The 253,788-nt window shown below is 39.0% G+C and overlaps 2 protein-coding genes and 1 pseudogene across 12 annotated transcripts; 1 reads left to right on the top strand and 2 right to left on the bottom strand.

Moving 5' to 3' along the window:
- Positions 1-42,386: 42,386 nt before the first annotated feature.
- Positions 42,387-235,176, bottom strand: LOC134208787 (diuretic hormone receptor-like). 11 transcript variants are annotated; one of them, XM_062684733.1, is made up of 14 exons: positions 234,900-235,175; positions 234,428-234,524; positions 135,219-135,378; positions 132,129-132,621; positions 92,044-92,242; positions 91,847-91,961; positions 91,660-91,753; positions 90,489-90,569; positions 62,903-62,985; positions 62,704-62,832; positions 62,399-62,584; positions 58,630-58,754; positions 58,129-58,158; positions 42,387-43,804 (listed from the first exon to the last, which is right to left on the bottom strand). In XM_062684733.1, the coding sequence occupies exons 4-14, from the start codon at positions 132,406-132,408 to the stop codon at positions 43,693-43,695; spliced, it is 1,434 nt and encodes a 477-aa protein (XP_062540717.1). In that variant the 5' UTR covers positions 132,409-132,621; positions 135,219-135,378; positions 234,428-234,524; positions 234,900-235,175; the 3' UTR covers positions 42,387-43,692. The 11 variants fall into 11 exon arrangements, 9 of the variants coding, with proteins under 9 accessions (XP_062540717.1, XP_062540718.1, XP_062540723.1 ...); XR_009978699.1 differs by lacking the exons at positions 135,219-135,378; positions 234,428-234,524 and adding an exon at positions 46,563-46,834 and having other exon boundaries at positions 58,136-58,158; positions 234,900-235,176; XR_009978698.1 differs by lacking the exons at positions 135,219-135,378; positions 234,428-234,524 and adding an exon at positions 46,563-46,834 and having other exon boundaries at positions 234,900-235,176.
- On the bottom strand, positions 117,060-117,910 carry LOC134214881 (uncharacterized; annotated as a pseudogene).
- LOC134214480 (cuticle protein CP14.6-like) lies at positions 190,872-197,463 on the top strand. The gene is made up of 2 exons (XM_062693841.1): positions 190,872-191,010; positions 196,821-197,463. Exons 1-2 carry the CDS (start codon positions 191,002-191,004, stop codon positions 197,229-197,231), a joined length of 420 nt encoding a protein of 139 aa, XP_062549825.1. The 5' UTR covers positions 190,872-191,001; the 3' UTR covers positions 197,232-197,463.
- Positions 235,177-253,788: the final 18,612 nt, after the last annotated feature.

The raw sequence follows: 253,788 nt of genomic DNA on the forward strand, positions 1-253,788 counted from the left end.
GTCCTTTCTTCTTCTTCAACGGGCATTTGTTTTTATAATGGCTGGTTTCTCCACAGCCAAAACAAACGTTCACGTGCTTTTTGTTCGATTTAAGCGCGATGTCATCGAACCCTCTGATCCGCCTTCCGCTCATTGTCTCACCATCGTTCATTTCTGCATCCAAGTACATGCGTTTTATATCACCTAGTGGTTTACGGCACAGGTCATCGTTTGGCAGCACAGTCAATGCACCCTCCACATGCTTAAATCGGTTTGGCATGGTAATAATTGGAGCGTGGTTCTTCTCAGCTGGCGTTAGTCCAGCTCGCATTCTTTCCAGCTCCCGAATGATCAGATCGTATTCATCAAACAAACGCTCTGGAGGCTTTCAAAACGTTTGTGTTTAAGATTGAATAGATGATCTCGCATCGCAATCATTGCTCCAGTTCCAACCTTCTGGTATGTGCTGACCAACACATCCATCGCTTGCTTCGCATAATCTAGGCCAATCCTTGGGCCAATGAATTGATTCAAAACCTGATTATTCACCATCAACACCATGCGTTTTTTCATTATTCCTTTCCTTGCTTTGGGTGTCGCTCCCGGCGCCGGGTGGGCATACGCTTCTTCCACGGGTGTCCTCAAAAGCGTATGCACCAGACGCATCTTATTCAAATGGTTCTCAATCCACCATTTTCAAGCAGGGAAATTCGCCTCGATCCCGTCGAATACACACGAACGGTCTCCACGATAGAGCGCTGCAACGGACGACGGCTCTCGCTCAAGATGAATGCGCTTCTTCTTATTGTTCACAACTGGTTGAAAACCAGCTAGTTCCCCCTCGGTAACTCCGGGGCAATCTCTTGCTTTTCACAAGGGCGTAGCCAGAGCGGGGCATTTGTGGAAAGATTGAACGGGTACTGAAATGAATTCCCTCAAACATGTGCACTTTACAAATATGTGCACTTTAATCATATACAGGTGGTTGAAATTCAAAAGATTCCCAAAACTTATTAGGGCGTCCAGGATCCATAATATATGAAAGTTCAAAACAACTCGAAACATTTCGGGCTCAAAAATTCTCCTTGAAATTCTTCTAGAAGCTTCCCTGGGAACGTCTGAATTCTTCCGGAAAGTTATCCACAAATTCCTCTTAAAATTGTTCGAAAATCCTTCTTATGTACAGGGGTTAGGCAAAATGATTGAGATAGGCAAAATTTGGCCCAAATTCAAATCCTTATAACTTTTTGAAAAATTGAAGAAATTGGACAAAACCGGAAGCATTCGACGAATACTGGCCACCGGACACCGGAAATGTTCCGAATTTTCGGAGCTATGTCAAAAACACATTTTTTCTACCGCTCGTATTTTTGTGTGGTTTGAAGTTACATCGATAAACACTGTTTTCCTAGAAACTAGATCTTATTAAAAATTGAATGCGGGCGGTTGCGCTAAGATCCGTTGAAAAACATCCGAGATATGGCCATTTCAGTAAACCTGGTTCCGGATACTATTGTCAATTATGTATATCTTTCCAATCACGTTTATATTATCCGGTACCATATATTGGTATCAAACTTAAAGATTTTTCATGGAGATGCTTCAGGAAGCATATGCAGGACGATCAGTTGCCCTGATCACTTTGTAGTAGGTTCCAGGTGCCCCGGGGTAAGTGGCCAATTTGAAAACGTTCAGAACCCTATCAATATGGGTATCAAACTTCAAGATTTTTCATGAAGATGCTTAAGGAAGCATATTCAGGACGACCAGTTGCCCTGACCACTCTGTAGTAGGTTCCAGGTGCCCCGGAGGAAGTGGCCAATTTGAAAAACGTTCAGAACCCTATCAATATGGGTATCAAACTTCAAGATTTTTTGAGGGGATACTTCTAAATGCATTTTAGAACCAGCAGCTGTTATGACCATTCTGTAGTATGTTCCAGGTGTCTCGAGGAAGTGGCCAATTTGCAAAATGTTCGAAACCATATCAAAATGAGTATCAACGTTCAAGGTTTTTCATCAAGACGCTTTTGGACTCTCCTGTCGAATAGAGTTCGCCGCCACACGAAGTTGACCATCTACAAAACGCTCATTAGACTCGTCTGCCTCTATGGTCACGAAAGTTGGATGTTGCTGGCGAAGGACTAACGCGCCCTTGGAGTTTCCGAATGGAAGGTGTTGCGGACCATCTATGGTGGGGTGCAGATGGAAGACAATGGAGGTGGTGGAGGAGGTCAATGAACCACGAATAGTAACTGTTAGGAGAACTACCCACACGGTACAATTCTGGCGGTTACAGTGGGTTGGGCAAGAAGCCAGAATGTCAGACGATAACCCGATTGAGATGATGCTTCGATAATAATCCGACCGGTACAGCAAGAAGAGGCGTGCAGCGGTCACGGTGGGTCGACCAAGTAGAACGTGACCTGCGGATCTCTCGCAAAAATGAAAAACAGACGTCATATTCAGGATTTGTCATCATATCAACAAATACCTTGTCTTCCAAAATAATTTGATAATCGGCAGGCTTCACTTTGCCCTTAAGTACCATAATAGGACCATGGCCATATCAAGATATAGCACCCCACACAATTGCTAAGTCATGCTTGCGACCTGCTGCCATTGATGGCAGGCCATCTTACACTTGGTCGATCATTATCGAGCACCATCTCAATCGGGTTGTCGTCTGACATTCTGGCTACATGCCCGGCCCACCCTAACCGCCAAAATTGTACCGTGTGGTAGTTCTCCTAACAGTTACAATTCGTGGTTCATTGGCCTCCACCACCACCTCCATAGGCTTCCATCTGCACCCCACCATAAATAGTCCATAACACCTTCCATTCGGAAACTCCAAGGGCGCGTTGGTCCTTCGCCAGCAACATCCAACTTTCGTGGCCATAGAGGCCCACCAGTCTAATGAGCGTTTTGTAGATGGTCAACTTCCTGCGGCATCGAACTCTATTCGACAGGAGAGTCCAAAAGCATCTCCATGAAAAACCTTGAGCTTTGATAATGAGTATTGATATGGTTTCGAACATTTTGCAAATTGGCCACTTCCCCAAGACACCTATTACAGAGTGGGCATGACAGCTGCTGGTTCTAAAATGCATTTAAAAGTATCACCTCGAAAAATCTTGAAGTTTGATACCCATCCCAAGCAGCACGCGCAACATCTTTCAAATAGGTGTTTGTTCCTAATAAATTTCATTGAAGACACTGGCAATACATCGAGTCACATTAAAGCCACTTTCCAGTTTCAGAAAATCACAATGTTTCATTTCCGTTTAAGTGGCGTCGCAATATTCTACCCATCTGACTTCTTGGGTGGTTTAAAATTCGATGTGTTTCATATCAGATACAAAACAGATAAGTTGCAGAATTAATAACACTACGGTTCATTGCTGTTACGATAATGTTTCTGATATGTTGCAAAACACTTTGAGCTCAGCAGAGCAGTATTTTATTTTGACAGTCCCTGCATGTTCCGTACAAGGTACAATAAAGTTACAAATGACTTTGTTGTTTATGTAGTGCACCTGTAGCAGAATCTCCAAATAGAATTGTTGGTGTGATGGTTATAGTAGCAGGTTGCAAATCTCAAGGTCCATGGTTCGATTCCCGGTTGGTTTTTGTGTTTTTATTTTCATTGTAGCCGCAAGATGTTGCAAATAGGCTCCACCTCTTGCGCTTTTTGTGTCACAAAGGAGTTCCAAATACGACGCGTTGTGCGTAAGTCAGACCTTTAGTAAGTCACACCACAGTTGTTGTTACTCACTGAGAAACAAGAGGTGTTGCTTGGGATATTGATATGGTTCTGAACATTTTTCAAATTATCCACTTCCTCCGGGGCACCTGGAACCTACTACAAAGTGGTCAGAGCAACTGATCATCCTGAATATGCTTTCTGAAGCATCTTCATGAAAAATCTTGAAGTTTGATACCCATATTGATAGAGTTCTGAACGTTTTTCAAATTGGAATTCTTTTCGCAATTACTTCAGAATATCCTTCAAGAAATCCTCTAGAAATATCTTCATGAATTTCTCCTGGAAATCGTCCAATTCTTACAGGTATTTTTTCGGGTGTTTCTTCAGGTACTTCTCCAGGAATTCCTTCAGGAATTTCTCCGGGAGATTTTCCGCGGAAGTGTACTAGAATTCCTTCCGGACTTCACTCGGAATTTACTCGGATATCTGCCAAGAGTTCCTCCAGAAATTTCTTCGGAACAATCCGCAGGAATTTTCTTCATCAATTCATCTGGGAATACTTTCAGGATTTCATCTGGGAATTTCTGCATTAATTCCTCCTGGTATTTTTTTGGGAATTCCTTCAGATATTTTTTCGGACATTCCTTTAGGAACTTCTCTAAGAATTATTTCAGCACTTCCATTCCTCCGGAAGTGAGAGTTCCTCCGGGAGTTTTTCCAGGAGTGTTTCCAAGAAATTCTCCAGTAATTCCTCCAGGAACTACGCTGGAAATTCCTGGACGATATTTGGCAGGAATTTCACGGGAAATGGGATTTCGGAAGTTCCTTCAGAAATATTTTTTCTCTTCCTCTAGGGTATTCCACCGGATGTTCCTCTGAAGTTCTACCAGTAGTTCCTTCGGGAATTCAATCAGGCTTTCTTCCAGGAATTCATTTAGCATTTCTTAAGGCATTTATCTACAAATACCTCCAGAAGTTCATCGGAGAATTTCTCTGGGAGTTCTTACGGGAATTCCTCCAGGAGGTTCTTTTAAGAATTCTTCCAGGAGTTCATCCTGGAATTCTTACAAAAAGTTCCTTTGGGAGTTCATCCTAGAATTCTTACGAGAGTTCTTCCAGGATTTCTCCCGGAAATTCTTCCTGTAGTTCTTCAATAAATTCCTCCAGAAGTTCAACCGGCAGTTCCTCCGAGAATTCCTTTGATAATTTCTCCGGAAATTCCTATAGAAAATCCCCCGGGAAATCCTCCGGAAATGACTCTGGGAGTTCCTCCGGGAGTTCCTTTTTAGTTTCAAACTGCCGATGAAACTCCCGGAAGGATTCTCGTAGAAACTGCTGGTGGATCTCCCGGAGGAATTCCCGAAGGAACTGCCGGAGGAGCTCCCGTAAGATCTCCCGTAAGAACTCCCGGAGGAATTCCAGGAGGAACTCCTAGAAGAATTCCTAGAGGATGAGCTCCCAGAGAAACTATCTAAATGATTTCCTGAAAAAATAGCCTGAATAATTTCCTGGAATAGCTTCTGGTGGAACTCCCGGAGGAATTTCCGGAGAAACTCCCGGATGAATTGCTGGTGGAATTCCCGGAGGAACTCTCGAAGGAATTTTCTGGAAGATTTTCTGAAGAAACTCCCGGGAGAATTTTCAAAGGAACCCCGGGGAAACTACCAGAAGCATTCTCCGAAACAAGAGAATTCTTCTTATAGACAAATCTCGTCCAGCTGAAACCTTTGTTGGGGTTTGTAGCTGGACCATCATCATCATCAGAGGACCTCCCGGAGAATTCCCTGAGGAGCTCGCAGAGAAATTCTCGGAGAAGCTTCTGGTGGAAAATCTATATAAATTCCTCAAGAAGCCTAAATAAATTCCAGTTCTGCCGAAATTCCCGGAAGAATTTTCAGAGGAATTGCCGATAGAAATACCGGAATAATTCTCGAAGGCAATCCTAGAGAAATTCTGGGTGGAAATTCCGGTGGAACTCCTGGAAGAATTCCAGGAGGAATTTTCGGAGAAAATCCTGGAGGATCTCCCAGTGGAAATCTTGAAGTTTCCACCAGAATTCTTTCAGGATTTCATTGCGAATCAATCTAGGAATTCCCCCGAGAATTCTATTGTTGATTTCATTTTCGGTTTAATTTCTGTATAAATTTCCGGTGGAGTTCCTGGAGAAATTCTTTGAAATTTTCACAAGAAATTATTCGAAACAATTCAAGGAAAATTTTATGGAATTTACACAAGAAATTCGAAGATTTTTTGTGAAATTCTCAGGAATGTTTACTGACAATTCTGCGGAATTTCCACGGAATATTCTTATTCTTAAAAATTATGGGAAACAACACGAAATTATTTGAATTATTGCAGGGAATTCTGCAGAACTTATAAAGAAGCTCGTGAAGATTTTCTTGGAGTAAATAATGGTGGAATTTTCGGATCAATTCCCGGTAAAATTTATGATGGAATTCCTGAAGGCACTGCCGAAAAAGTTGCTGGAGGCATTCCTAAAGAATCCCTGATAGAATTTCGGATAGAATGCCAGGAGCAATGGTCGAAGGATTTCTTGGAGAAAGCTTATATATTGTTTTTTCTGGCTATTTTATAATAAATATTATTTCAGAGAGGATTTGTTTAGAAATTCAGATGTATGGTTCTAGTTTTCTTAAACTTATGGAAGAATGCAGGATTTTTATAATAATTGTTATAGCCGATTTTATATTCTTTCTGAATACTAAGTTCGTTAATATTTTTCTCACTTTATTTAAAAATATCTGATGAGCAATAAATCACGCCTTTTTAAATCCATTATTGTTTTAATCATTATTGTTTCGATTTGGTTTGGATTTGGTTTCATGTGTAAATATTCATGTGTTTTTATAGAACTACTATTAAACTACGATTTGGAAGACCAAAAAAGTTGCCCCCCCCCCCTTTCTCGAAATCCTGGCTACGCCCATGGCTTTTCACCAGGCATCTGCAACTAGTAGCTATAGTGGAATAAACTTAACTTGATTTGACTTTCTACCAGTTAACCACTGGGCCCATAACCTATCAGAATACATAACATTTCTGACAACCTGCAATCGGTTTGATTACTTTAGTGTTGACCGTGTCTCATTCGAACTGCAGCTTAGGCAAAAGATCTGAATTACCTTCGGGTGTCCCAATGTTCTCATAAGTGATTTTTGCCGATTAAAGGCTGGATTACGGCATTTTGCTTGAAGTCCCAGATTCTGAGGGTGATGGGTCCCTTTTGCATCCTTTTACATCATCCCTTTGCTATTTCCATGTCCTACCTCATTCTTTCCTTCTTTCCTTTCCTATTTCCATGTCCTACCCCAATCTTTCCTTTCCGTCAGGTAAATGATGAGAAAGGCAATGAAGGGGCGAGGCACATATCTCCCATTCGATTATTTATCGACTAATGTTCGCAATTTCAGTTCAACTTCAAGCGCATAGGCGCTTTTTGCACGGGCCGGAAGTTTAAAAACAAACAGCAGAGTCGAGTTGGGGTTTCCGTCTATTGCGTTGTGGGTTACAGGCCGACCCTTTGAGCTCGTGTATCCACTATGCACCCTTTCGAGGTAACCCAAAGGGCGAGAATGAAGTTCGTTAGTTATTCGAGCGAAACTCACCCGACTTTCGCTCAAAGCTGTCACAGCAACCATCATAACGCCGCAACCCATGGCAATCTGTACATTAAAAATGTGTAAAAAGTCATCATGGAAGTCCAAGTCTTAGCTAGAAGCGGAGGGGAAAAATTGGCCCTTAGGGACAGTGTTGTAAAATCTCATCTGCATGTCATTTGATTAAATTGTCCAACACTTTTTTTTACTTCATATTTTTTTATGAACTCATAATACTCGAAAGTAGGTATAATTTTGCCCAATTGCTTCAAAAATAAAATCTGAGACTGAAATCTTTTAAAAATGTTACGTGTCGCCTCAAGTGGCATAATGTTATTTTAATGACATTTTTACCTTACGCATTTGATTACAAATTGGCAGTGATGTCCTGTTAAACACAGTGATGAACACTTTGAAGTGCTACAAATTCATCATACCTCATGACTGTACTGTAGTTTTTGGTGCTCACTCGAGGATTTAAGATATTTCTTGTTGAAACAAAATATTATGACAGGGTTACTGTTTCGAAATGCCGATATGCTAAAGACTGCCTGAAATACATGCTATTCTCTATTGGCCGAAACATAAGTCACATTTTATGTATGGAAGATTATTAATTGTGGCACAACATTAGCAACGGCAGAATAATTTAGAATGCTGACTCTAAAAATAGATAATAACTTGCATACCATACCTTAATCATAGATCACGTTCAGCTATTATTTGACTGCCGCTGAGCATAGCTCCGGATGATTCCACTTCGAAGCCCAATTCCACAGCACTCGAAACAGGCACGCACTCAGCGTTAATCCCAAATCCTATTAGCTGGTATCAAACAGTCCAGCCACTACACTGCCAGTACACAGCGCTATTGCAATGGAAACACGACTTATGTCATTGCCTTGTTCCGTTGCCTCCTCTATATTACTGAGCGGTAAATCACTTCCAACTCTCGACACACTTGGCACCAAGGATAAATGTTGAGAAGGACGGACGGCTACCAACGGTTAACGGTGACGGTACGACGCGACGATGATATGCGATGCGGAGGTCTTTATTAGGCTGTGAAAATGGACGCCACCGTCACCATTCACACCACTAACTACTGCTCGCTCAGACAAGGATTTGTCCCAAAACATACGGTTTTCCTTACATGCTACTCCGCCACATGTTTGCGTGTTCCATGTAATTAGATTCTGCAATTATGAAAAGAAAAGCACATACGTTACGGAATGGTACTATTCGAATGAAATATCTTCCATAAGTCGAAAAGTTGAGCGGTTTCAGATGAACATTAACATAGTACGGACAGGGATTTAACAAGGACATTCATAAATAGAACTCATACTATCGTCATTGTGGAAATTAAGGGAAAGAATGTTTGGGACGATGGTCAAATGCGTATTTATGAAGTAAGACTCCTCTGAAAGATTTCAGGCCAAAAATCTGAGAGCAGGATTTTTTCCAATCCGTAATGTAGTTCAAAACAGAAATATTGAAAACCATTACACAATGAAGAATAATGATTAAAATAAAATTGAAGATTTTTCAACATTATTTCCACTGAGACTCCGTTGTCTTCACACAGAACAAATAAGAAATTAAAAAATGTGTCTACTCTATTTACAGAAGAATTTTGACATCTTCAGTAAACTTGCGGGTGTGCCCTGTGAAACTTTTATGCTCTTCAAGCACCAAAAGGAAAACTTAGTCAAACTCATAATCCGCACCAACAGTTAAGCTATTTATAGAACAGAAAATGCGACGGAAACCACATAAAAGCGTATGATGTCATTTTCGGTTCCGAGGCTCTTATAAACGGAATGGAATAAAGTGGAACGATGTAGCTGAGACAAGGAAAGCCCCAAAAGTAGTCCACACGAACTTTTGATTCGGGGGAGATTTATCTTCGCCGTGTCTACAAATGTTGGAACAGTAAGAGACACATTTGTATTTGATGGAAAGTTATGACGAAGGGCGCAAATGGGATGTCTGAAATGTTCAAATAATCTCGTAGCATGTTTATGAATAAAAGATAAATGCTTTAGATCAAACAAACAACTGTATATTAGAGACAATCCATTAATCACGTAACGCAGAAAAAGCTATTTTCAAAGTCTGAAAAAAAAACTTGGAACGAGTACTTTGCTGGATTTAACCGATTTCGTTATCGAATCTTGTAATCGAATAATCCTAATATCCATTATCAATGTCGAAATTTGTAAATTCAATTTTGAGGCAATGTCAATTTAACCTCGATTCATAAATTCAACATTACTGCATTTAAATTATACGATACGTTACTCTTAGCTGATATGTGCCAAGAATAATATTCAGGTCAAGAAAAAATATGCATAGAAGGGGGTGCCCACATAAAATGAAACCGTTTTTTGTCATGTTCTTCGAAGTTTTATCTCATTCCTCCGAAACCCCTTTATCAGAATGTCATTCCCCAGAAATCCATTTCCCAGAACGAAACATTCACCTGGAAACCATTTCCAAAGGAATGACAAAATAAGAGTTGCTGCATTAACCAAACGAACGTATATTTTGAAGAAGTAATCAAGTAACACTGTTTGCCTTTTTTGGGCGTAAATGCCAATTTCTGGGAAAAGAAATTTGGCAGCCTGGGATGTGGTTTTCTGGGGGTATGATTTACAAAGGAATTAGTAGGGGATGAGGTTCGGTTGTGGGCACCATACGGTTATGGGCACTAGAATGATTCAAATTTTGACTTTTTTGCCCCCCGATGCTTAAGCGATTGCATTTGCCCTTTTAATAACCCACCTAAATTTTCAGCTAATTTGGATGAAAATTGACTGAGCACGCGCGTTGACTGAGCACAGTAACTTTCGTGGAAAACCGTTCCCCAACGCTTCCCTTCAAGTTCTAACAACAGATAAGTACATCGGCAACATGAGACATTTTACAAGGAAACAGGCCGTCTTTGTTGCGAAACGATTTGATTTGAAACTGAATCGTGGGAAAAACTATTTAACACGTAAAAGAATAACATCAATATCAATAATGAGCATTTTTGTTTTCTTCATAACTTTGCTTCCAAACGAGAAATCGCTTCGCAACAACAACTGCCTTTCAGCTTTTCAGTGCCTTTCAGTGTTCTGTGTAGGCAATGTGTTGATTATATTTAAATAGTTCATGGGCCACCTCACGGAAAGGTCTTCCACATAAGGGTCAGTTTTCACAGTAATTTCCATACAAACTTCAAATGACGTGTGCACAGTCAAATTACATCCAAAATTTCTAAAAAATTAGGAGGATTATTAAAATGGCAAATGCAATCGTTTAAGCATCGGGGGACAAAAAAGTCAAAATTTGAATCACTCTAATGGGCACCCTTATGTATCTTTTGACAGATAAGAGATGCTGTCATTCTGACAACCGTCATTTGTTTGCTATAGTAAGGACTAGTCTGTATCGAAAATAAGTTATCCACTTTCACAGTGTTACTACTCAGAAGCTCATAAAGGTATTGGTTTGTTTTATCCCGCAATCGATGTATTCATATAAAAGATATTTTAGTTACTAGATAAAGATTGTCGCTTCGGTTCCCTTTGTTCTGCTGTCCGAAACATGTGTGGTACATACCTGTCAAATCGTATGGATTTTCCTGCTTTGACATTTAGCTCCCCTATCCTCGCCAGCAAAAGATGTTCCGGACAGCGACGATAGCGATCTTTATCTAGTAACTAAAATATCTTTTATTCATATGTTAAATTTCAAATCAGAATTTGTTTGTTTGTTGAAAATTGGTTGTTTCCGATCTATCGCAAATTGAAAGTGATATTGAAATTCGAGTTTTGGACACATGGCTCCGTAAGAAGTGCATCGAGATGAATAATTTGACAAAGCATTTCGCTATCCACCTCCAAAGGTAAAAAATCATGGCCAACAAGCTTGGCAAATACTACACATTCGCTAACCTGTCGGAAAAGGAAGAAAATCAAAATCAGGTGACCGAAATTAGGACCAGAAAGTAATCATGTTAAAAAACGAGGCAATTTTATGCTTATTTGTGACCAGGAAGAATAATCCTCGAATAAATGTTGGAATACCGTGGGGCATCGAAATCCGTACACTTAAGCACCTTAGCACAGACAAACAGACGTAACACTAGAGAAATTACCATCGACCATGACTTCAACGATCAATTTGAATTTGATTGATTACGCCTTTCACAACTAGAGGCGCTAGCGTCGTAATCCTTCGAGTTTGACATTTCACTCTAGCGCCTTCTGGTGACAATGTCATACGAAACATTGTTTCGTGTAACATGCTCGCAAGGTGGTGGTAGAGGAGTTGAGCGATGGATTTTTCAGCAAAATGTTCAAGCTGTTACGTCTGTTTGTCTGTGACCTTAGTATATGAAAAAGTCATTAGAAAATAGGAATCGAATGAAATAAAACATTTGTCATTGACAGAGGCGCATGATGGCTTCTAGTTTTGAAGTATTTCACATTTAGGGGAACTGGGGGTAGGACGCCCACGTTAAGGAAAATGCCATTTTTATCAATGAAAACCACCATTTCAGCCAGTTTTCATCAGCGCATACTAAAGAACAGCATATCTGCGACTGACTACCGATGACAGATATCTAATTGTACATTTTATTGCACAGAAATTTGATTTTTAAAAGCACCTGAAAATATTGATTTTGAAACCATGCGGGGTGAGATGCGCCAGTGGATGGGTTAAAACGCGCATGTGTTTATCGTACTGATTTTCATTTTAATTGCCTACATTAAGGCAATTAACCGAATGTTTCAGCTGTTTCGGTCATACGAAATGAGCATGGGCGTACTGCCCCACACCGACCTCAGAAGTTTGAAGGCCCATCAAATCGTTTTAAGACCAATTTTGACGACGATTTCGTGTGGAACATAAAGAACACGAGTAAGCAGCATGGCTCATGGCTCAATTTTCAATTTACCAATGAATAACAGCGATAGAAAGACTAAATTTCACCGAGCTAGAATTGCATCAAAACACGCAAAAATCATTTTTTCGAGTTTTTCATGTGTAACTAGAGAAAAATCATGAAATATATGTATCCAATGGCAATATTTTTCATTGATTCATCGTATAGACTATTTAAAATAATCACAATGGGGATATTTAACCTTAATCAGGGGTGGCGCTTTTTAACCCCTATGGGCGTGTTACCCCCACTTCCCCTACTCATTAAAAACAACGAAAAACATGATAAAAAAATCAGAAGGGTTATATACAAGATATGACCGCCCGACGTAAACTACGTAAAACAGATAAGATAATTCATTTGATTGCCTATGTCACTGGCTTGAGCATAAGCTTAGAGTGATTCTAATTTTGACTTTTTCGCTCCCCTATGCTTGAATGATAACATTTGCTATTTTAATGAACCTCCTCCTGAATTTGTTGTAATTTGACTGAGCACGAGCAGTTTGATACTTGTATGGAAATTACTATAGAAATCGGCCATTATGTGTAAGATCATTTTGTGAGGTGGCCCATTAACTATTTTAATATAGCCAACCCGAAGAATTCATAGAATATTTCCCAATATTTAAGACAGTTATTGTTCCGAAGCGATCGGATTGTTGCTCATTATTGATATTTATGTTATTCTTTTACGTGTTCAATTGATTTTCCCACTATTCAGTAATTTCGCAAGTATGTTCTGCATCGATCGCGCACCAATTACGGTCCGTACTCTACATCTCGATGTTCTAAATCTCTATATATCTCTCTATGTCCCTTTTATCCGTCCCTACGAACTACATACATTTTTGCTTTCTGCATCTAGATAACATCCCTATCTCGGTATCTCTATCTCGATGTGTTCTGCTCATGTTTTGTTCAGGATTCACTCTCTCTATGTCAATATATTCAAGTTTCTAGGCTATTAGACAACCTTGTGGCAAAAATAAACACAAGAAATAACATTTGGGTTTTTACCGTTTTTCATAGCAACGAGGTTTTTCCATCTACTACCCATTTAAATTTTCCTTCCATTCCTCGTTCTCCCCTTTTCTCGTTCTGATCTGCAAATCTAAATCATGTTCGATCGCATACCAATTTTTTTATAACAAAATATGAAAATAATTGGATGCGACAATTTTCCCTTAAAAAAAACCCGAATTCATTCCCCAGTGGTGATGATGCCTTTCTCCGACTATTATTCGACTTAGAGTGGTTAATGCATCTCAAAGGTAATTGCCTAATAAATGGCTATTAAATTCTTTGAAGTGTTAGGTATTTGTTGATAATTAATTTTAATAAAACTTGTAAACTGGTGGCGAGTTTCCGAGTATATTGATAAATAAATCCTAAAAACTCATTAAAAAATAAAGGTGCTATTAACGTTAAAAATCTTACATGATTTCATGACGGTCCTCAATTTTGAAATATTGCACAAATTGTATCCCTGCCTTCACCTTAGACGCAGTTTACGTCGAAACTGGCTTAATAATGTTAGTCTAGGATTGCCTTTAGACATAAACCTGTTTATGCATTTCGAAGGATTACAATGAAAATTTGACGTATAATTATGTCCATCAGTGTAGGCTTTAAAGAATTATTAGCAAGGGCGTCGCTTAGGTACACGAACATGTCCAGCACTTTAAGCACTTTTTTATAAACATTACTTTTTTGCTTTGACCGTGGTCATGGCTTTGGTTCTTTTGTTCTAGTTTTTGTGCGAATCACCGCACAAAAGTAGAGCGCAAGAACCAACAGCACCAGATTGCGGCCGTAAAGAAACTCTGAAATTTTACTGGGTTTGTGAAGAATTGGATTTTTCAATGTTCTTACGTTAATAATCAATAGTTCCGATGGGCATAAAAATTGCTGGAGAGTTTCCAATTTGATTGATAATAAAATCTAGAAAATCCATCGAAAGATAAAGGAGCTATTAGCGTTTGAAATCTATCCTAATTTCGTGACGGTCTCGAATTTGGAAATTTTCGTTTGTCACCCTGTATCCGAGTCTTCCCCTTAGACGTAGTTTACGTCAAAAATGAATTAAATCAGCTACTCCTGACTCGAAATCTGTCCACCGTGGACGGACTTCGAATCAAAGGATCAAAATCCGTACAGCTATTTCTTAACTAAATATTTAAATTGAAACAGTCTGATTGACTAAACTACCACTGTAAATAGTTCGATATGCACCTTGAGAAGCGATCCCTTCGATTTGTATTCCGCTTATCTAGACCAACATTTGAAAAGGGCGTAACAGCCAAAATTTATTCCTTCTGATTCTTTGTGTACATATATAGCTTTATATGTAGACGAAGAATCAGAAGGAATAAATTTTGGCTGTTACGCCCTTTTCAAATGTTAGTCTAGTTATCTTATGTAATGATTTGCAATTACCGTGGGGCATCGAAATCCGTACACTTAAGCACCTTAGTATATGAAAAAGCCATTAGAAAATAGGAATCGAATGTAAATAAAAAGTGTGTCATTGACACAGGAGCATGAAGGCTTATATTTTTGAAGTGTTTAACATTTACTCGTTAAAAACTACGAAAAACATGATAAAATAATGAATAAAATCAACTACTTCTGACTCGAAATCCGTCCACCGTGGACGAATTTCGAATCAAAGTATCAAAATCCGTACAGCTATTTGTTACCTAAATATTTAAATTGAAACAGTCTGATTGACTAAACTACCACTGTAAATATTTCGATACGCACCTTGAGAAGCGATCCATTCGATTTGTATTCCGCTTATCTTATGTAATGATTCGCAATAAGCAATTGAAACACAGTTACTTTTGGTGCAATTATGCTCTACCCGAAAACAAAATGGCGGCAAAAACTCCGCGTTCGGTGGGTGGCGATTCGTTTTTGATTTTTGTTGTTTTAATTTCAAAGCCTGCTTTCCATTTCTATGCCCCAAAAGCTTACCATGAAGAATCTGAACAAGATAAGATAAACTATTTATACATTAATTACCTTTAACCCCCTTTAATTTATTGACATCTCATGAGGTGGACGGATTTCGGTGCTGTACGGATTTCGGTCCCGCACGGTAGTAATTAAACACACAGTCACTTTTGGTGCCATTATGCTCTACCCGAAAACAAAATGACGACCCAAACTCCGCGTTTGGTGGATGGAGATTTATTTTTGATTTTTGTAGTTTTAATTTCAAAGCCTTCTTTCCAATTCTATGCCCTAAAAGCTTACTGTCAAGTATCTGAACAGGATAAGATTAATTATTCCTACATTAATTACCTTTAACCTCCTTTAATTTATTGATATCTCATGAGGTGGACGGATTTCGGTGCTGTACGGATTTCGGTCCCGCACGGTAGTGCAATATTTATTCAGTACTGTCGACCCGGCAGACGTTGTCCTGCATAGTAGGCGAAAATACCCGTTCTGAACTGCCCATGCGAAGTTTCCATACGATACCTAATTTTAGTTTGTCACGATTAACACAACCTTGATTTTCGCATGAGGAAATATCATATAAACCCGTCGGAAACGATAACGAACCTTTTTGCAGAAGGAATGAAGAAAATCCGTCCACCCGTTTTCGAGTTATGCGGATACGAACACAGACCATTTCATTTTTATTACTTTTTATTTATTATTTTTTTATTCTATTTTATTTATTTATTCAGACTAAGGCCGAAGTGGCCTGTGCGGTATATAAGAGTCTTCTCCATTCGGCTCGGTCCATGGCTACACGTCGCCAACCACGAAGTCAACGAAGGGTCCGCAAGTCATCTTCCACCTGATCGATCCACCTTGCCCGCTGCGCACCTCGCCCTCTTGGGCCCGTCGAATCGTTGTCGAGAACCATTTTCACCAGGTTATTGTCCGACATTCTGGCTACGTGCCCGGCTCACCGCAGTCGTCCGATTTTCGCGGTGTGAACGATGGATGGTTCTCCCAGCAGCTGATGCAACTCGTGGTTCATTCGCCTCCTCCACGTACCGTCCGCCATCTGCACCCCACCATAGATGGTACGCAGCACTTTCCTTTCGAAAACTCCCAGTGCGCGTTGGTCCTCCACGAGCATCGTCCAGGTCTCGTGTCCGGACTACCGGTCTTATGAGCGTTTTGTAGATTGTCAGTTTGATACGGCGGCGAACTCCATTCGATCGGAGCGTCTTGCGGAGTCCAAAGTACGTACGATTTCCAGCCCCTATGCGTCTCCGAATTTCTCTGCTGGTATCATTTTCGGCAGCCACCAGTGAGCCCAAGTACACAAATTCTTCTACCACCTCGATTTCTTCACCACCGATGCAAACTCGCGGGTGGTGGCTTACATTGTCTTCTCTTGAACCTCTTCCTATCATGTACTTCGTCATCGACGTGTTAATGACTAGTCCGGTCCTACGTGCCATAATATCTATGTCGTCGTCGAAGCCAAATAGCTGCACGGATTTATTGAAAATTATACCACTCGTGTTAATCCCTGCTCTTCGTATTACCCCTTCCAAAGCGATGAAGCACGTTTCGAAGGAACTCGAGAATGCCCCTGAAACTCGAACTACGCACATCACCCGATCCATCGTCGCCTTGATCAACCGTATCAGTTTATCCGGAAATCCGTTTTCGTGCATTAGCTGCTGAGGTCGATAAATACATGATGTGTGGGCATGTTGTATTCGCGGCGCGGCATTTCTGCAGTACTTGGCGAATGGCGAACACCTGGTCTGTGGTGGAGCGTTCACCCATAAAACCCGCCTGGTACTGCCCCACGAACTCCCTTGCAATTGGTGCTAGTCGACGGCATAAAATTTGGGAGAGTACCTTGTAGGCGGCATTCAGCAATGTGATTGCGCGGTAGTTGCTAAAATCCAGCTTATCGCCTTTTTTTGTAGATGGGACACACGACACCTTCCATCCACTCCTTCGGCAAAACTTCCTCCTCCCAAATTTTGGTAATGACCCAGTGCAGCACTCTAGCCAGTGCCTCACCACCGTGTTTAAATAGCTCTCCTGGTAGTTGGTCAACCCCAGGGGCTTAGTTGTTTTTCAGCCGGCCAATCTCCTCCTGGATTTCCTGGAGATCCGGAGCCGGTAGAATTATGTCCTGCACGCGTTCTCCCATAGAACTTTCGTGTGTTATTAGCGCGGTACAGTTGTTCCGTCTCTTCGCGGTCTCGATCCATGCTGCATTCTTCTCTTCTACTAACTGCTCACATTCGCCGTCAGTCCAGTCGTTTCTCTGATCCGGGGGCACCGTGTCAAGTGCAACGGTTGCGGCGCTTCCAATGGTTGATCGAATATCTCTCAAACCTTCTTCAAGAGACGCTGCGCCTAGCTGCTCTTCCGTTGGGAGTGCCACGTCAAGCTGCTGCGCGTATTCTTGGGCTAGTCTACCGTCTTAAAGCCGCCCAATGTTAAGCCGTGGCGTCCGACTTCGACGCGTGTTGTACACCGTCGAGAGTTTTGAGCGTAGGCATACTGCAACGAGGTAGTGGTCGGTTTCAATATTCGCACTGCGGTAAGGAGGCTTCCGAGCCTCTTGAAAGGAGACTTCCGAATGTCGGAGAAGAATTTACCGTCGATTGGAACGTGGTCGATTTGGTTTTCCATTGAGGTTGAGAATGAATAAATGTATTTATTTATTTTTTCTAGCAAAATGTAGACTACATAGAAATACTCATATGAGACATGGACGCTATTGGACTAAATTTTACATAGTTTGTACGATGATAACTCGTGGAAAGTAGTTTACGATTTCTCTATTTCCGAGTAGGAATGTAAAAATCATAAATTCGCGTGATAAGCCAATGTTACATCCAAAGCAAATACTACCCCCCGATCATCTTGGTCGTTCTATAGCGATGACCGTTGGAAGCTTTCCTTCATATGGTCCTGGCGGAGGAAAACGTGGTTACAATCCTCTTGATTCAGCGCATAAAATCTATTGTCGATTTGGATCGTTGAAACTCCTCTGAAGGGTATGATGTCTCTGATAAATTGTGAGGCTCTTTTTTCACAAGACAGTCGACAAGCCGATTTTTTAGTAATGGTTGATTTCAAGTAAGACGGTCAAAAGTGACTCTCTATATTTTTGTCTAAAACCCTTGCTTTAGTCAATTCAGAGTTGCTTAGTTATTACTCACCGATTTTGATTACAACACCCAAAAGACCAAGCTCTTCCAGAAGGCAAATTTTGAAATTGGAAAAATCATAACTCTGTTCGCTTTCAACTGATCGATGTGGAATTTTGAGACAAGGTTCAGTTTTTATCCTAGTTTCGACTCCATTTGGAGTGTTGTCCAGAGTCCTTATGGATCCGGAATGATTCTAGATTCCGTTAAGGTACCCACGATATGGCATTTGGGGTATTTCGAAGAAAACTTATTTTTTTTATATGGAACTCTTCTCAAACTTTTACGGAGGAACGTGTAAAAGCGGATTTTCCCATTGTTAGAGCAAAAAATGGCCTGGGACAGCTCTTTATTCATGGTTATACACAAATAATTTACTGGTAAGTCTATAAAGTGCGGAAGAATTCATTGGTCACTTGAGGAAACCTCACAGAGTGCCGTGGCGTAACCTATAGGTATTGACAATTCCGTTTCTGCACCAAAATATGTCATACGACAGTTTTACCGTCATGGCTTCCCACGAATGATTCTCTGGTGATTCTATAGAGGACAATTGACCTTACTGGCCACATTCGGATTATTATGGAGTGCTCCAGAGGGACCTTATTTATTCGCTCAAGCTAAGGCCGGAGTGGCCTATGCATAAAAATCTTCTCCATTCAGCTCGGTCCACGGCTGCACGTCGCCACCAACTAGTCTACGGAGGGTCCGCAAATCATCCTCCACCTCGCTTGCTGCGCACCTCGCCTTCTTTTGCCTGTCAGATCGTTGTCGAGAACCATTTGTACCGGATTGCTATCCGACATCATTATTATTATCTTTATTTTTTCAGACCGTGGCTGGTTCATCTTGTAATCCGACATTCTGGCCACGTACCCGGCCCACCGTAGTCTTCCGATCTACGTGATGGGAACGATGAATGGTTTTCCCAACAGCTGATGCAACTCGTAGTTTATTAACCTCATCCACGTATCGTCCATGATCTGCACCCCACCATAGATGGCACGCAGCACTTTCATTTCGAAAACTTCAAGTTGGTCATCTACGAGCATCCTCCAGGTCTGTTGTCCTTAGAGGAGTACCAGTCTCATGAGCGTTTGTAAATAGTCAATTTTGTACGGCAGTGAACTCTTTAGTGTAGATAAGATCTCAAATTATCAAATCTCATCGGCGATTCAAATCATGCGTGAGTCAAATCCCATCAGAGTCAGAAATAAAAATAAATAAAACCTATAAAAATATAAAACTCAGATTAATCCACCTAGCGGTGATGGTGCCTTTCTCGTTTCTTTCAAGTGAGTAATTTCTACGCACTTTTGGTGAAAAAAAAGTATTTTGACCATAACTTCTGAGCCTATAGTCCGATCCGGCCAATTTTCAACAGGAAACAATGGGACCGGATTCTGCATCGAATGCAACTTCTTGCGAGCAAATCGGCTGAGGGTACATATGCAAGGCTGGTAGCGACCGATGCCGCTCAAAATAGTGACTTTAGTGACCAAAGATGACGAAAAAAGGGACCAAATAGTGACTTTCAGTTACAGAAAAAGTGACCAAATAGTGACTTTCAGTTTCAGTTGCAAGTTCGATGAGACGAAGTCAAGCGTTTTTGGATCGAAGAAGAATCTTTTTTTCAAATTATTTGTGACGGAAAACATCTTTCACTTGCCACTCTTTTCTCTTAGAACGAACTTAGAAGAGAATCAAAAATCGTACACGCTAACTTTTATCTACTCAGTGACTAAGTAAAATTGTATTGCCCTCTATAGCAAATCAAATTTTTAACGTAACTGGAAGTGAGCGAAACATGGTTATTACTTATAAGACCTGTTTTTCTTCCCCGAAAAATGATTTCTCGGCAAAAATCTGCGTGAAAGAGAATGAGTTAAAATAACGATCACTGGATTAGCTGAACACCTACTTAAGAAAGATGCAGAGAACTCTACGATTTGTCATAGGTGCCACGGAAGAAAACATATTTTAGTTACTAGATAAAGATTGTCGCTGTCGTCGTTGTCCGGAACATCTTTTGCTGGCGAGGATAGTGGATCTAAATGTCAATGAAGGAAAAATACATACGATTTGACAGTTAAGTACCACACATGTTTCGGACAGCAGAACAAAGGGAACCGAAGCGACAATCTTTATCTGGTAACTAAAATATCTTTTCACGGAAGTATTTGGAATCTTTAATGTGAAAGGAACAACAGTACGGATCGTTTTGGTAGAAACGGTAGGTAGAACGATTAGAATTCAACAGCGCATGCAATCTTCAAAATTGGGGATACTTGATCTTCTTTCTATACTAACTAAATTTTTTTTTTTTTCAGAGCAAATTTTTCATTACAGACATGGATGACGAGATAAGTCTCCTCTTATTGAGGCAACAACTCAAAATCCAAATATCCTGAAATTGTGGTAGCATTTCTATCAGCGAAGATCATTTAGCATATTTATGGCTTTATGCTGTGAAAAAATGATAGCATTTAGTCATTATTAGGAGAAGTTGTTCAAATTTTGCATGGCCACTAAAAACTTCTTTAGGAGGAACACAACACAGTAAATAATAGAGTAGATAAAGTTGTCATTCAAAAAAATAACTCGCCACATAACGATCATTTGTCTAGACTCTATACTCTAGAGGATCTTAATACGCTATAACAATACTACTTTAGTTTTCGGTAGAACTGGGGAGTATCAACTCTCCCAGGGGTCAAGTCTCTCCACCTTCCCTTACTATAAAGTTTGAGTTTTTATCGGCAAGTCTCCTGCTTGCATGACTGTATACCAATTATAAAATTTGTGACGTAGAATACCTTTAATTAGCTACTGACGAAATGCCAATAAGAGCAGCTAGTGAATGGGTGGCTTCCCCCCGTAAAGCTGGTAGATCACTTTTACGTATTGTTTTATTTACGATCTACCAAACTGAACCCTAGTTTAAACCATTTTTCAAACTAGAGCAATAAGTTGTGGTATTTCAAGGATTTATCGTATTTAGTCCTCTCTACCAATTGCAGTTTTTAAATTAAAAAAATAACTTTACCCTCAGACTCAAATTCCTCTCGTTTGAGGCTAAATTGTATGCAGCGGAAACAGATTTTCTAGCAATTAGTTATAAAACCAGGGCCCATCGACCTAGGCTGAACTAACTGCTGGAAAAAGTTCGAGTTAGGGTTCTATGGATGTACTAACTCTTCATGAACTGGTAAACAATGGTAGTTCGAGGAACACACGGAACTTCTTGTTACTGAACAACTTCTCTAGATTGAAATGGTCTTGTAGATAGAGCCAAATCCCGGGGTTGTAGCTTTATCGGTGATATTCTAGAAGCAAGACAAGGATATGGCTAGGGCTCCGATGCATGGCCAATTAACAGTATTACTGTTCTGTTTTCTCAAGGAAAGATTTGATAAGGGGCGCGCCTTCAATGAGTTTGCTCTCTGTGAAGGGACTAAATAGCGGGACCGTAATTTCATTTCCCCCATGAACAAAGCATCATCAGACGGATACATAAAGCTAAGTTTAAAAAATCTTAGTTAATAGTGACTAAAAAGTGACCCGCTACCAGGCCTGCATATGTGACTAAAATGAGTGAGATTTTGAAAAATGTATTTTGGCCATAACTTGGAAACCCATAGTCCAATTTAGGGCAAATTTTCAATACGAAACAATTGGACAATATTCTACGTCGAATGAAACTTGTTGCGAGTAAATCAGCTAAGGGTAAGTGCCTAAAAAGTGAGTGAGATTTTTTTTTATAAAAAAAATATATTTTGACCATAACTCCGAATCCCATAGGGGCCGTACACTAATTACGTAAGCACTTATGGGGGTAGGGGGGGTCTCCCATTTTCTTACGATCAATATAAATAAAAAAATATTTGTATGGGAAAAATCTTACATGGAGGGAGGGGGGGTTGAAAAACTCAGAAAAAATGTTTACGTAATTAGTGTACGGCCCCATAGTCCGATTCCGCCAATTTTCAATGCGAAACAATGGAACAAAATTACGCGTCGAATGCAACTTATTGCGAGAAAATCCGTTATAGATAAGAGCCTGAAAAATGAGTGATAATTTTGTACGTGTTTCTTATGTAAAAAATGAATTTTGGCCATAACTTCGAAACCCATAGTCCGATTGGGCCAATTTTCAATACGAAACAATTGGGCAAGATTCTACGTCGAATGAAACTTGTTGCGAGTAAATCAGCTAAGAGTAAGTGCCTAAGAAGTGAGTGAGAATTTTTCTTATAAAAAATATATTTTGGCCATAATTTCGAAGCCCATAGTCCAATTGGGTCAATTTTCAATACGAAACAATGAGACAAGATTGTGCGTCGAATGCAACTTGTTGCGAGCAAATCTGTTAAGGATAAGTGCCTGAAAAATGAGTGAGATTATTTTGCGCACACACATACACACACACATACACATACATACACACACACGCACACACAGACATCACCTCAATTCGTCGAGCTGAGTCGATCGGTATATAACACTATGGGTCTCCGGGACTCCTATCAAAAGTTCGTTTTTTGAGCGAACATATAGCCTTTACATATACTTTGTATACGAGAAAGGCAAAAGGCAAAAAATAAACTTTGGCCATATCTGTTTAATACCGATCTGTTTGATTTTCAATACGAAACAATGGAACAAGATTCTGCGTCGAATGCAACTTGTTGCAGGCAAATCGGCTAAAAGTAAGTGCCTAAAAATGAGTGAGAATTTTTCTTGTCAACAAATGTATTTTGGCCATTACTTCGAATCCCATAGTTCGATTCGACCAATTTTCAATACGAAACAATGGGACAGGATTTTGCGTCGAAGGAAACTTGTTGCGAGCAATTCGGTTAAGGATAAGTGCCTGAAAAATGAGTGAGAATTTTGTACGTGTTTCTCATGTGAAAAAGTGGATTTTGGCCATAACTTCGAAACCCATAGTCCGATCTGTCCAATTTTCAATACGAAACAATGGGACATGATTCTGCGTTGAATGAAACTTGTTGCGAGTAAATCAGCTAAGAGTAAGTGTCTAAAAAGTGAGTGAGAATTTTTGTTGCAAAAAAATATATTTTGGCCATAACTCCGAAGCCCATAGTCCGATTCGGCAAATTTTCAATGAGAAACAATGGGGCAGGATTCCGCGTCGAATGCAACATGTTGCAAGCAAATCAGTTAAGGATAAGTGCTTAAAAATGAGTGAGATTATTTTGCGCACATACATACACACACATACACACACACAGACATCACTCCAATTCGTCGAGCTGAGTCGATCGGTATATAACACTATGGGTCTCCGGGTCTTCTATAAAAAGTTCGTTTTCGGAGCGAACATATAGCCTTTACGTATACTTTGTATACGAGAAAGGCAAAAATACACCAAAAAACTGAAAAAAAAGTTATAAAATTGATTAAGTTTTCCATTAACGATAAACGTTTCTAAAGGAAGCGTAGCTATAGCGTTCCAGCACTCTTGGTACAACTTTTATTGTGCAGCCCATTTCTCATAAGGAATATTGGAATATTGCAAAAAATATTTTGAATCGTTAAAAAAATAGATTGGAAGGTTGCTTTTCAAGAACCTTGTTATGCCGTGTAGGTTTGAAAATCGTAAAAAGTATTCTAAATTTTGGCCTGGAACTGGTCGTCTATGTATATTATAATGAGAGTTAGAACTTCTAACTTAGAAGCATGTCAAATCATAGAAAAATTGATTGAAAACAAAAAGGTTGACGACAGAAGCAGTGGTCTATTCTAAATCACCTATTATTGCGTTATTCGGTGAGCCTTTTTATCCTATTTTCAAATGCAATCACTGGCAGAGTTAAGCAGGGGCACGTGACCCACCAAATCGAAAATTTTCCCAGAAATTTAATAAGGGAATATACGCAAAAGTTGTTCTGCAAAAAAAGTTTTCCGCCTATTTTTATAAATCACTAGCAGAACCTACTCTGCGTTGCTCGGGTTCGTTGGCGTTGTAAATGTCAATCCTTCATTATTTTTTCGACACCGCACTCCAGATCATTTTTTTTAGCAATTGCATTGGGTTTGCTCCTAACTCGCCCTAATATTCTATTTTGACAATATTTCAACTTTCCCACCAAATTGGCAGACTATATACAGATACAGCTAATCGGAAGACAAAACGATCAGTTAGAAAATCTTGCAAATCGGCCCATCCGTTCGTGAGGAAAAGCAAGCTCATTATTATATAATAAATATTTCCCAATTTAAAAGAAAACGCCGTGGAAGAATTCCCGATGGAATTTCCAAACAAATACCAAATGAAATTTTCATTTAAATTTCTAGATTTCTACAGGAATCTCTTTTGAAATTACTTTAGAAACTCTCCGAAAAAATCCGTTAGGAACATCTAAGGGAATTCTTTCGAAAATTTGAACAGTAGTTACACAAATTCCTGTTTTGAATGTGGAAATAAGACTTCATGCCTTGCTTTATGCTTACTCAATATTGGGATAGTAGTCGATCCATCATCATACTTCTTCGACTATTTCTTTGGAATTTACTTCAGGAGTTGCTTCGGATTTTTTTCCAGAAATTTCTTAGAGTATTCATCCAGGTGATATTTCATTAATTCATCTAAAAGATCGTTCGGGAAGTTCTCCAGACTTATTTTTCGTAAAATAGGCATTGACTCGATTAGTGTCCTAAAAATTCTTTCAGGCATATCTTCAAAAGTTCCTCCAGGAATTCCATCGTAAATTCCTCCCCTGATTCATTACATAATTTTTCTGAAAAAAATCTCCGCAAATGAGTCTAGAAATACTACCTTCAGAAAAAACATAACAATTCTTTCGAAAATTCTTTCAAAATCTTTCTAAGAATTTAATTACAAAACTTCTCCGGACTTTCAATCAAGAATCCCTTTAGCAATACTTTCAGAAATACAGTAATATCCCGATTTTATCACCCTCCTGTTAAATGTTAGGGGTGATAAAATGGGAAATGTGTAAAAATCGGAAAATATTTAATTTTAATTTTTTGATTTGTTTCACAAATATGAATCAGTTTATGCCTTTGGAAAGCCAAAATACCAGAACGGAGGTCGTAATGACTAGAAAAGGTTTACAAAATTATTGACAGGTTCTCAGAAATGATTCATCATAAACAACAGGCGGTGAAAGCTATTTCATGAAAATCATTATTGTTTTAGGTATTATAATCAAAAATAAAAAGGACGACTAAAATTTTCAAATTTTTTTTGGGATGACAAAATCGGGTCAAAAAAGTGATAACATCTGTTCGGAAATGTGATAAAATCGGGGGTGGTCAAAAATGGAGAGTGTCAAAATCGAGTCAATATTTACTGTACATTCATCAGAAATTCCATTCCCCCAACTTCCGTTATTCCTTCGAAATTTCCAAACGAATCCCTAAAGAAACTTCCAAAGGAACTCTCGAATGAATTTATTTGGGCTTTCAAGAATTCTTTAGGAATTTCCTCCAGAGAATCTTTCGGCAAAATCTCAAGGAATGACTTCTCAGATGGATCTAGAAATCTATTTGTAAATGGAAGATATTTCTTCGAAAACTCAAAGTTCGTATAGTAAAGCCTTTAAAAATGTTGAGGAATTCTTACATCTCGAGTATTTCTTCGGAAATTTCCTCCGAAATTTATTAGAAAATGCCGTTGGCAATTTATCCAGGAATTCCTTCGAAAATTCCTCAACGAATTCTTCTAAGAATTTCTTTGGAAATACTTTGAGAAATTCCTTCGGAAGTTTGGTCGGAATACCTATAGACATTTTTTTCGGAAATACCTACGGAAGTTGTTTCAGGAAAACCTTTCAAAACTTCTTTATAAATTCCTTTGCAAATTGCTTTAGCAGCACCTTCGAACTTTTTTCAGGAATTTCTTGCAGAGATTCTTCTAGTAGTTCCTCAATAAATTCCTTCGGAAACTCAAGGAAGAAATTCTTAAAATTTCTTCGAAGTTTATTTAAAAATTCATTATATAATTTTTTTGATTTTTTTAGGAATTCCTACTGGTGTATCTCCAGTTATTTAAATAGATATTATTTAGACCTTCGTATATTCTTTTAATTTTTTTTCGACAATCACTTTATTTTTTTACGGAATCGTTCGGAAATAACTTTAAGAGTTCTTTCTGAAACTTCACTTGGAATTTCATTTGAAAATCCGTTAGAAACTTTTCCGAAAATTCCTTCAGTATTTCCTATTTAATTCTTTAAAAAAATTCTATGAAAATAATTCCAACTAATTTTCCGGAATTATTTCGGTGGGAATTTCAAAAGGATTTTCATATGGTATTTCTAAAAGGATTTTCTGGAGAAAGTTTCGTAGGAACAGGGCTGGATTTAGCCGGAAGGGGGTCACGTAGCCGACAGTTTGTGGGGGCCCCAAAATGTACAAAAAAGATTAGTTTTGGTACATAATATTTGGGGGGGCCCGGGGCCACGGCCACACCGCCTCCTTCTAAATCTGAACCTGCGTAGGAATTTCAGGGGAAATTTACAAAAGCATTCCAGAGATTTTTTTCCGAAAGGATTTCCTGGACGAATGTCAAAAGAAATTCATGGCAAACTTTCCTGCAGTGAATTCCTGGAAAATTGCCTGAAAGAGTTTCTGAAGGATTTCCATTCTCAAGTGGGTTGGTCGATGGTCGGAATCGCCATCGAACCTAAACGGGTAAAAATAAATCTATGAAGTTGGATGAGTGGCGATTTGATTATTGTTCCACAGAAGTCTTGTAATTCCATAAGTAATTCTGAAAATGGAAAAAAGTTTGTGAAATGTGATGTGTTACTCGAGTCCATAATAAACTCCGATGTCTGATAGTAATTATTGTTTCAAGACTCGCACGTTTCAGGATCACTAACGCAGTCCCGCCCAACAACATCAAGCGCATTATGCAATGGAACCTAAATATCAAATGGAATTTCAAATGCATCGAATGTCTTCTACTAAACAAATTATTCTATTTTTACGAAAGCAATCATGTATTCATCGATGATTCACTTCAGGTACATTAATATAATAGCCGTCGATTTCAAATTCGGTTACTTGAAGGCCACCGTTTGTTTTTACATCCTATTAACTTTTATATAAATAATCATACAAGAGCAATAAAATAAAATAATTGATGATTCGAATGAGAAGGAAAATCATTTAATAGCAGAACACCTACTACGCAGCTTTAATTTGCACTCAATTAACCAATTGGAGCCACTTACTCAGTCCATATTATCACGAACCATAAATAATTCCAGGACTCATAGCACGTTCACATTAATCCCAGTTTTCAATTCGAACACTTCTGACTGTTAACCACTAAATGCTACATAAAGCTCTTTCGCCTGTGTTTGAATCAACAAGTAGGTACTGCTTTTCACTTCTACCTTGAATATTCTTCAACCACTGTTATCTGTACTTTTCGGAACTAATCCACGTTCCATAAATTGGCAATTAACGGCTTTTCTTTCGTTATGGTAACTGCACCACTCTTGAACAATGCCTTCAATATAACTGCATATCCTTCATTTCCAAAATCGCACAGGAATCAAATTCACTGATTTCACCACTTTTGATAGCGCCCCGTATCCGACCAGACGTGTTTTCACGGTGACCGTTCGCGAAGAACTGTTGAACGTTGGTGCCGCGATTTCAGCTGTCGCACAACACCCACCCACCCACTGTGCTACCCGGCTAAAGTCGACCAAAAGCGAGGATCCGAATGTCGACCAGTGCGGAGAAAGCAGTCGCTCGGTTTTTCCGGAAAATTTTCTCACGCACGTGCTGGCCCGGAAGAGACCGGTGCGGTTTCGAAAGAGAGCCAACCGAAAGCGGTCTGTTTATGTTTATGTTCGAAATTCGAACACTTGGTATGAGGACGGTGGAAACTTGGGATGCTTGGGTGGTGTGGAGAGCATTTCCACAAGTGGGTGCATGCACACTCAGATCCATAACAAAAGAGACGAACGCGATGCTCTCGGGCAAAATTGTTTGCTTTGAAATGCACAACCAGAGTCGATATTGGGATGGATAGAATTCAGTCGTGAGCACTTGTGCCACGGTGGAAACGGGACGCGCTGTACTGTCAATGTTTTTGCAATGCTGACACAATTCAACTGAGTAAATCATGTGTGCAGTGTTTTCATTTTTGGGGAACAGGATGATTGTGTTTAGACACGAATTGAAATATAAGCGAGTTGAATAAACAAACATCACGCATCATTTAAAGGAAAATAAGTGATGGCTTGTTTCACTAAAAGTTAGCGTTTGTGGGTTTGTATTGGAGGAAAAATCTTGCGGGGTAGAGTGCAAAATAAAAATAATAGAGAGATGTTATATTTGTATTACATTGCTGCTGGCCTTTTACTCTAAACATTAGTCAGTCGTATACAACCAAATTGCCTAATTAAGATACAAAAGAGCACACACATTTTCTCACTTGAATGGAATGGGGCTATGTAATGCACTCGACTCTCTACATCTCGATGTTCTATATTTTGATATCTCTCCCTATGTCGATGATTTTCTCGGTCTATTTAATCCACATACATTTTTGCTTTCACATTTTGATAACCTCCCTATTTCCATAACTTCCTATCTCGATGAGCTCTAGTCATATTTTGTTTAGGATTCACTCTCCCTATGTCGTTATAAGTATTAGAATTTCTAGTCTACTAGACCATCTTTGGGCAATAACAAACATATATAAAAAAAGAAATGACATTTGTTCTATTGTCGCGTTTCATAGCAACGAACTTTTTTCGATCTAGTGCCCATTTCAATGTTTTTTTTTTTGCATTCCTCAATCTCTTCCTAACTCGATGGGTCGAAATGTGGAGCATCGACTATTCTCGTCCCTATAATGTTTATCACTCAGCCGTAATTCACTTTTAGAACATGGTACCATTCGATTTTATGTGAACAACTTATTGTATTTGAATGCGTGACGAAGGGTAGCGCCTTTGTGAATTCAGTATTCAATGGTCATAAACTAGTTGGTTCTTAACCTCTCAACCTGAATATTTAAAAATATTTAACGCTTTTTCATAATTTTTACTTTGCAGTCTGGGACTGTGTCAATCATTAAAAGCCTTTCATCGTAAGTCCATTGCTTGGTCATTTCCATTTCTATCACCTGAACTTCAGCAGCGCGACGCGTGTTATTTTCGACAAATGAAGTCATAAATTTACGATGCCTGCGTTCTACCGAAACATAAAATTCTGTTTGTAGCTCTGAACCACCGTCACACGGGGCATGAGGACAATTCATGGAACGGTAGGTTTCGAAGCCAGACTCATGCACAAGTCGCGTACAGTTGCAGTTCACGAAATGCCAATGGCACAGGAATTAGTCAAACCATAATTTTCACGGTAGACGTAAATTATTTCACGAAAGCGCTTGACGGTTTGATGGTTTTGATGCGTGTGAAAAAAGAAAATGATTTACATACCATTCACAGGTCATTTTTCCCTGGCTTCAGTTCACATTTTTGCCTTTCTCGTATACTAAGTATACGTAAAGGCTATAATTTCACTCCAAAACCAAACTTTTGATAGAAGGCTCGGAGACCCATAGTGTTATATACCAATCGACTCAGCTCGACGAATTGAGGTGATGTCTGTTTGTGTGTATGTATGTATGTGTGTGTGTGTGTGTGTGTATGTGTACAAATTTTGTAGACACACTTTTTGGAACTTAGCGTTACCCGATTAACTCGCAACAAGTTGCATTCGACGGGGAATGCGGTCCCATTGCTATTGAAAATTGTCCCGATCGGACATTGCATTTCGGAATTATTGAAAACTCATTGTTTTTTCCCTTGGAAAAAAATTTCAAAATCGAAAAAAAAAAAATTTAGGAATGGTGGGAATGCATAGTAATTCATGCAAAAACATGCAAAATGATAGAAAATATGCGATCTATCACCCTAAAGTGCTTTTTTGACCTTTCCTATGTGATTTTACGATGCACGAGAAAGGCATTATCGCCGCTAGGTGGATTAATCTGGGTTTTTATTTGTTTTCACAACTAATGTAATTAAACTAGTCATCGCGTTAAGCTGGTCGCACGAAAAAAGTATTGAAAATACTCACAAAAAGGTGTGAAAAATTGCATGTTTCCACATTTTGATGAAACCAACGAACGATTTTGCGAGGAAGAACGCCTTATCGTAATTTATCTACACGCCCGTTTCAAATCACTCAGAGACTGAGTGAAATTGTATTGCCGTCTCTTTTTTCCCACGGAAATCTTACTCATTTTTCGTAAAAAGTGGAACCACTCAAATTTTGAGTAGCTTCTCTTTTTACGAAAATAGAGTAACATTTCCGTGGGAAAAAAGAGACGGCAATACAATTTCACTCAGTCTCTGAGTGATTTGAAACGGGTGTGTATAATGTACCAAGCGCCTCCACACGCATCCACTTACATACCAAAATATTGAAAATGAACACATGATATAGCGTTCCTTAATAATAATCAGGGAAATTATTATTACCAGCTGATAGGCGTTTTTCCTCCAGGTGATTTGAGGCAACAGAAATAGAGTACATGGAATTGTTATGTTTTGAAGATGTGTCTCTTTCAGGTATTGCTAGTGAATAAATGTTGTATCTTTTGTATCGAATATGGAAAATTGATGAACCGTTCTATGTGGTTGTGAAACTTGCTATAGCTTGCTAATAGTTATACGAGTTTATAAAATTCGTTCATAAGCATGAGTATGAATGGCAAAATAATTTTATAAGATCCGTTCAAATAAATAAATATATAGAAAATAATCTTTGGCTAAGCAAAATGTTACTCCAGTCATGTATAGCTAGCAAACTTGATAATGTGCATTTTACTGCTTGAATGGCCTTTCGTTTGGTATTGAATCAAATGTTAATCATTTTGGCCAGCTTTGCAATGCAGTATAGTTGATTCCATATTATAAAATTTAAATTGATAGTCTGATTAGAGACAGCAAATTGTGTAGACATACCGAATCGTTCGTAGCAGCTAAGCCCCTAATTTTCATTGCAATAATCATCGCACTTCCCACTTCCGTCGACCTTTTCCCGCTTGCCATTTCGGACACATAATCCGTCTGCAAATATGCACCAAATACACCGCAGCAAAAACAAGACATATTTGCTAGAATTTGCACACCACGATCTGCAATTGCTTTGAAAGCTTGTGGCCTGGTAAATGTACCGCTGAATTTCATATCTCTCTGAAACAAGGCAGAGCACTCTATCGATGTGGCTTGCTTCGGGATGCAATACTTCTTCCGTTGGTGTGGTTTGCTGTTTTCTAGATACCACTTACGAATGATAAGCACATTGGACAGCGGCTGCGGCAGAATATGTGATACAGACATATGCATGTAGTGATGAAAGGTGAATTCGATGCTGCTATACAATTTGCTTGTCCGGCTCTAGCAGCGTAGCGGTGCGATGCTGGTCGACTGTTGTCACTGATATAAAATTTATGAAATATGGTTTCTCCTCTTAGTGGGTAGTGGGTTTTATGCGAGTTGATTGTTAGCAGTCAAGCTTACTGGATGTTGTTCTAAACATCTAGGTTCATATTGTTCTGTATCTTTGGGAAAACTCGTTGTTATCAGTTCTGGTGAACATTTAACGAAAGTATTGAATTCGTTGGTCAGACCGCATTGTGCTTTCGTGCTGTTCGGTTCTTTTTTCTCTTTGCTAAAGAAAGTTTTTAATACTACCCGAAGCTATTTTAATTTCAACAATGCTTCTCAGCGTTATTTGTACCTACATATCCCGTTACGATCTTTGCTTGGACCCGTGCTTTCGTTTTATGTTGGACCCGTTTGCGGAAGTAAAATTCCGACAAGCGGTGGTAATCCTGCAGGGACATCGTTCTGGGAAAAAAAATCTCTTTGAAGGTCACGTCTCCAGGCTTAGCAATGAACATTAATAAAAACAAGAGGAAGGGGGACACTCTGCATTCTATATTTCCTTCTAAGAAACAAGGTTTCAATACTGTCCTGCCAAAGCGCGGAATAAATAGAAGGAAGCTGGAGACTTCAGATATTCCTTCTAACTCTAACATTGAAAATATTTTTTCTGCTATCGAACTGAGCAATCACTTCGATTTGATTCATGACGAAATTGAGCAAATCGAATCCACTTCTAGCTCAGGTGATTCATGCGAAGAAGCAAAGGATTCCGCTAAATGTGGTATCTGTTTTGGGAATGAGATTTTGAGTAACCTTCAAGGGATCAAGGTTTCATTCCAGATTACCAAGCAGGGTGACTGCCGCGTTTTGCCGTGATCCTTTGACGATCGCAAACGTCTTCCTCAGTATTTAACTGAGTCGATGAATGATTCTCATACCCATCCTTCTAACTGAACGATTGCATCACATGATTGATGCAATGTTCATAGCAAATACCCAAACTGAAGCTGTTCAGGTTGGTATTAAATTCACTCAAAAAAAACTGTTATTGGACTTTGTTTTAAAGGATCCTAATATTTTTTTGAAATTTTTAAATTGGAAGGCCCGCTCTTTAAAGAGCAAGGAAGATGAATTATTCAACTTCCTATCAGTTCATAATGTGCACATTGCCATTATAACTGAAACACATTTAAAACCTGGACTCTTCATCAAAAGAGATCCAAATTATTTTATTTACCGAAATGATCGCCTTGACAGCGCCTTTGGTGGGGTCGCCATTGTCATTAATAGACGCATCAAACATAAATGATATTCTTCGTTCGAAACCAAAGTTTTCGAAACCTTGGGAGTTTCTGTTGAAACAAATTTTGGACAATTCTCTTTTACTGTTGCCTGCTTGGCTTTCCAGTGTAATGGACAGCAAAGGTATTTGTTGAGAGCTGATCTTTTATTTCTAACTTGCAACAAATCCAAATTTTTCATAATTGGTGACTTCAATGCCAATCACTGTTCATGGAATAATGCTCTAAGCAATTCCAATGGTAAAATTTTATTTGAAGCTTGTTTATGAGGGATATTATACTATTCAATATCCCATTGGACCAATTTGTTTTTCTTCCAGTCGAAATCCTTCTACAATTGATTTAGTTTAAACAGATTCAAGTCAGCTGTGTGGCCAATTGGTAACTCATGCCGACTTTGACTCTGATCACCTTCCTGTGACATTTGAAATCTCACAAGTAGCCTTTAATAATCCAATCAGCTATACTTTTAATTATCATAGAGCTGATTACGATTTATATAAAACGTATATCGATAGGAATTTTGATTTTGATGTTCCTCTGTTCCTGATGATACCAAAAGTACTATTGATAACCCAAGTAACATTTTAAGTTTTATAACGCTCTTGAAGACCATAGTTTAATCCACAAGAGTGTAATAAAACCAACATAAAACCAAAATGTTAATGCTCTCGTATCTTTGACAATTTTAATTGTCGAACCCAGAGGAATTGCGATTCCTAAACGTGAAATTAAATTCAACTCCATTATTATTGACGACGGCACGGCAAATGCTGGGTAAAGCGTACCATTGGTACTTCGCGTACCTGAAGGAATAAAATAGACCCCATCTCGCGGTCCTTAGCCTCTTACCCAGCTACTCCTTTCCCTACCTCCCCGTGGTGCTGGCCGGGATACGAGCAACCTTAGGGAAGATCGGGTAAACAACCCCGGTGGGAACTATGGTCGTTGCTGACAGGGAAGGGAGGATTTGCTCCTTTCCGGAGGTGCTTCATGTTAGGGGCGGCTGATCATCGTCCGAGTGCCAGCGAGGGACTCTAAGTGAAACTGTGCACCATGGTCCACCGGGAATAAGGAGGAATGGTCCTACGAAAATTTAGGGGGCTGGTGTCAGGCCCTGCAAGCCAGCCTTTAAAAAACATAAACAACGAACAATCAACAAAAGAGTACGGACCGAAACCATCGGCGAAGACCACTGTGACGAAAAGGGACTAGCGATTGGAAACTCGGTTCGTGGAACTGCAAATAGCACAGCACCTACTTCCAACACAGCCTCCCGTATCGGTACACCTGGAGATCACCACTGCAGACAGAATCATAAATCGACCACGTTCTGATTAATGGACGGCATTTCTCCGACATTATCGACGTCAGGACATATCGTGGCACTAACATACACTCTGACCACTATCTGGTGATGGTTAAACTGCGCCCAAAACTATCCGTCATAATAGATGGTCTTGAGTTCAGTCGATACCAAGGTATCTCAGTGACAAACATGTTACTGAGATAACTTGCGTATTTCACAGCAAAAGGGTATATCACAATAGTCCTACAATCTGGACGCAGTGATCTTCACCCGACAAACGAGGATCCGTCATCAACAATGTTCGGTACCGACGACCGCCGCGGTACGACCTAGAGCGACTGAAGCAACCTGATGTCGCCACTGCATAGGCGCAGCATCTCGAGGCAGCGTTGCCGGAAGAGGGTGAGCTCTATGGGGCCCCTCTTGAGGACTGCTGGAATACAGTCAAAGTAGCCATTAACGACGCAGCGGAGAACAACGTCGGGTATGTGGGACGAAGTCGACGGAACGATTGGTTCGACGAAGAGTGCAGACAGATTCTGGAGGAGAAGGACGCAGCGCGGGCGGTCGCGCTGCAACAAGGTTCCCGGCAGAACGTGGAACGTTATAGACGGAAGCGGAGACAGCAGACCCGCCTTTTTCAGGAGAAGAAACACCGCCTGGAAGAAGCGGAGTGCGATGAAATGAAACAGCTGTGCCGTTCTCAAGAAACACGCTAGTTCTATCAGATGCTCAACGCATCCCGCAAAGGCTTCGTGCCGCGAGTCGAAATGTGCCGGGATAAGGATGGGACCATATTGACGGACGAACGTGTGGTGATCGAAAGGTGGAAGCAGCACTACGAGGAACATCTGAATGGCGCTGAGAGTACAGGCAGTGAAAGTCAGGGCAGCGGAGGAGATGACTACGTCAGTTCAGCGGACGATGGAAGCCAACCGTGGGGGCTGAGGAAGTTAAGGATGCCATCCAACAGCTAAAGACCAATAAAGCAGCTGGTATGGATGGTAACAGAGCTGAGCTCATCAAGATGGGCCCGGAAAAGCTGGCCACTATTCTGCACAAACTGATAGTCAGAATCTGGGAAACCGAACAGCTACCGGAGGAGTGAAAGGAAGGGGTTATATGCCCCATCTACAAGAAAGGCGACAAACTGGAGTGTGAGAACTTTCGAGCGATCACCATCCTTAATGCCGCCTACAAAGTGATATCCCAGATCATCTCCCGTCGTCTGCCACCATTATTGAACGAGTTCGTGGGAAGTTATCAAACCGGCTTCGTTGACGGCCGCTCGACAACGGACCAGATCTTTACTGTACGGCAAATTCTTCAAAAATGCCGTGAATACCAGGTCCCAACGCACCATCTGTTCACGACAGTATAGACCGCGTAGAGCTATGGAACATTATGGACGAGAACAGCTTCCCTGGGAAGCTTACCAGACTGATTAAAGCAACGGTGGATGGTGTGCAAAACTGTGTGAAGATTTCGGGCGAACACTCTAGTTCGTTCGAATCGCGCCGGGGACTAAGACAAGGTGATGGACTTTCGTGCCTGTTGTTCAACATTGCGCTAGAAGGTGTCATGCGGAGAGCCGGGTGTAACAGCCGGGGTACGATTTTCAACAGATCCAGTCAATTTATTTGCTTCGCGGATGACATGGACATTGTTGGCCGAATATTTGCAAAGGTGGCAGAACTGTACACCCGCCTGAAACGTGAAGTAATAAAAGTTGGACTGGTGGTGAATGCGTCAAAGACAAGGTACATACTTGTGAGCGGAACCGAGCGCGACAGGGCCCGCCTGGGAAGCAGTGTTACGATAGACGGGGATACCTTCGAGGTGGTCGAGGAATTCATCTACCTCGGATCCTTGCTAACGGCTGACAACAACGTTAGTCGTGAAATACGAAGGCGCATCATCTGTGGAAGTCGGGCCTACTACGGGCTCCAGAAGAAACTGCGGTCGAAAAAGATTCGCCACCGCACCAAATGTGTCATGTACAAGACGCTAATAAGACCGGTTGTCCTCTACGGACATGAAACATGGACAATGCTCGAGGAGGACTTGCAAGCACTCGGAGTATTCGAGAGACGCGTGCTTAGGACCATCTTTGGCGGTGTGCAACAAGACGGTGTGTGGCGGCGAAGAATGAACCATGAGCTCGCCCAACTCTACGGCGAACCCAGTATCCAGAAGGTAGCTAAAGCCGGAAGGGTACGATGGGCAGGACATGTTGCAAGAATGCCGGACAGCAACCCTGCAAAGATGGTGTTCGCTTCCGATCCGGCAGGTACGAGACGGCGTGGAGCGCAGCGAGCGAGATGGGCAGACCAGGTGCAAAACGACTTGGCGAGTGTGGGGCGTATCCGAGGATGGAGAGATGCGGCCTCGAACCGTGCATTGTGGCGTCAAATTGTTGATTCAGTGTTATCTGTTTAGATGTAAACTAAATAAATAATAATAATAATTAATTTTTATTATAAAAGCATGTTATATTTAACAATTTAAGTATATTAGCATAAGGAAATTAAAACTTGTGTATATTTATATGTGAGTGATTCCCGCTGAGACCTGGCCACTATGTGCACGAGGTCTTTGAAAATGCCTAAATTTATCACTTGTCATAAGACGAGTTATTACAATCCCATTGAATTCCACCACTTAATTGATTCTTGACAGATACGTATTTCGACCTCAACAGTAAGGCCGTCTTCAGTGTCTCGTACTTGACTACGACTAGTACGAGACACTGAAGACGGCCTTACTGTTGAGGTCGAAATACGTATCTATCAAGATACAATTATGTGGTGGAATTCAATGGGATTGTAGAAACTCGTCTTATGACAAGTGAAGACATTCCACTAAAAAGCTCAAAATAATTTTTCTTAACCTAAATTTTTGTCCATTTCAAAGCTTTCGGCGAGTTTATCCAAGTAAATTTTTTTTTCTGAAAGATGGATCTCTCGTTAGTTATATACGAAATCACTTTTATGGACCCTTCGATTTTTGTCAATTTTTGACTCACAAAAACTGTCATAACTCCAACATTTCTCAACCGATCTTAGAGATCAGCATATCGTTGAAAAGAACAAGAATGTATCCTTAATTTCCAATAATAAAAATGGAGCGGCAATTTATTTTTTAAAACTATTTTTCCGCTAGGTTCGCAAGCACCGTTTTAAATATCACTACATTGATGGGAAGCTTAGCTTATATTGAGCTTTGTGTCCAAAAATTTCAGGTGTATGTTTTTTTTGTCAAAAGTTATGTATGATTTACCAAGTTATTTTATTCTATACTATTCTACTCCAAATAGGTTTTGAAAATGAAGAGCATATCTACAACAGTATTTAATTTGAAGGGCTCAAAAGTTTGAGCATAACAGATCCGTATTCAAGTTATTGTATAAAATAATTCAAAAATTTTGGTATTAATGATTGAAAAGTAAGTTCTTCTTCTTCTTCATTGGCATTACATCCCCCACTGGGGCATTGCTGACCAGTGTTGGAAAAAAAAAGTCAAAATCTCAAAACTCATGAACGATTCAAACCAATCGTGAGTTGAATCGCACCCAACTCGGCACCTAAAAACTCATGGATGAGTTGAATCATCCCTTTCAATCATCGTAGGTTTTCTTTCGTTCTCGTTCGTTAAAAAACAGTGAATTGACGTTTATCGCATAAAATAATAGACACTCTCGCATGTGTAACCAATAAATTGCCCCTAAATTGATTTCAAACGCTTTTTGAGCCGAAATGATTTTTTGGCAAATGAGTGAAATGATGCGTTTTGGCATAAAAACTCAAATAAATATTTGGCTAGAATAGTGTATGAAATCAAGGAACTGATGTAGTAGTCTCATATTAACCATAAAAATAATGTTTTTCCGTCAGATGGACCTAAAAAAAAGTAATTTGGTAAATCGTACATAACTTTTGATAGAAAAAACATACACCTAAGATTTTTGGACACAAAACTCAATTCGCGAAGTCGAAGGTGCAGTGCATACAAACAAACAGGAGTGACAGCACTGAAATTTAGCATGGTGTAGTATAAGAAATTAAATTTAAAACACTTCCAAAAAAATGTATAACTTTAAAAACAAATTTACTTTCGGTAGTAGAAATTTGATAATCTACTAAATAAGCACCTTTGCATGAAAAATTTTTATTTTTAAATTACAGGCATACCTCGATAGTACGTACATTTTACCTCAATAGTACGTACAACAAAAAAATGTTTTTTCCGTCTAGTTTTCTAAAGGATTTTTGTTAAAATTTGAATATGTTTTGATCATGGCACATGCGTGGGGTCCTTCTTATGCTTCGTAATATAGTACATTTAGACCAAAACTGTTTGTATGATGCTGATGAAGTGGCAGCAAGGCTCACTTCCGACGAGATTCACAAAATCGAGCTTGTCTTGTCGCTGACAACGTCGCTGGCACCAAATTGATGTTCGGAAGTCGATTTCCACACTTCCGAACCATCTTCCGACATTGTGTTGGTAGCAAATTCAAATTTTGTTCTGACGTTCATGATGTCGGAAGTAAGTTCGGAAGTTTAACATCGGAAGTCGGAATACAATTTAGTGCTGGCGACATAATAATTTCACATCTGATTTAAACACCATTGTGAGCTTATAACGAATTTAGTAGTCAAACTTAAAAAACAACTTACCGTTAAAAAAAAACAACGTGTCATAAATGTTTGACTGTCTTACGTAACACAAATTATACTGTTATTTTAAACAATTAAAGGAACATCTGATACAGCTGGTTACATACTCTAATAGTATTATCAGCAATGATTTAGATTGTATGAGTATGGATGTATAGATGATTTTCTAAGATAGCAGAATAACTAGCCACTTAATTGAGCAACTATTATGTCTATGAATTATTTTATCTACCTAGAAAATTAGTTCCAGTTATAGAACCAGAGAATATTTTTCCGAGGACTGAATTACTTCCATCATGGGAATAGTGTTTCCTAAAACTGAATTTTCGATGTTTGGTTCAATTACCAAATTTGTTTAATTATCAAATTCAGTTTGCAGTGAGTTAAGTTCCAATTTATCAACTTGTCGGTGACAACATTTTTGTTGAGAAAAAAATTAGCCGCATTACTAAAATAAGGATAAACCAAATAATTAAATAGCATTTTTTTTTTGTTATTTTTGTTTCCAGATACTTATTTATTTGATATATAAGTTATGGTCTATTCCCAGTTCCTCCAAAAATGTATCCCTGGATTCCACTAGAGATTTTATCAGGAGTTCCTTCTAAGATTCCTCTAAGACATCTTACTGGAATTTCCGAAAAAGTTTCCCCTTGAGCAGCAGTTTCTCTCAATGGTTCTTCATGGGATACCATAGAAGTGTATTCGAAAATTCTACACAGGATTTCACTTGATATTCAATTCAGACCTGTGGGCCTATTTAAATTTTATCGGCGGTGGTGGGATAGATCATTTTAAGCTAGCGATGGTGGCGTGGTGGCGTTACGCCTCTGGAGATTGGCGACGACGTAAGTCGGCGTGCATCATTTTCATGCAATAAAAATTATCCGGGATTTATACGGATGTTCCCTTAGGAATTCCTCTGGAACTTCCTTCGCAAGTTTCTTCAGAATTTCCTAAGCAAGTTCTTCCAGGTATCCGTCAGTTCCAGGAATTCCTCCGGAAGTTTATCCAGGAGCTCTTCCGGAAGCTGCTCCAAAAAATCGACTGGGACTCATACGAGCTATTCCAGAAATTTCTCTAATTTTTTCCAATATACCCAAGATTATAGAAGATATTTCCTCGGTGATTTCTTCAGCATTTCTCTAAGGAATTTCCTTAGAAATGTCCTCGTCTCTTTTCCCAGAAGTTCCAACAGAAAATCATTCAGTACTTCTCATGTAAACTCCTTCTGACATTCTCGCTGGAGTTACTCTAAAAAATCCATTAAGATCTCTTCATTGATTAATTCGAAGTCTTACTAGAAGTTTCTTTCAAATTTCTTCAGAAACTCATGCGGAAGCCGTCGATAGTCACTTCCTATTCACGCCCCGAGAATTCTTTCGAAAATTCCAGAAAACTGTTCAGAAATCTCCCAAAAAATTCCCGGAAATTCCTTGAACAATTCGTCTGAAAAATTCATTTGGCTTTTTCTGCAGATATTCTTCCAAAACTTTCGTCAAAACTCTTTTGATATTACATCCAAAAATTTCTCTTGAAATTCCTCTGGAAATAATTCAAAGAACTCTCCATCCTGCCTTTCTTCAAGTACTTTCCCTAAAATTTCTACAAAAAATTATCCTAAAATCCTTTCAAGAATCTTCAGATATTTTTTTTCCAAAAATTCGCAGCAATATTTTAAAACAATAACACTGGAAATTCTGCTAGAAGCTCTCCAACTGTTCCTTCCAAAAATTCCTCCAAGAATTCTCCCATAAATTTCGTCAAGAATTTCCCCATAAAGTACATACTTCTAGAACTCCTCCAGAAATCCCTTTAGTACGCTCGAAAATTTCTTCAAGAAATCCCCGAGAATTCATTTCAGAATTTCTACCGAAATTTCTCAAGCTTTTCTGCAGAAAATTCCTCCAAGAACTGCTACGGGAATTCAACAAACATTGGAGATGGGTAAAGCATTTGTGTGATCAAAAATAATCTTCTTCAGCTAAATAACTAGTTTATTCAGCTAAAATTGTTTGTTGGGAAGTTACTTTTTCAGGAAGAATATCCAAATTAATTTTTGTCACGGGTAAAAATCCGTTCCCGGAAATGAGAAAATAATTCATGATTTCATGAATCCAACGTGTTTTCATGTTATGAAAATACACCATGAATATAAATCATAATTTCATGATTTATTTTCGCGTAACGCAACCAATGCGTTACGATTTGGTTGTTGAGCTTGAGCTGAGCTTGAACTTGATTGACTGCTCGTAGTTGCTACTCCATTATGACCAGATCAGCTGTTCTTGCACAGGGAACCAACAGATGTTTGCTTGGGACTAGCACACATCTTCAATGTACAAGTACTGGTGATCTTATTTGTTAGGTCATACTGGCGCCTGCCACGTCAGAATGCAAGTCAATGTAGGGAAGGGGAGGAAATGATGATGCAATCACTCGCCCACTGCAAGCCGAATATACCTCTGCACTTGCTACGAGTTCATGCGGAATTTGTTGGAATTTCTGGGTTAGGATGGAGAGGCAGAGGTCTGTCTTGGTTAACGAGCTGCCAATGTGATATATAGGAGAAGGTAACTGATGTAATTTCTAATTGGATGTAGGAAACGAGCTCTATAAGTTCATTTCCAATTCTAGCAGATTACTGTTAGAATACTCAAGTTGAAGGTATAGGAATAGTAATGGAAACGGTATGGAAAGTCCATTTTCAGACCTAGCGATTGCTAGAACATGAGAAATAAAGAGAAAGATACAAAGTAGGAGAATGGAACGGACCTGGGATTGAACCCACGACCTCCTGCGTATGAGGCAGAAGCAGTAGCCATATGACTACCAAGCCCGCTAAGCGGTACGATTTGGTTGTTGAGATCGAAAAATAAAAAAAAAATCATCAGGGGTTTTGAACTCGATTACACCGAGTGAGAGTCCGGCGTGCTACCTTTCAGACGTTCTCACTTCTTGGGAAGGGAGTGTTCGAAGTATAACCGGTTATGCATTTTGTCGACTGTTGAAGATTGCGCAGTACTATGAATAATGTTCCAGAAATCATGAAATATAATCATGATTTCATGAACTGGCATGATTCATGATTTCATGATTTTTTATTCATGATTGTGGGTATGCATTTGTTTCCGTGTGGGAGTATCCGAAAGATTTCCTGGAGCATTGTTTATTGTACAGCCTATTAAAAGTCAATCTTCTACATATTTGATTAGTTTTCACGAGAGAGCTGAAGAATTTAGGGTACAATTCTTTCGTTAAATCATAGAATATTTTGTTTTCAGTGTCTTTTTCACATAATTATATTTCTTCATTCAAATATATACAAAAATACATCTAATAACATAAACAATCGTAAGCTTTGGTTCGACATCTCTTGAAACCCGCTCTAAGTATTATAAATTACAATAACTAGCCTATATACGTTGTACATCGGTTACAATGAAGCTGCCTGTGTCAAATTCAATCATACGAATACCCGAATGTCTGCTCTGACTCTGAACACACGCGCTCGGAAAATTCAATCGAATGTGTAAATATTTACACCCTCACCGCTAGCACATTCCCAAACTTTGCCTCTGAACGCAATCCTACCGTCTCAAAAGAAGACGTTCAAATCCTACTCGAAACACCAAATTAAGCACAAACATTCCTCATTTTGCACGAGATGAGATTCCGATGTCGTCTGTGTCAAATTTCTATCGACTGACTTCTATTCTGACCATTTTGCACCATTACAACTACGCTCCTCACCACCCCAACGGTATTCGTAGGCAGCAGCACAAAAGCCCTAAATGAGGTAGAAATTCCTTAAAATTGTCAAAAAATAGATCATCAAAACGTAAAATTCTTTTTTAAACTCCAAAGATTTGTGTTTTTCTTACTATATACAGATACTCAAGAGAGTGAAAATCCAAAACTGTGCTCAATTATATAGAAACTTTTACTTGAGTTTCATAATTTTAGTAAAAAACACTATTATTAAATTGAATTGAAAGCATAATTTGTTGAAAGAAAAATATTCAGGCATATGAAAAAAAAATATGTGAAAAACAATATTGTTTTCTTTGAAGTGCTTATTTTTCAGTAGACATTTTTCTCTTTTTAATTGCAATACGGTTTGAAAATTGATTGACAATGCTTAATAACGAATACTTTTGATACACTATCTTAAACGTTTATGATTGAGTTACCTAAATTACTTGTTGCTGCTACCACCATCTCTTTCCTCAATGATAATTTCTGTTTTATTGTGAGTACTCTACATTTCAGCCCCAATTGTTTAGCACACACTTTCCACATAAAAGACCATTGTCGTCTCGTCCCGGAGAGCGAATTAAATAAAAGTTCCTATTGTAAAGCGATGATGTTTGTTTTGAAATTCAATTTAATTGCAGCCTTCCAGCATGGCATGACATGGATTGCTGTTTCCGGTCGTACCTAGTCGTCGTCGTCGTCGTCGTTGTCATCTCGCACAATTCACACACAAACTTGCTTCGTCTACAATTCCCGACTGAATTGCTCCAAAAGTTCTCCGCCGGACCGGAACAAATTTGACCCCGGAGCCACCGGCTGGGCTCTCTGCTGGTCGGTAAATTCAGTTGCTACCGAGGTTGTTCGGATGATTGTGGTGGGTATGTGGATGTCTGGACGACGATGGCGGCGGCGGTGCCAAGCTTTTCATTATCACGACACTGTACTCCAGGGTGCTGTGGTGGCCAACCAACGGTTCATTGTGGTGAGTTTGGGAAGATCAGGTTCAGTTGGTTGGCAATGGTTTCAGAATAGAAAGAAAACGAAAAATGTTAATTGGTTTGTGCTGGTATTTATTACTGAATAGTGGGAATGGTGTTATTGTCTTTTCTTGTGAATGAGTTCTCGTCGACATATGATTGTACAATGCTAAAATGGTGCAGATTTATTAGACTTCAGCTTGAACTGATTTAAGATTTTAATTGTTTTGTGTTATATCCACCTCATATTTAAACTCCGATGGCAAGGTAATGACTCATTCGCTGACTAAATAACGTCTTAAACTTTATCAAGAATTGTTTCATAACTCATCTCATGGTGACAAATTAATCTTGGATGGATTTGGGAGCTATTATATGATGAATAACTAGAACAATAACCCTGCTTGCAATGAATTGCATATTATTCTGCAACTCGGCCGTACGAAAATAATTTTTATTGCTGCGGTTTTATCGTCTAGCCGAAAGCGTCATTAGGCCGAAAGGGTCGTTTGGCCGAAAGGATCATTTGGCCGAAATGGTCATTTAGCCGAAAGGATCATTTGTCCGAAAGGATGATTTGGCCGAAAGCGTCATTTGGCTGAAAAGGTTGTTTGGCCGAAATGGTCATTTGGCCGAAAAAATCATTTGGGCGAAAGAGTTGTTTGGCCGAAAGGGTCATTTGGCCGGAATGATCGAAAGGGTCGTTTGACCGAAAGAGTAATTAGGCCGAAAGGGTCCTTTGGCCGAATAGGACATTTGGCCGAAAGAGTCATTTGACCGAAAGGGTCGTTTGATCGAAAGAGTCGTTTGGCCGAAAGGGTCATTAGGCCGAAAGGGTCATTTATCCGAATAGGACATTTGGCCGAATAGGTCATTTGAAAAGTGAGAAATTAGGAGTAAAAAGAGAGATGTTTCAATTCTCATTCCTCATTTCTCACTTCTCACTGTAAAAAATGAGAAGCGCGAAATGAGTAGTGAGACGTCTCTTCTCGTCACTTCGAGCTTGTCACTCTTTGAAGCGAGAAGTGATAAATGAGGAGTGAGAAAAGAGACGCCTCACTTCTCACACCTCATTTCTCACTTCTCACTGTAAAAAGTGAGAAGCGCGAAGTGAGTAGTGAGACGTCTCTTCTCGTCACTTCTCACTGTAGAAAAAGAGGAGCGCAAAGTGAGTAGTTCACACTTCTCATTTCTCACTTCTCACTGTAAAAAATAAGAAGTGAGAAATGACCCTTTCGGCCAAAACACCATTTCGGCCAAATGACCCATTCGGCCAAATGACTTTCGGCCTAATAACCCTTTCGGCTAAATTACTCTTTCGGCCAAACGACCCTTTCATTCAAATGACCCATTCGGTCAAATTATTTTCGGACTAATGGTCTGTTCGGCCAAACAACTTTCGGCCTAGTGGCATTCGGCCAAATGGCTTCCGGTCGAATGGGTTTCGGCCAAATGTCCCTTCCCCGTTACCAAGGAGCTGTCGCTAACAACCTGAGATATTATAAGCCTCCTCCTCCGGAAGTTCCTCCTGGAATTCATCCGGAAGTTGCTCCTGGAATTCCTCCGGAAGTTGCTCCTGGAATTCCTCCGGAAGTTCCTCCTGGAATTCCTCTGGAAGGTCCTCCTGGAATTCTTCCGGGAATTCCTCCTAGAATTCCTCCGGAAGTTGCTTCTGGAATTCCTCCAGAAGTCGCTCCTGGAATTCCTCCGGAAGTTCCTCCTGGAATTCTTCCGGAAGTTCCTCCTGGAGGTCCTCCGGAAGTTCCTCCTGGAATTCCTCCGGAAGTTCCTTCTGGAATTCCTCCGGAAGTTCCTCCTGGAATTCCTCCGGATGGTCCTCCTGGAATTCCTCCGGAAGGTCCTTCTGGAATTCCTCCGGAAGGTCCTCCTGAAATTCTTCCGGAAGTTCCTCCTGGAATTCCTCCGGAAGTTCCTCCTGGAATTCCTCCGGAAGTTCCTCCTGGAATTCCTCCGGAAGTTCCTCTTGGAATTCTTCCGGGAGTGCCTCCTGGAGGTCCTCCGGAAGTTCCTCGAGTTCCTCCGGAAGGTCCTCCTGGAATTCCTCCGGAAGTTGCTCCTGGAATTCCTCCGGAAGGTCCTCCTGGAATTCCTCCGGAAGTTGCTCCTGGAATTCCTCCGGAATTTCCTTCTGGAGGTCTTCCGGAAGTTTTTCCTGGAATTCCTCCGGAAGGTCCTCCAGGAATTCCTCTGGAAGTTCCTCCTGGAATTCCTCCGGAAGTTACTTCGGGAATTCCGGAACTCCGGAAGTTCCTTCTGGAATTGTTTTGTTTTTTAAGCAAACGAGAATTCTCAGTTACGTCTTGTGTTATATAACGATTGTAGTCCAACAATTCTAGTGGTTAGTTTTTAGCGTTAGATAGAGATTTTTGGCCATCATGGCCTTTTCAAGAAGTTAAGAAATGAGTAGCAGATACACCCAAACGGCAATTGTTAGATTTTCTAACAATTCTAAGAACCTACCTAAACCTGTATAAAAACTGGGAGACCAAACAATTTTGCACGCTTTTCATTCAATATTTGTTTGTGACCTTACATTTTTTTGTATAAGACTCTAACAATTTCGGATATTCGCAGTTCTTAATATACAGGTTTTGGTAGGTTCTTATACATAATTGTTAGCAAATCTAACAGTCGCTGATAAGGTGTTGCCTAGGTCGTACCTAATTTAATTCGCATATTGTACCAAAAACACAAAACTCAAACCAAAACTTACAGCAATCAGCGACCAGCTCCGTAAGCGATTAAAAACTGCCGTCATTGAATATGTTTTCACGTTGAGATCAGAAGGAGAAAATGCGTAAAACTCGTACATTGGTATATGAAACAATTGTATCCAGTGGGTGGTTGTTTGCGTCGACATCGATGTTTTTTATCGCACCTCAGCACCGTTTGCTGGCTGTGTGCATGATTATCCGGAATGGTTGATGCAATCAAAATTAAATCAACGGCACCGATGTGGTTGTTGTTGTCGTTGTAGTTGTAATACTGAATAAAATAAAATAAAAAGATTTTGGTTTCGAACGTAGAATATGTCGCATCTCTCTTATGAAAAAAAAAATGAAAAATAAACACGAAAGGACACGGACACATGATCACACGGAGAATGATAGAGCCGTTTAATTATGGTCATTCTGGATATTAAATTATACGTTGGGAATAATTTAATTAGTGGACGACGATTGAAGCGGCTCGGTGTGAGATAAAGCATTGCGCGAAAAAAATATTTATGATGTGTTATTATGGTGTGGAAGAGTATCGCACGATTGAGCAGGACAAACGTAACTAAATATGCATAGATTTTTTGAAAAGAGGCAAAAGTTACATTTGAATCTTAGGGAATCTATTCCTCGAATACCAAATAATGATTGGTAGTATCAGTATTGCCGTTACTGCGGTATGACACACTTTTGATGAATAGTGTTCCATTATTGTTCAAAAGCAATGGCTCGGAACTGCACCATCGGTGGGCAACCTCTGACCACGGACTAGTCGGATGGTGATACATAGTTGAACATGCCACTGAAAGGGATGGATTGCTAATTTATGCGGTTGACAGCTAATAGCTCTGCAAATTGATCGCGTGCTAATTCCGTGGTGATGTGTCATAATTTCTTTGGCAAATGCCTTGTTGTGGGTTTGTCGGTCTGGTAAATCAAATTAAACATCGAGTCAGGTTGTATGCTTTAAAGGCTGATAGCTTACAAGGGTACTGATAATTGTGGAAGAGTCGGTGGAAATAAAATTTATGGTTTGAAACACGTGAACATAAGATTAAAAATAGAAATGATAATCCAATTGAAGCGCAAAAAATGTTCAAGTGAATAGTTTAACATTAAATACTTATTCGAATATACTAAAGACATTCTTGGAACAAAAAAAAACATTCAGGAATTGAAACCAATTTTCACACTCAGTAGAACATATTTTTTATCATTTCCGACCATACCATGCGAAACCAATTGATTTCCGATAGCACGAGCAAAAATTGCATCGTTATAACTCATGCTATTCAACAGCCATCAATTCATGCATCCAGACGAGGGAGATTGATAAAAAATCGTCCATTAAAACAGTCTTGGTAACCGACAAAAAACTCCTCTTCATCGTCGTAGAACCCAACACCTCCCCATCCGGGTGAGCACCGTCAGAACTGTCTGCTTCTGACACCGGCAGCCATAACACTACACTGTCACCCGCGGTGGTGACGACCAACATCCATTCAGGCGTCCATCGTAAATGTTTCGGATAATCAATCATCACCGCCGTTTTCTTGTTTCAGCGTGTCCTTGTCTGGTGTATTTTTATTTTTTTTTTGTGAAATGTACTTTTTTGTGGTGGTTGGTGCTTCAAAAGCAATAGCGATAATACGCCTAGCAACAGTTGTGAACTTTCCAGCCATATTCACTAATTGGCGGCATTGGAATAGTTTCCTTTGATCGACGAAATTCATTCAGCATACATATTCCGAAAATATTTATTTTCAGAAAATGTGACATTTGGCTGTGAATCGAAAATTTATACTCTGTAAATTAGAACTCGATAAAGGTTTATCATGGTTCCATTGAATCCAGCTTTTTACGCTAGCTATAAATCTGGCAAGGGGTGATTCAACTATGACAGATGCTTATGTTTAGAATTTTATTGCATCATCCCAGTAGTCCTAAATTCAATATTTGTTCTGTCAATTTTTCAATCATCACGACTTTGCTCCTACATAATCACTGTAAAATGATTGAAATAATATTTATATTAATTATTCTGCATCTTAGATTCGAAAAAAATGCAACACAATTTTTATTCCTATTTCCCAGGTTTATGATATTTTAAGCAACAAAAACTCCTAAAAGCATATAATCAACACTATCTATCCATCCATAATTTTAATTGCATCGAAAACATGCAAAAATGTGTCGAAATCGATAAAATAAAATTTTAAGTCTATTTTCATTTCTTCTCCGGAATAGGCCTTCTTGATAAGTCATTCTGCATTTGCTTGTCATTCATAGACCCTTTGTTTATGGCATTTTTCGAAAGTAAACACGGGATAAGGCTTTTCGGGAGGGGAAATTTTCTCTCTCCGAGGTCCTTATTTTTGTTTAACCTTTGCACCAATAGTTGCGGTAATGTTCCAATAGTTGCGGTAATGTTCCAATAGTTGCGAATCCCGTATGAAACCAATGAGATTCGCAACTATAGGAACATGAATTACAAAATACCGCAACTATTGGAACAAAGCACCAATAATTGGAGGAACGTTTTTAGGAGGCAAAACTGGATTTTGTTGCAACTTAAACACTCTTCGTGCAAGGAAAAACTAAAGAGCTTTCGGATACACCCTCAAGGTAAGCAAAATAAAGTATAAATTTGGTGTAATCGATCAAACAGCATTGGAAGGTGCTTAGCTCCTCCACTGTTGGATCTTTTACCATATGAAGAGTAAAGTAAGCAGGGGCAGCAGCGACTATGTTCAAGGGCTTGACGATCGCTCCCCAGGCCATCTGCGAGCTGTAGTGCCTGCCTAGGATGTGGTTGGGTTTGACAGCTGCATGAATCCGCAAGTGAGCTCCACCAAAGCGACCGTGTGCCGCTCAAAACGCACAAGCCCAAGTCCTGGTGTTAGGTGGGACGCTAAGCAAACCTGACATAACGGCCCTCCGACGAGACAGGAGGTTTGCACAGGCCGAATAAGCCGCCTTCAAAAACAACCATTACGAACGACATAGAAGATATAATCGGCAACGAAAAGGCGACGAATAAAGGATCACGATTGGAAGCTTGGAACATGGTACTGCAAGTCGCTAGGCTTCGCAGGTTGCAACAGAATAATCTACGATGAATTACATCCCCGCAACTTCGACGTTGTAGCGCTGCAGGAAATCTGCTGGACAGGATAAAAAGTGTGGAAAAGCGGCCATCCGGCGGCTACCTTCTACCAAAGCTGTGGCACCACCAACGAGCTGGGAACCGGTTTCATAGTGCTGAGCAAGATGCGCCAACGCGTGATTGGGTGGCAGCCAATCAACGCAAGGATGTGCAAGCTGAGGACAAAAGGCCGTTTCATCAACTATAGCATCATCAACGTGCACAGCCCACACGAAGGGAGATCCGACGACGAGAAAGAAGCGTTCTATGTACAGCTGGAGCAGACATACGATGGATGCCCACTGCGGGACGGCAAAATCGTCATCGGTGACATGAACGCTCAGGTAGGAAGGGAGGAAATGTATAGACCGGTCATCGGACCGGATAATCTGCACACCGTATCGAATGATAACAGCCAACGATGCATAAACTTCGCAGCCTCCCGCGGAATGGTAGTCCGAAGCACCTTCTTTCCCCGCAAAAATATCCACAAGGCCACATGGAGATCACCTAACCAAGAAACGGAAAACCAAATCGACCACGTTCTAATCGACGGTAAATTCTTCTCCGACATCACGAACGTCCGCACTTACCGCAGTGCGAATATTGAATCCGACCACTACCTCGTTGCAGTACTCCCAGCTCACTCCCAACGGAAGTGCAACTAGGCGCAGCGTCTCTTGAAAATGGCTGGAGAGATATTCGATCCGACGGCGAATGTGAGTAGTTAGTTGAGGAGAAGACTGCAGCATGGGGGAGATTGCTGCAACACCGCACGAGGGCGAATGAGGCACGATACAAACGGGCACAGAACAGACAGAACTCGATTTTCCAGAGGGAAAAGCGCCAGCAGGAAGATCGAGACTGTGAAGAGAAGGAGCAATTGTACAATAACGCACGAAAGTTCTATGAGAATTTAAATCGTTCACGTAAGACCCACATGCCACAGCCCGATATGTGTATAAGGACATAAACGGGAACCTTCTTACAAACGACCGTGAGGTGATCCAAAGGGAGGTGATCCAAAGGTTGTGGCTGCACTACAAAGAGCACCTGAATGGCGATGTGGCAGACAACGATGGCGGTATGGTGATGCACCTGGGAGCACGCGCGCAGGACATACGACTTCCGGATCCGAATCTCCAGGAAATTCAGGAGGAGATCGACCGGCTGAAAAACAACAAAGCCCCTGGAGTTGACCAACTATCAGAGCTGTTTAAACACGGTGGTGAGGCACTGGCTATAGCGCTGCACTGGGTAATTACCAAAAATATAACTGAAGCTACACGCGCAACGCGCGCATATTTATATCTCCACGCTTCATGTTCCAGAAGCACGTGGAATGTTCTGGCACAGCGTAGCTCATTCTAGGCGTGCATGATGTTGATGATAATGATGATGATGATGATGATGATGATGATGATGATGATGATGATGATGATGATGATGGCGATGATGATGGTAGTCCATACTCATCTCGCCTCCTATGCTCTCTCATCGCTGATTGTTGCCGATGTGCACTGTGTATGCCGTTGTTGGTGCTATTTGCAATCGAGGAGCGCGAACACTTCGCGCTATCGGCGTTGGGCATGAATTCGTTCCCTTTCTTTCTGAACAGCAGTGATATCAGTTTTCAACATGTAGCATAGCGAATTATTGAAAAAGTTTGAAGACAAATGAGTTATCTCGCATATTCACCCTGTCATAATGAAATGAGTGGCAGACAAATGAGTTTTTTTCTCATTTCTGAGAAAGATTCCTGTGTGCTTGCCTGTGTGGCACTAAAATTGCACTTGGTGTTAATTATGTAAAGGCAATTGGCGAATAAAGGTTACATGAAGAAGAAGAAGAAGAAGCCGAAAAATGATATTTGAAAAAAAAATGCACGGGAAGCAGACGGATATTTTTGAAAAATCCTCAAAAAATCTAGGAGCATTATATTTAAAAACGGTTGCAGTACGGGGTTGAACTTTTTCTATATTGTTTAAAAACACATCATTTCGATTTTGAATTTTATTTTGTGATATTGCACTTTATACATAGTATAAGAAGAGTCCAACGTTTTTAATTAAATTGCTCCTAGAATTTTTGAGAGTTTTAAAATAATTTCCGCATGCATTTTTTTTAAATATCATCCTTCGACTTTTTCTTCTTCATGCAACCTTTTTTCGTCAATATCTAATTGATTTGAAAGCATCAAAGCAAGCTTGATATGAACAACAATGGAGAACTACCAAAAAATTAATCAAAGCAATCGTGTTAGCAGTCAAAGATATGTGGTCAACCATCACGGACTAGAGTAAAAGATTTTCATCAGGCTTGCCAAGCAGCATGATAATCTCCACAATTCCCATATGCATCCGAGAAGTATTCTCATCAGAATCCGAGAGGAATTCCCATCAGAATCCAAGAAGAATTTTCATTGGAGCCTCTGAAGAATTCCTTTCAGAATCATCGAATTATTCCATCCGGAATACAGAAGAACTCACACTGAATTCCTTTCGGTATTGTTGATACCCTTGGGAATCTGTGGGGTATGCCCTTCAAAATTCCTGAAGGATTCTCTTCAGAATCTCTAGTTAATTGCCTCGGTATTCCTCCAGAGTCGTTCGAATATTTGTTTCGTTTGTAGATTTGCTTCGGAATTCATTGACGATTTGTTTCAGAATACGTCGAAGATTTTCTACAGAATCCCTAGAATATTTAATTCGAAGTCTCTCGACATTTTGCCTCGGAATCCCTTAATGACTTGCTTCGGAAACCCTCGCCGACCGGAATCCCTATGACGATTTGCTTTGAAATCACTCGAGGAATAGCTTCGCAATCATTCAACGATTCGCTTCAGAATACATCGACGGTTTGCTTCGGAATTCTTCGAAGATTTAGTTTGGACTCCCTCGACGATTTACTTCGGAATCCCTCGATGAATTGCTTCGGAATCATTCGATGATTTGCTTCGAAATCCCTCGACGATTTGCTTCAACATCCCTTCGCAATCGCTGGAGGATTCTTTACGGAATCCCTAGAGGATTAATTTACTGTCCCTCGACGATTTGCTTCTGGATCCGTCGATAGATTGCTTAGAAATCCTACGACGATGTTCTTCTACATCCCTGAAACATTTGCTACGAAAACCCTGAACATTCACGTTGGAATTCTTGGAAGATTTCAGACGGAATCTCTGGAACATTTCCGTTGGAGCTCCTGGAATATTTCCATCGGAATTCCTGGAATATTCGAATATCGAATATCGAAGACAGGAAGAAGGAAGGAAGAAGAAGGAAGAAGGAAGAAAAAAAAGAATAAGAAAGAAAGAAGACGGGAGAAAGAAGGAAGGAAAAAGAAAGAAGAAGAGAGGTGCAGGAAGGTGGAAAGAAGGGAGAAGAAGAAAAAAGGAAGAAGGAAGAAGGAAGAATAAAGAAGGAAGAAGGAAGAAGGAAGAAGGGAGAAGGGAAAAGGGAGAAGGAAGAAAGAAGAATAAGAAAGCAAGAAGACGGGAGAAAGGAGGAAGAAAACGGAAGAAAGAAGAAGGAAGATTAAGGAAGAAGAGAGCTGAAAGAAGGTGGAAAGAAGAGGGAAGAAGAAAAAAAGAAGAATAAATAAGGAAGAAGGAAGGAAGAAGAAAAAGGAAGAAGGAAGATGAAAGAAGAAAGAAAGAATAAGAAAGAGAGAAGACGGGAGAAAGAAGGAAGAAAACGGAAGAAAGAAGAAGGAGGAAGGAAGAAGTAAGAAAAAAAGGAAGAAAGAAGAAGGAAGAAGGAAGAAGAAAAAAGGAAGCAGGAAGAAGAAAGAAGGAAGCAAGGAGAAGGAAGAAGGAAGAAGGAAAAAGGAATAAGGAAGAAAGAAGAAGGAAGAAGGAAGAAGGAAGAAGGAAGAAGGAAGAAGGAAGAAGGAAGAAGGAAGTATGAAGAAGGAAGAAGGAAGAAGGAAGAAGGAAGAAGGAAGAAGGAGAAGGAAGAAGGAAGAACGAAGAAAGAAGAAAAAAGAAGGAAGAAAGAAGGAAGAAAGAAGAAGTAAGAAGAATGAAGGAAGAAGGAATGAAGAATAAGGAAGAAGTTAGAAGGGAGAAAAAAGCGAAGAAAGAAAAATGAAGAAGAAAGAAGAAACAATTGAGAAGGAAGAAGAAAAATAGAAGCAAAAAGGAAGAAAGAGAATTAAAAAAGGATTAAAAAAAGGAGGGAAGAAAGAAAGAAGAAGGAAGAAAGAAGAAAGAAGAAGGAAACAAGAAGAAGAAAGTAGAAAGGAGAAGGATGGGGAAAGAAGAAAAAAGAAAGAAGAAGAAGAACGAATGAAGAAAGAAGGAAGAGGAATGCAGAAATAAGAAGAAAGAAGGGAGAAGACAAAAATAGCACAGAAGTAGGGAATAGGAAGGAGCAAGAAGGAAGAGCGAAAAATAAAAAAAGGAAGAAGAAAGAAGAAGAAGAGAGATAAAAGAAGGAATCAGCAAGAAAAAGATGGAAGAAGGCGTGAGGTGAAGAAAGCACCTCTCATTTTAATTTTTTTGCTTTTTTTGCTAATTCGGCCTAATGGCTATTCGGCCTAATGACCGTTTGGCTTAATGACAATTCGGCTAATGACTTTCGGTTAAATGGCCTGACACCGACAGCGATCCGTCACAGTGTGCGGGACCTAGCCGAGCGCTACAACACTTAGTCGCAATAGCAACAGCTATCAATTTGAGTCGTTGTAGTAATCACATGCTCTTCGACTCAAATGCTCTTCGACACTGTGGGCTACAACAGAAAAAAAACATGCCTCCTGAGCCGACGTTCTGATATTCATCTCATTACCACTAAGATAGAATGAGGTTTTAAATTGTTTGAGAATTTTTGAAAAGAAGATCAAAATAGAGAAAATAGATGAAGGGGCTATAGAACATCCCCCCCCCCTGGGCATCGGAGCTAATTACGCCAATGCCGCCGACTAACACGAACATCAATTGCAAGAGAGTTCATGGGGCCAGGCGGGATTTATCGGTGAACGCTCTACCACAGACCAGGTGTTCGCGGTACGTCAGGTAGTGCAGAAATGCCACAAATATAACGTGCCCATACATTATCTATTTATTCGACTGATACAATCGATCGGGACCAGCTATGGTAGAACGTGCACGAAAACGAATCTCCGGATAAACTGATACGGTTGATCAAGGCGACGATTGATCGGGTAATGTGCGTAGTTCGAGTTTCAGGGGCATCGCAGAGCGTTACGGCAAGGTGATGGTCTTTCGTGTCTGCTATTCAACATCGCTTTGGAACGGGTATTACGAAGGGCAAGAATCGACACGAGTGCTACGATTTTCACAAAGTCCGTCCAGTTATTTGATTTCGCTTACGACATACATATTATGGCACGTAACTTTGAGAGAATGGAAGAAGCCTACATCAGACTTAAAAGCGAAGCTTAACGGATTGGACTAGTTATCAACACGACAGGAAGAGGCTCAAGAGAGGACAATGTAAGCCACCCACCACTAGTTTGTATCGGCGGTGACGAAATCGAGGTGGTTGAAGAATTCGTGTGCAGAGAAATTCGGAGACGCATCATGAAAATCGTACGATCTTTGAACTTCGCAAAACACTCCGATCGAATAGAATTCGCCGCCGTACCAAACTGACTATCTACAAAATGCTTATTGGACCGGTAGTTCTCTACAGACACGAGACCTGGACGATGCTCGTGGAGGATCAACGCGCACTTGGAGTTTTCGAAAGGAAAATGCTGCGTACCATCTATGGTGGGGTGCAGATGGCGGAAGAAACGTGGAGGAGGCGAACGAACCACGAGTTGCATCAGCTGTTGGGAGAACCACAGCGAAAATCGGAAGACTGCGGTGGGTCGGGCACGTTACCAGAATGCCGGACAGTAATCCGGTGAAAATGGTTCTTGACAACGATCCGACGGGAACAAGGAGGCGGGAACAAGGTTGGCGACGTGCAGCCATGGACCGAGCTGAATGGAGAAGACTTCTATGCACTGCACAGGCCACTTCGGCCTTAGTCTGGTAATAAATAAATAAACCAAACTACGTGAATATTGTTGTTTCACTATTCAACATTGTTGTTTCAAATAAGCATGGAGTAGGTGTAAGGTGGAATACTTTTACTCCCTTGTAACTAGTTCGATTCTGCTTCTGTGTACACATATTACGTAAGCACTTATGGAGGGAGGGGGGGTCTGTCGTTTTCTTACGCCTCATATAAATAAAAAATCATTTGTATGAAAAAAAATCTTACATGGGGGGAGGGAGGGTCGAAAAACGCAGAAAAATTGCTTACGTAATATGTGTACGACCCCTGTCACATTTTCCTATATTGTTGATGTCATCGTAGTGTCAATAAAGTAGTTTCGTAGCATTTTCGAAAGTAAAAACAACCATAAACATTGTTGTTTACTGATGTAATATATGACAGTGACAGCCAAAAAGCATGGTTGAAACAAATATGTCCGATAGTTCAATTGAACGACTCTTGAGAAAGGCCAAAACCAATCGGCCGAAACGTCGGAAACATATACAAATAATCGTTCTTAATTCAACAGACTGAGAAAGCCAAAATTTGAATAAATTAAATGTTTTTTTCTCGACTCTACGTCCAATTTTGAACTCAATAATTTAAAGTTTCAGAAAAATTCAATAGTAAATTACCTTGATAATTCTATGTGTTTAGCTAAAATGCACTTGGGTCACTTTTTTCGCGTTTTTTATTTTACGTGACTATTTCTACGTGGATTTTGGAATATTTTTACGAGGATTTCCAACAGAGATTTTTTACGCGTTAAAAATGCGTGAAAATTGCGAAAACCCGATTTTCGTTAAAGTAATTTTTGCGCAGATTTCTGGATAATTAGAGATAGCATATTGTCTGGAAACAACAAAGGAAGGTAAACTAATGCTATTCGTTGCTTCGAGAAACAATAATAAAACATTTATTCTCTTCGCGTACAGAAATAATAACAAATATAATTAAAAACTTTCATCAAGAAATCACTCTCGAACAACATTCGAAAGCTATAAAGGTGACGAGCGTTTTTCAAATTAGTCTTTGGTTTTTCATTCGACTTGAGTCGTTTTCCAGTGTACTATCGAGTATCCATAATGCCAAAACATCTCGATATTCTTGTACCTCCCCAAGCATACTCGAACGATAAATCGTTTTCGAGATCGAATCGAAAGCCGTAATGCCAAACATGTTCGACTTGACAAAATTTCGTTCTAATCGCGATGCGCAATGCCCTGCTTGCACCCTCGTTCGTCGTAAAAAGTACAACAATAGCGAAAAAAAAAACCCGTTGTCATACACAACGGAAGCAAGACTGCATGAGTGATTTAGGACGAAGTAAAAGCTAAAATTGCAAAGGTATTGTACCATGCGTCTCCATCTGACATATCTAACGTTGAGTGGTGATGGTGAGTGTAAAGAGAAGTTCAGGGTCCGTTGCGCCACTTCAGACCAGCCAGCAATTAGGACGCTTGTTGCAATTCAGGTTTTCAAATTATTATTTTAAATATTAGTGTTATATGTTTTCTAAGCAGAATCTATTTGATTATTAACCATAATTAAATAAATTTAAACAAAACTTTTGGCCAGACAATTGACCTGAAACAAAAAATAATTTGAGCAAACAAAAAATTCAAATATTCAAATGAATCTGCGGTTATTTAAACGGATGAGTTATGTCATGTATACATTTTTAAGAGATAAGTCAAAAGATAAAAAGGTAAGTGTTTAAGTGGCGCTTGATTTAAATTATCCATGAATTTCGAGTTTTCCTATCATTGGAGAACATTCATAGAGACATAAACACAGCAAATCAGTCGAAATCACTTCATATCCCAATCAAATGGATGCAAAATATGTATGTTACTTCAGCGGAATCATAAAAAAGAATAAGTTAAAAGGCAACACACACCCAGGTTAAAAACTTCTAATATTGTGAACAAATAATCGTAGAATTTTACACGGTTTTAAAGTAGAATTTTGCAAACGATAAAGCGGCAGTCGCCAGTTGATCTCAGTGCCACCTACAATGGAATGCACAATAATCCGTCTGTTTCTCAAATATACGAAAGATTTGAAAAAAAAAATCGATTTTTTCTGTGCTGATTAGGAAATCAGTTTCTAAAAATCAGGGCGTACAACACTCAAAGATTTTCTTAAATTGTTTTTTCCTGAATTTTATTCAGAGCACAGAAACCAATGGGTTACTTATATATTCATCAGCAAAAATAAAACTAATTGACTTCGTCCTAGTATTTATCACATTCGCTGTTTGCATAAAATAAATCCAAAGCACAATGGCGACATTAGACGAAACTGATGGAACGAGTCAGAACAGTGTTGGTTTAGTGTGACGAGTGTATGAATGAATATTAGTCATTTGAAGCATGACTAAGCCCATGAATACGATATACAAACCGTATACTTTCAGTTCCACTGATGGTTGGTCTGTTTTGATTTTTTTTTTCGTTTCGTCAGAGTTGAAAGGTTTGTAATTTATCGTCACCCGAGACGCATGGTCATCGATAATAATCCCAACGATGATTGATAGGTTTTTCGTTGTCGCCAGCGTCGTCGGGATCCATCGTCCATCCGTCGGTGGTCGTTGTCAAGTGGGGTGGTGCAGATAATCAAGCCGCGTAGAAATGCAATCAGCGTTTCGTTGGTTGACATGGTTGGAAAATTCCAGGCAGAATTCCAGCGACATGATCCGTGCGGTATTTGTGCATGAGTAGGAGAAATATAAATAATAATGAGAAATTAGCAGCGGGTGAGGAGGCTCGGAATCAAATTTGATCTCCGCATGCAATCACATTCGAAACCAAAGTATGGTTCGGGTCATGATGATTTATTGGATTACATATAATACAATCCACGAAAATATTTTCAAATGGTAAATCCAGAAAGATTGATGCATACCTTCGATGCTTGGAAATGATGCCGAGTCTAATGTTGCGTTCGTCTCGCCATCTGTAGTAATGTAACCGAAGAGTACCTCGTACTTCATAGTTCAGAAAGCAGTACAGCAACGATACTACTAAGCCCTAGAAGAAATAAAAAACCTTATTAAAAGTAACAATTTGATGCACTGCCGTGATTCGCATAAGAGTCCCATGTCGATTTTTGACGATTTTGATTTTCTTCCAGAAATAATCATAAAATAACCTCATCTTTACGAAAAACTGATAAAATAATTGGCTTTGTTCTAGAAATTTGAAAATCAAAACCCACTTGTATTGTCCCATCTTGCTATTTATTCGCATAACAGTCACATTCCTGATTTTGATACGTTTTTGCAAAAAAAAAAAAAATATGATTATTGTCCTTTTAATAATTCCATAAAAATGTAGGGGAACTGTTCCACTTTCCATCTCACTGAACATATATTCATCTCATCGCAAAACAAAGAAGTACAGCACCAATCTCGTCGCTTCTTTTTGCTAACACGCGTGCTCACCGATGAAAAAAATCACAAAAATATGAAACAAACCAAATTCCTTTTCATTGCTTTGTTTTTGATGGGATGGAAATATGAGCTATGGGATGAAGTGCCGAACCGTTCCCCTATACAGATAAAGAATGTTATGCCAAATTTTCAGAAAGATTACAGGTATTATCAATTTATAAGATTTTTTTGTATTTCTCCATGTAAAACGAGTTTGAAGAATTGAAAGGCATAACCAGTATTTTGCGCTCGATAATGGCGGCCGAGTGAGTGCCCTTTTGACATTCAAGAGGTAGAAAATATTTACATATTTCAATTACAGTAGGCCTTGATTCATTGAAAAACATTGGCACTCACCCGGTATCAACAATTAAACAAATGTCAAGTATTTCTTCTATGTTGTTCAAGGAATTGGTACTTTTTTCATCCTTTTTTATAATATTCTCTTTTCTAGGAATGAAACCACAAGAAATTGACAAATCAATGGTGATTATAATATGTTTTTCCAAGGGAAAAGAAATTTGAAACCGGACACCTGCGTGACATGAGGCGATAGCCAGGTAGTATCAGGCTGGGTTCACAACGCTGGATGCATTAAAATAAACTCCGTTTCCCCTATCCAATCGCCTCCGGCCCCCAATCAAGCAATACTTTAAAAGGGGACTTTTAAGCATTACGCTCAATGATCTGCGTGCACACTGCACATCGACACATCTTGTACTCTCCCCTTTCCCACTGACTGTGCGCAATAACATTCCGACAGATACTGCCACAATACTCCTCAAGCAGAGCGGCGGAAGTATCCTTACAGCTGCTGACTGACACTTACTGATCCTTAGACCTGTTACAATTGACATGCTACGAACCATTAATAACTGCATAAAGTCATTGTGCTGATATTTGTCACGGGGTTCATTAAAGGGTTTCTATCACTAATTACCTACATAAGGTCGAATTTGGCCTTTTTCAACCTTACAGTGAGGTCCTTAAGCCTTAAGTCAGTCAGGATACTTTCGCCGCTCTGCTTGTGGAGTATTAGGGCACAGATGCTGCCAGAACGTTATTGTGCACAGTCAGTGGGAAAGGTGAGAGTATAAGAGATGTCGATGTTCACGTAAAGCATTGAGCGCAAGTGTAAGTATTGCTTGATTGGGGGCCGGCGCTGCGGCTTGATCTTGTTGATTGACTTGTTGCTTCATTCCTAGAAAATAATGAAATTTACCAAAAAATACGAGAAAGGCAAAAATTACCAAATGGTGGAATAACGTAAAATAAATACCTGACATTTGTTTGTTTGTTGATACCGGATGAGTGCCAATGATTTTCAATAAATCAAGGCCTACTGTGATTGAAATATGTAAATATTTTCTACCTCTTGAATGTCAAAACACTCACTCGGCCGCCATTATCGAGCGCAAAATACTGGATTACTCAAGTTGAAGAAAACTTCCATGGGACGCTTATGCGAATAGGGGCAGTGCAACTTTGAAATAAAATGTGTTGACAAGAAATGTGGGCGATACTTCAAACTGCCATTGTTAGATATGGTTGCGAAATTTTCTTCGTCAACATTTACATTACAAATTTGATTGTCTCATACAACAATCTAAGCTCTAAAAAAAGAACTTTTGTTCGGGAAACAGATTAAAAACGAAAGCATCAGAGAGCATCTCCAGGAAGATTACAATCGCCCAATGATCGCCCATAATGCTACATCAATCTCATTCAGGTTCATTTTTGTAGTTTAGAGAGCCATTTTACAGATAAATCAAGTAAAGTTGAACGTGATAAATCGATTTTTTTACGGAATCAAGCCTGAGGTCCGAGCATTCTCTCGAGTAGCACAAGTTAGACAAAAACGGTTGCAGCAACTTTATTGTGACTGAATCTGATCTCATATAAGTTACATTAACCTATGTGGATCATTGTGTGCTACTAGGGCTAGTTCCACAATGAGCTTGGAGATATGGAGGTATGAGGTATGGAGCTAATTTAGCTAAATGTTTTCGTGCTGAGAAGATCAGAACATTGTACCTTGCTACCCTAGACGTCTAGTGCGTCGACAAAAAAAGCTTAGGGGAACTGGGGGTAGGACGCCCACGTTAAGGAAAATGCCATTTTTATCAATGAAAACCACCATTTCAGCCAGTTTTCATTAGCGCATACTGAAGAACAGCATATCTGCGACTGACTACCGATAACAGATATCTAATTGTCCATTTTATTGCACAGAAATTTGATTTTTAAAAAGCACCCGAAAAAAAATGATTTTGAAACCATGCGGGGTGAGATGCGCCAGTGGATGGGTTAAAACGCGCATGTGCTTATCGTACTGATTTTCATTTTAATTGCCTACATTAAGGCAATTAACCGAATGTTTCAGCTGTTTCGGTCATACGAAATGAGCATGGGCGTAATGCCCCACATCGACCTCAGAAGTTTGAAGGCCCATAAAATCGTTTTAAAACCATTTTTGACGACGATTTCGTGTGGAACATAAAGAACACGAGTAAGCAGCATGGCTCATGGCTCAATTATTAATTTATCAATGTATAACAGCGACAGAAAGACTAAATTCCACCGAGCTAGAATTGCATCAAAACACGCAAAAATCGTTTTTTCGAGTTTTTCATGTATAACTAGAGAAAAATCATGAAATATATGTATCCAATGGCAATATTTTTCATTGCTTTATCGTATAGACTATTGAAAATAATCAAAATGGGGATATTTAACCTTATTCAGGGGTGGCGCGTTTTAACCCCTATGGGCGTTCTATCCCCACTTCCCCTACCACAATAAAAAAAAACCCTCTGAACAGTGCTGTGATGTCCATTAAATTGAATTGAATGGAAAGTATCGATACTAATATCAATGTTTTCAATATCAAAAATATAGAACAGCAATTTGAACTAACTCTATGTATAAACAAACGTACATAAAAGTAAAACCAAACTTTTCAAGATTCCTATCATTCACACCTTTCTGCGTCGCCTCGGAAAAACAACTTTGATTTTTCCTGTTCAGACTTGAAGCCGAAGCTATTCTTTTACAACAAATCCAATCTCCTGACACCAACCAACCGGATATTATCTCTCTATTGAATGTTTTCAATTTTTCATTCCGATATTCATTCGCCCCGTACCGACTGAATTCAATTGCTTTCCACGTGCTTTCACATACGAGTCTGTCAAATGCAATAAATGAAACTGTCCGCCCACCTTCTTCGGTGCATCTCCTCACCTGCGTACTCAACAGCACAGCCCTGGTGACCGCAAAAATCCGACTGGCAACGCCCTCGTGCGGTCCGTAGATGACCACCAGATAGGTGATGCCCAGAAGCGGAATAAGTACCAACAGTGCCTTGGATGCTTTCCGGTACTGTCTCGTTTCGACCGTGTTGGCCGAACGGAGCTTGGTGATGAGGACCTTTCGATTCCAGCAAACGAGCAGAGCAAGAACGAATTGGAAACTCGATTAAAACGGGGCTACGCCGACGACGGTAGCGACTTCCAATGTCGCTGTTGCTGCGGACTCCACACACTTACCCACATAATTCGCAGTAGGAAGATGAGGTTGATTACCAGCACGGCACAGGATGGGCCCTGAATAATCCAGTCGATGTGAGATTCCCGCATCCACGAGCACTCAATCTGCAGCTGCGGGGGATAAATTTTCTGAATCAACGGTATTATCATTAATATTTAAAACGAGGGATTTCTGACCCTGTCCGACGCACATGCTTACCTTATTCGGATGCTCCGGCATCAGGTCGTATGGGTAGAAGGACTTGGCGATGGCCCACGCTGCGACAAAGATTAAAGGGCCTCCTGGAACAAGAAAGTAAAACGGAAAATATCATTTTTAATGCCGTAAGGTGTTTTGGGGCTATTGAATAACATCCATGAAAATCATATTATGTGTAAGCTTAGAAAATAAGTCTGTACTCTAATTTTCGATTGATTGAAACAAGATCTGCCACTATTAATCAAACTCAATACTCGAAATATACAGATTCGCTTTGAAACTCCATGAATGGAACTTTTTTTTGAACATCTTAATAAATTCATTTGAGCACCAGTCCATTTCGTGCGAAAGTTGGAGTCACCCCGGACTCCCTATAAAACTTTAATCGGAAGCTTGCAGAAAACGTCACTCTCAGCCCAGCCAAATGGAACGAAAGCGACGGACACTGGCATTATTTCACTTGACTGGCCGGGCTACTCGTTGGTTCAGCTGTTTGCAGTAATAGAATTAATTTCTGAGAGCACCCATTCGTTTGACGACGCTTTCGCTTAAATAGTTTGCGACAGATCTTTGCCAGCTGAGCTAAGAAAAGATATCCAATAAAAGTTCAATCATTAATCTACTCGCCTCGTCTAGAAAACTTTTCCAAACGAGCCGTGAGTAACATACGATTGAGTAAGAAGGTTTACCGCCAGTTGCGGTTTGATAATTCTGTTATCCCTAACGACAGTAAGTTTCTTTGTGCACCATAATCCGGGATGAAAATATACGTACATTCATTTTCATTCATGTTTGGAATAGGGTAATTCGTCAAATGTTGAACGCCTTATTTCTTCGCCTATTTTTGAACCCACGTGCATTTCTTATGGGTGTTCATCAATAGGCGAAGAAATAAGGCGTTCAACATTTGGCGATTTCCTATAGTTCAATCAAAGTTAATTGCCTCGAGCTCTATATGACAGACAAAGAAAAAAAAAAGTTAATTGCCTATTCCCGGGGATTAAACCCCCCGGCTTGGACGTTAATTTACAATCTTATGAGTTTTCATAAGATTTCCTATAGTTATGTTTCAAGAAAACCTCCTTTCACGTTCTGATTAGCTAGTAAATGTGCTACTCTTAGGTCTGCCAAAAAGGGATGAAATATCACAATGAGCAACAGCAGCATCGCGCAGCAGTCCGCTAACTCAAGTCATTTCAGACATCGTCACTCCAGACGGTTTTTCCGCTTCTCGGTTGAGCAATTCCCAGCCAAAAAGCAGCAGTATCATCAGCACAGTCACAGCCAGCACTTGCGAACCTTCATTTCGAGCGTGCTTCTGCTCTGATGTATGTCTGCTCTGCTACACACCCCAAAACACGTATCACTTTTGAAATACTTCAATGAGTTAAATAGTACCCGCATAAAAAAGAACCATAGAGGTTATCGAATACATGTTCAATATATGGGTCATTCCATACCAAGTGACCGAACCACTTGCAATCGACTTACACCGATTTTTACCAAATTTTGTGGATTTGTTTATCTACCGATTATATGTAAAAACCCAAATTTATTTGATGATTGGACAACCCCTCGGCAAATGCGAGCACCCCCCGTTTTTGACGATTTGTAAAAACCATATTTTTGAACGACTCATATCTCGGACAGTTTTAAAGCTACAAATAACTTCTTTTTATGCATTTTGAAAAGAATTATTCAAACTTTTTGAGAAAAATATCGATTTTTAGTGGCAGTGTTGCCATCTGTATTGTTTTTGCGTATACAATTGTATATTTTAAGTATAAAATTGTATTTTTCTGCCAATGAGTATATTTTTATTTGAAAAATAACACCAGAATCGTGTTCTCCAGAGAATTTTGCATAAGAAACACTCGAAACCCCAAGGTATTATGAGCCGTTCTCGAGTTATAGAGTTTTGAATGATATATGATTCATATGGAACTTATCAATCACATAAGATTTTGTTATGCATACCTAACCTTTACCCTTTTTGCAAGAGTGTTTTTATGGAATTGCCAAGAATTCAAAGATATTGTTTTCTTAAAAGAAATTGTAAAACATGTAACTTTGAATAGAAAATAATGTACTTGGCAATGTATTCACTATGAAAGAAATAGCTTTTCTGTATTGTTGTAAAGCGTACTATTAAACTATTAGGGGCCATCCAGAAACCACGTGGTCATATTTTACTAAAACATATGGTTAAACCGATCAATTTTGAAGATGGACAATTTCAACTGATTCAAAATCAAACTAAACCCAGCATGGAAATTATAAATTTTCATGAATTCGAACATTTTGATGATGTTATCATGTTGTAATGTGTATAGGGTGGTCTAACCGGTAGTACCGAAACCGATAATACCGGTATTACCAGCCAATTTTGGATACCGAAAATACCGGTATTAGAGACGGAAAATACCGGTATTATCGGTATTTCAAAATTTGCTGTCAGTATAAAAAATCTCGAATAATGTTCACCTACTTATATCAGTTCTAGATCAACATTTGAAAAGGGCGGAACAGCCAAAATTTATTCCTTCTGATTCTTCGTCTACATATAAACCTATATATGTGGATAAAGAATCAGAAGGAATAAATTTTGGCTGTTACGCCCTTTTCAAATGTTGGTCTAGAGTTCAACTGCCTTTAATCGCATATCTGTCCCATATAAACAGGAAATCCAGCATAGATGGGTCAAGCAAGCAGTAAAGACTCACCGAGCAAAAAATACAACAAATAAATGCCCGCATAAGTAACTTTACCCAAGTAAGCATCATTGACGACGTTTACGCTACCACAAAAATCACTCAACATCGTCATTAATCATACATGTTGCTTCATTCTCTTAGCCATCTGTCAAATTGCGAATGACTTTTTCTTTAATGAACATTGTTGATATCGTTGAGAATTTTCCCGCAATGTATGAAATTGTAAAAAAGGTACGAACCGTAGTAGTTCTTTTCCGGAGATCACCTGTGAAAAACGATTTTCTGCAAAAATATGTCCGTTCTGAATTCGGAAAAGAATTTGAATTAATGGCTGATGCCATGGCACGCTGAAATAATTGAAGCCCTCGAACTTGTTCAAGCTGTTCTGGAACTGCTCTGTGAATTCTGCACTCTATATGAAGCCTGAAGCCAACGTGGCGTTCCAATTTATGTTGGAACTATTATCAAATCAAGCCACAATCAATGTCCGCCACTCTTTCGATGCTTTTAAGGAATTTATTTGCATTTTTGAATAGGGACACGGCAGGTATTTCCGTCCTTCGTCATAGGGGCTAAAACCATCGAAAGGAACGTCCTTTAGCTAGAACTCCACTATAGCAGAACGTATCTCCTGAGCTTACGATTTGATACGGATGAGTTTGTCAAAAAAGTTTCTCTTTTATTGGTTTACGAGACTATGACGAAAAGACGAAAATACCTGCCTAAACCATAATTCGGCCGTGAAGCAATTAAGCAATTTTGGAATTTTCTTTGAGGCATCCAGAGCTACTTTGATTAAGCAAGCGTATGGGATTTTGAAGCGTCAAATCATTCCTTATGCGATCGTGGAAACCGAGACAACGACCATACCTGACGATCGGTATGAAGAAGATGCCTCTATGGATGTTTTTCTAGTTTAGAAGAACAACTTGTGAAGAGACTGTAGCAGAGCAAAACACTTGCGTTGCTGGTGGCGAATATGTTGACGTCAGGATCCTTGCATACAATCCGTAAGGAATTCTCCTACAATGAATCGGAAGGGATTAAGGGCAAGTATTTGACACTGATTTTCGACGGTCTTGGAACCATTCGTCCTACTTCGGTTGAACCTGAGAGGGCATTCTCAGTAATTGGCAACATTGTTTCGCTTTGCCCAGCTCAACAAGCAATGATTTTAACATTGGAGTTTGCCAACAAATATTGCTTTTCATCCAAAAGTCTTCCTGAAAGTTTCACAAAAAACGGTATTCTACCGGTATTACCGGTATTGACTCCATCAAATACCGAATACCGGTATTTGACAAAAATGGCCAATACCGACCAGTCTAAATGTGTATCGGGTATTAGGATATTTAGAACTCGTTCACCTTCGATGAATCAGGAGGATACAAAAAAATGTGGACTCGCGAATATGTTATAAAAATAATAATGAAATTTAATAAATTCAATGAATCTTCAAAGGAAATTCTTCTAAATTTCCAATGGAAATTTTTTCGTTTTGCAAAAGAAATTCTTAGACACTTTCAGCAGTTTTTTTAATTTCCAAAACAAATTATTCGGAATATGCCAAAATATTTCCGATGGAAATTCCTAAAATTTTCCAGTAGAAAATCGAAAAAAGTTCATCACCAGTAATGAATTTCCCGAGAAAATTCCGATCTTTTTACAAGTGAAAATGACGAAAAAATTGTACTTTTGTAATGAATTCCTTAAAAAATCCTTAAAAATTCTAAAAAAAAAATCAAAATTTTAAAGATTTTCTGATGTGAAAATTCCTTAAAATTTTCTTAATCATTTCCTGTGCATCTTTGCATGGTAAAGACTTACAGCAATGTTTAGCTGAACCTACAAAGAAATCAAAATTACTTCCCGAAGAAGAATGAATTCCCTATGAAATTTTGGAAGAATTTATGGTACAAATTAAAAAAAAAAACCCCAGATTAATCCACCTAGTGGTGATGGTGCCTTTATCGACCTTCGTAAGATGTGTGCTTGAAAAAGATGAGCTAGTGGCTAGGAGTAAAAAGACAAATTTCTTTGTCCGTTCTATGAAAATCAGATTATTTATGGCAAAGATATTGTAGATCCAGTTGAAAACCGAAAATCATATTTTGTCCCATTTCCGGATGTCGCAACTGTATCGCGAGTGGTGCCCGACTATGGCACAGTTGCGCACTACTCGCGATGCAGTTGCAACATCCGGAAATGCGAGAAAATGCGATTTCGCGGGACCTCGGTTCGGTTTTCAGCTTGATCTACAATATGCTAATAAGAATTTCGACATTTTTGTTTCCTTTCCCAATCTTTTTGACGTACATAACCCTTTTATTTCACCCAGTCATATATTTTAAGGATATCACTTTTGGATGTTAGTTGAACTGAAGCTCCGACTACACAAAAAGAAAACGAAAATGTCATTCCCATCACGCGAGCGGAGGACAATATTTGTTATGATATAAATCTCATGACCGTCTTTCTGCCAAACTCTCGTATGAAGTGGGAGAGACAGAGACATCATCTCAGTTCGTCGAGCTGAATCGATTGATATATAACACTATGGGTCTCCAGGCCTTCTGTAAAAGTTTGGTTTTTGGAGCGAACATACAGTCTTTCGTATAAAAAGCCTAAAATGGTGTTTCGGCCATAACTTCCGATCCCATAGTCCGATCTAGCCAATTTTCAATAGGAAATAATGAGACAAGATTCTGTGTCGCATGCAACTTGTTGCGTGTGAATCGATTAAGGTTAGGTGTCCGAAAAATAGGTGACATTTTTTGTGATTTTTATGAAAAAAGATATTTTGGTCATAACTTCCGATCTTATAGTCCGACCTGTCCAATTCTCAATAGGAAACAATGGGAAAGGATTCTGCGTCGAATGCAATTTGTTGCGAGCAAATCGGTTGAGAATAAGTGCCTGAAAAATGAGTGACATTTCTTACGCAATATTTTCGTATGAATTTGTATTTTGGCCATAACTCTCGATCCCATAGTCCGATCTGGCCAATTTCGAATAGGAAATAATGGGACAAGATTCTGCGTCGAATGCAACTTGTTGCGAGCAAATCGGTTGAGGATAAATGTCCGAAAAATGAGTGACATTTTTTACGCGATTTTTTTGTATGAATTTGTATTTTGGCCATAACTTTCGATTCCATAGTCCGATCTGGCCAATTTCAAATAGGAAACAATGGGACAGGATTCTGCGTCAAATGCAACTTGTTGCGAGCAACTCGGTTGAGGATAAGTGTCCGAAAAATGAGTGACATTTTTTACGCGATTTTTTCGTATGAATTTGTATTTTGGCCATAACTTTTGATCCCATAGTCCGATCTGGCCAATTTCAAATAGGAAACAATGGGACAGGATTCTGCGTCGAATGCAACTTGTTGCAAGCAAATCGGTTGAGGATAAGTGTCCGAAAAATGAGTGACATTTTTTACGCGATTTTTTTGTGTGAATTTGTATTTTGGCCATAATTTTCGATCCCATAGTCCGATATGGCCAATTTTCAATAGGAAACAACGGGACAGGATTCTACGTCGAATGCAACTTGTTGTGAGCAAATCGGTTGAGGATAAGTGCCCGAAAAATGAGTGACATATTTTACGCGATTTTTTCGTAGGATTTTGTATTTTGGCCATAACTTTCGAGCCCATAGTTCGATCTGGCCAATTTAAAAGAGGAGACAGTGGGACAGGATTCTGCGTCGAATGAAACTTGAGGCGAGCAAATCGGTTGAGGCTAAGTGCCCGAAAAATGAGTGACATTTTTTACACGATTTTTTCGTATGATTTTGTGTTTTGGCCATAACTTTCGATCCCATAGTTCGATCTGGCCAATTTCAAATAGGAAACAATGGGACAGGATTCTGCGTCGAATGCAACTTGTTGCGAGCAAATCGGTTGAGGATAAGTGCCCGAAAAATGAGTGACATTTTTACGCGATTTTTTCGTATGATTTTGTATTTTGGCCATAACTTTCGATCCCATAGTTCGATCTGGCCAATTTCAAATAGGAATCAATGGGACAGGATTCTACGTCGAATGCAACTTGTTGCGAGCAAATCGGTTGAGGATAAGTGTCCGAAAAATGAGTGACATTTCTACGCGATTTTTTGTATGAATTTGTATTTTGGCCATAACTCTCGATCCCATAGTTCGATCTGGCCAATTTCAAATAGGAAACAATGGGACAGGATTCTGCGTCGAATGCAACTTGTTGCGAGCAAATCGGTTGAGGATAAGTGCCCGAAAAATGAGTGACATTTTGTTGAGTAGTTTTGCGCACACACACACACACACACATACACACACACATACACACACACACACACACACACACAGACATCACCTCAATTCGTCGAACTGAGTCGATTGGTATATAACACTATGGGTCTCCGGGCCTTCTATAAAAAGTTTGTTTTTGGAGCGATCATATAGCCTTTACCGTATACTTAGTATACGAGAAAGGCAAAAAGAATCTCGAGAATTCTAAAGATTTATTTTTTGAAAATCCAAAGAATTTTTTGAAGATAATCCATAGACTCTTCCGTGGAAATTCTAAATAATGCCTCGAATAAAAAAATACTTGGAAAATTTTAAAAAATGTGATAGAATTCACAAAGAGCGTAAAAAAGTATTCCGAAAAAATTTCATTTCAAAATTCCAAATTTGAAAAAAAAAATCCAAAAACAAAAAATCAACGGAAATATCAAAGTGTTTCATGTGGCATTGGCTGTTTAATATCTTTCGGAAATTCAGAAGAGTTTTTATTGAAAAATTTAGAAGTCTTCTTCTTCTTCTATGGCTCCATATTCCAAGTGGAAGTTGGTCTGCTTTTCAACTTAGTATATTCTATTAGCATTTCCTTAGTTATAAATTGAAAGCATTTATATGCCAGCCATTGCAGACTGAACTGAACATTTTTAAGTGCACTCCTTAAAATGTTCGAAAAACTTCTTTTGGAAATAAAGAAGAATTTCTGGTGAAGATTCGAAAGAACTTGTCGTAGAAAATTTCATTAGAATGTGAAAAAAAATTATGAAAATTTGAACATTTTTTTCCACTGAAAATTATATGTATTTCCCACGGGACTGTTTTGAATTTTCAGACAGAATTCACATGGAATTTTTTTCGGAGTTTTAAGGAAATTTTTTCGCAATTTACACTGGAGATGTTTTGTTTTTTTTCATTAACAATTTGTAGCAAAATTTCCAAGCAAAATTTTTCAGAGAATATTGTTCAAAAATCATTCTGAATGCCAGCACTTTATCAGGATTATATGAAGTAATTTCAAAGTTTTTACAGGAAATTTCTTTACTGGATTTTTCCTGAATATCCACAAGAAATTCTTTTGAAGTTTTTTTCTTGGATTATTGTAAAAACATGAATATTTTTCAAATTTTTAGCTGCAGTCCGCTGATGCAAAAGTGTTGGCAAGGATGTTATCGATCATTTAGTAATCTGCATTCGATCATTTAGTCGTTTTTTAATAACTCATTCCAGAGGCTAAATTTCAAAATGTGTTATATGGTGGACTTCTAGTGCAAAGGTTTATCTACTACTCTGCCTAACAGTTCGTTGTTTTAATTTCACTAATAACGGAACTATAGCGCTAGTAGCAGTAACTTAGACTAAATGATTGCATATTTTGTTATCATTTAGTTAAGAAAAATTATTTTGAGCTTTTTAGTGGAATGTCTTCACTTGTCATAAGACGAGTTTGTACAATCCCATTGAATTCCACCGCTTAAGTCGAGTCAAGTACGAGACACTGAAGACGGCCTTACTGTTGAGGTCGAAATACGTATCTGTCAAGATACAATTAAGTGGTGGATTTCAATGGGATTGTACAAACTCATCTTATGACAAGTTATCATTTAGTATAAGTATGGCAACTAGCACCGTAACTCCTTTAGCAGTGGAATTCAAACATCGACCTGTTAAGAAGAGTTGTAGAAAAACCTTAGCACTAAAAGTCCACCATACAACACATTTTTAAATTTAGCCTCTAGAATGAGTTTTTGACAAACTACTAAATGATCGAAAGCAGATTATTAAATGATCGATAACATCCTTGAGTGTCGGCGGCGTGATGCCAAAAACCATCTGCGGCGGTGGCGTGGCACGGCGGAATTTTTTTTTATATTTTCCCATTTTTCCTTTCCAAATTTTTGTTGCGGAAATTGAGACTGAATCGCAACCTGTTTTTTCGTTTATTTTTTTATGGAAAAAGGATCTAAGGCTAAGATGGTCAAATAGCGCAGATATGCATCGGCGTTACCACCGACGCTGCGTTACTGCTTTTTCTCGATGCACACCTGCGTCTTTTTAACGCTGAGTTGAATCGGCCCTAACATGCGCTTTGCGTTTAATGATTAAATCATTAAATTTTAATGATTTGTATTTTTTACACCGCTATTGTTATTCACCAAAAGTTTTTCGTGTAAAAAAAACCACGTGGTTCGAGAGTAACGCCCCCCTCCCCCCATGTGGCTTATCGTGGTCATTTTCCAACCCCCCCTCCCCCCATATATGATCACGTGGTTTCTGGACGGCCCCTTACTCACATAGGTTCTATAGTACTTCACCTGCTATGGAAAGATTTTTTTTTTCCAATTTTATAAATCATTAATTAATTTCAAAAGCTTTCGGCTCATATGTTGTTAAGCGTTACGGAGCCGAAATCTTTTTATACTATTTTATTCTTACAAAATAACGTTAGATTAAGTGAACTGAAAGACTCGTGTTTTAATCATAGAAACAAACATTTTCTTGAAAACAGCAAAAGAAAGACATACGAGAGGCAATTACCACAGAAAAACTATATGATTTTCTGAAACCCTGATTAATTTACCTTGCGGGAATGATGCATTTCTCGTGCATTTTGAAAATAGTATTTTGACAATATGTTTCAAGCCCATAATCCGAACCAATCAAATTCAAATAGGAAACAATGGGACAGGATTTCCCGTAAAATGCAACATGTTGTGAGCAGACAGACATCACCTTAACTTGTCGAGCTGAGTCGATTGGTATACAACACTATGGGTCCCCGGGTCCCGGTTTGTTTTCGGAGCGAACATATAGCCTTTCAGTCCGCTTAGTGTACGAGAAAGGGAAAAATAAAGTAGCTCATAAGGAAGAAGACTTTCACTATGTTATTGTGGAAAAATAGTGTATGTAAAGAAGATTACATAATGATTACAGATAAGATTACGTACAGATCACAGAAAAAAATAATGAAAACTAAGAAGCGCGTAAAAAATAAGGACATGGAAAATTACATGGAAAATTATTTTGGGCGTACATGGATATTTCCAGGGGGAGAAGGCGGAGCACTGAATCCCTACCCCAACATGTGCGACATCTGGATTTGGTTCTAAACTGTAAACAACAGTGTTAATTCTCTACCGCACCTTTTTGTTATGGCGAGGCAATTTTTATGCACACTTTTGTTTTCGATATTTTATCAAAATTAAACACACAATCATGCAGCAATATAACGATGTGGTATGCTTGAGATACGTGCTTGATTATAGGGACTCGAAAAAGAATTTATTTGCAGTAACTAACCGAATATAAAAATGTATGCATTAACGATTACGCCCTAACACCGGTTCTAAGCTTCGATGCAGAGTAGGGGAAGTGGGGGTAACACGCCCATAGGGGTTAAAACGCGCCACCCCTGAATAAGGTTAAATATCCCCATTTTGATTATTTTCAATAGTCTATACGATAAAGCAATGAAAAATATTGCCATTGGATACATATATTTCATGATTTTTCTCTAGTTATACATGAAAACTCGAAAAACGTTTTTGCGTGTTTTGATGCAATTCTAGCTCGGTGGAATTTAGTCTTTCTGTCGCTGTTATACATTGATAAATTAATAATTGAGCCATGAGCCATGCTGCTTACTCGTGTTCTTTATGTTCCACACGAAATCGTCGTCAAAATTGGTCTTAAAACGATTTGATGGGCCTTCAAACTTCTGAGGTCGGTGTGGGGCAGTACGCCCATGCTCATTTCGTATGACCGAAACAGCTGAATTATTCGGTTAATTGCTTTAATGTAGGCAATTAAAATGAAAATCAGTACGATAAGCACATGCGCGTTTTAACCCATCCACTGGCGCATCTCACCCCGCATGGTTTCAAAATCATTTTTTTTTCGGGTGCTTTTTAAAAATCAAATTTCTGTGTAATAAAATGGACAATTAGATATCTGTTATCGGTAGTCAGTCGCAGATATGCTGTTCTTCAGTATGCGCTGATGAAAACTGGCTGAAATGGTGGTTTTCATTGATAAAAATGGCATTTTCCTTAACGTGGGCGTCCTACCCCCAGTTCCCCTACACGAGCTTTGCTCGCCAGTGACACGCGTATGAGGCCCTTGGATATTTCCCAACAAGTACACCGTAAATGTATGCAATTTATATATCATTATGTCAGTTTCTATAGCATACATCTTATAAAAATTGACATAATGCAATAGAAATTGCATATATTCAGGCGATAAAATCGTTTAAATTTACGCTCTTTTTGGCATTCCCTTTATGTGCATTACTTTCGTGTAAATTTCAACAACTTTTTCTATCTGTGAGAAGAGGGTAAGTGATTTGTGACTATTTGTGACAAGTGGGTGGTAAGAGGGTTGAAAATGGCAAAGAACGTTGGATGCTATTTTCAAACAAATTTTGTAATTATACACAAGGCAGAAGAAAAGCTTAATGTCAATACTAGTCGACCAGAGGAGAATTATCCACGAAAAGTTTTTATCTTACTACCACGGCAATTAAACCCACACTCCACAGCACGCAAATGAGATTTGACGACAGCCAGGAGCTCTCAGTCACTCACCAAGGAATCGAAAATTGCCAACTGTGTATGTATATTATCAAAATATGAAAATAGTAGACCAAAAACAAACATCATAAAAATGGTCTTCTTTGAGATCATGATTTTATTTTCTGTATTTTGAAATTAAATGGATAATATTTGCTATCCATTTTTTTTTTGTATTTATTGCATTTTTAACTCCCAGAGGATTCAGATTTTCTTAAACCATGTGACATATTGCGTTAAAGGTTGACCCTAAGGATGCCGAAAAACTTTGCAGATGAGGATCCTTGCTGGAACGACGACCAAAATTGTTTATTCTGCCAGCACTGCCAAACTGCGTGTACACTCTGAAATAAAACTAATCCTGGAAAGATTTAAAATTAAACTTCTTTGTCTTTTTTTCAAGTTATACTAGCATCGATTTGCAATGTATACTATCAATCATTATAATTTAAACTAAGCGAGATTTACATGGATATATACGCTTCTTTGCATTTTGTCTTTTGTAGAATGTGTTCTTCTCACATGGTGGTGAATTTTATTCGTCCAACTATTCAGTAAGTTAAATAAATAGCACCTGGGGCTGACTAAAATGTAAGAAACTGAACATACTGTAAAATGAGGATATTACTTTTAATTGTGTTATTTTCTATTTCTAGAGTTGCTGGCGGCATGCAGAAGCGAAGCAGAATGTGGAAGCAAATGTGGAAGCACGATTTTCCGGAAAAACTTCCATGACTGCGTCCAACCTACGCCGCTGGACACTGTTTTTTGCCAGGTTGCCACTTTCATCCGGAACATTCATCAAACCCTACGAGTATCCCAACCACCAAGCTAACCACAAAAACTCGCACAATGCTTCCTCCTCGGCACCCCCGTCACACCGTTCAATAACCTCATCAACATCGTGTACACAAACAAGTCTCGACATCGAACTCTGAGTTAGGCGCTTGCGAATCCATGCACAAAACGTCCAAAAGAGATTCAATTTGCTCGCTAAACAGCATCTACAATCAGCCTTATCCTATCACCTCGAATGCGACTTAAAACCACGAATAAGGAGCAGTGGAAGTTGCTGTCGGAGCAGTAGTCAATCATGTCTCCGATCTCTAATCAAGACTTGAAGCCGATATCTCGGCCGATATTAACATCATTAGGGGGAAAAGAGGAACCGGCTTTCTGGCTGATGGATGGCGTGTATGCTGCGAATGTTCTGCTGAAATGAAGGAAGATTACGAGTGCCTTGACTACGTACACCGTGGCCCGATTGTCCCCGAAGAAGACGGCTGTGAAGGTTGAAGCTGTGAACCAGCGTTAAAGGGAACAGTGAAGTGATGAAGCTGTGTTCGATAACACTCAGAAACTCGAATATTATAGACATTCAGCTCGTGATGCAGGACGTGATAAAGATCCTGATACACGCGATTCATCTCAGGAATGTGGTGTATGATTCGCTTATAAACGTAAGACTAATTCAAGCTATTGTCTTTGAACTAAAACAGACTTCTAATGTTAACTTATCAACATTATTTTTAGCTCAACGCCAAGGACTGCTTTAAAACGATCGATGCGGGCTCCAATGCAGTGATTTTCACAATGAAAACGACGACGTTTCTGAGGATTTTCCTATGGCCACAACGGCACAGTTCCATCGCAAAAACCTGTTGCTGCTCACCCTGTGCGAACATTGTTTCCAGATCAAAGACCATATCCGCTTTGGCATAGCCCGTTGCAAAGATTTGCGTTCCATTTACAACGCTGCTGATTCCGACATACCAAACTTTCCTCTGGACATTTCCAATAGCCATCATGGGAAGCTTCTGAGTCGTCTATAAGCCGAGAATTTGTATTCAAAAGGACCTGCGAAATGAAGAACGGTTCCTGGAAGTGAACTGCATGATGTTGATGATATGATATTAATTATACCAAACAAGCTGATACACACCGTAATTAACAATAATAAAAGAAAAGAAATTTGTTGTGATAAGTATTTATTTGAATTGAATCATTTAAAAAGTAAAATAAGAAACAAAAAACAACATAACCTCAATATTCTGGATAATTTTTGTTTACGAAAACATAATCTTATTAATAATAAAGCCCACTTATACTAATTCATGATTTTTTCAAAGTTATACTATCCCGGTATTGTTGAATCAAATACGAGTCTGGGGTCAACCAGGCGAATAGCCATTTAGTATGACTTTTAACCTATTTAGCATAAATTTATTTCTGAGTGTACCAATCATTCAACTGAGCGTTATTTAAAAAAAATCTTTTAGGGCTGAGGAACAAATTGTAGTTATTCGGATTAATGTTAAAGGAAAATTCCGGAAAGAGAAATGATTTTGCCGTCTAACAACCACAGTTCGCCAGATAGTGCTGGCAGAAACATTGATTTTTTGCATATGATTTCAATAATCAATCTTCGAAGCGTTGTAATATTTCCAGCAATGCTTATTCTTCAGCAAACTCTTTCGGCATCTTTCAGACTATATGGTAATGTATTAAGTGAGATGATTGAATTAACGATAAAATAAAGCCTCTAGGAGCAAAAATGCAAAAAAAAATCCATACTAATCTTCATATAAATTCCAATCGCGATGCGGAAAGTGGGGGAGCAACCAATCGAGCTGTGTATGTGTGTATGTTCGGAAATTAGTAAAAATATTCAATGTTCACAGTGAAAAAAGGACTTTTCATTTTTAAAATCCTGTATCTCAAGATCGGAACATAATACCTCGGGGTTTCAAGCGTTTCCAATGTAAAAATGGCCAAAGAACACGTTGGTGAGGTCATTTTTCAAATCAAAATATACTCATTGGATAAAAAATGCATTTTCGGACAAAAACTTAAAAATTGTTCATTTGGCAACACTGCACATCAAAAAAATATTTTTTTATAAATTCTTTCTGTCGAATGGTTACCTTAGATTGATTATAGACCTCACAGTTCCAGAGATATTAACAAATCAAAATTATGGGTTTCATACATTTGTCCGAAAAGGGGGATGGTCGTATTAATCGTGGGGAGGTTCAATCACTACGAAATTTGGGATTTTAGGGTATAACCCCCATTGCACGTTTGCATTTTTTTCTCGGTCACTTTATATGGAATGACCCATATTCTATTGTAAACAATAAATTTAATGATATATTTATTGTATGTAAATTCAGTACCAATAATATGATTACTGTTTTACAATACGGATACATTAAAATGTATGATAACACAAAAAGAAAAAAGAAGACAATTTTGTTGCTAACGTTTCATCCCGTTATTTTGCATTATCTCTTCGTTTAAGCTATCATAGTTTCTTCATTTCAAGACAAAATTTTCAAAACGACTTATCTGCTTTTGTAAACAAAGATTCAAACGACGATTTGCCGAATCTGATAGCACTCCCACGCAAACCAACACCACCAATAGGTAGCTGAAGGTTTCCGCTACCTGTTGATGGTGTTGGTTTGCGTGGGAAAGCTATCAGATTCGTCAAATCGTCGTTTGAATCTTTGTTTACAAAAGCAGATAAGTCGTTTTGAAAATTTTGTCTTGATTTATGGAAATATCCGGGAATCTAACTATGATTGCAAAATTAGCATCGTATTCTCGGAAATATTAGAGCATGCAAGCTTAATGATTCTTGTCATATTGTGTTTGGGTTCTGACAAAGGCAAGTTGCGAGGTGCGTTTGTCAGTAACAAACCCTGTTGATGACAAAGGGTACCTATATTGTTAGGCGTTACTCGAATATTGATTTCCTGTCAGTCACAGATCGCACAGCTGTGTAAAACAAGTTGAAATGCATCATAAGAATCGGTGCACTTTGCCTTTGCAACTTTCCAAAAGAATTTATCATGGATTATATCTTTCCGAATCATCGCATTGGACATCTTTCATGTTATGCTACATATCGTAGGCAACGATGTTAATTAGTGAAAATTTTTCTTTTCATTCAATCTCTGTCTGACCATCATAAATAAAAATCTGACAAAGTCTTAATTTCTCCAGACTGAACATTGATTAAATTAAAAATACTAGGCAAAGACGCCATCTTGTTTCCAATCGAACCGTCAAAAGCGGTTCCAAATCGACTTTGTTTACTTTTTTCACCCATAAGAGTCAAGCAAAAAGTTCAAGTGATGCCAGTATTATTTCCACGATATCACACCTTTTCATACGTTGCCATTTCGACAGTTTTTCACTCCACCGGTCTCTGGTTATAGGGCTGCTAGATTAAATATACTGTCCAGTCAGTAAAATATTTTTCCAAAAAATAAATCCTCATTACTAGCAGACCCGACGAACTTCGTTGCGGATAAAATTGATTTATTCTTTGATTAGTTTTCGAATTATGCAGAAATTCATACTTCATTTATATGGGAGCTTCTTTTTCAGTAATTTTTGCGAAGGGTCCTACAGGAATTCCTCCGAAAGTTCTTTCAGGAATTCCTCCGAAAGTTCCTCCAGGAATACCTACGGAATTTTCTCCAAGAATTCCTCCGGAAGTTCCTCCAGAAATTCCTCCGAAATCCTCCGGAAGTTCCTTTAGGAATTCCTCTGGAAGTTCCTCAAGGAATTCTTCCGGAAGTTCCTCCAGGAATTCCTCCGGATGTTCCTCCAGCAATTCCTCCGGAAATTCCTCCAGGAGTTCCTCCGATAGATCCTTCAGGAAATCCTCCGGAAGTTCTTCCAAGACTGCCCCCGGAAGTTCCTCCAAGACTTCCTCCGGAAGTTCCTCCAAGACTTCCTCCGGAAGTTCCTCCAAGATTTGCTCCGGGAGTTCCTCCGGAAGCTCCTCAGAAAGCTCCCCCTGGAGTTCCTCCAGAAGCTCCTCCAGGAGTTCCTGCGGAAGCTACTCCAGGAGTTTCTCCGGAAGCTTCTCCAAGAGTTCTTTCGAAAGTTCCGGCAGTAGTTCCTTCTGGAGTTTCTCTGAAAGTTCCTCAAGGAGTTTCTGCTATTTTTACATATACGATAGCGCCTGGATGCTGGCATGCGGCGAGTAGGAAACCAGTCACTGTAGGGGAAGGTGGGTAGACTTGATCCCCGGGGAGACTTGATCACCCCCTGTTTTATCGAAAACTAAAGTAGTTTTGTTCTAGCGTATTTTTTAGTATAGATCTTCTAGGCAAATGACCTTTATGTGGTGAGTTATTTTTTGGATTGATAGCCTTATTAATTCTGCAGGGCGGTTTGTACGTTTTGACCTTCCTAAAGATTTTTTTATTGGCCACGCAAATATTGAACAACTTTTCATAACAATGACCAAATGCTTTCATTTTTTCACAGCAACAAGCCATAAATACGCTAATTGATATGTACTGATGAAAATGTCAACATTCCATCAAAGTTTTAGGATTTTTGGATTTGAAGTTATTGCCTCAATATGGGGTAACTTGATCCCCCGTTAGTCACCCATACAAAAATTTGGCGAAAAAATTCAAAAAAATTAAAAACCTTTCTTAGGCTTCTAATTTTTTGTAGATTTGACGGATTTGATGAAGGGTTGGCTGGAAAAATTATTTGTTGCGTAGATCTCATAGAAAGGGGATCAAGTCTCCCCAAATTTTAAAATTGCATGTGCTGTCGAATTCAATAACAAAAATCGTTCAAGTATACGCACAGCAATTCGATAATTCCGCGTATTTTGAAAGGAAAATATTTAAAAATCTAAGGGCACCTTTCTAATTTTATCAAAGCAAGTTCTTGGAGAGGGATCAATTTCCCCCAAATATTTTCAAAGTCGATTTTTGACAGCACTCCAAAAAATCGATTATGTATCAATAACAACAATAATTTAAGGACTGTCATACATCAGTAAAGTTAAATACTATATTTCTTAGAGAGTCTGTGTGGAAATCGCGTATGTTTATTTATTTTTGGTTGTGATACATCGGAAATCAGAAAAGGGGATCAAGTCTACCCAGTCTCCCCTACGTAATTCATTATCATTTGATAACTTCCCAGGTGTAAAAAGTAGGCGAGTTGTCATCGGCGGTGAATTTCCAAATTATGAAATCGATTGATAATAAACACAAAATTATCATTTTAATGCAATAATGCCAATTTAATGCCAATAATGATTTTCAATCGGATGTTTGGCATTGTGTTGATTCTTACTCTCTAGCGAGTTTTATCAGTAGATGCATAAGTATTAGATTGCTAATGTCACTCCTGTTCGCGTGACTAACATCTAGATCACTTTGATCTGACAGCCAAAGTACCGGTACTACAAGTGTCAGGCCAATGTTGATGATGAAATAAAACATGCACTACATCATAATGCATAATAAACGGCCAAGTTAGACTTGTGGAATCATATTTTGGCAAAATGCTTTTAATGACTACAGCGCCACTAGCGTTCTAGTACTTATGCTTCTACTGTTTTATCAATTGATAATTTGGACATGTGACCGCTTGCGAATGTTGTTCATCCTTGTTTATTTGAAAATTTAATTTTTATCTTCCTTTTCAAATGTTGATCTAAAAATTATATACATCACCAGGGTTTGTAATGCTCACTCAATGTTGGGAGCACAGGATAAACAACGAAAACAGATTCACCCTGGATTTGAAAGACGCTTGCTTTGGTCTATCAAACACCAAAGTTCGAAAATCTGTACATTACATACGGCTACGTAGTTCAACGTCACCTTTACGTACAACCCAATTGGGCTGCACCTTTGAGTTTTTATATAAATTTTTCTATGAACTTGATATGGATTACCCGATGGACTTACAAGAGAAATTTTCGAAGGAATTCCTAAAAGGGTTTCTGTAGCAATTCTAGAAGTAGACGTTTTATTTCTTGAATTATTTAAAAACAAAAAAATTTCCGATTTTCCAAATTATTTTGAAATGAGATTCTGAAATATTTTCAGACCGAAATAATTTAGTACGTATGTACTACCGAAGAAGATCTCGAAGCTTTTCTTTGAATTCCTGAAGAACAACTCACTTTATTTTCTGAATAATTCAACCATTCAAAATGCCAGGTGCATTTTGTTTGAACAAATATTGTTTTGTTTGACCGAGCATACGTTGTTCGTTGTTGTAAGTGGCTCCCCAACAAAAAAATCAGGCTGAATAAGCTACTTTTTAGCTAGAACAACCTGATTTAAATTATATCAAGCTCTATCTGGAATAAGGGCGAATGTCGCAAGAGAGAATTCTCTTCACCGACTTCCCCTCTTTTAAATAGAAGTGACAAGCAGCTATTTTCTTCACGATTTATTACCTCAGAACGAAAGAAAACAATGAAAACTTGCATTCTGAGGTGTTAAACCGAGAAGAAATCCTCTGCTTGTCACTTTTATTTAAAAGAGGGGAAGTCGACGAAGAGAATCCTCTCTTGCGACATTCGCCCTTTTACCAGATAGAGCTTGATATAAGCCCTTAATCAGCTTTCAATTTTGTTGGGTCTAGACTTTATTGGACACGAGAATTAATGCTGCATAATTGTAAAGAAGATGAGTGTCATATAAACTTAGTTGGAAATATTCATTTTCTTCAACATATAGATAAATCTAGACTTTCAGGGAAAATGCCATCGGCGTGGTGAAAAATATTCGTCGGCGTGGGCAATTTTCATGCGGCGGGGCGTCGATTAATTTTTGACGGCGGCGGCGTGAGAAAATCGTCGGCGGTGGCGGCGAGGCGCGGCGATGCACGAGTCTATAAGGGTCAGATAGACATAAATTCATTTTTATGTATATAGATTCTTGTTTTTGCTGAAACCTCGGTAATATAAAATATTACTGTTGAAATTACTGGGTGATCGGCAGTCCAACGGTTAAGCTTTTTTGCAACATTATTGCTACAATTTTGTGTAAGGTACACTGGGGGAAGTGGAAAAGGAAAAATCGATAGTGCATGTTTGAATTAGTGTAAAACCAGTTTAAATGATGTAAATCCATTCAATCAAAATGAGCTATCAAAAACAGTCAATTTTGCACCAACTGTGCGGTAATTCATACCATTTTGGTTGCTTGAAATTTATGGAAAAAGATTTAAAAATAAGGAGTTGTTTTTCCACTTAGCCCAGTGGGATGGGGTAAGTTGAAAACCCATGTTACCTTGACCTTCAATTGTGATGAGTAGTTACATATAACTAAAATCAAAACGGTAATTGCTTTAAGTATCTCGTCGAATAATTTTATTGGCTTAACGGAATAGGTCCCCAAAGAATTCTCGTAATAGCTAGTGAAGGGCTGGTTTTGCCTTCTCGAACATTAAGTGTACGTAAAATTTATAGGTTAGCCCCAAAGATGAACTTTTTAAAAAAAAATTGGGGCTTACAGGGTTATAAACTAATCAACTAAGTTTAACAAATTGAGAAGATGTCTGTGTATGCGAAAAACACGTACAAAATTATCTCCTATTTTTAGGCACTTGTTCTTAGCCAATTTGTTCGCACAAAAAATTGCATTCTACGGCAAAACTTGCTATAAATATAAATGAATGTGAATTATGGAATATATTCACCTACCGGTGCTATTTTTCTTTCTCATACATTTTTTTTTCATATGTAAAACATGTGAAAGGCATTAATACCGATAGGTGGATTAATCAGGCTTTTTCTTATGTACATTAATCCAATCACCACTGAAATCACAATGATAAGAAATAAGGAACATATTAAGATTCACAGCCATCAAAATAAACCCTGGAGGGAAGGAAATATTTGCGTGATTAGAACATTTTCCACTTCCCCCGCAGTGTTTGATACTAGGGGTAAGTGTAATATCTTTAAATTATTTGCATTCATGGTACCAACCACTACAAATTGAATGTGATTAGTTCAATTGTATTAAAATGGTCACCTGTAACATAAATTAACTGAAAAAGGGACAATGTGTGCAAATAAGAATTGATTTTACGAATGCAAAAATTAACTTTTCTCGAAACCTCAAATGACAGCTCAAGCGTTAACTGTGTTAGTGTATGTATTCTACAAATTTTAATATAGTATTAGTGTGGGCATCAAAGCATATGCTTGCACAATGTTGTGGTGTGGTAAAAAATGTAAAGTATGTACAATTACAATTTTTCGACTAGTTTTTTACACTTACCCCCTTTTTCCACTTCCCCTAGTGTACCTTATTTCATTTTTGCTCGTTTCACATTTATATTTATATAGTTACTCGCTATTTCCCAAGTGAGATTAGTAAGATACAGACATGATATTCAATATAATATTCATTTTAAAGGCCATTGAGCGATTCCAAGCAACAGCATCAAAATTTAAGAAAATTTTTAATTCATGATTTTTTATTGAGTTGAAACTTTGCACAGTTTTTCAATTTCATCTAAATCGTCATTTTTCGATATCAAATCTTCATATTGAGTCACGACTAACTTTTCAAAAGGGTGTATGTGAAAATGGTTCAAAAATATTTAAAAGCTGCACAGCAAAAACGGAATGTTCGATTGTTATGATTTTTTCAGCAAAGTTAGACAACTAAATGGTGATTCTTAAGAAAATGTGCACAGTAAAAAAAAATTTTTGCCTTTAAAAATATAATTTTGTCACAAAACTCAAATATCTCAAAACCCTATCTTTTTTCGAACGTAATTTTTTAGGGAAAACGGTCCATTATATTAGCTATCTACCATAAAAATTTGGTGATGGTAAACTAATAAACAAAAAGTTATGACATTTCAAACATTTCACAATTTTCACATATAGTAAACAAAAAAAATTTCCGTGTATTTTTTTTTTCAAGAATCGCAGTTTGATGCTGATTTTATTGTTAAGGGCCTTGCGTGAGTTAAACAAGTTGTTTGTATGATATTCCATATTTATGTATTCATCGATATTATGTATATTATATGTATAAATATTATATGTATAAATAAATAAAAATGAATTAATATTATCCTAAGTATTAAATTAAATGTGGCAGTTACACAATGTTGTTATAGAAACTCTAAGAGTTTTGGGTTTGAATTTTGGTATGGGTTATGATATCATGAAAACAGTTTATTAATACTTATTTTTATTTATTTTTATTCAAATTTTTAAAATATCGAACACTTTTGAATTATTATCAGCACAGTTTGAGTATAGTTTTGCTTTAATTTTATTTTCCGACAATGGAATGAAACAGTGAAATTTTTGGGTTCCTTGGATCGTTTTCGCGTTATTAAATTGCTCGCTGAGCTCTGAAGCCTTTATTTCGTACTCTTCAGTAGTAGTAACACAAAATGATAATTTGGTTAAATCTTTTCTTTTCTACGATTTGCCCAATCAAAAGTTCTTTCGCAGTTTTAATTGGATGCTCACGTTCTTTGGCTAAACTTGCTCTTGTGGCCATGCGCTTTATTGTTCCTCCAATAGCATCACAAGGACCTTTGCCATGTGATGTAGCAAAAAATGCCATTCTGCATCAATTCCGTACATTGATTTAAATTGACATAGGCTCGAAAAATTCTTACGATTTTTGTACTGCGACGCTGCTCCATCAGACATGAAATATATCTTTTGACTTCTTTATGCTTATCAACGCGTAAAAAGTTAATCATTTTTTCAATGAACAAGTTTACGGATACTGAATCGTGTCTTAAATCTTCGGAAATTATAATAAAACTTAAGTGTTCAATTTGCGTACTTCCATTAAAATAAATAACGAATGGATGAATTGTAGCTTGTTGTACGTTCCAGTGATGGGACTGCACTTCATCTTGCAATACAAAGCTGTAATTTTCAGAAAAATCACAAATGACTAAAAATTCACCATTTTGTAATGTATTTTTCGTATTTTTTAAAAAGCTGGATTGTTTTGTTTTAATGAAATCGTGAGGGATTAAACTTTCTAATTTCAAGCAAAAATATGACACAAACTCATCTACAGGTTTTACAATAGTTTCTATGTCACACCTATCCGTGGTCACCCATTGCTCAAATGATAACTGATCAATATATTTTTCTTCAAACTCAGCGAATAAAGTATTTTCCAATGATGAAGAATCTGGACAATCCGAACAAGATCGTAGATAGCAATTTGATGTTGTATTTTCACACAAAAGACTACCAGTTAACATTTTAATATCCTTTGTTAAATTGATTCTTTTCAAACTATGTAAAATAAGATTAATATTCTCATGGGTTGTGCACACACACATTATGTGTTCCTGAATTGGAAAGAAGCTTACATTGCCTTGGCCGAAGGCTTGCAAATGAGGAAAAACCTATTTTAATATTATCGTGAATTTCCTTGAAGCGTGTGTACGCTTCTTTCAAAGTCGTCATCATTAATCGTTTTTGGATTGCTTGACCCTTTCCATCTTTTTTACTGATACATAATCTTTTTGACCAGGCATAGCTCGACTTACTTCATCATCTTCAAAATATTGAACTATTTCTTTTGTCTCATCTGTTAATGCAGTACTAGACCTAGTATTTTTGGTTGAAAGACAGTTATTCTTCAATTGTTTTGCCTCTTTTACTGTATTTCTATTGGTTTTGAACTCATCAATGGCATCCTGAATAGACCACGAACTTGGCAGCATCGACAAAATCAATAATTTTCTTTCCTTGTCGTGGCTGCATTCGAGAACCTTTCCTTCATATTTATAATTACCTCATCGTAGTCTGTATTTTCCACATCATCAGGTCCTAATTTGAAGAGGTTTCTTCGTACAGCTTCGTTTATTTCACGGTATTTTTCTCCGGGTAATAAACGTAGTCCATCTTACTCCATTTAATCGGAGTCACTTTTATCCCAGCTATGCCCTCGTTGAAGCGTTCGATGTTGACCTTTTGGATACACTCATCTTGCGATTGATTTGTTTAAACAGATTTCGGTGATGGCACGGGGGCAAGGCTCTCAGCACTTAATACTTCTGGTAATTCCTCAGTTGTTGTCGATACATCTGGCAATTCCTCAGTTGCTGTCGTTTTCGAACTTCCTGCGCTCTGCTCAACCGATGATATACAGATTGCTCTTTTGTCAACGTTTAGACGGCAGGACGTGCAAATGCGTAAATTTGTATTCAATGTGGACATTGGAGCATAACCAGTCGCTTTCAGTTTATCTATGGTGCTTTCGGTGAGATTTCGTAACTCTTTTGAACACTTTTTCCATCAAACGGCCTACAACAGTTGAGAAAGCGGCTACTCATGTTGTTCGTAATATTTCAATAAACAAAATCACTTTTAAGCTTTTACTGACTAGTTTGTTGATATTTTCTTGACTGAAGTAAAAAATTACTATAAGATCTTTGACAACCTTAGTAGTAGTAATTTTGCTTTTTCGTGAGCATTGTCATGGTATGTACCTATCATGCATTTGTTGTTGTTGAAGATACCCGTTTCCTCCCGATCATAAAGTCTATTCTCTAAGAGGTATATTTTTGCAGGTAAACTATAGACGTACACGTGTATATAAATCTTTGATTTTGCAGCTTTTGTCTTAAAAATAACATTTCTGATATGTTTCTATCAACGTTATTATCAACAGGTTTCAACACTATTAAAAGAATTTTCGCCAGTCACGTGCAATGAAAATTATGACACTATCAATACTTTTGATCACAACACTGGATCGTGTCTAAGTTTCTTATAGATGCTATGAATAATTAAATCAAAATATCATGAAAACAACTTGTTTAAATCACGTCCCTTAACAATAAAATCTGCATCAAACTGCAATTCTCGAAATAACTTACACAGAAAAAAATTTTTTACTAAATGTGAAAATTGTGAAATGTTTGAAATGTCATAACTTTTTGTTTATTAACAAATTTTATGGTAGATAGCTAATATAATGGACCGTTTTCCCTAAAAATTACGTTCGAAAAAAGATAGGGTTTTGAGATATTTGAGTTTTTGTGACAAAATGATATTTTTAAAGGCAAAAAAATTTTTTTTAGTGTGCACATTTTTTTACGAATCACCTATTAGTTGTCTAACTTTGCTGAAAAATCATAACAATCGAACATTCCGTTTTTGCTGTGCAGCTTTTTAAATATTTTTGAACCATTTTCACATACACCCTTTTGAAAAGTTAGTCGTGACTCAATATGAAGATTTGATATCGAAAAATGACGATTTAGATGAAATTGAAAAACTGTGCAGAGTTTCAAATATTTTCGAAATGGTCGCTCAGGGTCGACTGACATGCCCCCGTGGAATGCCTCCATTGTAGCCTCTTTGTGCTTCTTTTTCTCCTTCCAGAGAGCGAGTAATGGTGCTTAAACCTAGGTCTGTATAGGCCAGGGCACTAGACTAAAATCTGTGTCCCATCACAGGATGTGGAGTGGAGGACCCATGGAGTGTACAATAATCCTCTTAGCTAAGTCACTCCCAACGAATCGTCAAACATTGGTACGAGATGTTCCCGTTCTATGACTTAAATGTGAAATCAAGTTAAGTACTGATTTTCACTTAAAATTAACAACGCTGCACAGTAGGCCTGGCCGCTTTTATGTTTGAAATACATTTCTAATGTGCTTCAATCATAAATATTGACAAGAAAAGTAATAGATGCAGTCGAATCTATCACTTTCCAGGATTCTTCCATGTGATGGCTGTGTATGTGTAGACTAGACTAGACTAGACGACCCATTGTGCAAATGTAGGAAAGTTATGAACTATCACCCAACCAGGGGATGGCAGATTTTAATACAGTTCTGCATAAGAACCTTACAGAAACTGTATAATAATTGGGCATATACAATTCTGTAAGCTTTTTATACAAATATTGTATTAAAATAATACAGATTTGTATTATTTTAATACAGTATTTGTATAAAAAGCTTACAGAATTGTATATGCCCAGATTTTATACAATAATTGTCAGATTTGTTTTTTGGGTGTAAAAACAAAAGGGTGCTGACAACCGATCACCTTTCCTTAATTAAGATTCGAAAATCAATTGATCAAATCAAATAGTTTGATGCTTCCTTGACAACAACGAGAAGGCTACGGATTTAGGATACCACCACCAAGAATGGGAAGGTGAAACTGGTGAAACAAATACTTCCGGCACTAACTGACTGACTGACTCGCTATTCCCGAAAAATTAAACTGTCAGAAACTTTAGCGTAAACAACGCACCAAGGGTTCTTTTATTAGGGTTCACTCACATCGACAGTATATGGGAGAAATTAGCACGGGGGTGAAAAATTCATTTTCAGTGCAAAATATAAAAAAAAAACTCGGTGGCTGCCCCATATAAAAATCTAAGATGGCTGAATCACGAAATTAACATACAGCAACACCTGTTTGTATTCATCTTGATCGAACCATCAACATTGAATGAAGTCATTTGAAGTGAGCACTGTGGCGAATGAACTGTCTACATAGTTTTTTATTCTCAATGTTGTGTGTCCAGATTTGGTCGCGAACAAGCCCTACATCCCTGCCTCATCGTGACGTCACGCCGGTAGTCATTTTTTATGGTTTTTCCAGCATTTTGTTTCCTGAATCTCGGAAATACTTCAAAAGTTTCATTCTCGAAAGATTCTTTGGAGTTTTATCGGTACATTCTTCATTTGAAATTTCCTCGGGAAATTCTTCAGAGCTCCTGGGATTTTTTTTGGTAGTATCTTGGCAAACTCATCTGAATTTTCTAGGAAAATTCTTTGGAGTTTCTCGGAAAACCTTTTTTTTTCGAAATTTACTCGGAAAATTGTTGGGAATTTGTTCGGCAATTTCTTAGGATCTTCATTAATTACGTAACACAAAGATTGGCCATTTTCATTTTTCCCAAGACAGAAAGAGAATACAAAGTTGCTCTGTACATTGAAGATGAACATGCTTATTCCTGTTGTTTTAAATGAATTAAGAACGACAATATCTAAGGGGCTACCACATCGTGGACGCCTGATATTGTATTACTTTTAAAAACAATTCCAATAAAGATTAACGTCTGTTTCTTTCGTTTTCATTATAAAGTTTTTCAGAATACTGTTTTATCGTTTTGACTTTACGAATAGGGTTACATCATGTACTGGCAAAAAGGCATTTGGTATGATTCGTCAGAGCTCCAACATAACATGACATCGTAGCTTATACCTGTGAAAGTGCTTGATGAAGACTAACTAGGGTAACGGTACCAATAGTGGAGGTATTAGTAGATCCACAAAAGAAAATATTTTTTAAAAATTGATAATTATGGGAAATTTACAGATTTTTTATCTTAGTCAATAGATAAACTAATAAATTTGCTAACAAAAATGAGATAGATGTCATTTAACATCATCAATTACCAAATATTGCTTGCACCACTATGGGTACACTGTTCCTTTAGTGGCGGTAAAAATTAATTTTGGTTCCCATAGTGGTGCTATCCATTGGTTTCTTATGATACTCGCCACTATTGGTACAGTTGCACCACTATAGGTGCAAGGGAGTCAATTTTGTTAAGGAAAATCATTGTTTTCAATAGTTTTTCAAGTGAAATCTTAAGATAAGTTGCATTAAACATGATATTTGAAGCACAACGCATAAACTGAAACCATCGTTAAGTGTATAAATATGATAAATTTCATTAAAACCCCACTACCTCCACTATTGGTGCTACCTCCACTAAGGGTACGGCTACCCTACTTGCGTTGAGCAAACGTTTTTTTTATATCTTAATTAGCGAGACTTTCAGCCCAAGGCTGGTTCGTCTGGTATGGAGTAAAAGTTGGAAAAAGCATTTATAAGAATCATGCGATACTTTCCACAAAAATCCATGTTTTTCATCTCCATATAAACTTAGAAATTGTTATTTTTAAACCGACTTCGCATAAGAGAATTAGGTATCCGAGAGTACATCGTATTCCATGTGAATATGAAGCAATGCTTCCTATTCAAATCTTATCTTCAAAATTTTGGATTTGAACATTCTCAAGAATTGTTGTGCCTCTCGCGACAATACTACTTCAGGCTACATACTTACAAATATGGCAAATTTATTCCACTTTGCATAGAAGTAGATGGTACGATAAAACACACACAGCGCCCCTATTCTACATATTTATAAAGTTGTTCAAAGCGATATACAAATGCGATAGCATTCACGGTACGACAAACTTACCCCAGCCAATGATGGAATACTTCCAAAAACGTAGATAATCTCCAGAGAACGTCTGTACTACCAGCATGTACAGATATAGACCTGCGAAAAGACAAAAGCACAAAATATTAGTAAGGCAACCCATTGAGGACGAATGTGAAAATCCTTTCTGCCTATACAGATGGTACCCGATGCGATATCTGATCTAGGTCACACGCAAAAAGCTACTCAATTATAAACACTAGACGCAAGCATCCCGGCCGGGTGGCGGAAACATTGTCCCGATTTGCTCGGCTTCAAATGGTGCTAATCTTCTTGTGCCGTTCCAACGGTACTCATCGGAAGACAAAGTGCCTCCTTAACATGGTGTATATTAATTAGGCTGACTGGTAAATTAATTTTGGTGCTCATAAAGTGGAAGGTGTGTTCCGGTCTCTAAACAGTTTCGTTTGTTTACAGCTTTGGATGTTTGCTCGCTTCAACCCCAGAACAGAACGTACAATCGCACTGCGTAAGTGTGGCCAAGACAAGAGGCTGAATCTCGAATCCCCATTACCAGGGATCGTAAATATTGGCACACACTTGCTATTCATGAGATCTCCATCAAGGTTATTAGATTACGCTCGGCTTGAGAATAATTCATTGCCATCGAGCAGAGACTAAAGAGAAATTCCACATGGAAAGTGGAAGCCAGCCATCAACATCGCATCTCGTCTGGGTTTCACTGCTGATGCCAGAAGCATCCCGATTGAATATGAATCGGCGGCGTGGCCACTACGGGAGGGTTGACTGCTGCGTGTAACCATTTTCGATCGATTAAATGCCAGTTGCATGCACCACGATCTGTTTACATAATCCCTGCCCGTTTGCCCTCGGTCAATTACGCTGCGGTCGCAGTTTGTTGGTAGCAATTAATTTCCAGAGATTAGGATTCAATTAGTACCGGCTATGGTTTATTATTGGCATAGACTATTCGCTTTACGAATTTGAAGCTATTTGTAGGTACATCAATTGTTTATGATCTTTGGTCTTCCAATCCGCAAAACTATTTAAATCCTAATTGCAGTTATAAATCGAAAACTAGCCTTTTATCAAACAGTATACCAGACCACTATTGATAATCTTTAAAGTCGATCAAATGAGGGAAATACTCGCTCCACTTCTCCCAAACATTTATAAGATTAGAACTTACCTTCCACAAGCATCCAGAAGAAATTGGTCGTGCTGAAGTAATGGAACAACGTGACCAGGAAAATGCAATCCACTATCCCCTGTTTGGCAGCCAACTGCAATTGAAAAGGTGAAGAAAAGGAAAAAGGGAAAGAAAACCAAGAAGCGTAATGGGCATAATTTGACTATCGGAGACAACGTTTACAAACATAATCGCGCCAACTAAACACCTGTTGAGAGAGTATGATGATCCAGAGGCTGGACGACATGATGTAGGTGACGAACAGGTTGACGTGAATGGTGTTTCTGAGGCATCGCAGTTCCCTGCAAAGCAAAGCAAAGAATAGCTGTTGAATGCACTTTACGCACCAACTAAGAAACAAGCCACAGACAGATTTGAACTTACTTGAAGTAAACCAGAACGGTGACGGCACAAAACAGTGACAGCAGACTTATGGTATATCCTACAAAGTAGATCACTATCGGTAATTCGATGAACGATTCGAGCGTTGGGTCAGACGAAGGTGGCTCCAGGTGCTTGCAGGCATCGTAATTGGCAAAATTGTTCCACGTTCCATCGATATTGCAATAGCGGGTGGCGTTCTCTGTAAGGAGGATAAAATAAGGCACATTGCCATCAGTGGATGTTGATTTTGCACATATGAAATTTAGCATTGGGCAGGTATTATTGTATCACTATTTACTTTCAATTTTCTATTTTAGCTAATTAATTGACCCATTAGCTATCTTTGATACTTTAGATTCATAGATTTCTTCTTACTTTTGATCTGAATAAACAGATGTTTTGTTTGTATTTTTTAAGTAGCTGATGGCCTCGAAAAAAACTAGCTTAATCCACCTAGAAATGGTGATACGTCTTTCGCGCCTTTTAAAAAGTAATAAGAAAAACACATTAAAGAAGACAAAATAGCACTTTGGAGGGGGAAGGGTCATTTGGCCGAAACCCATTCGGCCGAAAGCCATTTGGCCGAATGCCACTAGGCCGAAGGTTGTTTGGCCGAATATACTGTTTGGCCGAACAGACCATTAGGCCGAAAGTCATTTGGCCGAATGAGTCATTTGGCCGAAAGGGTCGTTTGGCTGAAAGGGTCATTAAGCCGAATGCGTTATTTGGCCGAATGGGTTATTTGGCCGAAAGGGTTGTTTGGCCGAAAGGGTTGTTTGGCCGAAAGGGTTACTTGGCCGAAAGGGTCATTTGGCCGAATGGGTCGTGTGGCCGAAAGGATCGTTTGGCCGAATGGGTCGTTTGACCGAATGAGTCGTTTGGCCGAATGGGTCATTTGGCCGAATGGGTCGTTTGTCCGAATGGGACGTTTGGCCGTTTGGCCTAGAAATGGTGGTACGTCTTTCGCGAATTTTAAAAGTAATAAGAAAAACACATTAAAGAAGACAAAATAGCACTTTGGAGGGAAGGGTCATTTGGCCAAAACCCATCGGGCCGAAAGCCATTTGGCGGAATGCCACTAGGCTGAAAGTTGTTTGGCCGAATACACCATTTGGCCGAACAGACCATTAGGCCGAAAGTCATTTGGCCGAATGGGTCATTTGGCCGAAAGGGTCGTTTGGCTGAAAGGGTCATTAGGCCGAATGCGTCATTTGGCCGAATGGGTTATTTGGCCGAAAGGGTTGTTTGGCCGAATGGGTCGTTTGGCCGAATGGGTCATTTGGCCGAATGGGTCGTTTGTCCGAATGGGTCATTTGGCCGAATGGTTCGTTTGGCCGAATGGGTCGTTTGACCGAATGGGTCGTTTGGCCGAATGGGTCATTTGGCCGAATGGGTCGTTTGTCCGAATGGAACGTTTGGCCGAATGGGTCATTTGGCCGAATGGATCGTTTGGCCGAATGGGTCATTTAGCCGAAAAGGTCGTTTGGCCGAAAGGGTCATTTGGCCGAACGTGTCATTTGGCCGAAAGGGTCATTTAGCCGAATGGGTCATTTGGCCGAATTTTTCTCTTCACATTGTAAAAAGTGAGACGCGCCGAAATGAGTAGTGTGACGTCTCACTCCCCACTTCTTAGACGTCTCACTTCTCACTCCTCATTTCTCACTTCTCACTGTGAAAAGTGAGTAGTACGAAGTGATAAATGAGGAGTGATAAATTAGCAGTGAGAAGTGAGACGTCTCACTTCTCACTCCTCATTTCTCACTTTTCGATGTAAAAAGTGAGTAGTGCGAAGTGGGTAGAGACGTCTCTCTACCCACTACCCACTTCGTACCACTCACTTTTCACAGTGAGAAGTGAGAAATGAAGAGTGAGTAGTGAGACGTCTCTTTACTCATTGATAATTTCTCACTTTTCAAATGAACTATTCGACTAAATGTCCTATTCGGCTAAATGGCCCTTTCAGCAAAACGACCCTTTCGGACAAACAACCCTTTTGACCAAATTACCCTTTCGGTCAAAAGACCCTTTCGGCCAAATGATCCTTTCGGCTAAATGATCCTTTCGGCCAAAGGACCCATTCGGTCAAACGACCCTTTCGCCCAAACGACCCTTTCGGCCAGACGACCCTTTCGGCCAAATTACCCTTTCGGCCGAATGACCCATTCGGCCAAACTACCGTTTTTGTCGAATGACTTTTACGCCAAATGACCCTTTCGGCTAAATAATCCTTTCGGCAAAACGACCCTTTCAGCCAAATGACTTACGGCCAGATGGGTTTCGGCCTAATGGTCTGTTCGGCCTAGTGGTATTCGGCCGAAAGACATTTGGCCGAATGCCACTAGGCTGAAAGTTGTTTGGCCGAACAAGCCATTAGGTCGAAAGTCATTTGGTCGAAAGGGTCGTTATGCCGAAAGTCATTTGGCCGGAAGGGTCGTTTGGCTGTAAGGGTCATTAGGCCGAAAGGGTCATTTAGCCGAAAGGGTCATTAGGCCGAAAGGGTCATTTGGCCGAAAGGGTCATTTGGCTTAAAGGGTCGTTTGGCCAAAAGGGTCATTTGGCCGAATAGTTCATTTGAAAAGAGAGAAATTAGGAATGAGAAGAGAGACGTCTCTTCATTTTTCTCTTCACACTGTAAAAAATGAGAAGCGCGAAATGATTAGTGAGGCCCAACTTGCAGTTGAAGTCTTGGAGCATATGGAAGAGGTGAATGACTAACTGTTGGAGGAAACTTCATCTGTTCAAACCGGAAATATCTATTCGTTGCCTGAATGTCGGGGAATATTCCAGTGGAAATGGTTTGCGATTTTCTTGACCTTTGAATGCCATGTTGCGTGCGGCAATTTAATCTTTATAGCAACGGTTCTCAACCTGGGGTACATATACCCCTGGGGGTACCTTCGCTGGCCCTAGGGGGTACCTCGGACAAAAATGCGTAATGGCGGACATATTACAATTTCAATCAAAATTCATTGATAAAGTTTTGATAATTGTGTATTTTCTATTTCAAAAATTTATATTGTTCATAATAAGTAATGCGATCAATAAATCCCAATTGACACAACCAGCACAATGTATGAAGGGCTGCGGAACAAAAGATCAAACGAACAAAACGTCGAATGAAATAAATGATTTTTTTTTCACTAAAACTCGGTTGCTTCGTTGCAAGAGGATTAGAAGCATCCTTTTACGCCTCTCGGAAGCCTTCTTCCAAGCAGCTCGAAGGCTTCCTTTCAAGAGGCTCGGAAGCCTCCTTTCAAGAGGTTCGGAAGCCTCTTTTCAAGAGGTTTGGAAGCCTATTTTCAAGAGGTTTGGAAGCCTCTTTTTAAGAGGTTCGGAAGCCTCTTTTTAAGAGGTTCGGAAGCCTCCTTTCAAGAGGTTCGGAAGCATCCTTCCAAGAGGTTCGGAAGCCTATTTTCAAGAGGTTCGGAAGCCTCCTTTCAAGAGGTTCTGAAGCCTCCTTTCAAGAGGTTCGGAAGCCTCCTCTCAAGAGGCTCGGAAGCCTCCTCTCAAGAGGTTCGGAAGCCTCCTCTCAAGAGGCTCGGAAGCCTCCTCTCAAGAGGCTCGGAGCCTCATTTCAAGATGCCCCGAAGCCTCTTTCTAAGAGGCTTGGAAGCCTCCTCTCAAGAGGCTCGGAAGCCTCCTCTCAAGAGGCTAGGAAGACTCCTCTCAAGAGGCTCGGAAGCCTCCTCTCAAGAGGCTCGGAAGCCTCCTCTCAAGAGGCTCGGAAGCCTCCTCTCAAGAGGCTCGGAAGCCTCCTCTCAAAAGGCTCGGAAGCCTCCTCTCAAGAGGCTCGGAAGCCTCCTCTCAAGAGGCTCGGAAGCCTCCTCTCAAGAGGCTCGGAAGCCTCCTCTCAAGAGGTTCGGAAGCCTCCTCTCAAGAGGCTCGGAAACCTCCTCTCAAGAGCCTTTCTAAAGGCTTGAAAGTCTCTTTTCAAGAGGCTCAAAAGCCTCCTTTCAAGAGTCCCCGAAGCTTCTTTCCAAGAGGTTTGGAAGGATCCTTTCAAGAGGCTCTGAAACCTCCTGTCAAGAGGCTAGGAAGCCTTCTTTCTAGAGGCTCAGAAGCCTCCTTTTAAGAAGCTCAAAAGCCTTCTTTTCTAGAAGCTCAAAAACCTCCTTCTCTAGAGACTCAAAAACCTCCTTTCAAGTTGCTCGGAAGCCTTCTTTCAAGAGGCTCGGAAGCCTTCTTTCAAAAGGCTCTGAAGCCTTTTTCCAAGAGGATCGGAAGGCTCCTTTCGAGAGGTTCGGAAGCCTTTTTCCAAGAGGTTCGGTTGCCATCTTTCAAGAGGCTCGGAAGCCTCCTCTCAAGAGGCTCGGAAGCCTCCTCTCAAGAGGCTCGGAAGCCTCCTCTCAAGAGGCTCGGAAGCCTCCTCTCAAGAGGCTCGGAAGCCTCCTCTCAAGAGGCTCGGAAGCCTCCTCTCAAGAGGCTCGGAAGCCTCCTCTCAAGAGGCTCGGAAGCCTCCTCTCAAGAGGCTCGGAAGCCTCCTCTCAAGAGACTCGGAAGCCTCCTTTCAAGAAGCTCAAAAGCCTTCTTTTCTAGAAGCTCAAAAACCTCCTTCTCTAGAGACTCAAAAACCTCCTTTCAAGTTGCTCGGAAGCATTCTTTCAAGAGGCTCGGAAGCCTTCTTTCAAAAGGCTCTGAAGCCTTTTTCCAAGAGGATCGGAAGGCTCCTTTCGAGAGGTTCGGAAGCCTTTTTTCAAGAGGCTCGGAAGCCTCCTCTCAAGAGGCTCGGAAGCCTCCTCTCAAGAGGCTCGGAAGCCTCCTCTCAAGAGGCTCGGAAGCCTTCTCTCAAGAGCCTTTCTAAAGGCTCGAAAGTCTCTTTTCAAGAGGCTCAAAAGCCTCCTTTCAAGAGTCCCCGAAGCTCTTTCCAAGAGGCTTGGAAGGATCCTTTCAAGAGGCTCTGAAACCTCCTATCAAGAAGCTCAAAAGCCTTCTTTTCTAGAAGCTCAAAAACCTCCTTCTCTAGAGACTCAGAAACCTCCTTTCAAGTTGCTCGGAAGCTTTCTTTCAAGAGGCTCGGAAGCCTTCTTTTAAAAGGCTCTGAAGCCTTTTTCCAAGAGGATCGGAAGGCTCCTTTCGAGAGGTTCGGAAGCCTTTTTTCAAGAGGTTCGGTTGCCATCTTTCAAGAGGCTCGTAAGTAGAGCATAAAATATTTATTTTCATGAAGCAACTTCACTCCGACTTTTGACATTCGTGTTTTGATTATTCAAAACATAGAATGACTTACTCAGTTTACTTCTTCATAAATTCATTCAATTGATTACCACTGAGTATGGTAACTGCGCGCGAAAAAAACAAAATTAGCCTTGATTATATTGACATTTGGCGCTAAAAATGCCCCTCAATTGAACGTCGGGATTAGATCTATGCGTGTATTTATTTAAATCATCAAACATGTGTTCAGTTTTACGATTATTTAATAATTTGTGATATTTAAATAAATACTCACTGACCCATATTCATTCTGAAAATTGACGGTGCAGAGCCGAATATGAATATGTTTAGGAGTGAAGTGACAAAGAAGGCCGATGGGCTTCATAAAAAATAATCGAATATTTAAAGCTCTGCTCGTAAGCCTGCTTTCAAGAGGCTCGGAAGTCTACTTTCAGGTGGTTCGGAAGCCTTATTTCAAGGGGCCCGGCAGCCTCCCTACAAGAGACTCGGAAGCATCACTTCAAGAAGCTAGGAAGTCTTCTTTCAATAGGCTTGGAAGCATACTATCAAGAGGCTCAGAAGCTCGAAAACCGCCTTCAAGAAGCTCGGAAGCCTCTAATAAAGAGGCGCGGAAGCCTACTCTAAAGGGATTCAAAAGCTTAAAGGAGCTTCCCTTCAAAAGGGCTCGGAATTATATTTTCAAGAGGATTGGAAGCCTATTTTCGAGAGGGGGTTCCTCAAATCATGCAAAAGGTCGAAGGGGTACCTCTCAAGAAAAAGGTTGAGAACCGCTGCTTTATAGTGGTATTATAACCTAGAGTTACATAAAATAGAAGCTCAATAATACATTTGCAATAAAAGAGAAAACCAAAGACAAGTTTTAATTGCAGGAGACTAATGAAAAAATCCGGAGAGAAAGGGGGATGTGTGGGGCGAGACAGCTCTGTTGTATACCACTCTATATTATATACTGTTTATGCCGTCTTGGTGTTGATGACGAGCAAGCAGCTAAGCATCGTTCTCCCTCAGTCAGAGTCCAACAGTGATCCGAGTAAGGCGATACCTCCGCCGAGTGCAATGATGCGTAATGAGTGATTTCCTGGCGTAACCTGCTGCTGTTGAAGAAGGAATCATATCTTCCCGAGCAAATGTCTTACTTGAAAGGGGGATTCATATCCACACCTTTCCTGCTGCCAGGCAAATGCATTATTTAAAAGAAGGGATCATATCTTCCTTTCCCTTAAACTGAGCAAATGCATGAATTGAAAGAAAATGCCCAAATTGAAAGAAGGCATCACATTATCTCTTGTCTTCTACGGGGCAAACGCATCCCTTCAAAGCAGGGATCAAATCTCCCTTGAAGAAATCATATTTCCCCTTTCCTTAAACCGAACAAATGCCCAAAATGAAAAAAAGGAATCATATCCTCTTTTGCCTTCTGCTGAGGAAATTCGAAGAAGGGATCATGTCTTCTTTGCCTAAAACCGAGCAAATGTCCAAATTGAAAAATGGAGTCATAACCTCTCTTGTCTTCTGCTGGGGAAATCCATTATTTGAAAGAAGCAATCATAACTTCTCTTGCTTAAAACCGAACAAATGTTTTAACTGAATAAGTAATCTTTGCTGAATCATATCTGGAATCATATTAAAGAAGGAAGTGTATACTTCTTTGCCTTTATCAAAATAAAACAATTTTAAAATCAATCGAATGCATTCTGATTATGTCGAGATGGTCAAAATTAGTCATGTATCAAATAACGATAATAATTTGTTAGATATATAACGTATCTATGGTGCAAAATTAATTTCTGTATCTGGTAGCCATCCCCGGGTCCGAGCAGTGAGTTTTTTCATGTGATCAAATAGCCATTATTTGCACTTGTTTTGTTAAACTAACTTCAATTCAATTGTGTTTTCCTGCTGAGGTATCAGAAAGCCACAGAAATAAGCAGAAACAAAAATTGAATATGTCATTGAAAATGGAGGGAATTATGAGTAGGATGTAAGAAATTGAGCTGGAGAATCTAATAAGCTCTTATAACAATTGTTAATATCTACAACTTGAATCAAGTAAAAAATAATACTATTTTAATGATGGCTTTACTCATGTAATAGGAACTTGGTCATATTTGAACATGATGCAATAAAGTCCGGTAGTTGGGGACACTTTTCTGAACTGTGAAAATTTACAGCAAAATCCATCATCAAAATACATCGTCGAAAAACGTGTTCTAATGATCAAATATAGTTTGTATGAATCATCAATCATCATCATCTCTATTTGTAACATATTTTTGATATTCTTCTCATTTTATTTGCAGAAACTGTCATACAGTGACTGTATGATGACCAAACAGGAAACATCTTTCAAATTATTTTGATGAACACTTCATTGTTGTAAAAAAAAATCACGATAATAATTGCTGAAATAAAGTATAAATACTTGACAAATCGAAACACACAAGTAATCGATGTTTATTTCAATGTATTCCATTCAGTGAATGTAGAACTAAAATATTGCCAACGACAACAACATTGTCCTCTCTTGTCAAAATCAGGTAAGCTCAACTCGTAACAAGCGATTGTCCCAATCTACAATATGAATAGGTATAGGAATCGATGGGCTAGCATCTAGCAATGTTCAGACATAAACTCGTTCGCTCCCCTATGCTTAAAAAATTGCATTTACCACTTAAATAGGGTAACCGTACCCTTAGTGGAGGTAGCACCAATAGTGGAGGTAGTGGGGTTTTAATGAGATTTATCATATTTATACACTTTACGATGGTTTCAGTTGATGCGTCGTGCTTCAAATATTCTGTTAAATGCAACGTTGGCTTTCTCAGTCTAGGTAAATTAACTAAGACGGCTAGTTTGGCATAACCCGACGTTTCGGTCCCGTGTATTGGACCTTTTTCAAGGGATAAGCTGTCGGCCGACTCTCGTTACATACGGAATGAATGTCTTAACTGGGTAGTTGGAGCTTCTTGTAGTTGCATTACACATTAGATATTAAAAATTAATTAGAAGACAATATTCACTGCACATAGACACAACGCATACACAACTTGACTTGAAAAAGGTCCAATACACGGGACCGAAACGCTAAACTAGCCGTCTTAATTAAATTACCTAGACTGAGAAAGCCAACGTCAAAATATCCATTCTACCAGTCGCAATCTCCTACAGTTAAATGCAACTTATCCTAGGATTTCACTTGGAAAACTATTGAAAACAATGTTTTTCCTTAACAAAATTGACTCCTGACAAAATTGACAACTGTAGCATAATTCATATCATAAGAAACCAATGGATAGCACCACTATGGGAACCAAAATTAATTTTTACTGCCACTAAAGGAACAGTGTACCCATAGTGGCGCAAGCAATATTTGGTAATTGTTGATGTTGAATAACATCTATCTCATTTTTGTTAGCAAATTTATTAGTTTATGGTCTATTGACTAAGATATTAAAGATGTAAATTTCCCATAATTGTCAATTTAAAAAAAATAATTTCTTTTGTGGATCTACTAATACCTCCACTATTGGTACCGTTACCCTAGTGCTCCTAAATCCATATATATAAAACTCAATGTTTGTATGTTTGTATGTATGTTTGTATGTATGTTTGTATGTATGTTCCAGCATAACTTCTGAACGCATTGACCGATCTCAACCAAATTTGGAACACACATTCTTTATCTTAAGGAAACGACGATAGGGGGGCTATGGATGCTGTTTGGAAAAGGGGGAGGGTGTGGGGGGAGGTGTATTGCTTAATCATCGATCAACTCAGTGTACCTTCTGAACCCCTTGGCCGATCTCAACCAAATTTGTAACACACATTCTTTATCTTAAGGAGGAGGTGAGAGGGTGGTTAAACATGCTTTTTGAAAAAGGGTGAGGGTGTGGGGGGAGGGGTTTTTCTTAGTTATCGATGAACTCAGTGTAACTTCTGAACCCTTTGGCCGATTTCAACTAAATTTGGAACACAAATTCTTTATCTTACGGGGGGGAGGAGGGGGGGTTAAGAATGTTTTTTGGAAAGGGGGGGGGGTGTGGGGGGAGAGGCATTGCTTATTTATTGATCAACTCAGTGTAACTTCTGAACCCTTTGGCCGATTTCAACCAAATTTGGAACACACATTCTTTATCTTAAGGAGGGCGATAGGGGGGTAGATCATGCTCTTTGGAAAAGGGGAGGGTGTGGGGGAAAGGGTACTGCTTAGTTATCGATCAACTCAGTGTAACTTCTGAACCCCTAGGCCGATTTCAACCAAAATTGGAACACAAATTCTTTATCTTAAGGAGGGGACGATATGGGGTTAAGCATGCTCTTTGGAAAAGGGGGAGGGTGTGAGGGGAGGTGTATTGCTAAGTTATCGATCACCTCAGTGTAAATTCTGATTCCCTTGGCCGATTTCAACCGAATTTGGAACACAAATTCTTTATTTTTAGGAGACGACGATAGGAGGGTTAATGATGCTCTTTGGAAAAGAGAGAGGGTGTTGGTAGGAGGAGTATTGCTTACTTATTGAGCAACTCAGTGTAACTTCTGAACCCCTTGGCCGATTTCAAACAAATTCGGAACATAAATTCATTATCATAAGGAGACAACGATAGGAGGTTAGAGAGAGAGGGTATGAGGCGAGAGGTATTGTTTAGCAATCGATCAACTCAATGTGAATCTTGAGCCTCATGACCGATTTGAACCAAATTTGTAACAAATATTTTCTGTCCTAAGGAAGCGATTTTAGTGGATATGAGTAAGTCATTTTAAAAGGGGAGGGTGTGAGATAGGGGTATTGCTTAGTTATCGATGAATTCAGCATGACTTCTTAACCCATTTATCGATGTCCACCAAATTTGGAACCCATATTATCTGTCTAAGGAAGACTATATCAGAATGGGTAGAAGTGTCATAGCTGAATGAGAGGGATTGTATATTTATTGAACGAACAGTTTAGTATACCTTTTTATCGCATGGGTCAATTCAAACCAAACACGTAAACACGTAATCTCTACCCAAAAGAAACTATTATATAGAGGCTGGAAGGAACTTTTGGAATGGGAGAGGGGGTTATTAGGGTTGGGTATTGTTTAGAAAACGATTTAATTTAAAATCCCTCTTATTTAGTACATCCGAGGTTCTTTGACATTGTACAATGCTCCGAAAACAAATTGCCCAAATTCCTTAAAAATAGAAAATCCTCGACAATAACATTTTCCCGGTAATAACATTTCCCCAAAAATGACTCTAACGAAAATGATATTTGCCAAAAATGACACTTCCCGATACACATATCCTAGAATATGACATTTCCCTGAATATGACATATTCTTGAATATAGCAGGCCATTAACATAACACTATTTGGCCTAAGGTCATTCGACATGAAGGACATTTGGGATAATTAAGAACAGCATCAGAAAAATCTTGCATAGGTATAAAACAATCATAATTGTTACCCTTCATCGGAATAATGGTATGCCCAGTGAAAGGCAATGATTAATGTGTTTCCTTCTGAATGGTGGATGTGTTGCTTCTTTAAAAGTAGGCTTTTGCCCGGAATAAGGCAATGGTTGGTGTGATCCCTTCTTTAAAAATATGCGTTTGCCCGGAATATGGCATCGATGGATGTTTTTCCTTCTTTAGAAAAAGACGTTTGCCTGGAATAAGACTTTTCAAACCCACGATCCCTTCTTCAAAATCAGTCAGTGTTTCCAAAAGCCTTCTTTTAATCAAATGATAAAATATAAATAAGTAAACACAATTACCCTGTTGACTGTTGGTTTTATCATTTTCCGATTTTAAAATAAAACTGCAAACCAAACTGGCAATTCCGAGCAAGACCGGGTACATAAAGCTAGTATTTGAATAATTTGGTTGCTACTAATTTGATTGTACACGCGTCATTTGAAGTGTGTATGGAATTTACTGTAGAAAACGTCAATCAATTAAGCCATATAAGCCATATAAGCCATATAAGCCAAATCATAAATAAAACAAAGATGCGCAACTTTGATATCGATGTTATTCTTTTTCGTGTTAAATTGTTTTTCCCACGATAACGTACTTTCTTGATAAATTTACTTACAAGGATCAAATCGTTTCCTAACAAAGGCAATCGGTTCGCATTACCGCTGTTCCTTTTTTTCGTTTTTCAGCAACAACTCCTTGATTCTAATGTTATAAGTACAACACAATTTGAATAACATTGTCTTACCCTTGGTCTTACCCAATCTCTGATTAACTCAAAACAACGCCTAGTCACTTTTATGTGTGGTCGTTAGCAGATAAAATTGTTCAACATTTTATCATAAGACGAGTTTGTACAATCCCATTTAATTCCACCACTTAATTGTACCTTGACAGATACGTATTTCGACCTCAACAGTAAGGTCGTCCTCAGTGTCTCGTACTTGACTCGTACAAACTCGTCTTATGACAAGTGAAGACATTCCACTAAAAAGCTCAAAATAATTTTCTTAACATTTTATCTAATCCGAGTGATTGCAATTATTAGATTAGAAGACAATAATAATCATAAATAATTCAAAAATACAATTAGACATCTTAGCCAAGACTGTTTTTTTCAGTTCAAGTTTTTTTTTCCCAAAGTAACTTATAATTGTATGTGACTCGTGATTTTGGGGGACTGTAGATTTATTACATTCCCAACTTAGACAAATGTCGCTCACGTTTTACCACGTCATTTGTCAACGTTTATTCGTATAATCGTCTGTCCTCGATTGCGTGATAAACGAGTTCCCATCCTACATCCATTATTGGTTTTATGGAGCAACCAACGGCTAAAGCAGACACGACTAACTGGGAAATCCTCAACGCAAAGCTTCTCAGCTTACATCTCGTTTATCAGTGATTCTGCTTAAACCGTTTAATCTGGTTCCTCTTGGCTGACGTCGTTCTTCGTTTTTTTTTTGCCGTGTTACTTTTATCGATAGAGGGATAGAAGATATGATCCCATGCTAGCTTAGAGTGCGATTCCGGGAAGGATGAGTTTTATCGCGATTTTCCACTTCTGCACCTTTCTACGGAATCGGCAGGCTGTTTCCGAAGAGTAGGTACCTAACGAATCATCACGTACCGCTACCAATGGCGGTGGCTTGCCTCCCGGAAGGAAACTGGGTCAAGGCTTCAACGCTGGTGTTTAATGAGGATTTCGTCGTTTTTTTACGTGGAATTCTGGATGAAATAAGCGGAAGTGGGTCATTGCATGGAATAGAATACATCTCATATACTTATTTTTATCGCTTTTCGGAAGTTATAATTACTGAAGGGATATGTATCTTTTACTCTTAAAACGTAATGTGCACTGCTGTTCTCACACTGCTATTGTAGTAGGTAGGGGAGAACAGTCCTAAATGCACCCTTTAAGCTTTTTCGGTGTTTTCACTACTATAAACAGGAATAACGAACCATTTAAACGTGCAGATTAAAATTTTACAAAACCAGCTACATTTCACAATAATCTTATTTTCATGCCAACAAGGTTTTTGTGACTTTCTAACGAATAAAAATATGTTTTAAAATGGACCTGGAGAAAAACGCAATGGTTGTGAAAAAATACTCAATTGCATGTCAGACAATGGCAATGGTGAACGCATGGTTGTTTGTTTGCCTTAGCGATTTTATCGAAAACCTTACGGATGTGATGAAAGAATTGCAAATCGCTAAATTTAAGTGAAACTGGAGGGATATTGCTCAGTCATTTCATTGCAACTCGATAATGTTTAAGCAATATTGAACGCACTAGTGTGCAAAATCCGATCGTTACACAAACGAACAGCAACTCGGTAGACACGATGACGCACATGGTACAACACATAGAAGGAATTCGATAGTATTAGACTCAGGGGGGTTAGTTTTACGGTGACCGAAACCCCACCAAATGGTAATACTCGATCAGAAATGTCCTACAAAAGATTATATAAGTCATTTAGTGAGCAAAGCCATTTCTCGCTTAACTTTTCAAAAAGTCCTAAGCAACATTTTTTTCATGAATTAATTTGAATACTGCAATCAATAGCTATCATGTTGTTCTGTTGATTGCGCTATTCAAATTAATTCATGAAAAAAATTTTACTTAGGTCCTTTTGAAAAGTTAAGCGAGATTTTGCCTCGTAGGTGCGTTTTGTACGGTTCTCCCTATCTACACAGTATAAAAATGTTACAGCATATATGATGTATGATATACCGATCGGCGTGAAAATTTGTATGTGAAGGTTTCTGGGGCCGGGAAAGGTTCTTAAAATGGTTCGAGACCCCTCCCCCCTTTGGAAAGGGGGAGGGGGGGCTCCCGTACAAATGAAACTAAAATTTCTGCATAACTGAAGAACTAATCATAAAATGAATCAATTTTAGGCAAAACAAAGTTCGTCGGGTCTGCTAGCGCAAATAAACGTAAATATAGGGGAAGTGCACCGGTTTTGGCCAACCCTGAAAAATACATATTTTTCCAAAATAATCGATCAGTTGAAATCAGCGTTGATGCGTGAGGGATATATCTCTTGTTGGAACTAATAAAACCCTTGCGAATTGCTTTATTATTGGAGTTATTCGCAAAATTGGCCAAATTAGGAACATGGCCAAAACCGGTACAGTTCCCCTACGAAATATGTCTGGCTGAACATTCTTCTTCTTCTTCTTCTTCTTCATTGGCATTACATCCCCACACTGGGACATTGCCGCCTCGCAGCTTAGTGTTCAATTAGCACTTCCACAGTTATTAACTGCGAGGTTTCTAAGCCAATAAGTTACCATTTCTGCATTCGTATATCATGAGGCTAACACGATGATACTCTTATGTCCAAGGAAGTCGAGACAATTTCCAATCCAAAAATTGTCTAGAGCGGCACCGTGAATCGAACCCAGCCACCATCAGCATGGTCTTGCTTTGTAGACGCGTATCTTACCGCACGGCTAAGGAGGGGCTGAACATTCTTATTTATCGTCAAAAAAAGATAAAATAAGGGTTGCTGATTGACATTACCTTTCCGATTACTATCAATGTGGTTGAACAACCATAAATATTACTTCATTTTCAATTTTGATCCCGTTTCGTTTTTACTTTCCTTACGTTAAAGAAATGATGACGCGGGCGCCTAATCCGACATTCAAATGAACAATCGCTCACTTTCAGCGATTGATTGTTTATTCTCGCGAAGGATGAACAATTGAACAAATTAAGGAAATGCCAATACTGTTGGCAGTCCCCAGTCAACTGGCGCAACTCCCTTCCCGTGGTGATTGTGGAGATGCAGAGGTCTTCTCGGTCTCTAGTAGCAACAATAACCTCCCTTTCCCAACTGACTGTAAGGACTTGGCCGGCGCCGTTATTGACCAACATTTGCGAGCACGTGCACTTCGAGAATGGATGGTAAATCCCAACCACTATTCACTTGGATCGTAGTGCAATTTGCATCAGTTCTGATCAATCACGGAGAAGCAACCCTTGCATTAATATGTACAGTCAGTCTAAGCTAAGCCAAGCTGATCTGCATATAGCTGTGATATGAAAATTAGGAAGACGAGTTAGTACTATCCCATTAAGGTTAGAATAGTGCGTCTTATAAGAACATTCAATTTAAAAACTTTAAATAATTTCAGAACTTAGGAATCTTGCCTACTATATAGAGGAGCTTGCAGAATACTTTATGAAGGAGCATTCCAGAGATAGGTATGAAGAGAATATTACAAATAATTTGGGCGGAGGTTTGAAAATAGGCTTCTACTTCTAATCAAAACTTGTAAAGAGAATTCCAACAAAAACTTTCACATCGCATTAGAAAGGTCAAAAACTAGCTGTCCAGCCTGTCTAGTTCCTGGGAGGACGTTAGGCAAAATAACAGCGATTTTAATCAATACTGTTCTCTGATGGCCCTCTGCACACTTTCACCTTCTATTAAGTAAAAATTTTACTTGTCACTCGCTTGCGATATCTTTCAGTTCTATTCTTCATTGCTTTTGATTGCTCCCTTTTACTTTGAGCTTAGTGCGTGTGTATTCACCAATAAAAGCCAATGAAAAATTCAAACAATAATCTCAAACAGTTAAAACACAATGCGGACTCACTTGACTGTGGATATACAACAGTAATATTATGTTCGCACTAGGGCCGTGTAACATGTTATTCAGGTCGCAGTGTGAACTGAACATAGTATAAAGCACATGTTTCGATTGGACGAATCAAGCATCCGAAAGATATTCAATTTGCAGAAAACAGCTTACGGCGGTGGGGGTGGAACTTGGATTCTGATGGCTTTTCCGCAAACACAACCTTCTTTTTGTTCCTGTTGTGTAGGGGTTATCACGTTTATCTAGAGAGTAGGGGTTTGAGGGTTCGAGTCCCTTGAAGAGACGTGATTTCTTTTGGACAAATTTCATATCCATTTCGAAGCATGTGCTGTACATATGCTCAGACAAGATGTTTAACAAAAAATGATTTTCGTACAGCCGAGTTGCTGAATAATATGCAATTAATTGAGAAAAAATATTTTCGGGCCATATCTAACAAATGGCATTTTCAGCCAAATGACACTGTCGACTAAATGACCCTTTCTGTCAAACAACCATGTTAAGCCAAACGGCGTTTTAGGTTTGATGATCATAACAGCTAAACGATCTTTTAGGACAACGGCCTTTTCTGGTCAAACTTGCAGTTCGGCCATATGTCACTTTGGCGCTTTAATTGGTTTTCGATATAATAACCGTTTCGCCTATAATCGTTCATTTCGGCTGGATTGCTTTCAGCGGAAGTGTTTTTCGGCCGAATGGCTTTCCGCAGAATGGCTAATCAATTCTTCTTTTATTTTATAATTTCATGCAGAATTTCCGAAGATTTTTTTAGGGACCATACAAGGATTTTTTGAATAATTAATTTTTTTTTGTAAGTTCCAAACAGTTCAGCGAAATTCCGGAAAATCTCCCTTGGATATTCCGAAGAACATTCCATAATTTTTTTTATAAAAAATCCCTTGCAAATTCTAATGAATATACTCTAGAAATTCCGATTAATTCCGTTGAAATCCTAAGACTTTTTTTGTTGAAATTCTCATTTTGAACAGTTTTAATGTGAAATTTGTATTTTCCTAGGAAATTCTGGAGAATTTCTCTGGAAAATTCCAAATAGTTTTTCATTAAAACTTCTTGAAATTTCCCGCGGATATTCCACATATTTTTTCTTGGCAAGTCATGACTCGGCCTCTTCTTGGCAGATCTCATTGGCATGTACATTGTACACTGCACAAGCATCTATGGAGAGCCGCTGCCATCCTATTTTTCTCCATTCATATGGGGTCACATATTTTGATGAACCTACCAAGTTAGTTTTTGGATCTTGACGTTGATTTCATAAGGTGTGTTGAATACAAGTGGTTAAGGTGCAAAGAATAAATTGCTTCAAAAATCAAACGACGCGTTCGAAAATTATTCCGCATGAGAATAGTTTGTGGTTTGGAAAATCCCAAGCCTTGTCTGGCAAACCGCCGGAAAAAGGCGGGATTGGAAGACTACCGGGAAAGTTTAGTTTTTGGATCTTGACGTTGATTTCATAAGGTGTGTTGAATCCAAGTGGTTAAGGTGCAAAGAATAAATTGCTTCAAAAATCAAACGACGCGTTCGAAAATTATTCCGCATGAGAATAGTTTGTGGTTTAGAAAATCCCAAGCCTTGTCTGGCAAACCGCCGGAAAAAGGCGGGATTGGAAGACTACCGGGAAAGTTTACGATTTGAAAAATACCAAGGTTCCAGGGAGTGCTGATTTTGGTTAAAATAAATTTAGTTTTTAATTTGTGCACTTGGAGGCGTAAGTGTACATGAGATCACCAGTTGAGCTATATATAACGAAATCTAAGAGATATGGAGAACTATCGTGTGCTACAAACTTGAACGGAAGGCAAATTTAGTTTTTTTAGATAGAATAGTTATGGTGATGGGGCTGCAAAATGGTAGGTTGACATCAAGGAAGGAGCGCCCAACAGAACTCTGGTCCCCACAAGTTCCTATCTCACGCTTCCACGGGTCGTCCGATGACAAAAGACCGCCAGCTAAGGGTTGTGTACTTAGCTGGTAGTGCAGCCTGGGCACTGTTGTCCTTCTGATATCAGCTAGAGTGAGAAGGTACGCCTCGAGCGTCTGTTCACCAGGAGGTGCGGCTCAAACAGCGTCTGCCTGGTACCCAGCGGCTGATTAACGAAATGCTGTATCGCGTCAGCTATACCTAAGGTGGCAGCCCCACCAGCGCGATGTAGGTAACGCGACCCCGATAAGGTAGCTTACTGAAGCCTCTCATATACCACGAAAAATGGAGATAGAAGAAAAAGAGAACGTTATTCTTGGCAACCGACCCGGCAACGAAATAAGGACTATGATTGGAAACTCGGTACCTGGAATGTCAGGACCCTAAATGAACCTGGACGAGTGAGCCTTCTGGCTTGCGAACTGCAGAAGGTTGGAGTGAACGTGGCCGCTATTCATGAAGTCCGATGGCCCAGATCCGGAGAACTGAATTCCGAGCCGTGGACACCACGACCAACACTGCATTCAAGTATAACATCTACCACAGCGGCGGCGGAAAAACAGAGCAGAGGAGTTGGTTTCGTAGTGATGGGCAAGCAGATGAAGCGAGTGATGCGGTGGAAACCCATTAGCGAACGAATCTGTGTGTTGAGGATACGGGGAAAATTCTTCAATTACAGCCTAATCAACGTTTACGTACCGACAAACGATAAATCCGACGACGTGAGGGACACGTTTTATGAATGTCTTGATAAAGCCTATGGAGAGTGCCCAAAGCATGACGTGAAAATTGTTATCCGAGACGCTAACGCTCAGGTCGGTAGAGAGGACTTTATCCGTCCCATAATCGGTAGGGAGAGCCTTCACTCCGCTACCAATGACAGTAAATTATGCTTCTGCCAGAGGGATGGCCATCAGTAGCACCTACTTTGCACGAAAGAAAATCCGAAAGCACACCTGGAGACACCCAAATGGTGAAACTTGCAACCAGATAGACCATGTTCTGGTGGATGGGCGCCATTTCTCGGATGTTATCGATGTGCGGACATTCAGAGGTCCGAACATTGACTTCGATCACTACCTCGTTGTCAGTAAAATTCGATCACGGTTATCAACTGTATCGAACGAAAGATCACAGCCAACGATGCGTTACAATATCCAGCGATTGTCAGCGGAAGGAGTATCGGCTGAGTACCGCCAGAAGCTCGACGAATGGATAAGTGCAATCAACGTTAGCGACAACATCAACGATCTATGGGAGTCGCATATGGTGAGCACAACAGCACGAGAAGTGGTAGGCACTGCACGGAGGCGACCCAGGACAGGTTGGTTCGATGCGGAGTGTGAGAGAGTGACAAACGAGAAGAACGTTGCCAGAAGCCGAATGTTGGTGTCGGGTACCCGATCAAATAGAGATCGGTACAAGGAAGCAAGAGCAGCAAATTATTAGTGAGGCGCAGGAAAAAATGGAGCAGAACGGAGGTTTTATGACTCTGTCAATGGCGTGCGGAGAAAGACAGCGCCATCTCCCGTCATGTGCAACGACCAACAAGGGAATTTGCTGACAGATAAAACTGAGGTGGCTGCCAGGTGGAAGCAACACTTCGAGACTTTGTTGAATGGAGGAAGTGACGGTGCATCGGTGAACAGAATAAATATTGGCGACGATGGACAAGCTGTGGAGTCACCTACACTAGATGAGGTTAAAAAAGCTGTTAAAGAGCTGAAAAACAATAAGGCTGTGGGGAAAGACCAGCTCCCGGCTGAACTTCTCAAACATGACAGTGAGCAGCTTAATGAAGTTCTGCACCATATAATGTCGAAAATATGGGTAGACGAGGAAATGCCTGCTAGCTGGTTGGACGGCCTCATCTTTAAGAAAGGGCACAGACTGGAGTGCGCCAATTGCCGAGGAATAACCCTCCTTAATTCGGCGTACAAAATTATGCCCAGTATTCTGTTCAACAGATTGAGACCGCTTGAAGAGTCCTTCGTCAGCGAATACCAAGCAGGTTTTCGTGAGGGCCGATTAACGACGGATCAAATGTTCACCCTGAGACAAATCCTTGATAAATTCCGGGAGTACAACTTGAAGACACGTCATCTGTTTATTGATTGCAAGGCGGCGTACGATTCAGTGAAATGGAATGAATTATGGCAGATTATGCTTGAACATGGTTTTCCGGCGAAACTGTTACGGCTGATTCGTATAACGTTGGACGGATCGAAATCAAGTGTAAGGGTTGCGGATGAAATATCGACGTCATTCGTGACCTTAGATGGATTAAAGCAGGGTTATGCACTCTCGAATCTACTGATCAATATAGCGCTCGAGGGAGCGATTAGGAGAGCTGGCGTGCAAAGAAGCGGTACCATTATCACAAGATCGCATATGCTCCTGGGTTTTGCGGACGATACCGATATTATCGGAATTGATCGCCGTGCCGAGGAAGAGGCTTTTGAGCCTTTTAAGAGGGAGACAGAGAGGATTGGACTCACGATCAATACCAACAAAACGAAGTATATGGTCGCTAGCAATCAACGTGGGTTCATTAGTGGTGGTGGTAGTGAAATGGTGCTGGATGGTGTAAAATTTGAAGTGGTGGAAGAATTTGTGTATCTTGGAACATTAGTGACGTGCGATAATGATGTTACCCGCGAGGTAAAAAGGCGTATTGCAGCAAACGAAAACAAAACTCGCGTTGTATACTATTCTGATTCTTCCGGTGGCTTTATACGGCCATGAAACATGGACTTAAAAGGAGGCTGATCGTAGAGCTTTCGGAGTGTTTGAACGAAAGATGCTGCGCACAATACTCGGCGGTAAACAAGAGAACGGTATCTTCCGGCGTCGCATGAATCACGAATTGTACCAGGTATATAAAGGGCTGGATATTGTTAAGCTTATACAACACGGCAGACTACGGTGGGCTGGTCACATTGTTCGTATGCCGGAAGAACGCCAAGCGAAGATAATATTTAGTAGAGAACTCAGAAGAGGCCGCAGGCTTCGTGGAAGGCCGCGTACACGATGGCTTTTTGCAGTTGAAGAGGACCTGAGGGCGCTGTTCAGGGCGACTGGAAGCGATTGGCCCAGGATCGAGTCCAGTGGAGAAGGATACTCCATTCGGCGTAGGTTCATCGAAGAGCTGTAGCCCATCAAGTATCAAGTAAGTTATGGTGATGAATGCCCAGACAACCACACATCGCATAAGAATGCACGATTAAAATCGTTTACCGATTCAAATTTCATCATAATCGCATTGTGGTGTGAAGCTCATCAGTTTATTTATAAATTTTCCCGCACAGTAGGCTATTTTACGAGTTTATTCCAGCATCATTTGTTGACGTCGCATATTCCTGCAAACAAATTCAAATGAAATCGGATTATCTGTCAAACAGAGTTTGTTATCACAAACTACATCGCAATGTATAACGAATAGACTCGCACAAAATTCGTGCACATCGCATACACTATCGTGCAACGTCGGATAAGAAATACACATATATCGCCTCCACTTTCGCACGTAAAAAGCGTTTTCGCGACTGGTGTGCGATGAAAATTGTGCGCATAGGCATCGCATAACAAAAAAACAATTCTATTATGCATGCATTCTGGATGTCTGGGTGGTACACTTTAAAATATTTCTCCAAACATAAAATTTAAAAAAATCAATTATTTTTTAAAACCTAATATGTGGCATATGAATGGTGTTAATATGGAAAACAAAAGGTTTCCCTTCAAGCTCCTTAGAACAGTAGTGAAAACTAGAAATATTACAATAGAAGATCGGCGAAGACGCCATCTAATTTTCAATCTAAATGTCAAAAGCGGTTCCAATTCGACTTGTTTACATTTTGCAGCCATAAAAAGAAAGCAAAAAGTTCAAGTGATGCCAGTATTATGTTCACGATTTCATTCATTTTCATACGTGGCCATTTCGACAGTTTTTCACTCCGCCGGTCTCTGGTTATACAGTTGCTAGTGAAAAGCACGAAACAAATTGTAATTATTTCAAAATTGCATAATAAGAACGCATGAATGAGTTGTAGCAATATTACTTATTTTGTTTCCTATTAAGGCAAATCTCATTATTTTCTTATGGGATTGACCATAATGGGATCACCAGTGCGACAACTGGTAGGGTAACTGTTTTGGCCATGTTCCTAATATGGCCAGTTTCTCTCAGAACCCCAAAAATAAAGCAATTTTTGAGAGTTTTATTAGTTCTAACAGCAGATATATCCCTTATATTATCTTTCTTCGCTGTCGAAAGTGACCGATATTTTTTTTGAAAAATATGCATTTTTCAGGGTTGGTCAAATTAGGCACTAAGGTGGCTAAAACCGGTTCATTTTCCCTACAAAGAACGTGGATTATCAAGTGAAATGAGTTTTTACATTTATGTTTTGTGTCTCTTGAAGGAGATTGAAGGAGTTCTATGGATTCTATGGATATGATTCAGTTATCTACATATGTTTTGAGGTGGTTTGATATGTCATTCGGTGTATAATGCAGTAGTGCGATGATTGATGTTATAGCCACGACTTGTACATCTACCCTATGTTGAAAAATCATAACAGATGAATAGATTGAAGAAATTATTTCAATGGGTATAAAACTGAAAAAATAAAATACATAAAATTCTAAATGTGAAATTGATGAAATCGCGGATTAATAATTATAATAGCACAAAACATATCCAGATCTATTTTAGAAAGGAAAAAAATTATTTTGAGCGAAAACAAAAACTTGGGTTTCAGATGGTCAAGTACGGAAGTATTACCAATTATACAAAATTACAATAAAGAAAAATCTGACTTCCCGCACAAGACATAAATCAAGAAAAACAGAAACGATGATTCTCAGCAATATCACACCATAGTTGGTCAAACGCACGGTGGCAAACAAGCCTCTATTGTCGTTGCATATGTGAATCAGCCTCAATACGGCAAACAGAAGCTCAAGTTTTTTTTCCTCTTAATTTACGTGATTTTTAATATGATAAAAGTTCATCATGGAAGCTTACAAGTCCTTTCGAATTAAATACTGAAAATGCACAAAAATTGAGAACACAATAGAAAACAATTATTGCAAACCTTTCGTTTTTATTTTGAAAATAAATTGGTTTATGCATTTCATACTGAAAGATCGCCATATGATTCTTCAAAGGATCCAAAACTTTCGTAAAATAAGTACGAGTGATCCGGTACCTCTATCAAATATATATTTTGTTCATCAAGGCTTCTAGAGCCGTCTTCTTTCTTAATGTTTATGGTGGTTTGTATATATACGATTCAATGGACAAATTATATAGCAAAGAATGCATAAAGAACAACTACAATCAACAGATCGAGCATGAGAATAGAATGGATACGAAATGTGCTATTGTAATATGTAACGTAAACAAGCCATGGCCTTTAATCAATGAGCATAGATAGAAGGTGAGGAAGAAGACCAAATGCAAGTGTATTAGTGGATGATAGAAAATGTAAACAGCAAATGGTGACGTAGATAATTGCACGGCTGCTTATGGGAGCTCGTTCGAATGTAGTAGTGAAAGCTTTTCCGCCATACACGAATGGCACGCACACAAAATATGGATTTCCATACCTTAGTATTTATTTTCATTGGCCTTTAATTTTGCATCCTTTCCAACATCCTGTCACTCTTCCGTGACGGTTCTTATTGATACAATAACCTCTTCAATGTAAACATGTTTTGTTTTGTACCGCCTTTTCCCGACAATAAATTCCGACTACAGGACATCTAAATACATAGTCTATTAATAAATAGCGTCATTATTGACAGACACTATCTTCCGCTGGCTTACTGCACGGCATTCACACCGTTTTGTTGCATGGAAAACGGTCTTTCCTTCCTATCCAGCTGAAGCTAATTTCCCGTTCTTTCACATTTTAAACCAAACAGACAGACAGTATGTCCACGGCCTCCCACGAACCATTTACTATTCCATTACTAAGTGTCAATTTAGCGAAAGATGGCCATTCTCTCGTTGTGCTACGCGGCTGGAGATGCTATCATCGTGCTCGTGGCCGACAATAACGAGGTACCCACTAATTTACTTGCGAGGGAGCCATATGGGACGGTCCTGGTGTGTGTGGTGAGGCTCGGCAATAGATGCACCAGAAGTGTGCCACTGTCAGTTGAACAAGCAAACATGGGAATCGTTCATCAGCGCCACCGGGGCCCTTGGGAAAAGAGTGGGTGAACAGAACATGCGGTGTGGCTTGCTTTCTGTTTCATGACAATTGATATGAGCGGGCAGGGTGCAGAAAATTGCAAAACATTTCAAAGTCTACTTTTCAATTTCAATTGCGCAAGTTATGCTACCGTTCCATCCTAAGTACTATTTTAAGTTTTATAACGCTCTTGAAGATCACAATTTATTCTACAAGAGTGTTATAAAGCCCACATAAAACCAAAATGTTACTAGGGATAACTCTTATTTTGCTTAAACAAATATAATAGAGGAACGGTTCGGCACTTCATTCCATAGCTCCTATTTCCATCCCATCAAAAACAAAGCAATAAAAAGGAATTTGGTTTGTTTCTTATTTTTGTGATTTTTTCAGCAGTGAGCACGTGTGTTTTCGAAAAGAAACGACGAGATTGGTGCTGTATTTCTTTATTTTGCGATGAGATGAATATATGTTCAGTGAGATGGAAAACAAAACAGTTCCCCTATTTTCATATTAGTTGAAGCGAGATTGTAATAGAAATAAAAGTTTAGTACCCTGCCTTCGGCTGCGACCGGTTGATTCACAATAATATGCGAATGTGTTTTTCGCGGCTTATTTCCACCACCAGCTGTTTTCCATTTCCTTTCAATTTGCTTTATCCCTCTAAAAAGCCATTCACTGGAATTGTGAGGTTTTCAGCGGATGAGATTGGCAGTTCAGATACGGAAGCGAGTGCAGCTTGCTAATGTTTAATGTACGGATGACACTTACATGAGCATTACAAAGGTGGATTACAACCTTTGAAATTGCTTATGGTAGGTAAATAAATTACTGACTGGATGGAGTGCACTTGAAACTGTTATCATTTGGGTTTTGAATTTGTTTGCTAGTTGATTTTTGTTATTGTTGGATGTTTCAATCACTACAATCATTAGTTAGATCTTGCCATTACTATGAAGAGCAATCGCACCCCTTCGATTATTATGGGGCCTTTATATGTGTTCTTAGAATTATTTGCATAATTCAGTAACAAAACTGAAATCAAATCTACAGATGACTTTTTTATATCTAGATATTAGCCATTTAGTGATTTTTATCCATAACGTCAGCAATCAGCATAGAAACGTTGGACACAAAATACATATTAAAAAATAACTAATGATTTGTTGAAGAGAGAGATCGACTGGAAGATTTGTTCTGGATTTTTTTGGCTTTCTCAGTCTTATGTATTCAAAACGATGTGTTTTGTTTTGCCCGTTTATTTTGGCCTTTTTCAAGGGTGAACTAAAAAGGACATGAACATGGAAAAGTGCATAACATGATACATAAAACATATTAAAAAATGACCTACACTGTCTACCGTTTTTCGTTTTTTTTGGTTTGCCGTTTTTCATGTAGGGAAAAAAAAAATTAACACTTGGAAACATAGTTAATCTTGAACATCATAGACATTACACTTTGTCTTACAATTTAAACATTTAGTTTGGACGATTAAGGACTTTGGAAACACTGCTATTTTAGAAGACTTGCACTACACATTAGACTGGACTAGACAGTGTTGAACGGTTCATTTGAAGATGGCAGTAGTTGCTATAAAAATTCTGTTAAAGAATGCTCCAATTAATATCTGTTTTCTATCGTGGTGTGGTTATCTGATTTCTCTCTGCGAGAGGAAGTCGTTTTTATGGTGTGCAATATACCTGCATAGGTTATATTGAGACCTTCCACATCAGTGCGGTAATTGACTGCGTTAGATGTGTTTTGAATGTGGCACATTTCAAGTATTGGTAGGACTGTTGCTCGCAAATTACGGTCTATTGTTTGCGTGTTGTATAGGTTAAATTTGTTGGCTGTTCAACCTATGTTGGGTGACAGCTGTTTTAGCGTGTATGATGTTCTTTGGAATATTGGTGATCTGATCTAACCAGATGATCTTGTTAACGTCGGATTTATGGCCATCGATACGTTTTTTTAAGCTGGTTGGTGGTCATACCAATATAAACCTGTCCACAATCGTTACAAGGGATGCTGTATATGGTGTTGTATTGGTCATATGGCAGGACGGGATCTTTGACTAGTTTTAGCAAGGATTTTGTTGTTTTGGAGTTTCTTCTGGCGATTTTAACGTTCTTGTAATCTTTTTTCAGGATGCTGGAGATGGTTGTTGTTAGCATATGGATGTTTAACATGGATCGATAAATTTCCCGGGTGTTGTGATGATCTTCATATGGCGAACATGATGGATGTGGTCTTGGAGTTTTAATTGGGTCGACGTTGCATAGAGATGAGGTGTATGTTGAGGTGATCGGTGCAGATGGATTGGGTGGCGGAGGTGTAGATTGCAGCAGCGGTGGTGAGGTTCGTTGAATGATTGGCGGCGGTGAAAGGGGCAGATTGAATGGTCCGTTTTCGATTGATGAGGTATGTTGTGTTGGTTGATGAGAAATGTTTCCATTGATGCGGTTTAACATATTGTTAATGAGTGATGATAGGTAGTTGTTTCGTCTTAGGTGCTGGAAAATGTTGAGTTTTTGGGACGAGCCATCAGTGGTGAGTTGTGTGACGCGTTGGATGAAATTTGTCGCTACATTGAGTTTTATGAACGTCGGATGGAAAGAGTGATAGTTGAGAAGTCGGCATACCATCTCGTTTTTATAGACTGGTCATCTAACCGGATAACCGGGTGTATCTAGGAATGGCAATTTGCCATCGATTTCCATTTCGATGGTGAATTGCAGATGTGAGTTGTTGAACTTGTTAAAGGTGTCAAAGGTTTTTTTGCACCTCCGATGTTGGTAGAACGAGAAACAGGTCGTCTACATATTTTTTCAATATGGGAATATTGAAATTTAGATTTTGGATAACCACTTCTAGCAAATCTTCCATAACATAGTCGGCTAATATTGGTGATATGAACGGACTGTATAAGATGAACCTGGATAAGAATTATGCATATGCGAAATTGTTAGAATCTTATACAAATATTTCTTACATTTTTTGTATAAGAATCTAACAATTTCGCATATGCCCAATTGTTAATCAGGTTTTGGTATGTTCTTATACAGAATTGTTAGAAAATCTAACAACCGCCGCACAATGGGGAAATCCGATTTCAAAGGTGGAAAAAATTGATAAATTTCTTCACGAACAACTTACAGAAGAGATCAAAAGCTTATTCGGAAGGAAATTTTGCAAAGAATTCAGTGAGTGCTGTTTCATGGACGTGGAATGCTTCTGTATGTAGTTATTGAGCTCGTTTTGCCCTAATGCCCCATATATCGCGAGTTTCCAAACTATTTGTCATTTTATCTTTAAGACATTGTTCTAAAATTGTGTTTATCTCTTCACTGTGGATCCACAGAAAGGCACTAAATATATTTTGTTGGTAAAAGTTGGAAATTTAAGGGGTTTTGGGGTCAAATAAGCATCAAAGTGCATTTTATGTGCAATTTTCATGTATTGTGTAAAAAATAGTAATATTTACAGATAAGTGTTGATATTATTGTCTCAATGTGTTGAACAGATATTGACAAATGTTTGCCGAACAAAAATTAATGGAATAAAATGTTCTACAAATGATTTATTTGGTAATTTATTGAGATAAAAACAATTTTTAAAATCTTTTGAATAGCACCGATGCCAAACATTTCCAAACCATACCCGATAGCACAACTAGACAAGAATAGTCATATGTTATGAGTCTTGATGTGATCATAGATAGGAGGTGATGGGAGATATTCCTTTTTCGTACCTTTTTGCCCAAATTCCCCTATGAAATAATATAGCTCAATGATTCTGAGCAAGGAAATGATGTAGTAATGTTAATTTATTTGATATTTTCCAATGATATAATGGAAATAACAAATAATCATTAAATTCATTAAAAATATTGAATCATAGGGGATTTAGGGGTCATACAGCTCATTTAATGTAATTTTTTATTCAAAATAGGATAACATTTTTCACGGGCGACGCACATAGAAGATTAAGGGCTTATTCGAAAGGGAGTTTTCCACGAAATTCAGTGAGAGATGTTTTATAGACGTGAGACACTTCTGTATGTAGTTATTAAGCTCGTTTTGCCCCAATGTCCCATATATCACAGTTCATCACATTTTTCGTGCTTTTATCTTCCAAGCATTGTACTAAAGATGTGTTCTCCTCCTCATTATAGATCCATAGAAAAGCACTATACATGCTTTGTTGGTGAAAGTTGGAAATTTATGGGATTTTGGGACAAATAAGTATTAAATTGCACTTTACGTGAATTTTTCATGTATTCTGTAAAAATTAATAAAAAATATTATTATTCTCCAAAATGTTCTACAGGCATTGATAAATGTTTGCGAAACAATAACTAATTAAGTAAATAATTTCGCAAGTGTTTTGCTGTGTGATTTATTGGGTAAAACCCGATTTTTAAATGCTTCTGAAAAGTGCCGATGCCAATCATTCCCAAACCATACCCGTTTGCACAACTAGATAAGAGTAAATATATTAGTCGATGTGATAATAGATAGGAGTAGATAGGAAATATTCTTTTCTCATGACGTTTCACCCAAATTCCCCCTATGAAATAATATAGCTCAATGATTCTGGGTTAAGAAATGATGGAGTAACATTGATTCAATTATAATTTGTCAATGATACTATAAAAATAACAAATATTCACTCCTATTCTTGTTCACGGACGAACGAAACTTTCGAACGAATGCAGTTCGTTCGAATCGTTTCCCCATTTGATTTTGCTGGCGTAAACGAGAATGCGCATCAGCTTTCGTTCGAAAGCACGTTCGAACGTAAACAAGAATAAGAGTGATTATTAGATTGCATTGAAAAAAAAAACTAGGGCTCAGGGCTCAGAACCTTCCCTTTTAAATACATTATTTATTAATTTGTTCACTTATTTGTCCCAAAATGCCTTAAAAATTCACTTTTATGTAATATATTGATATTTGTTTTTCTTTATGGTATCAATTTCTGTAAAAAAAAATTTATGACGATAATATCAACTATTATCTGTAAATATCTGAATAATCAATAGGCTGTAGATTTCGCCAAAATTGACCATATGTAGAGCTACATCAATGCTTACAAGTTTTTAAATCGCCATATATTAACCCTAAATGATCATTCGACGTAATATAGTGCGAATGATTTCTTGGGTATTATTATTTTTTACAGAATACATAAAAATTCACATTAGGGTGGTTCAAAAAACACTTTTCCAAATTTTTTGATGGGCCGCCCTCTTATTCGGTTCTATTTGATGTCCTGATGCTCTGGACAAAATTTCAGCCAAATCGGTCAACGTTTGGGCGGTGTTAAACTCGTTGGAAGTTTATATGGAAAAATGTATGCAGAAACATCCAAAAACAGTGATTTGCAGTTGGACGGCACAATTTACGATCTGCCCATCAAAAAAAATGAAAAAAGTTTTTCTCATTCTAGTTTGAGCCACCCTAATTCACATAGATGCACTTTGATGATTATTTGACCCCAAAATCCCTTAAATTTCCAACTTTTTCCAACAAAATATGTATAGTGTTATGTATGGATCTACAATGAAGAGGAAAACAGAATTTCAGTGTAATTTTTGAAAGACAAAAATACCAAAATATGAAAAAAATTTGATGTATGGGGCATTGGGGCAAAACCAGCAAACCAGCTCAGAAGTGTCTAATGTCTATAAAACATCACTCACTGAATTTCTTGGAAAATTCGCTTTCGAATAAGCCCTTAACCTTATCTGTGAGTCGCTCGTGAGAAAAGTTATCCTATTTTGTATGAAAAGTTACATTAAATGAGCTGTATGACCTCTAAATCCCCTATAGTTCAATATTTTTAATGAAGTATATGATTATTTGTTATTTTCATTATATCACTGGAAAATATCAATTAAATTAACATTACTACATCATTTCCTTTCTCAAAATCATTCAGCTATATTATTTCATAGGGGAATTTGGGCAAAAAGGTTAGAAAAAACAGTATCTCCCATCACCTCCTATCTATGATCACATTAAGACTCATAACATGTGACTATTCTTGTCTAGTTGTGCTATCGGGTATGGTTTGGAAATGTTTGGCATCGGTGCTATTCAAAAGATTTTAAAAATCGTTTTTTACACAATAAATAACCAAATAAAACATTTGTAGAACATTTTATTCCATTAATTTTTGTTCGGCAAACATTTGTCAATATCTGTTCAACACATTGAGACAATAATATCAACACTTATCTATAAATATTACTATTTTTTACACAATACATGAAAATTTTAAAATGCACTTTGATGCTTATTTGACCCCAAATCCCTTAAATTTCCAACTTTTACCAACAAAATATATTTAGTGCCTTTCTGTGGATCCACAGTGAAGAGATAAACACAATTTTAGAACAATGTCTTAAAGATAAAATGACAAATAGTTTGGAAACTCGCGATATATGGGGCATTAGGGCAAAACGAGCTCAATAACTACATACAGTAGCATTCCACGTCCATTAAACAGCACTTACTGAATTCTTTGCAAAATTCCCTTTGGAATAAGCTCTTGATCTCTTCTGTAAGTTGTTCGTGAAGAAAGTTATCAATTTTTTCCACCTTTGAAATCGGATTTCCCCATTGTGCGCCGGTTGGGTGTAGTGTGCGGAGAGTGCGGTCATCTATTAGCTTGAGGTTGTGCAGACGTTTGATCATATTGTTGGTTGCTAATTGGATCTTGTTGGTTGGATCATTTTTCAGAACCTTGTATGTGGAATCGTTTAGCAATTGCAACATTTTTGTATCGTAGTCCTGGAGTTTCATGATCACCATCCTTTTGCCTTTATCGGATTCCAAAATGCACAAATTTGGATGATCTGCGATGAATTTCTTCAATGATTGTTTTGCACTGTTGCAGAAACGTTCAGCATAAGCTTTTCTACTCACGAATGCTTTTTGTTGTAAGCGGATGACAGCGACCGATTGCTAATCGCTTCGATGGACTATTGAGCGAGCATCAAATTATGCTTTATCTTTTTGATATTGAAAAATGTGTGTTGAATTTAAATATTAAGGATTGCTTTCTTGAATCGTCCCATAAAAAAATTAAAAAAAAAATTATCGGTCCATGTTAAATATCCATATGCTAACAACAACCATCTCCCGCATCCTGAAAAAAGATTACAAGAACGTCTAGACTAGAACTAGAACTAGAACGACTAGAAGGTCATATCAAAATTATATCAACCTATGTTATCGTGTTATACTCAATTTTTTTAACACAATTTGTTAGAAACGTGGTGCAGGGTGTTGTTAAAATATCTAAATTTCTATCAAAAATTACACAAAAAAAAAAAAACAAAAAACTATCAAATTTTGGTACAATTTTATCATAAAAATAACATATTTTGTTAAAAATTTATAACAGAATTAGAAACAAAATATATTGTTTCTGTGCAGTTGCACATTTTTACAGTTCGTGATAGGTCTTCAGATTGTGATCAACAATTAGAAATTTTTGGTTTTGTCTGAACAAGAATATTTTTCGAGAAATTGAAACTACAAATAAGGCAACTTTTCAAATTATATCAGCATTATGATATCTATATGGCTGGGAGACTGCTATATCTATTTTGATTGCCTACTGTTGGGCAATTCTGTGTTGAGCATTTTTAAATAGTATTGTGATAAAATTCTGTTACAACATTTGAAAGATAATGACTACTAAGAACAAAATTGCATCAAAATAAGTTATAAATATCACAATAAGTTAATATTGTGCTCAGTTTCTGTTATGCTCTTCTAGTCGGGAAAAATCACCTACTAATATTCCTTCCCTCTTCCTAACTGACTACATGGACGTGGCCAGCGCCGTTATTAATCATTTGAAACTTGAGTCACTGAAACTTTCACAAGGAGTATGCTTGAACAATCCCAGTTAATCATTCAGTTAATTCTTTGTGCAATTTCACCGATTCTGGTCAATCACGGAGTAGCAACCTTAGATATGTGTAGTCAGTCAAAGCTAGTGAAAAGTTCGGCAAAACGACATTTCCAAAATGGGCAAAAGCTCTTCCCCGTTCAAAATTGCTATTTTAACGAGGAATTCTTTGGAATTTCCACGGACTTCTACAAATCTGCTGTGGACTTCTGCACTCCTGTGAACTTCTACGAATTTGAATCGTCGTGAAAAATTAAAGATCAAACATATCGGCGGCAGTGCATACCTCTGAACAACAATTTCGGCCGAAACAATTGAGTCGTCCTTGCTTTTCGCATCGCGTTTGAAGTTTGTTTTGAAATCAGGATGAGAAAAGATGCATTTTTGTTAGGAATTTTATGAATTTTCAGTGGAATGTTTTCATTTGTCATACGAGATTTACCGGCCAAGGGCCGAAAGTCTCGCTAATAAAGACCATAATAATAATTTATTTGCCATAACACGAGTTATTTAGTACAGTCCCATTTAATTCCACCACCTGATATAACAGATACGTATTTCGACCTCATCAATAAGGCCGTTCTCAGTGTCTAGTACTTTACTCGACTTAGTCAAGTACTTCAAACTAAATGGGATCTTTTCTATGAGAGATCGAATATGATTGTGATATTTGAGGTTATGATTATCAGCAGTGTTGGTAAAATCATTCACAAATGTCAATCAGCGAGTCCTCCTGCGCTACCTTACACCTCGGGAAAATTTTCCGCCGGATTTTGGTCTCCGTGCGTTTTGGGGCCGGGATTTTGATTTTCCGTGTCAAAATCCTGAAAACATCGCATATGTAAAAATCAGGGTTCGGATTTCTCACTCACTCACGCGACAACAGATTTCTCCACCATTAATTTTATCCGGAGAAATTACAGTGCGATAAAACAATTGTTATCCTTCTTCCCATGTTTCGCGAAAATCAAATGCTGCTTACTTTGCCTTTCCAAACTGATTGAATCTGACGATGCGCCACGATAAGCAAAAGGTTAAATTCAGCAGTTTTTAACTTTGCTTTCGAATAATTCTTGTGGTGGCGTGGTTATAGTGGGCGCTCTAAACATTTTGAAATTGTGTTGGGTTCGAATCCCATTGCGGTCCTATGCTTGTAAAATTTATCTGGTGAGGCGACAAGAAGGAAAATTTGTGGATTAAAATTAAATTATCCAGCGAGCCGGCGCTCACGAATTTATCACCCGTCATTCTATCCGGATAAAAATGTTGTGTGAGAATACTTCCTCACAGGGCAACATGAAAAATCACACTCCGCTTAATGGATTAATCGCAGGTTTTTATTCATATGAGTGAGAATTCCGAAGCCTGGTAAAAATACATGGGAGAAAAATCCGCGGCCCAAATTCCCGGGGTGTGAGACCTTTTTTTATCGGGATGAACCACTGCGTCCATTTCATTGAACTTTTGTAGTATACCCGTGTCATATGTTTAGTGCATGTCTTTCTGCTCCATTTCTATTGAGAAGAAATGAAGTAGTCATTTTTTATTCATATATTTCTCAAGCTTAATGTAAGGCATCTTTAGATTAAGGCACCGTTATTTATACCCTTCGAAAAATGGCTTATACCAACTCTCAAAGGCGCGCCCCTCAATCAGTTTCGGCTCAACAATAAGTGGGATAATCACGGGGATGACAAACTACGCCATCTTTGTCACATCTTTTCTAAGTCACCAATACGAGTGCACTGCGAATGCAACATAAACAATTACGAGAGTGAACATGATATAAAACGAACAAAGACATAGACAGTAGCTTGTGCAAGTAGCATTCTGAAGAAATGAGCAAATAACTTGATTATTCTTAAGTTTAAAGCAAGGAATCGAGTGTAAAATAGTTTTAATTTAGAGAAAAATATATTAAGCTCGTTTAGTGTAGTACTCGACTGGCAAAGTCGAGTCAAGTACAAGACACTGAAGACGACCACACAGTTGTGGTCGAAATACGTATCTGCAAAGATAACGAAAATTAACTGGTAGAATTAAATGGACAGTACTTAATTCGTCTTAAACGGTTTAATTTAGAGTTTGTTTCTTTTTTTCTCTACTAAATCATGATTGTATCATGTTGCATTATTGAGTGGTATGGGCGTTTTGCATCATATTCTCCTGTAAAAACGAAAACATTGAAAATTCGCGCACAAACACAGAAAACAATTCCGTGTTAAAAACTACTATTTTGTAGACTACGCTCTGTTTTTAAAACTACCATAAAATTTCAGTAAATTTTACCATGGTTTCAGAGAAATTCACCACTGTTTCAGTTCATGTGACAACATTCCGCATGGGCCACAGTTGATTTTTACTGCGCGCATGGTAAAATCAAACGGGTTTGTTATCTGCTGAAAATCGTCAGTGCATATTCTTAAAATAACCCTCGGAATGGTAGTTTCGACTGCAATATTTTTTTGCGTGTACTATTGGAAAATAAATCAGTATTAGGGTAATTTGACACTGGGGGATAAATTTATCTCCCAAAGAAGAACGAACAGGCAAACCTGTCAAAATCCATAATGAAAAAATTGGATGTCGGTGCCCTGGGGATAATACTGATTTTGACCTGATTTTGACCATGCATCGGTACTGAAGTTCAAACATATTTTTGCCTTTCTCGTATACAAAGTATACGTAAAGGCTATAAGGTACACCGGGGCATGTTGAAATGCGGGGTAAGTTGAAACGGAAGCTGTAATTTAGATCAGCAATGACCGAATGTCCTGATTATTTTTTTCAACAAATTACTCCACTAAACGCACCTTCTGACTGCTATTCCCGGAAGATTGCAGCTATTAAAAGCAATCCCTGCCATTGTTTATTTTTCGCCCTTTGCAAAATTCGAAACAACTTTTTGACGTGCCAATGAAACAAATCCCAAAATGATGTTTGGAAGTGTTTTTTCATCAAATTTTCACGGTAGGTAAGCATTCAATGTTGAATAAACATAATGATTATGAAAAATCGATGGAAGATACGTTTTAATTTTTGTATTTTGGTAGTTTGATATTGCTCTGCATTTTCAACCCATCGGGGCAAATAGAAATGCGTGGTGCGGGGCAAGTTGAAACAACGATTCAGAACGTCACCCTCGCAATTAAAATTTCCAGAATTCAACATGGTCCGTAAATGCATTCGGAAAATAAAAATTAATAGAAATTTGGACCTTGGACTCTGAAAATTAATTTAATAAATTTCTGCCCATTCCGCCGTGAATGCAACCCCTGAAGAGTAGAATGAAAAGGGGCAATGTTTAAGCTGCACGGTCTAGTTTTGAGATTCTTAATCTACTTTGCCGTGCTGTGAGCACTGGCTCTCAAAAATAAATCATAGAGCATGTAAACATTTCGTTAACTCCATCTTTGACTTCCCCAGCCCCTTTATCCAATCGAGAGTCTGTGAGAGATACGCTGGTTAATTAATGTGAATTTATGAAGAGGCCACAGCCGAATTAATCAAAGAAAAGAGTATAGAGTAACAAAATCTGGAATGTGACTTTTATGCGAGTAAATATCAAGATGAGACAAGTGGGATTTGACTTTCAAATTTCTAGAACAAAGCCTACTATTTTATCAGGGTTCTAGGAGACAATTTTAAGCTAATTTAAGCAAAATCGTCAAAAATATACATAGGACTCTTATGCGAATCTTGGCAGTATAGTCACTTTTACAACCTCGTGCATCTTGAGTCACACTGAGTACATATATTTTGTTTTTGATACGGTACAGTTAGCTTAAGTCTATATACAGCGCAGTGTTTCAACTTACCCCGATATGCGGGGCAAGTTGAAACGGAGCATACAAAAACATAAATTTAGTATGCAAAATATTTATTAAAAAGTTTGGTAAGGTTGCTTATTTTTTATGTATAATTTTTGGCCCGAACTAGCAAATACCGCAAACGGATTCAAAATTTATCAAAGGGTGATTTTTTACAGCACTTCAAGGTTCAACTTTGAAAAATCGTTTCAACTTGCCCTGGTGTACCTTATGTTCACTCCAGAAACAAACTTTTTATAGGAGGATCGGAGACCCATAGTGTTATCTACCGATCGACTCAGCTCAACGAATCGAGGTGATGTCTGTGTGTGTGTATGTGTGGGTATGTGTGTGTGTATGTACGCAAAAAGTCTAGCCCATTTTTCAGCCACTTACCCTTAACCGATTTACTCGCAACAAGTTGCATTCGACGCAGAATCCTGTCCCATTGTTTCCTATCAAAAATTGGCCTGATCAATTTTTCATTCGCACGAGAAAGGCCCCATCACCGCTAGGTGGATTAATCAGGGTTTTGCTTTTTGGCATTTTGCGCTTGACATTTCCGAATCGCACCTTTACACATAGCTCCTAATCAGTCAGGGGGTTCAGCAAATCCACCAAATTCGTATCCGCTTCTTTCCTAATTAATCAGCGCTCTGGAGCTTGGAGATTCATGTCGTCGGCTTCGAAACCAGCCAGAGCTACGTTTTTTACAATTTACTCCATTGACTCCATCCAAAAGGCGCAAAAAATAAGTCATCTAAAAGCAAATTATAGTCGTTCCATACTCTTCCGACCATCACTCATAAGTATTAACGAGAATAGTAAGAACTAGAGCACAGTGTGGTAGATCTTACTCCGTAATGCAACACGAAGAGTGTCTACCCAGCATTACAGGCTCCGTTAACTGCCTGGCTAATTGTTTCAACCCCCAGGCCATTCATCCCCTCAGCACGGGTCGCCTGACACCTTGGGATTCGGGGCTAGGGACGTCATATTGTCAGCTTCAGTGTTGTACCGAGCCTGGCGATATGACCCGATTTACACCGTTACGCACTACTTCAGAGTATCCATATCCCAGCGTAACGGGACAACGTCGTTCAAGACCTTAAAACCGTTTGCGAATTTGAAGGAATGCATCACACCCAAGTTTTACATGCTAGGTATACCACATTGTTTCACTTATTTTCCTTAAAAAATCATTTCGCTACAAAAAGCGTTTAAACACAATTTAGGGCCACTTCGTTGTGTACATATGCAAGAGTATCAATTATTCTACCCGACGAACGTCAACGCATTGATTTTAATGAAGGAAAACCTACGATGATTTAACTTAGCCATGAGTTTTAGGTGCCGGGTTGGGTGCGTAGAAACTCACGAATGATTTGAATCGTTCATGAGTTTTCAGATTTTGAGGTTTTTTCCAACACTGCAGTCGATAAGCCATACCAGAAAAAAATATTTTCAACTTGAAGATAATATTTTAGAAAGAAAGTGTCTTCAACAAAGTCAAAGCCTATAGGGTAGTTCCACTACATTTTGAGATAAATTTTCAAATGTTCGCTTTCGGAGTGAAATGCTGGCTTTGTGGTACTATTTTGTTTTTTTGTGCAAGGAAGGCAAAAAGGTATGAAAAAACAACAGTTTTAAGCTAGATGGTACCATTTACGATGAAGAACTATAATACTCATTCAATTCATGCGAAATTTAATACAGAATGTTATGTTGAAAACTGCGAGAAGATTAGAGATTACTCGGCGAAGTTAATAACATTTCTATGTATGAGCAAATTTCTTTTCTTTTACACTAGCAAAGTAATAAATTCACCCATACATTAATCAAGTAAAATTCTAATAACTTTGCCCGATAAACACTAATCTCCTCGCAGCTTTCTGCATAACATTCTGTATTGTGCCTTGCTACAATCCATGATATTTCATTTGTCCATCTTTGTCCATTTTTGTTTGATGATAGTATTAATTTTGTACAAAAAATCAGGAATTTCATATGAAACACATATACCATCTTTTGGATTTTCGCAATATTTGGTAGAATAAAAGACAGGAACACCGTCGTCGATCAGAGGTCGTACAGACTGCACAAATAACACCTACACAATGGACAGGACACACAGCACCCAGCAGACCAGTGGAGAGTTCCTCGATTACGAAAAGTTTCCTTCTTTCCGGGGCGAGAATCGAACCCACACTTCATAGCCCATGCGTCTAGACCACAAAGAATAATAATTATTGTTCTTTATCTAAAATATTTAAATCAAATCGTGTTGAAAACTATTCGAATAACTCTTTTTTCTGACATTTGAACTACTGGACCGATTTTCTGTTCTCATGAAATGAATGCTTAAGTGCGCTACTTTTGTGGCAAAATACGAAACCATAAAATTCAAGTTGATTTTTTATGGCTAATTCGTAGAACAATTTCATTTTCGCAGTTTCTAAGTGAGGGTCTTCAATGACTACATGCTTAAATTTCTTTAATTGATCTTTAAATTTTACGAATACATAAAAAAATAGAATTTGACAAGAACTGCTTCTCGACATTGCACTAAAATTTACGTCCAAGCAAACGCTGGTTTTCTTCGTTGCCTATAGTTTCCATTGTGTTGTTTATTGTTCAACAACATTACAAAATTTCTTTTTAAATATTACACGATTAAATTTTCCAACTTTCAAAGAGAACGCATCAGGTAGATAGCTAACTTATTCCGATTTTTTCTACAAAAATCAACTGCACTGAGCTATTTCAAGTTTCTTTTATTATAAAATGCAATTCGGTTATTTTTTCCTCGCCAAACAGACAGATGATTTATTATAATTTTTGTATAAGAGTTAGACAAAAAATCTTAGCTGATTCCATTTAATTTATTATAAACGTAGCATGTCTAGCGGGACACTTTATAAAAATGCGGGACTGTCCCGCGATACGCAGGACGTCTGGTCACTTTAGTCTAGCTCCAAATTGCTGGGAAAAATTATTTAAACTCTTTAAGTGGAATTTCTTCAACTGTCTAAGTATTGTACTTTCTATTTAATTCCACTACTTGTTGTTATCTTTACATATACGTATTTCGACCTCAACTGGGAGGCCGTCTTCAGTGTCTCGTACTTGACTTGACTTTAAAAAAAAAATACTATGAGGCCGTCTTCAGTGAGACACTCACTTCCCACTGCTCATTTCTCATTTCTCGCTGTAAAAAAGAGAAGCGCGAAGCGAGTAGTCAGACGTCTCACTACCCACTTCGCACAATTCGCACTATTTCAAAGTAGGAAGTGAGAAATAAGGAATGAGATTTGAGACGTCTCTCTTCTAATTCCTAATTTCTCACTTTTCAAATGACATATTTGCTCAAATTTCCTATTCGGCAAAACGACCCTTTCGGCCAAATGACCCGTTCGGCCAAATGACTCTTTCGGCCAGATGGGTTTCGTCTTAATGGTTTGTTCGGCCTAGTGGCATTCAGTCAAATGACTTCCGGCCGAATGGGTTTCGGCCAAACGACCCTTCCCCGAGATTTATAATCAGGCACTGTTTGGCAATATTTATCTAAGAATCTAGCAAATTTGTACATATGATACACATTTTGGAAGCATACTATTCCCTTTCCGATACTCTTTCAACCTTCTCCTCAAGCTCACCCAATCTCTAACTAATTAGCAATGGAACCATCAATTAAAGTCAGCTTAATTTTCATAAACGTGTTATCATAACCAATATCAAATCGAGTCAAGTACGAGACACTGAAGACTGCCTCATCCAAATTGCTGTTTTCGATGTTTCACCATAAATTTTCATAAAAACTTTCAATGAGTTTAGCACCGCCCAAATATTGACCTATGGCTGAGGTTTTGTTCATGGCCTCGGGGCGTCAAATAAAACGAGTGACGACCCATAAAAAAATTGAAAAAAATGTTTTTTTGGGTTACCTTAGCCTTCTAGGACTCACATGGTCCTGGATCACTTACGCAGTCCCGCTGCACTTATGAACGTCAAGCGTGTCTTTTTAACACTGTTGTACTTTTTACAACGGCGTGAGTCCCGAAAGGTTAAGGACATAGATGGGAGCCGGAGAGTACCACGATGACAGTCAGTATGGCAATCGTCCGCTAACGAGTCTCCCCACCCCTCCTCCACCTCTCTCCTACCAACTTTCGAATGCTTCGAGTTGCGTCGAAAACAGTAGTTTCTGTGGTGTTTCCTTCATACAGCTATTCTACACCTCGATATTTCCACGAGTCGATGATCTCTTCGATGATATATTGATCATATACAAATATAACTAAATGATGAATGATCATTCATCGAAGCATTATAACTTTTAGTAAAGAAACTTCTACACAAAAGTTACTTTCTTCGGTAAAGCATCCTGTGGGTTATACTTTAGCGCAGTGAGCCATTTATTGGATTACGATGCACTGAGATTCCAAGAAGTAGAGATGCAAAAATGTATTACTTGTAATTTATCATAAGACGAGTTTGAACTATCCCATTCAATATTTTAGGCTATGGCTTTCAGGCTACTGATGCTTCGTTTTCCACCTCACTGAACATATATTCATTTCATCGCAAAACAAAGGAATACAGCACCAAACTCGTCGCTTTATCTTGCTAACATACCTGCTCACTACTGAACAAATCAAACAATAAATCAAATTCCTTAGAGTGTGAGTTATGAGATGAAGTGTCGAACAGTTCCCCTATATTGCTGAAAAGCGATGGCAATTGGAATTGTTATTTATATCTGTGGAATTCATTATTTCATTTTGCAAAATACGATCAAGTTTTCTAAAATAATTTATCTCAAAGATAAAATAATCGCCTAGCTCATATCTTTCTATTGTTAAGTGAAGGGATCTCATTATGTATAATCAATATCGAAAAAATCCTCAGCTTTTATAACCTGAAATCTTGATCCTAATGCTATAACAATACTCACGTGTTGTATCGTACTGTACGCCTTTGAACTCGGAGAAGCACGGCAAAATTGCTGTCGTTGCTGGTGGTGTCCTCGGCCAGCACGAAACAGAATCAAACAGCGGCGGACACGACAGCTCCATAAACAGTGTATCATTTTGCAGGTGGCACAGATCCCGCAGAGTATCGTTGATTGGTGGCGGTGAAAACCCGTCGCCACTACCGGAACCGTTGAAATCGCCACCGACATCCATCAGTGCCAGCAGGGACTCCATTGATGATGATGCCGATGATTCGCCCATTTTTGTTTATATTCACTTTTCACCGCACTATTCTTCAAGCGGAATTTTATAACTAATCACTTGTTTTGTACTCTTCCACAGTGGTACATTTTCGTTCTCTTCTCATCTATCACTCTTGCTGAACTGATTGGATCCATCGATCACCGCAAACTATGTTTTCTTGTAGATTATTTTTCCATCGCACCATTTTTAAACTCTTTATTCATATTTTCCCTGAAGCGGTAAATCAGAGGTGATAGATCAACAAGTCGAATTTCCTTCTACTTTGCGGCATAAATACACGCTACACTCGCACCCGCCCACGCACTCCTCACTTGCTGTCGACGCGGATCCCACAATGACCATTCGCGCTTCTGTTCCAACCGTAACTGAACCGAACCGACTCACGCGTTAGACCTAGGAAAACGACATTCCGCTCGTTTTCCACCGCGACCACCCCCGCACGCAACAGGTCTTCCCTCGGCACAATCGTCATGGATCCTCCGGGCGAGTATTTCCATCATTAGAGACGACTGCCAACCGATAGCTTTTCCGCGGGCACCTTGGTAGCAAGATTCGTTATAAATACAGGGGATGAAACTCAGACGGGATAGGCTGTTGACACGGTTCGTTGCGGCTAAGAGTTGTGGTCATTGAAAATCAATTAAAGTTTTTTTCGAAGTGTAACAATTTCTGATCAAGCAAGGACGAAACTTTATCAATCGGTTTCGAAAGTTGTCAAAATGAGCATCGAAGTTAAACTTCTTTTAACTCTTAAGAAGATATTAGTATAGCAATTTTCATTTTTGAAATCAAGTTATAAATTCCAAATAAATGGCACAAGTTATCATTTTCAACTATTATTTGCATGCATAAGGGACATGTGAGGAGGAATCCTGTTTGCTTATCGCCAACGAGTGTGATTAGAAAATCAAAGACCAATGCTTGACTTCACGCTCTTGACAGTTAATTTTATCAAGTCTTAATTTAGTATTCGTGCATGGAAATGGCTACTGAAACCTATATTAATATATTTATGTAGTCCGTCAGATTAGTGACGAAAAACTAGTTTCGTGCGATTCCTCTTCGCTTTCTACAAACAAAAATATGTATCAACAGTTCGACTCTCGGCACGTTTGCGATCAAAATGGAACGTAACAAAGAAGATGCCGCGAAAGGTTGTTCCAAAAATGTAAATAAGAGTAGACCATCAGACGCGATCTTACTACAGTCTGGCTTTTGCCTTAAAATTTGTTCGAGGTGGACTGCTAACTGTTATAGCTACAAATTTTGTGGATACAGCTATGATAAAGTTCAATGCATCATAAATAAACTAGAGAACAAAATGATTCATAATTTTGTTCTCTTTCTTTCAAAGGGAAAATCCTTTGAATTTCAATTAAATTATAAGAAGCACCATCTTCATACTTCCTGGCTAGTTAAAAACACTTTTTTTTTTCTTTGGTTGGCTCTCCATGTTTTATCTTCTTCTTCTCTTCTTATTGGCATTACATCCAACACTGGGACATTGCCGCCTCGCAGCTTGGTGTTTATTAGGCATTTCAACAGTTGTAAACTGCGAGGTTTCTAACCGCGTTACCATTTATGCATTCGTCTATCATGAGGCTAACACGGTGATACATTTATGCCCAGGGAAGTCGAGACAATTTTCAACCCGAAAATTTCATAGGCCGGAGTGGAATGGGAATCGAACAGAGCCACCCTCAGAATGGTCTTGCTTTGTAGCTGCGCATCTTACCGCACGGCTAAGGAAGACCCCATGTTTTATGGATCCAACATTTTTGGAAATGCTAATTTGTTCATGCTCTTTTAGAAAAGTTCCAATCCATACTCGTAAACAGGTTCTTCAGTCCATTTCGACAAGAAAATTTGATATCACCAAAATAGCCTTGACGGTACGTAGCTTAAAAATATGTTTAACCTGTTTCTACAAGTCCAGAAAGCTATTTCTATGGCCAACTTATTTTATTTCCAGGGAAACCTACAGGCGATGAGGTGTAAGGGTCACTACCAATCATTAACGGTCAGTTGAACTAAGTTGACCATCACTTTTCAGCAGGATTTTTTACACTTCTCACATTTTCAATTCTTTTCAGAATTCTCCCTTTATTCTTTTGCTGCTTAGTCTTACTTATTATGGGCTCAATCGTATTAAAGATATTTAATCACTATTTTCGTTGTTTTCATTTCAAACTTCCAGTTGGCTTGGCATCTTCAATAGGCAGCCCGTTTACGCTTCACCAAAAACATCTTTATCGCCGTAAACATGTTCAAAATAGAGCGCTCGCGCTGCTCCGGTGAGCGAAACAAATGTCTCCAAATGGTTTATCACACACCACCCACAACTCCGCCACCGGCAGCAGTCACCAAAACTCAACGCAAACAAACCGCAGTCTTCTCCTCCTCTCTGTGCTCATTGAATCCATGGATCGAGCAACAAACAAGACGTTTAAACTAGGCGCGATAGATGGTAGAGGAGTGAGGAGCTCTGAAAGATTTCGAGTAAATGAAATTTTCCAATAAAAATCGGGCTGTCATTATAATTTAGTCAAAAATTCTCTAATTTTGAAGCTTGATGCTCTTTTGATAGAAATATGTCCCCGATCTACTCTATACAGCCAGCCACTTCAGTGAGGTGAAACCAAGACGGGACCACAACCTGCACTCGCCAAGTGAACGCACTAACTGATGATGATAATGGTTGCTGAAAAATCAACATAAACCACCAAAAAACTGTTTGTTCTCTTTTTGGACCATTCAGTGCAAGCCGCCACCGGAACACTCCGCATCTTTGAAAAATGATATCGAACCCAGTTCGGTCCGGGGAAGGCAACCCGTCACGCCGTTTGTTGCCATGTGGGATCAGGCAGACGTGTTGGGAAGCACCGCGATGATAGGCTGTTCGAAAACTGCGAAGGTGGTGCCGTTGACTGGATAATTATTGTGGCAACGATGATTGGTCAGCTGGATCTGGAAAAAAAGGAAACAAAATAATGGTTATAAAAATAGACAAAACAGCGAAGAAAGGTTTTAAAATAGCTTGCGGAAAATGCGTAGATTAATTATGGGGCTGAACGCTGTTGGTAGAAGCGCAGCGTGTAATTATGAACAATTCAATTATTCCAGAATTATTTTTAGAATAAGAAAAAAAGCAAAGAATCTTCTTTGTGTATCAATTGCATTACGAGTGAAGCTTAAAAACCGCTATTGCAATGTACTTTACTGATTATGGATCGACTGTGCGTTTGAGCAAGCATTCTGTTGCTTGTACGAATATTTCTTCGGTACGCTTAAGAGGTGGTTGTGCCACTTCGAATTTGTAAAAAATAAATTACCCTAAAATCAATATTTGACTTTGGAATCATGTCTATAAATTTAATGTTACCAAAAACCACACCACACTAAACAACAGTAGTTAAGATGAAAATAAAGAAGTAGAGATTGGCGGAATTTGCCACTGAAAAATCGGGAGAATTTTGCTTTGAATATTCGAAAGAATTTCCCCTTTGAAATTTTAAAGAGCTCCCTATAAAAATTCGACAGCATTTCTCTTCGGAATTCGAAAGAATTTTCCCATTGGAATATAGGAAGTATTTCCTTTTATAAATTTTGAAAAATTTCTCTTTGGAAATTCCAAAGAATTTCTCTTTGGAAATTCCAAAGAATTTCTCTTTGGAAATTCCAAAGAATTTCTCTTTGCAAAGTCCAAAGCATTTCCCTTCGAGAGATTTTTCCTTCGGTAGTTTGAAAGATTTTTTCAGAAATTCAAAACAGTTTTTCTTCGGAAATTGGAAAGCATTTCCATCCGGAAATTTGAAAGATTTTCCTATCAGAAATTCGAAAGATTATTCGGATATTTCTGAATATTTTTTTCGCAAAATCGAAAGAATTTTCCTTCGGAAATTTGAGAAAAAACGAGAGAATTTCTAATCGGAAATTAAAAAATCTTCTTATCGGAAATTTTAGAAATTCGATCAAAGTTACTTTTGGAGATTCGAAATAATTTCCCTTTGAAAATTCGACAAAATCTTCCTTTGGAATTTCAAAACCATTTCCCTTCAAAAATTCGAAAGAATTTTCCTTTGCAAAATCGAAAGAGTTTTTCTCAGGAAATTCGAAATAATTCGGAATAAAATCACATTCCATTGGAAATTAGAAAAAAAATCCAATCGGAAATTCGAAAGAACTTCGAAATAATTTCCCACCGGAAATTCGGAAGGGTTTTCCATTGGAAATTTGTAAACATTTCTTTCCGGAAATTTGAAAGAATTTTCCTTCAAAAATTCAAAAGAATTTCCCTTCAGAAATTCAAAATAATTTATACTTCAGAAATTCGAAAAACAGATCACTAATGTTGGGAAAAAAATCTCTTCGGAAATTAGAAAAAAAAAACTCTCTTCGGAAAGTCAAAAAAATCTCCATTTGGAATTTGGAAGAATTTCTCTTCGGGAAATTTGAACGAATATTTCCCTTCGAAAATTCGAACGATTTATTAAAAATTAGAAAAAAAAATCCCTTTGGAAACTCAAGAGGTTTTCGCTTGATAAATTTGAGAAAATATTACGCCACGTGCACGTAGCGGTCAAATAACGCAGGTGTGCATCGATGTGGCGACGCTGCGTTACCGTTTTCTCCCGAAACACACCTGCAACTTTTTAACGCAGAGTGCACACAGCGTTGAAAACGCGAATCCCAGGAGATAATCTCTTCCTTAAATGATCGCGTCTGCCCGGTATCAGGTATCAGGTATCAGAACGTCGGCTCCAGGGGCACGTTCACCTCAATTCGGGAGATTTGTGCCATCGCCTTCACAGCCTTTCTCATCACGCACCTGACGGAAAAGGAAGTGAACAAAAACGAAAGGAATATGGATGGGAGAAAAATGGGAAGTTTGGGAAAGGTACCCTTGAAGAGGGCATACAACGTATACAACACGTACAAAAGCTCATAGCTCCTTACCACAACGGGTTATGAACAACAGAATACTTTGAAGGTTCAGGTTTCTGTAGTCAATTTCACTTAGTAAGTGTTTACCAAATATTTGGAAACGCAGTTGCGCATAAACTGGGCAGTTACATATCAGATGATAAGAAGTTCCATAATCGGATTCACAACCATCACAGACAAAGGATTCAACACGTTGAATATTTGCCATGTGATAGTTGAGTCGGCAGTGACCTGTCAAGGCCTTGACTAAGACACTGCAATTCTGTTTAGACAGATTAGCTAAATAGTTAGCTACTGCCGGAGATGGCTCTTGGATATACAATTTTGTTTGTCGACATGAATCCAAACTACTCCAATACCGTTTGTGCTGAGTGGAAGCCCAAGAGCTGATCAAACGCTTCACCCAACACTTAGATATTGGAATAGCTGGCTCAGGACCAAAAAAGTCTTGTGATGCTCCAGTGCGAGCTAACTCATCAGCCAATTCGTTTCCAGCTATGGAAGAATGGCCAGGTACCCATATAAGGTGCAATGTATTAACTGAATTCAGTTCCTCTATTTGAGTTCGACATGCGATTACTAACTTCGACCTTGAGTTGGCCGAAGCGAGGGCTTTGATAGCTGCTTGGCTATCTGAACAGAAGTATATTACTTTGCCCATTATGTGTTTCTGCAGTGCGGATTGCACTCAACACGCAATGACAAATATTTTCGCTTGAAAGACAGTGCAGTGTTTACCCAGTGAGTGGGACTGTTTCAATCGCAGCTCACGCGAGTAACCACCTGCACCCGCTCTACCTTCGAAGATGTAGCCGTCAGTGTAACAAACAATGCTGTCCGACATACTTCTCTCCAAATAGCCAGATGTCCACTCATCCCGCGAGGGGAATTGTGTTGAAAATGTCCTATAAGGGAAACTACTAGTGAGTGTGAGATCACTTGGAGCAAGGACTGTTCTGTCCCAATCAACCATGAGTTGTAACAACGAAGTGTGTGTAGAACTGCGGTTTACAGGATTCTCTTCCATGAAACCGAGAACCCATAATCGGTAAGTACAAGAAAGTGCTTCTTGTTTGAGATGTATGTGTAGTGGGACAACGTCGAGAAGAACCTCGAGAGCAGCCGTGGGAGTCGAAGAGAACGCACCAGTCATTGCCATTAGGCACATCCTTTGAAGATGGCCTAATTTAGACTGAATTGTCCTCACTTCACCCTTTTGCCACCACACAAGACATCCATAAGCCAAAATTGGTCGTACAACTGTTGTGTAAATCCATTTGATATATTTTGGTTTAAGACCCCAAGTTTTACCAAAAGTTCGTCGGCATTGACCGAAAGCCATACACGCCTTTTTGACTCTAAACTCAATGTTAGGAGTCCAGGAGAGCTTGGAATCAAGAATTAGTCCCACATACTTTACCTGATCCGTTACATTGATTTCAGAGTCAAAAAGATGTAATGGGCGAATACCATTACGGTTACGTTTTTCCGTGAAAAGTACAATAGATGTTTTATTCGGATTAACCGAAAGGCCATATTGGCGACACCAACTTTCGACTGCCTGAAGAGCATTTTGCATCAGGTCGAATAAAGTAGTAATACACAAACCGGCTATTAATATTAGATAGTCGTCGGCAAATCCATAGGTTGGAAAACCGCCATTATTGAGTAATCTCAATAGCGTATCTGCAACGAGGTTCCACAAAAGTGGAGATAATACTCCCCCTTGAGGGCAGCCACAGACACTTAATTTCCTAATCGCTGCTTGACGTAATGTCGAGTAGAGATATCGGTTTTTAAGCATCTGGTAAATCCATTTGGTAATTATATTAGGTAGCCCATGACAACGTGCAGCTTCCAATATTGCATCGAAAGACACGTTGTCAAAAGCACCCTCAATATCTAAGAACGCACCCAAGCATGATTGCTTTTGAGCAAATGCTTTTTCGATGTCGTAGACAACCTTGTGTAGAAGAGTCACGGTGGACTAAGCATGTTGATTAACATGAAGAGGCATGTTTGCCAAACAGTCATCACGAATGTGATGATCGATAATGCGTTCTAAGCATTTCAGAAGAAATGAGGTCAGACTGATGGGTCTAAAACTCTTTGCTTCTTCATACGAAGCACGTCCTCCTTTTGGGATAAACTTTACAGTGACATCCCGCCAGGATATGGGAATATACCCAGTAGCAAAACTGCATACTAAAAGCTTTTTCAAAACATGTTTGATATGCTCAAAACCCTTCTGAAGAAGAACGGGATAGATCCCATCTTCCTCTGGAGATTTGTAAGGAGCAAAACTATTAAGAGCCCATTGAATCGATTCAGTAGTTATGATTCTACGAGCCTGAGCCCAAGACCTATAACTACATGAAAGACATCAGGAACATCCGAAGATGCAATATCTACACATCCAGAGAAGTGTGTATCAAATAAGTGCTCTAACGCATCTTCGTCGGAAGAAGTGTAGTCGCCATTTGGCTTGCGAATTTCGCCAACTTGGAAATCCTTGGATCTCGCAAGAATTTTGTTCAATCGAGTGGCTTCACTCAAATTGGAAACATTTGCACAAAGGTTTTTCCAGCCGAATCGTTCAGCAGATCGTAGAGCCTTCTTGTAAGCTTTGCGAGCCAACTTGAAAGAATCCGTCCCTGCTGAATGGCGTCTGTTCCAACTCCTTCTACACTGCTTCCTGAGCTTAGCCAAATCGGAATTCCACCACGGGGTTCCTCTTGAGGTTTTCACAGAACGCAAGGCACGCTTCTTCAAAAGCTTCCACGATATGCAACGTTGTAGTATCAACGGCATCATCCAAGTCAGTAGGAGTTTCAATGGATGGTAGATATCCATGAAATTTTGTCGAGAGCAACTCTGTATAGAGATCCCAGTTGGTTGAACGGGGATTTCTAAAACGCAAGGTCTGCGAAGAAACATTCAACTGATCAAAATAGATGTAGCGATGGTCAGATATGGATTCCTCATCTGACACATGCCAATTCGTCAACTCGTGACTGATTCTATTGGAGCAGAGAGTTATGTCTAATACTTCTGCTCTATTAGATACCATAAAGGTTGGGCGATTGCCTATGTTAAGTAAACCAAGTTCGGTACTACTTAAGTATTCCATCAAGCTGGAGCCTCTCAGATTGATATCCGAGCTACCCCAGATGATGTGATGAGCATTTGCATCACTACCGACAATTAGCGGAAGGCCTTTTGACGTGCAATAACTGACCACTTGTTTGAAAGCATCCGTAGGGGATGGGTCATCATGTGGTAAATAAACCGAACAATAGACGTATTTCCGGACGGGGGATCCGCCAGTTGCATCAATTGTGACAGCACTGTACATCTCTGGTTGTTAGTTCAGAGATAAGTGTAGCAACGATAGCGTTGTTAACAAGTACACATGCACGCGGCATTGATCGAGAGTTTGCCATTTCATTACTGAAAGCAGCAAAACCGGGTTCACTAGGTTACCTAGGTAAAAGCTACCCTTGCGAAAATAGGGTTCCTGCACCAAAGCCACTTGGGATTTGCCATTTTGCATAAGTCTACAAAGATTAATCGTTGCTGTTCTTTTGTGCTGAAGATTGATTTGAGCTATCCTAACTGTAGCCATTGCGAATTACGATAATACACTCCACAACTTCAACATTTATGTGAACAGCAACGATGAAACCAAGTCGGTATCGTATCAAGAGCGTCAAAGACGAAACACAGAGTACACTGTGAAAAACGCATAAAGCGAATCCATATAGGTGACAATTAGATAAAAAACTAAATAAAAACATACTCATAATCCCACCCTTATTTAACCTCAAGTTGAGATTGAATAACAGTAGCCGATTATTCCGGAGAAGCAATAAGTCAACTACGCCATAGCTCCGGTTGGCGCAATAAGGGCTCAATACTGTGAAGGGTGCACTGGTGCTTCACAGGCTCCGTTAGCGGTTAGGTTCATTTTAGACCCCCCTAACCATTCATTCATAGGCACGGTAAGCATAAAGCCGCATCACACCAAGAATTAGGGGTCACCTGTATGGTAGACTTTTACCACTGGAACAGGCAATCCGTAGCGTTATTCTTAGCCAGACAACCGACTGCCGACACCACACGGCTATCTAGGCTGTTCGTAGAGAGAAGTTGACATTGACTTTACGTCAACTCTCAATGTGGCCGAACAGCCAGCATACAGCGAATCGAGGAGATAATGCCTTCTTTGAATAAGATCATTTGCCTGGTATAAGGAGAATCGAGAAGATAATTCCTTCCTTAAATGATCGCTTGTGCCCGGTATAAAGCTAATTGCGGAGATATTTTTTTCTTCAAATGATCACGTCTGCTCGATATAAGGCGAAGGGAGGAGCAAATGCCTTCTTCGAATGCACGCCTCTGCCCGTAGCGTAGTTAGCTACACGTTCACCTAACAAGCGAATGGTCATGGGTTTGATTCCTAGCCCCTCCACCAAACCCTTGTCAGTCTCCAGATGCGAAGCCCATGCGGTAGCGTATTGGGAGACGCGCCTTATCGTCACGGCCGTCTGATATTTCCCAGGACACGATGGTCAAACATCTCCGTATAGTGATCGAAAAAGTAATTGATAAATTGAAATCAATGGGATGTAATATTCCTTTGGACACGTCTTTGTCTATTTGTGATTCGTGTAGACTGCTCAAACTAGTGACTGTAAATGTTTATGGTGATGTGCATTGTGCAAACAGTGGAGGAACAACAACCACCGTTATCCGAATCACACCCACCAGAAGCTGAGCCACAGCCAGTATTGGAATTTCTCATTTTCAATTAGAGTTGTCACACGATGTTACATATCTGCCCCTTTCAATATCTATAGAAACGCGAAGGATGAATGGCATGCTACAAAAATCTCAAAAAATATTTGTTCCGTGACTCGACTTAATCGAGTCAAGTACGAAACACTGAAGACGACCATACAGTTGTGGTCGAAACACGTATCTGCAAAGATATCGAAAATAATTGGTGGAATTAAATGGAGAGTACTTAATTCGTCTTAGACGGTTGACTGGAATAGCTTGGATTAACGTTTCCCCAGTATCTATGAGGGACCTAAAAATGCAGGTTACCCCAAACGGAAATATTTGGACATACAAAAAGGGCTACGGAGGCATAACTTCGATTTTGAAGCAGATGAAGATCTTGACCAATTGAAGCGCAATTAAGGCTGCAAATTCCAATGAGATGATATTGTAGCTTTGAGAAAAGTTCACACACTTAGTTTTTATTTATGCAGCTTGGCAAAAATCCGCACAGCCGTGCACCAGCAAAATAAAAAACTGATATTCCGGCAAAAATGATGTTTGTTAGCTGATTTTCGGCAATTTATTTGCTAATTTTCAGCAATTTTAACAGAAATCTCGGCAAAAAACATGTTTGTTGGGGCACGGCTGTGCGAATTTGGGTAAAAGTTGACTATTTTGCTGAGATCCCGGTAAAAAATATTAAGTGTGCACCGAAGCAGGATGTTCGAGTGACGAATTAAGGGTCTTGTCAGTATTACCGAAATCATGAAGCCATCAATAAGTGATGCAGTATTTTGATGCACCTTTATACCTCATAAGTGTAATAATATGATCAATTATAACCCTATTATATAACGCTTACTCACACCTCCATGCATTTGTCTTAGGGACCAACAATAAAACGGTATGTCACTTAGTCAGCTAGCTAGATATAAGCAGCGTCGCAGTGCTCGTGTGTCTTATAAATTTATAAGAGTTTTATTCGATATCAATAAAAGCTACGCTTGTTACATGGTGTCAGAAGTGGCGTTCCGAGCCACAGAACCACTTTCCGGATTGTAGTAGTGCGTGAAAGCCTTCGCGTCATTAGTCCGGTCAATTCTTTCCAACGTAAATTTCCGGAGCAAGTGAATCAGTACGGTTGAAAATAAAATGGCGTCAAGCTTTGATAATCGTCTGCCACAACCGCTTGACTGTGCCAACCTGGCCAAAGAATGGCCACGTTGGAAGCAATTATTCGGCATTTACCTTCGAGCCAATAACAAAATGCAGGAGTCAGAAACCAACAAAATCGCCACTTTCTTGTGGTTGATTGGGCCGCGTGGAGTGGAAATTTTCAACTCTTTATTCCCGAGCAACAGTACCACGGAGGTTATGTTCGGTGATCCGGGACAGGAAGAAGAAGCAGGAGAAGAAGGTGATAGATTTGAAGACGCCCAGGATGGAACAGCTGCACACACGCTAGCACAGGTCGTCGCGGCCTTCGATGATTATTGTCTTCCTCGTAAAAATGTCGCTATGGAGGCCTTCAAATTTAATTCCATTTCGCAGAAGGAGAAGCAGACGTTTGCCGAATTCGAGACTGAGCTGAGAACGCAAGTTCAGTACTGCGAGTTTAGTTGTGGTACATGTCAAACGCCGTATAGTGACCGTATGCTGCGTGACAGGATTATAATCGGAATCCAGGATAAAAAGCTACAATTGAAACTATTGGATGGCCGAGATGATCCCCTTACCAAAATTGTCGAAACATGTAAAGTATTTGAAGCTGCATCAGAAAACAAACTACTGCTGGATCGAAGAAGCAATCTTCTGGAAGTGAAGCTGGTTTCGAAGAAGGAAGACGTCGTTCCGGAAGTGAAAACTGTTGATACAATCACACGCAATCGTTGCTACAGCTGTGGAAGGCAGTTCAACCAGAACCATCGGAGAGTCTGTCCGGCCCTGAACGCCGAGTGTTACTCTTGCGGTGAGGTTGGTCACTACAGCAAGTGCTGCCGCAAGAAAACAAAGCCAACGAGGAGCAGCCAGCAATCATCGAAGCGAAACGGAGTCACCGATAAAATAGTACAGTCTGTTAACTGGAGCGACGCTGGTAAGATATCAGGTGTAGATCAGGTAGACAATGCATGTAAGGTTAAAAAAGGTAACTAATTTTTTTAGAGTGAGCACAAATTCTGTTAGTGGGCAATCTAATGGTCCCCAGCCATGGCGAAAAGTTCTCCGCATAGCAGATCAAGAGGTTTGGTTCAAATTGGATACTGGATCCGATGTCAACTGCGTACCAATACGCACTGTTCGCAAACTCCACCTTTCAATGGACGAGTACAATGATGGTTTGATTTTGGACTATAGCTCTAACAGAATAAAAGTACATGGGAAAGTTACGTTAACATGTTTTGATACTGTCAGTGATCGCTCATATAGTGCCTCCTTTTTGGTTGTTGATAATTCCTTCGAACCGCTACTAGGATTACAGTCGTGTATTGAGTTCGGTTTAATAAAACGTCTCAGTGTGGTAGAAGGTCGTTTCGAGTTTTTCAAAGATAGTAAACATTTCATTACATGTTTTCGGGACATTTTTGAAGGACTAGGAAAATTTCCAGGACAGTGTGCGATTATCTTGAAAGAAAACTCTGTTCCGTCATTGCATTACCGGAAGCGAGTTCCATTAGCTCTCCATGACCGTTTGAAATCGGAACTGGCACGACTGGTGAAAGAAGATATAATCTCTCCTGTGGACTATCCAACGGATTGGGTTAGTAACATGCAACTGGTGGAAAAAACGAACGGTGACTTACGCATTTGCATTGATCCGAAACCACTCAATAAGTGTATCAAGCGAGAACATTTTCTCATCCCTACTCAACAGGATTTGTTCAGCAGCCTATCAGGGAAACACGTTTTCACTGTTCTGGATTTGAGTAGCGGATTCTGGCAGATGGAACTGGACCGTAATAGTTCTGATTTAACAACGTTTATGACACCATTTGGCCGCTACAGATGGCAGCGAGTGCCATTTGGTTTGAACAACGCTCCTGAAATGTTTCAACGTAAAATGGTAGCAATATTTGGTGATATTCCGGGGTTGAAGTATATTTTGATGATGTTCTGATAGCAGGCGAGGATGAAGATGAGCATGACAGAGCACTGTCGCAAGTTATTGAGCGAGCTCGTCAGAATAACGTTAAATTTAATGCTGATAAACTGCAGTTTCGTCAAAGCAAGGTGTCTTTTATGGGCAGTATTATCGGCGATGGGGAAATCCATCCACTGGATAAGGACGTTCGTGCAATAACGCACATGCCAAAGCCTTCGTGTGTTGCTGACGTCTCTAGGTTGCTAGGTCTTCTAAAGTATCTTGCAAAGTATATTCCAAACCTATCCAAACGTACAGTAAACCTACGAAAATTAACTCATCAAGGTACAAAATGGGAATGGACTGAGCTGCATGACCATGAATTACGAGATTTGCTTTCATCCATCAGTACGAAACCAACGCTTGTTATTTACGATCCGAGTAAACCGTGTATTGTTCAGTCAGATAGCTCAAAAGATGGTCTAGGCTGTGTTCTTCTGCAGGATAATGGTCCTGTAGCGTACGCATCTCGTACTTTAACCAGTAGTGAGCAGAAATGGGCCCAAATTGAAAAGGAACTTCTGGCAGTTGTGTTCGCGTGTCAAAGGTTTCACCATTTCTTATACGGACGAGAATTCACAGTACAGTCGGACCACAAGCCGCTCGAGACCTTAGTGAAACGAGATATTGATGACGTCACACCTCGATTGCAGCGAATGTTCATGGTTCTTCTGAAATACACAGGACTTTCAATTGTATATACCCCAGGAAAAGATGTAGTTGTTGCGGACTGTCTTTCTCGTGCATCGTTGCCTGATGTTGATGAATCAACCGCAGACCTTCAAAGTGTCGTGCACTCGTTAACTAGGAACGCATGTATGTCAGAGGAAAACTATGTTCAGTATAAGCAAACCCTTGCCACTAATAAACGATATATGCGAATAGTGAAGTATGTTGCGAACGGATGGCCTCCGTTTCATAAACTTGACGACCTCAGTCAAATTTTCCATAAGGTTCGAGAGGGACTCCACTATGAAAACGGGTTGTTGTTTAAAACCCATCGCTCAATTGTATCAACTGCATTACAATCCCTGATTTGTAAATGGCTGCATGGCGCACACTTGGATATCAAGAAAACTCTTGCTAAGGCCAGGACTCAATTTTTCTGGCCTGAGATGACCAACGATCTAACAGAAGTAGTTTTATCGTGTACGATTTGTGAGAAACTCAAACGTAATAACTGCAAAGAACCTTTGGTGCAAGATGAAATCCCTGAATATCCATTCCATAGAGTATCAATGGATATCTACGAGTATGGTGGACATGATTGGTTGGTAGTAGTAGACGCTTATTCAGGATTCATTTGCTCGGATAGGTTACACGATAAGACTATGAGCAGCGTCTGCAAATTGCTCGAGAAGTTCTTTGTCTGTTATGGATATCCAACCAATGTTCGAAGCGATAATGTCCCGTTTAATTCACTTGAATCTGAGAAGTATGCGAACAAGAATAACATCAGGTTTGAATTTTCCAGTCCTCGTTATCCTCAAAGCAACGGCCTTGCTGAAAAGGCAGTAGCAATATCAAAGAACATATTGAAGCGTTGCTATGAAGTAGGAGAGGTCGATCAGTTTCAATACCGGTTATTGGAATATAATTGCACACCAATCGCAAGCATGAAAATGTCACCCAGCCAATTATTCTTCGGACGACAACTCAAGACCCATTTACCAATAGACGAAACGCTATTAATCCGTGAAAGGATTGAGGAACATGTCATTCGGAAAAGGATGGAGGTGAAACGGAACATGCAAAAGCAATATTACGACCGTTCTGCAAAACAACTTCCATGTGTAAGATTGGGTGATCGGGTTCTCTTTAAGAAGAACTCGAAAGAATGGCACTATGGACAGGTGGTACGTGACGTTAACGGTCATTCATTTGTAATCAGAGACAACTTCGGTAATCATTATCGTCGTAACCGTAGATTTATGACACATACTTCGAATAATGCATACAACTCTAGTGATTTACTAGTGGAAGATGAAGAAACAAATTCTCATCACCATAATGCTGTCAATATCTCATCTAGCCTATCGCAGAACCTTGAGAAAAATGAAAACATCTCCGAGATCGCGCCCGGACTTTCCAATTCAAATGTTGAGCTTAACAACCAGTCTACTGATATTCCTATCGAAACTAATGATTCTTCGATTGGTCATACAGTGTTGAACGATCATTGTCGTTCACCACAGATTCCGCAAAATTCTCTGAATGCGTTCCAACATGCTTCACCACCCATCGCTCCTCGTGTAACACGAAGTGGTCGTTCAGTTAATCCTCCAAAACGCTATGGTGAATGGGTGACTCAATGAACAAATTATTGAATACTCGGAGAAATCTCTTGAACTAATCTTAAAAGAAAAGAATGCGTGTAATAATATGATCAATTATAACCCTATTATATAACGCTTACTCACACCTCCATGCATTTGTCTTAGGGACCAACAATAAAACGGTATGTCACTTAGTCAGCTAGCTAGATATAAGCAGCGTCGCAGTGCTCGTGTGTCTTATAAATTTATAAGAGTTTTATTCGATATCAATAAAAGCTACGCTTGTTACAATAAGACATGCCCGAAAATTGACTGGAGAGGAAAGAATCCTATCAACCATGAGTGATAGGAGTGGGCACGGTTTGGACGCGGAGGTAAATAACGCAGTGCAGTAGTTCTTCGACAGTGATCTTGTAAGTAGAGCAATGCCACGGCAATATGATTTTGTTTCTGTAAAAAACGATGGTAAACGAGAGGCCATCACAACTTGAAAATTACTTGGTGGTTTTGGTTCCCACAATATTTGCGTGTGTACCATTCATGAAAACGTTGAATTGGTGATACACGTCCTTAAAAAATATTCCTTCGATAATGACTCAAACTTATACATGGAGCACATCAACCAGGTCGAAATATTGTTACCGTTGACCAACCCGCTTGGATTCCGAAAAACAATTGGAGGAATGTAGTTTAACTGAAATAACATTCGAGCAATGGATTTCTACAGATCGTTGCAATTTTGAAACATTAATTCAACAAGTTGATGAATTCGTATTGTACTTGTAATTATATTAAAACTGAACAGTTTAAATTTTTGAGAGAAACGAAATCTAACGGAGAAATTGTTGAAGTATATGACTTTTCAGAAAACTATTCGTTTGTACTTCAAGATACCGCAAAGTAGTTATTGGAATAATGATCAAGCAACAATTCATCCATTTGTTATTTCAGATTATTACTTCTGATGTACTTAAGCATGATAGTATTGCGGTTCAAGTATTTATTACGCAATTGAAGGTCTTTTTAAAATCGCGATTAGAAATAAAATACGAGAAAGGCAAGGAAGCTTATGGGCTGCATCACAATACAAAAATCGTAAAAATTTTGCCAGTCTTTGTTCTTCTTCTTCTTCAATGGCTCTACATTTCAACTGGAACTTGACCTGCTTTTAACTGCTAGTATTCTATTAGCAGTTATTAATTGAAAGCTTTTCTATGCCCGCCGTTGCATGAGTATGTATCGTGTGTGGCAAGTACAATGGATACACTATGCCCAGGGTGTCGAGAATGTTTCCCACCCGAAAACATCCTAGACCAGACCGAGACTGGTTATGAGGGATGAAACCCCACCGAAGGAAGTGGTTACCCTCCAATTCCTTTTTCGAACTAAATCTTCCACATGTTGTGCTGTTCACAAATGCACAAATCGAGTTTCAGATACAGTAACAAATTTCAACTCCGGGTGGCTCCGGAACACAGGCAATCAACTTTGACCGTACTGATTTTTTTAAATAAATTTGCTCGAAAACACATACGACTTTTTCATAAATTACTCGAGGGTCGATTTTTTAAAAATTAAATCAAAATCAATCTCCAATGCCGAAAGTATGTGACAAGTTTCAATCGAATCAACTATCATCAAGTTTGATCGATGTGTCATTCTGCGTGGAATCCATCAGCCTTTTGAATAAGGTACACCGGGGCAAGTTGAAACGGTTTTTTCAAAGTTGAAATTCGAAGTGCTGTAAAAAAATCACCCTTTGATATATTTTGATTCCGTTTGCGGCGTTTGCCAGTTCGGGCCAAATATTATACATAAAAAATAAACAACCTTAACAAACTTTTTTATAAATATTTTTTATATTTTAATTATTTTTTTATATGCATCGTTTCAACTTGCCCCGCGAATCGGGGCAAGTTGAAACACTGCGTTATATTCAGACGTAAGCTAATTTTTCCGTATTAATAACAAAATGTATGTGCTCAGTGAGACTCAATAAGCACGAGGTTGTAAAGGGGCTATAATACTGCCAGGATTCTCATAAGAGTCCCATGTAAGTTTTTGACGATATTGATTTTCAGAAATTAGCTTAAAATTATCTCCTGTTTAAGAAAAACTGATAGAATAGTAGGCTTTGTTTTAAAAAATTGAAAACAAATCCCACTTTTGTTGTCTCATCTTGATGTTTACTCGCATTAAAATCACATTACAGATTTTGATAGGTACTCTTTTACTCAAAAAAAAAAAAAAATAAACTTAAGTATGGTTCACAGCAATAAATACGGATAAAGAAGATTATGTAAATTTTTCGGAAAGATACCATTTTTTTTTTCAATTTATTAGATTTTTTTGAATTACTCCATGTAAAACAAGTTTGAAAAATTCAACGGCATATTACTCAAGTCGGCGAAAGTGACATGGGACTCTTATGCGAATAAGGGCAGTGTAAAACAAAGTCACAAGCGTATTTTCAGATACCAAATTCTGGAGAACGCACTTCGCTGAAAATTTATCAAATTGATTTTCTCCTACTGGTGACCACTCGGATTACTATTCAGGATGCTTCATTATTTGGTTCACTTGAATATTGCGCAGTTGATTAATTCTGTTGTGGCTTCTTCATAAATGCACATTAATTCTAGATATCATATCTCTCATAAACTCTTCGATTGGAGAAATAGGCAGCTGGGGAAGTGAAAGGTGGAGTTAACGAAATGTTTACATACTCTATGTTTTATTTTCTGAGAGTCAGTGCTCAGAAGATTAAGAATCTTAAAACTGCAGTTTAAACATGACCCCTTTTCATTCTAGTGTAGATTGTAGGAAGTTTGCATTCATGACATAATGGGCCGAAATTAATTAAATTTATGTTCAGAAGTTTGCATGTTTTTACAAATTTATGTTTTTCGAATGTATTTCCGGACCATGTTGAATTTTGGAAAAAAAAACTTTTAATTGCGAGGGTGACGTTTTGAATCGTTGTTTCAACTTGCCCCGCACCACGCATTTCTATTTGCCCCGATGAGTTGAACATGCAGAGCAATATCAAACAACCAAAATACAAAAATTTAAACTGGTCTTTCATTGATTTTACATAATCATTATGCTTATTCAACATTGAATGATTACCTCCCGTGAAAATTTGATGAAAAAGCTCTTCCAAACATCGTTTTGAGACCTGTTTCATTGGCACGTCAAATAGTTGGTTTGGATTTTGCAAAGGGCGAAAAATAAACAATGGCAGGGATTGCTTTTGAAAGTTGCAATCTTTCGGGAATGGCAGTCAGAAGATGCGTTTAGGCGAGTAGTTTGTTGAAAAAAAATATCAGAACATTCGGTCATTTCCTTTCTGAATTACAGCTTCTGTTTCAACTTACCCCGCATTTCAACTTGCCCCGGTGTACCTTAATATTAAGTCATCCAGCTTCGTTGTTTCTACTAAAAGGGCTATACATGATAATTGTTTGACGATTGTACGACATGATTGTACGATTGGAAAACGGAAACATTTAAATATTGGCACATCTACCAGCACAGCGGTTCTCAACCTAAAACCTGGACTGGAATACATTCACTGACCCCAGGGGGTACCTAGGACAAAAATGCGTAATGGCGGATGTATTACAATTCCAACCCTTATTGATAAAGTTTTGATAATTGTGTAATTTTTTATTTCAAAACATTGCATTGTACATAATGGCGATCAGTGAATCAAAAACTATTAAATCCTGCTACAAAACCTAAACCTAAAAGCTCGGAGGCCTCTATTTGAGAGGCATGACGGCTTTTTCAGAATAGCTGAATAGCTTCGTTGTAAGAGGCTTGGAAGCCTCTCTCCAAGCAGCTCATCGGCTTCCTTTTGAGAACCTCGGAAACCTCCTTTCAAGAGGCTCGAAAGCCTCCTTTCAAGAGCTCGGAAGCCTTCTTTTAAGAGGCTCGGAAGCCTCCTTTCAAGAGGCTCGGAAGCCTCCTTTCAAGAGGCTCGGAAGCCTCCTTTCAAGAGGCTCGCAAGCCTCCTTTCAAGAGGCTCGGAAGCCTCCTTTCAAGAGGCTCGGAAGCCTCCTTTCAAGAGGCTCGGAAGCCTCCTTTCAAGAGGCTCGGAAGCCTCCTTTCAAGAGGCTCGGAAGCCTCCTTTCAAGAGGTATCAGGTATCAGAACGTCGGCTCAGGAGGCACGTTCCCCTCAATTTGGGAGATTTGTGCCATCGCCTTCACTGGCCTTTCTCATCATTTACCTGACGGAAAAGGAAGTGAAAAGGGGAAAGGAAGAGGAAGTGAAGTTGGAAAGGAGAATGGAACCATTTATAGGAAAGCCAATTATGTAGATTCACACGCTTTCAGCTAGGGACTAAAGAGAGGTGTCACAAAAACACAGAGGACGTAACAATGGACGAACGTCAAAGACGAAACACAGAGTGCACTCCCGAGCAGCACAAGACAGACAAAAATGGTTGCAGCAACTTGTTTGTGACCAATAGTGGTCACATAAGAGTTGCAGTAACCTATATGGAACATGTGTGCTGCTAGGGCTGTAAAAAAACGCATAATGCGAATCCATATAGGTGACAATCACAAAGTACATTGTAAAAATCGCATAATGCGAATCCATATAGGTGGCAATTTGTTGAAAACTAAGTAAAACACATTTTCATAACCCCATTCTTATTGAACCTCACGTTGAGATTGAACAAGAGTAGCCGAACCCGAACGTCAAGAACGAAACACAGAGTACACTGTGAAAAACGCATAATGCGAATCCATATAGGTAACATACACAAAGTACATTGTAAAAAACGCATAATGCGAATCCATATAGGTGACAATTTGTTGAAAACTAAGTAAAACACATATCCATAACCCCACTCTGAACGTCAAGGACTAGATACAAAGTACACTGTGAAAAAGGCATAATGCGAATCCATAAAGATAACATACACAAAGTACATTGTAAAAAAACGCATAATGCGAATCCATATGAGTGACAACTTGTTTAAAAAAAAAAGTAAAAAAAAACATGTTCATAACCCCACCCTTATTCAACCTCAAGTTGAGATTAAACAAGAGTAGCTGAAGCCGAACGTCAAAGACGAAACACAGAGTACACTATGAAAAACGCATAATGCGAATCCATAAAGGTAACATACACAAAGTACATTGTAAAAAAAACGCATAATACGAATCCATATAGGTGACAATTTGTTGAAAACTAATTAAAACACATATTCATAACCCTACTCTTATTTAACCTCACGATGAGGTTGAATAAGAGTGGCTGATTATCTCGGAGAAATAAAAAGTCAACTACGCCATAGCTCCGGTTAGCGCAGCGAGGGCTAAAATACTGTGAAGGGGGCCCTGGTGCTTCACAGGCTCCGTTTGCGGTTAGGTTCTTATTAGACCCCTTTAATCATTCATTCGTAGGCACGGTAAGCATAAAGGCGTATCACACCGAAAATTAGGGGTCACCTGCATGATGGACTTTTACCACTGGAACAGGCAATCCGTAATGTTATTCTTAGCCAGATAACCAGCTGCCGACACCACACGGCTATCTAGGCTGTTCGTGGAGAGAAGTTGACATTGACTTTACGTCAACTCTCAATGTGGCCGAACAGCCATCAAAAGCTGAATAGCTTCGTTGTAAGAGGCTTGGAAGCCTCTCTCCAAGCAGCTCATCGGCTTCCTTTTGAGAACCTCGGAAACCTCCTTTCAAGAGGTTCGGAAGCCTCCTTTCAAGAGGCTCGGAAGCCTCCTTTCAAGAGGCTCGGAAGCCTCCTTTCAAGAGGCTCGGAAGCCTCCTTTCAAGAGGCTCGGAAGCCTCCTTTCAAGAAGCTCAGAAGCCTCCTTTCAAGAGGCTCGGAAGCCTCCTTTCAAATGCTCGGAAGCCTCCTTTCAAGAGGCTCGGAAGCCTCCTTTCAAGAGGCTCGGAAGCCTCCTTTCAAGAGGCTCGGAAGCCTCCTTTCAAGAGGCTTGGAAGCCTCCTTTCAAGAGGCTCGGAAGCCTCCTTTCAAGAGGCTCGGAAGCCTCCTTTCAAGAGGCTCGGAAGCCTCCTTTCAAGAGGCTCAGAAGCCTCCTTTCAAGAGGCTCAGAAGCCTCCTTTCAAGAGGCTCAGAAGCCTCCTTTCAAGAGGCTCGGAAGCCTTCTTTCAAGAGGCTCGGAAGCCTCCTTTCAAGAGGCTCGGAAGCCTCCTTTCAAGAGGCTCGGAAGCCCAATGAATGTATGAGCTCGAAGGGGTACTTCTCAAGAAAAAGGTTGAGAGCCGCTGTACTAGCAAGATAAATCAACTTTGAATTCAGTTTACATTGGTGGCTAAGAAAAACATTAAGCTCCTTTAGTAGAACGTGTTCACTTGTCATGAGACAAGATTAGTACTACTCTATTTAATTCCATCACGTTGTAATGTCGAGTGAAGTATGAGACACTGAAGACGGCCTTATAGTTGATGTCGAAATACGTACACTCAACCCTCTTTTTACGTCACTTATTGGGGGGACGTAAATCGAATGTGACGTAAAAAGAATTTTTGCTAAAATTTCTAGTATTTCACTTAATTTATTGATAGTGAGGATACTTTCAAATAAATTCACTTGCGTCTTACATGAGGTATTGTAAGATCTCTCCGAATCCAGCAGATGTTATAAGATCTCCAAATTGTCCTGGAGTTTGAGTCAAATGGTCTACCGAATCAACCAAAGCCTTCATGATATCCCAAGTCGTGGAATCAACTCAATTATGTCCTCCGAGGATTTGTCTTTCACTTGCGTCTCAAAACAAGACATATGAGGTGTTGTAAGATCTCCAAATTGTCCTGAAGTTTGAATCAAATGGTCCACCGAATCAACCAAGGCTTCCATGATGTCTTCAGTCTCGGTGTCAATCCAATGTTGTCCTCCGATTATTTGTCTTTCACATCCGTCTTCAATTTTTGCATGTATGAAGTTGTAAGATCTCCAAATCGTCCTGGAGTTTGAATCAAACGGTCTACCGAATCTACTGAGGCTTGCATGATGCCCTCAGCCGCGGTATAATCCCAATCATGCCTTCCGAGTATTTGTCTTTCACCTGCGTCTCAAGTCCAGGTATATGAGATGTTTTAAGATCTGCAAATTGTCCTGGAGTTTGAATCAAATGGTCTACAGAATCAAACAAGGCTTCCACGATGTCCCAGCCTCGGTGTCAACCCAATTTTGTCTTCTGAGTATTGGTCTTTTACTAACGTCTCAAATACAGGCATATTCGATATTGTAAGATCTCCAAATTGTCCTGGAGTTTAAATCAAATGGTGAAATGAATCAACCAAGGCTTCCATGGTGCCCCCGGCCACGGTATCATCCCAGTCATGCCCTCCGAGTATTTGTCTTTCACTTGCGTCTCAAGTCCATGTATATGAGATGTTTTAAGATCTGCAATTTGTCCTGGAGTTTGAATCAGATGGTCTACATAATCAACCAAGGCTGCCTCGATGTCAACCCAACTTTGTCTTCTGAGTATTGGTCTTTTACTAACGTCTCAAATACAGGTATATTCGATATTGTAAGATCTCCAAATTGTTCTGGAGTTTGAATCAAATGGTCTATCGAATCAACCAAAGCCTTCACGATGTCCTAAGCCGTGGAATCAACTCAATTATGTTCTCTGAGTATTTGTGTTTCACTTGCATCTCAAAACAAGACATATGAGGTGTTGTAAGATCTCCAAATTGTGCTGGAGTTTGAATCGAATGGTCTAATGAATCAACCAAGGCTGCCATGGTTCCCCCAACCGCAGTGTCAACCCAATTTTCTCTTCTGAGTATTAGTCTTTCACTTGAGTCACAAATTTTAGCATGTAAGATGTTGTAAGATCTTCAAATTGTCCTGGAGTTTGAATCAAATGGTCTACCAAATCAACCAAGGCTTTCATGATTTTTTCACTCACGGTATCAACTTAATTATATTCCCCGAGTGTATGTCTTTCACTCGTCTTAAATCAAGGCATATGAGGTGTTGTAAGATCTCAAAGTTTTCCTGGAATTTGGATAGTTTGCGAATTGCGTCTCAAATTCTGACATGTAACATGTTGTAAGATCTCCCAATTATTCTAGAGATTGAACCAAATGATCTACCGAATCAATCAAGGCTTCCATTATGTCCCCGGCCACGAAGTCTAGACTTCAGATATTTCTTCGATGACCTGGAGTGGAATAATTGTTAAATGCGTATCTAATATGGATATATGGATCAAAATGGGATGAACCATTTAAAAATAATAATCCTGTAGACCTAAAGACCAGTACTCCATGACTTTCTTAAATTACCTGGAATGGAACAATAGTTAAAGAGGTATCCAATTTAGTCCTATGGATCAAAACGGGTATGAACAAGTTTTTGTTAAAAAGATAACAGCCTTTTGGTTACACGTTATGATCGTAAAACTTATATTTCAGGGATGGATGAAATTCATGGATGATCTGCAATGGAACAATAGTTGAATCCGTATTCACTTTAGTTCTATGGATCAAAAAGGGCATGGCCCATATGAATTGCCGAATTTAGCCACAATCAAATTGCTAGCACCATCCCTACAAACATTTTAGTTTTATGCTGATTTTACCGAAATCATGTAGAGCAAATAATGGTTTTCATGACCGTTATAGAACTAAAAATGTTCCTTGGGAATAAAATACTCGGAGGACATAATTGGGTTGATACCGCAGCTATGGACATCATAGAAGACTTGGTTGATTCGGCAGACCATTTGATTCAAACTCCAGAACAATTTGGAGATCTTACTACATCTCATATGTCTGGATTTGAGACGCAAGTGAAAGAAGATTATTCGGAGGACATAATTGGGTTGATACCGCAGCTATGGACATCATGGAAGCCTTGGTTGATTCGGCAGACCATTTGATTCAAACTCCAGGACGATTTGGAGATCTTACTACATCTCATATGTCTGGATTTGAGACGCAAGTGAAAGACAAATGATCGGAGGCAAGGATGTTATCGATCATTTAGTAAATTGCGTTCGATCATTTAGTAGTTTGTCAATAACTCATTCCAGAAGCTGAATTTCAAAATGTGTTGTACGGTGGACTTCTAGTGCGAAGGTTTTTCTACAACTCTGCCAAATGGTTCGTTGTTTGAACTCTACTAGTAACGGAGTTATAGCTATAGTTTCAGTAACTTAGACTAAATGATAACAAAATTCCAATCATTTAGTTAAAGCTACAAAGTTGTAGATAAACCTTCGCACTAGAAGTCCACCATACAACAAATCTTGAAATTCAGCTTCTGGAATGAGTTATTGACAAACTACTAAATGATCGAACGCAAATTACTAAATGATCGATAACATCCTTGATCGGAGGACATAATTGGGTCAATACCGCGGCTGAGGACATCATGGAAGCCTCGGTTGATTCTTCAGACCATTTGATTCAAACTCCAGGACGATTTGGAGATCTTACTACATCTCATATGTCTGGATTTGAGACGCAAGTGAAAGTAAAATACTCAGAGGACATAAACCATTTTTTACAATAGATAACAGCTCTTTCGCCACGCTTGTAGGCCTTAGGTCCTCGGTTACGCGTGTAGACTCCAGGAAATTCTTGGATGACCTGGAACGGAACAATTGTTGAAGGCAAATGATGTGTATACAAAGCATCTACTTTGTTCTTTGGGTTTCTAAGAGTGCCTTCTCATAGGCTTACTTTTGGATGTCAATAATGTTTCAAATTCTTTTTACGTCACGTGCCGTAAAAAGGAGGCCGTAAAACGAAGTGACGTAAAAAAAACTGCCGTAAAAAGAGGGTTGAGTGTATCTATATAGATTATAACGCGTTGGATTTAAATGGAATAGAACTGAACTCGTCTTATGACAGGTGATTGGTGGCTAGCTTTATTTTCCATGTAAGAGTACGCAGGAAAAATTCTCCGTTGTGCATTTCTTCAACTATTCAACTATTCTTACTCGCTTATGCGTTATGAAACGTATATTTTAAAGGAATCTCATACTCATACATGATGACATTACTTCTATTATTATTATTCTTCTTCTTCTTATTGGCATTACATCCCTACACTGCACTGTGACAGAGCAGTTATTAACTGCGAGGTTTCTTAGCCAGGTTACCATTTTTGCATTCGTATATCATGAGGCCAACACGATGATACTTTTATGCCCAGGGAAGTCGAGACAATTTCCAATCCGGAAATTGCATAGACCGGCACCGGGAATCGAACCCAGCCACCCTCAGCATGGTCTTGCTTTGTAGCCGCACGTCTTACCGCACGGCTAAGGAGGGTCCCTATATCATATTCTCTCTGCCGGTCAAATCCATTCCTTGAAAGGAGGAATCATATACTCCCTTGCAATAAACTAAGAAAATGCATCATTTAAAAGAAGAAATCCAAGTGATGAACTTTGAACTCTGGTTTTAAAAATAACTTAAATGAAGTATTTGAAAAAGGGATTCATATCTTCCTTTGCCATATGCCGGGAAAATGCATCCTTTGTAGAACGAATCGCACAGGACATACCCGAGCAGAGTCCGCTATCAAAATATTAACAAAATTATAACAAATTGAGTTTTTGATATCATAACTATAACATATTTTGATATAGAATTGCAGAGTTCTCTAGCAAATATCATATTTTGATATTATTTTGATAAATGAAAATAATAATAGAGTCCGTATTCTATAAACCGCATGAAAACATATTTGAGGCCGTACACTTATTACGTGACAGCTTAAAGAGGGAGGAGGGGTCTGTCATTTGAATGAAAAGTTATTTGCAAAAAAGTTATTAAAATAAATCTAACATCGGGAAGGGGCAATTAAAAAATCCAGAAGAATATCATACTAAGTTTATCAAGTCCTTTAATTTTTGTTTATTATAATTTATTTATTTTAATCTATCTGAGTGCTGAACTTACAAACTGACAAGACTTATACAAAATAACTAAATTATAAATAATCTTGATTTCGCATAATATGTGTTCGATCAAACGAATAACTAAATAAGATATCAGTATTTTGATATCACTATGTGATCCATGAATCAAAATAATATCAAATTGAGATATATTTTTTTGTTTTTGCTCGATAAAGTCATTATCATAATGAAAACTCATTAAGGTACACTGGGGGAAGTGGAAAAGGAAAAATCGATAGTGCATGTTTGAATTAGTGTAAACCCAGTTTAAATGATCTAAATGCATACAATCAACATGGGCTATCAAAAACAGTCAATTTTGCACCAACTGTGCGGTAATTCATATCATTTTGGTCGCTTGAAATTTATGGAAATAGATTTTAAAATTAGGAGTCGTTTTTCCACTTACACTAGTGGGATGGGGTAAGTGGAAAACCCATGTTCCCTTGACCTTCAATAGTGATGAGTAGTTACATTCAACTAAAATCAATACGATAATTGTTCTGAGAATCTTTTGCGGAATAATTCCATTACCTTAACGTAATAGATCCTCAAGGAATTCTCGTAATAGCTAGGGGAGGGCTGGTTATGCCTTCTCGAACACTAAGTGTACGTAAAATCTATATGTTCGCCAAAAATATGAACATTTTAAAGGAAAAACGGGACTTAGTTTAACGAATTGAGATGATGTCTGTATGTTCGTATCTGTACGTATGTGTGTGCGCAAAGCACGTACAAAATTATCAGCTATTCATAAGCACTTTTCCTTAATTAATTTGTTCGCAATAAAAATTGCATTCAACGGCGAAATTTGTTGTAAAAATTAATGTGAATTATAGAACATGTTTACCTATCAGTACTATTTTTAACTTTCTTACACATTTTTTTTCATATGTAAAACATGTGAAAGGCTTCAATACCGAAAGGTATATTAATCAAGAATTTTCTCATTTATATTAGTCCAATCACCACTGGAATCACAATGATAACAAAGAAGGAACATATTAAGATTCACAGCTATCGAAATAAACCCTGGAGGGAAGAAAAAAATTGCGTAATTAGAACATTATCCACTTCCCCCGCAGTGTTTGATACCTGGGGTAAGTGTAAAATCTTTGAATTATTTGCTTTCTTGGTACAAACCACTACCAATTGAATGGGATTAGTTTAATTGTATTACAATGGTCACCTGTGATATAAATTCTTTTGAAAAAGGGACAATTGGTGCAAATGAGAATGGATTTTATGAATGCTAAAATCAACTTTTCGCAAAACCTAGAATTACAGTTCAAGCGTTAACCGTGTTAGTGTATGTATTATACAAATTTTAACATAGTATTAGTGTGAGCATCAAAGTATATTCTTGCATAATGTTATAATGTGGTAAAAACTGTAAAGTATGTACAATTCCAATTTTTGGAGTCGATTTTTACACTTACCCCCTTTTTCCACTTCCCCCAGTGTACCTTATGTAAACCGTAGGAAAAATGCCCAATATCAAAATAAGTTTTTTTTTGTTTTCCGTGATATCAAAAATTGTTAACACATTTGCATACAACATTTAGTTCTCAACTTTTGATGTGATTACTATTAACTCGACCACAGGGTCACCAAAATTTGATATTGCAAATGAAAGTATCAAAATATCAAAATAAGTTTTCAGTTTGCTTTCATTCTCTGCTCGGGTAATGTGTATGAAAAATATGCTTCTATCTCCTGAGAAATTTACTTCCTCGAATTTTTTTGTCATTTTCGTGTAAAAATGTTTCCGTCTTTTGTAACATGTCAAAGGTGATCTTGCTTCTGACCCAGAGTCGAAAAGATGGTAAGATGGTAATGGGTGAATGTCATTCGGGTAAATGTTATTTGGGTACCTACTTGGTACCATTATTGTCACCCCCGATGACTATTTTGTCAAATTTGACGTCAACCATACCAATTTTTCCCGGTTCTCTCAAAAGCAGTTGCACGATTCTGGTACGACTTTGAGAACCAGCGCAGCGCAATGCTGGTTTGTTTGGTGGGTAAGAAATTACTCGCTGCATTCGGTTCATTGTAATCACACCTCATCGAGAAAAAAAAGTCATAAAAAGCAGTAGGCGAGCAGGCAGCTTATTATCTCGTGAAAATCTCGAGCTTATCTCCTTCGCCATTTCGCCATCGTGGAAAAAATAACGCATACACACGGCACACAGTAGCGCACAGCGACGACGGCAAATATTTAACCGAAAAGAGATCATTTTATTGGTAGCTACGTATGTTTAATTTGCTCGGTTTCCTAAATCTGTCTATGTACCTGCCCACAATACCAAGGCTTGTTCATTTATCTTTTTCGTTATATTTTGTTTAAGTCATTTTGTGTGAAGGAGATTATTTAACACCGGAGGGTGCGACGCCATCCGTTCACCGGAATTCTAATTTTGCCCGAAACTAGCGCATATTTGGGTTTCAGCAAACGCGGTGTTTAACTTAGTGGCTTTAATCACCATCTGAGCATGGGGTATCCCACTGCGAAACGAAACTATAGTTCGTTTCTGAATATGCCGTCCTATTCGGTGGGTATTCAACATGAGAGGAGCAGGGTCGTATCCGCGTTTTTCGCGCCCGGGAACGATAATAATAAAAATTAGTTCGATATTTTGTTCAATAGTTGCATGCAATGATTTTGATGTGACCTTAAGTTATTTGTTTTAATGGGAGAAAAATTAATTATCAATATGGCAATCAGTTTATAATGTCTAGCAAATTTCTACATATGTAGCAAATCAGTTTAAGCAGCAATCTGCAATCGACACCCCTGCTGTTTTGAGCTCGACCCTGATTGAGACTAGGTTGTATGTACATTCATCGAAAATTGGCTAGCTTTTAGGGCACGATACAGCGAATTTTGCTGAGCAAACGATTCTAAAACCGAATATCCTGAGACAGGACCACACAGTCACCTACATCCTTAACAGTCACAGGAATCAACTTTCCTTCGTCGTTAAACATGGCAGCTGCTTCACTATATAACCACTCCGGCAATGAAGCATAAACTTTCTGGCGGAAAATTCAATTCCCGCTCTATCCCACCGGAGTCCTTCGCCGCATAACGATAACGGAAAATGGAAGGAAGAACTTTGATTTACTTCCCGGTACGTACGTAGTTTTTTTTTTCAATCTTCTGGTTTCAGAAGAAATTGTTCTTTGAAAGAAAAATTCTCCACCAAAGTGCAGCTATGCGAAGCGAGAAAATCACATCTCATTGACTGACTCATAAAAGCCACTCGTGCACTTTTGCAGTCCATCCGGGGGGAATCTGCGACTCGATCAGCTTTTTCAAGCACACACATTCACACATTCGTCGCATTATTCCACTTCGATGCAGCCTCATGATTATCACCATCGTCGGTCGTAAGTTTCAATCATCTGATATGAGAGCTTTGCTTTGCCTCTCGGGTAGTCAATCAGAGTGAGTTTTCACCACCCCGTAAAGCTTTCTACGGGTTTTCCTTTAGGATGATGCTGGACCAGTAGTCGGAGAACATGACTTCGAACACGGCCGTTGAACGATGAAGTTGACGGCCGACCGACATCCATTGTCTCGTATTCTCGTCTCGTTTGTACGATGCGGGCTTTATTCGATCTGGGTGCGGTAAAGTTGGGCAGCCCAAAGTTGCTTCAATCTAGTTTGGAACGTAAGAAAGGCTTGGAGAGGGCACAAAGTTCCAACAAGGAGAACCGGAGCTATGAAGTTCATTGTTAGGGTGTCAACTTTCCGGTCAGCGGGTTTCATTAATTGGCACAGATCGGCAACTTAAAGGTTTGAACTTTTCGCAGAAAGTGACAGTGATTTGATATCGGTTATGATAACTAGCTTATGAAAATTAGGCTGACTTTAATTGAAGGTTCAATTGCTAATTAGCTTGAGGAGAATGTTGAAAGAGTATTGGAAAGGGAATAATATCTTTCCAAAATGTGTAGCGTATGTACAAATTTGCTTGATTCTTAGATATATATTGCCAAATAGTGCCTGTCTATAAATCATTGTTGCCTTGAGATTTTTACACCATTCAATAATGGATGCTGCTGGCGTAAAGTTGTTATTTCACGTTTGTGTTGACATGGGTAGAGGCTTTTGCATCTTGCTTCAGATATTTTCCTAAATCTTATTCAGGATTATTTGCCACGTAAATTATCGCATACTGGAAGGTCACCATTTTTTGAATATTTTCAGTAGCAACTGGACATTATCCAATTGATTATTGAATTAGATTAATGTGACTAGACGTCTACACACATTCTTCATCAGCAATCAGTACTCAGGGTCGTGGTTTCGGCCTTACTATTGTAGTCGAAATACGTATCTGTCAATGATACAATCAAGTGGTGGCACTTAATGCAATTGTACGAACTCGTTTTATGACAAGTTTAGAAATGTAATTGGGAATTGTATTCGAAGATTGGATTTCGGTGGGTTACATTTGGTCGGGGTTCTGCCAATCCACACCAAGCGACTTTTTGACTAACTTGTGATATTTTGTTCGTGCAAGGAAAATAAAAATCATTTCATACGTAAATTTGCTGTAGGATATCCCCTGTTATGCAGTTGAGGGATATTCGATACGATTCGGGATCCACTAAATCTGCCAAGTGAAAGTTTAGGCAGAAAACATGTGACGAATTTCGCGCCAACCCTTCTATGGGGCTGGCAGCACCATCTCAGAATCGAATGAAACTTGGTGGGCATAAAGATATGATATTTCTAAGCCACTCTGCATACTTAGTTTTTCAAAAATTGTCAAGAGTAACATTTGACGAGGGCCTAATTTTTTTCATTGATTTTTTAAAAAATCGATGTAACTCTAAAATGACAAGACCTACAAAAAAGTGTTGTATGGCGGACTGTTGCGGATTTCCGGATAAACTGATACGGTTGATCAAGGCGACGATGGATCGGGTGATGTGCGTAGTTCGAGTTTCAGGGGCATTCTCGAGTCCCTTCGAAACCCGTAGAGGGTTACGGCAAGGTGATGGTCTTTCGTGTCTGCTATTCAACATCGCTTTGGAGGGAGTAATACGAAGGGCAGGGATTGACATGAGTGGTACGATTTTCACGAAGTCCGTCCAGTTATTTGGTTTCGCCGACGACATTGATATCATGGCACGTAACTTTGAGAGGATGGAGGAAGCCTACATCAGACTGAAAAGCGAAGCTAAACGGATTGGACTAGTCATCAACACGTCGAAGACGAAGTACATGATAGGAAGAGGCTCAAGAGAGATCAATGTGAGCCACTCACCACGAGTTTCTATCGGTGGTGACGAAATCGAGGTGGATTCGTGTACTTGGGCTCACTGGTGACCGCCGATAACGATACGAGCAGAGAAATTCGGAGACGCATAGTGGCTGGAAATCGTACGTACTTTGGACTCCGCAAGACGCTACAAAACGCTTATAAGACCGGTAGTTCTCTACGGGCACGAGACCTGGACGATGCTCGTGGAGGACCAACGCGCACTGGGAGTTTTCGAAAGGAAAGTGTTGCGTACCATCTATGGTGGGGTGCAGATGGCGGACGGTACGTGGAGGAGGCGAATGAACCACAAGTTGCATCAGCTGTTGGGAGAACCATCCATCGTTCACACCGCGAAAATCGGAAGACTGCGGTGGGTGAATGTCGGACAGTAATCCGGTGAAAATGGTTCTCGACAACGATCCGACGGGAACAATAAGGCGAGGTGCACAGCGGACAAGGTGGATCGATCAGGTGGAGGACAACTTGCGGACCCTCCGCAGACTGCGTGGTTGGCGTAGTGCAGCCATGGACCGAGCTGAATGGAGAAGTCTTTTATGTGCAGCACAGGCCACTCCGGCCTTAGTCTGATGATAAATAAGATAAATGGCGGACTGTCGTGAAATTCCATGAAAAATATCCAAAAAATAAAAAAACGATTTCTACACTGAAAAAAAATAAGTTTTGAAAATTAAAATCGATATTACAAAAACCTCATCTCAGAAATCGATGAAATTTTTTCTGCAGATGGGTATTTCAATCATCTAACTTTTCGGGGAGTAATGTTTCTGTGACATATTTAAGGAAAAAAGTTTTTCTAACAAACACTTTTCCCATGTCCATATTGAGTGAAAATTTATCAGCGTTTTTTATGCATACAGCGTCAAATATAGGTTCAGCAGCCTATCATCAACCAACGACACATTTTGAACGTATAAAAATATGTTTAGAAAGCAATTTAGCATAATCTAACATAATTGTGGACCAACATTTGAAAAGGGTTTATATTTTCTTTGACTTTTTGTATCGAAGTAACTTGAAAACAATTGAGTTTACAAAAGAAACAAATATTTGCTTTGAAAACGGGCAATCTTGCCGAAACGAAACTGAAGTGATATTTAATTGTAATAGTGGAAAAGAAGATGTTGTTTTTCAGCAAAGGCTAACCACTGATCAGTGTAATTAAGAAATCATTATAAAGCCTGTAGATTAATTTGTATTTGTTGAAATTGTAAACAACAATACACTTTTTTGAAAAACAAAAGAAGTACTTTTGGTCAAAGTGAAATATTTGTACTAGGGAAGATCCATTAATTACGTAACGCAAAAATTGGACTTTTTCAGCGAAAAAGTTATTATTCTTTGAATGTGCGTTTACCCGAAATCCCCCTAATGAAATTATCTTCCGATTATCTTCCATCGTTTGGAATAAAAAAAAATCAACCTCCAAGATAAAAAAAATCGACCTCCAATTTTTTTTTGCTAAGTCAATTTTAATCTTTACATTCATTGATTTATTTTCTCGGTGAACGAAACGCTCTTTTATGTTTCAGATTTTACAGTTCAGACAAATTTACAATAGTCCATCAAACATCACAATTTTGTAATCCCTGGTCATTTGTGTGTAACATTGATATAAGAAATACGCCCTTTTCAAATGTTGGTCCACAAATATGTTAGATTATGCTAAATTGCTTCCTAAACTAATTTTTATACGTCCAAAATGTATCGTTGGTTGATGATGGGCTGCTAAACCTATATTTGCCGCTGTATGCATAAAACACGCTAATACATTTTCACTCCATATGGACATGGAAAAAGTTTTTGTTAGAAATTTTTTTTTCCTTCAATATGTCACAGGAACATTATTCCCAGAAAAGTTAGATAATTGAAATACCTATCTGTAGAAAAAATTTCATCGATTTCTGAGATGAGTTTTTTTTTGTAATATCGATTTGAATTTTTAAAACTATTTTTTTCCAGTGTGGAAAACATTTTTTTTATTTTTTGGATATTTTTCCAAAAAACTTTAGGGAATTTCACGACAGTACGCCATACAACACTTTTTTGTAGTTCTTGTCATTTTAGAGTTACATCGATTTTAAAAAAATCAATGAAAAAAAATTAGGCCCTCAACAAATGTTACTCTTAACAATTTTGGAAAAACTAAGTATGCAGAGTGGCTTAGAAATACCATATCTTTATGCCCACCAAGTTTCATTCGATTCTGAGATGGTGCTGCCAACCGCTGGTTGAGTTGACGCGAAATTCGTCATGTTAGTTTTTGTTGGCGCTTGGTGTGATTTGGCAGAACCTCGACCATTTGGAAATAACATTATTTACGGATCCTCGCACAGATCTAAGAATATGTGTTGGGGGCTGAGAGGCGGCTTCCCATCACGAGTTGTTCCGGTGTTGCAGTTATTTTGGCCGCAATTTCCTTTTTTTGCAATATTGATCCAAAAATGTTTCGTTTTTCTCTGAATTCGTACTACTGTGAATTAGAAAATGATCCAACCGTCTAAGACGAATTAAGTACTATCCATTTAATTCCACCAGTTAATTTTCGTTATCTTTGCAGATACTAAGTCGAGTCAAGTACGAGACACTGAATACGACCACACATTTGTGGTCGAAATACGTATCTGCAAAGATAACGAAAATTAACTGGTGGAATTAAATGGATAGTACTTAATTCGTCTTGGACGGTTGAATACATTCCACTAAAAGAGCTTTATATATTTTTCTAGAAAATGATATCAGAACAAGAAATGCTTGTGCTGCCGTAATCTGAAAAACGTAATCTGGTGTTAACGAGTACTACTCATCGAGCTCTTTAACAGAAAAATGAAAAACATGCATGTTGTAAAATGGCTGTTACATCACTTTTCCAGATTACGGCAGTGTGGTACGTGTTGCAGAGATGACCATATCAATGTTTCTTCGAAGTGGGAACCGGCAACAATATTTTCAATATCATCAATATTTTCGTTTCATATTAGCAATATGGATATCAACCTTCAGCATTTGTGGATTTTGTGACGTTGGACAACGTCTTACGCGAAGGTCCTAGGGTCAAATCAGAATCTAAAATTGAAGATCGCCATGAAATTATGTAAGATTTTGAACGTTAATAGCGCCTTTATTTTTCGAGCGATTTTAGAGATTTATATGTGTAACAAGCAACACGAAAACTCTTCAATCTCTCTTTAAATTTCATTGAAACTTTTCATTATTTGGTCGGGGTTCTGCCAAATCACACCAAGCGCCAATGAAAAATTTCCAACTTTTTTTGCCAAAATTTTCATGTAGCGAATTCAATTAACCAAAAAGCACATCCAACATCGTTTAACGCAATAACTGAGGATATACTACAACAGATGTATTTATTAATTGACATGAAATACTTTCCGTTTTCCTTTTGCGAACAAAATATTACGAGTCAGTCAAAAAGCCGCTTGGTGCGGTTTGGCTGAACCCCGACCATTTATGCTAAACAAATAAAAATTTCAAATCTTATCAGACTCAGTACAAATTTCAAACCCAACCGTTATACCGTTCATGCATTCCCAACATCGACATCAGATTTATTTATTTATTTAATTACAATTCATCTGACAACTTAGTCTTAATGAAGAAACTTAAACTAACGGTTACAATAATAGTTACCTCTTCATACTATTTTTAAAACGTTTGGGTGCTTCGCAAAAGCCAAAAAGGTCCTCAACCATTGTAAATGTCATGATCTTTGCAGAGGCTGGTTCGTTGTGTTCAAAGAACGTACGATGAAATCGATCATGCAGCAGTGATCGTTGTCGAAGAGGTCGTTGAATGGCACGAATATCCAGTAGCCAAAGTAACCGAGGGGAGTCGATTTCTTCGCACCGTAGTCTAGCCACGAATGTCGCTTGCTGCAGTATTCGCCTTCTTTCGGGCGCATCCATATATAGCAATCTGCATCGAGCAGGATATGGAGGAAGATTAAGTGGATCACGCCATGGTAAGTGACGCAGGGTCATTCGAATAAACCTTCGTTGGACTCGTCCATACAACGTCATTCGGAGTCCAACCAATATTTAGAAGCGGTTTCCACGATAGGTTCAACCAGCTTACAGTACAAGGACTTCAAGCAGTGCGGATCAGTGAAGTCCTTCGATATGAAGACCAGCTGGCGGTTTGCCTTGGCAATTATCGACGTATAATGGGCGTTGAACGTCAGTTTTGGATCCAGATTGATGTGCGCTACGAACCTTTTGGCCCACCGCTTCATTTTCTCAGTGCGTGAAAAACCCCATGTCAGAATCGATGGCGAGTCACAAGCGATCGTCGATGGGATACGTTGCGATAAATGTATTTGCCTGGAGGACATCTGAACCATCTGAACGGTAAATCATCGAGTGACTGTTGTGGCGTAAGCAGCACTCGAAAAATTTCTCAAAACATCGAATTTGGTTTTGTTGCTGTTGCCTTATTCGAAACAATTGCTCATGGAAAAGAAGGTCGAGAAGAGCATACGTTGCTAACTAAAGCGTGAACCGTATACCTGGGACTCCCACAATATCTGCGGCAATAGAAGCAAACGGTGCCCTGTACATATTTAGTGATCAATTTTTATGATTTTATAATTTTGTATAGCAAATAAAGAAAACTAAGTATAAAGAATTGAAACGTGGTCAACAGTTTAGTTCGTCCACTTTCAATAAACCCAGATTTGAACAGGACGCATCCAATAAGGTAGCATAGATTTCATGCATTTTGCACTTCCAGCCTCCTTTGCGTCCATCAAAACTGTGGCCGCATCGCCCAACTGTTGCCAATTTGGCGGCTGTGAAAATTCTCGTGGATTTCGTAGCTATTGTCAAAGCTGGCTCTTTCGCATTGAGTCTGGTATATTATTCTATAATTCAGTGGAAATATACCACAATTTAGTGGAAATTCACGTTCTTTAATGGTTCCAGTAACTGTTGACGACCACGGAAGATCTTGACTAATTGATCGCCCAGAGTACGCCGAACGCCAACTGCTCGGTCAACGCATTCGATACCGCTACTTCACCGCGTTCACCCTGATTTTATGCTTCCGATGGGGTATCGATTTATCGACTGCATCATGATAAGTTTTGGTGGGCTTTCTGAATCGGATTGAGAGAATCATGATGATGAATTGCATAACTATCATATTACCAATTCATCTCCAACGGCGGTATTCCAACTGGTTGAAATGACATTTGAATCAAGGTCAGCTTTACACTATCTTAGTTTCACGTCGACCGATTATGCCTTTTGGTCATTCTCCGGAAGTTTCGTCATTGGCGTGACTAGATCGACTAAATCGACTCTTTTCAGGACCAGCATTTTATGAAAAGAAAGGGTTGATAGCAAACAATGGCGTCGGTTGTATTCCCGCGGTACTGAAGAAAGTTTCCGTCAGTATCAGAATCACAAACGCTCGTCGGAGAGCAACGCTGCAGAAACGTTGGCGTCTGTAGCAGTCAAGTGATATTTTTTTTTTAAATTCAGATTATATTTCTGCTTGTAATTGGAAAGGAACATTATTGATAACAAATCGTTTTTTCTCAGATACACTAGAGGAGGTTGAGCCGAGACGAACATACTTCAAAGTGCAAATCATAATCGCTTGGCGACGCTGCAGAAGTTTTTTCTCCATGGATGGCAAATCATCTGACGTTGATGTCAGAGTAGACAAAAGAATTTTTTTTTCAAAATTCTGATTTTGCCTGTGATTGGAAAGGCGCATTGTCGGTTCGTCTCAGAACCACATTTCACAGGAGGTTGAGTGTGAGTGACGAATTTTCTGTCGTCAGATTCCAGAAAAACTTTATGCGATTAGGAAGACATATGAGCTTACCCAGCATTGGAGGCTGATAAAGAGCCTATTTCGCCACAATTTGGCTTGTTCAGCTAAAAAACTAGCTTATTCAACTTAACTTGTTTGTTGGGTAGTAAGACGCCTGTAAAGTTCAAGATTTTGCCTTTCTGGAATCTCTCAATTGATTTTCTGGCAAATAGCAGAAAAATCCCCCAAATTACCATTCAAAGGTACAGAAAGAAATGCTTTCAAAATATCTGGATCGATACTGACATATGATACGTAGTATTTGGCTCTCACTTTTTCGGAATGATAATTATTTTCGAAAGGCCGTGCATCTTCAAGAACCATGAACACGCTAGGTTTAGTTAAATATACTCGCAAAACTCCATAAAAGCTTTAAAATATTTAAAGATTAATAACTTGCTGAGAAAACCAGGATTTTTTAAAAATATGTCGATAAGCTAAGCGTCCTTTGTTCCTTAAACAATTTGTACAACATTTTATGATGTGTCAGACCAATACAGACCATAAAGACAATTCAGTATGCCACTAGAACTTTCTTTATCCAATCAAAATTTTAGAAATTGTTTTTGTTTTCTTAGTCTGTTGCTTCTATTATTTATTCAATCAGTATTGCATCAGCATGGAACCACTGTTCCTACTCCAATTTCCTAAAGTAATGATATCTGGCACTGGAGAATCGATGTAGCGTACTATTTTTCGTGTTTAACATTCCTATCGTAAGATATAACAATTGTTCGAAGTTCGAAATTTGTTAAAATTGACTTTCGTAGAGAGAGATGTGAATGAAGTGAACTCATTCCTGGCAGTTACGCCTATATATGATGAGAGAGCTAGATAAGTACAATATTCATGCAAAGTGGCAAACATTCTAGGGGGGCTAATTTAGTTCTAGGTGGGGCTATAGCACCCCCTAACCCCCTGTAGTTACGCCAATGAGTTTCGTAAAAAACGAGCAATGGGTAATGTTTTCAACATAACCGCGAGTAGACGTAGGACTTGTATAAACGTAACGTATTTACATTTAACTTCTAACTTTTGGATCTATGGAGTTTGATTATAGTATTGATATTGGAAACGACAACTTCCATGCTGTGTAGAATTATTAGCAATTTGCTTAGCAGTAACCCTACTAAAATAGAAGAGGTACTGCTAATACATCAACAAAAATTATTTAATGTTTTGATTTCAAACTCGGAGTCTACGTCAAGTTTAATAATACAATTTCTCAGAAAATGAAAAACAAAGAATAAGATAAAGTTTATTTATATATTCTTCTGGAAATTATTTTTTGCGGAGTTTTTTAAAACATTTACATGTAATAACAGCAAAAATTTTTAATCTAAAATGGATATTAACACTATTACTGATTGTGCATCTTTAATTGCTAATGCCTTCTGCAAATAAATGAAAGTAATTATTTCAATCAAATTTTTATTTTCATCAGTGTTGCTGATATTTTTTTTTGCTGGGGAATTAGAACTGTTATCGTATAATCATGTTTTAATGTACGTGTCGTTTAGTACCAAGCACAACTTAACATATACCGGGATCATGTGGATTATGAAACCAATCACCTGAATGAGCAGACCAAATCTCTCTAATTTTATTCTTCTTCATTCACCACCGCTGCCCTTGCTGTCTTAGCCATCATCGGCTTCTAGCCGTGAACTCCGAGCGATGCGATGGGCGATTGCATACATCGCAACCGACACCACTGCCTCCGACCATCATCAAGCACAGAATGACAAAAAAAAATGCGGCCACTTTTTTCATGCATATTCGCAGACCCACCGGCAGTTCTATCGCTGGCGACTGCATGCTGTCGCTGTGTAGGTAAACACCGCGAACGAACGAACGAAACGAAATATTTGCGAGCAAAAAGCACGTCAGTACGCGCTGCTGTCACAAATTGTAATGACTCGCACACGGCAGGCGCTGCTTCTTTTATACACAAAGAAAATCTTCCGGTAGACCCGAAGGCCCGAGACATACCGCATTCTGATGTCCGTGTTAGGAATGCACCGGATTGGAATTGAAATTTTCAATAGCTTATCGTTAATAATCTTAAATTTCAATGAAATAGGCAAAATGGTGGAGAGTGTCCGAGTCGATTGATATATAAATCTCAAAAATCCATCGAAAGATAAAGGCGCTAGTAACGTTCAAAATCTTCCCTTCCAGCGTAACGCTCTCGATTTCCAAAAATCTAAATGACACCCAGTATAGTAAAGAAAGACGTAAGTCCTACGTCAAAAATGCAACTTTTGATTGGTAAATATGGTCAATATCTTTATCCGATAAAAAGTTATAATCGTTTTTCTGTCAAAATTACATTTTTTTCATAAGTTTATATCTCCGGTTAGGGCAGACCAAAAAAATATTTTCACACGGCATCTGAAAGAGGAACTCATATTCTTTATTGTGTCAAAAAATTGGGGATATGTTATTTTTGTATCTCAAGTTTAACCAATTTTACTAAAATCATGTTTTTTCAAAAAATTGATTTAACTCGACAACGGAAGAAGATACAGACGATATTCTAATCCTAATCCTGGTAAGTAAAATTACTCTAAACAAGTGAGCTTGAGAGCTACATAAAAAGTTTATATAGCAAAGTTGATTGGAAAAAGCTGCGCTACAACTTTGTAGAACAGTTTATGTCAATATTCTGCAAAATATGAAAAAATAAAAATTTCACTTTTTTATAAAATGGCACACCCTATTTTTCGGTAACTCTATAATAAGGGCCCAAGTATCCATAACAACTTTGTAGAACAAACTTTGTTTCTTAAAAGTATGCTTCAGACCGAAAAAAACTTGCAATACGATGATAATGATAAAACTTATAAAAAGTGTTAAAGCTGTAGATTTTTTAGTTTTCATTTTTCACGAATGTCATGTTGGGGGCATTTCAATGGGGCTTTTCAAAACGCATGTTTTGCTATAAGAATATCGTCTGTATCTTCTTCCGTTGTCGAGTTATAATAATTTATTTGAAAAAACATGATTTTAGTAAAATTGATAAAACTTGAGATAAAAAAATAACATATCCCCAATTTTTTGACATAATAAAGAATATTAATTTCTCTTTCAATTGCCGTGTAAAAATATTTTTTTGGTCTGCCCTAACCGGAGATATCAACTTATGAAAAAAATGTAATTTTGACAGAAAAACGATTATAACTTTTGATCGGAAAAAGATATTGAGCATATTTACCCATCAAAAGTTGCATTTTTTTGAGCTCTAAAAGTCACCTGAACACGACTTTTTCGAGAAATCTAAAAGAAAAAAAGTAGATAAAAAATACTGTTTTTTGAGGTACACCCTAATCCAATTAGGTAAAATTGCTCTAAATCAGCCAACTTAAGAGTCACAGAAAAATTTTTTTTAGCGAAATTGATTGGAATAAGTTACGCTACAACTTTGTAGAACATAATATGTCAATATTCCGAGAAATAAAAAAAATATTTTCAAATTTTTTTGTAATGATGGGCCACCCTATTTTTCGGTAGAACCATAATGATGGCCTTACTATTTCGAACAATTTTGTAGAACAACAGTTTTTTCTAAAAAATATAGTTTTGGAGTAAAATGCATCTTTCCGCGTAAATCTGTATACTGGACCATAGTGCAATGAAAGAATGTGCAGGTTGAGGATCAAAGGCCGGTTCTTCAACTTCAGCATAATCAACGTCCATAGCCCGCCCTCCGGAAGCACTGATGATGATAAGGACGCATTCTACGCGTAGCTGGAACGTGAGTACGACAGCTGTCCAAGCCACGACGTCAAAATCATCATAGGAGATTCGAACGCTCAGGTTGGCCAAGAGGAGGAGTTTAGACCGACTATTGGAAAGTTCAGCGCTCACCGGCTGACGAACGAAAACGGCCTACGACTAATTGATTTCGCCGCCTCCAAGAATATGGCCATTCGCAGCACCTACTTCCAACACAGCCTCCCGTATCGGTACACCTGGAGATCACCACTGCAGACAGAATTACAAATCGACCACGATTTGATTGACGGACGGCACTTCTCCGACATTATCGACGTCAGGACATATTGTGGCGCTAACATCGACTCTGACCACTATCTGGTGATGGTTAAACTGCGCCCAAAACTATCCGTCATCAACAATGTTCGGTACTGACGACCGCCGCGGTACGACCTAGAGCGACTGAAGCAAACTGATGTCGCCACTGCATACGCGCAGTATCTCGAGGCAGCGTTGCCGGAAGAGGGTGAGCTCAATGGGGCCCCTCTTGAGGACTGCTGGAATACAGTCAAAGCAGCCATTAACGACGCAGCGGAGAACAACGTCGGGTATATGGGTCAAAGTCGACGGAACGATTGGTTCGACGAAGAGTGCAGACAGATTCTGGAGGAGAAGGACGCAGCGCAGGCGGTCGCGCTGCAGCAAGGTACCCGGCAGAACGTGGAACGTTAAAAACAGAAGCGGAGACAGCAGACCCGCCTTTTTCAGGAGAAAAAACGCCGCCTGGAAGAAGCGGAGTGCGATGAGATGGAACAGCTGTGCCATTCTCAAGAAACGCGCAAGATCTACCAGAAGCTCAACGCATCCCGCAAAGGATTCGTGCCGCGAGCCGAAATGTGCCGGGATAAGGATGGGAGCATCTTGACGGACGAACATGTGGTGATCGAAAGGTGGAAGCAGCACTACGAGGTACATTTGAATGGCGCTGAGAGTAAAGGCAGTGAAAGTCAAGGCAGCGGAGGAGATAACTACGCTAGTTTAACGGACGATGGAAGCCATCCAGCCCCCACCTTGAGGGAAGTTAAGGATGCCATCCAACAGCTACAGACCAATAAAGCAGCTGATAAGGATGGTATCGGAGCTGAGCTATCAAGATGGGCCCGGAAAAGCTGGCCACTTGCCTGCACAAACTGATAGTCAGAATCTGGGAAACCGAACAGCTACCGGAGGAGTGGAAGGAAGGGTTTATATGCCCCATCTACAAGAAAGGCGACAAACTGGAGTGTGAGAACTTTCGAGCGATCACCATCCTTAATGCCGCCTACAAAGTGAAATCCCAGATCAACTTCCATCGTCTGTCACTATGAGTGAATGAGTTCGTGGGAAGTTATCAAGCCGGCTTCGTTGACGGCCGCTCGACAACGGACTAGATCTAGATTTCAAGGCGGCATACAACAGTATAGACCGCATAGAGCTATGGAAAATTATGCACGAGAACAGCTTCCCTGGGAAGCTTACCAGACTGATCAAAGCAACGGTGGACGGCATGCTGTGTGATGATTTCGGGCGAACACTCCAGTTCGTTCGAATCGCGCCGGGGACTAAGACAATGTGATGGTCCTTCGTGCCTGTTGTCAACATCGCGCTAGAAGGTGTCATGCGGAGAGCCGGGTGTAACAGCCGGGGTACGATTTTCAACAGATCCAGTCAATTTATTTGTTTCGCGGATTACATGGACATTGTTGGCCGAACATTTGCAAAGGTGGCAGAACTGTACACCCGCCTGAAACGTGAAGCAACAAAAGTTGGACTGGTGGTGAATGGATCGAAGACATAGTACATGCTAGTGGGCGGAACCGATCGCTACAGCCCCCCCTGGGAAGCAGTGTTACGATAGACTTTGAGGTGGTCGAGGAATTCGTCTACCTCGGATCCTTGCTAACGGCTGATAACAATTTTAGTTGTGAAATACGAGGGCGCATCATCTGTGGAAGTCGGGCCTACTACGGGCTCCAGAAGAAACTGAGGTCAAAAAAGATTCGCCATCGCACCAAATGTGTCATGTACAAGACGCTTATAAGACCGGTTGTCCTCTACGGACATGAAACATGGACAATGCTCTAGGAGGACTTGCAAGCACTCGGAGTATTCGAGAGACGGGTGGTTAGGACAATATTTGGCGGTGTGCAAGAAGACGGTGTGTGGCGGCGAAGAATGAACCACGAGCTCGCCCAACTCTACGGCGAACCCAGTATCCAGAAGGTATGTTGCAAGAATCCGGACAGCAACCCTGCAAAGATGGTGTTCGCTTCCGATCCGGCAGGTACGAGACGGCGTGGAGCGCAGCGAGAGATGCGGCCTCGAATCGTATATTGTGGCGTCAATTGTTGATTCAGTGTTATCTGCTTAGATGTAGACTAAATAAATGAAAATGAAGTAGTACGGGGTTACTTACTCGCTTACCGTTTTTAATTAAATTGCTTTTGGAATTTTGAGAAGAATTTTAAAAACTTCTTCGTATGCTTTCCGGTGGAGATTTTTTCGATTATCAACTTTCTACTTCCTCTTCATGCAACATCAAAGCAATAATACGTTCATACAACATGAGATGTTTTAATGAAATAAATATTACCATAATCGATATGAATTTTTAAAAGTAAGTCCATATCGGTGGAAATTCCAGCGTTATGCAGACATTAGAGATAATACATTATGAATAAGGAATCGTACGGGAGACTTTGCTCGTAAGGGTAATCCAATAATAGCAATAATGTTTACGCCTTTTCAAAAAAAAATCCAGGATTTCATCCTTCTTTTTGTGTAGATACCGACGAACGTGTTTTCCCTAGTTCGGAATTTCAAATTTGTCTTGCATGGAATTGTTCGTTTTGGAAGGTTTAGTCGGTCGTTCGTTTGTTCACTGCTTGAAGGACGGTTGGTTGGGTGGGATGCCAGCATGATACGATTTGATAAATTCAGAATTTCATATAAGAAAAATCAGAATCTCAAGATTTGTGAAAAAGAAAAATCCGTATACCTGCCGCCGGTATGAAAAGTGTGGCGCAACAGCTTAGAGCAAGCGGCGCACGATAAACAGAAGAATGAAGGCTATTCGTTGTAGAAAGATGAGTGTTTTCTGTGATAGCAGAAATAATCTTTCAGAGAGCTACTATTGGATACCCTTGTGGCCCGAGGTAAACAACCCCAAAAATGTTATTGACTGTACATATCACAAATATCATGGCACGTAATTTTAGAAAGATGAAGGGAGCCTTCAAATGCCTTAAATGATCGATAACATCCTTGGAGTTTGTAGTCAACTGGTAATCCAGTTGCAATTCGAAAACGCTATCTGTTTTATGTGTAAGTCTCTATTAGTGACTACATTTTCTAACTCGTTGTCTTATAAAGATATATTTAAGCCAAGCGGAGTGGAAATTAATTACTATGTCTGAAACTCGATTTATGCATATGCACAACATGTGCTAGATTTAGTTCGGAAAAGGTACTCCCTTCGGTGGGATTTGATCCCACGAAACCAGTACGCTAGACAGGTGCTTTCCCTACTCGAGGTCCTTCGTAGCTTAGTAGGGAAAGCACCTGTCTAGCGTACTGGTTTCGTGGGATCAAACGCCACCGAAGGGACTGGTTACCTTCCAATACTTTTTCCGAACTAAATCTATCACATGTTGTGCATATGCATAAATCAAGTTTCAGATATATATTTTCGTCAATTAATCATTTTACAACTATTCATTCATTGAAATATGAACCATTTATTTGTTTGTTAACGATTCATTTGTTCTCGTTCAAACGGAACTCAATCAGTGTTGGCACTTCATCGCCACAATTTATGTTGCTCTGGCACTCAGCTCCATCCATATAAGGCTTTTGCATTTATTTTCTCAATTGTAAAGTGCCATCGGAGCGATATTTTTCCTTTGTTGCTGATTTCCGAGTTAACTCCCCCAACAAAGCCAAACTATAGTCAAGTTTTGCAAAACATGCCATTCCTTGCAGCATCCGGCGAAAGTAGCAACGGCACCAGCATTTGTACACATCCGGCCTTTCGAAGGGATGAGTAAGTACACGAGCTCGACCCTTTTTGCGAGAGCCGTGTTTCCTCATTCAATCATCTGCTTCCACTTTCAACTACGACTTCTGGGCGGGGAAAAAGCTGGACTGCATTCAAAGAGTGCCGGGCGGCAACATGTTTGCATCCAGGATCATGGCTTTGTTGCACCGGCATCCGGAAGATGACATCATTTATTCAATATGAGTTCCATGTTCCCGTTCCCAACCCCGGTACTTGTGTGTTGTAAGAGTTTTGAAGATGAAGATGATGATAACGATGGCAACGGTGTGGTAACGGCGCCACGGTAGGAGGAAATCTCAGATCATTTTCCGTGTTACCGCTTCTATTGGTAGCTACCCTTTGACATTGTGACTGGTAACCTGTCATACGGGTGTATGTAGCAGGGAATACGGGCTGAACGAAAGTGGCTCATTGTGTCGGAAAATGCAGTATCACCATTGCAATGCATTGTCTGGTTCACTTAGCGCGTGGAAGTGCAACACCACGAATAAAGAAATGACTTTCCCTGATGGGAAGACGTGAGTCTCGGTAGTTAATGTATATGAACAGTTGCTACTTAATAAGACGGGAGCTTCATCGCAGGCTAACACGTAGGGCGGATGTAACATATATTTAAAGAACCGGAAAAATGGGTGAAGAGTGCATCAATGTTCATTTACGGGCAAGAAAGATATGTAGCAGGTTCGAAACAACGTGCAGGCATGTTTAGAAAATTCGTTTGAAGCTTGATAACGGGGATGAATCCACTAGTCAAGAAGAATTCCATTTTATATTTGGAGCACCTGCTTTTGCAGGGCCGGGGCTGGTCACGTTCTTACAATGAATTGGAAAGCAGCATGTTGCTTCAAGAGACTGATGGCGACTAAGGATTATCTCCGCAAGTACCACTAATAGAGAGACGGTAATGATAAAAGAAAATTGAACAACTACATGAGAATGTACTCAACTTCACTCGGTCATCCGTTGGAATGGGTGTTCAAATATCAAATGGTTATTGATTTTTATTTGTTAGATTGACTCTCGTGTAAAACTTGATTTCTTCAGATCATGTTATTGAAATGGAAGAAACCAAGACCATTCTGTAGTTGGCTGGGTTCGATTTCTAAACTGAAATTTTCGTCACAACACATAAAGCACCTTACATTTTCACTTTAAATATAACTACATTTAAAAACGAAACAACGCGATTTCCTATAGTTTGGAATAGGTTTAATTCTAACAACGTCTCAAATATCCACGTCCGTATTCCAAACTTTTTAAATAGCTTGCAGTATCCTAAAGGGTTGCCGACCTAGATTTTTATTTCAAAAATGCTTGAATATACTAACTTTGTGAAATTAAACTCTTATGTTTGTAAAATAAGGTATATCAAAAAGATAAGTTATGACAAACATAAAATTGAATTGATAAATGGGAAAACTGCAACAAAAACAGTGTAATTGTATTTCTAATAATATTTCAATTGTTTGTATCTGTAATTGTACTAAACTGTTTCAATCGGACATCTAAAGTCTACATGAAAATTACACTTATGAACTGAACAAATATTACACTATTCCATGATTCAAAAGTCTGCTCTTAAAAATGTTAGTTGACAAATTGAAATTAAAAAAAATATAATTAGCAATAAATATAACACACATACACAGAGAAGCAGATGTCTCACTCAACACATATCCAGCGCCGTAGCCTGTGGTAGGCCGGGTGGGCCCCCGCCAAGGGCGTTAGCCCTCAAGGGGAGCCGAAATCAAGAATTATGGCATGAGAAACAGAACAACATTGTATTAGTTACAGGGCCAATTAATAACAAACCGACTACAAAGTCCAAATGGCGATATCGTCCACTATTTTGAGTAAATAAATCCAAATACCAAATAAATCAAATAATGTTTGTTTACCTATCTCAAATCAACATGTCAAATGGTTTGGTCTTAGTTTTAGCCGCTATTTTGGTTTCACTGAGACTTCCGGAACCGGTAACAAGGGGTCAAGAAATAATCTGTGTGGCAGTAGTGAAACAGCCCACGCCACGCCGTTTGTTATATAAATCGGATATTCAAAAGCTTCGGGATGATCAAAGTAGGCCTAATGCGAACCACAATAATCAATTATTGATAGTCACCGTGGTAGGGGTAGGGTAAGGGTAGATATAGTCTAGATTTAGGATAAATTTGCTCATTTTATTCAAAAAATCATTTTATGTAGTCCGAAAAATGATAATTATGACCGCATTTGACCCGGCGACAAACAAGAAACTTATATGAATGCGAAAAGGGGAGACTGTTGAATATACGATGGGCAGAGATAATATAACCTAAAATAACTGTTTTGGTTATCATTTCTCAAGTATCTCGTCAAGTATTCATCGCCTGACTTCGACAAGTGGTCCTTCTGTTTCCGATGGCGATTCCGACCACTTGAAAGTATGATTTTTTTTAACCCAGCGAAGTACAACAGTGCCTACAAACCACTATCACTGACAGACCCATTCCTAAAGGGTAGCCTCACACCTCGGGAATTTGGTCCGCGGATTTTTTCCTCATGTTTTTTCACATATGCGATATTTTCGGGATTTGTTCACGGGAAATCAAAATCCCAGCCCCATTTGAAATGCACGGGGATCAAAATCCGGCGGAAAAATTTCCCGAGGTGTAAGGTAGCCTTAAACTTGATTTTTCTTGATTCGAATAGATCCGATAGCGATTTCGACCATCATCCGATCCATTTCAGTTGAGTGCTAGAACGTTATGGACAGTATGAGTTGTAAGAAATCATTAGTAAGTAAGTAAAGAACCTTCTACAATTTTTGTGATTTTTCAGTCTATTCTGGATGTTTGTACCAATTTCATATGAAGATCCAAAAATGTCCACGACTCTGCAAAGTCCCATACATATTCCACCAATTTTTGCAAGTACTGAAAAAATGCTGAACAAATCAAAAAATATTTAGGGGAATACCGCTGAATACTGCTTGCGGTTTGCAGCACTTTCAATTCAGTAAACGTGTTAATCTTACTTTTAGATGAGATTTAAAATGGTTTTGATCGTTAATAGAGCCTTTATCTTTTGATGGATTTTGAAGGTTTATATATCGATCAACTCGTAAACTCTCCAGAAATTTTTCAACTTCATCGAAACTTAAGATTGTTTACAATAAACTATTGAAAATTTCAATTCTTGTCAAACCCAGTAAAAAACTCAGTTCAAACCAATCCCGCTCGTGCATTCTCAACACGGACATCATAATGATGTAAGTTACTGGCATTTTACAGTGCCTGCCATGCGCGGCGTGCGCGAATCATTCACTACCACGGTATACAGAAAACAAGGTAGGCTCGTTAGAAAAATGACACTTCAAATGTGACGCATATTTTACCGCCACATGTTGGAGTACAAAAGTAAGTATGCTGCGACCGTAGAGCATCGTCTCGGTCCAGCTTGTGCGAAGATAGCAGTGACATCACATGTTTACATTCAAACTGATTGTTTACATACGTGATGCCTTGTTTTTTTGTATGCCGTGATTCACTACAAGTGCGTCGAACCGAACGGGACCGCTCCGGACCTAATGGCCGTTTACATATGCGCTAGTTCTAGTGGACAATGCACTGTCCGACAATACTAGCGCGATATTAGCACAATGTAAACAGGAATTGTCTTTGCTAATTTTGCTAATTTTGCGCTAGTATTGTCAGCTAGTGCATTGTCCGCTAGAGCTAGCGTATATGTAAACGGGCCAAACGAAACGAAGCGAGCTAACCCAAGGCATAGCAACAAAGCTGGCGGTGGCAAGACAGCGAAAAAAATATGACGACGATGGTGGCTGTAGCAACATCAACGGTAGCCAGGACGGCCCTGAAAGGTCAGAAGAACACCGTCGAGCCGACAACAGCTGAAGTGGAATTCACAATGGGAGTTTACGACATTTTGAAGCGCATCACAGCCGAAGCCTCCCGTCTGATACACTACAAGACAAGCACAACGATGACCAGTCCAAGAAACATATCTGCGACCGCCCACTGCTGCCGAACAAGCTGGTCAAGCAAGGCCGTCTGAAGGAATCGAAGCCGTCACCAAGTCTCGCTTAACTTTTCAAAAAGACCTAAGTAACATTTTTTTCATGAATAAGACGAAAGGTACACCATAACGGCACTTTTCAGATATGATATGTGGACATCATAGTAATGTGTATGATGGTGATTTGTGACACCAAGTTCAGCGAATGGGTTTCAGTGATGTGTCGTTCTTAAATGAAATTCCTATATTGCATCCTCTATTGATTCTGTCTTTGGTTTTGTTGCTGTTATTGATCCGAAAGGTAGACCTGTGCGCCGAAGTATTTGTGAACGGCGGCGGCGTAAGGCCATTTTTATACCGGCGGCGGCGGCGTCGGTGGCGTCACGCCGTAAGCAATGTTCGGCGGCGGCGGCGGCGGCGCGAATCGGCGTGAAGAATTTTGAACTGAGAAAAAATGTATCACGCAGCAAGCCATATTATGCTTTTTATTATGTTTTGTACAATTACTAGCTACAGGCAGACTGATGAGGTGAACATCCTATGTATGTCCATAGAAAAAGTTTACATCACATCCTCCACTAGGACATTGCCGCATCACAGCACATAATTCATTGGAAAGTAATTTGGATGCAAATCCAAAAATTCGTTTGGAAATTCCTCAGAAAATTCGAAAAAGGAATTCTAAGAATTAATTAAGAATTTCCCTAATGAATTCCTTTAGAGCTTCCTCTAAGAATTCCCTTGAAAATTTATTTGGGTATTTCTTCGGAAATTCATTCCGAAATTTCTTCAAAAGTTCCTTCAGGAATTTCCTTAGAAATTACTTTAGGGATTGCTTCGGAAATTCCTTTAAGGAGTCTTTTTGGCTCCGTGGCCGTGCGGTTAGCAACGTGATTCGTCTAGACGCATGGGTTATGGAGCGTGGGTTCGATTCCCGCCCCGGTAAGGAGAAAACTTTTCTTGGTCGGAAATTCTCCACCGGTCCACTGGGTGTTATGTGTCCTGTCCGTTGTCTAGGTGTTAAGTGTTCAGTCTGTACGACCTCTGTCCTTCAGTCTTCAGACCTTCAGTCTGTACGGTCGAAGACGGTGTTCCTGTCTTTTTTGGAATTTCTTTAGAAATTCATTCGAAAACTTTTTAAGAGTTCCTTTGAAAATTCCTTTAAGAATTCCTTAGAAAATTCCCATGGGAAATCTTTTAAGAGCTTCTATAGGAATACCTACGGACACTGTTTTAGGAATACATTCGGAAATCCCTTTTGAGAAAAACCTTTGGAATTTGATTTACGATTTTTTTTGAAATTCCTTCAGGAACTTATTTTTGTAATTTCTAATAAAAATTCTTCCAGTAATTCCTCAACAATTTTTTTTTGATACTCTAGGAAGATATTTTTGCTATTCTTTCGAAATTTCCCTATGGACATTCCTCCGGAAATTCCTTCAGCAACTCTTCCAGAAATTCCTGTAGATCTCCGAAAATTTCTTTTAAAATCGGGAATCTCTTCTGAAGTTCTTTTGGAATTTTTTTTTTTAAATCGTTGTTAACGTGTTTTTTAATTGAAAATAAGTATAACACTTAAATTCCCTCAGAAGTTTCTTCGAAAATTTCTTTAAAAATTCCTCCATATTATGATTCGTTCCGGAATTTTTCCTGCAGAAATTTTATATAGTTTAATGATGGAATTTTCTAAGGACTTCCTAGAGGAAGTTCCAATAGAGTTTCTGAAAAAAAGGCCTTTCCGGAAGGTTTTCTGAAGGATGAGTGTCCAAATTAATTCCTGTGGCTTTTCAAAAGAGAAGAAATTCCTGGAGGAAATTCCGACCCTATTCTTGAATGAATAACCAAAAGAGAACCTGAAAATAATTTCGAACAGAATTTAGAATAAAGGATTTTTTTAGTGGATTTTCCAAACAAATAGATTTTGGAATATAAATAGAAAATCCTATATTTCTCTAACAATTTCTTCGAAAATCTGGACAGTACTGAAACAAACTAAATTTTGACTCTAGAATCAAGACTACATGCCAAGAAAAACTCCCAACATATCGAGATTGCGGATATTCGGATATTCTCGAGAATTCCTTGAGAATCTACTGCAGGAGTTCCTTCAAAAATTTCTACAGATTTTTTCGTAAATACCTTAAATATTTCTCTAGAAAATATATTCAGGAATTAATTCGGTAAGACGTTAAGAAACTCATTCAGTATTCGCTTTGACAGAGCCGCGCTGTTGCCATCTAGCGGCGACGGACGTGTGCGTGAAATCACTGTTTTTCAATATGGTGAAGTATAGGAAGTATATTTTAAAATGCTTTTAATATGTTATTAACAGTGACATGTTGAAAACTTTTCAATACGTAGGGTTAGAATTTTGAAAAACTACATGTTAGGCTCCTCATCTACACATGTTTTTTTAATCTTAATAATTCAACTTTCGTGTTACCTATATGAAAGTAAATTAAATTTCTAACCCAAAAAAGTGAACAATTTTAGGCTAAAATGTGTTTTAACGCTTTAATAAGCATTTTAAAATTGACGTCCTATATCCCTTGCTGGGTGAAATAAAAAAGCATCAGCCGGCCCCCATTTTGTTTTCTCGCTTTCGTCAAGGCCAATACCTTCAAAAATTCTGTCAGGAATTCCATCGGGAATTTCTCCAGGAATTCCTTCAAAAAACGTCCACAAATGAAACCAGCTTTTTCTTTGAAATTTCCCTCAGGAATTGCTTCGAAACTTCTTAGGACCTTAGGAAATATCTTAAGGAATTCCTCTGGAAATTCTTATAAAAATTCTTCTATGATTGATTTTGACAATTGCATCAGGAATTCCTTCTGAATTTCTTTTTGAAATTGGAAATAAAAATTTCTACCCATGTAGATGGGTACACCTCCCCACAGTTGTAATGGATTTGACTCACCCTTCCTCAAAGAAGCCACCCCTCGAAAAGCTTAAAAAGGATTGCGAATCTATGAATTAGTCTGTTGGATTACACTGTTGAAAGGAGATTTTTTTCTTTCCCGCGGGCTTCGCATAAGTGTCTCATACAGCAGTGCATTGAAAGCAGAATGGTATTTAAATTCGACTGTAATATTGGGTAGAGCCGTATGCAGAGCAAGACTTAAACCAGAATGATGAATAGCTGTACATACTACTTTTGACAAATTCCTTCGGAAATTATTTTAACAATTCCTCTGAAACTTTTCCAGGTATTCCATAAGACATTCCATTCCCTCGAAATTCATCTAGTATTTCTTTCGGAATTTCCTCCGCCATTTTCATCCAAAATTCTAGGACGAATTTTCAGATATCAGATATAAATTCCAAAGGAATTACCGACATTCCTAAATTCCTCCAAGATTTTTTTTGGACATTCCTCCATGAATTCCTTCTGAATTTTCTCCAGCTATTCCTTCAGAAAATCCTCCAAAAATTACTACGAAGATAGATCCAGAAATTTCTCAAGACTCTAAGAAATATCTTCAGGTACTCCTTCAGAACTTTCTCCAGGACTTCCTTCGGAAAATATTTCAAGAAAACCCAGAAATTTATTTGGGTATTGTTTATCAATATAAAGTATTGCGTATTTATTTATAAGTCTGTTGGACTACACTGTTGAAAGGAGATTCTCTCTATCCCGCGGGCTTCGCGTAAGTTTTTCTAGTCTGCCTCGGATATTCATCTAGTATTTCCTTCGGAATTTTTTCCGCCATTTGCTTCCAAAACTCTAGGACGAAATTTCGGATATCTTCGTACCAATCCCTAGAGCAATTTCCAAGAGAATTCCTAAAGAAATTGCCGACATTCTTAAATTTCTTCAAGAAATTTGTTGGACATTCCTCCAAGAATTCCTCAGAATTTTCTCTGGGGATTCCGTCAGAAAACCATCCAGAAATCACTGCGGGGATAAATCCAAAAAATCCTCTAAACTCTAAGAATTTTCTTTGGTTATTCCTTCAGAACTTCCTCCAGGATGTCCTTTGGACATTATGTCAGGTAAACCAAGAAATTTCTTTGGGAATATTTTATCAAGTACAAGGAGGAGTGAAATAAATGTTCAATTTGATGGGTAACGTGTCTCATCGTGCTCCAGCCCCAGAAGGCAAGTTACCATTTTTGCATTCGCATGTCACAAGGCTATCACAAAGATACTCCATGCTCAGGGAAGTTTAAAAAATCCTACCAGACTGAGAATCCAAATCCAACTTTTATAGTGTTGACAAGTACCCGCGAATATAAGCACTAGACCAATTAATAAATGTAACATTCAAACCCCTTTAGAAAAGATTCCACATGAAGTTACATATAAGATTAGAAGCTCATCGCTACGCTCGTTGATTTGTAGGTATGTAGCCAAGAAGTTCTTGGATGACGTAGCATTTAATACGCCAATGCCGGTAAAAGTGACAGAGATAAAAACAAATCTGCTACAGGTATAATAGCTATTTAATTAATGCCGGATAGGTTGCCTTGGTCCGGTGGGTGCAAACGCAGTGCATACTGTGATTTTTGTGTTGGCCAATCGTCGGCGTGAAATACGAAATTCGGCGGCGTGGAGCCAATCGGCGTATGGCGCGCCGCCGATACCTTGACCGGCGTCGGCGTACGTCAATAAGTGTCGGCGGCGGCGGCGTGGCGCGGCGGCGCACAGGTCTACCAAAAGGCGCATTTCTGGGAAATAATCGGTTCTTTTCAGGACCACTATTCTAGAGAGGGTTGATCCGAGTAGAAATTTCTGCAAAGTACAATCACAAAACAAAATCACTTGGCGACAGAAATATCAATCGAACAATGTCCTTACGTGGTCCAACGATTACCTTGTACACAACCCTTTAGATTTCGCCAAGGGCGCCGGGAATCCACGCTACGGCTCTGCATATATCCCATCGTTCACCTTTTCAACAGTGGGTTCAATTTTTTGGAGGTGGTCGCAGTGTTGTCATACACGCTGTGCAAAAAATTCTGCTCTTTGATTTTACTCCATCTAAACGATTTTATAAGCTTAACCAGGGTTCGTAATGCTCACTCAATCTCAGGAGCACAGGATGCTCCCTCACCAAAATTTTCGGTGAGAAATCGCTTTTCGGGAAAGAAAAACGGCCTGGAGAGTGATAATAATTTTTCGCTCACTTCGATTGCCGCCAAACATTGGTTTGTTCTTTTTCTTTCATATTCTATTATTGTTACTATTCTGGGTTCGAATCCCGGCGCGGCCATACAATTTTGTAATTGTTCTGCGATAATTCTCGCGAAAAGTGAGTGAGAGGTAAAAGTGATGAAACGAAAAAGGATTTTCATCTAATAGGCAAGATTTTCGTTTATCTTCAAATGCTAATTCTGGAGAAAGATTGATGGGTGAAAGATGATCCTCAACATAACCAAAGAAAAAAGATCCTCCCTTGGCCCGAAAAACGCTTGCTTTGGTCTCATTGAAACGAAAAGTCGAAACCCTGATCTTAACTAAGTAAATGCAACAAATAACGTCAAACTTTCAAAAAAATGGTTGCCGATCGTCCACTCACAGTGCATTTAGTGTTGGGAGATAATGTTTCTGCATGATGATTTTAATTACATTTAGTCTATGTGATACATCTGTTTCTCTGTGACACATAGCTCTAACAGGATCGTTTTATTCATAATCGGTGCGATAAGGTTCAAGCCGTAAAAAGTTAATATTTCTGAAAATTTTTCGAAGAACATTAAAGTTTATTCTAGCAATAGTCGAGCCGGCAAACGTTGTCCTGCATAGTAGGCGAAAATGGGCGTTATGAACTGCCCATGCGAAACTTCCATGCGATTCTTAAGTTTTTCACGATTTACTCAGCCTTACTCGTTATTTTCGCATCCAAAAATATCATATAAACCTGTCGAAAACAATAACTAACATATTTTCTGAAGGAATGAAGAAAATCCATCTAGCCTTTTTCGAGTTATGCGGATATGAACACAGACCATTTCATTTTTATTATATAGGAGATAAATAAATATTCGTTCAAAATGTTCAAATTCCTGTAAATGGCATCCTGGCTCAGAGCTCTCTCAGATGATAACTGTGGAAGTGGTTTAGGGTCAGTGAAAATTTCTTACATGTAATGTGTGTCAACATGCATAATCGTTATGAAATTCAATAGTGATCAACTACCCTTTTCTTCTGTCGAATGCAACTTGTCGCGAGAGAATCGGTTATGAAAAATTATCTAATGTTTTTATGGAAATTGTGCAATCACATACACACATACATACACACACACACACGAACAGACAAACATTTGCCCAGTTCGTCGAGCTGGGGTCACCATGGGTTTCTGAACCTTCTATAAAAAGCTCGTTTTGGAGTGAAATGATAGTCTTTCGGTACAACTTTATTGTACGAGAAAGACAAAAATAAAAGAAAAGGAAAAACGAAAGAGAAAGATGGTAAGAAAAAAAAGAAGAAGAAAGAAGCGAGAAGGAAGCAGGAAGAAAAAAAGAAGAAACAAGGGAGAAGGAAGAAAGAATAAAGAAGAAGAAAGAAAAAGCCAAAATAAAGATGGAAGGCGGAAGACGGAAAATAGAAAATGAATTAAGGAAAAAGAAAGAAAGATAGAGAAGAGAAAAAACAGACTAATCAACCTAGCAGTGATGATGCCTTTCTCGTACATTATAAAATGTATCGAAAAAATCACATTAGGAAAATCTCAAAAATGTTCTTTAGGGGAAAAGATCACACTTTTTCGATCATTTTGTATGTTTATGCATTGATTGTACTGCCCTTCTACGCATAATTGTCCCATGTTACCCTTGATGAAAAATCTCAAACTCGAGTCAATTTGTCCCACTGAAAAAATGAAGTTGTTGTCTGATGATAATAGAGCCGAAAACCATTTAAATAAGTATGGATTCGTTTTATGTCCTGGAAAAGTGTTGCCTACGCTCATAACATCCCAAAAATATTTGTTAAATTTCAAGATCGAATCGATTCTTTAATTGGTGGGACAAATTAACTCGAGTATAGATTTTTCATTAAAGGTAACATGGGACAATTGTGCGTAGAACGGCAGTGTATTACCACCATTTTTGAAAAAAAATCGTTCTAAATTTTTGAAAACAACAATGATTTTTCAATAATTTTGAAATGCAATGTCCGATCGGGCAAATTTTCGAAAGCATACAATGAGACCGAATTCCCCGTCGAATGCAACTTGTTGAGTAAATCAGCCAATGCTAAGTTCCAAAAAGTGTGTATGCATAATTTGTACACATACCCACCTACGTCTTACACACACATACAGACATCACCTCAGTTCGTCGAGCTGAGTCGATCGGTATATAACACTATGGGTCTCCGGACTCAAAAGTTCTTTTTTGGAGCAATCATATAGCCTTTCAGTACAATTTTGTTGTACGAGAAAGGCAAAAAGGAAGAAGGAAAAAGGAAGAAATTGGAAAAAAATAATGAAGAATAAAGTATGAAGATGGAATAAGGAAGGCTGAAGAAGGAGAAAAAAAAAGGAAAAGTAACATGTTTTTAGCTTCTTATTTACCATTTCTAACATCGCATTTCTCATTAATAATTTCTCACTACTCACTTTTCATTTTTCACTTCACAATTTAGTGCGGAAAGCAAAACGATCGGCCGGTCACCGAAATTTGATTCTGCTTTGCGCGGGTGAGTAAATTAATCAGAAAGTGAATGCACGTGGCAGAAAGGCAGATCGGAGTATTTGAGCGTATGGTGCTCTGGACTATACTCGGTGGTAAACAGGAGAACGGCATCTGGCAGCGTCGCATGAACAATGAGTTATATATATTGTTAAGCTAATACAACACGGCAGACTTCGGGCGGCTAGACACATTATTCGTATGCCGTATTATGCCGGAAAGAATATCAAGGGGAGATAATATTTAGCACAGAACCCGGAGGAGGCCGTAGGCTTCGTGGAAGGCAGCGTACACAATGGCTTTTCGCAGACCTGAGGGCGCTAAACGTTCAAGGCTATTGGAAGCGATTCGCCTAGGATCGAGTCCAGTAGAGGGGATATTCCATTCGGCGTAGGTTCTTCGAGGAGTTGTAGCCCATCAAGTATCAAGTATTTTGAACCAGTCAAGTATTTTGTATTTCGAAAAAAAATTCTAAGGAATTTCTAAAGGATATCTGAAGGAATTTCCGAAATTTTTGTTTATTTTTTATCAGAGAGCATTCAAGCCCGAGACCGACTCGTCTCTTTGCGACGGAATTCTTGGCGGTCGATCAACAATGATGTCACAGGTTTTAGGGAGGGAGGAGGTCTAAGATACACTACGTATAAAAAATGCGTGACAGTGGGAGGGAGTCTAGAAAGCTCAAAAAATAGTGGACGTCATATTTGAATTGCCCCTTAAAGGAATTTCTAATGAAATTTCCAAAAACAAAAACAAGATTTCGCAAGGAATTCTTTTGGAAGCCTAACAAAATCTTCAGGAATTACCTACTGGAATTATTTCTGGAATTTGTCCAGGAATTCCTTTGTATATTTATCCACTTATTCATTCAGAAGAGCTTGTGTCCGTCAGTAATTAAAGAATTTGGGGGAAATCAGTTTCTTTACAGCATTTTTTTCGTATATAATTAAATTTCAGGTAAAATATTCAATACTAGTTTATTTGTGAACGCGGTAGCGCCCATGGCAAGTGTTTTTTGCAATATAAACGGTTCATTAATTCATGCATTAAAAAAAATCAAAATTATCAACGTCTGTTGTCTGTGATTTTTTTCATCAAATGCTGTGTCTGGTTGTCTAAGATTGTCACTGGTTTTGTTTTTAGCATCTGAATTGAATTGAATTGAAGAATTGAAGTGTCAAATATTTTATTTTTTGTGAGAATTTCCCCGCGTGCTGCATCTGGTTGGCTAGTCACCGGACAGACAAACAGGGCTATTATATATATGATGGTGGGTCACGTCTTCGATCATGTTCTCGACATTTAAAAAATCATAAAAAAGCGAACCAAATTTATTAGTCAGAGAAACCTTTGGCATTGAACCCTATTGTCAAACTGCAGAAAAGTAGAACTTTCCTTACATGTTTCGTATCGTGGGCGTCTCGATTTTTCGCCATACGTTAACCTTCATTCCACGCCCTACTTGTAACATCTGTTCGCTTTAGTGAAGAAGGGTCGATAGAATCACGGCATTACGATGATAGACCTAGTCTATCGTCATCGTTGCAAAAAAGTCGCTCTGATATTGAGGAACCTTCACATTTTATTGAAGCCACACATATTGCTATTCGATCATTTGATAAACGATCATTTATCGTAATTGCTGCTGCAATCCGTCGGTCCGAAAATTACCGGCATCATGATCCAGATCGTTGCAAATACAGTACCAAAATACCGAAGAAACCCAGAGAGAAAGAGAGTAGGGGGTCTTCTTTTGGTTGTTTTGGCCATTGAGACCAAGCATCGTCGTTCGGTGGTCAATTCAATTGCCAGCCCGTATATATAGACACGGTTGGACAATCTAAAGGTATCAGTGTGTATCCATACTGCAAATTAGTAACGTGTGATTGCAGTTTTCCAAATCTAGAATAAAAACCACTTTGAAATGAAGTTGGTGAGTTTGCGTGAACTGTTGCGTGATAACTTTTTAATTTCATCGACGTGCTCATAGAAAGAATGTCAAGCGAACAAGCAGGTTGAAATGAAACAAAGTGAAAAGTTAAAGTTTGTGTTCCAGTAAACTCAATTAAAAATGATATGAAGCAATATGGATTCGTTATTTAGAAAAGGGAAAAATACAATGAGTTCGTATCTACAATTACCGTAGACCAATGGTAATCTATAATTGTCAATTTATTCAATTTTCAATTGAACACCGGTAAATCATTCAAATTGAAATTATGTTATAAATAAAAGATAAACGGTAGAACATGAAATAGAGCCCACAACATTTGAAAGATCATAAAGATTTACAAAAAAGAAACTAGATTTGTGGATGCTCATAGAAGTGCAAAAACATCTCATTAATGAGAAAACAGTCTGGGGAAGACCATTTGGGCAGCACTCCCTATTCTCATCTGCAACGTTAATAACTCGACCGCATTCCAAATTGTTCGATTTTTGTACATCACTCGAAATCTACAGATACTAATAGTTTACCGAAAACCAAATAATTTAATTATTATACGCCAGAATAATAAACCTTGTTTATGGTAAATGCTGCCCAAATGATCCTTTATCCTACTCCATTTGATTTTACAACTTGCTTTTGCAGCTTGTCAAATTTGATGGTTTCGATTTCAATGGAAGGTTTGGCTTCAGCGTCTCGTACTTGATTCAGTTCGGATTGAGTAAAAAGCGAGGCACAAAGTGAAGAAAACAAATATTTCCATCAGCGAAAGAAATGTGGCGTAGGTTCGGAAACCAATGAATACTATACTCTTTCCCCTTTCATAAAAATGACTGCATTTATTTGAAACATCCCGAGGTTATCGAAACTTTATTGCCGGTAGGATTTTTATCGGGCAGGGAATCTTCTCGACCTGCCTGGTCACAAAAGTATTACCGTGTTATCCTCATGATAAACGAATGCAAAAAATGGTAACTTGACTAATAAATCTCGCAATTCATAACAGTAGAAGTACGTAATGAACACTAAGCTACAGGATGGCAATGGCCAGACCGCATCGTGCTTTCGTGCTGTGCGGTTCTTTCTCTTTGCGGAAGGAAGTTTTTAATACTACCCGAAGCTATTTTAATTTCAACGGTGCTTCTTAGCGCTATTTCTACCCACTGATCCCGTTACGATCTTTGCAAGGACCCGTGCCTTCGTTTTACGTTGGACCCGTTTGCGGAAGTAAAATTCCGACAAGCGGTGGTAATCCTGCAGGGACACCGTTCTGGGAAAAAACCTCTAAGAAGGTCACGTCTCCACGCTCAGCAATGAGTATTAATAAAACAAGAGGAAGGGGAGTCTCTGAATTCTCCACTTCCTTCAAAGAAACAAGGTTTCAAGACCGTCCTGCCCAAGCGCGGTAAAAATAGAAGGAAGCTGGAGACTTCAGATATTCCTTCTAAATCTAACGTTGACATTATTTCTTCTCCCATCGAACTGAGCAATCAGTTCGATTTGATTAATAACGAATTTGAGGAAATCGAATCTACCTCTAGCCCAGGTGATTCGATTCATGCGAAGAAACAACGGATTCCGCCAATTGTGGTATCTGTTGCCGAGTTTTCTGGCTTTCGGAATGAAATCTTGAGTAACCTTCGGGGGATCAAGGTTTCATTTCAGATAGCTAGGAAGGGTGACTGCCGCGTTTTGCCGGGATCCTTTGACGATCGCAAACGTCTTCTCCAGTATTTAACTGAGAAGCGCCATAAATTCTTCACATACGACGACAAAACTGAGCGATTGTTCAAAGTCGTCTTGAAAGGTCTGCCCAGTGATGACAAATCACTGGATGAGATTAAAATTGAAATTTCTGAATTACTTGGATTTTCACCAGTCCAAGTAATTAAGATGAAAAAGAAATCCCACTCTGGTACTTCCCAAAGGGCATTTCTCAAGAATTTTATTTAGTTCATTTTAACAAAAGTGAACTAAATAATATGAAAAGTTTGGAAAAGGCCTGTATTATGTCCCATGTCCGTGTTACATGGGAACATTTCCGCAGAGCCTGGGGAAATTTCCAAAATCCCACTCAGTGCCGTAAGTGCCAAAAGTGGGGTCACGGAACCAAACATTGCCACATGGATGCTAAATGCATGATTTGTGGTGGAACCTCTCACGCCAAGGACGCTTGTCCTGTGAGAGAAGATTCCAATAAATTTAAGTGTGCAAATTGTGGGGTAATCATAAATCCAATTTCTGGGAATGCCCTTCACGCAAAAAGTTTTGAATTCCCGTGCAAAATTGATGACGGAAATTCCAATCGGATCCCAGATTCGACGGGTAGAAATTTTCAAACGCTCAAATTTCGAAAACCAGTTACCGGTCGAGCAATTCATACCCACCACAATTCACAAACAAATTTTGCCGCTCGTCAACGGGTAGCAAGCACTTCAGTAAATTCCAATTTTTCGAATGTACCTACGTATGCAAACTTCGCTGCTGGTAGACAAAATTTCTCTTCTCAAAATGAGGTTTATACCCATGTCCCAACGGGAAATAACGGTCATGTTGTTGATTCAGGTAGCATGACTGCTTCCTGATTTTGATTTTTAACTGAACAATTGCATCACATGATTGATGCAATGTTCAAAGCAAATACCATTCCAGAAGCTGTTCAGGTTGGTATAAAGTACACACAAAAAATTGTTATCGGACTCCGTTTCAATGGATCCAAATAATTGTGTGAAAGTTCTAAATTGGAATGCCCGCTCTCTAAAGGGTAAGGAAGATGAATTATTCAACTTCCTAACAGTTCATAATGTGCATATTGCCATTATAACAGAAACCTATTTAAAACCAGGACTCTCCATTAAAAGAGATCCAAATTATTTTATCTACAGAAATGATCGTCTTGACAGCGCCTGTGGTGGGGTCGCCATTGTCATCAATAGACGTATCAAACATAAATTATTTTCTTCATTCAAAACCAAAGTTTTTGAAACCTTGGGAGTTTCTGTTGAAACAAATTTTGGAAAATTTTCCTTCATTGCAGCTTACTTGCCATTTCAATGCAATGGGCAGCAAAAGAATTTGTTGAAAGCTGATCTTCAAATTCTGACTCGCAACAAATCTAAATTCTTCGTAATTGGTGACTTCAATGCCAAACACCGTTCATGGAATAATGCTCAAAAGCAATTCCAATGGTAAAATTTTATTTGAAGATTGTTCTGCGGGATATTATACTATTCAATATCCCAATGGACCAACTTGTTTTTCTTCCAGTCGAAATCCTTCTACAATTGATTTAGTTTTAACGGATTCAAGTCAGCTGTGTGGCCAATTGGTAACTCATGCTGACTTTGACTCTGATCACCTTCCTGTGACATTTGAAATCTCACAAGAAGCCATTTATAATCCAATCAGCTCTACTTTTAATTATCATAGAGCTGATTGGGATTTATATAAAACGTATATCAATAGGAATTTTGATGTTGATATTCCTCTCGATACCAAAAGTTATATTGATAATGCTCTCGTATCTTTGACAAATTTAATTGTCGAAGCCAGAGGCATTGCAATTCCTAAATGTGAAATTAAATTCAACTCCATTATTATTGACGACGATCTTCAGCTACTGATCCGTCTTAAAAATGTGAGGCGAAGGCAATACCAAAGAACTCGCGATCCCGCGTTGAAAGTTATTTGGCGAGATTTGCAAAATGAAATTAAAAAACGTTTCGCTATTCTGAGAAATACCAACTTTGAGAATAATGTCTCGAAGTTGGATCCCAGTTCGAAACCCTTTTGGAAATTAACGAAAATTCTTAAGAAACCTCAAAAGCCAATTCCAGCGCTTAAAGAGGGAAATAAAATTTTATTAAGAAATGGCGAAAAGGCTCAAAAACTTGCTCGGCAGTTCGAGAGTGCCCATAATTTTAGTCTAGGTCTCAATAGTCCAATTGAGGATCAGGTTACACGAAGCTTCGAAGACATTCTCAACCACGATAATGTTTTTGACCCTTCGTTGGGAACTAATTTGGATGAAGTGAGAAAATTTAAAAATATGAAAGCCCCGGTGATGATGGTATTTTCTACATACTTATCAAAAACTTCCTGAGAGTTCTTTATCCTTTTTGGTTAATTTATTTAACAAATGTTTTCAATTGGCATACTTCCCAGATAAATGGAAAAACGCCAAAGTTGTTCCAATTTTGAAGCCGGACAAAAATCCAGCTGAGGCTTCTAGTTATCGCCCAATCAGTTTGCTTTCTTCAATAAGCAAACTGTTTGAAAAGATTATTTTAAATAGAATGATGGTTCATATTAATGACAATTCTATTTTTTGCTGATGAGCAATTTGGTTTTCGCCATGGGCATTCAACCACTCATCAGTTATTAAGAGTTACGAACTTAATTCGGCTCAACAAATCTGAAGGATATTCGACTGGAGTTGCTCTTCTTGATATAGAGAAAGCATTTGATAGTGTTTGGCATGAAGGTTTGATTGTAAAATTGATGAATTTTAATTTTACTCTGTACATTATTAAACTGATCCAAAATTATTTATCAGATCGCTCACTGCAGGTAAACTATCAGAATTCTAAATCTGATGGATTACCTGTTAGAGCTGGTGTTCCCCAAGGCAGCATACTGGGGCCAATATTGTATAACATTTTTACTTCTGACTTACCTGATTTACCACCAGGGTGTCAAAAATCTTTGTTTGCAGATGACACGGGTCTCTCAGCCAAAGGGCGAAGCCTTCGTGTCATTTGTAGTAGATTGCAAAAATGTTTGGATATTTTCTCCACTTACTTGCAAAAATGGAAAATTTCCCCCAATGGCTCCAAAAATCAGCTTATAATTTTCCCACATGAGCCGAGAGCTTCTTATTTGAAACCTTCTAGCAGACATATTGTCACTATGAATGGGGCTTCAATTAATTGGTCTAGCGAAGCTAAATATTTAGGACTTCTGCTAGATCAAAAATTAACTTTTAAAAATCACATTGAAGGCCTTCAAGCCAAATGTAACAAATATATTAAGTGTCTATATCCACTTATAAACAGAAAATCAAAACTTTGTCTTAAGAACAAACTTTTGATTTACAAACAAATTTTTAGACCAGCCATGTTGTATGCTGTGCCAATATGGACTAGTTGCTGCAATACCAGAAAGAAGGCACTTCAGAGGATTCAAAATAAAATTTTGAAAATGATTCTGAAGTTACCTCCGTGGTATAGTACCAATGAACTTCATAGAATTTCTAATATTGAGACATTGCAACAAATGTCCAACAAAATAATTTCAATTTTAGATAAAAATCGTTGCAATCTTATATTGCAACGATTAGCTCCTTGTACCCTTAGTATAAATTAGGTTAAGTTTAGTTTAAGTAGAAAACATTGTAATTCCTACATGGTTTAATTCAACCAGAGGAAATATCGTAACTGCCAGAGGCAATTGAAATGTATTAATAATATCTAAAAGCGTAACATAGCAAATAAGGATGATAGTGTTAAGAAAACACGGAACACCTAGTCAAAGAGATAAATGCATGTATTAGAAAATTAGCAAATAAAATTAGTTAAAAAAAAAAAAAAAAAAAAAAAAAAAAAGGATGGTAATGGCCCAGTGGGGATCTAAAGCGATTAAATCAACAAGATCAACGAAAAGCATTTTCTCATATCAATAACTCCATAATTATCTAAGCATCTTTGTACCTTCTTAGGCTGCGCCACATGTGTTATAATTAGTAGGTCAAAATCACTCAACTTTTGTTTCTTTCTCTTTGTTTCCCATCGCGGCAGTTCATCGCACTTTTCGCTCTGGTGGCTGTGGCCGCTGCCGTCGGTGACCATTATGTGGAGCACAAGCACATTCCGATCGTACACAGCGAGTTCGCTCAGAGCAACGACGGAAAATTCAGATACGCATACGAATCGGGCAACGGAATCGTCGTCCAGGAGGAGGGTCTGGTCAAAAACTACGGCAACAAGGATCACGAGATGAACGTGGCCCAAGGATCGTACTCGTACGTTGATCCCAACGGCGTTCCCGTTTCCGTGAGCTACATTGCCGACGAGAACGGGTTCCAGGTTCAAGGGTCGCATATTCCAACACCACCGCCACTACCGAAGGAGCTGGTTGAGGCTTACGCCAAGGTGGGCAGTCACCCGGAGGCTCACCATGAAGAACCGCAAAGCTACAAGGGCCATTAGCGAACAGATCCGGTTGACGGAAATGTGAAGTAAATGTTTCAAATTGTGATAGCCTTTCAGATCATCTGCCATTATGCGGCATAGTTTTTTAGTTTCATTATTCTGATCTGTTTAGCCTAAAGAAGAGATACACAAACGTGTGTAATATAAAAAAAAACTAGCGCCATAAAAGCCAAGGAATCTAATAACCAAACCTTTCAATACAATAAGATGAGTAAATAAATATAATTATTTTAAAGATTGTGTACATTCGATTTATAATACCAAGAAAAATTTTAAAAATCCAGGTCGTGTGAAAAACCGGTAGAGAAGTGCCCATTACCTCCGTATGTAGTATCAATATTGCAGCTCGCTTCGAAGCTTCTGAGTGGTTATACACAACGGACAAAGAGAACCCAAGATTTTCTTGAAATCCTGCAATAGGCATTTAACAAATTAATTGTTTCTTCGTAAATGTAAGGCAAGTTTCTGCGTAAAATTGTACTGAAAAAGTGTAAAATCCATAAGTCATGTTGCATTTATATGTAGTGATGGCTTTGGAAAATGTTGAACATCGTATCTAATCATGTATGGAGTAATCGCAAAAAGATCTTCCGGGGAACCCCAGGGGGATACACGTAAAGGTATCCTAGATAGAAATCCTGGAAAAATCGCAGGAATAACTATTGAAGGAATCGTAGGTAAAGCTTTTATATGAATCCCAATAAGTAATCCTAGATGCCCCTTGCCATAAAAAGAGTTAGTACTATCTCATTTGGTTCCCCCGCGTGATTCTAGCATTACAGATAAATATTTCAATCTCAAAAATAAGGTCATCTTCAATGTTTTGTACTGGACTCAAATCGGTATAAATTCATGGAGAAATTTCAAGAGTACTTCCTGGAGAAAATATGAGCTGAATACTTCAGTAATTTCCTGAACCAACTTACGAAAGACAAACTTCTTAAGGAAAAAGACGGAGAAAAACAAAAAAAAGGAAAAATATAAAAAAGAAAATGAGAAAGAAAAGAAGATAACGTATAACGGAAAAAGAGAAAAGGGAGAAAGAAAAATGAAGTAAAAAAGCAAAAGATAAATAGAAAAAAAGAAAAAGAAAATAAATGAAACTAAATGAGAAATGATAAACAAAAGAAGGAAAAAGAGAGAAGAAAGAAGAAAGAAGAGAGATGGATAAAGGAATAACAAAACAGGATTTATGAAAAAGGAATAAGAAAAATGAAAGAAGAAAAATGTAAGTAGACCTGAAAGAAGAAAGAGGAAATAACAAAAAGAAAAAAAAGGAAAAAGGAAGAAGAAAGAGAAATACGAAAGTGGTAAAAAGAAAGAAGAAAGAGAAGGAAGAAAGTGGAAAGAAGAAGAAACCAGAAGTAAGAATAAAGAAAGAAAATAAAGAAAGGTAAAGAATGAAGGAAGAAATAATAGAGAAGAAGCAAGAAGAAAAAGGGTAGAAGAAAGGAAGAGGAAGAAAGTGGCGGAAGGAAGAAGGAAGAAAGAAGGAAATGTAAAAAAGAAAATGAAAGAAAGAACAAAGAAGAATGCGGAGGGATGAAAAACGAAAAAAGTTGAAGTAAGAAAAAAGAAGAAAGAAGAAAGAATATTGAAAAAGAAAGAAAGAAGAAAAAATAGAAGAGAAAATCAGAAAAAGAAAAATAGAAAAGATAGGAAACATATTGAAGAAGGAAGAAAGGAAAATGAAGGAAGGGAAAGGGAGAAGGAATCAAGAAGGAGGAACAAGGAAGAAGTAAGAAGTATAAGACTCAGTTATTTGTCCCCGGAACTGTTCAGTGCCGGAAGTGCACCATCCTAAGCCCTAAGCCACAGGTCTAGCCACGGCAGCTTAGCAGGGCTAGGCGCAGAAGGCATCTTTTAGCACCGGGTGTGGCTGACACGTGCCGCTAGTGGGAGCGGCTGACGATAACGATCGGCCAGTGTTGATGTGAACGAGGGTGGCTGTCGAATGTTGCTGGAGAGAGCGGCTGACGGCGGTGACCTACAAATGCTGACGGAGTTCGATTAGCTGACGATTACCAGCGGCAGGTGTTGCTCGACCGGTAGTTTCGGGCCGCAAATGTGGCCACGAGTACGGCAAAAAAATCACTCTGGAAATGGCAGTTAGCGATTGCAGCCACAGAAGTTTTCACACGCGATTCCACCATAAAAAAATTCAACAACGAACTCGCCTCTAACACAGTCAGTCACAAACTGCCTTCTCTTCTCGAACATTTTTTTGCGAGCCTATTTTTCACCTTTTAGCTTCCAACACACGTTCCTCCACTTATCGAAGATAAGTGTTCGAACGGCACTGCGTTTTGTCAAGTCGACCACCCCATTCAAACTTACCGTTTATCTAACTATCCCTGATATAATACTAACTAAACTAAATTCCTCTTGATTAAGATTAAACAAATAATATCAAATATGTTACAGATTAAAAAAGAAAATAGACAGAAAAAAAAGAAAGAAGAAATGGGGGAGAAGAAAAAAGTAGAAAGAAAGAGGGAAAATGGAAGGAGAAAATGAACCAGGATGAAAAAGAAAGAAAAAGGAAGAAGAAGGAGAAGGGTGGAGGAAGAAGAAATAAAGAAGAAGAAATAAAAAAGAAGGGAGACGAAGACGTAAGAAGGAAGAAGGAATAAAGAAGAGGAAAGAAGAAATTGGGAAAGTGGAAGAATGAAGAAAGAAGAAGGAAGAAGAAAGAAAAAATATGAAAGGAGAATCAAGAAGGACGAAAAAAGAAAGAAAGAATAACGAAGAAAGGAGGAAGAAGAAGAAGGTAGGAGAAAGAAAAAGAAAGAAGAAAGAAAAAGAATGAAAAAGGGAGAGAGAAGAAAAAAATGAAGGAAAAAAAAGAAAGAAGAATAAAGTAGAAAGAAGAAGAAATATGGAAGAGGGAAGAAGAAACAAGGAGAAAGAAGAAGGAAGAAGGAAGAAAGAATATGGTAGAGGAAAGACAAAAGCAGGGAAATGAAGAGGATTAAGAAAAATCGAAGAAAGGGAGACGAAAGAAGGAAGAAAGAAGAAAAATGAAGGATTTAGAAAAAGGTAGAAGGGGGCAGAAAATAGGGAGGAATGGAGAAAGAAGAGAGAAGTAGAAAGAAAGAAGCAGGAAGTAAGAAAAGATACGAAGGAAGGAGCAATAAAGAAAAAACAAGAAGAAAGGATAAGAGAGTGGAAGAGTGGAAGCGGCAAAGGGAAGAAATATGAAATTGATGCGAACTTTTCAATTTTTATTTCTCTTCTCACTTCTCATTCTTCACTTTTCTTAAAGACTCTACACGTTTACTCCTTCCAGTGAGTACTTCGCTTCTTGAAGGATGCATTACACTATAGACCAGCATGCAATGTCCATTGGCTTGGCTGACACTTTTTTCTTACTAAAAGTTTTGCAACTGAGGTAGGAATTAAACCCACACTTAGGTCATCGGACCGGATAGTCTGCACACCGTATCGAATGACAACGGCCAACGATGCATAAACTTCGCAACCTCCCGCGGAATGGTAGTCCGAAGCACCTTCTTTCCCCGCAAAAATATCCACAAGGCCACATGGAGATCACCTAACCAAGAAACGGAAAACCAAATCGACCACGTTTTAATCGACGGTAAATTCTTCTCCGACATCATGAACGTCCGCACTAACCGCAGTGCGAATATTGAATCCGACCACTACCTCGTTGCAGTATGCCTGCGCTCAAAACTCTCGACGGTGTACAACTCGTCGAAGTCGGACGTCGCGGCTTAACATTGGGCGGCTACAAGACGGTAGACTAGCCCAAGACTACGCGCAGCAGCTGGAACTGGCACTCCCAACGGAAGAGCAGCTAGGCGCAGCATCTCTTGAAGATGGCTGGAGAGATATTCGATCCGCCATTGGAAGCACCGCAACCGCTGCACTAGGCACGGTGGCTCCGGATCAGAGAAACGACTGGTATGACGGCGAATGTGAGCAGTTAGTTGAGGAGAAGAATGCAGCATAGGCGAGATTGCTGCAACACCGCACGAGGGCGACAGGCGCGGAACAGACAAAACTCGATTTTCTGGAGGAAAAAGCGCCAGCAGGAAGATCGAGACCGTGAAGAGACGGAGGAGCTGTACCGCGCTAATAACGCACGAAAGTTCAATGAGAAGTTGAACCGTTCACGTAAGGGCCACGTGCCACATTCTGATATGTGTAAGGACATAAACAGGAACCTTCTTACGAACGAACGTGAAATGATCCAAAGGTGGCGGCAGCACTATGAAAAGCACCTGAATGGCGATGTGGCAGACAACGGTTACGGTATGGTAATGAACGTAGGGGCACGCGCGCAGGACATGCGACTTCCGGCTCCGAATCTCCAGGAAATCCAGGAGGAGATCGGCCGGCTGAAAAACAACAAAGCCCCTGGAGTTGACCAACTACCAGGAGAGCTGTTTAAACACGGTGGTGAGGCACTGCACAATGGGGTTTTTTCCTGAAAAAAGGCATTAAATTCAATATCTCAGGAATCCACTGGACTACAATCCATGTTTACATATCAAAATAAAGATTTTTCAATGACCAATCTGATAAACTCTTCATTGTTCACGGCACGAATCTATTTCTGGCAGTTTTGGTCAAAAAACGGTGATTTTACCCTATTTTTCTGAATAGACATTATTTATTTGGTGTTTTGACAAAGTAAATCTTCATAGATTTTTGATCAACAGGTTCCAAACGAAAGCTGTAATGCTCCTTTATTTTTCCAGATGTGTTAGTTTTTATTTCAATCTTCTCTTCTTAAGGTACAATGGGGTTATATATGTGGTATTTGTGCACTGAAAGCTTAGAAAACATCTATCTCAGAATTCTGATAAGCTACATCCGATGTTCTTATATCAAAAGAAAGAGTTTTTCATAAGGACCTTGATAAAATTATGCAAGATACTGGGATGCACCTATTTGTGGCAGTTTTTACAAAAACAACAGCGTTTTACCCTATTTTTGCTGCTTTGTTAGTCATGATTACCCAGTCAAAACAAGATCGTATATGATGTCACATAAGATGCTAAAGTGGAGGTCATATAGGTACATCCCCATACAATATGTACGTATATTGCCTCCACTTAAGCATCTTATGTTGCATCGTATACGATTTTGTGTTGACTGGGTAGTTAGTTTTATCAATTGGGAATCTTTTTTTTTGTTCACTGCATGCAGCAGCATTTCTTGCAGCTTTGGCCTATAAACGGCGTTTCTACCCTATTTTTTCACATTTGATATTTTATTGGGTGTTTTGAAAAAGTATTTTTTTATTTATTTGATCAACAGATTCCGAACGACAGATGTAAAATTCTTTCATTTTCCACTTATATTATTTTCAATTTAAATATTGTGATCTAATGTACAATGGGGTTATATGTATGTTATTTATACAATGAAAAAAAATCATGTATCTTTTTGGATACATCTAATGTTCTTATATCAAAAGAAAAAGATTTCTATGAAGAACTTGATAAAATTGTGCGTGTTATTGGCATACGTTTATTTGTGGCAGTTTTGGTAAAAAACAGTTTTTACCCTAATCTCGCTTATCGTTTATTGACCTTTTCTTGTTGGGTTTGCTGGTTAGGAGTCTTCTGGGTTACATTCCACGTTTATATACAAACAAGCTATATTTCAAGAAATTCCTCCAAAAGTTTCTCTAGGAATTCTTCTGAAAGCTCCGACAGCGATTCCTCTGCAAGTTCCTCCAGGGATTCCTGGAAGTTCCTTCAAGAATTTCTCCGGAAATTTCTTCAGGAATTCCTAAGAAAGTTCCTCCTGAAGTTCTTCTGGAAATTCCTCCGGAAGTTCCTCCACGAATTCCTCCGGAAGATCCTTCTAGAATTTCTTCGGAAGTTCTTCAAGTTCCTTCGGAAGATCCTCCAGGAATTCTTTCGGAAGTTCCTCCAAGAATTCTTTCGGAAGTTCCTCTAGGAATTTCTCCGGAAGTTCCTTCAGGAATTCCTTCGGAAGTTCCTCCAGGAATTCCTTAAAAAGTTCCTCCAGGAATTCCTCCTGAAGGAACTTCCGAAGGAATTCCTGGAGAAACTTCCGGAGGGATTCCCGAAGAAACTACCGGAGAAATTTCCGAAGGAACTGCCGGAGGAATTTCGAAAAAACTTCCATAAGAATTCCCGAAGGAACTTCCGGAGGAATTCCCGAAGGAACTTCCGGAGGAATTCCCGAAGTAACTTCCGGAGGAATTTCCGAAGCAACTTCCGGAGGAATTCCCGAAGCAACTTCCAGAGGAATTCCCGAAGCAACTTGCGGAGGAATTCCCGAAGCAACTTCCAGAGGAATTCCCGAAGCAACTTCCAGAGGAATTCCCGAAGCAACTTCCGGAGGAATTCCCGAAGCAACTTCCAAAGGAATTCCCGAAGCAACTTTCGAAGGTATTCCCGAAGGAACTTCCGGCGGAAATCCCGAAGGAACTTCCGGAGGAATTCCCGAAGGAACTTCCGGAGGAATTCCCGAAGGAACTTCCGGAGGAATACCCGATGGAACTTTTAGAGGAATTCTTGAAGTATATTCCGCATGAATTACTCCCGGAGGAATTCTTGAAGTATCTTCTGGATAAATTCCTGAAGGATCTTCCCGAAGCTTTCATGAATTAACTTCTGGAGGAATTCCCGACGGAACGTTCGGAAGAATTCCTGAAGGAACTTCTGGAGAAATTCTTAGAGGAACTTCAGGAGAATTTGCTGGAGGATCGTTTGGAGGATTTCATGGGGGAACTTTCGATCCTTGGACGAACTTGTTATTGATAAACTTATAATATTTATAAAAAATCACGAAAATAAAAATTGAAAAAATCGAAAGAACTTGACGAATGAATGATTTCCTGAAGGAACTTTTGGAGGAATCCTTGAAGGAACCTCCGGAGGAATTCTTGAAGGAAGCTCCGGAGGAATTCCTAGAGGAACTTCCGGAGAACTTCCTGGAGGAACTTTCGGAGGAATTTCTGGAGGAATTTCCGGAGGAATTCCTGGAGGAACTTCTGGAGAAATTCCTAGAGGAATATCCGAGGGAATTGCTGAATTGAATTGTGAACTAATTGCTGAACGAGGACCAGGATCCTCCGGAGGAATTTCCAGAAAAATTTCAGGGAGAAATTCCCAATGAATTCATGGAGGTGTTTCCAAAGGAATGTCTGGAGAAATTTCCAGACGATCTTCCTGAGGAATTGTTTGAGGAACATTCGAAGAAATTCTTGGAGGAACTTCCTAAACAATACCTTGAGGATCTTCCGGAGGAATTCCTGGACAAACTTCCGGAGGAATTCATGGACAACTTCCGAAGATATTCCAGAAGAAACTTCCGGAGGTATTGCTGGAGGGACTTATGGAGCGATTTTCAGATGAACTTTCGTAGGAATAGCTAGAGGAACTTCCTAATAATTTTTTGGAGGAACTTCCGAGGGAATTCCTGGACGAATTTCCGGAAGAATCCTTGGACGAACTGCCGGAGGAACCCCTAGCGGAACTCCCAAGAGATTTCCTGGAGGATGATGTGCATCAATTTTGATGTGATACTACTTTTTATTTTTACTGTGTATAAATACCACACATATAACTCCATTGTACCTTTAAAAATAATACAAGTGGAAAATGAAAGAATTTTACATCTGTCGTTCGGAACCTGTTGATCAAATTAATAAAAAAATATTTTTTCAAAACACCCAATAAAAATATCAAATGTGAAAAAATAGGGTAGAAACGCCGTTTATAGGCCAAAGCTGCAAGAAATGCTGCTGCATGCCGTGAACAAAAAAAAAAGATTCCCAATTGATAAAACTAAATCATGACTAACAAAGCAGCAAAAATAGGGTAAAACGCTGTTGTTTTTGTAAAAACTGCCACAAATAGGTGCATCCCAGTATCTTGCATAATGTTATCAAGGTCCTTATGAAAAACTCTTTCTTTTGATATAAGAACATCGGATGTAGCTTATCAGAATTCTGAGATAGATGATTTCTAAGCTTTCAGTGCACAAATACCACATATATAACCCCATTATACCTTAAGAAGAGAAGATTTAAATAAAAACTAACACATCTGGAAAAATAAAGGAGCATTACAGCTTTCGTTTGGAACCTGTTGATCAAAAATCTATGAGGATTTACTTTGTCAAAACACCAAATAAATAATGTCTATTCAGAAAAAATAGGGTAAAATCACCGTTTTTTGACCAAAACTGCCAGAAATAAATTCGTGCCGTGAACAATGAAGAGTTTATCAGATTGCTTATTGAAAAATATTTATTTTGATATGTAAACATGGATTGTAGTCCAGTGGATTCCTGAGATATTGAATTTAATGCCTTTTTTCAGGGAAAAACCCCATTGTGCACTGGGTGATTACCAAGGTTTGGGAGGATGAGGTTCTGCCGCAGGAGTGGATGGAAGGTGTCGTGTGTCCCATCTACAAAAAGGGCGATAAGCTGGATTGTAGCAACTACCGCGCAATCACATTGCTGAACGTCGCCTACAAGGTACTCTCTCAAATTTTATGCCGTCGACTAACACCAATTGCAAGAGAGTTCGTGGGGCAGTACCAGGCAGGATTTATGGGTGAACGCTCCACCACGGACCAGGTGTTCGCCGTACGTCAGGTATTGCAGAAATGCCGTGAATACGATGTGCCCACATATCATCTATTTATCGACTTCGAAGCCGCATATGATACAATCGATCAGGACCAGCTATGGCAGCTTATGCACGAAAACGGATTTCCGGATAAACTGATACGGTTGATCAAGGCGACGATGGATCGGGTAATGTGCGTAGTTCGAGTTTCAGGGGCATTCTCGAGTCCCTTCGAAACGCGCAGAGGGTTACGGCAAGGTGATGGTCTTTCGTGTCTGCTATTCAACATCGCTTTGGAGGGAGTAATACGAAGGGCAGGGATTGACACGAGTGGTACGATTTTCACGAAGACCGTCCAGTTATTTGGTTTCGCCGACGACATTGATATCATGGCACATAACTTTGAGAGGATGGAGGAAGCCTACATCAGACTGAAAAGCGAAGCTAAACGGATTGGACTAGTCATCAACACGTCGAAGACGAAGTACATGATAGGAAGAGGCTCAAGAGAGATCAATGTGAGCCACCCACCGCGAGTTTCTATCGGTGGTGACGAAATCGAGGTGGTTGAAGAATTCGTGTACTTGGGCTTACTGGTGACCGCCGATAACGATACCAGCAGAGAAATTCGGAGACGCATAGTGGCTGGAAATCGTACGTACTTTGGACTCCGCAAGACGCTCCGATCGAATAGAGTTCGCCGCCGTACCAAACTGACTATCTACAAAACGCTTATAAGACCGGTAGTTCTCTACGGACACGAGACCTGGACGATGCTCGTGGAGGACCAACGCGCACTGGGAGTTTTCGAAAGGAAAGTGTTGCGTACCATCTATGGTGGGGTGCAGATGGCGGACGGTACGTGGAGGAGGCGAATGAACCACGAGTTGCATCAGCTGTTGGGAGTTCACACCGCGAAAATCGGAAGACTGCGGTGGGCCGGGCACGTAGCCAGAATGTCGGACAGTAATCTGGTGAAAATGGTTCTCGACAACGATCCGACGGGAACAAGAAGGCGAGGTGCACAGCGGGCAAGGTGGATCGATCAGGTGGAGGACGACTTGCGGACCCTCCGCAGACTGCGTGGTTGGCGAAGTGCAGCCATGGACCGAGCTGAATGGAGAAGTCTTTTATGTGCAGCACAGGCCACTCCGGCCTTAGTCTGATGATAAATAAATAAATAATATTAAACAAATAATGTCAAATATTTTACAGATTGAAGAAGGAAATTGACAACAGCAAAATGAACGAAGAAATGGGAGAGAAGAAAAAAGTAGAAAGGAAGAGGGAAAAAGAAAATGGGATGGGATGAAAAAGAAAAAAGAGAAAGAAGAAGGAGAAGGATGAAGGGAGTAGGAATAAAGATGAAGAAATAAGGAAGAAGGGAGACGTCGAGAAGACGAAGACAGTAAAAAGGAAGTAGGAAGAAAGAAGAGGAAAAAAATAGGGAAAGTGGAAGAATGAAGAAGAAAGAAAGAAGAAAAGAGTTTCAAGAAGGACGAAAAAAAGGAAGAAAGAATAACGAATAAAGAAGAAAGAAGGAGGTAGGAGAAAGAAAAAGAAAGAAATAAGGAAAAAGAATGAAGAAGGAAGAGAGAAGAAAAAAAATGAAGGAATGAAAAGAAAGAAGAATAAATTAGAAAGAAGAAGGAATATGAAAGAGAGAAGAAGAAACATGGAGAACGAAAAAGGAAGAAGGAAGGAAGAATATGGTAGAGGAGAGACAAAAGCAGGGAAAATGAATAGGATTAAGAAAAAAACGACGTAAGGGAGAAGAAAGAAGGAAGGAAGAAGAAAAATGAAGGATTTAGAAAAAGGTAGAAGGAAAAATAGGGAGGAGTTAAGAAAGAAGAGAGAAGTAGAAAGAAAGAAGCAGGAAGAAAGAAGAGATACGAAGGAAGGCAATAAAGAAAAAACAAGAAGAAAGGATAAGAGAGTGGAAAGAGTGGAGACGGCAAAGAGAAGAAATATGAATTAAATACGAACTTTTCCATTTTCATTTCTCTCCTCACTTCTCATTCTTCACTTTTCTTAAAGACTCTACACGTTTACTCCTTCCAGTGAGTACTTCGCTTCTTGAAGGAAGCATTACACTATATGTAGACCAGCATGCAACGTCCATTGGCTTGGCTGACGTTTTTTTCTCACTAAAAGTTTTGCAACTGAGGTAGGAATAAAACCCACACTTCGGGATGTGTACCGCATCAAGCCGCCGGCAATAGTGTTTGGCATCACGCCACATTTTTACTTCAGCGCGCCACCGTTTGAAATTTATCATGCCTCTAGGATATAATTTTTCATACCGATTCAAATTTGAAGAAGCCCGCCGAGTGGGAAAGGGTCCATTGGCCGAAAGTTATTAAGACGTAAAGCACAAGACTGAAATTTTTTTGGTCGTATATGACATTTCATTTGACCAACAAAGACGTCTGGCCGAATAGATTATTAGACTGAAATGGTGATACAGTTGAAATCGTCGTTTGACCGAACTGTCTATTAAGCCGAACGAGTTGATTGGTCGAAATGTCGATTTGCCGAAATAGTCGGTTGGTAGAAAAGGCTATTTGATGAACGGGTCGACATTTTTGGCCATATTACCCGTTTAGGTAATGTAACTTACGGATCATTTAAACCGTTCGGCAAAACAACTGCTTCGGCCAATTGATCTGCTAAACTTTCTAGTCAAACGACTATTTGGATCGAATGGCATTTACGGCCAAATGATCGGTAATGGCAAACCATTTTAACATTTACCAGACATGCGGCTTTCAGGTAGGTAACAATTTCGGTCAAACAATGTTTAGCCTAATAACCGTTTTTGCCAAACGATCAATTCGACCAAATAAAATTCGGCTGGATGACTTTCTTATTATCGTGTTATTCAGCCAAGGGTATTCGAACAAATGGCTTCCTCACGAATGACTTTTGAGTCGACATATATTTCGCTGGAAATAATTTGGCCGAAAGCCATAATGCCGAAAGTTGTTTGGCTGAAAACTACATTAGGCCGAAACCCATATGGCCGAAAATGTCAGTTAGTCGATATGGAAATGGAAAAAGTCGTTTGGTCGTACAGGTTTTTTTGGCAAAAATGTTCATTTGGCAGAAAGGGCCATTTGGTCGAACAGGTCAACATTTTTGGCCATATTACCCGTTTAGAAAATAACATTTTTGACCTATCGTAATTTTTTGCGGATATCCCAAAAAAGCTTTGGAAATTGCAAAAGAACTTACCATGAAAATTCTGAATCATTTTACGTACAAATTTCGATCAATTTCTCATGGATATTGGTCTTTTCCGGGAACAGTTTTATCTTGTTTTATTGTCTCATCTAACTCATTAACTTATTAACTTTCCCAACGAAGCCATATTTTTAAAGCCTCTAAATATTTTTAAAATCGACAAAAGCGTTAATGTCTTGAAAATACTCCCACTCCCACACTCCGAAGCACAATGCGATTAAATGCCTAACGACAATAACTTTTCTTTCTAATACCCTACCCCTAATTCCTCACTTTTCATTTCCCACGTTTATACTCGCAATATGTGTTTTTTTTTCAAATAGTCGACTAAACGAAGGTCAAACGACATTCGGCCAAAAGGTCTGGCACCGTTCGTAGTCATGAAAGGTGCCATTGATTGTCTGCTAATTAAGGACACCGACTCAAACAGCGTGTGTTCCACTGACTAAATAAGTAGTGCTTACTTATGGAAGCCATACCCCATACATGAGGCAACAGTCTTGATGGCAACAAATTGGAACATGGAACGTTTCAACTCAAGACTTGCATTGGCACAACTTTCTAATGAGGCGTGTCGTACGAAGCTTGACAAGAACTGAGTGTGATCTGCGCCCCCAGGGAAAACAATGGATCAAACATGGACCTGAAAAAGATAGAAGGGTGCAGATACTTCTCAACAACTTTTGCAAATGCCAGCATCATCACAACATCGACATGATCCTCCAGGCTACCCTTCAAGCCCATCACTAGCACTATATATCGTTTCGGCTATTTAGGGCTATTATAGAGCCAGTATAAATCACGTTAGTTCTAGGGCAGCGTTGTAGTCGCAAGTAAGGCTTGCGGTCACCTGGATATAATACGAGCCAAAGGTCTAAACGTCGATCGCACATCAGCAGAGATGTGGGCGCATTCGCGCGCTGTGGATTTCGCCCTGGTAAGCTGAAAACTTTTTGTGAAGTGGGAATTTCTTCACTGACTGGTTGACTGGGTGTTGTGTAAATGTCATGTCCGTTGTCTAATGCTAGGTGTTTATTATTCAGTCTGTGCGACCTCTGGGACACCGCAACTTTCCCGGTCGACTGGATGCCGGGTGTCTTAGTGAAGGTCTCTAAAAAGGGTGACCGGACTACATGCGATAACTGACGAAGCATTATGTTGCTGTATACCTTTTCAAAGTCCTATGCAAAATTATTCTAGCCCGCATTCAAGAGTACAGCGGTGTGTCTCTCCAGCGGGAGCAGACTAAATTCCTTGCCAGAAGATCCTGTGTGGACCACATTGTCATACTCCATATAATCCTGGTGCAGGTCAATAATTTCAAAGAGTCCCTAAATTTCGTTTCTCAATCACGAGAGTATGTGGGGCTCCCTGAGACGAAAAAAAAGAGATGATAAAATATGAGACAAAGTACGATGCCTTACCGATTACCGATGCCGATGGACATAGTACTCTACAACGGTGTCCGATCCTACCCAGTTTGTGGTTGATGTAAAGCAAGTGTGTTCCTCTTCGTAAAACCTGATAGCATAAATAAATGGGTGTGAAAAGTGCTAATTTTGTGCAAATAAACTTAGTTTCACTACCCATTAGAGTCCATTAGATATAGACATTTACTAATTTTCATCTTGTTAGTGGTGTTATGGCATCTACTATGTTGTCCGTACTACGGAATTATAATTCAGCTTGAGCCAACAGCACACACCAGGAAAGAAGATCAACCCCGCTGACGTTCTCCGCAGAGGAACAAAGTAACTGTCTCGACACAAACAAACAATCAAACATCGTGACATAACAATTTTTGTTTGTAAAGCCTTAGAATCGGAAATTAAATCCTCGTAATCAGCAGTGAATCCCATGTGCAAACAAATCAGTTTGCTTTTGTTTACATCTCACAGCTTCCCGTCGGACGACGGCTAGTTGGAGCTCTTATCTCGCACATGTTCTTTCAATTGACCGTATTCCACTACATAACCGGCCTTCGAGTTCGAGATATCCATCTACGACGATGCTAATCAGTGAGTGCTTCAGTACCTATATCTTATGCAGAGTTTGAGCATATTCCCACCATGATAAGAATCAATCTTCAATTCCTGCCGTCAATCGATGATGACGTTAGTTGGCACACACGGTTTGGAATTCCGTAAACAACTGCTAATGACGACGGTGGACCAATATGTGTAAGTGGTCCTATTAGTTTCAATCGACCCGTTTGAACCACGCCTGACTGTATCGAAAGGCGTCAACTCTCTCGTTCACGTAACAACGCGTGGTGTTGATCTTTATTCTAAGTAATAAAATGCCTATGCCAACAAATCGTCCTATCAACAGCTTTGAATCTCGGTAGGCAAACACAGAAAACCGGTCGGCTCTCGATTGAAATTCATTTGCACCCCTACCTTACGTCAGCTTCCATCCGCTCTCCGATGCACTTATCAATCAACGCGCACGCGGTGTTATTGATTTACAAGACGTTAAAATATTGCACCGCATCCAACTCGTTCGTATTCTGAATGATTTCTCCACAGACATACGAATTAAAACTTATATTTTGAACAACAAAAAATCATCGTTCACAACCTCTATCTGGAGGCACATTTCAGCAAAAATCGACATTAGGCTTCTGATTCTGATTTTTATTTAAGAGTTCATTGACTAATCACATTGACGGTGTGCAGAAGCTCGTTGTTCTATCACGTCAGGAATGACGTGATTGATACGCGTCGCAAGGCAGCGCCCGTTCGTACGAATGCAGTAGAAAGCAAAACGATTTCGAACGAAAGCAATTTTTCGATTTCGTTCTAGGTCTTGTCCAATGTGACCATAAATAGCAATGATGTCATTTGTTCACATCGAAATTCAATGTTAACGTCCGTGTTGATAGCAACTCGTTGTCGTATTTCATGTCAACAATGAAGTACATAAGTATATTGGAAAAAAAAATAGATTCTTGATGAAGCACCTTTTTTATTACACATGATTTTCTGCAAGGACTTTGGAAGCTTGATGCTATTGGCCTTTTATCGACTTTCTAATAAGTGTTCTAGATGCTCTTCCACAGTTCTTGACTGATCGTTTTCGATACCATGCATGAATTCGTGTAAGTATTGGCAAACTGTACCCATATCCGAGGATGTCGAGACAATTGTTCCAATGCCAAAGATCCTGTGGATCGACCGTGCCTTTGCCGACTTGGCTATCTGATTGTCTGTGGTCCAACCATACGCGTCAATGTTGCTCGAAACCGAGCCGGTTGAAGTTTGCCGCCTCATCTGCCCCTGGCGACAAGATGGAAACAGATCATTCCCGATTTTGTTCAACTGTTTGCTCTGCGCTAAGTTGGACACTTACTATCAATTACACTTTTCTATTATTCGCACACCCATCGTCTAATATCTGCTCCAGACGAACAGACGCAATCTCCTTTCGACCGATCTGATGTTCGTTCCGCATTCTAGCGAGCGAAGAGAAGATGCTGCTGCTGTTGATTTCTACACGCTTGACTGGGACGAAGATGACCAGATGAGACTTTCTCAGCCTCCGTGGGGAAAAGATTGACGACGTAATGGTAATAGTTTTATTGCTGTCATATGTATAGACATGGGCGACAATCGACATCATTCTACTAGAAGTTGTTAGTTAGATAAGTGATTCGATAAATCGACTTATTTCGAAGCAAGGTGCGAAAAGATGTGTGAAGAATTACTTGTGATATATTCGTGGGAACAACTTGGACTGGGAAGTATTTTTCTAGTGAACAACAGTTGTGGGCTGTGCACTCATGTCAAAGAATGTTTAGGTGATATACATCGCCGAATAGTATGTTTGTCGATCGAATGTAGCTCATGTTTTCACAATGATCGACCAATCAGTTGCACAATAAAAGTATGATACAAGTTGTGTGGCCCCAAATGGCCGGAGCAAAATGCAATGACAGCAGCAATCAGTGGGTGGTGCACGCCACGCAGATCTGACAATACTTACTCAAACTCCACATTCCCCTTCTTCTCTCTTGAAAAAGATAAAAAAATACTCTAGCATATGACGTAGAGATTTCTTCCTAAGCTATTTGCGCTAGATGGAAATGAACATTGAACATGTTGCATTTAAGAAACCGATTAATTCCTTTGAAAACTGAACTCCAAAAATAAACTTGTCTTAACATCGTGTTTTTCAATCGCAGAACAACGATATAGAAATCAATAGATTGTATCGTTTAAATGTTGAACGAAATTGGTACCTAGTGTTATGATAATTATCTCTCAAGAAACATTCTAGATTGCAGCAATAATCTAAACATCTTATTCCGTCCATTTAATCGAACTTTCAGCCTCGTATATAGTAACACCTTCAAGCTGACCAAGCTGACAAAATAACGATGTTTATCCGCTTAGTTAATGATATTTATCTAAAATTTCGTAGAGATTTCATACTTGTATGAGACAACACACTTGAATTTTATTTTTTTGTTAACTACAGTATACCCCCGCTAATCCGACAAATGTATGAACCAAAACAAAATCACAGCACAAATTTGAAAACTGACAGCATAATGTGTTTAAATGGGTGTTGATACTTTTTAATCCGGAAAATTCCGAATCAGCGAGATCCGGACTAACGAGTCATCGGACTAGCGAGGTCCGGATAAGCGGGGGGATACTGTAGTACCACAGACAAACAGACATAACACTCGTCAAATTTCCATCGTTTACGGATTTACTGGTCAATTCAAATAATCATTAGTTGGCCAATCGATCACTCGAGGCGCGCGCATCATTTTTGCTCGAGTTTGACGTTTGCTCACTATTGCCATCTGGTTCGTGATTTGCCCAACTAACTGAAATCAACAGATGTCGTTAGTGTTTGAACGACGATGAATTTGATGAGCAAATGTTCAATGTGTTATGTCTGTTTGTCTGTGGTAGTGCTATTTGGACGATTTTTAACTTCGTGAATTTTGGATACCTGATCTAACGGGTAATTCCGTTATGACTACTAAGTCAGTGAATTCTAAAATAAACTTCAAGATAAGAAAGTGAAAATTTGTTTCTTGTCCAGTCGTGTTTCTCCAGTAAGCAGAGCGATCGGCCGGTCGTCAAAATTTAGTTTTGCTTTGTGCGGAAAGCAAAACGATCGGCTGGTCACCGAAATTTTGTTCTGCATTGTGCGGGGGAGTAAATTCGATTGTTTTTGTTTTAAATCAAACTACACGCTATACACAGCAGACCGTTTACCAAAACGAACCCTGCTACACGCCCTACCCCATATATCCAACATCCCAGTGATTTCTCGTGGAAGTGCAGATGACTCGTCGGCTTCTATCAAAGCGAGTATCACGTCAACAATTTCCTTCCTATTCCTCAATTGACCTGCATTCGGACACGGCCGGCGCTGGTATTGCTCATTTTTGGGTCACCAGTTCTTACACATTGAAGATGATGTTAGTCCCAAACTTCATCTGTTGGTTCTCTGTGTAATTACAGCTGACCTGGCAATAACGGAGTAGCAACCGTAGGCGGTCAATCATGCTCATGCTCATGCTCATGCTCATGCTCAATTCTAAAATAAACTTCAAGATAATAATTCTCTAAAGTGTTCGAGTTTTTTTATCTCAAATCAATTAACACACTCACTTGTTATGTTAAGACACTGTACTCCACAACATATTCGGGCCCAATTGGCCAAATCACTAATAATTCCATTGTTTGACTATGGGGATGTTCTGTTTGGTCTTGTTTCGAAAAAAAAATGAAAAAAGACTTAATTTAGTTTTCAATGCTGTCACCAGATATGTATATAATCTGAGGAAATTTGACCACTTATCAGTATATAGAGTAGCTCTTCTAGGATGTAGTTATACTAAACACCTTATTTCAAGAATTTGTATTCAAACACACAATATTTTGAGCCGACCACCTGTTTACCTCCACAACTTTTCCACATTTACTCGATCATCCCGTACTTACCTGTTAACTATCCCTAGGTATCGCTCGAATTATTTAAAAGAATCTTTTCGTCATCGTGCAGTCAAATATTGGAACGAATTGCCAGTTACTTGCAGGAATGAAAGAAATTCAACTGCTTTCAAGAACAAGATCCAGATTCACTTTAATCGGTATTGAAATGTACAATGGTGTTGATCAAAAGACGTTGCTATCAATATATAGTTGCTCATAGCCACATATACATTGAAAATCGTTAGAAGATTACTTATGTAGTTATGAATTATTATTGTTAAATAAATAAATAAATAAATAAAAATAAATAAAATAATATATTTTGCCTCTAAACAACTTTGTAGCATACGATAGTTTTCCATATAGGGGGAAAGACGACTTTGGCAGGTGTTGTTCTATTATTGTCAGGGGGTTTTTGTCGATCAAATTTAATGAAATTTGGCCGCAATATTCTATGATATGCAAAGAATTTTTAGGCCAAATTTGAGCCTAATCAGTCATAAAAACCCCCCTGACAATAATAGAACAAAACCTGCCAAAGCCGTTATTCCCCCTATCTTAGTTTTCGTTAGAACTAGCTTAATTGTTAAGAGCGTAGAAGAATGGATACGTTTGCATCCAACGCACGCAAACGTATCCATTCTGCTCAGCTCTGTGGTCTCGTATACTTCAAAAATTCCAAACTAAATTTATTTTAACCAAAATCAATGCTTCCAGAACCCACCTTTGGATTTTCCTGATCATCAACCCTTTTCTTGGCAGTCTCCCAGTCGCGCCTTGTGGTTTTATAAACCACAATTCATTTCCCAGCGGTCTTCCAGACGCGCTTTGTGATTTTCCAAACCACAATCCATTTCTCAGCGGGCTACCAGTCGCTCTTAGTGCCAATGCAAGCCTAGTTATCTTTTAAACATCAAATATTTTAACACATTAGCACATTAACCACTTGAATTCAACTCACCTTTTAAAATCACCACCAGGATCCAAAAAAATAACCTGGCAGGATCGCCAAAATGTGTGCCCCAAGTAGCCGGAGCGAAATGCAATGACAGCAGCTTTCCGTGGGTGCGTGTGCCACCACGGAGATCTGATAAGAAGAGGCCCAGTCATGGCTTGCTGCTTACCGATTGAAACGCTGAGGTGTTAGTTTATGATGCTGATGATAACTTACTCAAACCCCACACAAGTTATATTAGTTATAGGTATTAGTCCTCAGTGGATATTTTCTTCAAATATTTGTAGTTGTTGAAACAAAGAAATGCAGTGAGCAAAACTGCAATAACTGAAATTTTGAAATTCATTTCGAAGGTCTTAGAGTATCGTCAAGGCCTTCAATACTCAATATCAGTGTTTTGGGATTGAGTTAATGTGACTGTTAAATCGCTACAGAGCAAAAACAAGTGCTAGAGAATAAAAAATTAAAAATTTGAAATTTATTCAATGGGTTTGAACTAGAAATTGTGCGCTGATTCAGAAATCATCTGCGGCGGCGGAGTCTCGACGTCACAACGGTAGTCATTTAAGCCGGCGACTGCCAGGGATTAAACAAAAAATTCCTCGGCAAATTCTTTCGTCGAAATTTTCTCAGTAATTTCTTCGGAGTTTCTTCGACGAGTTCTACGAAACATGGTCAGGATGTTCTTCGACAGTTCCCTCAGGAAATTCTTTGCCATTCATTCTAGAAATTCTAGAAGTTCCTCGGCAAACTCTCCAAAATATCATCGTAAAAATTCTCGAAATTCCCATATCAAACTCTTTTAAATTCTAAGCATTTTTTTCCAAATTACTTCAAATTTCGTTTTGATTCGTCAGAAGTTTCTCGTCACTATCTTCAACATTTTCTCGACAAATTCTTGCGTTAAAATTTTTCGGCAGTTTCATCGGAATTTCTTCGACAACTTCTTCCCAGAAATTTTCAAAATTATTCACCTCGGGAAATTTTTTGAAATTTTCTCGGCCAATTCTTTCGTCAATTTCTTCGAAACTTCTTAGACAAGTTCTTCAGGATTTTGTCAAGAAATTTGACAATTTTTCCAAAAATATTTTTTTTATAATTTTTTTCGCAATTCCTTCTAGAAATTCTTAAACAGCAAAATTTTCCGAATATTCTCTATAAATTCTTCGGGATCTCCTCGGTATTTTTTTCGGGAATTCATCGGCAGATTCTTCGGAACTTCCTCTGCGAGATTTCTTCAGAAAATTCATCAAAATTTCTTCGGCAAATCATTTATGGATAAATATAAATGTTAATCTCTTAAAAAAATTTACGGCGAAATTGTTCGACATTTCCGCGGCAAGAATTTTAAATAAAATTTTGAATAAAAAATTGAACTCTTCCAAATTTTCTCGGGATGTGCTTCCAGATTTCCTCAGCAATTTCTTCGGAAATCCAACGGCAAATGCATTAGTCAACATTTCCTAATTTGCTCGTCAAACTCTTCGAGATTGCCTTGGGAAATTCGTAAAAACTTCACCGCCAATTCCTATAAAAATTCTCTGGGATTTCATCGTCAAATTCTTCAAAATTTCCTCCAGAATTTTTAGGAAATTTACTTCGGGTAATCCTTCGGAATTTCCTCGGAAAATTTCCTTCTTAATGACCTTGGCAAATTCTTCGACGTTATCGGAATCACTTCGTTATGTCTTCTGGAATTTCTTCGGAATTTCGTCGAAAAAATCTTCAGAATATATTCCAAATTTCCACAATGAATTCTTTAAATTCCTTCGAAAATTCTCTGAAACATCCTCGGGAGACTCTGCATAATTTCCTTTGGAAATCCTATATAGACGCATACTTTTAATATGTATTTTTATAACATGCATATTTAAACCTCAAGTGGAAACCATAATGATGATAAGATTAAAAGGATTAAAATAGGGTAAAGTGCCCAATAGTGGACCCCCAACCAATAGTGGACCCTCCAGCCATTTTTGCATTATTACAGCACAATGTAAACATTTTGCTATGAAATTCCATCGGGAGAACCCACCCTACAGTCCTATGATTTGATTACATGCATTGGAAATGCTATGGAAAGTAAAAATAGATGATTTTTACAAATCCATAAAAAATAAACACGAGAGTGTCCATTATAGGAATATTTTGGGGGGTCCATAATAGGAAAGAAGAACGTCCCGAAACGGGACATGAAAATCAAATGAAGTGTCGACTATAGGGAAGCAATTTCTTATTACGGACCCCCAGGGGGTCTACTATAGGGCGAATTCAGTCAGACTTTAAAATGTTAATTTCAACGAATAACTTCGAGTATTTGAGTGTTTTATGTATGTATCGTGAAGAGGAGATGCAGCGCTTGATATTAGATATCACGCAAAATTACCATTTTGAAAATTTCCACTCCTCATGCCAGGAAGAGCAAAATTTCGCTACTAGGGGGTCCACTATTGGGCATTTTACCCTATAACACGGTGTCTCTAAGGGGAACTATAATTTTTAAAGAATTAGTGTCTCTGAGACACCCATCACGCGGAATAATATGGTCTTTTTCGGTATTTTGAGTGCAAATTCCATATTAAATCTAATTCACCACCACCAAAAATGTATGGAAAAATGACCGCCGATAGAACATTTAAAAAAATGCGCTTACGTGAAAGAGGAAAGTCTGTGCTATCGTGTGGTGGGTGTTTCGGAGATGCTGATTTTTTTTTTAAGATGAGCCTCTTTGGACAAAGACACCGTGATAAAATCATGTTTCACTTATTTTCATTTTTTTTGTATTTAAATATTAATTGAACAGTTCGTCATTAGAAGTGACGGCGTATTTATGAGAATTGTGAAGTAATTATTTGTTTTATTATATAAAGGTTATACGGATCGCATCACTTATCAAGGTGAATCCAGATCCATATAACTATTTACCCCGTCCCACGTACAAAAATACTTCCTGTGGCATTTGTGGAGATGCAGACGTGATCTCTGTCTCTAGTAGCAACGGATGTCACCCCAACATTCCTTCCTCCTCCAAGATGACCGTAAGGACGTGGCCGCCGCCGTTATTGATTCTTTAATGTCTTGAACTCTCAATCTGTGCACATTGAAATTGGAATGCTGATCCCAAGCCCCTTCTTTTGGTTTCCTGTGCAATTTTGATTGTTCTGATCAATCAAAGAGTAGCAACTACGAATTGTACGGTCATCGAGCTCAAGCTCAAGCTCATTTGAATGATGTGGTTTGGTTGAAGAAATGAAAATCCGCATGAAATGGAGAAGAATGAATAAAAACCGGTCAGTTTTAAAGGTAATAATGAGTAAATTACATGTCTCATGTTTTAATATACATGAGTCGAGTCACCAAGAAAGCAAAATCCTTAGATAAAAAATCATGATTTTTAGTATGTGATGAAAAAAATCAGAAGGGTTGTGTACAAGACAAGACTGCAGTTAAGTCTAGAGATGGGCATTCAGATCCGGAACCGTCAAAATGATCCGGATCTTTGTTGATAGTGAATGATTCACAGCTCACTTTTTAAAAGATCCGGATCACCAGATCAGCAAATTAACTAACCATTTGTAAGGAAATGAAAAAAACGAAAAGCTTATTGTGGGTTCTTTACACATATAATATATCCTTGTGAGCGTGAGAGCGGTGAAATTTTGGCATGTACGGGTCGAAATCATGGTCCAGAATGCCAACCATTTCCCTATTTTGCATTCTCCTTACGTATTGTTCTAAAGATCCGATCCGTGTGAAAGATCCGGATCATTAGACTGAATGACCCAGATCTGAACCGTTCAGCTAAGTGATCCGTTTTGCCCGTCTCTAGTTAAGTCTATCTTGGAGAACTTAAGGCAATCGTCGCAATTGATTATACTGCTATCACCGAACGATTGTGTTTTGCGCTTTGAAAAAAAAATCAGTTCAGCTTTCCCCTTTGTTTGAAATGGTGGTCGATTTATTTTTAATAATAAGCCTTTCCAATCACTTACAGCGACAAAACCGAAATCTGAATCTTGCGTGAAAGTTTCTCTTGAGTCAAATCGCTGAAGACGCTATTTAATACATTTTCTGCAGCAACGACCGTCGATGGCCGTCACAAGGTCCGCTACTGACACCATAGAATATTATGCATTCATCATGCAGTATTGTTTTGTACTTTCCCTGGATTGCCACTGACTGACATGACGCCAACATCAGGCACTTCGCCGCTGCAACGCTAAAGATGCCATCCATGCGAATAAATCTTCGCGCCGTCTCCTCTTCGACGTGCGCTTGTGATTCTTCTATCGACGGCAACTTTCTGCCGTCGTCAAGCGATTATATTTTGCATTTTGAAGAAAATTCGTATCAGCTCAACTTTCTCTCGATTTCTTTTCAATGATGCGCGTTTCAACCAACGCGCAACAAAACCAAAGATTAAAATATGGGAGAAAACTTCACAAGAATGCAGCGGACGCCGACCACAGCCACTCGATAATTTGCCACTGAAATGCCCGCTTCAGATTCTGCTGCCGACAGCAACTTTTTGATAACACCAAGTGAATATTAGGGTGGGTGTACCAATTGTCGCCATACATAAGAACAACTATTTTTTTAAAAATAAGTGAGAGGCATGAGGGTGAAGTATGCTGTGATAGCTGACGGGCGTGAAAATACTTTTCTCACGTCAAAAATTTATTGATGTCATCCAATTTGAGAAATTGAAGATTTTTTCCGGCCCCATATCTCAAGCGTTTTGATCAAACATGAAAGCTACTAAGTCAAGTCAGACGGTCAACATCCCAAGAAGCGTTTCAGGCCAAGGATTATACTTATGTTGTGATGGTGTTGTCCCCCATATCCCTGGAAACCTTTATATGAGTTTCAAGAACTACAAGATAAGAACTGACGGAAGTAACGATTTTTGTGCGTTTTGATCAATCAAGCAACGACGCCAGCACTATCAAAATGAAGTTATTCCCTGTACTGGCCTCTGGTCTTGGACTGGTTTCTGAAGGTTCCTTTTGTCAATGATGATTCAAGGATAAGAGGAAATGCAGGCATGGCATGTACCTCTGTGCAAGGACGAATTTCTTGACAGCGAAAATAGTAAGTCCGTTCCAATTATTTATATTCTTTTTTTTGTGATACACTGCATTCAGTTTCAAACATAAAGTAGATAAATAGTTACGTGGAGATTTATATTTAATTTTCTAAAGTTTTTATGTTTTGCTGCCGACCTTTTGTTGTTTAACTAAGACTTCGTTTTCATAATAACTCTTTGCATATCAAAAGCAAGGTCTAGGCTTACGCGAATAAAATTCTGCATATACATATAATTATTATTAGTTCGTTTAATTTTGTTTTGACTTCTTGGTGAGTCCATTATATTCATTACAAAGAGCCAGAAAATCCATTATATCTATTGAACGGAATCCCAAAGGCAGTCTATTCTAGATTAGGGTGTCCCAAAAAAAATCAATGTTTGAAAAGTCATGGTGCTCAACCCTGAAATGAAAGATATACCTGTCTGGATAATTTTTGTAGAACAAACCGAATTTCTAAAAAATCGTTTAGAGGTCGCGCCAGATCGATTTTTGAAAAATGAGCCTTTTTTAGGTAAAAAATCAAATATTGAGTCCTTTCACATTTTTTTTTCAGGGTTACCCATTCGTTTTATATTTTTTTATTTTTCTGTGGATCTTCGCCCATATTCTCCATGAATTAGGTTTTGATATTATGCGTTTTTACAGTCTGCAGAACGTTTTAAATATCGAAAAATACACATTTTTTGGACGAATTTTTGAAGTTACTTCATCCTAACACAAAAAATATTTTTTTCTCGTTCGGAAAGACTTACAAAGCACAAAGAGCTATTTATAACGAGTATTTTTATAAAAAAATATTCAAGAAATGCTGTTCTGGGGCTGAGATATTGCAGTTTTAGTAAATAGTCAAAAAGTGTACAAATTCGATACTTTTTCTTTACATGTTATAATTTCATCAAGATTGTTAAGGTTAGAAGGTTAGTAGTGAGGTTAGTAGTGACGACACATGTTTTCAAACTGAATGTTTACATACGTGCTGAGCCTGCCTTGTTTTTTGTATGCCGTGAAAAGCATCCTATGATTGAATCAAAACTAATAAAGAGATCATAGTAAACCTGATTACTTTTATATTGCTACATATTAACATCATTTTGATGTGACATGGGTCATCATTTTATAACTGGCTTCATCCATATTCTCCGACCAAATCCTGTTATTCAGGTAACCAACTCTATCGGAAAGAAAAGGTATGTTACCTAGAAAATATTCTCATTTATTTGCTTTTGAATTGTTTTTAATTTAAATTAAAATATTGGTGCAATCTTGATGAAATTATAACATGTAAAGAAAAAGTATCGAATTTGTACACTTTTTGACTATTTACTAAAACTGAAATATCTCAGCCCCAGAACAACATTTCTTGGATATTTTTTTATGAAAATACTCGTTATAAATAGCTCTTTGTGGTATGTAAGTTTTTCCGAACGAGAAAAAAATATTTTTTGTGTTAGGATGAAGTAACTTCGAAAATTCGTCAAAAAAATGTGTATTTTTCGATATTTAAAAAGTTCTGCAGACTGTAAAAACGCATAATACCAAAAACTAATTCATGGAGAATATGGGCGAAGATCCACAGAAAAATAAAAAAATATAAAACGAATGGGTGACCCTGAAAAAAAAATGTGAAAGGACCCAATATTTGATTTTTTACCTAAAAAAGGCTCATTTTTCAAAAATCGATCTGGCGCGACCTCTAAACGATTTTTTAGAAATTCGGTTTGTTCTACAAAAATTATCCAGACAGGTATATCTTTCATTTCAGGGTTGAGCACCATGACTTTTCGAACATTGATTTTTTTTGGGACACCCTATTCTAGATGGTTTCACGTAGATTTTTCTCAACATTTAACTTAAATTTAAAAAATTGACTGACCGACCATTGTATATAATTATGAGAATTATGATTTTTTATAAACAATCTATAAATATTTAAATCACTTGGATATGGTTGAATAATTCTACACACTTAGATTATTTAACAGTATATATTTTTTAACGATCCTTCAACGTTCGGCAAACAAAAGGTTATATATCGTTTTGTTACTTTCATTTTGCGATAATCCAACAAAAAGGTTCGTAAAAACAATATAACTGAACATTTGCTTTCAATAAAAAGCGGTATGTTTTTACAGTACCTATAATAGTTGTCAAATGAAATGCATTTGAAGTTTCGAAACATGATTTTAGTTTCATAGTGAAATCCAATGAAAAATATATTCATTAAATAACATAATACTTTACATTTTATACATTATATTATATACACGTATGATACTTGTTATTGTTATCAAGTTAGCCATCAACCATTTTCAGAGTATAAAGGGTTGATTACAGAGTTTACAAAATGAATGAATCGTTAAAATTTGGCTGATGGAGATTACTGTGATTTTATTGTATATTAATGACTTTATATTTATTATTATGTGTTTACTACACTGCCCATAATTCCATATTTGTCACATATGAATAGGAAATTCAACAACGATGGTACTGACATGCGATCACAAATAGTATAGCTATTGTATATTACATTATTCATGTGGTTACGAAAAGACAACCGAGATATACGTTATCCGTGCAATGATAATGTGTATAATATGTGTACACTGTGTATAATATTTATTGAATTAGGTTTTGATTATTGTATCTATTTTATTTCGTGACATTTAACAAAATTTATTCAATTTAAGCCAACAGCAATGTATTTTCATTTGTTGATCAAAATCATTATCACCATATCAGGGTGGAAGGGGAATTTAATTTCTTTTTGCTCTTTTTTCGTTTCAGAGAGCGAGCAAAGGCGCTTAAACCTAAGCTATTAGCCAGGGAAAGGCTAATACCTTCGCCCCATCCGAGGGAAATCATCGGCAAGGATAATGGAGTGACATAAATTTCTTAGCAAAGTCTATTTTTCTAATTTTCTATCATTTGCTTATAATGATACTCCTAAACCACATACCCTACCCACCATCCAATTCCTTGACATCTATGAGGGCGTCGGTGAGTCGCTGGCCTCTCGTTAAGTAGATGTCATATCATCATTTCCTTCCCTTTCCTAGTAACGGAGAAGATGGACGTGGCCGGCAATGATAGCTTTCATGTTTTATCATTTTGGATTTCAATTGATTTCCATTGAATCCCAAATGGAAATCCATAAGCAATTGGGGTAAGAAAGGTAAAGAATATACATGACAACTATCAGTATGCAATCTACGAAATACTCCGTTACAACGCAACGCAACGCAATAAGTAAGAGGCATGAGGGTGGATTTTATATATCAAGCGAAAGATTTTACTTCCTGCTCCTTAGAACAGCTGTGAAAGCCACAATAAAATTTGTTATAATAATCAAAATAGATTAATCCATAATAGGAACGCATGCACCAGTTGTGGCACTATTCTTAATTTTGGTTCCTTATTTGGCAAATCCCATTGTTTTCTTATGGGATTGGCCAAAATAGGGACCACTAGTGCCACAACTGGTGCAAAGGACGTCAAAAATTAAGCAAAATCAATTTTTACAATTATGCTTTGCTTGTTTTGGAGGAGATCAAAGGTGTTATCGTATCATATGAATATGCTTTATCGATATGAACTTGGTTTGCGGTGATTTGATTGGTTATTTGGCAAATAAAGCACTAGTGCGACAACTGGTGCTATAGCCACAACTGGTGCATCTAGCCTATTTACTCATTGAAGAAAATTTGTATCTGCTCAACCTTCTCCTCTATAAAATTGTGACTGAAAGCATCCATGTGAATACATTTTACGACACGCGCTTGTGGTTCTGCTGATGAAGGCAACTTTCCAATCACTAATTGCAACAAAACCAGAGCCAGAACCATGTGAAGAAATTGCACTGGAGTGTTGCTGACCCCAACGACAGTCACTCGATAGCTTGCCGCTTGAACGCTACAGGTGCAGAAATCACCGTTATCGATGCTGGGACCGCTATCGACGCCATCGTTCTGTCCGCTCTCTGCGCCATGCCAACTCTTCGTGTCTACTTACCGGTGATGTTGAAAATGTGTTTTTTAGGAACTTATTATCCAGCAGCTTCCTAAGATGCTCAATGTTCAATCATAATTATTTAGGCTTGAGAGGTATTTTGAGTTGTTTGGTGGAAATATAAAGTATCCACAGTTTAGTACCGTGCAAATTCATACTTCGGACGCTTAAGCTTAAGCTTTTTGCCATGAGCTCAGTCTGTTAGCACACATTTTAAGTCTCACCGTTATACTTACTGTGCACTATGGGGAAAAGGGTGGCCATTAATCGAAAAACTTACCATCTCCAATTTGTCTAATTTATATATCATATGAAAGTATACACCCTAGATAAGAGAATCGGAAAATATTGAAGCGCTATGATTATTCAGTCAAAATGTATAGGCTGGCGAAGTGAAAAAAACTAATAAAAATAAAAAAAATCGTTCCTTACTTTGATTTGTATGTTATGAAGTCAATTTTTATCCTAATCTAATCTAATCTAATCGAACACAAACGCAGCCAGTACAAAGAAAGCATCCTGGAAAATCATTGAATTGGATGACGCCCAATAATTTTTCTTGTCAATATTGAGGCTCACAGCATACCAGTGGTATGACATAAACTTCAAAGCGGCCAGGCCCACTGCGTTGTGTTTGCCGCAGAGATGATTCTTCGAGATGTATCGTGTTCAAGTAGTCACTTCAACATGATACATATCACGAATCTACAGGGGTTGAAGGATGCGTGGACATACCGTACCATACGCACCGCGTTCTTTTTAAGTTCTTATTTTGGTAGTTGTATATAAATAAATATGTAGTGAAATGAATAACATTATGATAAGAAATTATATTCAATTTTATATATATTTGTAGAATACAACATCAACTAGAAGCCGAAGTTAACTCGGGATGTACATCTCTTGTAGAAGAAGCTGGAAATTGTAAAGAATTTATTTATTATTTAGAATGTTATATATCAGATAGCAGTTTATGTACCAGGAAGTCGTCTAAATAAAAGATACATGGCGGGTTGTGAAGCTTTCCTTCCCGGGATGTTTTGTAGTAGGCTATGAAAATATTTAATCAGTATGAAGGTACATAATAAAATAATATAAATATATAAAAGCATAAAAATATGAGAATTTTATAATATGAAAATAAAAAACATAAAAATACAATGTAATAATAGAATAAAATTTGCTATATGAAAACATGAAATAAAAAAATTAAGATACAAAAATGTGAGTACATAAAAACAAAAAAACATGAGAATATTATAATATCGAAAATTTTAAAATATAAAATGTGATATTAAAGTATAAAATTTTGAAAATATGACAATATAAAGATCTGGAAATAAGATAATATAAAAATACTAAAAAAATGAATTTCTGTCTGTCTGAACCTTATAGACTCCGAAACTACTGAACCGATTGGCGTGAAAATTTGTATGTACAGGTTTTTGAGGCCGAGGAAGGTTCTTAAGATGGTTCGAAACCCATCCACCTTTTGGAAAGGGGGGGGGGGCTCCCATACAAATGAAACACAAATTTGTGCATAACTCGAGAACTAATCCGAGAATAAATCAATTTTAGGCGAAACGAAGTTCGTCGGGTTTCCTAGTAAATAATAAAAAAATAAAAATACAAAAATATGAAAACGGAAACATGAAAATATAAAATTATGCAAATGTGCTAATTAAATTATAACAAACTAAAAGTATGAAGATATAAAAAAGACAAAAAAAAAATAAAATCTGAGAATTAAATATTTAAAATTATAACAATATGAAAATATGATATGAAAAAAATTCAAATATATGAAAATACAAAAGATTAAAATATGGAATTTGAAATATAAAATTACAAAAGTATAAAAATATGAACATATACATGTTAAAGCATGAAAATATAAAAGCACCATAATTTGTACATAAATATAAAAATAGGAAAAATATAAGAATATGGAAAATATGATAATATAAAAATATTATAATATGAAGGTGTAATAACATGAAATTATATAAATATGAAAATAAAAAAATATAAATATAATATTTTAAAAATATTAACATAAAGTATCAAATATGAAAGTGGAATGTTAAATTTAAAGAAATATAAAAATATGATAATAATATAATATAATAATATGAAAATTTTAAGACGCAAAAATAATAAAACATGAAAGTGTAAAATTAGGAAAGTATAAGATACAATTAAAAACAATAAAATGTAAAATATGAAATTAAAAAAATATAGGGGTTAAAAAAAAAAATATGAAAAATAATACATATAATATAATGAAATATGAAAAATAAGTATAATGAAATATGGAAAATAAATATAATACGAATATATGAAAACACGAAAGCATGGCATTGCTGCGGTATACTTCGTGGACTGGAAACTAGTGATACTCATGTTTCCTTTGAAATCTTTGTCCAGATTGCTATCAGAAATCAAGGTGTGTGCAGTCCTTAATTCCAATCTGTGACAAAAATGACAAAAGCATTAGAATTACTATTCCTGGCCACGCTTATCTGTACCGTTACTAGGGAGAGGAAGAATAAGTACCACGGAGTTGGATATTGGGAAGGTATTCGTTGGGTCAGGATGTGCCTGTAGCTGGCAATGTGACCATGGTAGAACTTACCCCGTAACACACCACGAAGAGGTATCTACCCAGCATTACGGGTAAATTATGAAATCAATTTTTAGCCAAATATAATGTTTTATATACCATTTCAAAGACTGAAACCTTAGCTTTTCGAGAGTTTGGTTTATTTTGCACGCAAAGATTGATATCAAAAAGTTGTAGAAGAAAAACTTTAATTATCATAATTCTATAAAAATGATCCCGTTCCGCTATAAAATGGTCCCGCAAACCTAATGTCCCCAAATGTCCCCTCATCTGTAAATGGGGGATAGTACCACCTTTAAGTGAGTGATTTGCTTGCGCACATTTGCGCTTTTACGAGAACGCTGTAATCAAAGTTTTCTTGAAAATTGTAGTTTTTATTCTCTATACCTCGCAATTATTAAAAAATGAACAACATTATTACTAGAAATATGGTTGCTTGCTATTTTATGCATGCTGTACTGGAAACAACCAAAAAAATGCCCAAAAAAAAGTGAAAAAAAAAATTTTTCTTGGAAGACATTTTCTGAAGGGTTGACGATGGCCCTTAAAGGGTTAAAAAAGGTTCCTAAATATTCTTTCACATAATAAATGTTGCCTAGAAACAGTTTTCATTGAAAAAATATTTTTGGCCGGCAATTTGTATAAGAATTCCCCATAGTGCTGTGTGGCATTGGACAGGCCTATTATCATGAACAGGTCTAGCATGCATGCGTCAAATGACAGATCGTGTCAGTCATCGTGAGTATACACATTCGCAGTCAGTCGATCCCCCCTTCCTCGCGAGTCCAGCAGTACAAACATGATGAGTGACAAATATGCGCGATGTTGTATTGCACATTTGGCGATCCTGCCAGGTGTTCTTAAAAATCTATCGCATGAAGTCACCCATCATGTTAATATAAGTGTGTGAAAGAAAACAATTTCGGACGTAGCCGAAAAAGTAAAAGCAGCGGAGCTTTTTGTATCGGTAAGAAGAGTGACGATTAATGTATCTTTGTCAATGGGATTCTGCTTTTTGGTTGTTGTCCACGGACCCAAATCCGATTTTTTTTTTCGCAATGGTTTGGACAGTTTTGTTTGCTTGCTCTGATTTGGGAGATAAATTTATCCCTCAGTGTCAAATTACCTCAATACTGATTTCTTTTGCGAAAGTGTGTGCGAATTTTGAATGTTTACGTTTGTTACAGGAGAAAATGATGCAAAACGCCCACACTACTGAATAATGCAACATGATACAATCATGAAAACAATAAGCAAACTACAGTTTTAAAACGATTTTGCGCTCAAAACAAGTTCATTTTGAAAATTAAATGTTAAAATGTTCAAATGTTTTTATTACAATAGTTTGAATTATCAAGAATACGTATTCGTACTATTCTTTGAATCTAAGTGTAATGGATTGTAATGTGTTAGAGAAATTTTCTACTTTGAGGATGGCTAGTGTTGGCTACGAGGTTGGCTAAGTTTCGAAAGATCGGGGTACTCTTTGAATGTTTTTCAACTATTCTTTGGAAAATTTAAGGTTCAATTTGGGATGGGACTTGCGAAGAGAAAGTGTAACGTCATCTGCATTCAGCCAAACGCTACTACGAACTATCAGATGCAGCTAGCATCTTGAATAAAATATTTTGAATTACATTTGATTATCAAAGACTTCTCTCCTTTGAAGAGTATTAGAACATATCCGTGATGCCTAATATTATAAAGTTATGAATGTGTTTTATTCCGATATGAAAACCATCGTGAAACATAAATTACACTTTCACGAATTGGAAACACTTATAGTGCTATGAAAAGTCGGTCAACTGTGATAAGAAGAAGAATAAAAGACAAAACTATGAAAAAGAAGAATCGTTTTCGCATGCGTTGTCTCGGGGAGCGACAGAGTTCAATAAGGAGAGCTTGATTGGTGTAGCTGTAGATGAATCACAGTTCTGCGTGGTGAATGTTCACATTCAAGTGAATGATCACAATTATGCGTGGTGGAACGCCCGTATTCAAGTGTTTCTTCCTCTGCGTTGGTGGGACGCCCGCAAGAAGAACGGTGTTATAGTTTGGTGTTGTAGATCCGAAAGGTCACAGGTACACAAGAGATTTGATTTAACTGAGATTAGATATTCGGCCATGATTTGGAGCTGTTTATCGGGCTTTTTTTAGTTACGGTATCTGTTTTTTTGCTGGTTGTTTCACAACTGTGAATGCACAGTGGATTGGACGTGTATTCGAAAAAAGTAGAAGTAGTGGTAGTGATTTGAAGTACAAGTGAAATGTTACTTCACGAGTTGCGAGTACAATTGCGAGTCGAGACGCCCACTGCACGGGAGTTCCTTGAGAGTGGTTTCCCATATGCATGTGTGCCACCATTTAAGTGTGTTCTTCGATTATGAAATGAGATGCTCGCAATACAATGGTGTGCCTGGAATGATTGTTTGCTGCAAGATGCTTTTGTATCATGATGAGAGAGTAACCGAATGATACATAATATGTCGTAGGTGTTATTTTTTTTCATGCAGAAGAAAAGGGTGACAGCATTTTTTTTTTGGAGTGGAGGGGAGATGTGTGGCATTAGACAGGTCTATTATCATGAAAAGGTCTAGCATGCATGTGTCAAATGACAGATCGTGTCAGTCATCGTGAGTATACACATTCGCAGTCAGTCGATCCCACCTTCCTCGCGAGTCCAGCAGTACAAACATGATGGGTGACAAATATGCGCGATGTTGTATTGCACACTTACCATCACAATCGTAAAGCATATTGCTTATCTTTTTAACACGGGATTAGAATCGGTGTGTAGAATCCTTGTAATTAATGAAAACGTACGACTTCTGTTTTACCCCAACTCCGGACAGCAGCAACATTGAATTCATATTTCGGACAGCAAATTGCACAATATTGAGAAGAAATATTGCAAATAATTATCACTAGATAGCTCAGACTGACATTCAATGATTTCGTGACATTAAATTAACATGAATTATTGCGACATTTACTCCTGTTTAGACTTACCCAGAATAAATTATCATCACAGTCGAATCTCGCACTCGATTTCGCAGTGCGTCAAGGTTACTGCAGAGTGAGGTTATCTAATTTTTCCATACAATATTTCTCGGGTACTTATTCAAAAGGACGTATGTGATTTTGTAAACAAAGATTCAAACGTCGATTTGTCCGATCTGATAGTCCACTCACGCAAACCATCACCATAGACAGATAGGGGGACGCTACGGCTACCTGTTGGTGGTGTTGGTTTGCGTGGGAGTGCAATCAGATTGAACAAATCGACGTTTGAATCTTTGTTTACAAAATCACATACGTCCTTTTGAATAAGTACCCGAGATTTATTTTGAAATCTCTTATTTTGATTGGCCTTGCATCTGACAATCAGAAAATTCGATAGTCAACAATAAAAATAGTTTGTTTTCATCATCGTCTCAAAGCAGTTGACAGTGCGAAGTTCGAAAACGGGGTGAGAGGGATTATCACAGAAAACTAAACAATTGTGAAAAGAGCAATAGGGGGAATAACGGCTTTGGCAGGTTTTGTTCTATTATTGGCAGGGGGTTTTTTATGACTGACTAGGCTCAAATTTGGCCTAAACGTTCTTTGCATATCAAAGAATATTGTGGCCAAATTTCATAAAATTTGGTCGACAAAAACCCCCCTGCCAATAATAGAACAAAACCTGCCAAAGCCGTCTTTCCCCCTACTAGAATGAAACTATCCTAAATAAAGCCAAAACTATGAGCCCTTTTAATTCATCTGGATGAATTAAAAGGGCTCATCATCATGAAAACCTTCCATACAATTACAATTGTGTCCGAAGTTTGAGTATGTCCGAATTTTGATTATCCACGGTATTTTGGGATTGGGTCTTGTTGTCATTATCCTGCTGAAAGACTCCTTGTAAACCTAACTTCGCAGCACCAGTGCTCAAATTTTCTCTAAGGAGGCGAATTTTCTTTTTGCGATCCACAATATCTTCAATGATATGTAATTTTTCTACATCGGTTGCACTCATGCACCAACAGACCATAATGCAATCCCCGTCATGCTTTACTGTTGAACTGAGACTCTGCAGCTGAATCTTGGTATAATTTTCACCATACCATGTTTCGGCCATCTGATCCAAATATGTGTTACCGCCCAATAGTCGTCACAATGTGGAGATAATCCTTAATAAGGACCAAACATTATTTAAAGGCACTAAGGTAGGAATTTTGTTAAATAAAACTTAGTTAGACACAAAATTTGATAAAACGGTTAAATTGAAAAATGTACATGCTATAAAAAGACCCCTCCACCGGGGTATACTATAAAGAGCAACTATCTCGATGGGATCACCTCATACATGCGGCACGACCCTTCTAACCGAAGGAAAGGACACGGTAGGAAGCGAAAAGACGGAAAGTAGAGAACGGATAAAAGCCAGGGGAGTCAGTTAGCGTCGGTTCGTGGTAAGGGATAGAGAGTGTACCGAGCTCGTTATTCAAAATTCCCGTAGTCAATACCACCGCGTGGCGCGCATATCCGGAAAAAGAAGTGGCCGGGACAATTTCAGTGACGAGTGACCGGAAAAGTTCCAAGCCGTCGAAGGAACATCGAAAACCTTTTTCCGTACCAATGGCCAACGAGCCCCAATAGTTATTTCGTTGGACCACACGCGGCGGAATGGAAGAACCAACGATATTGAGGATCTGGTCCACAAAGGTCCGGAGGGTTCACTTACGCTTTTGAAATCCAATCCGATGTGTTCTCTATCCGTCAGCGGGTACTAGGGCCGGCTGCCTTTAATTTCCTCCCAAAATGGAGCCATCGAAGTAGAAAGGCCATTCGTTGAGCGTCGCCACAACGGACGCCATCTTGAAACCCGTGACCAAACAGCGAGGGTCACGAAACGAACGTCCACAGGCCACCCTATAAGAAGTTCCCGAAAGTTCTCGTCCCAGTCGCGGAACCTTGACGACTCAATCGACATCGACCCGCAAGCGCTGGTAAGGATCGGGAGAGTGAGGAAGATAGGCCCCCTCCCATCCCTTGCTTCGCAGAACCTTGACGACTCTGATAAGGATCGGGAGAGAGAGGAAGATAGACCCCCTCTCGGTACTCTACGTCCCAAACTGCTGCTGCAAGACAATCCGGACCCAATAGGTGTATCAACGGACCCATCGCACCGAGAGAAACGCAACATTCCCCCCCCCCCTGGGGAAAAAGAACACGTGAGATAATGCATGTACATTCTGACCCATTTCTATACACCTAAATGTAAGGGCCCCAACGGTTTCTGTAACGGCCGCATCGATCGCTAGCATGTTCTAAATTATGCTTAAAACCAAAAATTGTTAAGTAAAGAGATATATGCATGTTAAGCTAAATGATTTGTTATTCTGTAACTCTATATTTGGTCCATGGTGTGTCCCTGATTGTTTTCTGCACTGTGACGTCATCGAATCTACAGTTTCCACTTGATTGGTGAGGTGAGTAGCCCGAAGCAAGTTTCGCCGACCCTGAGAGGGTGTAGCCGCGGGGCTAGTCGGTCATCACATATGATGTATTTGCTTTTGTCAGGAAATATGACTTCGGGCGATATTCCAGATGTGACAAATGTGTTCAAAAACATTCTGATATGTATTCATCTGATGTTGGGTTCTTCTTTCGAAAACATGAAGTTTGATACGTCGCATGCTTGGGTTTGAAACCGGATGAGAAGTGTCCAGAGCCCTTGGGAACCAGCCCCGGGGACATCCGGAACTAAATTGTGAGGATCAAAAATGATGAATCGATATTAAATTTTGATGTTATTCCAGAGATCGCTAAAGCTAGTCATCCTGAACTCGTCAGATATTTTTCTGACTCCGAAGTCGAAAGAAAAAATTTCTTATTAGAAATTTAAAAATAAATATGAGATACTTCTATGACATTTTATTGTCTTGTTTGATTTAAACGTTAACTGTAATAATGTGATTCCAAAAGTAATATCAAAAGATCGCAAGGTATTTCACTTCACAGGGCCCTCAGCTTGGGACAGTTAATATATCAATCTGACTTTTTGGGCTGATGCTTCATTCGCTCTGAAAATTTCTGAGGGCGGGGTAGGAAAATCAATTTTCAACATGGCTAGAAAGTCCGAGTCATTGTTGCTAAAGCTTCACTCCAAGCACAAATATAAAACAAATGTTGGATAACTATGGCATAACTATGGATGATTACTATCAGCCATGTTTTGGGTAACGATCATGATTTGTCAGATATATCCTGTAATTGTGGTGTGAAATTGACTTCAGTAATAGGCAGCGAATAGTCATTTTAACACCTGTACCTATTGTTCAACTTACTTCAATTAAATTGTTTCTTCTTGCTAAGGATCAAAAAGCCACAGAAATAAGCAGAAACAAAAATTTCAGATTACATTGAAAAAGGTGTGAAATTTCAAAGAAGGATGTAGAAAAAAGCCTAATACGGATAGTTAAATGGCCTGTATGGCCGGTACTGTATGTAATGAGACTAACACGATGATACTTTTCCCAGTGAAGTGGAAGTTGAGGTCCTATACCGGTTCGGGAATAGAGCTCAGCCACCTTCAAGATGGTCTTGCTTTGTAGTCGCCCACCTTACGTACGGCTAAAGAAGGCCCCATAAAGCATGATGTTGATTGTTATTTTTGCATCTTAATTCCTTAATATTTTTTCACCACTGATACAGCTAAACAATATGTATAAAAAATAATATTTACCTCAAATCATTCTACCCGAGTCGTATACCGTAATCAGCGGTTTCGTGCCACAAATCACTATCTAATTAGTCACCTTATGCAACCAACCAAAACTTTGCTGAAGACATTCGCCCGGAAAAAAATACACCCATTTGTCATGTTCAGCAACGAATCACGCACGACGCATCCAACCGGCTAAACGCTATCCGCCTCCCCCTAACGCAATGTACACAATCCAGCATTCTCGTTAAGAAGGCGAAGGCCACCACGATAATCTAATTATCTTCTCGCTAGCCGGGTAGATCCCGTGAAAACGCGATATCGCTGAATCTGCTCTCGTCGCCACTGTCGCTGCACCATATATAACCATAATCATCGATGATCACCATAATCATCGTCCGCGCCATCATCCCGCCACGAGAGTGACAACATGCCTGCGACGCGGCCACGAAGACTACGCGAATTCGCACTACATGAGAGTTTGCTTGTTTACCTATTTGGTCCGTTTTGGATCGCGACGACGTCAACGACGACGGCGGCGGCGGCGACAACTCCCACACTCTTGCCTCCCCGCGGGGCTCATTCATATAGCACTTTATAGCCACGCGACAGCTAAACGAGTTCGAGTGTCCAGTCAGGCGCCCATAGACGCTTCTAAATGGACCCACTGGACTTTAAAGGAGCACTACTCGCGAAATATTAGTCCAGTTTAGAACGAATCCAACTCCGTATGCAGATTCATCGACGGTCATCTCGCTACTGATAAGGAAGTCAACCCATCCCAATGAACTGAAGCTGCGATGCTGATGCGGTTGGCTTCGGTGTGCGGTGGTATTGGGTGCTCTTTCAAGATTCCGAGCTCGTTTCTGCCTTCTTGAAGTGTATCCCGAGACAAGGCATGGCGGTATCTCACGCACCTACCTCTCCTTGTATTTAGGTGGTTAGAAGGAAGCAGCAAGTGGGTATGTTGGTGTGGATGTAGGGGAGGGTGGCGCCACTTGTTCGAGTTTCTTCGCAGTCAGAAGGTCAGAAATTTCCAGCGCTTGTGAAAGTTGAGACGGAGTTCGGAAGGATTGTGCCATTAGCAGTTTCCCTCGAATGCTTGGCAACCTGTAGAGGAGACTCTTAACGTCTCTAAAAGAGATATGGTGAGAATTCAATGTCAATTATCTATGATGGCAGCGAGGAACATTTTGAAAAAAAATACCTATCACAGTGACTCTGAATCCAAGAGTTGCGAACCATTAATTGAATTTCTTTCCCATTTTTCTCTGAGTGGAACAACATAAATGAAAATCTATTACATTGCTGGAATTTAAGGTTCAGTGTATCACATTTGAGATGTAGGAGGCCATTTCTCCTAATTTGGCCAATTTTGCGTAGAACTCAAAATATAAAGCAATTTTCGGGGTTTTATTAGCTTCAATAGAATATTAAGTTCCACGCTGCTGGAGCAGATCGATTATTTATGAAGAATATGTATTTTTCAGGGCTGGTCAGATTAGACACTGAAGTTTTTGAAGTAAGCTTATGTACCTAGTCCTACAACCATCAACAAGTTGTTAAATATATAAATATTCTGCGAGTGTCCAGGATACATTCGTCTTTGGATGAGTCGCCATAAGGTAAATTGATACACATATTATAAATTTTTTGATAATTTAAAACTGTTAGAAATATCGCATCAAATTATATGAGTAAAATAATTCGTGTCTTGAATCTATTGCAAATGGCATGAAGCATTACTAAATTCTGATACCCTTGTATAGGCTGTGAAAATCAGTCCCAAACGACCAATTACCCAATGTAATGCGTAGTTGGAGTGTGAATAAAACCCGACTATCGATCATTTGAACTTTGCCCAGAAACTCCTATCTTTACCTTCACGTGGTTTTAACTGAATTGCTCATGCAATCAATTTTAGTCGCGTAGAGGAGATTACTTTTCTTCGGTTGGTGCTAACCTTATCGCAGTCTCAGTTGACGTAGGAATCATTTTAGAATTCTTATGCATTTTTGCTTGAGCTGAGTCTGAAGCATTTCAACTCTCATTGGGCTCTACAATATAAGGGATGGTAGCGATCCTTTTAAGGCTCCCCCAGACCTAAGCGATTTCATCGCCGCGACGGCGACAACTAGTCGCCGCGATTCTATCGTTGGGTCGCTGCAGGCAATGTTTTATTTACGCTTCCATACCAATGGCGACAGAATCGCTGTCGCCAAGCGATAGAATCGCATCGCGACTGTCGCGTCGCGTGTGTTTGGGGGAACCTTTATACAGCAGCTGGACCGTTCACTGAAGCCCAACACAATTGATAGCATTCGAGGTTTTTTGGTCTATACGCAGGCTATCTACAGTTTCCTTTGCGTTTCTGACATCAAAGTCTAATACTTTGTTTTTTTTTTTGACGTAGGACTTACGTCTTTCTTTACTATACTGGGTGCAGGGAATCAATTTTTCTTGGATGCGTATGCGAAACAAGCGACAAAAGAGAACCAACGACAAAGCTTTGTTTTTGTCGGAGATAATAATGACAAAGACCCGAAAACTCTTGTCAACAACAAAAAGAAGACAGTTTTGTTGCTAACTTTTCATCCCGTTATTTTGCAATATCTGTACAGCAAATTTCGGTTTTATGCTATCGTAGCTACTAGAAATACTACAATAAGAGATCGGCAAAGACGCTATCTTGTTTCCAATCGAACCGTCGAAAGCGGTTCTAATTCGACTTGTTTACTTTTTGCATCCATAAGAAGCAAGCAAAAAGTTCAAGTGATGCCAGTATTATTTTCACGAATTCATGCATTTGCATACGTTGCCATTTCGACAGTTTTTCACTCCGCCGGTCTCTGGTTATAGGGTGGCTAGTAACTACTGCTTTTATTGAAATATTCGAGAATCCAACTCTGATTACAAAAATAGCATCGTATTCTCGGAAATATCGGAGCACGCGAGGCAAACGATTCTTGTCATGTGTTCGGGTTCTGATAAAGGCTTGTTGCGAGGTGTGTTTGTTACAAGGGCCCCATACGCCTGTCACTGGCGAACAAAGCTCGTGTACTCTGCATCGAAGCTTAGAACCGGTGTTAGGGCGCAATCGTTAATGCGAACATTTTTATATTCGGTTAGTTACTGCAAATAAATTATTTTTCGAGTCCCTATAATCAAGCAGGTATCTCAAGCATACCACATCGTTATATTGCTGCATAATTGAGTGTTTAATTTTGATAAAATATCCAAAACAAAAGTGTGCATAAAAATTGCCTTGCCATAACAAAAAGGTGGTGGAGAATTACCCCTGTTGTTTACAGTTTAGAAACAAATCCAGATGTCGCACATGTTGGGGTAGGGATTCAGTGCTCCACATTCTCCCCCTGGTTTGTTAGTAACAAACTCTGTTGATGACAAAGGGTATATTGTTGGGCTTTGCTTGAATATTGATTCCCTGACTGGGTGTCATTTAGATTTTTGGAACGTTACTAGCGCCTTTATCTTTCGATGGGTTTTTAAGATTTATATATCAATCGATTCTTGCACTCTTCAGCAATTTTTCAATTACATTGAAACTTAAGAATAAAAACGATAAGCTATTGAAATTTTCAATTCTTGTCAAAGCCAATAAAAATTTCATATACAACCAATCCCGTGCATTCCAAGCACGGACATCAGAAGGCAGTATGCCACGGGCCTTCGGGTCCATCGCAATATTTTCTTTGTGTATAAAAGAAGCTGTGCCTGCCGTGTGTAAGACATCTCATTCCAGTTCGTGACAGCAGCGCGTACGGACGTGCTTTTTGCTGAAGAACCCGACGATTTTCGTGGGGGCCTGAAGTGCACCTTTCGACTGTGTGTCGAAGGTGTGAAGTTAATGATTCAGGGAAGATCTCACTTCGACAAGGTGCTGGAGTACCTGAATGCGAAACGGTTCCAGTTTTACGTTCCCGGCAGCAAACCCATCAAAGTCGTGTTGCGTGACCTCGACGAAGTGGATGAAAAGGAACTGAAAGAAGCTCTGGAGTAGGGTGTCTCAAAAAAAATCGATGTTCGAAAAGTCATGGTGCTCAACCCTGAAATGAAAGATATACCTGTCTGGATTATTTTTGTAGAACAAACCGAATTTCTAAAAAATCGTTTAGAGGTCGCGCCAGATCGATTTTGGAAAAATGAGCTTTTTTGGGGTAAAAAATCAAATATTGGGTCCTTTCACAATTTTTTTGAGGGTCACCCATTCGTTTTATATTTTTTTATTTTTCTGTGGATCTTTGCCCATATTCTCCATGAATTAGTTTTTGTTATTATGCGTTTTTACAGTCTGCAAAACCTTTTTAATATCGAAAAAAACACATTTTTTTGACTAATTTTCAAAGTTATTTCATCTTCGAACAAAAAATATTTTTTTCTCGTTCAGAAAAACTTACATACTACAAAGAGCTATTAATAAGAAGTGTTTTCATAAAAAAAGATCCAAGAAATGTTGTTCTGGGGCTGAGATATTGCAGTTTTAGTAAATAGTCAAAAAGTGTACAAATTCGGTACTTTTTCTTCACATGTCATAATTTCATCAATTTGCACCAATATTTTAATTTAAATTAAAAACTATTCAAAAGCAAATAGATGGGAATATTTTCTATGTAACATAGCTTTTATTTCCGATGGAGTTGGTTACCTGAATTACAGGAGTCGGAGTATATGGATGGAGCCAGTTATAAAATGATATCACATCCAACAATTAATATGTAGCAATATACAAGTAATCAGGTTTACTATGATCTCTTTATTAGTTTTCATTCAATCATAGGATGCTTTTCAAGTTATACAAAAAACAAGGCAGGCTCAGCACGTATGTAAACATTCAATTTGAACGTAAACATGTGTGGTCACTACTATCTTCGCACAAGCTGAACTGAGACGATGCTCTACGGTCTCAGGACGCCTACTTTTGTACTCTAACATGTGGCGATAAAATATGCGTCTCACTTGAAGTGGCATTTTTCCGTTTTTATTTTACGTTTATTCCGTTTTTACTTTTCCAATATCTCAAGTGAACTGATGGAAAAGCTGTCAAACTGGTACGACGAAAAAAAATGTTTTACTGTCATATGACATATCAAAAACATCACGGTATACAGACAACAAGGTAGGCTTGTAAGAAAAGTGACACGTCAAGAGTGACGCACATTTTAATGCCACATGTTAGAGTACAACAGTAAGCATGCTGAGACCGTAGAACATCGTCTCAGTTCAGCTTGCTCAAAGATAGTAGTGACGACACATGCTTACGTTCAAATTGAATATTTACATACGTGCTGAGCCTGCCTTGTTTTTTTGTATAACGTGAAAAGCATCCTATGATTGAATCAAAACTAATAAAGAGATCATAGTAAACCTGATTTCTTGTATATTGCTACATATTAACTGTTGGATGTGATATCTTATAACTGGCTCCATCCATATACTCCGACCAAATCCTGTAATTCAGGTAACCAACTCCATCGGAAATAAAAGCTATGTTACATAGAAAATATTCCCATTTATTTGCTTTTGAATAGTTTTTAATTTAAATTAAAATATTGGTGCAAATTGATGGAATTATAACATGTAAAGAAAAAGTACCGAATTTGTACACTTTTTGACTATTTACTAAAACTGCAATATTTCAGCCCCAGAACAACATTTCTTGGATCTTTTTTTATGAAAATACTCCTTTTAAATAGCTCTTTGTAGTAAGTAACTTTTTCTGAACAAGAAAAATTTGTTTTTTGTTTGAGGATGAAATAACTTCAAAAATTAGTCAAAAAAATGAGCTTTTTTCGATGTTTAAAAAGGTCTGCAGACTGTAAACACGTATAATACCAAAAATTAATTCATGGAGAATATGGGCAAAGATCCACAGAAAAATAAAAAAATATAAAACGAATGGGTGACCCTGAAAAAAAAATTGTGAAAGGACCCAATATTTGATTTTTGACCTAAAAAAAGCTCATTTTTCAAAAACCGATCTGGCGCGACCTCTAAACGATTTTTTAGAAATTCGGTTTGTTCTACAAAAATAATCCAGACAGGTATATCTTTCATTTCAGGGTTGAGCACCATGACTTTTCGAACATCGATTTTTTTTGGGACACCCTACTCTGGAGGAAAGTGGTCTGAAGCCGACCAACATTTACAAATTCCGCCGGCATGACACTTCCCGGGCCTACCGTGATCAGCTCTACCTGGTGCACCTGGAGCACGGTACTACCACGATGAAGGACCTCAAGCAAATCAAGGCCATTAATAGCACTGTCGTCGAGTGCACAAAGTACAAGCCCGAGCATCGACAAACCACGTAGACCGAAATTTTACATTCTCAAAACCCCCCCTCCCCCCTAGTAGACTTTCGTAGACTTTTCCGAAACCCCTCCCCAACCCTTGAAGTCTACGTAGACTCTTGCAAAATTTACAAAACATCATATGTGATTGGAAAACAGTATTCAAATCCATTTCAGTATGTAAACATTACAATGAAATTCGAATTTCAAACATAACTAAATCAAACTGAACAAAATCCATCAAAATAAAACTAAATTTAAAACAAAATCGACTTTAATCCTCTGTCCACAGCTCCTGAAACCGGCCCTCAACCCAAATTAACTAAATTTATGTTGAATTTGATTCCTCCTAGAGGTACAATATTTTTAAAAAATTATCTTTTCCTAAAGAAATTTCAAAAAATCCCATGGAATTTTTCGAATAATTTTCTGTGGAAATTATGGAGAACTTTCTGTTAACATTTTTATGAGTTTCTAGTAAACATTTTGATGATATCTCCATGAAAATTACAAATATTTACTTACAAAAATTGCATATGTTTTTTTTTTGCGAAATCAAAGAGTTTTTAATGAGAAATTCAAATTATTTCCCTTCGAATTTACAACAATTTTTTTTAGAAATTCCGAAGATTTTCCTATTTTCCAAATAATTTGCTTTAGAATTCCCGAAGAAACTGCCGAGAAGTTTACGAAGAATTCCCCATAGACGTTTCGAAGAATTTCGCTTATATGTCCGAAGAATTCCTCACGAAAATTCTGAAGAATTTCCGAAATTAAGAAAAAAATTCCCGAGGACTTCCCAGAAAATTTTCAGTGAGAATTCTGACGTTTTTTTTTCGGAGAATATTTTGAAAGGAAAAGGTTCCAAAGAATGTCTTTTGGAAATTCCAAAGACTTTTTCTTGGATATTCCTAAATGCTTCCTTTGTAAATTCCAAAGAATTTTCCGTTGAAGAACGACATAATTTCCCTAAAAAATTGTAAATAATCACTTGTGGTTTCCAAAAAAATCCTGCCAAAAATAAAAATACATTCTAGTTGAATCTGCAATAAAATTCAAGTGGAAACATTTCGGAGAATTTTCCTGTTCAACACAGAACAATTTCCCGGTAAATTCCATGATAGTTTTTATTTTAAGTTAAGCCGTAGTTCAGACTATTACTATTTCTAGCGAAGTTCATTAGAGAGAGATCATAAAGAATTCATAGAGAGAGATCTCGAAAAACTCAAGAGAATATTTCGGTAAAGTCATGCAAAAAAACTAAAAAAAATCCTTAAAGAATCAAGTAAGTGAACTTTGCACAAAGCTGATGTATAAATTGAATAAAAAAAAGTCAAATGAAAAAGTCTACGTAGACTTTTGGTCTACCCCCCTCCTTCGTAGACTAACGTAGGCTTTTTCAAAACCCCTCCCTCCCCCTCAAGAGTCTACGTGGTTTATGGACAGCCCCCACGCAGTGCATGAACTGTCTCCGCTTCGACCATGGCACGCGGAACTGCTTCATGAAAGAACGATGCACCTAGTGCGGTGGTGACCACGGCATCGACGAGTGCGAGCAAATGGAAAAGGCTGACCCCAAGTGTGCCAACTGTGGGGAGAAGCATCGGGCTACCACGAAGGCCTGCCTGAAACGCGCGGAGTTCTGAGAAATCCGTAAAAAATCGCCCAGCCCGAAGCTTGCCCCCATTGCTCGACGAAGGAAACTTCCCGACAATCCCGCTTCCGCGACGGCCGATCCCGGCCGCTGCAACCGCAAAGAAGACTCGCAGCTGCCGCTGCTTCGATCCCACAGGAAGTCAAGCTAAGCAAAGCAACATCCAGCCCGTCCACCAGCGAATGGCCGCCACTCCCTCCCCCAGGATTCCGCCAGCAGCTCCGCTCCGCTTTACACCCCGGAGCAGCTGGCTTCGATATTCAGCCAACTTGTGGCTCGGCGTCGAAGCTGTAAATCCCGGTTCGACCAGATTTACACTCCCTTTTAGTAATTGAAAATGGCTACTAGGTTGGGTCTGGTAAATTGGAATGCTAGTTCGCTCAAGAGCAAAATCGTCGAGCTCAGCGATTTCCTTCAGGAGAAGAAGATTGACGCGGCTTTCATCACCGAAATCCACCTGAAGCCCGAGGTAAGCGCAACAATTCCGGGTTGTAGGCTGGTGAGGTTCGATCGAACAAGCTCCAGAGGGGGAGGAGTGGCAATCGCCTTGCGGTGCAACATGGCCTGCCGCCTGCTGCCGGATTTCAAGCTCAAAATCATCGAAGCCATTGGAGTGGAAGTCACCAGATCCGTCGGAGTCGTCACGTCCATCGTGGCTTACTGTCCCACACAAGCCAAAGTTGACGACGGTACGTTGACCGAACTACGAAGGGATATACACCCTGGTTTTTTTACACGGTTTGGTTTTGGTCGTTTAAGACCTTCAGCGTAAATGAAGCAATGAGTTAACCCCACGAAAAAATTCACAAAAAATCAAAGAAAATTCAGGGGGTATTTACAAAGCTGTGAAAGTTCAGGTTAACCGAGAAATTAATGAATTCCAACCGTGTAAAAAAAAACCTGGGTGTAGTGAAGCTCACTAAATCTGCGGAAGGGGCAGTTCATCATCGCTGGAGATCTGAACGCAAAGCACCAATCGTGGTGAAACACCGTCTCAAACCCGAACGGAGTCGTATGGTCCAACGACGAGCTGGGGGCCCTTTCACCATTCTGAGCCCTGACAGCCCTACCCGGTTGACAAGGTCCGGGGCCCATGCAACACTTGGCATCTTCATCACGAACATGAACGGTCACGTCTCCCAGCCGGTCATCTCCCAGGAACTTAGTCCGGACCCGGACTATCCGGTGGTGGCGGAAGTTGGAACTTAGGTGAATCGGCAATAGATAACTCGGCTACAGCTACTTCCCATCGTCCTGGAAGTCTGCCAAAGCCATTGCCATCAGGAAGCCTGGGAAGAACCCTTCCTCTCCAAAAAGCTATCGTCCCATCAGTCTTCTCTCAGGGTTATCCAAGCTGTTTGAAAAAGTAATTTATCACCGTCTACTCTAGTCTGCCGAACAACAATCTTGCGCGATGAGCAGTTTGGTTTCCGACGTCGTCGATCGACCGTACACCAACTGACCGAGTTACCAACGTCCTCAGAAGGAAAAAGCATGTTTCTCACACATCCGCCATGGCCTTACTCGACGTCGAGAAGGCGTTCGACAATGTATGGCATGATAATCTGGTGTACAAACTATATCGCTACAGGCTTCCCAGCTACCTAGTGAAAATCATCCGCAACTATCTTTCGGCAAAGACATTCCGGTCTATCAGCGGACCTAGTTCCAATGCGCACGACATCGTCGCAGGCGTCCCGCAAGGTAGTATTCACGGGCCCCTGCCGTTCAACCTGACGTCAAGAAGACGGCACTTTTCAATGTTCGCAGATAAATTATTTTCCAGGAGTTTCTTCAAACATTCGTCCCTGGATTCCACTAGAGATTCAGTTGGGAGTTCCTTTTAAGGATACTCCTTACGGAATCTACTTTTCAAAGTACTCGCGTTTTCAAATGCAAACCATTCGATACAGCTGTCATTTTTATTGTTTCAGCTTTGCTGCGTCGCAGCATGCGTGAAATGATAAAAATGACAGTTGTGCGTTTCTTTCGTGTGCCCTTGAAAACGCGAGTACTTTGAAATTTGGATTCCGTGCGGAGTGCCCTTAAGAACCCGTCTTACTAGAATTCCCGAAAAATTTTATCCTGGAATTGCAGTTCTTCCCAACACACTCAGTTTTGATTTCTGCAATAGAGCAAATACACTATAGAGCAAGTCTGTCGTTGTCGTCACTGGCGAAACATCTTTTGCTGGCAAGGATAGGGTGCTAAATGTCAACAAAGAAAAAATCAGTACGTTTTGACAAATGTGTACCCAACATGTTTGGGAACGAGAACAAAGGGAACCGCAGCTCGGTAAAAATCCGCACAGCCGTCTGCCCAGTAGAAAAAACAGATATCCTGACAAAAACGATGTTTGTTAGCTGATTCCACAAATTTTTGCTGATTTTCAGTAGAAAAACATGTTTGCTGGGTCCCAGCTGTTCGAATCTTGTTAAAAAAAATTAAGTGTGAAGAGCTCTTCCTGGGATACATTAGAAGTTTCCACAAGTCCATTAGAAATTTGCTGGAATCTATTTGGATGTTCTCCACAAATTTCTCCGGAGGTTCCTCCAAAAATTTTACCAGGAATCTTTGGAATTACTCCAGAAATTTTCTCAGATAATTCTTCCAAAAAATCCTCCGTATATTCATCTTAAATTATTGTCAAATATTTATCCGTTAATTCTTTCAAATATACCAAAAGATTCCCCTATTTCCTCGGTGGTTTCTTCAGCAATTCTTCAGTTTCTTCAGGAATTCCATTTAAAATATCCCCTTTTCAAGAACTTACACTAGAAAATCATTGAATATTTCTCATGTAAACTCCTCCTGATATTCTCTCTGAAGTTACTCCAGACATTCTGCCTATTCTGCCTATTTCACTAGATATTGTTCCGAAAATTTCCCGAAAAAATCATCTGAAAAGCCTTCCAGAATCTTCCGGAAAAAAAATTCTAGAAACTCTCCCACTTTTCCTTCCAGAAATTCTTCCATGAATTCTCCCAAAAATTGTGCCCAGAATTTCCCCGGAAACTCAACAACTCCTCGTTCAACAACTCCTTCAGAAGTCCCTTAAAAAGTTCCTATGAAAATCTCTTCAAGAATTCTCCGGAAATTGGTTTCGAAATTTCCACAGAGGTTTCTCAAGATTTTCTGCACAGCTACTCCGGGAAGTTTTTTTTTTTCAGGGAGAACACACGCCGACTGGAAGATGCCACGGTGAAATGTTTCTTCGTTGAAGAACTGGAGACGCGTGCTGCAGATATTCCGGAAGATGGCAGCGTGGAAGACCAATTGACCGCCATCAAGAATGCCTTCATCACCACCAGCGAGAACAATCTGGGCGAACTACGCACCCAGAGAAAACAATGGATCACCGATGAGACCTGGAGGAAGATAGAGGAGTGAAGAGAAGCCAAAGCCGCGATAGAGCGTTCGAAAACCAGATTAGCCAAAGTCTTAGCCCGTCAACGATACGCGGCTCTTGAGAAGGAAGTAAAACGCTCATGTCAACGGGACAAGCGAGCGTGGGCAGACTCTCTCGCCGACGAAGGAGAGAGAGCCGCCCCAACCGGGACATTCGCCTCCTCTACGATATCTTACGACGCTTAAGCGGGGCGAAGATGAATGCAACGATGCCTGTGAAAGACGCGAATGATCAGTTATTGACCGACCCAACTGACCGGCTGAAACGCTGGTTCGAGCACTTCGAACAACTTTTTCAAGTGCCAGCCAGGCCATCACCACCTCGGCATGATCTGCCTAGGATCCGACGTATAACACGCGTCAATACCGAAGCTCCATCACTGCTAGAGATTCAAACAGCCATCAAAAGCATGAAATCGAATAAAGCCCCAGGGGTCGACCGCATATCAGCCGAGATGCTCAAAGCTGACCCCATGACATCCGCTCAACTACTGCATCGTTTATTTCGTAATATCTGGGGCACCACAACTTTCCCGGTCGACTGGATGCAAGGTATCTTGGTGAAAGTGCTCAAAAAAGGTGACCTGACTGTATGCGATAACTGGCGAGGCATTATGTTGCTGTGTACCGTTCTCAAAGTTCTGTGCAAAATTATCCCAGCCCGGATTCAGTAGAAGATCGATGCGACTCTCCGGCTGCAGCAATCCGAATTCCGTGCCGGAAGATCCTGTGTGGACCATATTGTCACGCTCCGCATCATTCTGGAGCAGGTCAACGAATTCCAAGAGTCCCGTTACTTGGTATTCATTGACTACGAAAAAGCTTTCGACCGTCTCAATCACGAGAATATGTGGGGCGCCCTGAGACGCAAGGAGGTTCCTGAGAAAATCATCGGCCTCATCGAAGCACAGTACGAGGCCTTTTCGTGTAGAGTGCTGCACAATGGGGTCCTGTCCGACCCTATCCGGGTCGTAGCTGGTGTGTGGCAAGTATGTATTCTATCACCGTTACTGTTCCTCGTCGTAATCGATGAGATTCTGGTAGATGCGATTGACCGTGAACCAAACCGCGGGCTGTTATGGCAACCTATAACCATGGAGCACCTAAACGACTTTGAATTGGTGGATGACGTTGCACTCCTCGCGCAACGGCGCTCTGATATGCAGAGTAAGCCCAACGACCTTGCCGAGCGCTCCTCCTCGGCAGGTTTAGTCATCAACGTCAACAAAACCAAATCGTTGGATGTAAACACGGTGACTCCTTCCAGTTTCACAGTAGCCGGGCAACCAGCGAAGAATGTCGAAAGCTTCCAATATCTTGGAAGCCAAATGGCGTCAGACGGCAGTACCAAGATCGACATAGGCGCACGGATCAAGAAAGCAAGGGCTGCCTTTGCGAGTTTAAGAAATATCTGGAAAACAGGCAGATAAGTGAACGCACCAAAATACGAATTTTCAACTCTAACGTGAAATCTGTGCTGTTATAGTGTTATACGCTAGCGAAACATGGTGTGTATCAGTGGAGAACACTCAACGGCTGCAGGTGTTCATTAACAGATACCTGCGGTATATAATTCGGGCCTGGTGGCCTCACAACTGGATCTCAAACAACGAGCTCCATCGTCGTTGTCACCAGAGGCCGATAACAACAGAAATTCGTGATCGGAAGTGGGGCTGGGTCGGCCACACTCTACGTAGGGGCGGAAACGAAATCTGTAAACAAGCAGTAGACTTTAACCCAGAGGAACATCGCAGCAGTGGCAGACCCAGAGGCTCATGGCGGCGAAGCCTCAATAAAGACATAAAAGAAGTCGACCGAAATTTAACCTGGCAACAGGTTAAAGCGATAGCCGGGCAACGCTCAGGATGGAGATCTTCCAAGTCGGCCCTTTGCACCACCGGAGGTGTACAGGATCCATAAGTAAGAAACACGATGGCCCTCCGACGAGATAGCAGGTTTGCGCAGGCTCAATAAGCCGCCTTTAACAAAACCAAATAGGAACAACATAGATAATACGACTCGATACAATTAGCAAAGACCTAGGTGACGAATAAAGGATCACGATAGGAAATTTGAAACATGGAACTGCAAGTCGCTAGGTTTCGCAGGTTGTGAGAAGATAATCTACGATGAATTACATCTCCGCAACTATTGCACTCTATTCGTACATCGTCGACGTAACAAACTGGTTAAGGTACCCCGGGGCAAGTGAAAATACGGGGTAAGTAGGTTCTATGACTGCAGATGAATCGATGAACGTTTTCAATGGTAAAAATGTTCTAGAAAGATGAAGCAGAACTATAAACGAATTCACCCGACACAAACATATTTGGAATAACCATACCATACTAATCCTATTGCTTGATCATGACTTTAAACTACCGGGAAAATCTATTACTTTTATTTTAATTCAATGGATTTCCAACTAAATAGTCGTTTTTAAATTTATCATTGATGTGGGCAGTGAATATTTTGAGCAATTTAATAATTGTGTGACATCGAAAACGATTTAAAAATTTTAATTGAAGCTGAAATCTGCAATTTTCATTTGCCCTTGAGTTTTAACATACATGGGGCAAGTGGGACATATTTGAACAACATTTTTGATAGAGCTAATTTAATTGTTTTAGATGGTTGCCTAGCACAAAATAACTTCGTCATTCATATATCATATGGATATGAATCAGATGCAGTTTGATTTCGTTGTTAAAAAGTATTGTACAGTTAATTACCAAATGTGTATTTTACATTCTGAAAATTATCTCCCGCGTGAAGAAGAGCAATGGCTATAACTATGCAAAATTCTTCCGTTTACGGTGCAAATAATCTATTTATTCTACAATAGGACAAAAGGATTTGTCTTGTGTTTTGTTATTTTCAAATTTCTCATCAGATTTTCAGAGATATAAAGTGTTTAACACATTAATTGGCTGTTTGGTTCTATTACAAATTAAAAACACTGGACATCGCCTAAATGAAAACTTTTCTTCTGAAGTACTGATTTATGTAATAATTTGTGTTCTAAAAAGAGAAAAATTTATTCATACGAAAACTAAATAAAGATTTGCTTATCCTTGCACCTAAAACACACGGCAGGTATTTCCGTCCTTCGTCGTAGGGGGTAAAACCAACGAAAGCAACGTACATTTGCTAGAACTCCACTATAGTAGAACGTTTCTCCTGAGCTTACGATTTGGTACGTATGAGTTAAACAAAAAGCGTCTTTTTTATTGGTTTTCGAGGCTATGACGAACAGACGAAAATACCTGCCGTGTCCCTACAAAAGTAAGCTAATGGAAAACAAGACAACAGCCAGATAAACGATAAATCGGCTGTTGTCTTGTTTTCATATCTGCTAACATTATAATCCCTTTCTTGTTGCAAAAATAAAGTCCGACATGCAACCAATCTCCATCCAAGATCTGCAAATACTAATACGCAGAAATAATATGAACAGTATATCTACATTCCTCAAATTAGTTTCGTTCGACAGTAGAAAACAGAATAGGTCCCACTTGCCCCGTTTGAAGGGGTAAGTGGGTACTGAGGGTAAATTTATTTTTAGCACTACCAATATTTTTGTAATTGAATAAATGGCTTCCAACACCTCTACACTTCAACAATGGAAGTATATAATGATGTATCAGTGGTTAATGTTCGGAAATAACCTGTTTTGACCCTTCCTTCGGAAGTGTCTATAATTTCACTTTGTATGCGTTACGCAGGTGTGTTATGTATTAGTCTATCAAGAAATCTCGTGAATTATTAAATAAAATGTATGATATTCGAAACAAATTCACATTGAAATTGAAAATATAATTATAACAAATGATGTGATATGGAATTATGCCTATTTTTCTGATTTGTTTCAAAGAAACAAATGATTTTGATTGAGGAACATATAGAAGCATGTACAAAAAATCTTCTCAGGAAAGCAAAAACGTAAAAATTGAAAGGGATTTCAAAAATTTCTTCAGTGGAAGCTAGATAGCAAATGTGAGCATGTTTTGAGACACTAATACATCACTTGAATGCATGTATGTGTGCGTATGTGTGCAAATTCTGAAATTTACTACCATAAAAATCTCGCTCATTTTTAAGGTATTGAACAAGTTTAGTTTTACCAAATTAGGCATCCATAAGGCGAAATATATGTTATTATTGAACGCTATTGAGTTTCGCTCAGATCAATGACTGATTTAGTTAGTTCTGGATTAATTATTGTCGAGGTCTCCGGAAATTGCGAGTACAATATATGCAACCAGCGTTACGACAGTTATTGACCATGTCGCAATAGTTATTCAATTCGACGAGCGCCTTATTGATAGGCAGCATGAAGTACAGTACGTTATCATTCGTTGAGTTGTCACTCAACCCATGAGATCCGCCTTTGGGTAGGCAATTATTTTGTCACTTTCACGGTAAATCGCCGTGGGAAGCTGAGTAGTTTTATCTCGTTTTAAATACTGGAGTCTGGAAAAAAATACCTTATAATTGAGGAAGGGTCAAAATCTCACTGTAGGTGTATTAATCTGGGTTTTTTAAGTATGCGTTAACAATTTTATTGAACTAGCGTTTTTTAGGTCCCACTTGCCCCGGGGTACCTTATCTACAAACGGTCATTAAACCGCCTCTAGTCCTCTATGAATACGAGACCTGGGCGACTCTTGTGAAGGACCAACGTATACTTGAAATTTTCTTAACGGAAAGTGTTGAGTGTTGAGTAATATCTTTGGTGGGGTGCAGATGGCGGATAGTACATTAGATGTTGGAAGAAACATTCAACTTTCACGACGCGAAATTTGAGCAACTGCGGTTAACCGGACACGTAGCCAGAATGCCAAACACTAACCCGATGACCCGACGGGCACAAGAAGGCAAAGTGCGCAGCGAGCAAAGTGGATCGATTAGGCGGAGGACAATTTGCGGATCCTCCGTAGACTGTGCGCTGCCTTCTCTGCTGTTTTAGTGCATTTTATACCTAACGTTCACTATACCCAAAGTTGTTATGCATAACGGTGTATACCTCAAACACTTGCATATTATGATCTGTGTTATAAAGATTTATTTTTAAAGAATAGGCGAAAACCTTTCCGACATAAATTCCTCAACCAGACCACCTTTACCAACAATACTTTGTGAGGTCGTGATATACAGGGGTTAGACAAAAAGGTTGAGATAGGTAAAAGTATGTCGAAATTCAAATCATCATAAACTTGCGTACATTAATCCGATTTTGATAAAATCAGGACCATCAGAACCGGACGCTTTTCTAGTTTCTGCCCCCCCTGCAAAACCTAAGATTGGTCCTTGGCCACCGTAGATGTTCCGGGTTTTCCGAAGGTATGTTCAAAATGCATTTTTTCCACTGCTTGTCATTTTATGTGACGTTCACTTTCATCATGTTTTATGCTTTCTCCAAAAACTAGAACTAATATACCGGCCAACGGTGGCTGTAAATTGAGAATCCATCAAAACTACGCAGAGATATGGCAATTTCCGTAAAAACGGTTCCGAGAACATGATGAAATGATAACAGATCGGAATAATGCAAATATGGGTATCTATGTTCATGACTTTGCGAGACGATGATTACAGAAACATTTCCAGAATGATAGTGTTCACTGCCACCTTTATAGCAGGTTCCAAGGGCCTTTCAGGAGGAGCCGGTTTTGGCACCATCTGGTACCATGCATATATGGGTGTCAAAATTCATGTCTTTCCAAGACGTTGAATATAGAATCTTTATTAAAGATACATTTTGAGGACTGTAAGACTCTCTGGGCAATTTGTAACAGGTTCCGGATGTTCTGGGAAAGTGACATTTGTTCAGGGTGTATGGCCAATCCCGTACTGTTTTCACGAAAATGACCATATCTCTGCGTATACTTAACGGATTTTTGATCTGCAGCCAGCATTGGTCAGCATATTAGTTCTAGTTTCTGGGGAAAGCATAAAATATGATGGCGGTAAACGTCACATAAAATGACAAGCAGAGGAAAAAATACATTTTTAACATATCCTCGGAAAACCCTGAACATCTCCGGTGGCCAAGAACCAATCTGAGGTTTTGCAAGGGGACAGTATACTAGAAGAGTTTCCACGTCCGTAGGTTCCGGTTTCATCGAAATCGGATGATTCTACGCAACGTTATGCTGATTTGAACTTCGACAAAATTTTGCCTATCTTAACCTTTTTGTCTAACCCAGGCCTGGGAATTGTCGTGTTTGTCAGTGACACCTGACAAGATACATAAAAATATGGTCAGTCAAAAAAAAATTGTCAACTTCCAGTTTTCTGTCGCACGACTGGATGCCCACGACTAGATGACAACCTTTTCCAACCGCGACAATTTGCTTTTGTTGTATGTCTTGTTAGAGCACACATCTGCGACAAAAGTGCGACAACGCATACATTTTCGGCTCTGTGCACGACACAACATTGGTCCCGAAAGTAAGTTATGTCGCATCTTCTGGTTGTCCATCTGCGTGGAGGAGCAATAGCAGCGGACAAATTTGAAATATCATACTATTATTATTATTATTATTTTCTTTATTTGAGTAATAATAATAATAATAGTATGATATTTCAAATTTGTCCGCTGCTATTGCTCCTCCACGCAGATGGACAACCAGAATATCATACTGAAAAGAGCACTTTATAATTAATTATTTCTTTGTTCTCTTGACAGATTTTCTGTTTAGAAATAAGACATTTTATCCAATTTTTGCGTTGTTACGTACATAATAATACATAAACAAAAAAAAACAAGTGTCTCTTGCACAGAGAAAGATCCCCCAGTGTAGAATAACTGAACCATTTAACGCAACGAAAGTTTGCTCGCTTTTCACGCGGTTTATGGAGTTTTCGTACTTTTCAAGAGGGTTTTGCATTGATGCTGTTTTTTAACCGATTTTGTTCACATGGATTTGAAAAAAATCGGAGCATACGAAACAGCGATTTTTGAAAAGGTAATTTTTACGCGGTTTTTGTAATTTACCCGGTTTTGACTTACGCAGTACAATCAATCGTCCGCGTAAATATCGACTTCAGTGGATTTTTACCGGTACACCGTTTGTAGCAATTGCCTGATTGACGGTTATTTGACTGCAATATTTTATGTATAAGAGAAATATGGAATTTTATTTAAGCGTATATCCTACATTAGGGGCAATTAAGGAACATTCGATACATTTTTGATTGATTGGAATTACTGCACGTTAACTTGGGCGGAGTATTAAATTTTAATCGCTAGCCACGCGCTGTTGTGGGGCCGTACACTTATTACGGTGCATTTTTCTGTTTTTTTTTCAAAATCCCCTCCAATGTAAATTTTTTTCTTACACATTATTTTTTATTTATATGGAGAGTAAGAAAATGATAGTACTCCTTCCATAAGTGCTTACGTAATAAGTGTACGGTCATGAAACGCTCATGTGGGCTTGTTCATGCTATGATGCGTGATATGTTTTTTGGTTTATGATGTTCAAAATACAACAGCTTGTGTGTTCGAGTGTTAATGGCCCCAAAAGATTTCCGGATATAGATAATTTCAAACCATTCGTGATTTTTAAACATACATTTTAGATATGTAATTAAATGACGCATTTTGGTTAAACAGGAGGAGCTGGACTAAAATCACCAAAATTCGATACATTATTATTATGCCGTACATATTAGCCGTTTTTATAATGAGCTCGACTTCAACTGCTGTAAAACACAGAAACCACACCATTTCAGTGGTTTCCCCACATTTTGTCATCAATTCATAATGACAACATTTTGCTGACAACGACAACAATTTTTGTCGCGACAAAATTTAAAGGTGACATGACGAACTTTTTTGTCAATAACCATGACAACTATTCTAATCCGTCTGGTTGTGCAAAACCTTAGTCGCGATGGAAAGCGTCTCACGACAAATATATCGTAACAAAATAAGTATGTGACAAGATTCAAAATGTATTGTCGGAGCGAGAGACCAGTAGTATGCTGTATCGAGCTACGTT

Source organism: Armigeres subalbatus, chromosome 2 (genome assembly GCF_024139115.2).
Source record: "Armigeres subalbatus isolate Guangzhou_Male chromosome 2, GZ_Asu_2, whole genome shotgun sequence".
In the NCBI taxonomy this organism is placed as follows: Eukaryota; Metazoa; Arthropoda; class Insecta; order Diptera; family Culicidae; genus Armigeres; species Armigeres subalbatus.

Coding starts and splice junctions, on each gene's coding strand:
- LOC134208787 (XM_062684731.1), bottom strand. CDS start 132,408: ATGGGCGAATCATCGGCATCATCATCAATGGAGTCCCTGCTGGCACTG. Junction 92,243..132,128: donor CGTACAGTACGATACAACAC/GTGAGTATTGTT, acceptor TCCTCCTTACAG/AGAACGCCACCCGCTATTGC. Junction 43,805..58,128: donor AGTGGAACTGAAAGTATACG/GTTTGTATATCG, acceptor TGGCCACCACAG/CACCCTGGAGTACAGTGTCG.